The following is a 288,358-nucleotide window of genomic DNA, read 5'->3' as shown; positions in this document are numbered from 1 at the left end:
ACAAAAATGGACTAATTAGGTGATTCTATGAACACCTAAACCAAAATTTTTTTCGTAGCATCAATATTTTTAATCCTTACAAACTTGGGACTAAACTTAATATACTATGTATATTTCATATACATGGTATAAAAATATCATATTATTCAAATACGAATTACTGAAATCTTACAAATGATTATTGACATTCATGGATATAAAAAATACACAGAGTATTTGTGAAGAATTAAGATTATATAATCAGTTGTCTTATATATTGATAGTTTGATAAACGATACTTTTGAATGCAGCAACACAAAAACCCGCGCCAACAAGGAATATGTACTTAATTTTTAAATATACTCGGTTAAGAATGTCGCTCGTAAATAAATGGCTTTGGATCAAAGTTTTCAAACTTTGGATTTTGATTTTAGTGAGTTGCCCAAATGCTTACGCAGGGTCGAACTTCTAACATTTTGAGATATATATATATATATATATATATATATATATATATATATATATATATATATATATATATATATATATATATATATATATATAAGTTTTATATTTAGAGGTCTGAGATACAAGAAAACAATATCTGTCGTTGTAGGGGAAGTAACTTAAAATGACACCCTAAGAAAAATGTAATTTATAGCCAAACTCTTCAAGATATATATAACGTCGAAATATTTTTGATTTCTTTATTCAAGTGTTGCAATGTTGGTCAATATCTTTTAAAGATCTTGTAAGAATAGGTTAGTAAAATGATCCAATTGCATTTTTTACTAAGAAGTTCTCATAAAATATTAATTGTTCTTTTACATTGCAGTAATGATTAGTATGAAAACAAAAACCACTAGTAAGATAATCTTAATCAACACATTGAAGACCCGTACCATGATATGGGGTCATTTTACTTAATTTTATACACAAAATAGGGATCATTGTATATGAAGGGGATCATATTACCCGCCACGACATATTTAATTATCATCATAAAAACTGACCTAAAAATTTATTATAAGCTTACCAAAATGTATACAATATTATTATTAGTCAACAGAAGTCAAGAGTTAAACAACCAGCCGGCGAAAACTAACACAAAAAAAGAAATTTTTCGTTGAAATTTGTCTTGCTATAGATCATAAGCAGTAAAATTAATATTTTTGCTACGAAACACAAAATAGCTTATACATCGCCATAAGTCTTTGTTGAACGATGAATTTGATCACGTAGATGCTGTCTATCGATAAATTTCCTAGATGGTTTTAGTGGTTTACTTAAAACAACGAGGGGTCATTTTACCCTGAGGGATCATTATCCTATACACACAAGTGAGCTCACACCCACCGAAGCATCGTAGATCATAATTAAATGCTGTAGAAATTAACAAATTTTTTTTACTCAGCTCAAGAAAAGTGTATTTAAAAATTCTAATTTTGAAGTCATATCGGGATATCTTTTATGTCTGGAAAAATTTACTACAAGTAATATAACTTTTTGCATTGCATGCTTCAATCCAAAAATAGTGTTGCCTTTTATTGATAGATAACGCTTATCAATTACGAACACATTGTATAATAATATTACAGACGTATATTGACGTCACTTGGTAATGTGTAGAGCATATACATGTAATGTGTGAATGCGTGACTAAAGGAACCAGTGAAACATAAACTGGCGAATCATGAACCGCAATCAAATATTGACACGTGAAAATCCGTAATATTAATGATACATTTTTTTTTTCATTCGTATTTCTTTCTTCTCGATTTTTATATGGTTGAATACTTTTTACAGAGATAGATGAAAATGAAAATCGTTATATTATTACAATACATCATGAAACTTCCATGATTCTGTGTGTGTATCTGTAATGATATTGATCAATGGACATATCCATCTTTCACGATCACTTTCATTTCTGATTCTGTAAATAAAATTAATCCTTTTGTTGTCTTACTTAATTAAAATATCCTTTTCTTTTCAATTAATAAACTAACGGAACTATACAACGGGATATAGCATGCTAGATGGCGTAGATAGCAGCTGCAAGACACAGTAATTATGAATACGGCAAACTACAAACAATCCCCCCTTCACACTATTACAGTAGCTGTCATTCAAGTAGCCTCTTCATAAAGAGATTTCTCGCAAAGAAAGCTGCTAACGCACACTTCATATGAAGTAATACTTGTAATAATTTTGAGTGTAGACTAAAATAATAGAAAAATTAAAAATGTGAATTTAGTCATGAAATTAGGTATATATGTGTATAAAAAATTATTCTACGCCACTTTTTCTAATAATTTTTTTCAATATCTCTGACCATCTCTGACGCTAGGCAAAATATTAAGAATCAGCCCTATTTATCAATTTGTAACAGGCTGAGTTTAAGCATCTTAAAAATGGGACCCATTACTCTGTTTGACTGTGCAACATTTCTAAAATGTGACACTTTGAATATACAATACGTAAATGAATTATTTAACTTTGAATCACTTAAACAGGGAGAGGGTTTTAATTTTTTTTTTTGTTATAATTATCAAATTTATCTAAAAAATTACTACGCCTTATTTTGTGCAAAATTTAACACCCATGAGTAGTTTGTAATATTTCTCATTAAAATAAATATCTGGATGACCTATTTTTTGAGTTAAAAAGACACAACTTTTTTCACTAATGTACGACCGTTTAAAATATCTACACACGAATATCAATTTGAATGTCTCGGTAATTAATTTTATTTCGTCAACTACGATATACACCAAGAGATGTCAGGAAGAGTCATATTTTGCAGTGTATGTTTCAGTTTTTCATGAAAGGGCGGATAAAACGACGTTTTTTTTAAAATGAAACCTAGCTAGATCGACTTTTCGCCCCAAAAAACCGCTGCATACTCATTTGAATGAAAATCGTTGGAGCCATTTCCGAGATCGTTGATATATATATTTATATATATATATCAACGATATATATATATATATATATATATATATATATATTTATATATATATATATATATATATATTTATATATATATATATATATATATATATATATATATATATATATATATATATAAATATATCTAAATATTCTTAAAAAAATATTTCTGCTACAAAGTAATAATTATTGCTCGATTCAAGGTTCTTTTTAAGCGCTGGCTTAGTTTAACTACAATGGAAGTAAAAGTTACGTATTTTGTTATTGATTAAGCAAGTTAAAAATGAGTTTACTGACAGGGGTGAAAGTAATTAATTTACTAAAGAAAGAAATTACTAATATATTTTGATAGATTTATCGAGCCTATGAGCCTATTAGTGATGATTAGTGTTGTATTACATGAAGTTATTATTTTGTTTTTATATCTTGTTTTATAGAAAATTGTATTATATTTAATTGTGAGGCGTTGATATTCTTAATCATTATTGAACTTTTTTTCCAAAAATATCAAATAATATTTGTTGTTTTATTGAACTAGAATTATAACTGAATAGATATTTCTTGATATTATCACAATAATAAATTTTTTTAAATTTAAACCAAAAACATTTACTTTTTCTTGACCTCGTTGGTCTATAGTTTTCAAAACCTAGTAATTTTGATAAATAACAAATAATACAAACACACGATGATACGAAAATTGAAATTCTCTTTTTTTAAATCAGCCTTTGATTAAGTATGTTTAATGGTTTTAGATTTCAGACAATCCAAAAAAAAAAAGATGTTTTTATTTCACAAAAGACTTGAATTGAAAAAAATTGTGTATTTATGAATTTAGAAGGCCAATATATAGTATTAAATTTTTTTCTATTTATATAAATCCATAATAAATATATATAGCTATAAAATAAAATAAAAAATATAACGCGAAAATAAATCTTTGGAATTGATTCATATGTATACTGTGTGGCCCCCCTGAAAATGTATTACCATTTTAACATTGTAATTCTTACTGTGATTGATTATTCCACTTTGTAATTTGTTAAAATTATTTTCGTTCTAAAACTAATTTTGCCCTGAAAGTAAATAGAGTCGAAAATGTATTTTAAATATTGAAGGATTCAAATTTGATTATCTCAGCTACTATAAATAAGTTTTTGTTGAGACTACGGTAAGTAAGTGTCAACCCTATTAGCTCTGTTAGTTAAGGCGTAACTAATTCCGTCCGCGGTATGCTTAGGGTCGAGGATTTGATTAACGCCCTCGCAACAAAATTAATTTAATTAATACTTGCCATGGACTGGTGTAGTGCATGGTATATGCATGAAGCAAGTGCCCTCAGCCTCTGAAATTGAGGATAGCCTGAGTGTAACCTTCGTGGGCAGCCAATATAACCTAACCTAACCTGACCTATGGTAAGTAAGAGGAGAAGCAATTGATGAGAACTAATGTTAAACTTTAGTAATATTTAGAACTAATGATAGTATTGTTTCCAACACAATTTACAGAAATATTAAATTCTAGTGTAAGCATACGAACCTCGGCTTATCTAACAAATTTTCACGTAATAATACTGAACCATATTTTAAACTTTATTCAATGATTATTCGAATGTTATTTCTTAATTTTACTAAAATAAAAAAAATAAAAAACTTTATCATGCGAGAAATAAATTAAATATTTTAAACTACAATCACTTGATATTTTCCGTGGTTGTCTTGCTTTATTATTGTTCACAATTCAGCCTAATTATCTTTGATTCAGAACCACAAACACCAGAGAACACTTAATTAATGCTGTAATTCATATGCTTCAGGAAATTCTCGCGTCAAAAATTAAGACAAATATTATATTGTAATTGATGGGATGGGACATCCTCTTTATGTTGTATATGTGTGTATAAATATATTACATTGAAAGCAATTCAAAGTATCATTTCACTTGTTTTTTTTTACAAAAAACAAAACTAGAGAAGACTTAAACGAAGACATCGTCGCACTGTACTGACTCTATAACTGATATGAAAATCTTCATATATATTTAGTAAAAATGGCTTCAATATGAACGGAATATAGTTATAAACTGTGTTTTCTAAATTTTTGTATACTGAATGAAGTTTTATACAAACAGGAAGACTAAAAAGTCTAGCAATTAACTATAAAGCAAGGGTAGTTGTCATATGGCTCTAGATCCTGTCCCAGATTTAGAACGATAACCTACCCCACGGCTTTCTTAAATCAGCCTCGTTCTCGCGCAAAGGGCAATATTTTAGATTTTTTCAAAATATAATATTTTTTGTATTTTTTTATCTGTTTTAAGTAAAACAGTACTCTTCTGATTTTTTCTCTAGACGCTTAGTTTTCGAAATAAAAATTTTGATTTAAGAAAAAAGTGTTATTATTTTCTATCTCTGACAGAATTCACTTTGCTAAGGCAGCTCTAGCGCTACAAATCATATTTTTTCATCATAAAAAGATATCTGCCTAGTAAACCTTTATGTATACCAAAAATTTAAACTCATTTATCGAGTCTCCAAAGTAATGGTAAAAAATATATTTATGAGACACCTGAATCTTCAATATCCTATAAATTATGTTAAATAATCATTAAAAATCAAAATTATAACACATATATATTCTAGGTGTATATTTTCGATAAAAATATGATCAAAAGTAAACGAAATTTCCATTAAACACATTGTATATTACTAAAACAAAATACTTCACAATGATTTTCTTTTAATGTTTCTTCTCAACTTCTCAACTTCTCATTCTTTTTTATTTTATTTTATTTTTTGTTTTTGTTTTTTACAAAGATATTTTGTGTTCATCGAATATATGGCGGTGTATTGCTATACACTACACTTGTGAGCTGCTTTGTGTTCTAGTTTCCTTGTTAGTGTTTATATCTTTAGAACATTTCATATATATAATACAATGTACAAAATGATGCAAAAATATTGTACACATTTGTTATGTATCCACATGCAGTATTTGATAGTGATAGTGGAATCTTTTCAGAAGGTGAAATTAATATTATTTAAACAATATTTATGAAATAATCAGTTTTGCGTGATTTTTTTTCCACATTATTTTACCTTCGTTGCGCATCTACCTGGAGTGCTTGCAGTGGAAGCGACTGCGATAATCAACCACCATTTGAAGAAGACCAAATCTTAAAATCTCAAAATAATGATTAAAAATAAATTTTTTTGTCATTTTCTGTATATGCCAATAGTTTATAATTTAAGCATACTAGTTTCAATTTTCGTTATGAAGTAAAAAATATTAATTAATATTAATGATGATGCAATACTAAAATATTTTTATTATATTATCGTGATAATTATTATACATATAATTAATATTTTATATAATTAATATAATTTTAATACAAATTATAGTTTTAATATTTCGTTATGTAACAAAAAAAAAGTTAATTAGCTAAAATAGATATTCTGTTTTAACAATATCAATAATTATTTCCCCATTTGAACGGTTTCAGTTTTAAAATTATATAAAAAAGAGGATTTCCGAAGATGCCTCTTTTATTCTTTTGTGTATTCATTGACACGACTAAAAAGCTATCAAAGATTTGTTTGTTTTCATGGCAAACGTAGTATATAACGTCCAATACTACGTCTTTGATCGCTTGTCATCTCTTTTACGATATTAACATATTTTATTTAGAAACTTCTCCCGATTTATTTCTCTGGTTTTGGACCTGTGTACAATTTTTTTTTGGCATATTCGCTCAAATATACTTTAGTACACCCTATAAATACATCCATTCAATATATGTATGCTTAATATAATACGGAATCGTTTGTCTATTACAAGTATCTATTCAAACGTGAAATAAACTTCACTATTGGATAAATATGTATATAAAAGTATGTGTTTCAAATATTCTTCTGCTATTTACGAAAGGACATTTCAGAAAGATTCGAAATACTTTTGTATGAATGAATTGTTTCAATGTTTCAAATCAACCACATTTGAGAAGTTTACTTTTTGTTTATGATCATCATGGCAGAATATTTTTGAAATTTTCGATTTTTTCGACATTATTTACAAAAAAAAGTTTCGTAAAAACTACTGTTTGAATTATCAAATAATTTTAACAAAAGAATGCTTTCTTAAAGTAGGGTATTTTTCCTTCCAGTTAAAGGAAGGATATTTGTATTTATGAAATGATAACTGCTTACTCGAAAGAGAAGTCTGAAAACAAAAAAGAAAGCAATCGGGAGAATGATTGTGCATGTGAGTGTTTTTAAGTAAAATATAATTCTTTTTAGTGACAAAAATAAAAGTATTTAGCGATTTAACTGTTAATTTTTGTAGTATTCAAACACATTGTACCTAAAGCAATTTATTGGGTATTTTGTTTTTTATTCCAGTTGTAAACGTGGCGAAAAATGTTGAGGAGGTAAAGTTTAATAATAAACAACATAATCATTGATGATTTTTGTTAAATTCAATAATATTTTTATTATTATTTTGCTGAAACGATCTCGGATCTGCGTCTAATAAAGAATGTAAAACCTACGAGATATATATTATATAACAAATAAAAAAATAAAATTAGCTAGAAATATATTTGTTTATTTATAAAGATTACACCAAAATAGACAATACTACCCGGGTAAAAAAAATTATATATAATTAGATATAATTATATATAATATCATATATAATTATATATAGAAAATGGCCCTATATAATTATATATAACTATATATAATTATATATAACTATATTTAATTATATATAGTTATATACAACTATATATAATTATATATAGTTATATACAACTATATATAATTATATATAGTTATATACAACTATATATAATTATATATAGTTATATACAACTATATATAATTATATATGATTCATATATAATTATATAGGGCCATTTTCTATATATAATTATATATGATATTATATATAATTATATCTAATTATATAAAACTTAGTTATATATAACTATATATAGTTGTATATAACTATATATAATTACATATAAAAATATAATTGCGATATTAATTTTAGTGGGTATTCCTGTATTAATACAGGAATTTAACAAAATTAATTAAACAAAAATAAATTCGAAAGCCTTTTTTATTCAGTAGAGGAGACATGTCTCCTCATGGCAATCATATATCACAATTATAACAATTAAAAATATTACATCACATACTTTAATCAACTTATTTAATATATAATTATACATATATATATATATTTATTGATTAAAAAATTCTTAATTCTTAAAAAATATATAAAATATAAATTTGTCAATTCTTAAATAAATAAATTTGTCAATTCTTAAATAAATAAATTTGAAAATTCTTAAAATAATAAAAATTATATGTATCATAAAAAGAAAAATAATTGTGGTTCGTTACAAAAAAAAAAAAAAAAATATATGCTATTTTGACCCTGCACTTGGAAAAAACAATTAACAGTTTAATTTAAGTTTGTCGATCAAGATTTTTCCTTACAGCTCTTTTGTATTCCCCAATCCATTGGGACATCGCCGTCTTCAGTTGTCCTTTGGTGGGCACCGCCCATCCTTGGCTGGTTGCATAATCTATAGAAAAGTCTGTAATACAAAGTTGTCAACGAGTTATAAATTATAAAAAATAGAATTGACTCTAAAGTAATAAAGTATTAATATAAATATTTACCTATAACTGCGTTTCTAGCAACTCGGTCCAGCGGTTCAACTTTCTCAGACTGTCTTAGTCTACCTTGAGCAGAAGGAGGTCGCCCAGTGCGAGTACATTTCAAAAGTTCATTTCGCTTAAATACACCATCCATCAACCTCCGCAGAAATGAAGTTCCAGATTTCCGACTTAGATCTACCGCATCATCATAAGCACTTTGTTTGCAGTAAATACCGTCCTTTAACATTATGGTCTAAGTGTATAGAAACAAAAGAGAACGTTAAAATTTATTTAATTATTTATTTAATTTATTAATTATTGTTATTAAACTCTCTAAATTTACTGAGTTGAGCATAATTTTTTTTAAATTTTTAACCGAAAAACTAAGAAGTTTGCTTCACTTCAATAATAAATATTTTTCTAATTAATATATTTTAAGTATATTTTAGCTGTATAAGCTTTTCATCTTCAACTATTAGTTACCTTTTCCCCACAGTCTTTTCCATGCAATTGAGAATTCGAACTGCCACTCTCTTGCGTATCAACTTTCTCAACTTCGGTTAGCGGTAAATTAATTTTCACACCATCCTTATTTTCAATCGCTTCGTTGGATCCATCATCAACGACTATGCTATCATCATCATCATCATCAGAGCTTAATATATTGGTCTTCAAGCTTACCACAGAAGATTGTTCTTTATTTGTAGATGCTTGGACTATAAATAAATTAGAATGAATTAGTATTGCAATATTATATACATGCCAGTTACAAAATTGAAATATTAAATAATTGATTAGTTATATTTACATGATGCTAGTAAATTTTGTTGTTGCTCAACCATTATTTTGAGCTCTTCTTTGGTAGGACTTTCGATAGTCGAGTTATCAGTGGCTGACACGTCATCATTATTTTCCTTTCCATCGCTGCAGTTTCGCAGGATCGCCGTTTTTACTTGATCTTGAAGACCTTTGTATTTATCATCTGCAGGTTTTTTTGAATGAGAATTAACCTAATTAACAAAAAAAAAAAAAAAAACCGATAAATATTTTTATGTCATTAGTATTTTTAATATTTCATTTATTTATTTTTGATATTGGTGCGGTTATACCTTTTTGGGCTTTTCCACTTCAGAATCTAGATTTTGACTGAAGGACCAATTTTTTTTGGGTTTCCGGGGTCGTTTTTCTGGAAGTGGTGATTGACTTAATGAAGTTGAAAGTTTTCGCTTAATGGGTTTTAATTTTTTTGCCTTTTCTTTCAATGTTTCATCATTTTCTGAAATATTACAATCGATTAAGTCGATATATTCTTATAAATATATTTATAAAGTTTTGATAAATTTTCTTTTCTCGTAAATAAATTATAAATATATTTATCATTTCTATAATTATAATTAGAAAGTGTTATAAAACTGTTCATATATATATATTATAGATTCTTGAATTTTAGTTTATAATATATTTAGATGACAAAAAATAAGATTTTACCTGATGAATCAACTATTATTCCCGAATATTTTTCTTTTCCCCAAAAAAATTGCACGTGCTCATCTATTTCTGGCGGTTGATCGATATCATGTATAACCTCGTAATCTTCCACTGTGCAATATGATTTGTCAGCATCACAAATAATTAAATAAAACATCACGACACAGCTATAAATTCTTATTGTCAGATACACAATTAAAAAATTCACACCCAGGTTTAAATTAAGTTTCATTAAAATTTTATGAATTCACACGTGATGACACAACACGAAAAAGATATTACACCTTGATCTTCATGTATTATTCACTATGACCCAATTTGTAAAAATTTACTCATGGTTACTATAGAGGCGCTAGTATCGTTTCGCGGTATAATCAAAATATTAATATAAACAAACTATACATAACCCTACTTTAAGTGTATGTATAGTTAATGCGTATATATAAATGTATTTGGTTTAAAAAGTTATTATGTTGTAAATTCAATTGAAATTTATATCATTTTATGTCATTTAATATATAAAGTTATAAATAATATGTCATTTAAGAATTCAGAAGATGGATCTCCGTTAGTCAAAAGGAGAAAATACAAAATTTACAAAACTAATCCCAATGCATCAGTAAGTATGAAATATATGATTATTGCGTTCACATTAAAATTATTGCAAAATACATTTCGTAGGTATGCGTATCGAAATTTTATTTTAAAACGTATGCTCGCTATTTTACAATATTAAAAAAAAGGTTATACTTAATTAAATGCGTGAATATAATTTATAAAAATATTGTTAAAAATGTTTAGTAATATTTTTTTACTGTATATATATAGGTTCCACTGAGAACATTGGATAGATGGAAAGCTAAAAAACTTTTTGCCGCTGGTGAAGAACCCATCACATCTATTCTTCAAGAATTCGATGATGATGAATCCAGAAATAGTAAAGTCGAGAGAGATATATGTGATAATAGTTGTGATACACTAAGCAGTGACAGCATTTATAATGAACAAAGCAGTGATGATAGTTCTGATAACGAAATAAATAATGATAATGAGACTGATAGTATTATTAGTGATCACGAAATAAATAATATTGAAGACTGTGGAATTTATGATGAGAATAACGACGTAATTCGTGATGTAGATAATAACGATAAAAGTAATGACAATTATATATTACTATATGAAAATAGCAATATCACTGTAGATGAAAGCGTTTTTAATTTATTGGATTTTTATATTCAGCATCATCTTTCTAAGTCTGCTTTAAAGGATGCATTAAGAATTCAACTGGTAGGTTTTCCGGATGATAATAGAATGCCTAAAACAGTATTTAAGTTGCTGCAGTATATTGATAATATATGTAAGTTATTAATTTATTGAATAAATAACGAGATTGTATTTAATCCTGAAAGGAATAAATTAAATTACAACGTTATTTAATAGAATGTCCACTAATAAACGTTTATGATTCTAACACAATATAAATTATAAAAATCTTTAGTTCAGGTATGTCAATTGAAACAAAAGTAAACAATTATATCACTATGGAAGTGATAATAATTTACACCTTCCCCCCCGAAGTCATTTTTTGCGAAGTAAAAGGTGACAGCTTACTGCTATGAAAATAATTTGATTCACTTCTTTTCTTGCCACAATCAACTTCATAAAACGAAGATGAAATCCGGCTTAATATTTTAAAAGGCCCAAGGCGAACTTTGTCCATTTTATTGCGATTTAATTTGTTCCCATTCTCTACGTACACAAGATCTCCAATTTCAAATTGAAAAGTTGTTCGATTTTTGTCAACTCTTTTTTTATTTTCCATAAAACTTCTGGATGAATTAATGAAAGCTTGCTGGCGGTCTTCAGCTAAATCACTAGGTGGTTCATATATTGGCGAAATGTCTGATTTCTTGCCTAGGAGCAGATATTGTGGCTCATAGTTAGTAGAGCTATGAATCGTTGAGTTATAATTTTCAACACATTCAGCAGCAATCGTAGGCCATGCTCGTTTATCTCCATCAATAATTTTACACCTAATTCTATTAACTAGAGTTTGATTTAAACGTTCGTTGAGACCATTTGAACTTGCACAATCTATGCTTGTAAAAACAAGTTGGATACCTCTTCTATTTAGGTAATTTTTGAGTTCTACGGAATTTAGTCCAGTATATTGATCGGCAAGAATTAACTTTATTTTATTATTTTTAGCGATCGGATGTATAAGATTTATAAAATCTTTTGCGCATTGGCTTTTTGTAGTAGAAATCCAAGCATACCTGCTAAAATGATCCACTAGTATGTGCATAAATTTCTTTATAGACTTATTTCCGGCAAAACCACCCACTGTATCTATGGACAATATTTCATAGGGTTCTGTTGCAGGTCCAATTCTTGACAATTTTCCAATCAATCTTCCTCGGCGAGTTTTACTTTGCCTACATGTCACACAGCCTTTACAAAAGTCAATGATAAGTTTATCTAAATTTTTGAAATAGTAGTGTTGTCGTATTTTGTTTCTCATTTGTGCAACACCAATGTGACCATAGTGATTGTGCAACTTGTTAATTATTTCAAGGCCTAACTTTTCCGATACAAAAATCCGCTTTCTTCCTTTTAACATCTTAAATATAATATCGTGTCTACGCTCAGTTCCCTTTGCAGTTGTAAGTTCTCTTTGATTTTCATATTGATCCCTCTTTATTTCAGACAATTCTATTAAATTGACCACTTGAATGACATCTTCATTTTCGAAATATTCTAAAACTGGTTGCCGTGATAGTAAATCAGCGATAATATTTTCTTTTCCTTTTTTATATATTATCTGGAAATTAAATTGTGACAAGTAGTGGACCAGATCGCCAAGAATCTCATCAGTTCGTGACTTTGTTCTTAAATTTTCCAATGGTTTATGGTCACTACAAACGAAAAACTTTCGTCCAATAAGATAGTATTTCCAGTATTTAATGGCTTCTTTTATCGCCTTGCATTCTAAATGAATCGTTTCCATTTTCTTTTCTCTTTCTGACAGTTTTCTAGAAAAATAAGCTACAGGGTGTAATAGACCATCTGACTGTGGTTGCCTCAAAGTCGCTCCAAGTCCTTTTTGACTAGCGTCTGTGTCAATGTAAACATCTTTTTCGACATCATAAATTGATAAAATTGGACGGGAACACAGATATTCTTTGATCATGGAGAAGCTGCGTTCACATTCTTCCGTCCAAATAAATTCAGTATTTTTTTTCAGCAATCTGTGAAGGGGCTCAAATTTTTGAGCACTATGATCGATATATTTTATAAAGTAATTTATTGTTCCTAGAACACTTCGAACCCCAGATTTATCTGTAGGTCTTTTCAAATTTTTTATTGCCTTTAAATTTTCTTGTGCTGGTGATATTTTATTTTCTTCAATGTAATGGCCAAGATACTTAACCGATTGGGCTGCAAATTTACACTTTTCGAGCTTTAATTTAAATCCTTCTTCTCCTATTACTTCAAGAAATCTTGAGATATGTTGCATGTGATCTTTCCAATTGCGTGAGAAAATAAGACAGTCATCCATGTAGTTGACGCAAAACTCATCTAGGTTATTTCGTCTTATAATATTTGAAAGTATGCGTTGAAAGATTGCAGGAGCATTTTTCAATCCAAAAGGTAATACTTTGAACATAAATTTCCCGTACTTTGTAACGAAAGAAGTTTTCTCACGGTCCTTTTCTTTTAACCTAATACACCAAAAAGCGGAGTTTATATCAACAACAGTAAAGTATTTACATTTCGAAACTTTTTCCGTTATATCATTTATTGTTGGAAATGGGTAGCACTCTGGGATAGTTATTTTATTTAAGTTTCTAAAATCGATGCAAAGCCTTGATTTTCTTCCATCTTCTTTTTTATATGCGAGTGTTACCGGTGATGCGAACGGTGAATCAGATTCCTCTATTAGATCGGATGCTAGTAACTTCTGTACTTGATCTTTGATTTCACGTTCATCTGGTATAGAACATTTATAAGGGCGGGCCGTAACATATTCATCTCTCATTAACTTTATTTCGGCCTCTCTAGACTTTACTTTACCGACATCAAATTTATTTTTGGCAAAAATTTTCTTGTGATTTTCAATAATATTTAAAAGTTCTACTTTTTTTTCATATCCATCTATGTGATCTAATTTAGGTTTGAACTGATTTTCATTAGTTTCTTCTTGATGGTAAATTCTAATATTTTCAGTGTTTTTCTCTTCTTTTTCATTTTCATTGATTTTACCTTCTTTATTAAAATTTTTAACATCTTTATTATCTTCTTTCTTTACATCTATATTATCTTCTTTCTTTACATTTTCTTTATCTTCTTTATTTTCATTTGTAATTATTTTGTTAGAAATTTCACAAGATTTCTTCTGATTTTGATTACTTCTTATTTGGAGCATCTCATCATTTTTAGGTTTTTGGTATATGTTTAAATTCTCGTCTTGAATTAGTTTAAATTTTTTAATAGCATCTAAACCTAGTAACAGGTCATAAGAAAATTCTGAATTTTTAACTACAAAAGTATTCAAATTGTTTGTAATATTTCCAATTTTAAGCTTTATGTTTGCCCGGGCCGAACTAAAATTGAAACCATTAATTGTCTTGAATGCAGTGTTATGCTTTAACAAACTTGTTTTTAATACATCTACAACTCTTTGATTAATTAGACTCACGTTAGATCCTGAGTCATACACTGCTTTTATTTTCATTTTATCATCAATAATTACGTTTACATGAATTAATGGAATCAAATTATCCGGGCTCTCTAGTTTAAAGAATTTCGGTCAATTTCCATTTTCATCATTTCAGCCTCATTTTCTGAATCAGATTTCGTTTCAATTAAATTAGATTCTTTTTTCTGAGCGTACAGTATTTTATTTCGGCATTCGTTAGAGGGATGAAATCGATTTTTCCAACCAAGAGCTTCACACATGTAGCATGGTTTTTTCAAGGGTATATCAATTTGTTTCTTTTTAGTCGATTCTCCTAATTTTGTTTTTTCATGCCGATTATCATATGGTTTATTTTCTTTCGAACGTTTATTATATTGACCATCTAGCTTTCGGAGTTCATTGTATAATTTTTTTATAGTGTTAATGTCTTCGCGATCTAGCTCATCTTGAACTTGAGATGGTAAACCCATTACAATCAAGTTTATTCTGGAACTCATAGTACTATCACTTTCTACTTCTAAACATAAATTTTCTTTTGTTAAAGCGTAATCGATCAATGAGCCGCCTAAGTATTTATAGGTATATGCTTTTCTGACAGCTGTCCAACCTTTGTCAATAAAAATGGAAAAAAATGAATTTCGCCATTCAGACCAATTAGTTAGACCAAATTTTTTCAAATTTCCTTCATACCAGTGTTTGGCCGATCCAGCGACAAAAAATCGTAAAGCTTCAATCATCTGGGTACCACTTTTTATTTTATTTCGGTCACATTCACTTTCAAATTTAGAAAACCACTCAGAAGGGTTTTGTGTTTTGTCATATTTATCAAGAACAAACTTCTTTTCTATATTTTGCAATTTTATCTCATCTTTGTCATTTAATTTTAATTCTAATTCCTTGATTCTTTTAATTAAAAAATTTTCTTCTTGGAGTTTTTCACTCACATCAAAAAAAACTACAGATTCCTGTAACGGATAGTTTTTGTAGCTAAGGTTTCCATCTTCATCAAAATATTCTTTTTTCAAATCCTCATCTAATTTAATGCCAATTTTTCGGAAACCATTAATCGGTTTAATAGCAGCAATTGCACTTTTAATGGTGGTTTTTGACGATAATACCTTATGTTCATATAAATTTTTATGTTCATCTGGTAAGCTAAACCATAACCGCTTATCTTCGGATAGTCCAGCTAATTCAAAATATTCATCGCTTCTTCTTATTAAGTGGACAAACAATTTTTCCATCTTAAATGATTGTAATTTAATTTGTAAGTTATTAATTTATTGAATAAATAACGAGATTGTATTTAATCCTGAAAGGAATAAATTAAATTACAACGTTATTTAATAGAATGTCCACTAATAAACGTTTATGATTCTAACACAATATAAATTATAAAAATCTTTAGTTCAGGTATGTCAATTGAAACAAAAGTAAACAATTATATCACTATGGAAGTGATAATAATTTACATATATCACCTTCGTATGAAGTTACGAAGCACTATTACTGCAAAAATTGTTTGTTCTACATTAAAATTAAAATTGAAGTTATTCTGAAGTGTCCTTCTTGTAATACTAAAAATAATTTTAATTTTTTCTTTGAATTTAACCTCGAAGACCAACTAAAATATCTTTTTGAAAAGAATAACCTCGCAACAAAACTAACATTATCACCGATATCACATAATACGGGTATAATAAGTAATATAACTGATGGCACTGAATATAAAAGAGTTAATTCTGGTGAGAACCGTGGGAAATATGACTTAACTTTAATTTTAAATACTGACGGATTGTCTTTGGTCAAGAGTGCAAGTAGTCATTGCTGGCCTCTAATGTATACGATCGCCGAACTACCTGAGAATATACGAGAATCATTTATTATAATTTTAGGATTGTGGTATGATCCAGATTGCAAGCCAAACATGAATACATTCCTTCAACCATTTTGCACTAAATTGCAAGAAATGTACAATAAAGGTTTTAAGTGGGTACATCCGCAAACCAAAGAAGAATTTTCTTCAAAGGTTGTAGCTCCATTATTCATTGCAGATGCACCAGCAAGAGCTAATTTGCAAAATATTCTACAGTATAATGGTAGCTATGGTTGTAATATCTGTGAAATAATGACTAAAAAGTGCAAAAAAATTAAAGGAAAGAAAACTACACGTATGTATCCATTTGAGGTAAATTCATCAATGCTACGGACTGGTGACAGAATGAAGAGGCAAGCAGAAATTTGCGAGGGTATTGAAAAACCTCATTGTAGAGGAGTTAAAGGTTTTTCAATATTATCATCTTTACCATTACTTGATCTTGGATCGTGTGTTATACCTGAATATATGCATTCAGTACTTCTTGGAGTTGTTAAGCAATATACCAATTTATTATTGAATAAGCCAGGTGCTTGGAATATAAAAAAAAATATTAAAGAAATTAATAGTTTATTAAATAGTACCAAGCCTCCTCAATCATTTAACCGATTACCAAGAGCAATAACTGATTTTAAATTTTATAAAGCTTCGGAGTTCTATAACTGGATACTATTTTATTGCTTACCAACTTTAATTGAATATTTACCGGAAAAATACTTTCAACATTTAATGCTGTTAGTTATGGCATTATACGATTTACTTCAAGATAAAATTGTTGATTCGGATCTTTTACGTGCTCAGAATTGGCTTGATACATTTGTAGAACAAACTCCGAAGCTATACAGCGATAGAGAAATGACTTACAATCTACACCAGTTAAGACACCTTGAGCTTTGTGTTAGACGATGGGGTCCACTTCGGTCGACATCGGCTTTCCCATGGGAAAATGAAAATGGATATATCGCTCATTGCGTCCATGGGACAAAAAATATGGGTCAAGAAATCATTAACAACCTGAAAATTGTTCAAGGAGTCCAAATGCTTAAAAATAGAATAGCAGAAACAAATTCTGCTAAAGAAAGTCGAGAATTAAAAAATTATATGTTGTTAGGCAGCGCAGTGAATAATGGACTTTCTGAGAATGATCGTTTACTGCTTATATCTGAGGGATTTAATGATGAAAATTTGAATGTTCGTTCTAGAACAAAAATTTTTCATGAAATTTACACGTCACTATTATACAAATCTATTAAAACCAATAGTTATACAGTGGAGATACAAAAAATTGATACATCCTGTGTTTATGGAATGATAAAGTTTTTTTTTGATAGAGAAAATGAATTATATTTTGTAATTGAAAAATTAAAAGTAGATCATCAAAGAATGATGATTCATTCAAAAATGCAAGTAGCAATAAAACATATTTTACCTGTTGTAGAATCTGGAGTATGCTCGTTAATTAAGCTAAAAGACGTGAAGAGTATTGTTCAACTTGTACGAATAAAAGACTATATATGTAAAAGACCTGATAATTCAAAAAGAGTCTGGTAATTTTATCATGGAACTTAATTTTAAAATTAAAAAATTATATAGTGATCATAATTATGTGATGTTTTATTGTACAATATAATCTATGTGCGTATAATATAATTAAATGATCATTATATCAAAAAAAATAAAATAAAATAATAAAATTATCTATAATAATCTTTAGAACTATATAATTTATTTTTACCCTATAAATTGTACGCATTTCAGATTTAAGAAAATAATATAAACAATTATTGTGATTATATATATATATATAATCACATGTGATATAAAGATAAGTATATACAACTATATATAATTATATATAACAATATGTAGTTATATATAATTAGATATAACGATACATAAATTTCTCGAGCGTCTATATATAATTATATATAGTTATATATAACAATATGTAGTTATATATAATTATATATAACGATACATAAATTTCTCGAGCGTCTATATGTAATTATATATGAGTATATATAACTATATATAGTTATATATAATAATATGTAGTTATATATAATTATATATAACGATACATAAATTTCTCGAGCGTCTATATATAATTATATCTAATTATATATAACTATATATAGTTGTATATAACTATATATAGTTATATATAATTAGATATAACGATACATAAATTTCTCGAGCGTCTATATATAATTATATATGAGTATATATAAATATATATAGTTATATATAATTAGATATAATTATATATAGACGCTCGAGAAATTTATGTATCGTTATATATAATTATATATAACTATATATAGTTATATACAACTATATATAGTTATATATAATTAGATATAATTATATATAGACGCTCGAGAAATTTATGTATCGTTATATCTAATTATATATAACTATATATAGTTATATATAACTATATATAGTTATATATAATTATATATAACGTCTATATATAATTATATATGAGTATATCTAATTATATATAATTTATATATAATTATATGTAAACTATATATAATTTTATATAATTATATATGATTATATATTATTATATATAATTTTTTTTACCCGGGTACTGACTGAAATATATCCATTAAACCTTCATTGTATAAAACCCCTATTCTACACACTTCCTAAAGCTTCGTTTGTTGTAACAGATTTACTAATGTAATTACATGTACTTATTTTGACAACATCATGTAAGATACCTAAAAATCCGTTTGTGTCCACTACATTACCTCCGTATAAAGTTAGATTGTGACAAATTCCAGAGGTTCTTTTGTGTCAAAAATAAAAAAATTCAAATGAGCATAAAATAAAGCATGATTGGGAGTTATAAATTTTTATAAAAGTGAAAAATACTGTAAAAAATTTCTTCAAACAAAAAATATTTTCAATAAAAAAATAAAAATAAATAAAACGTTGTTCTATATGAAAATATTGACTTTTTTTTAAATATGAGGCTAGACTTTGTCTAAATCAATTCTGAAAATAAAAGGGGGAGGGGCTCGATTATTTATTATAACTTTGAAAATGAAATTTGTAATAACTTAATGAATGTAGACGACAAATAAATAAATAAATGTCTTCAAAAGTATGCATATTTAACATTGGTTTTATGGGAAAAAGGTAGATGGATGCTATGTTTTCATAGATTTCTTAAAAACTAGATATTGGATATTAAAACAAAAATATTTAAATTAAATTTAAAGCCTTTGTAAACGATTGAAAATAAAATAAACCCGTTGTGACCGACTAATTAGGACGCATGAGCACGGTAGTGGGGACACAAATTTAAAAAATAAATATTTTCAATTTTGTTGGTGAATTATGTTATAATGTGACAATATAACATAATTCACCTAAGAGGAAAAGTAAGAATAAAAATTTTCGATATCTGCAGTTATATTCAAAATAACAATTCTTCTATAATTAAACTTTCCATATTTCGAAAACCAAGGCAGATATCGAAAAATTGTATTCCTTTTGTCGCCTACATTCATGAAGTTATAACAAAATTCATCATCAAAGTTGAAAATAAGGTACAAATAATTTCAACCACAAGTCTAAACTTGCCTTTCGCTCGCATTACCTTAATCAAAAAATAGACAAGGAGCTATTTTGTAGCGGATATTGTTGTCAAAAGTAGTGCTATGTCTAAAAAACATCTTTATTCCAAAACTACTAAATATTTTTCAGTAGGTAATTTGTGGATTACATGCTGCATTGTATTCAATATCTGGAGGTACAAAATTGCAATGAAAATCAAGTTTTATTTGTTCATTTTATTAAGTCCATCTCATTCGAACTGTTTGTCTGTCTGTCACTGGGAAAACAATATATTAAATAAAATTGTTACATGTTTGTATATGGTCAATACCATTTTATAGGATTGGGTATATTTTTATCCTTTATACGTATGTAGTTTAATATAATATGGGTGGAGTTACTCTAATGAAACGACTTTAATTGATATGTGCGTGGCCTTATATAGTTCAATTTCGTTTGCCAATTCTATTTATAAAAGAGTTTGTAATATATAATAGGAAAAAAGTGGTACGAACTATGTGTCCCTTTGTCCATTGAGACTTCTTGTTGCTATTTAAAGACTTGAAATTATGTTGAGTCTAAGCTGTAATTCGATGAATTGCAAACTTTTAGAGCTAATTAATTTATTTGCACTGAATTATTTAGCCTTTTAAGGTGGTTTATTAAGACTTACGAAGTATTTTCAAAATTAACACTTGCTTATTACCGATAAGAGATGAGCCATGCATTATAATTGATCGTTGTTATTCGTAACAGTTAATTCAAATATCCGAAAAACGAAAAGGTACATTAAGCAGAAGTCATTAACTAAATTTTACTTTGTTATATGTTTTGGCGTATATTGGAATACATTAATTAATAAAATTACTCAAAGATTTTATTTATGAAACTATTCATCTGAACCAAAAAAATGCAAAACTTCAGTTTTATAATATAATCTCATTGTGATAATAAAATAACCAAAAAGATAGCGAGAGGTGTCGAGGGACCCCCAGTGGGAATGTTAATTTATAATTTCTGACGGTAGGAACTATGTTAATCTCTATAATTGATGTATTTTTATTATAAATTTAATTCACTTGAATGTCGAACTGACGACCTTCCATGTAAGGAGCTGGCACCGTAACCACAAGCTCATAGCATCATTGAAAATACTATTAATGTTTCTGGACAATAAACTATAAAAGTATAGATCGGTGTCCGATACGATTTTTTTTTTTTTTTTTTTGGTGTTCATTTTCTAACATTAAGCAGCTTAGTCCTCTCCTTGGAGATTCTTCCGAATATAAAAAGTGCCATTTTAAAACAAAAGTAAATTCATGATTTGCAAGGCTAAATCACCTTTCGATTATATTCATATGTCTCATATTATACCATACTCATAGCTATGACTGTCTATGGAAAAAAATACAATCAAAGCCCAAAATAAACGATGCTATTTATGAATGTGAAGTACATGAAACCAACGAATGCACACCGAATATTTTTTTTTTTTACAAAAACCGAATAAATTATAATAAACGAAAAATTTAACGATATACATACTTGATTTCATATAAAATTTTTTTAATAATATCTAATCTTATATGAAAAATTGGAATCAATTTTCATATCATCTCATCTCATGTTACTAATATTTTCATTCTATTCACAACAACATTGAACGAAAATTATTGTACACAACACACAGGCATAGTATAGAAGAAAATATTTGGGAAACGCCACACAACTTCTATATAGAGTAAACTCTGTAAAAAAGGATTGTTTGTTCCACACAATCTTCCAATTTCCAGTCATCATATGATTATATAATTAATAACTAGCGACCTTGGTTTTGCACGCGTGCAATGCTGATACTATATATACTACAGAATTTTTTTATACACCAAAATGTGTTTATTTATGACATCATATTATAAACGTCTAAAATTATCAGTATTTCTCCACTATATTATGCATGTTTTATACATAAAACCCTTCCTCTTGAATCATTCTATCTTTAAAATAAATTGCATCAAAATCCGTTGTCTAGTTTTGAAAATTTAAGCATACATAGGGACAAGACAGTGGGAAGCGATCTTGTTTTATACTATATGTAGTGAATTATAGTAATAGAATAAAAAAAATCATATAAGAAACAACGGTGGTGAAATTAAAATTACTATATAGTCTTAATTATTATAATTTTTCAGATAAAAAAATGGTACCATACTGGATCTACTTTTACATCTCCCAAAAATAAACTTCAATTTTTGTCTTTGTTGTTATTTAAAAAATTTTTTTACCTCTACTATAAAAAACGCCTGTCTAACGGTTGGCATGCCACGACTATGAACACACGGATAATTTCGTACAGGCCTTCGATAGTTAATAGAAGCTTTTAGATATCCTAGATGGAGTTAATAATTGTCAAATCTTGCTCGCAGCGCCAAGTGAACGATAAATGACAGCACAGTGGTTGATACAGAATAAAAAAACATTTTATTTTATTTATTTATTTTATTTTGTGCTCATATTATTAAAACGTGCCCACAAATACCAAATTTCTTTCTAAAGCAAATTTAAAATCCCTACTTGAAATTATTCTTCGTTTTCCTTTCAATTATGATATCCAATCGACTTTGTAAAGAGCCTGAAGCTAAGGTAAAGTTTATATATCGAATTCGGAAAGTCTAGGCGATACAAGTGTTTGATACTAAATTTGATACCATGACAAAATTTGAAAGTTAAATAAAAATTAATCAAAAAACAAAGAAGTAAAAAGCATTCAAAGATTGTTGTACACCTCCTCTTAGCAAAACTAACTTTAACATGTATCTCTATGGTGATATCTGACATGACTTCACTAACTTATATCTTCTTCTATGTTTAATTACCAATTTTAAACGTTCATATTTTGTGTTCTTCTAATGATTTTCGAAAAACAACTCCACTTTTCTGTCCGTGTAGTGAGAAATCTTCACTTGAAGAGATAAAAAAAAATTTAGTCAATAAGCCTTTTATTTCAAACATAGCTCGTATAATAGTTTTTTACTAGATGGATGTAAGAAAAACTAATAACAAATGTGTTTACATAAGCGATGTGTCATTATCGTATATACAACGTATTATGTATATAAGGAAAAGTAAATGATGTATTACTGATTGGATGGGTATCGTATGCGTGCGTGTGAATGTGTATATATACATACCATACTCACGTATAAAGGGCATTAAGTTATAATGATTTTTTTAACGTTATTTTTCAAAACAAATTTGAATTTTTCACAACATTAGGCAATAATACATTTGACTAACATTGGTTTTCGTACTTTACTCTCTAAAAGGAGTTTCGTAACAATAATGTTGTTTATCGGAAAATTAAAAAAAATGCAAAATGACAGTCTACTATTATGAATATGTGTTTTTAGTTTAAATCTGCAATCTATGTCAAATCGTTTCTTTTTTATAAAAATTCCTGCTTTTTAGATAATTGCAATGCATGCCGACGCATAGTTTCAACTTTTTGGCAATTCCTGTTTGACAATAAAGAAAAATTTCTGCATATTATTTTCGGGAAAAATTAAAATTTTATCGGAAAATTAAAAAAAAAGCAATATTATCACAATCTACTATTATGATAATGACAGTGTTTTTAGTTTAAATCGTAGTTTTTTTTGAATCATTATAGTTTACAAGTAAGAAGGAGCCTCGATGAAAAATTATACTATGAAAAGTTTTAAGTAAAATTTCTGCATATTATTTTCCAAAAATGAAATTTCTTTGGAAAAATTATATAGTTATTTCAAAATGACAAAAATTTAATAAGTGAACGAGACTTTTCAAATCACTTTGCACTTTTAGTAATAATAAAAATGGAGCTTAGCCTCCGTTTTTCAGACATTCATCTATAATAGAAGCCACCCACATCATTATTTTTAATCTTTGTTTATTTCCATCCGAATATACAATTAATTTTATGATGTGAGTGGAGTCGGATACTGCGTTCTTATCCAAGCGACGAGAGTGAAATCACTTTGTCGCCCCATAATTTAATTATAACTGAACAGGCTGCCGCTGTCTGAATTCGAACCCGCAACCTCCCAGTCAGTAGTTAAACGTTTAAAGGCGATTGCACCTTCACTCTTTCGGCCACTGCGCCGGTACCTATATTCTACTCCAAAAACTTCTCTGAATTTCATTATCTTGTTGATACTACCTAACTGTCTGCACACTGTTAGTTTGAGACTGAAAAATCTGTATTTAACATTTTTTGTGGGTATAATACAGAAATCGTTGGTTTTGTCAATTGCAAATTTGAAAGCAGCCATATTTTTTGTGGTACCTATCAACTTTAGTAAAGTTAACAGTGTAATGACCAAAACTCGAAATAAAATTTCTTGTACTAAAGGTCGTTAATGTTGAATTTGAAAATACGAGTTTATTTAATCCGGTGTTTTGAGAAGTGTTTTAGATTATCTTATTTTACGATTTAATACTATACATGTCTGTGGTTATTTTTTCTTACAACAAATTCATTATGCTCTTCTATTATTCATACTCAGATAACGAAAAATAAAATGTTTAGGTTTAACAAAGTTTTGAAGGTTCTAAGAGTGATTTGCTTACGTATTTTCGTTGTCAAATTTTTTACTTAATTCCAATCACTTCCATATGTTAAAAATATGAGTGCCTAAATTTAAATCCATTTTTGTTAGCTTACAAAATATTTTGTGCTGAGAATGATCTTGCGAATTTTGTAGCTGCGTAACCGCGAATACAAAGTAGACTTAATTCATTAAAAGATGCAGAAATGAGACGTTAACCGATTAATTAATTATAAAAATAACAAACTTCAATTCCAGTAAAAGTGGAAGTTATATTTTTAAAGGAGGAACTTGTGCTAGCTTTCTTTTAGTTGCTTTTTTTGACAGAACGTATTTTCATACTTTTATAAAATAATTTTTTCAAGTAGATATTTCCTGTTAAATTGAGTACTATACATTTTTTTACATTCATTGAATTTCAACAGAAGGTAAAACTTACTTCCTCTTTAAAATAAATTGAAAATAACAATTTCAATGAAAAATACATTTTTAGGGACAAGCTATTTTTATACTAAAAAGTAGAAAGTAATTTTTCTCATATACCTACTATTGAAAATATCGAGGATGACATTTGTATAACGGCTGCAAAATTACAGCACAATCAAAAATTGGGTAGAGGGCAAATTGAACTGGCAAGATTTAATTACAAACAAAGGACAAGTGAAACTAAAATAAAAGCCTGTAATAATTAAACTTGAGTAATAATCAACCTTACAAGCTCTGATCTACAACCTGAATTCCCGTTTGAGTGGCTGATCTAAGATTGATGTCAAATAATAAAAATATGTCCCGACAGAGTAATAATTACAAGACATAAAAATTGTAGAGATCACTGGATAGAGGATTGGAAGATTACAAGTTCTCTACCGGCACGAGTGAAATTTTCATCAAATTGAACATTGATTTCGAAAAATATTAATAAATAATTGATTATTTATGATTAAGATAATAATTGATTATTTATGATTATATTTTTCTTTACTTTCAAGACGTACAATTCAAAAAACCGTCGTTTAAATTGATTATGGAATATAATAGATGTACCGTGATGTAATACATGATATCTATTCGTTTTTGAATTGTACTAAAAATAGAGAGAAAGAAAAATGGAACGTGAATTTTTTATATAAATAGGCATCCTACTCTGTAATCTGCCTACTTGACTTTATAAGGAAACTGATCGACTCGTGTTTTTTTTTTCTTCAAATAAAGACCGTTTTTCTGAACCTGAATAGGAGATATATATATTTTCCAGTTCACTGCCACTGTATTGAAAAGAGTGTATGATTATGAAGATGATGATGAAATAGAGAAAAGGCCTTCTAGCTCTCTTCTCTGTTGATTTTGACCGACCGGTAACGAACCAAATAAAAAAAAAAGCTGAATGAACTACTATCAAGGATACATATATAGGTGATTGATCAAATATATATTATTTGATACCTTCAATGTTTTCGATGATTTAAACCTCTATATATGAAGTCATGTAGAGGAGATGTTGGCACTTTTGATTTTTTGCGGATACAGAAGATTTTAGTTTAAAGTATTGTATTAAAATGCTTTAATCAATCAGATCAAGGGAAGGTGTAGTATTTTCTTGACTATTCATTTTTGATGTATTGGTAAGTTATAATATTTATCCTTAAATACTTTTTAAAGGGTAAGTATTCCTAAAGCCGAGCCGGTGAATCCTTAAATCGTATTGACACACAAAAAAATATCTGCAACAACATAACAAGTGTAATTGAAATGGTATTTAAAATAGGAGATAATTTTTAAAGACTGTGGAAAAAAAAATTAGAACAAATAATATTAGTGTAGGCATAAAATAGATATGCTAAAATATGCATATGAGGCTATTGGCAAGAGTTCAACGAAATTTTTCGTAAACGGTAGCTTTTTTAATGAAACTACGAAAAATGACCATAAACAAATTTTAAGGTGTTAGAAATACGCCAAGTCTATAGGCTATAAAACAGGTGTTTTAGACCAAATATTTTGATAGAAACATTTGTAATAGAAAGGCCTTAACTTTAGATTTATGGCTTAAAGAGACGGAAAAAGCCAAAAACATTACATGGAGGGGTATGTGGCGTATTTGTCCCAGTTGTGTATGCTATCTCTTCAAAAGCGTTTCTAGTAAGTAAAAGCCGTTCTTCTGTTTTAAATGTGTTTGTGAAAGCAAAATTATAATAAAAATCCTTTTCACACTTAAATTATTGGAGACATTTACAATATGAAACCAAATTAGTAAGTTCCGATAGATTAAGAGAAAAATGCATTTTGTTTACTATGCATGTGCTTTAAACAAAAAACAATTTTAGTCTAAAGAATCAAAAAGTTATTTAACAGATTAAAAACTATAATTAAGTGTTACGGGTTTAAGCCTCTGATAAATTAGATCATAATCTTTTAATTTTTTAATGCTAATTTACTTGCTTTTTTTCAATGCCTATTATTATACCATGCATATATGAAATATACATAGTATATTAAGTTTAGTCCCAAGTTTGTAACGCTTAAAAATAATGATGCTAGGAAAAAAATTTTGTCATAGCTGTTCATAAAATCACCTAATTAGTCCATTTCCGGTTGTCCGCCCGCCCGTCCGTCCGTCTGTGGACACGATAACTCAAAAACGAAAAAAGATATCGAGCTGAAATTTTTACAGCGTACTCAGGACGTAAAAAGTGAGGTCAAGTTCGTAAATGAGCATCATAGGTCAATTGGGTCTTGGGTCCGTAGGACTCATCTTGTAAACTGTTAGAGATAGAACAAAAGTTTAAATGTAAAAAATGTTCCTTATAAAAAAATAAAAAACTTTTGTTTGAAACATTTTTTTGTAAACATCACTGTTTACCCACGAGGGCGTTAATTAGGTGCAAATTTTATAGTATGTATTAATATAGGAATATCAATTGTGTGTGTGTTGTGTATTTAAAAGTGAATATCTTTTGTTATTTACGTGACGTCAAAAAAACAAACGATTGCGCATCAACACTGTCTATACATTTTTGTATGCGTTATGTGATAAAGAAATCAACACTGACTATGCATGGTATTTCAACAATTAACTCAGTCAATTGTTTCTTTTCACTTGTCTTTTATAATTTTGCTTAAAATATTAGGTATAGGAAGCTAGTGGTACTCTTGTGAAAATAATAGTATGTATAAACCTGTAAAATATAATTTGATAGGATTAATCCAATTCAGATAAACCAAATTTCTGTTTCTATTGTTTCGAAGAATAAATCAGATTAGCTAACTGAAGAAAATTTGTTCATATATATGTGAAGCTGTATATTCAGTTTTGATAGAAAATGTTTTAGTTTGGATTACCGCTTAAGGGGATTGCAAACCTACATTATTGTAAAAAAGTTTTGGTTTATTGCAAGTACCTAATGGGTTATTTTTGGATTTACAATACCACGCAACTACAAAAATATATATTGTATTGTGTGCAAGTGAGGCATATAAATTTGATAATATAGATATCTCTCTTCAATAATCAATACTCTAACTATAGTCGTCTCTAATCTGAACTCATAATTAAATTAAAATTTTGTTGTTATATCATCGGCAAACTTATATTTTTATAGTATTATTATAAGCTTCAAGATTACCTAAATATTTTAGATATTTTTTTTATCACACTCTCTAGATTTTTTGATATAGAAATATCCAATTGAAAAGGATAACCTATATGATTCATCATTTTTTCAGCCAGCTTTGAACGATAAAATAATAATAAAAAGTCCGGTGGCCGAGAAATATTTTCTGACTTTTGAAAACTTTTTTAATACAAAAATGTTTTTATAAAGTCCCATGGATTGAATAATACTAGGGATTTGTATTATTCAATCCTTGCACATCCCCTTAAACAGTTTTAAATTAAATAACAAAGCTTTATAAAGAAATTAATTATCATATTATTATTGTAATTATAGTATTGATTAAAATGAATATTCTCTATAATTCTAAATAATTTTAGATTCGCAACTCATCTAAATTAGATTATAATTACATTTGTTAAATTTATGATAATAATATAATATAAATAACGAAACAGTTTCAAAGCAATAATGATATTGTTTATAATTTGATACGAAACTGTTGTCAATTGACAAAAGAGTCATTCACGATATCGTTTCCAATATAATTTAAATTTAACTGAAATATTAAATGAAAGATACTCAAATTGATTTGCAATCCTAGCTATACAGGGTGGACTATTTTAATCTATTATACCTAGTAGATCGTTTTGTAGTTAGCCTTTACAAAATAACTTGAACAAAAGTTGTAAAGTAAGAGGAGGACCAGAAAGCCCTAACTTTCAAAAAATCTGAGACCAACACAGAAAAATAACAATGTAAAAATAATGTATAAAATATTTAGAACCATCTAATATGGTATTATTTATCACACTTGACTATTATTCATAATAATCAAAATGATCCACCATGTATTTCTCTTGTTCCTTTCCAACGATAGTGATTTAAAAGAAAAATTGGTTTCTTTTCTTAGCTTTGAATATATGCTCGTTAGAATATATTATTCTCTGTTTTTAGCAGTTTTTAATTCCTGATTTTCTTGTGCCAAATTCCAAAAAGTTCAGATAATAATACATAATATTTGAAGCATACAATACTTTACTATTATATTGACAAGAGTGTCTTTTTACCTTTTTTTAACTTATATCGAAATGAAAAAAATTTGCAAGAAGGGACCTACGTTTATATCTTTTTTTTCGCAATGTAAATTTTGTTCTGTATAATTGTTGGTTGGGCTAGGTTGAAGGACTGGTTGGGCAGTTCCGATAATCACTAGCAGGTCGGCAGCCAACTATGTTTCTCTATGAATGTATCCATATTTTTTACTGATTATTTCAGTTATTCAGGTGTTTTTAGAGGCTCTCCTTCTTGCGCCATAAAAATTACGATACGGTGGTTGGAACGCTTTAATGAACTTTGGCTCTGCACCCATATAATGTACAAAATTTTAGTATCCTCTAAATAAATTACGAATAGATATATTTCGTTTCTTTTTCAGTTTTTGTGCCTGGGCTAATAATATATATCACATTTACATATTAAATATCATATACACACATGATGCACATTTGAATAACATCATATAAAAGCCAACAGGCTTAATTAAACATTGCATAGGTTATTAAAATACTAACAACAATAGAAATACGTATATAACAAATATCTAATATCACATATCATAATTTTATGGAAATAATTTTGTGTAGTTTCCTCAAACACATTTTCAAAATTAAAAAAAAAAAATATCATTATATTTTGTATGGAAATTATTTGTTTTTTCAAAAAGGGAAACAAAAAAATTTATAGAAATTTCGACTTTGTGATAGCGGTCTATGTGAGGAAAAGATTGAACAAGAGCGAAGAGAAAGTATGAATTTCTGACAATTACAAATATATTTATCAGTGCTGGTTTCATAACGGGATAGCAAATGTATATTGCACCAATGATTTTATCAATAGGTTTCAATAACAATAGTAATATTATATTCGTTGAAAATTAATAAATTTGTGCATTTTCGTTTGATGTATTTTATTATGAAAACATAGAAATACAATGCACAGCTGTAATTATATACTACATGCCCAAACTTATTAATTTTCATATAAATATACAAGGTAGATAGATATTAATTTTCAAAATTAAACTTAATCAAATTCAACCAGATAATAATGTTTGGGAAATGCACTTTGAACACAAACGAAAAAATATTCAACGGACATTTATATATAATCTACTTTTGCACAAAATTTTCAACATCTGTATTTTGCAGATGATGAAACCCTTATTAAATAGATTCAGGTTCCGTTTTCCCAGATAAAAAAAATTTTATAACTTGTACGAAAAAATATTTCCTTGCTCCACACTTTTCCATTGCATATTTGGTTATCGAACTACTACTTTATCGAAATTTGGTGAATTCATTAACCAATTAATCATTTGTTCTGTAAATATTAGATTTACAGAGATAAAAAGATAAAAAGATAAAAAGAACGAGAGGTGTCGTAGGACACCACGTAGGAACTACATTCCTTTTGTATTTTGGTACGTGAAAAATGTAGAGCTTTCTTTTTTCATTTACAAGATATTTTTCTGTAAATTTAATATATTTAATATAGAAGTCAAATACTTTTTAATATAATTGTATAGCTACTTTTAGTTTTTACTGTATGAATTAATTATAGTATTAGTTTAAAAAAGGAATACTTCCGATTTAGTAGTCAACCCATTATGTGCCTATATTACGTTTGATTTGACCACATAAAAAGTTCATTGTATTTACTTAAAATTATCTCTGCTATCTTTAACTTCTGATAACTTTAGCAACTCAATTTTTTTAAATGACAAAACATAAAATTTTGACAAAAAATACAAACTGACAGATAAAAATATTTTTTCATTTTCTCAAAATTCATGGCAAGCTGAATCGATTGAAAAAGTTTTAGTTTCCTATCGTTTTAGTTTTTTGAAGTATCGTGTGACATATTACGTCCGGAACACGAACACGTTCCTGACAAAATTTTTAGACCTATGAATCAGTTTTGGAATTTTTGCATTTTATTTAAATCACATGCCATTGTAGGTTCCTTGATAAAAAAGAAAGTTATCTATTTGATTACTCGAAACTTATTTATTTGATTACTCAATTGCATCCATTCTGAACCATAACTCATAGATAAACTCATAGAAAAATAACTCATAGATGCATGCAATGAACATATTCTACAATCATATTGTGTATATATGATAATTAGTAGAACAGATATAGCGAGCGCTAGATAGAGTTCAGTGTGCACAAATCGAAGATCGCATTTAGTCAAGAAAAGTTTTGTTCAAAAAAGCTTAAAGATTAAGATTATTCTGGATGTTTTTGGACAATTTTACAAGATAATACTTAGAAATATGCTTTAAAACTGTCTTGAGTTTAAATTTCTACAACCAGATTGCCTACTGACGATCCAACATTTTTATATAACATAAATATAGATTACAAGCCCATACTTAAATTTTTGGGATGAAATGATCCTCCAGGAATCATATGGAAAAATATACTCCAATATGTAAAAGTAAGTTTAAGCACCATGGAGTCAGTTTTGTGAGCCGAGAATTCATAGGTACAAATGGAAAGCTACGGTATAAAAAATGACGGAAAATGTATTGCCATACAAAAGCAGCGGTACCGGAAGTTAAAAAAAACTTTTGATCCCCCGTCAATTTCCAACACGCTACGTGCTTCAAATACTTATGCTGAATAGTGCCCAGCGATAAAGTACATACTTGTTGATGCAGGGATGAGATTCCAAAAGGTGTTTCATTTTATTCTCACCTGTACACACCTGTACCGCGCAAAACTGGCACCATAGTGCTTAAGCTTACTTTTACATATAGGAACATCTTTTTCAACATGATTCCTAGTAAATCATTTCACCCGAAAATTTTAGCAAGAAGCAAAATTTTAGAAGAGCACTACTTTAGTATTGAGCATAAATATTGAAACATTTATACTTACATTCAAAGCTTGGCCAATTTTCATTTCCCAAGCTTTTTATTGAGCGTATAAGAGATATTTTTGCTGACAAAAAATTGCTTACTCTTAAATTAGGAGAAAACCCATTTATGTCATCATGCTATGAAAATCCAGTGTGAAAATTTACATATGTGTATTATGTATGTGTCAAAAAGTCGTCGTTTCTTGGTTTTGTTTTCGCAGATATATAAAATACAATTTTCACCCATCAATCGTTAATCCTGATCAGTGCTTCGTATTCTTATAAAAGTATAATGTACCTTCTGCCTATTTTTATGAAGTTTTTACAATTTTTACTCTTTTTCTTGTGTTATGTTTGTCAACATCTTACTTCAAACAATTATATATTATATAGATATTTTTCTCAATTATTTAAAAGTTTTTAAAGTGGAAAGTTATGTAAAAAATGTTTTAAAAATTTTTCATGTTTTTTTTATGCGTTTTATGTTTCGAGAATATCATAAAAATAATGAATAAAACCTCCTGCTTTGCTATTGTTTTAATGGTAATTAAATTTGGTGAGCAGTTATCATTGCCCGAAATAACAATTTTTTAAGTAGTCTATTTTGAAAATAAGACACACACCATGTACTGCCCCGATTACTTTTTGTTGTGAAGGTTAGTTATAAAGTGTTACCATGCGTTCTGCGCTTAAGTGCACATTTTGATAACCGATAGCTCCTTTTTTCAGTTATTGTACACCTCCTAATTAATAAATACAGTGGTGGTTCAGGTATAACAAAGATTCAGTGGTTCTGTTTCTTAGGGCGCAATTCCACTGGGGCAACATGTAGCATGCGGCATTGATGTATGCTACACACAAAGCGACAAAAATAGGTCTGTTTGTCGCATGCTACAAGTTGAACAGTGTCGTCGTCTATCCATCAGTGAACGGATCGTTGCGGCTTGTAGCATGCAAAATGGAATCTGGACAAATTTAATTGAAGTTTGTGCTACGTTGGCAACACTTGACAACAAATATCGAGCCACATGTCGCCCAGTATTGCTTCAGTGAAATTGCGCCTTTACTAGCAAAATTTCACATAGAAACGAAAAAAAAAAGAAAGTCACTTTTTCATTTATTTATAAATCATCCATCTAATGCTTAAAATGAGCACGTACTTTACGAAAAAAGACAAGTATATGATTTATATTCATACCAAGTTTCAGGTAAGCTCTTTTTTCTCATAATGAAACAAGGTTGACAATGAAATTTCCTTGAGGTCCGTCCGTCTATCTTTCGGAGGTCGAGTATACGTATATGGCATATAAAATGTTTGTACGTGCGTCAACTTACACTACAATTGCATCTGTAATTCTTATCACATGAAAAATCTAAATCTGAATAATTTTAGCGTTTTTATATTTAATTCAAGCACAACGAATAAAGTTTAGTATTATATAATTTTACAGAAAAATTATTTTCTGGATTGTTAAATACTCATATATTTGATAATGAGCAACTAAAATAAATGTTTAGGGTAAAAAAGATTTTTTACAACCATTAAGGTTGTTGTCGCGATATTTGAGTAGCGTCAGAAAATTCTAAATTTTTGTGTACTTACTAAAGACATAATTATACAATTACCCTTAAAATTTCTGATTGGCCATCTAGAATCCGAGATAAATTTAATTAAAAGTTCGATATTTAACATGTATGGTATACACACTTTTGCATCAGCTATTAATTCATAAAAAACAATCAATATTCATTGATTTGTTTCGATTTAAAAAAAATATAAAAAAAAAAAAATTTTTTTGACCGTCCAGTTATTTTAAAAAAAATGGTTTAAAATTCAACAATTTATAAGCAAGTATACATAGTAGCGAGTCAGACAGAAAGAAGTAGAAGCGAGTATACATATTAGCGAGTCAGATAGAAGAGTGTTAGGATTGGTGTTGTATACGTGCACATGAATATTGCATGTGTAACGTCTCCACGAGTACAGGCTTGCTTAAATATTATGGATCACTTAGCTACAAGCTCGTATACTTTTACAGGGCGCATATTCCATAATATTTATAATTATATTGTACCACGACAAAAACTATAATTCTTCTTTGAAAATTGTTAAACTCAAATTTCCTGTTAAAAAAGTTTTAATTTTAATAACATTTATCGAGACTTTTCTTGCTTAGGGTACAGCTCATTCGAAATTCATTCTTTCCACAAGTAATTTATTCTTTTCACCAATATTATTCTTATTCTTTACACCAGTACTGTAGTGAAATATTTTTGTGACAGCACATATACTATTAATACAATACGAATCCACACTGGCTTTGATGCAGCAACATAGAGACTTGTAAATGAAATCACGATCATTGCCACTAAAAATGATCCGCTATATTGTGATTGCATTTCTACAGAAAAGTGTATTATGGTTTGTTTCTGAAGTGGTAGTTCTAAAATCAAAAATCCAACTAGCATATCGTCTTCCACTGATTTATTCACCTCTCGTTTCGTATATTTCGTCTCTCGGTGGGGTTCATTATATTAATGTGTTCGTAAATTTTTGACTCCTTAACCGGCATTATGGATGCATTTATGGTTAAGCAATGTTTCGCTAAATATAATTAAGCTTACTGAAAACTATTAGCAACAAGAAACAATGTTCTTAGTATGTCAGCAAGGTAACATATTCTTGAATCAACTAAATATTTACATGTCATGAGTTGACTTACGAAATATTTACATGTCATAAGAACATCATAAGCCAATTGGGAATGTTCATGAAATTTAAATTTGGTTCATATATTTTTCTTCCGTAACTTTAATGACTGGACATTTAAACTAAACCATTATTTTAGTAATTAATATATTTTTAATTACTTAAAATTAATTAATAAAAGCACAAATTCAGTGAAGGCATTGAAAAATTTTCTAAAACGGAAATTCAAATTTTTGTACGGACGTGACATCATAGTACGTGCTTGTCAAAGTTGTTGACATACTGTATGATATTTATTACTTACATTTTATATATATATTTCATTAAATTATACTATTCTTCGGCTTTTTATTAGGAAACTTAATAATAACGAGTGTAAATTCTGTGTTGTAAATTCATTTTTTTAAAGTGTAAATTATACATTGAATTGTCACCAATTGACAGATCACGTACTTATACGTCATCAACAGAGAGCACCAAAAAACTGCGTTTAAATATCTCAAAATTATAATGTTTTTTAAATATTTTTTAACACTTAAATATTTTGTTATAACGGTGTAAACAATGAATTAAAAATATAAAAAATACATGAATATTCCCTATTAAACGTACTTACTTCAGTCCCACTGATACTGTTTTTACTGAACAAATAACGGATAGTAAATTTAACTCAATCCAGCGAGAATTAAATGAAATTATGTTCAATCAAAGAGTCATTAAACAATGTTATGATGATGTTCAAATATTGAATGGAATTTAATTCGTGAAACTAAACACACATCAGGAAAGGAATTATTTAAAAAATGTTATTAATAAAATGGTACACATCATACTTAAATGTATATGTATAAAACAATTGTTGAGTACCTGTAATCAACTTTTATTATAGTATTTTATTTATATATGCATACCGACTTCTGTACAGCAAAAAACAGTCATATTGGATGTTCCAAAACTACCTTATTAAAGGAGCAGAGCGAAGTAGAGGATAAAATTTCAAGGATGAGCTCCTTTGCAATTTTTGTACCTGAGATACCATTAAAGAGCTTTAGTTTCGTAAATTTGATTATATTGTATTTCGTTTTAGCCCCCGAATTAAAAAAAAATGTGGCATCGTAACACCCAAGCGGATGAACCGATTTTAATGTATTTGGTTTCATTTGAAAGGTAGCTTAACGAAGAGTGTGCTTAAGTGCGAGCTTAGAGTTCCGTTCTCGAAAAAACTAAAATATTGGCGATCTTTAAAATCGATTCAGTTTTCAAAAGGCATGACGTATAATTTTAACATATAAATATTTACTATGGAAATGAATGGTCAAATAAGCCTGGCTCAATTCATTTTGAAAAGTGAAACGGTAAAATAATTAGATAATTCAAAAGGACAAAGTTAACTCAAATATTTCAATTTCATTTAAAATATTTAGAAAAATTTGTTCCAAAACGCTCTCCTCGTTTCCTTTTCCTCTCATCTGATGTCCTTGACCATCACTTTGATAATGGTTTAAAAAAGAGTGTTATAAGTTTTAAGTATTTATCTGTGCGTCTGTGTGTTTCTCAGTGGCATCGTAGCCCCTAAACGGTCGACCCGTCTTGACTGAGAATATATAATATTATATATATTATAGCTAAGTTTCCAAAAATCGGTTTACAAGGAATTAATTGCATTTGTTGGGGGTTTTTTAAATTTTGTAAATTTCACTTGTTATTCTCGAATAATATTAACCAAATTTTTATAAAACGCACAATGAGCAAAAGATTTGTCAATTTTTTTTTCTCTACTTGCCAGTTTTAAAATTTACAGATATATTTCAGTTCTAAAACGTAATTTAATGAAAATTTTTAAATTTGAAGAGCAGTGGCGTTATTTATCGTATCGACAGTAACATGAGAATCGCTTATTGAATATAGAAGTAATAACAACATGATATTTTTTTTTGTTATGGTTTTAATTGACAACAAAATTATTTTGCCGGTATAATACTTCTGTTTACTTCAATATTGAATGAATTACTGTTAGATTACGACCTCTAAATAACTCCATGGTTCTCTAAAAAAATGCAAAGCTTGTTCAGATAATGTATGGTACTAAGTTTTATTTTGTCTCAAACTTTTCAGAATAAATTTTTCAATTTAACTATTATTAATCGATACATCCTAAAAATTAAAATAATAACTAACGAAGCCCAAATGTCGTTAATGATGCATCAGATTCAAAAACTACAATGGAACTTATAATTATAATTTTATCTTCCACATCGCTCTGCTTGTCTAATGCGATTGTTTTGGAATACCCTGTTTAGTAAATAATATGACTGGCAATAATCAAATGTGAAAATTCAAAACATCATTTTTAGAAGAGTATGTTGTATATGGAGAAGTGCAGAGATATGTATTATCTCAATGTATAGTATACATTACGAATGTATACATTACGAATTTACATGGTGTATAAAAATAAATGAGAACACTTTTGTGGCTTAGCGGAACTGCAAAACAGTTTTATTAAATTATTATGTTTTTGTAATGAAAACAACGGGAAATACATTTTAAAACAATACGTGGATTGGTTATTTTGCTAAATATCATATTCGAAACTCTTTTCCCATAATATAATATCTCAGTTCTTAAAAATCATCTTTCATTAAAAATACGGGTTGAAATTCAACATTCATCAAATATTTAATACAGAAAGCAAATATTATAATGCAAATACATCACGATTGGTACACAGCTAACACATATCCCAGTTGGCGAGAGTACTAATTTATAATTCTAGAAGTCAAAAGTCTATCCACGCACAGTTATATTTGTCTTCATGAGTTATATAGTTTTGATTATACCGTGTTTATATAAAATAAATCAAGTTTGGTCCCAAGTTTATAACGCTTAAAAATATTGATGGTACGAACACTTTTTTGATATAGGTGTTTATAAAATTAGTCCATTTCCGGTTGTCCGTTGGAATGCTTATCTTTCCGCCCAACCGTCTATCATCAAGATAATTCAAAAACGAAAAGAAATATCAAGATGAAATTTTTATAGCGGATTGAGGACGTAAAAGGTGAGGTTGAGTTTGTAAATGAGCAATTTAGGTCAAGGTCTTGGATCCCTCAGCCCCATCATGTAAATCATTAGAAATAGAACAAAAATTTAAATGTAAAGAATGTCCTAATAAAAAATAAACAAATTTTGTTTGCAACATTATTTCGTAAATATCACTGTACACCTGTGAGGGAACAAATTAAGTAAGAACATTATATATCGTTTTATATATACACGACTGTAGCTATCTAAGAGTGGCTATCTTTTTTTACTTACATGACGTAAAAAAACAAACGATTGCGTAATCAACACTGTCAATAAAAGGTTTTTCAACAATTAACTAAGTCAATTGTTTGTTTTCATATTGATATTACTTAAGTAAGTTTTATTTGAAAGAATGTGCATATATGGCCGATACTTGAATGTTTCAGAATATTCTACAATACTCAATAATGATCTTAAATATTATAAAATATTATCGAATATTCTGGATAGCATGCGGTATGGCAATTGTTTTAGACAGTTTGCAAAAGTTGCAATTGTCGCTAGTTGAACTCAACTGTAAAAAATAATTCTTACTATAATAGGAAAGCCACGTATTATTTTGGTGTGAACTCAAAAATGGAAAGCCTCAGACTTATTTTACCTATTTTATATCAAAATTTTTTGTAGTAATTCTTTACAAAAGAATACGCCGTATGTATTATATTAAAGGCGTCAATTATAATCGAGAGACTTTGATGTAAATAAATATCGTATACATGATTAAAAGTAAACAAAACAAAAAATAGTAATAATGAATAAGTAAGTAGAAAGTAAAAATAAAAATTCGATGCGTTGAAAAAATTGCATTCTGTGTCTAGAGCTCGAATGGCCAAATTGAAAGGGCGCTTGGCATGAATCCAAGAAGTTCGGGTTCGAGTCCTGGTTCGAGTGTATTTTTTTCAATTCTCTTTAATTAATATAACTAGACCAGATATTTGTCAATATTGAGTTTACACTGTATGTATCATATTAAAATCGTCAATTATAATCGAGAGATTTTGATGTAAATAAATATCGTATACATGATTAAAAGTAAGCAAAATAAATAATAAGAATAAAAAATTTTCTGAAGTTAAAACTTTTTTATTCATCTCAATTACGGCTCAATTCAATATTAATTTGATTTAAATTGAATTATAAGTCACATTTCTATGTTTTTATCCCACTCAGTACAATTTATTATAAATACACCATACGGTTTCGATATATACAAGGTAGATACATATACCATTGTGAATTACATACATATCCATAGATACTCTCATTTCCATGGATACCTATTACAGTAGGAAGTATACAGTACAGTGTACATTGTATGAAGAACTAAAAGCAATAAAATTCTAAAATAACCGCTGTATAGAAGTTCATAACATGAAATCATCATACTTGCTAATTTTATTATCAGATTTCCATATCGCTTTATTTTGCTAGTTTCTGCCACATAAAATAAAGTATATAATATTCTATAGGGTGATCCAAATTGAATTGTTATCCTAACTGTAATTAAAAAGAAAAAAAATCTATCTGTCATATTATCTTAGTTATATTTTATTAATCGAATATTAAATATACTCCATTTATTTTGGACCTTCTGCAGAAGTTTACTCGTTTGAGGTGATTTTCGATGACTTTTCGCAAGTTTCTAGGGTTTGATTAAGTAACGGGGTATGTTTGTTTATTTCGGCTAAGCTTTTTGGTTCTTCAACGTTTCAGATTTGTTGATAACGACGACCAAAACCCACAAAAAGAAATCCAATTGCGTATTTTTGGATGAACATTTCCTCGTGCTTTTGTACAATGTTGCAAATTTTTATTTTAATAGAATAATTTAATTGGCCATAGCCTTCCCGTAAAATTCTATACAAGTTCTTACAGACTTGTTATTTCTATAGAAAAATTTGAGTGTTGTTGAGAGGTATAGTTAAACGATTGATATCGTAAATGGAATGTTTCAAACTTACATTTGACGTTTGAAACAAACGAAAGTATTTACATCATTCTAATTTACATAGTTTCAAACATAGGAAACTGAAATTGGATCACCCTTAACATGCAAGATATAGCTTAACATATATGGTAGATAAACAGTGCTATTAAAAAGTCTGGAAACAATCAAAAATATGAGAATTGTATTCATCAATAAAATTCTAATTTTTATCGTTCAATTGATAATTATTTCAATTTGCTTAACTGTTTCAAAACGGACGAAAGAGTTCAAAACAATTTTATTAACCTATTTGACAGTATGAGAAATATTGTCATTATTAGTGATATCTGCATAGATTATGGATTTTTAAATCTATTTGCCATGATATGATAAAAAAATAATGGATTTCTTTTTCAAAGATCATTGAAAAAAATTTGAATTATTTTAGTTGCGTGATTGAATTGCCTGTCATTTTGGCGAAATAATTAGTTAGTAATTATCAGTGTGAGAGCTAATCAATACAATTTAATTTTTGATATAGTCATATACGGCCTGATCATAAGTCTAACTATATTAGCTACAGCTATTACCAATTTATTAATGTCTGTTGTAAACCCTGCTGAATACTTGTTTATATATTAAACAATATTTTGAATTATTTTATTTTAATTTTAGACATGGTTTGGCTTTTTCGGAAAGCGGTGAAGTTATTTAGCGGCTGCAATATAACGATGATTCATTGTATACAGATAATAACAGATACGCAGCTGGCAAATATCGCGCTAACAATATATCATTATTTCATCTGACAGACAGAAAATAAAATTGAATTTTATCATTTATAAACTGATTTTCCCAGTATTGAATTAGTTGATATTCCATGGATAAAATTAAAAACATTAAAGATGAAGAAATTTTGAATGTAATTTGAAAAAATCGAGGCTTGGGAAAAAATGCTTTTCTGCAAAGGATTTTTGAGAGAATTAGAATCTACAAGAATTATATTGTATTTAATAAAGTCATTGAGTGCTTTTAAAAACTCAGCAGAAAAAATTCAATTTACATACCCGAAAATCGTGGATGGATCTATACTTTTTGATTAATCTGTACGTAATGTGTACATTATATACGTCTACTTCAAAATACATGATATGATGTCTACTTTTGTGTCTATATATACATAACTTGGGTAATACCGCGTTCATTATACCAAACGTTATTTGAACATACTCGGGCAATTCAATTATATTGAGTGCCAGTGAAAAATAGATATGGACACTGTAAAAATACTGTCATTGTTGTGAAAAGAACGATTTTGCTTAATAGAATTGAACTCTCTTTTTAAAATTTATTATCAACTAGTTTATGCACTGCAAAAAAATTGATAATATCAACCGATATGAGGCTGTTTCAACCTCGCCGCGAAGGGGTAAGAAGTTGCGAGGTGAAGTTGACACAAGCACATGACTTGTTTGTATGAAAGTAATATACTGTCTAACAAATTTCAAATATTGTTGCTTTGATATGCAACATAGTTTTAAGCAATCTTTTTTAAATTGGTTGTACCGCTTATAAATATTATAACAAAATAGTGATTGGTACAACCGCATGGGCAGAACGGAAAAACTTAAGTCATATTTGTATTCTTGGCATAGAAATAAGGTTTATTTAAAAATCATAGATTTGTTCGAGTCGTGATCCAGCAACCTATGGTACAGTACCAACTGAGCTACCGATGGTTGTTGTATATTTATAAAAGTATGTTATATAATATAAAAATGATCAACAAGTTTATTCCAAACTCTCTGTAATTTAGTAATAACAATCTTCATGAAGTTAAGACAACCTCATATTGGCTAGACAAGACAGATATGTGTTCGTAGTGAGCAAATCCTATATTTAAAGCAACCGCAATGAAATCTTCTTTTAATTCGTCGATTCGCTTTATTTACACGATTATATATTCCAACTTAATACAATTTTATTTTCCATCAATGACTTTAAACTAAAATCAATTCCTTTCATAGAAGTAATGATTTTGTTTATTTAACTTCTGTGATTTTGTATCAATGAATTCATATTCAAATATTTAGCTGTACTTATTCCAATCATAAGGAAATTGTTTGGAAATATATTCACTTTATTTCAAGATGAAACGGCCAACTTCGGGATGAGGTTGTCATTATTTTAATTTTTTTCAGTGTGAAACCAAAGAAGTTCATCATTACGAAGCTAGTATCTTAACCAAAAGAAACAATAAATGATCCAGTATCGAGCCTTGAGGTACCCCGAATTTGATTTCTATCCATTATGCATTGAACCATTAAGCAACCATCTAACTTAAAATGGACAAATGGTTGCATAATTTTTACTTAAACGTTAAATAGTTACATTCCTTCTTTCTCTTTTTAAACACTTTGCATAATATGATGTACATACATGAAATACTTAAGTTACACCCCAGTATTACAGCTGTCGCTTGATTTCCACCATACAAAAACCGTTATATAATATGGTGGTACTAAAGTACTTGTTTTTCGTTTATTGTTTAACTGATGTGACATCAGATTTTCGTTAGTTGTAGGTACTTCTCTCGTAACTATCACAAACTCATACTTATACCTAAATAGAATAAAATGGATAGGGTGATTGACGATAGAAAAATACATGTACAAGCATTTCACTTGTAACATTGCTATAATTTACGTGAAAAATATAACTTGAATACATTATTTAATGGTAACTTTTAATTATAAAGTCCTTTAGTAAAATGTTAACATCGAGAAGAAATAAAAGTCTTTTAATGACAATCATTAATTATTTTAATTTGAAAGTTTTCTATAATGCTTTATATATATGTATTAAAATTATTTAAAAATGAATGGTGTTTTGAATGGCGACACGTACGGGTAAAAATAATTCGAATTAAAATTTTATTTTCAATGAAAGTATGTATCTACGTAAAGTGTTTTAGAGTTTCGCCGAACTTATTATTTGATATTTTAAACATTAATTTTATTCTACAAACAATTAATTCTTTTTAACCGACTTCAAACAAAAAGGAGGAGGTTACCAATTCGACTGTATTTTTTTATTTTTTTTTTAATGTTTGTAACCTCAGAACTATCGACTTGATGAACCGATTTTGATGATTCTTTATCTATTTGAAAGCTGGTACTTCCCGTGTAGTCCTTTTTCATTTTGGTTCAGGTCTGACAACGACATGCATCAGATAACCATAAAAGTCTTTAATTTGCATTAAGTATGTACGACAAGAGGACGAATAACGCAATATCACGCCAACCGATTTCGATTAATCTTTTTTTAGTGACTAATTAGTGAGTGAACTTGACTAAATGACTAAAAATCACAAGATAAAAAAAAAAAAAAAAACGTAAATTTTTAATAAAAGTGAAACCGACTTCAAAAGGAAAAATTTTTCAAAACAAATTCATATTCACTTAAAGGTAAGAAAATAACGATAATATAATGTAGTAAAAAATATTGCTATTTTTGGAATCGGCGCGGTGTCAGATAAGCTGAATGTAGCAAACTGTTCAGTCAGAGTTGTTTCCTTGGCTGATACCGACTCCAAAAATAACAATAATTTTAATAACATTTTATTATCGTTATTTTTTTTTACTATTTAGTGCATATTAATTTGTTTTGAAAAAGTTTTCTTTTGAAGTCGGTTTTCTTTTTGTTAAAAGTTTTTTTTTATGAAGAACAAGAATAAAAATTTTGTCGTTACAGTTAACCAAAATTTAGGGAAGAATTTTTATTAATATAACGTTTATTTGTTCATAAAAGTTAAAAAATGGCCACAAAAATCAATAAAATTCAATAAAACTCAAAAATAATTTTATTTAGTCAGTAAATAAATAAATTCTATCAGTAATTAGAGGAAAATTTATGCTGTCATTGACTTCAAAACGTAAGTTCTTACAAGGAAATTATGAGCAGGTACTCTAACTTTACAATATTTAGTTTTTTTATATAGTTTCTCTATATTCAATTGTAAATTATTTTTCATCCTGAATAGGATTTCTAATTTTTAATTTTTCAAATGTAAAGCTTAAAGGTAATTTCTGCAACAAATTCATTGTAAATTTTTTTTTTCGCACAAATTGAAACGGTTTAAAAAATTTACAATGAATTTGTTGCAGAAATTACCTTTAAGCTTTACATTTGAAAAATTAAAAATTAGAAATCCTATTCAGGAAGAAAAATAATTTACAATTGAATATAGAGCGTAAATTTTAGACGACTGGGAACCCAGACTGAAAATTTTAAGGAATGTAGGTGGTTTAAGTAGCTCACTTTTTTGGCCTTGTTGTGTTGGCATTGATAGTATATGAACATGAATGTGCTGGTGTGAATGTATTACGTAATATAAAACTGAAACCCAAAATATTTGCAGCGAGCTAAATTTTCTGAAAATTCCGATGTTTTCAAAACAGAAAAACTAAATCATTCAATAGAATCACTGTCACATGGATACATAAAAAAAATCTCACAATGGTGATTATAATGTAACAATGCTTGAGTGTCTGAACTGCATAAAATCGCACACGTACATATATCGATGTAATGGCAACCAATTTCAATGCTGTTTCATTTATTTATAACGCTTATAGTATAGAAGTACTGCCAGGATGGCTATTGAAAATAATCATAGAATTTATTGTTGTTGGACATGCAGCTATTTTCTCTGGGTACTACTTTCGAGGTAAAATCCATATCTATGTATGTATATATTACTGAAAGTACCTTCTATTTTCAATAATAATTTGAAATGGTAAATATATTCAATACATAACAAAATGTAATCATTGTCAAAGATCTACAGTTTCATACACGGATGACTATTGAAATTTTAGAATGCTAACATTCTAAGTAATAAGGAATATCGACGATATTTTTTCGCATTTATTAGCAAAATATTCAAGTACCGTAAAAGAGAAATTAAAATTAAAATCGGCCAGAAATATGAATGATATAGGCATTTGAGTTGCCAACTAAACAGGTATTAGACTTAGAGATCTAACATAGTATTTGTCCTAAAATACTATGATTGTTATAAGAACTTCATGCTTAATTCTGTTTGAATGGAAAGAGGCACAAACAAATCGTAAATAATTTTTCTCTGCTACTTGTACCATTAATTATTTTTTTTTTATAAGTCACTCATACATGACTATTCGTAAAAGCTTGAGGCGATCAATATAAAATATCAACAATGATTCGGAACCCATCAATGTATGTATGTTAGTATGTTTGTACGGATGGAATCTTGCTACTTAGATTTATATTGCGTGCCTGAAGCTTTTACGAATAGTTATGTATAAGTGACTTATCGAAAAAATTACTTTCTATTTTTTAGTATAATAACAACTTGTCCTCTAAAAAGTATTTTTTATTTAAGAAAAACCACATTTATTATAACACTCCTTTTTTCTAAATAGTTCGGTGGTTCAAAACGACAGGTAACAAACATTTACGATCACTGTATGCCATCTAGATCGAGTGTACATTTCTGTGTTTTAATCTTTCAGATCAAAACAAGAATACTTGTTCAATTATTGTTTTAATATTACTTTTTGAATAATACATATGATATTGCAAATAAAATTAAAGTGTTGTAATTTTGTCTAAACTACACGTTTAATTGGTTCATTTAAAATAATATTTATGTAGTATTTAAATTGATCAAATTTTCTAACTTCTTTTTACCCGACTGTCAAGAAGTGGTTATATTTGTGTATTTGTGCTGCATGATTTTGAATTCGTTATTTTGTACGAATAACGTAGAAACAGTAGAGCTAGTTTTCTTATTTCTTACCTGATGCAATAGGGAATATTCATGAAATTTAAATTTGGTTCAAATATTTTTCTTCCGTAACTTTAATGACCGGACACTTCAACTAAACCATTATTTTAGTAATTAATATCTTTTTAATTACTAAAAACTAATTAATAAAAGTACAAATTCAGTGAGGGCATGGAAAAAATTCTAAAACGGAAATTCAAATTTTTGTACGGACGTGACATCATAGTACGGGCTTGTCAAAGTTGTTGACATACTGTATGATATTAATTACTTACATTTTATATGGCATTTCATTAAATTATACTATTCTACGTCTTTTTATTAGAAAACTTAATAATAACGAGTGTAAATTCTGTGTTGTAAATTCATTTTTTTAAAGTGTAAATTATGCATTGAACTGCCATAAATTGACAGATAACGTACTTATACGTCATCAATAGAGAGCGCCAAAAACTGCGTTTAAATATCTCAAAATTATAATTTATTTTAAATATTTTTTTACACTTAAATACAGCATTATTAAGCAGCATTTATATTTTTACTTTGTTATAACGGTGTAAACAATGAATTATAAATATTAAAAAAATACATGAATATTCCCTATTTGAAAAAATAATTTGAACACTTTAAATTTTTAAAAGTAATCGAAAAAACTCCCGTTAATTTAAAAAAAAAAAAAAATGTATCCTATTAATTAATCCAAGATTAAACAGTAAAAAACAATAGCGTTATACTCTTTGTACATATAAATAGAAAACCAACAAGAGTTATTAAACCTACAAGAGCGAATGTAATATGTGTTTTATATAAAATGTCTATATGTACATAATAATCTTGAATATCTTCTATGAAATTGTAAAGATCTTCTGTTCTCATATTTCGAAAAGTAAAATAGACAATTTAAATTTTGCAGATCAATTCTAACCAAAGTGAAATATTAGAAAAGGTAGAAACATGATTTAAACCTTTTGAAGCGAATTTTTTACATTTTTAAAATATACGTAACTTCAAAGTACTGAAATTGAAATTCCAAAATTGAGTTAAAAGATGTATAATGTTATTTGTGCTGTAAAATGCAAAAGTTATCATAAAAAAGAGATTTTAATAAAATTAACCTTGATGCAGGGTTTTTTTTTTATAGTAAAAAGTTTACTTGAGACATGAATCATTTCCTATGTTTTTGAAGCGTAGAATCGATGTTGGATTCTTTTGGAGTTGTCCGCTCGGTAAAAAGGTATAGGGATTTCAAAGTATCTTTCGATCGATTAATCTATAAATTTGTTTCTGCATGTTTTCTCTGTTAGTAAATTGAAGTGACTTTTTTGAGGTATCGAACTATAATCATAAAAGTATTTTCTCGGTTTTTAGTTCTAAGCGTGCAAACTATGTTTAGGTGTGCATCCACTTGACAACAAATTTATTATACAAATTCTAGAAGATGGCTATACTTTTTGATTTTAACAGTATGTAGAATATAAGATACATACATAAAATAAGTTCAAAATACGATAGTACGAAAAAAATTATCTGGGGAAATAGCTTGTGATTTTTCCACCCTGTATGATAGATGCTAGCTGAGATGTTACATACACCTTAAATGATTTGCTGCTTAGAATAAGCAAACAGTTTAATTAAGGAAAAAAGTTTCCTTGGAACTTTTCAGATTGCTAACAGGAATTATGTAAAAAATTGTGCGTTTATATAATGAAGAGACGAATCTAAAACTATCAAAAATTGATTATTAGGGTCAGAAACCAAGGAAATGATATTATATATCGGGTTAACTTTTCAATGTCCACAAAACCTCTGCTATTGCCTGATCTAGGAATATTGAATATAAGATAAGATGCTAGTAATTTTTCAACCAGTTCCATCTTGTTTATATAAATTTACAAATGTATAACATGCATATATGTTTACGAGAGTAAGTAGAGCTTAAGTTAAAGTTGTTTGCTTAAGTTTAGCTTTATTCTATAGTATTATTTTGTTTGTTATATGGATATTATATTTAAAGTCCTTTTCTTTCACAAATGAACATATACGGCTACGAGCAGTATAGATAGATGTATGTGCTATATTATATAAAATAGTCTGCTTTAATGTCCTTTGTATAATGTGGTTTTGTCACATCTGTTGCCCATTAAAGGACATTACACGCCATTTTATCTTATACACAGATGAGCGAATGTTACTGTATGTATAGTATTCGCGTGTGTTTTCTCTTTTCTTCTACAAACTCTCCTACGGATGGATGCACAAAACATATGGGAATATTATTATTTACCTACCTCAATAGGTACAGTATGATTTCTTTCTTGTTTATTCTTGAAATAATAAATACAAAAGCTGAAACAACTAAGATAATTAATTAAAAAATTTATAGAAACCTCTGACATAAAATTAGCTGTGATCGAATCATTTGTCTCATCGTAGCTTCTAAAAGAATGAACCGAGTTTGATTTTTTTTTATTTGTTTGAAAGGAAAATTTTTCGGGAGATTTTTTGGGTATATTTCAAGGAGATCTTCTCAGTTGTTTGAAGCCAAAACTCGTACTTGAAACATATCTAAGAACACAATCAAATTGTTTGTTTGTTTCAAAGTAATTTGATCGAAAGTGTTCTTAGCTAGCGTTTGTCTTTCAAAAAACTTCCAAACCAGAAAATCACAGAACAGAAAATCATAATCACAGATACAGAGACACACTGACTTATAAGAAAAAACATCTCTTATTAGTCGGGGGGTTAGTACAGTATTGAGAACGTACTATTTATATCGTTTCGAATTAAAGTTCGTTATCATCTGTTCACGCACAAACGAACACACATGGATACACATGGAAAAAATCTAAAATTGATGTGAATGCATAATTTTAGCTATGAACCTTAATTAGATGATTAGATGATTTTGTAACTTTTTTCTTTTCATTATAATTTCTCCAATATATTTCAAACAAGAAGGAAAGCGTTGATATGGCTTTTTAAAATGAATCAAATGAAATAAATCACGTTATAGGTACATCAACCATTTATACTTTGAATAATACGGCATTCTAGAAATCTGTTTGGAAAATGTACAAAGTCGCAATAAATATGTATGGAAAAAATTAAATATTTCATTCAAATATAATGGGTCATAGAGTGGTCCGTCAGAAATCAAGAAATTAAACTTTTGTTTGCCTTTGCTTAACTTTGATAGGCATAATCAAAATAATAAATAAAAAAACACTTTTTTTTTAAATTAACAGATGTCCAAATCGATTTTTAGCATTATAAAATTACTTTTCTAATCTCTTATTCGACTGAGTTTATTATGAAACTTACATAAAAGTCAATAATGATTAAAAAATATCTAACTACATATAATCAATACTTTTTAAGATGTTAAGAGGAGGTTAATAAATTATTAAAAGGATTGTTAAAAGAGGAAACATTTGTTTTAAAATGGCCATTTAGAAAAGTTTTAAAATACACATTTAGACAAATTTTCCAACTCTAAATATTTAAATAAAGTAAGTTCAATTTATTTGAAGTATATAAATTTCAATTGACTTTAAAAACAGTTAAGTACGTTTAAAAATTTTCCATCGCTCCTCGTATTCCGGACATTAGATTAATTATCTTAAAACATTAATTTACCCTGACAATCTTAAATAACTATTGTAACACACTAATAATAAAGGTTTTTCCGAACGTTTTGTTTTTCTTAATTTCATGCAAGACACCCTGTAAACAGGATGCTGTTCATCCCCGCCCTTGCGTATATGATAACAAAGTCGTATTAAAAAACAATACACACATTTTTTAATAGCTTTATATATTTTTCGCAGGAATATAAATTTTTATTTTTTATACATTTTTATTATATTAAAAATAAAATAAGCGAGATATCTGCGCCCTCACCCGCTAGACATGAAGGGTTCTCGGTGATTAGTTAACGCGAGCATTGATTTCAAGGGTGTGGAGCTGAGATTTTTCTCCAAGATTTGGGGCTAGCCTTTTTCAATGAAACTAAAATGGCTTTTAAAATAAATTTATTTAATACGATGTTAAGAATTCACTCAAAGGCAAATAAAACCAAAACCTTTAATTTTCAATAAGGGAAAAATTTTAATCAAATAAAACAAAGTATGTTGTTTCTACAGTATTTGTGTGCAAACACAGTTCTATATGATAAAAAAGACAAAAGTGGCTTCGCAACAAATGTCTTCGGATGTTTTTATTATTCTATGGCAACGCGTGTGTATAGCCTTTAATTTTCACATCCCTATGTATTGTAAATGTCCAAGTGAATTTGTTTGTTGTTTGTTACGCTTTCGGAAAAAAAAAACTCAATGGATTTCAATGAAACTTTATATATAATATAGCACATACATCAGAATAACACATGAACTATTATTAAGATAGATAAAATACAATAAAATGATTTAATTTATTTTTCTCATTTCACTGCGCCCTTTATGAGCCTCTTGAAAAAATAAATTAAAGATTTCTGGGAAAAGGGTAAACAGGATTAAAATTATGGCCATCTATACAACCAGAGTTTTCTGATATAGTCAATGCATTATGACCATTTTACATTAAAAAAAAAATCGAAAACTTTACATATACCTGTACTGTATTTTTACCTGTATAAAACTATCCGCATCGCTATTGCGAGTGCTGTGGAAGGAAGATAAGTGAAATCAAGGAATGCGAAGGCTATAACGCGATGATCTATACTTTTAAACCCAGCGAATCGAGCGAGTAGTATGCTTGTAATTGTTATAAAAAATAAAAATGTTTATTTTTCTTTTCTCTGGGAAGTTGAAAATGTGGACCATAAGGGTCGCATTCACAAGAATAACTTTTTTTTTTTTTTAAGAAACAAGAAGCATCATTATACAATAATAATATACACTTGGCACAGTAAATTTTCTCATAATAACAACACAAAAAAAAAAAAATTAAATTTCTTTATAAATACACAACCTTATAAATTCTTTACATGTTTACAAGGAACATAGAGAAAAATATATAAGAAAGAAAGCAGCAGTTAATAAATTACAATATAATGTACATAAAGGAAAAACTACTGTTTTTCTGTTCATTTTTTTTCTATGAAGTACATTTCATGATGATGAAAGATGTTTGCTGTACTCCTTCACAGTTTTCTCTTACCATAGCATCAAAAAACTTGATTACAGACAGTAACGAAAAATGAAGCAAGAACGGGAGGCGAAAAATATTACTTATAGTACCTATGGTCATTGCTGTAGTGTTTTCTCGGAAATAAAGTTCTTGCAACTTGAGAAAAAAATAATTCAATATTATCGGAGTGATTATTGCCAGAAAGTTCCAAAATATCATATCTCAAATCTAAAATTGAAAAAGAATTGAAAGAATTTTGCTGATACCATGTCAGAAAAGTCCAGTTAGAAGCGTTAATTTTTTCGGTCTTTACCAAAAATTCGGGAAAAAAATTACCAATTTACTCTCAAAAGGTGTCAATACTTTAACGTATCTTACATAAACATGAAATTATTAGCTAATAAAGCAAAAATACGTTAATCAATCGATTTAGATTTAGAGGATTGTCAACCTAAAATGTCACAAAAAAAAAACTTTCTTTAAGTATTGCGTAAAACCTTAAAAGTCTAATGGGTAAAGATAAAGTTTTTAAAATAAAAACAAGTGAAAACAAACAATTGACTGAGTTAATTGTTGAAATACCATGCATAGACAGTGTTGATTACTCAATCACATTATACATACATACATGTCCCACATACATAACTGATATTCCCATATAATACATACTATAAAATTTACGACTAATTTGCAGTAAAATAATCACAAGTAAACAGTGATGTTTCCAAAAAAATTTTCAAACAAAAGTTAGTTATTTTCTTATGTTGCTTATTTACGAACTCGACCTCACTTTTTCCGTCCTGAGTACGCTGTAAAAATTTCAGCTTGATATCTTTTTTCGTTTTTGAGTTATCGAGTTGACAGACGGATGGACGGACGGTCGAACAGCTGGAAATGGACCAGCACCATGGATTTTATGAACACATATACCAAAATTTTGTGCGTAGCATCAATATTTTTAAGCGTTACAAATTTGGGACTAAACTTAGTATACCTTGCATATTACATATATGCATGGTATAAAAAGCAATATATTTTGGAAACAACTTTAGAAACACTGTGGCCATCAAAAAAACGGCTGTCTAAATATTAACAAAAATTTCGGATTTATGGAGAATGTCACTTTGATTTGTGAATAATACAATATGATAAAAATAAATATCCTTGGACATATCCCCTCAATTTACAGTAGCTCGACTTTTTGGAAGTCGCTGCAACCACATCAACGTACGTTCAAAAAAAATATTGTTAATGTGACAATACTGCTGTCACAAAAATCCAGTTTCTATATTTTTCGATATCTTGGTAAGGACAAAGAGAGTAGGAAATGAAATGAAAAAACAAAAATAAACATTGAAGAAATAGTGTGTTTGTATAGGGTTCGTTGTTTGCCTAGTTATTTTCTCTAGTAGTTTGTTTTAGTAATAATTGATTTCATTAGAATATTAGCAAATACTTATTCATGATCTTTGTATAAAAGCAGATCCAGTGTAGAAATTAAAGTTATGTAGTTACTAGTTAAGATAAGGAAAATCGATTACATTACATGTGTGATTTTACTTATAATAGTAATAATATAATCTGAATTTTTGAAACCCTTAGGTCATATATGTAAGCTTTTTATTTACTCATCATTATTTGAATATAGTTTTCCCTGAATATTTTGTAAAATTTGTTAACTATTATTTATTTAATATTTTAGAGGATGGATGAATACTTTCAAATCATGACAAAAGTATAGAGATTATTTTCTCTTATTGGGAGAATCATTTTGCCAAGCGACCACCGGCATCTCTAAATAATACTACGAAAAGGCTTTAACTCTGTTTCATCAGGCGTTAAACTTATTGATAATAAGAAACCATAGTAACTTACAACAATACTGTTCAAATGGATGAACTGTCTAATTCCACGGCTGCTGTTTTAATAGCCTGTATATATATCAAAGTATACTAATGTTAGACCCAAGTTTGTACCGCTTAGAAATATTGATGATTCGAATTAAAATTTGGTATGGGTGTTCATAAAATCACTAATCCCACCATCCGTATGTCCGCCCGTTCATCCACCTTTCAGCACGATAAAACAAAAATGCAAAGAGATATTGAGCTGACATTTTTAAAGTGTGCTCAGGACGTAAGTAGGTTTAAGTTCGTAAATGAGTCCGTACCCATGGGAACGAAGCTTACCCATTTCGTAAACCCTAAGAGATAGAAAAAAGTATCAAAATAAAAATGTTTTGTATAAAAAGAATCAAATCTTAAACGCGCACATTAGACTAAAAAATAACTTTCCATTTTCTCCAAAACTATAAAAGATAGATAGTTGATAGAAAATTTTCGAAATTTTGAAAGGGCGGTAAGAAGGTCACCATTTTATTTGACAGAAATATCATTGTTTTTTAAACTTATCTTATTTATAAAACAATACAAATTCTGGCTTTCGACACTGTCTGAGCAGAGTATTTCAACAATTAAACAATTGTTTGTCTTCACTCGTTTTTAAAAATATTTTATTTGCTTGTGACTGGAATATTGAGTGTTTGACGTCATTAGTGATTTTCTCAAGATACCTGGTGACTGGAATATTGACTGTTTGACGTCATTAGAGATTTTCTCAAGATACCTACTTAAAATTCAAATTTGTATACAAGCGAAATTAACAAAATTTAAAAAACCCCCAACAAATTCGGTTTTTTTCCTTGCAGTTTTTTTGAATCTAAACCAATTTTCATGAAGCTGAGATCCCTCTCCATTAAAATCCTTTACGATATCACACAAACACTAAATACGGTCAAACCTGCAACAATCCTCTTTTTGCGTCGAAGGAAAAAAAAAAATATGTATTTTGTTATTGCACTTTCATAATGATAATTACATAAAATTTTGTGAAATCGTTAAACAAATTGAGTAATATTTATGTATTTTTTAATCTAAAACAATTTTCAATGATAAGTGGTAAACTGTTAAACATAAATAAAGTTGCATTTTACAATATATTTGTAAAATAACTACACGGAGATTTTTTCTCGTAATTCATTGGTATAATTATTTGTAATAATTAATTTAAATAGTTTTTAGTTTAGTTTTTGGATCAATAGATAAAAATAACATTATGCCGAAAAAATTGACCCTCTTGCATCTATTAAGATTAAACATTTTTGGTGTTTTTGAAATTTCTACGTTCAACAACTCGATGATGTAAAAGTATGATTCTGAAAATTGGTTGGTACGCTGATGTGATTGTTACTCATATCAATGATGGGGATTCCTTCGAACTACTACTTTAGCTCACTTTAAATAATTATAAATTTAAATTCTAAATTTCATTTTTTATCATTTCCACTTAATACATTTTACGCCTTTCTATCATTTCCACAAACATTTACAATTTTATTTAGATTACCGCTACGATTTTCTGCAAATCTTACTAGTGATTTGTAACTATTTAAATGTTAATTATACGCCTAACTATGATGGCAATAGAATATAATGTATAACAATATTACAAATAAAATTGTAAATATTTCTGAAAAGAATACAATATTCGCACTGTGTGTGAGTTTTATTGGAGGCGTTTCCATGGTAACGGTACACTACTTTAATTATAGAATAATTGTATGGATGCATATATAATGGTATGGATTGTATTTATGACTTACATTGAAAATTTAATATTATTGTCTCACAAATTTAAAAAATTATTTAAATTATGATAATTTACATTTAAAAATAATATTTATGCAATTTGATTTCTTGAAATTTGTATTATAACTTTGTAATCATTCCAAGTTGGCTAAGGAAGTTGTTCGAACGAATTTTAACCACTGATATGCGTGACGATAATATCAGTATCAACCTAGTTTTAACAGCCGAATTAAAAATGGGGTGTTATAAGTTTGACCGCTATCTGTGTGTGTCTGTGTTAGTGTGTGCCTGTCTGTCTGCGGCTTCGTAGAGCCTAAACGGATGAACCGATTTTGATTTTTTTTTTGGTTTTGTTTGAAAGGTAATTTTATGGAGGGTGTTCTTAGCCATGTTTCAAGTGCGCGCTTGGGGTTCCGTTCCAAAAATAAAAAAATAAAAGTTGGCGATGATCTTCCAAATCGGATCTTGGAAAAGGTTTTAAGGAAAAAGGCAATTTATCGGAGAGTGTTCATAGATAAGTTTCAAATGCGAGTTTAGGGTTCCGTAGCTAAAAAAATTGTCGGGTTTTTTTTAAATTTTGTAAAATTTCACTTGCCAGGATAAACACTGGTTGATTTTTGACGCCATATCAGGCCGTCGCGTCAGGGCAAAAGAGGCCTATACATATATGTGAAAAAATGTGGGTTGGGCCGCTTTTGCGCTGAGAGCCTCAATATTCTCTTGATATTGCTACCTTGAGCTTAGGTGCTGTATGTCATAGTAAATGTTAATTGTTTAAATTTAAATATACGCTTTAAAAATGTTTTATAATATTCGAAAAATTGCGTCTTGTATATAGCTTTTACCTTCGCTATTTTCCTTATACTTACCTCTATAATGGAAAACGAACGAACAATAGTAGAAACATTTAATATAATGAGTTAGTGGTAGTTATATTATAACTAATTATTATTATACAGTAAGTTTAACAACAAACTTTAAGCGGTTTAACTAACATGTAGTATTCACTGTTGCAATTCTACCTTTATAGTTAGTGAAGGAGTTGCCATGCATTTCAAATAAAATCTCTTTTAAATAAAAGCCTTCTGATGGTTGATGATCAGACAAGACTTTGGTTTCCCCTCCACAGCAGGAAAATTCCACAATGTCGAAGTATAGGACCTTGGGCTACTGGATAGGTTTAAATTCAAATTTTATAACTGACCTCTTTTCTGGTCGTTATTGAGTACCAAGCGAACCCATAATTTTATTAATTATTATAAAAGTTTCGTCCGGTGGCGTGTTTTTATTTGAACTTGATAGCACACAGTTAGGAAATAAGAAAGAAAGTTTTAATTTAAGTCCTTTCAGCAGCCCATGGATCAATATCTAAAGTATGTCGGCTTTCCTGTCCAAAATATTATCTTATCACCAATTTACAAATTATTAGTATAAAAAGGAATAAGATTTTTGCATAAAAATGCATGTCAACTCCTTAACTACGTCGATATGTTGCTACTTTCTATAGATGTAGATTTGTAGAGTTTGTTCTCTATTGAGATTATTTATTATTATTGTTTAGTAGTTTATATATGTTTTAAATAACAAAATGAATAACTTTAATTTATTAGTTTCAACCTACAACATATAAATTCCGAAAAATATTTTGTATAATAAATTCATCTAAACATAGTGTTTTTTTATGATCATTTGATTTCAAGTTTCCCAAATTTGTTTTTATTTCTGCTGAATCCATAAAGCAGAAATTTATTCTGCCTTAAGCGCTAATTATTGGTTAGAAAGATTTTCTTATTAGTTACTGAATAATATCTTATTTTAATTATACAATGCTAACTTTTGTTTAAACTAATATTGTTCTAATTTTGTTATTAGTGTAAATACCATCAAATTGGCGAATTCAGGACTATATTTGTCTTACATAAGTACTAAAATTATAACCCAAAACTGTCCGATACCGCCCTTTTGACACTGTCAACTATTTAGACTTGTTTAATTAGACTTTTTTAAGCAAAATTTTTCAATAAAATTTCCTCAAATATTTACTAATTGCTGACAGTCAAATATATGTATTTATTCAAACCAAAAGAATGTCATGTGTCAAAATATATATTGAATTTATCCCTTAAATAGGGGCAATATTATGTTTAAGAATGATACATTTAAATATTTGATTGACGTATAAATAAAAGGTTAAATTTGAATTGAATTCTGTAAAATTGTAAGTTTTGTACTATTTGTTAATTTATAATTATATAAAATATGTTTAAAAGTATAAAACACTCATTATCCTAATACACCTGTTAGCATCGAAAGAGCTAAATTAATATGTACGTGTCTCTCTAAATCAAGGGATACCAAATGGCATATAATTTGAAAATATAAATAGTTTTCAAACGTGTAAATCGTAATAATAATAACAATTTGCTGGAATTTGCAACAATATTACTTCATAAAAATTGTTATAAATATCAATCAACAATATATGAATAAAAGGTACAAAAAACCAAATAATTGATCGTTTTCATAAAAATGATAGACACTTAAGATAAAAACGAATACTTTAAAAGTTTTCAAGCCCATTCCAAGAAAGTGCATTTTCTGGAAACTTCTGAAAGAGCACTTGTACTTTTAAATAAAACAAGTTCTGTGTGAGGTTTACAAATTTGCTTTAGACGCGTTGTTACTTTCAACAGAGATTGTTTTTTTATAAGATGCAACTTTCTAATTTTATGTGTTCTTATGTATTTTTAACGAATTCAAGTATTAAATTGTCTTTTAAATTATCTAAATCAACCAGAAGATCCCTCTATTAACCAAACAATATTTGCTTAAAATATTGTTTGAATAATAACCTCCTATACAATGATAGATATATGTCAATGTAGATTGTATTTTACTCTGTATAGAAACATTGACAAACAATCAAATGTTTACATCTTAACAATTCAATAGGACAATCTCAACAATTTGGTTGCGAAATATAATTTTTATTAGCCTTAAATAAACAGGCTATGGAGTGGGTCTGGAGACTCTTGAGATCCACACGAATAACTTCCCAGTATAATAAAGAGGTAAATAAAAAAACACGACTGGAAACGACTCAACTGAATGATAATTCTTTTCGGATCATATTGCTGTTAATACGCTTCGATCGACACCCCAACAAAGTCGATATCATTTTTTGTTCGCGCGATATCAATCAAGAACAAAATGACCACGAACGTACATATGTACATCCACACACATACTTATTCTCCAAATTGGTGTTAATGCCTTGTCCTTACCATAAAACGTAAAGACATATGAAAAATATTTATTTCGCAAATTGGCCCCATTACAAGTTAGTTTCCTTTACTGGGAAGTTATAAATAGAAATTGACTCATTTGAACATAAAAATTAGCTAAGTGCAGATAGTTCTCAACAGAGAACTTGTATGTTTTTTATTTTTATTTTTTCAAAACCTTTTTATTTGTTTTTTCATGTAAATTTTATAATTAAAAATGGTTTTTCTAAACTAAAAACTCAATCGCCAGTGACGTCAACACGTCGTTTTTAGCGACACTATAGAATAAAGAAATGATAAAATAGCATGCAGAATGATAAATGGTTTGTTTCTAAACTTGCTTTCAATACATTATAACGTAATTTTCCTTAGAAACAAGTTGAAAAATGTGAATTTAGCGTAATTACGATTGGCTCACTGCCTCAACGGGTGTAAATACATCAATGCTGTTTTTTTTTTTATTCAAAATATAACTATTTTTCATTAATAATTAATAAACAAATGAAATTACAAATTTAAAAAAAAAAAGTTCGTAAATATACTTTAGCTGAATTATTCTTTCATTTATATATGCATTTGTGACAGAAAAAAAGAAACTAATGCAATTTCTCAAATTGAAGCTTTGTAAGCAAAAAATTTTTTCATTTCTCAGTTACGGTGAAATAAATTTTGGTCAATCAAGTAGGTAGTAAAATATTTCCATGCCTAACAAAGGACGATTGTATTACATTTTGTTTGTTTTTTGGCTTAATTTTCATGAATAGTTTTTAATAAATTTTTTTTCTATTATGTAAAACTATTTTCTGTATATTTTTCTCTTAGTAATTAGATACTAATATACAGGTAGGGCTGTAGTGAATGATATAGGTAGATACCAAAATCGATCATCATTACTAAAAATAAATTTAATTTTAAAAATTCCCAATGGGCATTCATTCAGTTCCATGTATATGTTAGTTACGGGTATAAGATAAATAAATACTCGTTTTAAATTCTATTTGTTACCTGAAAACATTTGATACCTATATTATATAATGCAAAATTTATTTATATATAATAATCGATATTGGTGACGTCACTATCATTATTAACAACAATAACATCAACAATAGCACGCTATTAATCATGAAAGGGTAACAAACACAATTATATGATATATGTTTAATAGGAAAATGCGTAAGATAAAAATAAATGAATCTAACTACTTCAAAAGAGGTCCTTTCTCCGCCAATGTAAAATAAAAATTTTAGATTACAAGGAAAAATAATTTACATACTATATTAAGTTTAGTCCCAAATTTGTAACGCTTAAAAATATAGATGCAACGAAAAAAAATTTGGATAGGTGTTTATAAAATCACCTAATAAGTCCATTTACGGTTGTTTGTCCGTCTGTCTGTCTGTCAACACGATAACTCAAAAACGAAAAATGATATTAAGCTGAAATTTACAGCGTGCTCAGGACTTAAAAAGTGACGTCGAGTTCGTAAATGGGCAATTTGTGGGCAAATGGGCATTTTGTAAACTGTTAGAGATAGACCAAATGCTTGGATGTGAAAAATGTTTTTTAAACAACTTTTGTTGAAACATTTTTTCGTAAACATCAGTGTTTACCCGTGAGAGCGCAAATTAGGCGCAACTTATATAGTATGTGTTATTTGGTAATATTAGTTATGTATGTGTGACATGTATGCATGTGTAATGTGACAGTTTAATCAACACAGTCTATACTTGGTATTTTAACAATTACATCAGTCAACGGTTTCTTTGCACTTGTTTCATAATAGTAAATGTATTTTATCTATCGTATAGTGAAGTTTCGATCACACATTACCGTGTAAATTTTTATGAAAAATTTTTTCAAAAATGTTAACATTTGTTGACAGTGTTGCGAGAAAATAAGACCATAAAAACTTTTCTTGAATTATTATACTAGTTATCGATTAGATTTAGTGAAAAAAAACAACTGAAAACTAGTTTTTCGAAATATTCAGGTTTCTGTTTATCCACGAAAATATATAAGTACCGTGAAATAAGGCAGCAAGTAAATACTTTGATTTAAAACAATATTTTCTTGCTATATTTCAATTTGTAAGAAGTCGAATACTTATTTTATTGAATTAGGAAAGTTCTTTCGCCGCCAAGGTTAATTTAAAAAAATTCCAATTTACTTCCAGCCAGCGAAAAGACTACCTTAATTAATTTGGCCGTGTTTATTTGTGGAATTCCACTATAAATAAAAGAAACAAAACCATTGCTCAAGGTCAAATGCAATTATTAACAATTACAGATTTATTCATTGCTTAACCTCTTCAGTACTTAATTAATTTGAAATTTGACACTTATTGATGCATTTTGTACAATATATTGTACATATGCTCTATGAGGAAAAATAACTAATTTCATTTGAAAACTTTTGTGAAATATATTTTCCAGTTAATATAATTATTTTTGAATATTAATAAACCATATTCTATGATATTTGTATTCATAAAGGCGTTTATTATTGAAATATTTCAAAAAATGTATTATAAAAATTATTACAAATTTTTGTTTTATTTTAATAAGGATGATGCCAGATGACCAAATTTGAGCCCTCCACAAAAAAAAGTTTTTTCCTCCACTAGATTAAAATTGATACTATACGTATGCTAAAATTTTATGTACAATATATTGTACACCAGTAGTGAAGAGGTTAAGAAGTATGCAACTCTTTATATTATAAAATATTTCAAAAGTGTTCAAATTTTATTTAGTTAGAGTGTACGCCATATAGTGAGAGTAATACATAAAAGGTTGTTAGCTGAAAATTGAAATGTCAAATACAGAGAAATATTCCCCCTATGAGTGTATGTGTAGTTTGGAAATGGTGTTACTAATAAAACCACAAATTAGAAATTCCAATACATTTGTAATGTATATTTGTGAAATTGTGTACTATACAGGATGGTTAGCAGAATTATTGATATGAAGTGTAGGTACATAAGTGTCATTTTTAAGGACACTTTTCTGAAGCGATAATGGCTTCTTTGGCGGTGTCTATTCTTGGAAATATCAATGAAACAAGCTTGGCTGTATTATAATAATCCCAAAAAAATCATTATCAGATTCCTTCACAAAAATATTATACTAAAAGTTTGTTCTTCATCGAGATATTCGAAAGTTTCAGTTCTTCTCACAAGAAAAAAACCTTTTATTATATAAATCTTCAACCGTCTGACATGATCATGTTTTTCATATTTCTGTGTAAGGAATCTCACATTAAATTATTTTACTATATTGATAGCAACAAGCCATAGATATGATTCTTTTCTCTTCCTTACTTTACTCCCCTTCTCTTTCCCTTTACTCTTCCTTTATTAACCCGAGGTCGGGTAATAACCTTTATCTTGTGTTTTGAAGATATTTATTTTTCGAAATTATATTCGCACACAGGATATCAAATTAAATTCAATTATCTACCTACATTAAATACATCCACAACCTTGACTTCGTATAGGTTTGCAAATATTCGGTACAACAAGCTGCCTGACCCAATCGCGCTCACTAACTTAACTTATGCACTCTTTTTTTTCTGTCATATATTGCGATTAAACCCCCAGCTTGGTTAAAATATTTTAAGAAAGAGGAAAATAATTTCAAATTTAAAAAAAGAGAAAGTATATTACAGTGGATCTCCGATAATCCGGCCCCTGGCTAATCCGACGTACCGTGTAATCAAACTATTGTTTTTTATTTTTTTTAACTATAGGGGGTCTTATGCAGTACTCTATAATCCGACAAATTCGATGGTCTGACACTCCCTGCAAAACGTTTGCCAGATTACCGGTGGTCCACCATATTGTTATTATTTATAATATCATTGTATTGCCCAAAGTCAAAGTCAATAATTGACTCGACTATAATTTAAATGTTTAACATGATATGACCCAATTCTCTTTGCATCACAGTAATAAAATATTCAAAGATCAAATTACATCCACTAGTTGTCAATTATCAACCTATAAATGAACTATTTTACAAAAAAAAAAAATTTTAACAATGAAAATTCAGCTCTTTGTGGTTGTCGATATGTCATCCCCTGTAAAATGTATAAATAAATGCACAAAATGTGTCCCCTATTTATACAATCAATAGATAGATATAAAAAAAAGTATTTTACACAATGGAGGGTTTTATCACAAAGGATTTAAAAAATATAAATAGCTTAACAAAATAGCAGATTAGGGCATATGGGCGCGTTTGTTGGAAAAATTTACTAACTAAATTTTTCTTTTTGATATTTAATCATTTAAGTGTTCGACCAACATTCACAGTAGTCAACCCACTCCTTTTATCGGAGTAATATTGTCCCTAAAAATAGTTTGTTATCCAGTATAGTTCTCTTTCAATGTTTTGGATCGACAAACTTGACTAAAGAAATATTTGTGTGATTTTTCTAAGCAGTGCAAATGGAATTTCATATAGTACGAAATATTAATTCGGATCATAATATGCGTAAGTTATTGTTCGTGCATATTATATTTAACTAATAGCGAAAATATACGTCCAAAATTCATGTTGAAAAGCTATACAAATCTTCAATAGTCTTAAAATTAAATACTGAATTTCAGTGTTGAACTGAAAATATTAAACGCAAATTATAGTATTCCGTTCTATTTCAGAAATAATAGTTTTTTTGATTACCGTCAGTTGAAAATTTTTGCAATATAAAGTAATGCAAAACCATTGAATCACGCTTTGTCCCTTAAATTTATCCATTTTTAATTAGTTCTTCAACTTTAAAAATTGATTTAAGACGCAATGATCCATCCTGTACGTATGGCAAGAATTTAAAACATTGGACGTACATGGTACTCCTGGTTTTATTCGTATGTGGAAAAATTTATTTCTATTGTAATAAAATTAATTATTAATTATATTTTTTAAAACATGCAGATTTAACCTTGTTCTTGTTTGTATTGTGTGCCAACACAAAATTTCTGGCAATAGCTTCTTGTTTTATTGATGTGCTTTGGTGACCTGGCTTACAGATCAAAAACAATAGTCTTGTGCAGCAAATATTCATACAAAATGTACCACCATAACCTAATCTATATTTTCAATACATTCATTTTATGTATGTACCTACCTACTAATCAATTGAAAAATTATTATTAATATTGACTGTAACAAAAAATGGAAATCATTAACAATGAATTTTTTTTTTTTAAATTACAGGGTGTCCATGATCTTGTGGCTGCAGTAGGTGGTGGAAACAGTACGGCGAACAACACTGCCAATTCATCAACAACAAATTCTACAAGTAGCTCTGGAGCGTTACGATTACCATTAATGCAACCGACACAAATGTCAAATGGTACAAATAATACAAGTGGACATCATCATACGCATGCTCATGCTGTTTTTATGTATAGCACGGCTGCAGATGGTAAGGTTACAATTTTTACTTGGTTTTGTAAAACTTAAGTATAATTACACACGCCTTCAATTAAAAATCAAAGGATTTTTTAACAGTTAACAGCTCATGGATTTTTTCGCACTGAAACTTGGTTACATAAATTCATAAACTTCTATCACGTTAGAATTTCTTGCATTTTAAAAATCAAACTTTTGAACAAAACATAATGAAGGATAAACGTTCTTCAATTTTAGAACATTGATTGAACATTGAATTAGCTATCTCACAAAACATTTAATTTTGAATAAAAATGACCCTTCGGATAGTTTTGCTCGTGCAAAAGAAACTAAAAACTTTTTGTTCATTGTTAGGCATAAATAACAAAATCAATATGAATTCGAATAGCTCAAAAGCCATGAATCGCTAATCCATTCAGTTTTCACGAATCAAATGACTGCCGTTTTCATAAGAAAATTTTCATTTGTCAATTTGCCTCAAAAATCGTATAAATTATTTCTCTTGCCTGCTTTTCTGTGACTCCAAAGGTCTTCCTTATTCCTTTGTCAAGTGCCATCATTTACTCCTCATTTTAAAGCTAATCGGCTGGCCAATGACGAAAACTAGACCTACGATCTGAAAATGTACCGTTTAGAAAAGTGGAGAAATAATATTAAAGTTAATTTTGTTTATTATGTAATTTGTATATCATATCTGTAATAAAATTGCATTTAAATAACAAGAAAGTAAATTTCTGACTTTATATTATTTCTATAGCCTGTTTTTAGCCACAGGTAGCGCACAGCAGAATACAGCATAGGTCGAGCTAGTTCAATAATAAAACATAATTGTCGATTATTGGTTTGGAAAATATCACATAGGCAAATCAAAATTTACGAAAGCGGCACAAGAAAATAGTAAAATTATATCAGATAAGTGTAATAAAAAGTGTCAGATTAGTGTAATAAAAACAACGAGAAAAACAAGGCGACAATATTACTCTATAATACCACTAGTATAAGATCAGGACATTTAATGAAGAAAAAGTATGTTTTAAGTATTTTGTATAATTCTTATTGAAATTAGAGAGGGATAAAATACATCCTAAACCTGAGAGTCTTTGTGCTAACTGCATTTATAAAGACACATTCCGACAAAAATCTGCCTAAAATTTTTATTTGCAATTATTATTTAGACAACTCGTTTCATTTTCTTTTAGCAATGCAAATTATAGTTATTATAAAGTTTTCCCGTCAACACCACCCCAGATAATTAAAAAATAATCCAATAATTAAAAAAAAAGAATTAAAATAATTTAGTCAAATTTTAATATGATTTATTTTTACAATTTAATAATAGACCGTGGGACAGAAATTGTGCTATGTAAAATGATTAATAAATACTTCAAACTTCGTGAGTTTCTTCCTTTTGGCGAGCGTTCAGCTACCGGTCTAGAAAAGCGAAGCAGGGAACTTTGTTTGACACTATGTTCACTTGAAAACAACAATTCAGCAAAAATGAACTATGTATGCATTGAAAGGCAAAAATACTTAAGTACGGCGTGTTCGAGGTCATAGACAGGTTCATCGGTGCAGTAATTTTGTCGGACAAAACTGCCCTCAGATGCATAGTACTTCCTTCTTATCTAATTTAAATAAGAAAATAAATATTTATAAATCAGCTGACTTAAGATAAACTCAAACATTAACCGCTGACAAACGTTACCAGCTCTCAGAAATACGAAAAAAAAACTTAGGTACTAGCAAATTTTTTTTATTGATAAATCATGAGAAATATTGCGAAAACAACATTCAACGCCATATAGTTTGATCACCAAATTATTATTCTTTTACAGAAAAATGTTAAATATTTAAAATAGACGCATGGTACATACATACTTTTGAAAGTACCTACTTTAAAAAATGAGTAGAGTAAAACAGACCCATATTATTATATGAATACTATGCGTTTTATAAAAATTACCTTCATTTAGCATTTATAGTACGTGAAAATACAATTTTTTTTTCAACAAATTTGTCACAATTTTGTTTGTGTTCATTTATGAGGATTTACATATGTAAATTTTTCATGAAAAACTAGGAGAAAAAAAATTTATTGGATTTAGGCACGGGTATTATTTTATATGGTGAAAATGTAATCTATGTACACAGCTTAATAAATTCTGTATACCGTATGTATCAAAAGCTTATAGAAGCCAATGTGTATTTTCGTAACTATTTTGATGTAATGTAAATTTGAAACACAATTCGTACGAGAGTGTTCAATCGTTTTGGAAGATTTACTTTAGATCTAAGGTAATGATGAAGTTACTCGTGCATTTGAGCAATGATGAAAGTAATGATGAAGTGACTCATGCATAATTGTTCTGGCGCTCGTACATCCTTAAAATAAACGCTGTAAATAGAACCGTCTAAGATACCAAGACTATTTTATCAGTAATCGATTCAGAAAATCTTTTCATATTTCTATGAAAACAAATAACAATTTACAGAGATATTAATTAAACTATGTCTATTATTCTAACTGTCTTATAACATTTTAGACTGAATGTATTAATCAAAATTTTCATAGCTTCATTCGCAATACCAAAATTGTAAGTTTTGTAAAAGCGCTATCATAACGGGGTTTTATACAAACCTAAAAGCGTTAAGTAAAAATTAATTTTTTTCATTTTTATGCTTGAGTACGGACTATGGCAATACATGACGTATCAGCGGAGTACATTAAACTGAATGGAGCAATTTCGTCCCTAAGAATTTTACATTTTTTCATGCACAGCACTGTCCTTGCTGATATTCTGACAGATAGCAGAAAAAAGTTACAGCTGCACTCGGACAATATTCAGCGTTTCACTGATTTGATGTTGTATTTGAACATTGAAAAAATAAATACAATTTAGCCAAAAATAGTAGGCTATTCTATAGTTTTTAAATTTTGCTAAAAGCCCCCAGTCTAGTAAATTTTATTTTATTTATTTTGCAGGTAACGTAACACTTCAATTACGCGATACATGTAGTGGTGATGATTGTACGGATATTGTTGCGCGTGGTGAACGTTGCAATGGTGATACTGGGGAATTAACAAATAGTGGTGTTACAACATTATCAATCAGTTATCAGGATATTGCAACTGATTTGTTAGGTGATGCAAATAGTATTGATGTGTTATTAGGTACAGCACCGTGTGGTGTAAATGGTGTTTCTAGTACAGTGTGTACGGCAACATTACACGCAGCCAGTGGTAAGTTATTTTAACCACTTTTTATTAATATTTAAAAAACTAACTTCTCACGTCTCTCATCTCTCTTGATATCGCTTATTCCCTTTCCATAGAACTCGGAGGGATTGTTTTACACAGCTAAAATAAATGCACAGTTTTCAATTTTTTCAAGTGTAAAATAGTCATAATTGATTGAGTATTATTTTAGAAAAGATGGCCATGAAAAGATAGTTTCATATTTATTATTTTAAATTTTTACAGAAATCTTTAATTTATGGTTCAATAACCAGAGATGGAGCAGTGAAATGTCAGATAAAATTTAATTAAAAATTTTTTGTTAAATATATCTTTATAATATAGCTCAAGTGTTATTCTGATATATGAGCTACATTATTGTTAAGTTTCTTTCAAATCCATTCACTAGTTTTTGCTTTCAAGCGTAACAAACAAACATCCTTACTTTCACATTTATAATATATTGGGATTGTTTTATCAGGGATTAGCAAGAAAAATAACAAGCTTCGTTAAAAAGATTTAAAAATATTCTTGTTCCCATGAAAATATTAGTGTATAATACCACTTCTTCTATTTAGGGAGACTATTGCGACCACATGTCACAAATATGACAAACGCAAGATGTGATTTATGAATATAATGGCATAATAAAATCAATATAATGTATTTTAGGATGACGATACACAACAAAAACGAATTCAAAGTCAGCAATTCGATTTTTTTCTTGCTTTGCTTCATAAAATATGGCTTTTAAGCTTTATAAATTTTATGTGCACCATATTTGGCGCAATCCTCTACAGTTATTTGTGGTAAAAATACGAAAAAGTGTAAAAAAACATAGTAATAATTGGTTTAAAAAACCAAAGCTTGCTTTTAGAGCTCTCCCTACTTATTATTTTTGATAATTTTAATATGAAATTGGTTCCATCAATATCTATGAAGGGTAGTTAAAGTAGATTAAACTATTTCTATGGATATTTTTCGTGATTCAAGTAGCTACCTATTTTACAATGACAGTAAATCTTCTTTGAAAGGATTATCTATCAAGTGTTTTATAAGTTACATTACGTGTGTTTGTAAACCTATTTCCTCTTTACTTAAATCAGCCACATGTCAGTTTTTTACAAACAAGGCTATTGATATGTAAGATTAAAAATTGATCGCATAACATTCAACAGCTACCTACGTATTTGGCCACATTCACACTTGCATCACTTATTGTTATACTGTTTATACGTCCATACAAAATTACTAAATACTAGCCCGTGAAACAACCGCGACCAAAATCACAACAACAAAAGAAAAACTGAAAAAAAAGATTTTTCTTGAAAAGTAGAGAAATAATCGTACAAAATTTTCTTTCTACCTATCATTTTGAAAGTTTGTTCATATTTATTTGATTTTGCTAAATCCTTTAAAACGCGGCCTTACATTTACTACGAGCTAGACGATAAGTAATAAATGTATAATAATTAATATTTGGTACGGTAAAGTTTTATGGTTTCATTTCATCAACATGCTAATACCTACAGATATAATAATAATAATTAAAGCTGTACACTTAACTATTTACTAAGTGATTATGGTCTTTGATAACTTCAGATTACTGTTGATAGATGGCATTTTTTTTTGTATTACTTATAATAGTTATTATACACACGTTAATAATTTTGATTTACAAATTATGAAATTTTAAATTTATTTGTGCTGTAAAATAAAAAATCAATCTTTTTTTTTATTTTCATTCTTAATTTTCTTAACAATAAGATTAGATTAATTTGACCAATGTTTGTTTTATGAATGTACATGGGTTCTTGTTAAATGCATGTTTAAGTGAAGAAAAACCTTTTTGCTGTATCAATGAATCATCCATGCATACTATGTTAGACGATTGAGCTTGGGGAATTCTATAATATGAAATATTGCTCTCATTTCAATCTTAGTGTGGGCATAAGCCTTAGATGTATATACTACACTATTTTAATGCATTAAAAAGCAAAGTGTTTTTTGATTAGATTATTTTATATATTCTTGGTTATATGTATATTGACATCCATTGGATGAGAAGGGGATGTCTAATAATACCTACTTTTTATATCCCTGTATCAAAGTTTAATAATAAAAAAAAAATTTTTTTGTATAAACAAAGTGATTCATCAAAATTGATACGCGTTTATAGATAGCATAAGAATACGTTGTTGAATGTTTGTTTGCACACTACCAAAAGATTGGATGGTTGTGACTGAATCAGGTGAATGAAAAAAACGTTACTCAACCTGAATGAGTAGATATTTAAGGATTTTTCGTATTTAAAAAGGGCTATATTTTTTAATTTGATACCTAAATTTATAAAATATTTAAAAAATTATAGGCAGGCATGCGGGCAGCCATCAAAGTGGGAACTTAAAAATTTTGAATAAGTATCTTTTTTTTAAATTTTGGTATGAATATATATACTTTTTTTATAATTTATGGAATGAATAATTAAAGTTTATTAATTTGAAAATAATAATAATAATAATGGGGTTTTAACCTCCGTTTCTCTGACATATACGCCTATAACAGAGGCCGCCACCCACATCATTATTTGTTAATCTTTATTTATTTAATTACAAACATATTTACAATTACATTTTGATGTGGGTGGAGTTGGTTACTTCGTTCTTATCCAAGCGACGACAATGTGTTGTTGTTTACACTGTCGCTGCCTGGATTCGAACCCGCAACCTAAGTCTAAATGGACAAACAGTCGGAGACAAACGCCTTAGACCGCTCGGACATTTAGGCTCTATTAATTTGAAAATTAAAACTATTAACATACTATAAGCAAAACGCGGCTGCATTTTTGTCTGATTTTGGTTATTAGGGGAGTAAATAAAAATAGTTTTGAAACTCATTTGATATTAAAATTTTCCTTATATAAAAATAAAAAACTTTTGTTTTAAACATATTTTCGTAAACATCACTTTTTTCCCGTGAGGACTACAATTAAGACAACAATATTTTGATGTCCATTTTCTCCAAAAATTTAAAATATAGGGAGTGGAAAATTTGCTGTTAGGTTCATCTAGTAATCAATTTAATGAAATTTTCGATAACCAAAACGAATAGCGGCCTTTCTGCAAGATTGTATTGTCAAAATTTCGCCATGTTAGTTTTAAAATTCTTCTGATGTATAAAAAATTAATGCAAGCGCTGACATTCAATACATTCTATATAGGGTATTTCAACAATTAATTCAGGCAATAAAAAAACAACACAATATTCGCAAGCGATCTCCCATCAAAATACTAACTTTTTCTAATGTTGATTATCTTCCGTAAACGGGTGTAAACCTTTGTATTCGACCTGGTATGTATGTCGCTTCTGAGACAACGATTCAAACCATGGTGAACACAAAACGTGAATTTTTGCCTCCTACCAAAAAACTATTTTAAAAAAATCTCTCAACGCGGCAAAAAAAGTTTCCACTTATAATTAATGAGATGTCGTAAGACGCCCGTTACGAACGAAATATGTTCGATGCATATTATGTATTAAATTACAGGCACAATGAAAAAAATTTACACCGGTTGAAAACAATTAAATGAAAAAAATCATTTCAAAATGAATGGAGGAATGGTGATAAAAGAATAAGAGTTTGAAAACCAATTTTTTTCGTCTAGGCTTGAAAAGTTAGGTGTAATATTATGATATTATTGTGGATTTTGCAAAGTTTTATATCTGTAACGACTGATTATTCACGTAGCTATTTAAAATTTATGTACACGAGATCAAAACATTATATGGCATGTAGCACCAACCTTCTTTTCTGTGTTTGTATATTACGAAGGTATAATAAAGTAGGTATATGTAAGATATATTACGTTTTGATGTACAATATCTAATGTCTCAGTACAAATTGATAGCAAACAAACCATCGATGTTAATCATAAAATATAACAACATACCTATCCATCTATCTATCTATCTATAAACATATCTGTACATATCTGATAGGAAAACTACCTGATTTTGATGTAACAAGGGTGTATGTTGATGTGTATTTTGATATGAGCTATATTTCTCCATATTCATGAGTATTATTACGTTAAAGACTTAGAGTTTATGACACATTGAAGAAATATATAATGCTGTAAAAATTGACAACGTGACAAAAAAGTTGATTTCAGAATGATTGAATTTTGGCTGTTTTTTTTCGTGAAATAAGGAAGGAATGAAGTACAACTGGAAATTCATCTCCTGAGTTTTGTCTCCCGTATTTACCAGATGAGCACATCCCCTACTTGTGGATTATGATTGTCGTTTAAAATTATTTTAAGTTAACTAATTTTTCATGCCTTTTTAGAAATGATAATTTTTAGACATTTTTGCTGTTTTCAACGCCACGCCAGATATTATTCTATAATAATTAAAAAAATGTTTTCCAAAATAGGGTGTAATTTTAATAAGATTTACTGTTATAATCAAAGAATGTAGTTTTATTTGCCAGGCAGAAATTCTGATACTTTATTAACGCGTATCCCGTAACTACTCTACGGTTCAAGACGTACATCATCCCAACCTCAATATGGAAAGAAATATAGAAAATTCAGATGCCTCAAAATAAAATTGGAAAATGTTGGCTGGTCTCGTACCATAATGTAAAAACAAACAAGCAAATCTGGTACAAATGTTTGCCTGTTTAACGTATATACATTAAACCTTTGAAAATTAAAGCTGTCCTACGGATATCATCGTAACATCTTGAAATAATGATGCAAAGACTGATATTCAACACTTTCTATACAGGGTATACCAACAATTGACTCTAAGGCTTGTTTAAACTTGTCTGAACTAAAACCAATATATAAAACATGATTTTTATTTCAACATTCAAATATTGCTTAAGCACAACTTTAATATTAACCAAACACTATGTACTTTGTAGCATAAAGTAATATATTGTCTATGTATTTGAAACACATACCAAATTATGTTTATTTTGATGAAAACTTCATACTCGCATATCATAAAATTGTGCGTGTTTACAGGTTATTTCATATTATTTCAAAAAGGAGTTCCGTTTGAAAGATATAATACTGATCTAACACGCAAAATTATATAAGTTTACAGGTAATCAGTTTTTATGTACATTTTTTTTGCAGCGCTATAAGTTCCGAATTAGATTTACAAAAATTTTTTTATATATCATTGATATAAATTTCATTAATTAATGGATCCGGTGTTCATTACCTTTTAGTAATAATTTGTGCATGCTCCCATTTAGATTAATACATTTTGATGAGTTTATAATTTAGAAATTAATATCAAAAACAGCGGCATTTTGCAGCACATACACAAATAAATAAATACCCAAAGATCCAGCCCGTAAAATCGTTGTGCGTAACTTCCTGCATGCAAACACAAGTCATAGAAAGATGGCTATCCGATTTTTGTTTTCGTTTTCGTTTTAAGTATATTACTTCAAGATTATTTGAAATAATTTCAATTATACTAATTGTAAAATTATATACATGTATTACACTCCACGTTTTGAAGTTTACATTACAATAAAAATTATTTTCTACGATTAAAAGCAATAAAACTATAAATTATTTTATTATTTTTAAGTATTACTCAGCTAAAGATTCACTCTTTGGGTAAATAAGTAGAATTTGAAAATCTATTAACCTGGATGGATTTCGATTTAATGACGTTCTGGACGAAGGGCAGACACCACCTCCACTACAAAATTTGTCTAAAATGTTGGAAAAAGTGTGTTGAAAGATTCCGTTACATTCATTCATACATGCATGCATACTGGCCCAACTAACAAAAAGATTCAAAAGATAACGCTTTAAGGGTATTAAGTTACAAAAACGCCCATCTAACCTGAATCTTAACGTAACTCGACATATTACACCGATAACCGAAGTTTTTGGTTTTTTTATACATTTTGTTAATTTTTCACATGTTACAGATAATAAAAATGAACAGGCGACTTACAATACAATTTTATAAAATAATCCTTGTGTAGGCTTACAGCATGTTTCGTAAGTCTTTAGCCACCTTTTAATGGGAAATATGTATGGGTATATAAGTTATATAAAATGCGTAGTATAAGCATAGACAAAAAAAAATTGTTTAAAGAAAAACTTCTGGGATCGATTGGAGGAATTTTCATACCCTGTATATATGAAATATACCCTGAAATATAATTGAGAACTTGTGAACTTTTTTTGAAATGCAAACAAGAAATTCTGGGACATACTCGAAAACCAAAACAAATTGCGGCCGGAAGGTAGTCATAATTGTGTTGGTTTTTTTAACTTTTATAATTGAGGAAAAACAATGCAAGCACTAACTTCAAATGGCGTTTAAACGACATTTTCGGCTCAAACTGGATCATACATAAAAGCCGACCTTGAATAAAAAAGTTGTTCGTAGGACAAAACTTATCTGTTTTCTTTAAAACATTTATTTTAAAGTAAATTGATTCGGAAAAAAATCTGATATTTTTTTAACAAAATTTTCTTGGAAAAGAAACAACGTGTAAGAATCCTCTTTGTAACCCATTTACTTAAACTTAAGACTTATTTTGATTCTAATTTACTCTTATATCTCATTCAATGGTGACCAAGAACTTTTGGGACATACGGTACATAGGGATACCACTATTGATACCCACCTATTGTTCAGAATATAATTCCATGATAGAGAGTATATATTTATAGATAATATCGATGGTGTATCTGATACACACATAATTGAAATTTAAGCTCAAACAAATTTCAATATATTTACAAGCATTACCTGGATATAATACTTTGGGTTCTTCATTTACCGTTCTTTGTGTAAAAGTAGTTTTATAATTATTCTAGGCTTTGAAAATTCAAAGAAAACAAACAGCAGAGAGTGGCTAGTAAAATATATTGATGCTATAAAATGAATGGTAGATGTTGGTTGCTATGTCGTAAATTGAATTCATTTATATACTTTTCATATATCAGATTTTCTAAGAAAAACTTTCTCATTGAATTCTTTGCAGGATATAATTTTGGTTTCCTTTTTCTAATTATCAATTAATCCTCGAACCAAAAAACGGAGTGTTATAAGTTTGACCGCTATCTGCGTGTCTGTGTGTTTGTGTGGCTGTCTGTCAGTCTGCCTGTCTATCTGTTGCATCGTAGCGCCTAAATGAATGAACCGATTTTGATTTTTTTCACGTTTGAATAGTAATTTAATTAAACGTGTTCATAGCTACGTTTTTAGTGCGAGTTTAGGGTTCCGTACCTGGAACAACTAAAAAATAGGCGATGATCTTCAAAATCGCTTCAGTTTGGAGAAGGCTCTAAAGAAAACGGTAATTTAAGGGAAAGTGTTCTAAGATATGTTTCAAATGCGACTTTAGGGTTCCACACCCAAAAAATTTTCGGGGAAGTTTTTTTATTTTGTAAATCTCACTTTTAAAACAAATACATAGTTGAAGAAATCCAACTCAAATGCATGATTACAATATCGGTGTTCTCAACAAACTCAAAACAAAGATTAAACGAGACAACAATAAGTCGGTAAAAGATTATTTTTTGCCAATTTAAATATTGATGTATGTTAGGCCATCCAACGTTGAACCGATGTTATCATTCGGTGCCAACGTGCAATTGTGCCTGTCTTGATTTTCTAAATTGATTCGAGGTTCAGCAATCTTCAGCCTGGTTTGGAACAATATTGGGTCGCGTGTCATTTCCTATATAGAAATTCAATCAAATAAAGTTACAGATTCCGAAAACGGATATTTTTGTTGGAAACTAAACATTGAATAGCATTATTTTGTATTAAATAAACATGGCCTCGTTGGTTTTCTTAATGCCTTCCTAACTTTTTATGTATTCGTTATCACAGATCATTTGAAATTTGTAGTAACATTCCGCTTTTTAAGAGTAAAACAAATATCATAATTATTAATGAATGTTCTTGAAAATTATTTGATTACTTAATTTTTATAGTATTTTTAAGCTCTGAAGGAGTCGTTTATACAAGAGAACATCTTCTAATATTTTATAAGAAATGAAATTTTTAAAGTTATTATCAACTAAAAAAAACAATATTTCATGAGCTTCTCAAAGAAGATATAACCTCATTATGAATTTAATTAAAAAAAAAAAAACTAAGTAATTAAAAAATAAAATTTCTTTTTGAATAAATTAATGTATATTTATGAATTGAATTAAAATATAGATCAGCGTAAAGTTTTTGCAATCTTTTTTAAATTATTGAGACTAGATTTGCATCTTGTAATTAAAATAATTGCAGATTAATATTATTGTCTTTGTTTGTATTCAAGAAGATAATGAAATAATATGCGAAATTTTGTTTCGGATGTCTAACAACCCAAATTATATATTTCCCCTGCGAAGCGAGAGATATTGGCTATTGTCGTTCCTGGTTAAACAATTATAATAAAAATTTATTTATTTTTTTATTAAAAAATGAATTCTGGTCAATTTTCAATTTATGCCTCAACAAATAATTTACCGGCGTTCATATTTAAAAAGCGCGACTTCCTCAATGGCGCATATATTCAGTAGAAGAATAGAAGATTTCTGATTGCTTTCATTGTGAAAAAAACTGTAAGTATACACGATGTCACAAAAATAACTGGAGGGTCCAAGAACTGTTCCGAAAAGCTTAATTGTTTAAAGGGTCACAGTTTCAAACAACAATTTTGTGACAAATAAAATATATGAGCCTGATGAAGGGTCAACTTCAAAATAACAAATGGAAACGTTCATTTTATGTGATTGATTCGTGACAAAAAATATTTTTTTCGTAAGCCGAATATTGACTGTAGAAATCAATAGCAAGATTCTATCTGTAAAGTAACAGACAACTGAATATTTATAGGACTCCATTACGAAACCATTTTTTCTCATGATCATTTTTAAGTAATTTTCAGTTAGAAATTACTGGTGAGCCATTTTGTTCGATCAAACTTGACGATGACCTCATAGTATGAAAGATCTCTTTTCTATTTTGAAGATAAACTTAAAAAAAAACTTTCTTACCTTGGGAGTGATAACAGTTTTATTTTTACGTTAAAAATATGCACTTACATTATAAATAACAAAGGGCTTTCATTTAAAATAACTTTTAATGTTAACGTAAAGATCAAAATGAACTCACTTACCTTATTGCTTTTTTACCCTGAAACTTTTGTAATCATTACTTTTGTGACACTCTATATATATCTCATTATTTCAAAAATTTTCAAGCATTATTATAAAAACACCCCTGAGCAACAAAGCTCCATCAATAAAGTCATATTTTCACCTCAGTATATTCTTCTTATGAAAAAATTCTTTTTATTGAAATAATATTTCCCAATTTTTCCCAGTTTTTGAGAACAACCAATATTAACATAAAATAGCGGTAAGGGATGTGAAAAGTTGACACATCCAAAGGCACTCAACTTCCATACCGGTATTCTTTCTAGCGAAATTTAAAGGGACTCTGCAGGTTTTCAAAACCTTAAAAATCGCAAAAAAGGAATATTTTTGACAATTCATCGACCCACATACCGATCTTAGCCTTCTATATCAATTTGGATAACATATAAATATATCATTAGCCTCTAAATTTCTTAAATCAGCCCACTCTTTTTAACATCGATCTGCCTAGTAAATAATCCTACATAACAAATTTCAAATTTAAATAAAAGAAAGCAGCTAGGAGCGCTGAAAATTAGCGGAAAAACAAATAGATATATCACAGATTGACCACACACTCACTCCTCTCAGTTGATCTTCGTTACAGTGCATTAGTTTATATTTTCGGAGAATGTGATTAAAAATAAAACGCTTATGTATGATAAAATAAAATTCCAAACAATAAATTTATAATAATGTTGAAAATTATTTTCAACATAAAATGTAAATAAACAATAACTAGAATTTTCAATACATCATAACATTCAGTAGTAATAATCCTTTCGTTAAAATTTATTAATAAAACAAATATAAATTTTGTATAGAAATGTAAAAAATCAATATTGAAATATATTTATTGAGGTAGAATAAAACCATCTTCCTATATTCATCATCCCATCAAAAAAATATTTGGATGTTGTAGACAATCGACTATGCCTCGCCATCAGATAAAAGATCCACGCAGGAGCTGCGTAGTCTTAACGCATAAACTTACTCAAACAAACCAAAATGCACTTACATATAAACATTAAGGTATTTGAAATAAATACAAAAAATCTAAAATTTTATTATCAAGTACTTCTTATAAAAAGGTTTTATCAATTCATTTTGTAGTCTAATAAGATTTTTTATATGCTATGGTTTTTACAATCCTAATATTAAAAACACTGAAAACAATAAAATCGTCAATATTTAGATGAACACTAAAAATATCGAAATTCTTATTCGTGGAAAAATTTAATCAAAACTTTCTAGAATTATGCTTAAAATAAATATTAAACATTCCTTCAAACAAAAGCTACTACCCCGGAGCTGGATGGTCTAATTGACTTTTTATACCAAATACCCCTACAGGAACATAATTTTCTTGTATTTCATTTCCATTACGCGTTATAGATAGTTTTTTTTTTTATGTAATCAGGTCAGAAAGTACTAAAATTGTAAACTCTTTTTTTGTGAACTATTACTTTTTGTTTTTGCTAGTTTTAATCATGTATATGATATTTATTTAAATCATCGTCTCTCGATTATAATTGAAGATTTTTAATATGATACATACAGCGTAAACTAAATATTGACAAATATCTTGTCTAGTAATCTTAATTAAAGAGAATTGAAAAAATTCACTCGAACCCAGACTTCTTGGATTCATGTCAAGATAAGAAATATTTAAAAGTATATAAACAGTGGATAAATTGAATTAAGATAATTCTTTTCCAACACCGCAGTAAAAAATTATTGGCTTATTACCCATGCTTAACATATATACATAGCTAAGCAATTACACTGCAAACAACCAAGTTTTCTTTCTGCTTACTGTAGTCAAATACAACACAATTAATACACACATACACCCCCAACCCCCTATTAAAAATAATACTCTAAAAGTAATTACCCCCCTATTACAAATAATTATAAGCTTGTGACTTAAGTACAAAATATCCAGAAAAATTTGTTGGACACAATATTGACAGTCACTCAAATTTCTGTGATTTTCTGTTCAAATATTTGAACTGCAAAACATTTGGAAACCTGAAAACTTTCAAAATTTTTACTACCTTCAAAATCCAAAATTTTGATATTCAGCCACTCATTTTTGAACTATGCGAGGTACCTAAGTACGTATAGACGTTACGCCGCAACTAGTCAAAGCGGAACATGAAATTTATTCGCTATTTAAATTTTTCATTTACTTTATCTCAGAACAGCAAACACTGGCCTCGTATCTATTATAAAAATTTCAATTTTTTTAGCCCATTTCATATACGTGCACTACAACTACAATAGCTGCATTTCCACCTAGACAAAAATTCTCACTAATATAGCTTATATACCATAATTCATATCTATACCTATCCACTGCTGTAACACAGAGTCCCTAATGATATAATTGTGATAAAATTTTGTTTCGTAATTAATATTTAACTAACCCTTTACAATATAAAATATAACATTGGTTATTAAATTATTAATTCGTTTGTAATAACTTGTTTAAATAAATAATAAATATGTGTACATATAAAATAAAAAAATTATTCGGGTTTTAATAATACATATTCATTCATCTCACTAATAACTTCTGCATCATTTCGTTTTAATTTATCTAAAGTCTGTTTTGATACCATTTTAAACATCAATTTTTTTCGAGCTAGTCTCTGGTTGCCAATCCTTTTTGTTTTGTTTTTACCTCTACGAAACCTGGGGTGTTTAATTAAATAGTGGAAATCGTATTAATTAATTTTGTGAATTATGTTATGTTTCTACGATTTTTCTTACCTCTCCTTCAGGTTAAAATACGTTGGGTAGGCATGTATAAAATTTATAAATTTGCCTTTTAATAAAAATTTTTATCAGTTCTCCAAAAGGCATCGAATTTTGACTTCATTTAAGATTAAAGATTTTTAAATATCAATATCAGATTTTTATAGTAGATAATACATCTTAAAAGAAAATTTTGTGACAGCGGTTAAACCGTTAGAAAATATACCAAAAAAGTATTTACCGAAGAAAAAAATAAGTAGTAATTTTGTGATTTTCTAAAATTTTTTGTTTTTTTACCAAATATATATATATATATATATATATATATTTTTTTAAGGAGAAAGCTTTTATTAAACTAATTTATTGCGCTTTTATAGAATAAGCTTTTATTTAGCGCAATATTGTACATAAAAATATATTGTACATAAAAATAATTTTTCTTATTAGTAGCTCATACAAGACTATTTGCAAAAGCATGAGGTACTCTGAATCAATATCCTTGGTATTTCAAATTCAGTTTGTCCGGCTTTTAAAAATAGTGAAAATATGTTTTATTTAAATTTTTGTTTAATAAAACTAAAAACGTATAATTAAATAGGGTAATCAAACTAATATTGTTGAAGCAGTGGAAAATCAGATCATACCGTAAAAAGTCATTGCCATCCGATTTATATATACAAGCAAACAACAAAACAAAGCCTTACTAATATTTTAAATTGGAAATTAAGAAAATAGTATGGGAATACCTGGACTCGTTGAGTTAAATATTGAGTAAAAATATCTATCGGCTTGACTTCCGCTGATCAAGCGATTTTGAGTAAATTTAGTACGGGTGTACTTTGAGGATGAACATAGGTTTTCTTTTCTGAAAATCAACCGACAGTGTTTGAAAATCAACCCCTTACAGAGTGAATTTTGTGAAAAAGGTTTGCATTACATATACTAACAAGTCTCTAAGAATAAAGAGTTACTAGAGTTAATTGAGGCTGTGAGGAGATAATTATAAAAGAAAACGGATAGGTACTAAGTGCCTTCAAGGGTAGAAGAAAATTGTTTATTATATAGCTTAGTATTATCAGTCTTTATCAATTTCCGTGAATTATCTTTAAAGTAAGTTGGAAGCGTCCACCGAAGTAGGCACGCAGGAGCTAGTAAATAATATAAGTCTTATTATGAAATTGATAGTTTGTTTCTCAAACAAACAAAAGATATAATATCATATGAACAACACAAAGTAAAACATGGTGTTTCAAAAATAAACATAAGTGTGGGTGGAGATACTACGAAAAACACTCACTCACACAATGTGTAACATCTGTATGAAATAGGTGTAATAAACTATAAACTGAATAGTCTAGATGGAATAAATATATACTTGACTGTAGTTGGCTACTACTATACAAAGTATTTATTATACTGTACTACTGGTGTATAGTACAAGCACACTTGTCTTAAACAGTGTATCAAGTTACAAATATGTGATATGTTTTTATACTTACTTACTATACTACTAGTAGACAGACTATAGTGTTTATTTGAATGGAATGATTTCTTAGACCCAATACATACCGATGAGGCGCGATAGCCACTGAAATATAAGGACACTAGACGCTCTTTAGCCTGCTGGCAGCGGGGAGACAGGTTAAGAAACTGACGGGTATAAATGTCTTTCTCGTACAACAGCCTGGTTTGAAAGTGAGTGGCTATTAAGTTGTATGATTTTACAGATATGTGACAATGATGATCATGAGCAGAAGAGTTGCAGAAAAGATTGAAACACGTGAACAGAAGAGATAGAAATATGTGTACCCGCCCAAATCATGTTGTACCGTTTTCGCTTACCGCTCGTTGGGCGCTATAGGCAGTGATCGTTCCAGTTTCTGTTTATTTCAGTGGCAATAGCATTGTAAAGGCTCAATTCCACTCTAGCAACATTGAACGACATTTGTTGCTAAGTGTTGTCTATTGAAGGCGTGTAACAATGTGGCACAAAATTCAATTAACTGTCGCATGCGGGATTGTTGCCCCATGTTGCATGCACTTTGGCGTACATGAATGTGGAATGCGATTCCATTCAGGCAACTTCAGTTTGGTACATCATATTTTCTTTACAAAAAAATCGCTGCAGTTGTTGATTAGGTAATCGCTTTGAATCGTAAAAGGAAAACGCTACGATATTGAAGAAGAAGGCCATGTGTCGATCATCAAGAAATTCATTATAATTTGTACAGCAAGTTCGGTGCTACTGATGATGATTTATTTCGAAATTCTACACGGATGAGGAAACAGATTTTCAGTACTTATTACTTGAAAAAACTGAAACTATAACTCGGGAGAGCTATGGCAATCTTCTTAAAAAAACGTAATTTTATCGATTGTCCATACCATGTTGCTTGCTACAAGCCCCACCGTCCCGTTCACTGTTTTATAGACGACGACACTGTTCGACTCGTGGGTTCACCAAAGTCAACTTTTAGCACGCGACAAGGAAACATATTTTTTGTCACTTTGTGTTTCTTTTATTGAAAGACTGTGTGCAACATGGTAATCCAGACACACAGAAATCATAATAAACTGGGTTGCTTTAAAGTAATGATTAGGTTAGGTTCCGTTCAAGAGCTCAGGCAGAAGGGCTGATATTCTCCTTCATTTTGGAGCATTTCTAGATTTTAGCAAAGTCTACTGTTTCCTTTACGATCAAAGCCAACATCTCTTCCCGACCCGTGAGAAAACTCCGTTTCAAAGTCTGCAAACACCGGTTTTGTAGAGCTAGAAGTTTTTATCTCAAAAATAAAGCCATATACCGTTAACGTGCATCTTTAACTGAGGGTGTGTTCGGGTATTTGGCGAGGCAGCTAATTCAAATTACCAACACTTGCTCTAAGAAAATGCCAAACTATTAGCATTGTTAAAATAAATTCTGCTTTTTTCATGCAGATATATTAGTTATCAATTTGTTTTGTATATACCCAGATTAGAAATTTAACATATTCAATCAAGACAACCATAATAAATCATTCTGTACGTGATATTTTTTGCCATTAAACTTGATCCTATTCACCAGTCTTGTGAAATTCAAAGATTTAAGTAGAAAAACAAAAAAATACGGAGGGTGATACATTAAAAAGCCAATTAGAAAGTTTATAAAAACTGTTTAAAATTATTTTATTAAATAGAGTAAATAAAGACCAGTATTTATATTTTAATACATGTAATGAATATAGCTTTATTTTTTTTGAAAAGTGGATATTACTACACTGATGTTGTAATATGAAGAAAGTTGTTTTCATTTTAAAGTAAATTTAAAGTGATACATCTTCTTTTATAACCTTATCCATAAAAATAAAAAAACTTGTGAAATAAATGTTCGCTCCATTTCGAAGAGATAGATCTATTACTAAATATAATAAATTGGATAGGAAAGATTTTGAAATTGTAAATATTTTATGGTTGAATTTAATAAAAAGATTTATATTTACTTAATCAGAAAACAGGGCTTGAAATTGATTGATTAAGGTATACTAACAATTGGGACCAATGAGCAATATTATTTAATTCTGAGGAATATTCTCAAGAAACTGAGAATACCTTCATTTAATATAACAAATGGGTTAGTTTGAGATGTCTTCTAAAAACTTCAACAAAATATGGTCCTTCTTCTACGGTTTTGGACTACGTCTCATAAATTGTACGTCCAATCGTAATGTGAGTCGGTTTTTTTTATTTTCTGGAAAATTTCCTAAAAGAATGTTTATTCAAATTGGAGACAACAATATTTTTCTTAATGAGCATCCTTTAAAACATCGGGAAAACGACAAAAAAACTTTGTTTCTGAATTTGATGAAAAATAATACACAGGTGGGCCATTTTAATCTATACATATTTATCTCGTTTTGTAGTTAACCACCCTAAACAAACTTAAACAAAAGTTGTCGAGTTTGATGGGGGACATCATGTTCCCACATCAGATTCCCAAGACCTAATTCTTGGGGTTACTTGAATTGCCAATTAAAATCTTAAACGGTAAGAGATAGAATAACACATTAAATTAGAAACTTGTTACTCATAAAAAAAACTCACAGTTTTGTAAAAACATTAGCTTTTGGAGGAAAAGCATCTTAAAAATATGTCATTGTTGCATTAAATCGAGAGCATTTTTAGCCTACGTCGATAATCCCAAGGACGTCTACTTTGAAAAACAATGATTTAATGATTGATTTTATGTCACTGTTTATACTAGCAATAAAAATCGACGCCAGGATATTGGGATATGCAGGAGTGAAATAAAATAATAACCATAAATCTGGTTATATGAAATTTTCGGACCATTATCGAATCGGTTTGTAAATCAAAATAACTAGCACATTTGTGATTTACCAAGTACCAAGTTTTGTATTACTGAAAATTAACGCAGAAAGGTATCATAATTTTTTGAATATAGCTAATAAAAATTCATGCAAGTGCCGCGCAAACCATGGTCTCGACGTTTTTCGCGCTAGGAATTTGTCTCAAAGCTTTTAATAAAAGTGACTGATGACACTATGTACTCTTAGTTCTTTAAAACTACGAAACGGATGTTGATCGGGTTATCTTTAATAGATAGAGTGATTCAAGAAGAAAGATTTTATGTATAATACATACATAATATAGTAGAGTAAGGGGTTGAAATAGGGATTGAAACGTATATGCTTCAATAACTTAAAAATTTGTGCATCGATTAAGCTAAAACGCAAGATATACAAACTGCTTCAAGAATTGTTTACCTGTATCTATTTTTAACCTTTGGGGAGGGGGGAGTTGGAAAGGTGGAGCGTGTACATTACAAAACTGTAACCTCTTTCGCAAGGGATAAGGGGAGAGGGGCTCAAAGTTAACTATATGAAGTGGCTTAGCTGTATTATTAATACTCTATGGACAATATTCAATGTTATATATATTCTTTCGTTTTAAAATCACAGTTACGTAATAGAAAAAATGCATTTTTTCTATTTCGTAAAAACAAAGTTAAAGCCCTAATTTAGTACACATACTATGAATTTATTCAGTAAATCTAAAAATGTGTAAAATATAAATTTATCTTGTAAAACTAAATTTAATAATCCACCTAATTCATTTTATATGATTAGTGCCAAACAACAACAGACTCGTTATACATTTGGTACACAAACACACACACGAGAAAAAAATTATGTTTTATCCCGAAAAAATCTAGATTTCATGCACGAATTTTTATATATAAAGAACTAAAACTATATATGTTACATTAAAAGTAACAGGGAGAATAAGGATAAAAAACTATGCAACAGAAAAAATTAGCTTAGCATAAGAGAAGAAAAATATTATGATACAACACAATAGCCGAGCCACGTATTACAGCTTTATAAAAACTTTTATCTCCATAAAGTAAGTGTGTTAGAATAGACAAAAGAAAGTAAAAAAAAAAACTAGAAGTGATAGGTCTGCTTCTTAGAATTCAGCTCATTAAATTTATTTATTAAGATTATTTCTAAGAAAGCAATGGTATACGAATATTTTGAACTTGTCCGTTTGAGCTATAAATTAAACTTGTTTATTTTAGCGATGCATGAAAATTCCAAAAAAATTTTGAATAATAAGGAAAGTTTATATTGAGAAGTATATAAATTGGATGTTTCAAATTCATTTCGTCAAAAAATTCCATTCGAATTTAGATTGAAGTATTGCATCTCGTCTAATCCACCCTTAAAAGCGTTCTCAGAAGTAAAGATATGATATTTAATGATATTTAATTTGAATGGTATTCTTGAAATAATACAAAATGTCTAAATGTAGTAGGGCCCCGCATAAAGATACCGCATTTTCCTATCTGCTGGACATGTATCCTGTCAACTGAGGGTTTCAGACTCACCTCTAAGGTGTAGGAAAATTTGCATAACCAAAACGGTTCTAATCTACTGTATTTTAGTAGATTAGAACCACCACAAGAACAGTCCTGTCCAAAGAATTTCTAATCCCCGAAGTAGTAATGACGGTTGATCCTCCCCCCCTCTCGCTTAGATAAACACGGGCTTGAGGCATATATCAATATCCATTACCCCTGGAGTTGGAAATTGTGTGATTGTGGGATAATATACAACGCCACAGAAGTCATTATATAGAGTCCTCCAATACCACTCGGGAAAATAAATTAGAAATAAGTGGCTTTGATTTGATCTACGACATATCAATGCCAGTTTTTTGGCGGCAGACATACATATATTCACACACTGTACAAAGAATTTTGGTAGTTAAACTTTGTCAGCTTTTCCTGGTGGTTTCATTTGTCGTCCACCACATGTATTGGTGGGTACAAAAAACACGTGAACCTTGCCCATATTCTCATTCATTACCATCCTAAGTTAATCAGAAAAAATCATTTATTATTCCCATGGTTTTACGAGCAAGAAAAGTTCTGTTTACAAAAAATTAATTGTTGGTAAAGATTAACAGAAGTTAAAACATTTTTTTGTTCTCCTAAGTCGCCGTTTTCTTCAAAATAGTAGATTTTCAGACGAATTACGAACAAACTTTTTTCTACGACTTTGAACTATATTGTTTTAACTCATATACAGGATGGACCACTTTAAGCGATTAGGGCAATTAATTCGTTTTATAGTTGACCAATCAAGAATGACTGACATCAGATTGGGTCTAGTTCTCCGGTTTTGTTTAATAGCAATTTAGTACCTAAAAGGTAGAGGACCGAATATCACTTAACATTAGAAATTATAATCATAAGATGTTTATTTCGACTTTTGAGATTAAAACAATAACATCCTATCAAAAAATATCAAAAAATAGAAAGTATTCAGTTATAACAATGGTCGACGCACCGCCCATAACAACGCCTACATAATAATATTTACAATAAAAAAAATTGAAAAAAGTAGTTGAACAAGCTCTAAGTAAAGTTGCACATTTCATAAACATTTTTATATGAAGTGACTAGAAAGAAAAAAAAAGTTTTCGGTATATTATATTTTTTTTCGATCCTTATCAGTATAAAAGTTTTGAAACAAAACAACCATCAAGCGATGTCGACAATATGGTGCCGAACTAATGATGTTTCCTGATGCATAAGTTACTAAACAATATATGCCGATAATATAATAAAAATTATTTCGAAAATTCTCCAAAAACCCTAATTTGTGTTTTTCAGAACCATGAATGGATAAAATGGTAATAAATATTAAAATTCGTTTTCAGAAAACAATTTGTCTGGATTGATTCAATGACAATTAAGAAAAATAATTCTGACCGAATTCAATGTACCGACACAAATCCAAAATTCATTGAAATCAAAAATAATTAAGACATCCAATTTTTTAATTTTTTTATTTATTTGTTCGGATCCTAAATAAATTATTGATAATTACTGGTAAACCAAAGAAAAAAAGGAACAAAAAATATTTTCTTTAATAGATAAGTAAACGAAATGAACATTTAAAAAAATCATGAGAAAATGCATTTAGTTAGTTGTGTTTAGAAATAAGCGTTTTATTTGGTTCGATGATAATAAAAAACATTCATAAAATACTTATATTACAAAGTGTATTGGAAGCCACATCAAAATCTCGAAGGCGGTTTTTAATAGCATACAAATGGAAGCATTATAAAGATGGATAATTTTTTTCCAAAGCAATTAAAAAATAAAAATAAAATGCATATCTCGATGTTAAATTAAAAAAGTGAAAACAAATAATCGACTGAGTAGATTGTTGAAATACCATATATAGACAGTGTTGATTACGCAATCGTTTTAAACATCCAATCTTAGATAGACACATACATACATTTTAAACACATATAATTGATATATCCGTATAATACATACTATAAAATTTGCATCACGGGTAAACAGTGATGTTGACGAAAAAATGTTTCAAACAAAAGTTGTTTATTCTTGAAATATGTTTTATATTTCAACTTTTGTTCGTCTCTGATGGTTTACAAGATGGGTTCTACGAACCCAAGACCCAATTGACCTGAATGTTGCTCATTTACGAACTCAATCTCACTTTTAACGTCCTGAATACGCTATAAAAATTTCAGCTTGATATCTTTTAGCTTAGCCAACGTAGCTCCTGCGCTACGAATTTTTTTAAGTAGGTAAATTTTTCATGAAAATATAGACTTATGCGTTGTGTTGAAGATCGACAGAGAGGAGTAAGGGGGTTATTTTAAATTTGGTTTATAGTCCCTAGAACAGAAGCATTTAATGAGTGGATAAAATAAGCTAAGCCATGTAGCTCTGCTACTTACAAATTTTATTTATAGTATCCTTATTTTTGCACTATTTTTCCGAACACGATGTACGATACTGTTAAAAAAAGAATGAAGTATTATAGTTGTGTAACACGTTCCATACTCTGAATTCACCGCCAATTAATGAAAATAGCTCGTTAACTATCACGAACTTACTATGAACATACATAATAAGTAAACCAACTAGCACATCCAGAATCCCTATGTATATATATGCAGGTAGGTAGCGGAATAACTATATAACTACATTCGCATTGAACGAGTTTAGTTGAAATTATTCGACGTAGGTATGGAATATAGTTTCTATAGTTAGGTACATATATCTAGGTACATTCAGCACACTAAAAACATTTCAAACAATTGGCTTTAAAATGCAAAATCTCTGGAGGAATGTAAAACACTGACACAAAATTTAAAACCAGTGTGGCCCAAAGGCAGCCTTATATGTGGCGGAAAAATATTTCAGTAAGTTTAAACTAGTGAAAACAAACAATTGAATGAGTAAATTGTTGAAATACCATGTAAAGTAGACAGTTTTAATTATGGAACCGTTTCTTTAGCCACACGTATATACATGTCACACACATATATGACTGATATTCGAATATAGTACATACTATATAATTTGCTCCCTCACGGGTCAATAGTCATGTTTACGAAAAGATGTTTCAAATAAAAGTAGTTTTTTTAGAAGGAAAATTTTTTTACATTTAAACTTTTGCTCATTTACAAACCCAACCTCACTTTTCACGTCCTGAGCACGCTTTAAAAATTTCAACTTGATACCTTTTTTCGTTTTTGAGTTATCCTGTTGTCGGGTGGACAGACGGACGGATAGACTAATAGACTAATTGGATGGTTTTATGAACACCTATACCAAAATTTTGTTCGTAGCATCAATATTTCTAAGCGTTACAAACTAAACTTAGCATACTTTAATATATTTCATATATTCATGGTATACAAAGATTAGCATATAGAAAATAAAATATTGTCTGTTAAAAAATACTTGTAATCATCGTTCGACTACACCTCATCGATATTGTGACTAGATTTTTCCTTTCAATGGTTACGTAACAAATGCGGTTTGAAATTTTGTAACTATCCGAATCTTAAAGGAAACTATCCTTGGTATTATTAATATTTCTAGGATGCATGAAATTTCAAAAAGAGTTACTATGCGATTACGCTTTTTCATGGTATTGGATTTTCAGAAACTCAATAGTTTCAAGAAAACTTTAATTAGCTATTTTATTTATGTCTTTTAATGAAATTTTGAACTTCTTCAATACAAATTTCTGAACATTAATGAAACTGATACATTAAAAATAAAAGTATAATTTAACAAGAAATATAAAGACGCGATATTTTAGATTTCCCGTTTATAAACGTAGGTACAAATAGATTTTTTTTTCGACAATATCATTGGCACGACTTTTCTAAGACAATGTACAAATCTCTATTTTTTTTGTGAAGATCTTAAGATTAATTAATCTAAAATCGTGTCACCTATTTGATCCACCATCTGATGGCTGATTTATTTTCTTTTCGAACCAATACAGTATAAATATTTTTCGTCAGAAAATTACTTGAAGATATTTGTTTATAATCACATGAAATAATGAAGGTACAAATGTTTGTTTTCGTGGCAATTATGTAGAGAAATTGTATTCCAAAATATTAATAATACCTAGTTTTAAATAAAAAATAAAATTGTTCAAGTTATCTGGGTTAAATTAATTTCATATGCTAATGTATTAGGATGGCATTTAATTTGCGTCACAATAATGTCAAGATAACAAATAATTATTCTAATTGTATGAATAATTACCATACATTTATCTTCAACAAAAATATCAAAACTTTATTCTTGAGTTTCAATTTATTTTCTCCATATATTGACTATGTTTCTTGTATGAAATGATGACATGTCTAATGAATTGTCATGAAAATTCATTTCCAACTTTAAATGTTGGAATGTTTCTTACATGCTGGCTTGAAAGTGAAATAAATAGGCAATAAACATGAACGGTGTTCACTAAATTGTAATTCAGAATAAGGGAATATGAAGATCAAAGTACGTTACATTCCTAAAACATAAAAATTTATACTAATTTTAAAAGTTTGAAAGCTTATAACATTCCTGTCTGTTCAATATAAAGCAACCCATCGAACTAGTTCATTAGGCGAGAGATTTCCAAAACTCTATCTCTAATAAAAATTTAGAATTAACAAACAAAATACAAATTTCTTCCTCAGTATGAAATTTTCGATATTTGAAGTCATTTTGATGTACAAAAATTGATATAATCTGTGTGAGTATATCCTCAAATCAGAGATGGGCAAAATTTACTCGAATGACAAATAACGAATAAAACTAACCAAATTAGTATGAATGAATAATTTATTCGCGAATGATATTATTCGTTGAATAATATGCTACGAATAATTATTTATTACCTTATTAACGTTCCTTGAAAAAAAAAAGAAAAGATTGATGTCTGTACCAAAACAACAACAAATCAATGAAACAACAATGGAATTTTCAAAACACTCTCCATAATATTTTACGTCGATTAATCCGAATAAAAAACGAATAAAATCAATCGTTATTTGAAAAGTGAATTTATGTTTATTTGAATCATTATTTGGATAAAAAACTAATCGAATAATGTCCATATCTGGTCAAAATATATCCCAAATGCTCTGGCATTCTCAGATTTACATTTTTGGTGAAAAGATTCGCTGTGATATGGTTTCCAGCTCCTAGTGACAGTGAGCCATTTAAGTACAAGAAACAGTATTGGATCGATCTTCAACCCATCGAATTGGGTATCTGAAGAAAGATAATTTAATTACGAAAATAATTACATAGGCGTGCCTGAAAAAAACTGTTCATGGAAAACAATGATTAAAATTAACTGAATTAAAAATGAACACTTTTCGGTAGAAAAATTATGATAGGAGTGTTTAAAAATCATAAAAATTTCATTAAAAAAATGTATCGTCTCGTTATCAGATAGGTGAAGATCGACCTTAAACCACCTCTTGGACATTTGTCAGAACTAAATTGTCTAAAAAGATTATAATTTTAAACGAAAGTAAACTTGAAATGAATACAACACATAAATTAGCTTAAACATAGACAAAAGAATTACACAGATTGAAAATTATTGTATTTAATGTGACTTTACATACAAATGTTTTATACATAATATAGGGTAGACTATGGCATCACCCTTCAATTTCTTGATAACTATTACGAGACAACAAATATATGGCCAAAATTTGAAGGCAATCAACCAATTGTTAATCTACTTCAATTTTCAAGTAAAAAAGACTAGAATTTTTCAGTGTTGTTTAGAATTCGGTAATTATTTTTATCTTGAAATCTTCACTTACCTTATAACAGCTTACTTAATTTTGGTTATTTCAACTTTAAACATGCGCATTTAAATAAGCTTTGAGAATAAACGAAACGTATGTACTTATTATTGATTGAAGCAATGTAGTAATCAAAGATTATAAGAAGGTACTGGTACAAGTATTTTGTCCGTATAAGAAAAACTTCCTATAGGTCCTATGAATATATTCGTTTTAATAAAAAGTGATTTTAAAATATATATAAATTTATATTGTGATTCAAGATCCAACACTTTCCCCTATATATACATTTATAGCTTGTTACATTATGTTGGTGTAAGGGGTATTAAGGCAAAAATAGCATGCATTTTGTTGAGTTTAACGCACGTTTCAACTCAACTCGACGCAAATAAAATCAATATTTAAACAATTTTATTTTCTGATGTAATTTGTTCATTAATACATTACATTTATGTATGTACATTTTGTTTTTTATTCCCATTCTGGAATACTTCTAGAGAATATAATATTCTATTGCGTTACATGAAATTTTTATTGTAGCGACTGTATCTGAAACAGAACAGAGAAAATAAAGTTATTATATCATTTTATTGAATTAGGTTATTAAAGCTTCAACATTTTCTTAAGGATTATTAAACTCATAAATATCAACACTTTTTGAAAATTATTTTGTTTGGCAAAAACCCAATTGCAATTATTCTTAAAATCTTTAAAAAAACCATAGACGTAAAGTCTCTAAATAGATAAAATATTATCCTATCTAGAAAATTATTTACCTTAGAAATTCTTTCTAACAGTTTCAGGGTTCTTTCTGAATAAAACTACTTACTAGATTGACTTACTACGTTTGCGTGGCTGTTGACGTTCTTAAAAGAAGTAAATAATTTCTTGTCCCTTAAGAAGTATTTTTATACCGTGTATATGAAATATATCAAGGTGTATTAAGTTTAGTTCCAAGTTTATAAAGCTTGAAAATATTGATATTTCCAACAAAATTTTGATACAGGTGTTCATTAAATCCCGAATTAGTCCATTTTCGGTTATCTGACCGTCTGTATGTCCGTCAATCTGTCAACAGGATAACTCAAAACGGGAAAGAGATATAAAGTTGAAATTTTTATAGCGGGCCCAGGACGTAAAAAGTATTTTCGAAACTGAGCAATATAGGGTAATTGGGTCTTGGGTCCGTAGGACCCACCTTGTAAACCATTAGAGATAGAACAAAAAATTAAATGTAAAAAATGTTCCTAATAAAAAAATAAACAACTTTTGTTTGCAACATTTATTCGGTAACATCATTGTCTACCCGCGAGGTCGTAAATTTGGTATTATATGGGAATATCAGTTACATGTGTGTGGCTATCTAAAAGTGAATATCTTTCTTTATTTATCTCGTCTTTACATGGTATTTCAACAATTAACTCAGTTAGTTGTTGTTTTCACTTGTTTAATATATTTTAAATTAAAAAAAAAGTATATCAAATATTGTGGAAGCGATGAAAAAATCAGGCCATACTTATGATCATAAAAATGTATTGTCACTCAATTTACATAGGCATGCAAAATTTCATCTCAATCGGAAATCGTGATGGAAGATAATTTTGCAAATATTAATTGCAAAATTCGAGGACATATACTTACTTTCAATACAAATGAAGTTAAATAAAAGCTTTAAGAAAATTATTCAAGCTTATTGTGGTTTCGTAATTGAGTTTTTTTTTAATTTTATCTATGAAAATTTTCACAATAATTGGTTTAAGAATGCAAAAATTGCTAGCAAACTTTTTAATACAGTGGTTACGGGAAACCCTGTATAAAAACCGGTCCTTATTAATCAATATAAATTGAATCAATTTATTAATTAAATATTATTTAATAAGTAAATAATTTGCTATAAACGTAGTTTAGGACCAGGCATAGGATTTGACTGTCGTTCCAATATGGCCATTCAGATAAAAAGTTTCTATAATAATCATGTTTTAGATAAAAATCTCGTCAACAGGATAAAAAAATTTAAAGAATTCCAAGATCATTATTTATCTATAGGGCAGGGATGGCATACCTTTATGTGTCATTTATCTAAAGAAATGCTTAATTAATATGAGGTTATATAAGGCGGTATATACTAGATTATTGGAAAAATAATAAAACTAACTATACTATCAACTCAAAACTTTGTATTCACTATAAAAAAAATTTGATAATTCCTTCATTTTTCCATGAAACTCTTTGATCCATTCTTAAACGATTGTCAAGTATTATGCCCGGCCGTAAACCTACCAAAGGTTATTACCAATTTTATATTAATATTTAATCAGAGTACCTAATTTATAAATTAAATATAAACAAATAATTGTAAATTTATCAATGAATTTTAATAAATATTTTCGTAGATTTAATGCATATAAACATATATGAAAATAAATATTGGCAAAAATAAATTTATATGTAGGGCAATCTGTAGTACCGTGGGAATATTTTATCTGGAATATTCTATCCATGAGACAACTGTGTGAAAGAAGGTAATTAATATTTATTTCTGACCATTTTTTTATTGAAGATGATTATTGTGTTTTGGGTTTTAGGAGGAGGAAAAGTTTGAAATATCGTAAAGTCATAGAGCTAAATTTAATTAAATAATGTACTGTATCACGTAAACATGAATTTGCAACATAATTGTCTCCTTTTTTATGAGCTGGAAAAAATAAAGTCTCATTTATTCCGAATCAAAAAACTACCAGCTCGAAATTTTAGACTTTTTCATGTTTTAATCATATTATATATATAATGCTCCATGTCAAAAAAAAAACTGTTAATATTACACATTAGAGACACAGTATTTTGATACATTTTGATGTACCTGGTACTGAAATATCTTGTACCATAAATCATAAGTTTTCTCGATATTACTTTAATGTTTATATTCTAAATAGGAAGGTTGAATATTATTTTTATTTATTCTTTAGCCAAAAGCACGGTTTAATAATGGTTTAAATAACAATTACATACAAATTATTTTAAGCTCCTTACAAATTATCTTTTGTAAATATCACGTTCGCTGTAATAACTACTACTGTGGATTGTGAAAGATTGATTTTTTTTCTAAATTCCCAAGTTCTCTCTTGCGGTATGTTGTGACTACTTCATTTAAATGGAAGTTAGTATGTGTTCAAATAATGAAATCTGTTCACGGTTCTATTTTTAAGTTTTCTTCACAGTAATAAAATAAGACTTGGTAATCCTCAAGATATAAAGATTAGAAAATTTCCTGTTAATTTAGAGATACATTTATATTTTACTAGCTTTTGCCCACGGCTTCGCTCGTGATAATGGTTCATTTCAATATATATTTCTTAAGTGATTCATTTAATGAATCGCTGATTCATTTAGAGAACCAATTTTAAAGACTTAGAGAACCAACTGTATTTACATCGCCTTGAAAAATAACCCGACATTCCTTCATGGAGTTCGCTGTGCTCCTTTAAAGAATGACATAAAAAAACTTATACCCTTTACTTTTCTCTCATTCGTTTGTGATAATGATTAATTTAGTGAATCATTAGTTAATTAAGAGATAAAACCTATACCTCACTTATCCCTCTGTATACTGCAAGATCTTCGTTTAGTCCGCCCCCTAAAGATCAACTACACTCCCATCCCGTTAATATATGATATTTAATTAATTTAAGGAAAAACAAAAAAAAATTTTAAAGGTTCTTGAGCCAGACTTGAACGCTGACCTCCGATGATGAAATTCACTGCTCTACCACTACGCCATTCTACCTTCGTAGAAATATTATGAGTATAGCTATAGATATAACTTGCAAAAATATGTTGATGATGCATTGCAGGCGCGAATCCATAAGATTTTACCCTCCACAAAACCGCATAACACGCGAATAAAATTTTTCACTTCAATAAAAATAAATTTAAATTCCTGGTGCTACACTCTTCCCAATATGTATATATGTTATTTCAATGTCTGTTTGAATGATAAAAATAAAAATAAAAATTCAGCTTTAAAAACCTCTCTATAAACGACATAGAATATAGTAAGTATTATTGTCGTAGTGGTTGTGAGTTATCATCATCTATGAATTGAATATAAATAAGATATTTATATACAAACATACAAAAATATTCTCTGTTAGTGACAGTTGTGAAACCATTTCCTATGTTAAACAGTTTCAATGATCCTGCACCTATATATTCAAATATGTACAGTGTCTTTCAAAACAAAGGAAAACTCAAAGATAAACATAGCTTTGGTTTTTAACATATGTACTAAATATGCCTTCCATTTCATGGGCATTAAAATCCACAAGCTTGCCGATCCCAGGTCTCGAAAACAACAAACCATGCATGTATATTTTAACTGAATTTTTGTCCTTTAGACCTCGGACAAATTAAATGTAATCTGCATTTCGGTCAAATTGTCAAAAATAATGTACGTATATATGTAGATGAAAATATTGATCTTAACACTTCATCTTATTGATCCACTGAACATTTAACACTGCTTCTTCTTTGAATTTCGTAACATAGTCTTCAAAAAAAACAAGAATTAAAAAAACAACACCCTTATATTAAAAAAAATACAAATGCATGTAGTTATACATATCTGTAAATGTACTTGCCTATACATACATAGCCATAATTATATAAATGAGTACATTTTCAACTTTAATTTAGCTATAACATTAAATCTTGCCATTTTCATGACTTATGACCATGGAAACTTTTCTTAAAAGTGGCTTAAACTATCATTTGCCAAAACTTGAAAAAGTTTGACCGAAATGCAGATTACATCTAATTAGTGCGAGGTCTTTGATCAAAATTACTTTGAAAAAAGATTTCACTATAAACTATGACAAAAAAATTATCACAATTTTTTCGATTTTTTCTCTTAAACAGACACCTCTCAACAAATACCAAAAAATCACTAAATTATTTTATCTAATTCTAATTTGGAAGCATATCTAATTATAACCTAAACATAAGGAAAATCCAGTCGAAAATTTATGAGAGCTAAGGTTTTCAAAATATTTCTTACATATATCAATTTCATGCGTTTGGAAATCTGGAGACTTGCAAAGTCGGCAACTCATAAGCAACTACTGGCATGGTTGGAGCAACTACTGATGACCTGATGAGTTTTGACCTGACGACCTTTGGCATGCGAAATGGACACTATAATAACAAACACTATAAGACCAGCAACACCATGTAGTTCTTGAAAGATTGACCTTCGAACAGTTAACATGTTATTTTTTCAAACTTTAAAATATTTTACTAAACGTGAAAGAACCACTCAACGGATGTCAAACAATTTTTTTTGCTTTGGTTAGATAAATAAATTATTTATAGCACACTTCTTTTGGATAACATTGTATACGCATGCAAAGACTACAGAAAACTTATTTGAGAGTAAGAAAGTATGGATATGACGACAAAGTAAAAGTCGAATACATCATTCTGGTATGAATGTTTGGCATTGATTCTGTATATTGTTGTCCCTGACTCAGGTTGTGAACTAAAAATAAATGTACAAAATTTAAGCAAAAATAGGATCAAATTCAAACACCAAAATTTAGAATTCTTGGAGCTACTTCTATCGTAAACGCTTTGAGTGCATTCTGTTTTTTTTTTATATGGATACTGAGTAACCACCTAAGATTGACCTTCGAACAGTTAACATGTTATTTTTTCAAACTTTAAAATATTTTACTAAACGTGAAAGAACCACTCAACGGATGTCAAACAATTTTTTTTGCTTTGGTTAGATAAATAAATTATTTATAGTACACTTCTTTTGGATAACATTGTATACGCATGCAAAGACTACAGAAAACTTATTTGAGAGTAAGAAAGTATGGATATGACGACAAAGTAAAAGTCGAATACATCATTCTGGTATGAATGTTTGGCATTGATTCTGTATATTGTTGTCCCTGACTCAGGTTGTGAACTAAAAATAAATGTACAAAATTTAAGCAAAAATAGGATCAAATTCAAACACCAAAATTTAGAATTCTTGGAGCTACTTCTATCGTAAACGCTTTGAGTGCATTCTGTTTTTTTTTTTATATGGATACTGAGTAACCACCTCATAAACATAAAAAGTATCTTTGAAAAGTTAAAGTAAAGAAAAGTAAAAAATGTAGATCAAGATCGAGTACTTCGACCGGGCAAACTTTAAACATCCTTTTCGTTTGGAGGCTTAAATTAATAAAAGAAGTGATATTTTTTGAACGATATACGACTTCTTACTGTATCATACTCTAATTTGCTAAAGACCTGTTGTTAAAATCCCGATAGTATACAGAATGTTCGATTTACATCTAGGCATATAAATATCACGAGTATGACAGAGTACATGTGTTAAGCAATACATCTTAAGTAAGAGGTATTATAGGTGTTATATGAAATTGCAAGTTACTTGTATCGTGGCTTATCTGTTGTAGTAACTAACAAGCTCCCAGTCTCCAAGCGTCTTAAACTATCTCAAGGCATATCGAAGCTTCAACACATGTATATAACACCTCTCACTTAGATACATCTTAACGTATGTATTCTGTCATACTCGTGATATTTATATGCCTAGATGTAAATCGAGCATTCTGTATATTCTTCATGAAATATCAATCTAAATTTGAAATGAACTAATAAGAATTCAATATTAAGCAAGGAAATTTTTACATCCGTAAATTTTATTTTAAATTGCGGAATATTATAAACAAACATATAAACTGAAAATTTTTCTTTAGTTTGTCGGATATTTGGAATTGCAGGAATACGAATGTGGAAGTACTGTAAAAAGTAACGGAATGCGATAAGAAATATTTCTTACCATCCGATGCAGATAGGTTTTACTACGGTTGACACAGGAGAGGTTTTTAAATTTTGATTATATAAATATATTTCTTATTAAATCTGTCAAAATACACAACAGTTTATGTATACAAAAGTTAATATTACATAAACTCATGTGTATGAGTTGCAAGCGATACATAACAAATAAGCGATTTACAAGGAATTTTACATCTGCAATTGTTAAATGCAGTATATGGTAATGTACAATACGTTTAGAAGCGAATTTAGCACAATAGCAATTTCTCAATACACTTGTAACCAAAAAAACGTCCTTTTTTATAAGGATAGTGTAGAAATTTTTGAAAACAAAAAAACATTATTGTGAATTTAACGAAACACCTGCTTAGAAAAACTGGAAATGTGACAGAATAAGCTAGGGATCATTCGAGATTAAATTATGGAGATAAAATGGACGAAAAACAGCAGTAGAGACACGGGTTTGCCATAGCCACCATTTGGAGAAAAAATCTCTGAGATTTTATTACAAATACAATCACTTACAATACAAGGTCCCATGCTTGGAGCATTGTGCACCTAATTAAATTTTAGTTTTTCAAAGCAACCAGTTGAGCAATATCAAAACAATATCCTTTTTCCAAAATCTCAACGCCCTGTATCAAGAAAATCACTTTTTCCCGACTATAAGTATATTGAGAAAAAATCGTTATATTCGTCTTTGAATCAATGTTAATTTTAATACATGTTCCATTGATGTAATATTCGTATAAATGAACAATAATTGATATTGTAAATACAGTTAATACAATAATTTATACTGTGAAAATAATCAACGAATTACTAAAACAGGCGATAGGTACGGGGATACTCCAGGTGGTCATCAACGTAAGAGATCCGCGTAGGTTGGATCCGCGCAAAGTGGTTGAAAACGTTTTGTTAAAATTTTTTTCAATATTAGCATATTTTATTTTATTTAAATACCACGCGTGAAAACATTTAATAAAGTATGATCAAAAATTATAATATTATCAAGTTCAAATATCATAATATTATTAATCTTTATATAATTATTTTATCATTTCTGTAATAACATTGCCCATATATTTTTAATAAAAAGGAATTATTCTTTTAGTGTTAAATTAATAAGATTGTTACCTTTCTCGCTAGCTCTGATTTATAAGCAATGATTTAACATCAAATGATTTAGAATTCAATCGGTATATGCTATGAATTTATAAATTTTCCTTTCTTACGAATATACTACAAACATGTATAGATATAGTACCGTTATACAAATGACAGACGACAGGGTCGTTATTGGGGGAGATATGTGGTTTTAGGTGTATTTTATACATACTAGTAAAGGTAATTTGGTTCCAAATATATATATATATATATATATATATATATATATATATATATATATATATATATATATATATATATATATGTCTGTGTGTGTTAAATCAACACACAAATACCATTGGTGGTGTTTATAAATGATATGGGATTGCGGTATTTTTTATTTGTTATAACGAACACAATTTCTGTGATCATCACAAAATCATTTTTATTTTATTGTTAAATAAAATCACAATTTCGAATAATTTTGACGCTGTTTTATATGAAATTTAGTTAATAAATTTTAATAATTATGATCATAAAAAATTACGATAGCTTGACAATAAAATGATAGAAAAACTAAATACTTTCTATAAAACCCAGCCAGTTACTTGCACTATTACATATCAACATCGTTGCATCTTAAGGCAAATGTATCTGTCAAATGGCGTGGTTAGGAAGGTGCTATTCTATATGAGAATTTTTTTCATAGACATTGTTATTTATGTGAAAGGAATCACAAATTAAATCAAAAACAGGTTTATATTAGAAATGTACCGACTTCTAATATAAACCCGTTTAAATCCACTCAGTATTCGGCCAAACCTACCACTCAGTATTCGGTAATCTACGTGGTGCTACATTTACAGCTTATCGCTAGAAAGTCGCAATTGTGTTTTGTTTACTTCGTTGGCATTGTCCCTTACGCAGTTTGCGTGGGTCAGAGTAGTGTTTGGTTTAAAAAAATTAAGACAATAGTACAATACTTTTATTGTTGATTAAGGTCGTTAAGGCGCTACAGAAAAAAAATCAACATTAAAAACTAAAAATTTAATAAAAAACTTAAAATTTTGAGAAATTGTTCTTAATAATGTTAAGAATACACAATTAAATTTTTAAAAAGATTATCTGAAAATAATACAAGTTTTTCAGAAAATGAGTTACCATAAATTGACATTAGGGCTTATAGGAATTAATAAAAATGATTTTTTCTTGCAGTTTTTCCTAAATAATAATTGAAACACGGAAATACAGCCAATACTACGAGTATGAACAACCATTTTAAATACTAAGGCTCAACCCAATGCATAAGATTGTTCTACAATAAACATAATCTAGGTTTTTTTAATGTAATTCCTGCTATATCTATTTTATTGAGAAATACATGCAAAGTTAGAAGCCAGATAGTCGACGTTACTTGCTGAATAGTCACCGACTAAGAATATGGCTGGATAGTCAGATCTTCACCGACTAGTTAAAATCTCTATCTAGTAATAGGTGCATGTAATGGTATGGAGTTAATTCGAAATCAAGAATATAAATAATATTATATGTATTTCATTTCCAAAAAAGATTTTATATTTATATTTATACAGGCTGTTTCAGAAGTTTACGGCACTATTGAAGGTATGTTGTGTGTTGTGGCCTTTATGTAAGAAGCATTGGTACATTAATTGAAAATTGTTATTAGTTGGGCACTCTCAATATTTTATAATGATGCTAGACACCTCTAATATGTTCACCTTTACAGAAAAAATAGTCAAACTTTTGAACATATTGCATAAAAATATTGCTGCTTCTGTGCAAAGAAGATACTGTGAAAAATCACCGAGTAGAAAAATACCGAATCATTAATCGTTCGTCAAACTTCAACCACTTTGTTACAATTCTCGTGAATGATACATTCTTAAGGTGAATGTAAACCTGCAATATTATAAAAAGTTTTGGTTTTCGGCTTTACAATACCACGCAACTACAAAAATATATAATATACTATGTGCAAGTGATGCTTATAAATTTGATAATATAGATATCGCTCTTCATTCATCAATACTCCACCTAAAGTCGTCTCTGTTCATCAAATGATTGATCTTCATGAACTCGTAGTTAAATTAAAATTTTGTTGTTATGTCATAGGCAACCTTATATTTTTATGGAATTATTATAAAATACAAGATTGTCTAAACATTTTAGATAGTTTTTATCAATCTCTCTATATTTTTTGATATAGAAATATTCAATTGAAAAGGATAACAAATATGATTCATCATTTTTTCAGCCAACTTTGAACGATAAAATAATAATAAAGATCCCTTTGACCTAGGAATTTTTTGTGATTCTTGAAAACTTTGTTAATCAAAAAATTTATTTATAAAGTTTTATTGAAATCCCTTTTATTATTCAATCCTTGCATATCTCCTTAAAAGAATATATTTTGTGTAAAAAAAAAACATGCAACTGACATAGTACCACGTAATTCTATTACACCCTGTATAATAATAATAACAATTTATATCCAATTTCAAATATAATTTTATTATTTAATTACATTGTTAATTAGAATATAATATAACATTTGCATTCTATACGCTTTTATTTTATGAATATAATACTGTTTTATAAAAGTACGTAGGTATTATATATACAGTTGAAATCAAATAAATTGTAACTATATGAGCATAAAACTGTATGGCATTCAGCCTGACAATCACTATACTGTTTGTTATGCCATTCATTATGCTATTTGTTATACGAAATTATTAAATATAATTTTTTTAATTATTCGTGCCACAATGTATATCTGGCCGCTTTGATGAGTGTGAGGTTTATATAGGCAAACGCAAATTTATTTCTCAAAATTTTTATGAAAAAAATCAGATTTTTAATTTGTATTTTTATTTGTAGCGTAAAGCTTACTCAACAACATGCTGAAATTTTTGCCCAATTTCATTTTAAGTCGACTCAAAATATAGTTTAATTAACAAAAAAATTTCATATCCCACAATGCAACCCCCTAGAAAATCAGTAAAACGGTTTTACCGGATGCTTTGATGATTGTGAAGTTTATATATGCAAACACAAATATCAGTAACATATTCCTATTATCAGTAACCTGTCTGGTCATGGTACACGTGATTACAGTACTTTCAAAGACCTCGTGAGACCATACTCATTCTCTCCTTCCATATCTAATAGCAAAAAACACGAATGTGAACTAACAACAAATTTGGTTCATGGACCATAGAGCTAGGCTTGGGCAAGGGTTGGACAGACAATAATTTATTTTTAATACTTGACAAGGATTGAAAAAACGAGAAATGATTTATTAGCTTTGACCACTACTCTTGCACTAGTGGAAAATGAAGTATTGAGAAAGAAATAGCAAACTAAGACTTGAAATACAAATTCTGATCCAACACCGATTTTCGACGGTTTAAAATTCTTTATCCTGGCCCCCAAACTATTCACGTTTCTTTTTAAGATATTTTACAAAAGGTATAGCATTTTCATGGAACCAAAAAAAGCATTCAAATTTGTTAAAGTTTTTGCAATTATAGTGTACCTTGTATAGGTGGGTGTATTATAATGATTACGTGAGGTCGGTCCATTTTATGGTATGAGAGAGAATTTTGAATTACAATGTATATTATATATTTGGTAATTTATTGTTATAACAATATATACATAGGTATACAGACTAATTTTCAATGTTGCCATACATTTTCTGAGTGGTAGTTTTATGTTTCAATAGCCCTTGAATTTTCATCAACAATAATTAAATATTTTTTATTTATTTTCAAAATTAATTCAGTCGTTTTAATATAAAACTAGCTCGGTCCGTTCGGAATACCGATCGCGTAGTTTCGGTAACCCGTGGTTACTCTGTAGCCGTGGCTAAAAACAACAAAAAACAAATTTTGTAGATAAGTTGTGAAAAAAGTCAAAAGTCTTTAAATTAATATTAAGAGCAGAACATGTATTAAAAATACTAATAATATGTCTTGAGTATTAGGAGAACATCTGTAAAAACTAACATGTTTGTCTAATAAACTTATTATTAAATTTATGATGATACTTTTTCCGTTCAACTATGATTGGTTTTTTCCTAAGCGGTACATTTTTAGACTTTGAGCACACAACGTTGCCAGTATATTTTTCAAAGCTTTTGTTTTGTTATATTCATTCATTTTGCCCACTCCCTTGTACGATTCGCTTCTCAGTTAGCGAGTCTATTCTTCTCAAATATCCAGAAACAATTCTGAATTGGTTATAAACAACCAATGTTCTTTATATTTAATTACAAAGTCGAGAAAAATATTCGCTATGCTATTGGGTTTATTGAAAACTAACTTTATACCATTTTCGTTTAATTTTTGACCTAAGGGCTCTGTAAACCTTCTAAAATCTGTATATTTGCACAATCTGTAGAACCTCACACACAAAAATTATTTTTCTCTGGGGAAATACAAAAATATCCCGATTGGATGATATTGTAATATATTGCCATAGATACCTACCTACAACTGTTTTAAATTGATATAAGAAACAAGTGAAAACAAACAATTGACTGAATTATTTGTTGAAATACCATGCATAGTCAGTGTTGATTTCTTGCATCACATTACACATACAAACATGTGACACATACATAACTGATAATCAAGTATAGTACATATTATAAAATTTCCGCCTAATTGGCGCCCTCACAGCTAAACAGTGATGTGTACGAAAAAATGTTTCAAACAAAAGTTGTTTAAGTTTTGATAAGGAACATTTTTTACATTTAAACTTTTGTTCTATCTCTAACGGTTTACAAAATGGGTCCTACGAGAGAGACCCAATTGACCTATGATGCTCATTTACGAACTTGACCTCACTTTTTACGTCCTGAGTACGCTGTAAAGCTCGGTATCTTTTTTCGTTTTTGAATTATCGTGTCCACAGACGGACGGACGGACAACCGGAAATGGACTAATTAGGTGATTTAGTGAACACCTATGACAAAATTTTTAATCATTATTTTTAAGCGTTACAAACTTGGGACTAAACTTAATATACTATGTATATTTCATATATGCATGGTATAATAAAACAATCTATTCGTTTTTATAACAAAAATTTAGGATCAATTTCTATAAAAATACTTGCGTAACTGGTATTTGCTATTTATTGCTGTTGCTGTTCGTTTTCGTGAATCATACGTTACCTATTAGCTGTTACAAAATAAAATTTGATTATGATAGTATTATCTAAAATTACAAACCAACAAGCGGGCCTGTTTAAAACATAGTACATACTATGTAATAGATATTTTTTTTTTGTAAATATAATTGTAACAGACATTGTACATATTTATTTAAATATTATAGATATTTTTTTTAAAAAACTAGTTGGTATGGCTGGTGAAATTAATTATTTACCTCCATTTTTGAGACATATCGATTTTAGCTGGGACTTCGGTGTCTATTCACGGAGATTTTATCAATATCAATAAATTAACTTAGCCTATATCTTGTCCCAACATAATAATAATAATGGGGTTTAACCTCCGTTTCTCTGACATATGCGCCTATAACAGAGGCCACCCACATCATTATTTGTTAATCTTTATTTATTTAACCTCATACATGTTTACAATTACAATTTGATGTGGATGCATTCGGTTGCTTCGTTCTTATCCAAGCGACGACAATGTGATCAATTCTACCGCCCTCATTATTATTATTTATTAAATTGATCACACTGCCGCTGTCTGGATTCGAACCCGCAACCTAAGTCTAAATACACGACTGGTCAGAGTCTAATTCCTTAGACCGCTCGGCCATTTAGGCTCTCAAAGAGTCCCAACATACTGTCTTTCTTAATAGGGTTTGGTAGGAATCGATATATCGTTTTCTTTAAAATACTCGAAAAAGTTTTTGATCGTTTGATATTTGCAAAAAATTCCGCCAAACAAGAATTTATATCATTTTCCAATGTTTTCATTGTTTTCATTATAAAACTTTTCCGACCAACATTTTATGAATATTTCGTTTAAAACAATTTTTAATAATACTATTGAAAAAATATTTCTTATATGTATGTACACTCACTGTCAGAAAAAGTGCCACAGTTAAAACCATTCTAAGCGTACGCATCGTATGTTATGTTATAATAGTAACACTTAGAATGTTTTAAAACGAGCATTTTTTGTGACATTGAGTATACATGAATATCAGTACATTTATACGTATTTTAAAGCAATAGAAACATTTTTTATAAAACAAATAAATATACTAAACTCAAATTACTGGAAAGCATTTTGAATACAATAGACGAACCACTTTTAATAAAGTAATAAATATGACTTTGACAAGGTTCAAAATTTATAATTTTTGCGAATCTTAATTAAACAGTAATTTAGTAAGAACTTTTTTTTAAAATCTTTTTATTTAAAGCAAATTAATCTTACTGTACGTACAATCGAAAGAACTTGCAATCTATACAATATACACGGCCAAGATTTACAAACGTGAACATTGGTTACGATTTAACATTGAAATTGCGGCCTTAATCAAGTTCCACGGATAATTGGGCGGTTACAACTTCAATTACTTTGTTATTTCTTTCCATCGTATGGATGGATGGCTTTAAATATTTTGCCATAGGACTGTTAAATTTTATATATAGATATTTAGTTCCCGTATTCTTAGGTATTTAAAAGAAATTAATATTATGAGACTTGTACACGAACTTAATTAGAAATACTTCTTTCTATATAGCAGACATAATTAATAAAGTAAATATGTATTCGTGCATAGTTGTGGTTTCCTTTGGTAAAATTCGAATTGAATTGTTTAAGCACAGTTACTGAAAACATAGTATGTTATACAAGATAATTTAAAGGTAGTACGATTTCTAGGCAAGTTTAGACTAGTGATTGAAATTATTTGTACCTTAATTTCAACTTTGGTGATGAATTATATTATAACTTCATGAATGTATACGATAAATAAGAATAAAATATTTCGATATCAGCCTTGGTTCAAAATTAGCAATTTTCGATATTTTGAAAATTATTCCAGATATTCAAAAACTTATTTCAACCTTTCGACTTATATTGACAAGCTATAATATACTTAACCATCAGAATTGAAAAAAATTATATTTTTTAATTTGTGACCCACTACTGAGATCGAATATTCTTAATTAGTCGGGCAACGGGTTTTTTTTTGTTTTCAATATTTTATAAAGGTTTTTTACTTTAATCTACATAGTTTTTTATTTTATTTTATTTTATTTTATTTAATTTTTTTTTTTATAGATTCACCGACTGGTTTGGAGAAATATTTGAAAACATATCATCCATCTACTTGTTTCCCATAAGACAATGTTAAATATGCCTCCTTTTGAAGTAATTTATTATTTGTTTAAATAATTGGGTAACCTCTCCTCAAATTTTCAGAAATGATTTCATATAAAAAACAACTTCATATAAAAAAAAACAAGACTTTAATCCAAAACTACCCTGTCGTTCGTACATCCTTAAATTGCTTCTATAATTTAATTTTTTCCTATGATCAGGTTGATATATCAGACCTTGAGAATGTAGTTATATCAAAATTCTGTGATGATTTTTCCTGCCTTTTGTAGAGTTAATAAATATAAGTTGGATACAAAAAAATTAAGTTTTAACCTTCAGGCAAGTGTCGCATCAAAAACTTAATTTTTTTCCTTCTTTTATAAAAGTTTCAATAACTTATTCTTGAAAACTGCTTTTTTCTTTTTGTCTAGTTTGATAAAGACAAGCACTATTTTATACTGACGTAAAATGTTATGAAGTTTAGAATGGACTTAATTTAAAACTTTGGACTCAATTTAGTCTCCTACGCTATGTGCAGAGTAAAACAATATTATAACAAAGTCTTTTAAGAATTTAATACATCGATAAATACCAGCTTAGTTCATAATAAACCTTGAGTCCATAATGAAGTGAATTCCTTAATTACTAGTAAGAAAGTATTAAAAGAAAGAAAATCTGATTTTATTCCTAGTTCCAGTGTAAAATTTAATGAAACCAAATTTTTCGATGTTAGTTTTTCGCAAATTTTTTTTTTATTTTATGTTAAAAGATTTTCATAACAATTTTCAAAAACAAGTGCAGGAAGTTTGCAGCTGTTTAAACGATTGTTTTGAAAAATCCAAGGATTGCACTTTATTTTTAAACCATTTTGACAGTTATAAACTTTTTCCACTTAATTTTTTGTATTTTGTTTTCAGTTAACTTTGTTTTTAAATGTATGTCAGACAAAAAAAAGATAGTCAGTCATGGGGACTGTCGACGAAAATGAAAACTTTAAAATTTGAAATAACCGACCTTTATAGCTCTAATAAAATTCATTCACAATACTTGAATAAAATTAAATTTGCTGTTGACAATTCTTGATAAATGTAGTGGAGCGCAAATCAATACATTTTTATCGTAAGATGTAATGTAATGTATTATTTATATGCGTTTCCACCATTTATTTCATGGGTTTCAATTTTTTTGTTCGGAACCCTCAAAAACAATTTGTAGTGGACCGAATTATAAATATAAACCATTCTCGCATTCACTTGAACGCACACAAAAAATCATCAAAATCGGTTCAGCCGTTTAGGAGGAGTTCAATTACAAGCACACGCGATGACGGTAACGGTGACGATGACGCGATCTCCATCGTTTTTGTTGACTCAAAAAGTGTTCAACAATACACGAAAAAAAGTGTTGAACAATACAAATTCCTCAATACACAAAAAACATCAAAATTTATTTCTTATTTTTCTTGAATAAACAAATCCCCCTTTTATTATCCAACGGCAGCAAAAATTCAAAGCTGAATGTCCCTTTGTTGTGGGCTCACGGTATTTTTATCACAGTACTATTTATAAGTATGCAGTGAATATTTCTTCAACTTGTAAAGTCTGTTAGATGATTGTTTTTGAAATATGTAAGTGAATTATAACAACAGGCATTATATACATAGAATATTATATGCATTATATAAAAGCGTTTTGATAATCTTATGCAACATATTCAATTACACTTAAAATATAATTTTAGGAGACAGTTTATATAGATTTTGATACAACTCTTCTTTATTGTTTATATAAATGTTGTGTTTGTTTGTACGTACTAACTATAACTAATAGTAATTATATTTATGTACGAACTATATAACAATTATAGGTACTGAACCAGAGTATGGGTGAATTATAATATTGTTGTATGTTATTATTCTACAAGACTTAATAATGTTAACTTTGTTAAAATGTCAGTTAAGTAACAATAACAACCATTATACAAGACAACAATAATAAACACAATGGCCAAGAACAATAACATGACTTTAATACATACACATTATAGTACATTAAACGATAACATGTATGTGTCGCAGATGGATTGCAGAATCAGTTCTTTCGTAAAACGGTTACTTGTTTTCCAAGACAGTTGCATTACCGCTGAACGACGATAATTCGATCGCCATTTCGCTACGCAAAATTACTAGCCAAGTTTAAACGTAATGTACAATGGTTTATCTGCTGTTAGAATAAGCGTTTGGAGCAGGCCAACCTTGATGAAAAAAAAAAAAGAGTAAATAATTATTATTATAAACAGATATATTGAACTAAAAAAGAAACAAATATATTAAAGACAGCACTCTAAGTTTCAGCACTGACTTTCCAAAAATCTTAAAATAACTTTTTTAATAAAAGCAATGTTTTCATTTTCACTCATAGACGAGGAAATTTAGCATCTTACCTCTAAAATTTCCCAAGTAAGACAGATCGAGATGCGGTATTTTGCATTAGGTTCTAGAAGGTATTTTTATAATTTGTGAAAATTGCAGATTGTTGGTAAATAATTTCCCTCGTTTATTATCCCGTCAATATTGTATCAAGTGGACTGAAAATGGTTCCTCAGAGGATTTAATGAATAAACAGAGGGGTTACTGAACACGAATCAGATTTCAAAATAAATTCTTCGAAGTACCAGAGGGCATCCGCATCCTGATTTCATAAAAAGCTTGTTCCAGTTTTAAAACCTAAGCATATTAAAAAAAATTAAAAAAAATTAATTCTCTATCATGATTTACTAATGTATATGCATATTCTAATAAAAATGGGACCTATACTTATGCATAAACGACGAAAATTATCTCCCAATAATTTGTAATGTTCACAAAGTTTAAAATAACCTTATAGAACCTAATGCAAAAAACCGCTTCTCGATCTATCTTACTTCGGAAATTTTCGCGGTTTTGAAGTTTTTTGTGTTAAATTTACTCGTCTATGATATTACTAGCTTTATTCATTAATTTTTACAGCCTTTTATCTGATATTTCATTTCATGTTATTATTCATAACCTTTACCATAACCTCATATAACTTTGATTGTTTTAAATAATCTCTAATCGTTTATGAAATTTTGCGAATTAAAGTTCAGTAATTATGAAAAATCGCTAAAGACCTTTCACCCCTTGGGCAATCCATCTGAAACATAGAAATAGTATTTTTATTGTTACACGGAAAAAAATAATGATTGATGATTCTCAATTTTACATGAGACTTTTCCCATTTTTACACATTTTTATTAGCTTGGTATGTATCTATATAATGGAATATTTGAACGTGATTTTCACCCACTTCAAAACATACGATTAAATTGAGATTTCGGTCACTTATCAAGAGCCGATTCAATACAAGAATTATTTTAGTTTGTTCAATAAGCTTGATCAGGATCTTCAAGATTAATGCTACCTTAAAAATCGTTGATAGTTGAAGCGCAGATAACATCCAATATTATAAATATATAATAATTTCAAAAATTAAAAATCACACTTTTGTAGCTAGGTGAACTAAAAGGTAGATAATAAATTACAGTTTAAAAAAAAAAGAAAACAAGCCTCTCTAACTAACTGAATTAAAAAATTGGAAAATAATTTCTATAAGTTAAAAAAAAAGTGTGATTAAGAAAAAAAATCATGTTTTTCTTAAACTTTTAAAACTTTTTCTCATAATAATCTCCATAAAGTTACCTACTAGTGATACTACCAAATTAGGACAGATAAAGTAACATTTCTATCTCTGTCTTGGTAAACTCCAGTCTTTTAAAGATCGAAAATATTGTTAAACTTCATTTTTCAAGTTAAGTTTCAACAAAAGACAAATTAAATAGTTTTATTTCATGTGACACATGTGACTAATGTATTTAACGAAACACATAAATTCAGTCAAAAGGATATAAACATGCATGAATATAGAATTTCTATGTTATAAAATAAACATAAAACCCCTTCACTTTCTTCCTAAACTTGGTTAAAAATGTCCGCCCTAATGTTTGTATGACTAATATTGTTTTATTCCATTTTGTTATATTATTTAAGGACTTGTCATTTATTTAATGTAAAAATCGTAACCATCTGATTTGTGTAAATTTGGCAGGTGTTGATAATAAGAAAGTTTAAATTTTTCTTCTGTGATCTTTGGTAATCGATACAATTTATTGCGGAGACCAGGCGAAAAATTTTAGTTCAACCGTTTCTGGCAGCCAAAAAACTATTTTCTTGAAAACACCGGATCTCCCAGCCAAGTGTATAGGAAACAAAAGCCTTGTTTATCACCAACCATTAGATTTTTATACGAATGATGCATGTCAGCTCCTTAACTATGTGTATTTTTAGTATAGAATCTCTATATAAATGTTTCTAATTAATTGTGTTGTTCCTAGTGGAATTAGTTTTTAGTATCATAATTAATTTCATTGTGAATAAAATCAATGAGAAATGCTACACATATTACATTTTACTTTCGTGTTTCTATTCAATTGTGGTATTGAATTCATTACTTTTTTCCTTTTCTTTTAATTTTATGATGTCCTTCTGTTGGCTTTGTCTGATGGAGTTCAAATAATTCGACACAGATTTTTAAAAAAATCCAGCAGAGATCTTTCATTAACGACATAACTCTTCCCCTCTCCATTAAATGCTTCTCACTATCAAATGCTTTTTATTAAAATAGATTTTTATCTGTTCATATTTTTGAAATACCAGAAAGAACTACCTTAGCATTGCCTCAATACAAATTTTTAACCAACTAATTCATCTTAAATTAAATAAAACTTCGAAAAACTCAATGATCTATTCTTCTTAGTCAAAAAAATGGCCGTGTTAGAACATTAATTATTGAACATTTAACATAAAAGTTGCAGAAGATAAAATATGAATTTATTGCTGCTGAGGCAAAATACCATACCGTTTGTTACAGCATTTTTTTAAAGCTAAAACCTTCTCTAATAAAACAGGTTCACCAAGCCGAAAATATCACCTAATATACAACTCATATACCCAATTTCAGCTCATTTTAACAAAAGGGGTTCGCTGAAAATGACCAAAACTCGCAGGATCCAATATATACGAAGATAGAATATCCTCAAAGCTCCATTGTTCGTGTGCTGGTGGTTATGAAATGAATTTAATACACACTTCTACCCCTTGCCTCTGACCTTCGTTGCAAAGTCTTTATTATCGGGGGAAAATAGTTTTTGTAAAGGAGACATGGATATTTGAAACATGTTGTATAAACAATAGACTGTACAAATAACCCAATTTGTACATTCTGTCTTGTTTTCCTATAACACAATAGATTTTATAACTATCCAAAGTAACATCCATTACTTTATCTTAATGTTATATTTAATATGATAATATTTTGAATGAATTATACTAAAAAGATCTATGTATTTCTTGAACTTATGCAATATATTTTATATAGTTTAAGAGTTTCTATTAAATTATTTAATATCTAATATCTATACTCTTGAAGCAATAGTTTTAAATTTTCGAGATTTATTGTATTAAAGTTAGAATCAGTCACAAATTAAGCTATAAAACTCATTTTATTCATTTTTTTTTAAGAGATTTATTTTTTCTTCATGAAAGTTCTCAAATATTTTAAGGACTTTTTTAATATATTTTTAGATTTTAAATACGAACTCATTTGAGTTATTAAATAAAATTTTTTTTCAAAACAAAAAGATGACAATAAGTTAAAAGATATCTTTCTTGAAAAATTTTACTATAATTATGTAGAATTTTTTCGATATTTTACATGTGATACTTTAGAGATTCTATACTCCGTATCATGCTTCCCCAGACACATGTACGCAAGGAATTTCATTAAACGTACACTTTCTGAAATTTGATCTCTGTGAAGGTTTATTTGAAAATTTTTCCAATTATAACCATTAGCAGCAATCAGCAAAAGTTTCCAAAGACTGCAGTGTTAAAGATACAGTGTCCTTGTTTGTGACAAAAAGGTTATAATAACCCATACTTACCTATTTTGAAAATATTATTAATTACAGTAATTGGGATGAATGTTACTTTTAAATATTGGTAAAAACATAAAAAAACATCATTTTGTTTTTTTATGTTTCAAGAAAGATATTTGTATAATTTTCTATCAATAAAATTATTGAGTATAGTCACGCACAAAATCAATGAAATTGATATAAGTTTCTACTATATATGCAAATTTATGATTTTGAAAAATTAAATTATGCTATAATATAATCACGTCATAAATAAAATAAGATAAAAGACACCCGTTGAAAAATCACCGGTATATATTTGACCTAAATATGTAAAACACAAACTTTTGTATGCATAAATGTATATGCAATGCATATTCAGTAATATTTTACAAAAAAAAAAGATTTGTGTACAATAACGAAGGCAATTGAGAAAGGGTTCTACATCCTTGTACCCACTAAATCACTATTTAAAGAATTTTGGAAATCTATCTATCTATCAAATGAGCTGAAACTCGTGAAGTACAGGGTAAAATTTTTACTACAATACATATAGACAGATGCATATACACTATAGTAATATTATTATATACTAAACAGATGCATATACACAAGATAAAAACCCATTACAATAAAAAGATTCTTATAATTAAAAGCATCTAAATAAGCTCTAAAATCTCACTACAATCAATCATCTAAATAAGGATAAACAAGACCTTGGTGATGGAACTTTGTAGCTTATGAGCTTTTTATTATATATCCATTTTAACGGAGAATATTTTAATTTTTTGTAAGATTTAGGTTTCGCATTGAACATAATTTATAATGCATTTTTTTTATGAACAGAGGATACTCATTAAAGTATAAATTATGGTATAAGTATTTGATAAATTTATGTATTAAAGGTGTCTGTTATACATTTATTATAAAATATAAAATGTATAGACACGTCTAAATTTATGCAGGTTAGAAAATTTATTTTTCTTGTCGGATACTGAAAATAAACCTGCCAAGATTCAAGCATGGAATCTTCCTATTTAGTTTTTCTTTTTAAAAATAGTTGAAAGTAAATTCGTAAGTGAGATGGCAAACAATTTTCACATAAAAACTTCATAGACTTGAAGACTCTAAAACAAAATTTCAAACCGCTTTTAACATTGTATATAAATAGCATCAAAGTTATTAAATATTCTAGAGATTATTTCGAAATAAATTTCGATTTTTGTCAAAATAAAGTTCGAAAATTGAAACTCCAACAGTAACCGAATCGCGCTCTTAAAAGTATGAAAACAAGAAAATATTTTCATTTGAAACTGTTATGATAAGTAAAATCGTCATTACAGTCGGGGGACCTCTACGATTAAACAGTTTTCCACAGGACATAAAGAAGGTCCCCCAACTGTAATCACGATTTTACTTATCATAACAATTTCGTATGAAAATATTTTCTTGTTTTCATAATTTTAAGAGCGCAATTCTGTAATTGTCATGGTTTTAGTTTTCGAACTTTATTTTATTAAATTTATCTACAGTATGCTTAAATCATCGAAACGGGAATATGAACCTAAAAAATAAATACGGAAAACGGATTGGCTGACACGAAAGAAGCCTTATGTGGTTTCCTATTTTCATCTGAAGACTAAAATTAGTATGTTACAAATAATAACACTCAGCTTCAACAACGGTTAGTCATTAAATAAATTCGAAATGTCACGTATTATTATTTGTTTATTTCTATTTTTTTGAATCGTTCGTTCCCTTTATTCTATATGTTATATGTTCTACAACAAATGATATTGATTTAAAAAATATAACTAACTTCAAGTGATGAATAATAATGACTGTCACGTTTAAACATTTACATACCGAATACAATAGAAAAGGTACGATATACTACTATAACATTTGTGTGATTATAGAAGTTGAATAATACTTTTGTTTAAATGAATATATTCGGTATATATCTCTACAATTGAATCAAAGATTTTTGGAGAGTATTGAAATCAACTCATATTATATGAATTGGTATTTTGTTCACAAAAATAAAAGGTCTGTGTCACATGCGTTTACAAATAAATAGGGTTCCATTATATACAAGGTTATCCATCAGAAATATTGAGACATCAGATATATAGAAACATAGAATATATAGAGACGAAGCTTTTAATCGGTTTATGAATTTTTTAATATACAGTGTGGCGCATTTAAGATAACCCTCATATTTTCGTTATATATAGGCATATAGTTTTGAAATTTTACACAGTGATACACGGTGATGGGTCATATTTTTGAAATTTGAACTTTTAACTTAGCCTACTACACATAAGATATATCTACTATAGTAAGAATAGCTACTATAGTAGCTATTCTTAATATTGTGCCTAGCGTCAGAGATGGTTAGAGATATCGAAAAAACTTATGAAAAAATTTTTTTTAGCCATATACTGATTTTTATTATAAAATTAGTCTTTTCAATTTCTGCATTATTTTGGTTGTCACTCATAATTATTACAAGTTTATTGAAATATTTGGATACATAACACTACATATATAGATACATTCTTTAACTAGTTTGCTATGGAATGTATTAACTGGAAAAATTGATAATTTAATAGCATTATGTATTCAAATATTTCAATAAACTTAATAATACGTAATTACTTTGACTAAAGATCTAAATAATCAAATAATTAAAAATGCGAATTTTTTCATGAAAATCAGTATATGGGTATAAAAAAAATATTCTGTGGAAATTCTTCTAATAGTTTTTTTCGATATCTCTAACCGCTCTCCGACGCTAAACAAAATATTAAGAATCAGCCCTATTTGTCAATTTATAGTAGGCTGAGTTTAAAGTTCTGTTTCGGATTAGAATCTTAAAAATGTGACCCATGGCTCTGTATGACTGCGCACAAAATTCAAATCGATATTCATATAAATAACAAAAATATGAGGGTGTCTTCATCTTAAATGCGACACACTATAGATCAAGAGGTTGCATAAAAAAGGTATTATCAGGTCTCAAAGTCACGACTATTTAATATTTTAAATTTGATATTTTTTTCAAAAGCATGCCCTAGGAAAGTCCTAAAACTAATAGTTTTCATTCCTTCGAAGAGGATTGAGATATGTCGATAAACAAAATAAATAAATCTGGAGAAGAATTGTAGGCTAGTAGGTAAGTAAGTATAAATTAACCCTTTCTGGTGAACTATATAAGAAAAGGAAAGCAAGAAAATCATTTCAATCCCTAATCCCGGAGTTTTTAACCTTTGCTTAGTAGATATCACAGAGGTAAGTTAGAGTTATGAATTTGCAACGGATCTCTACATTTTAAGGTAACCTGATTCTTAAGGTATAGTGCCAGTTAAATTACCTATTGCTTTTTATTGATTAAAATTGTCAATTTAACCCCGATAAGAGGTAGAGCTTTCAATATTACACAAAAATTCAGAAATTATAGGAGCATAAAAATAGGAAGGAGCGTAATTGAGCGATTCCAGTACCTATATCAATTTTCTACACATTTAATGAAGCATATTTTCTAAATAATAAACAATTTAGAAATAGAATTATTGCTTTTTATTTTTGTCTACGATAATATAAAAATTAAATAGGTATATAATTACACTCAACAGAAAAGTTGGAGCACTATCGTGAACGCAACTCGTCTTAGATGTACCCACGACAGTATTTAAGCTTTATCATGGCTTTAATTATGAACGTATCGTTTTTTTTCTTCTATTATTCCTCAAATTTTTTATTTTAATTAAGAGAAGCTCTTATGGAATTGTCCCATCGTTAATATAGTCATAAGAGTTTTTTGATCCTATCAAATTTTTCGGATTTTTCGAAATTTCTCGAAACAACACGTACTTTATTTAATTTTTAATTAAATGTTTAATCTTTTTTGTGCTCATTTTATTTGTCCTTTCATTTTTTATATTATACCATGTCTCAACCAAATAGCTCTTATAGTTAAAGGCAATGAAAACAGATAAAAAATTATTTTTCTCTAACAGCAAGAGTTTAAGATAAGTATTAAGAAGGGTAAGAAAAGGTGGCTGTGCCCTCTGTGTTGAATGAGTACACAAACACTTTTATTTCAAAGACGTATCACCTGCGTTTATATTTATAGATATACTATTTAATAAATTCTTTCAATTTTCTATTAAAATATAAAGACACATAATATCTTTTTTGTAATAAATTTAAAAGAATAGTGTATATATAATCCGTTCATCCTCATAATGTCTAAAAAATACATATTTTGAATCTGCGTACTTTTGGCAAAGAGAGAGCCAACAGAGGATTATTGTTTTTGGAAAATGATCGAGCAAATTGGTACTGTCAGAATTTTTTTAACTCGTTGGAGTTATTTGGTAATAGCTTCTTTTAAAATTACTTGTTGGCGGTCCCAATAGTCCTAATACACCAATTAACTAACAATTGTATACTTGACAGCAGCTGAGGTATGAATACTCTTTAGAAACTTTTTTGTAGTTTCACTACACGAATTTTGTACGAATTTTATAAACAAGTTGACTGTAGGAATGAATAATCTTCCAGTTTTCGCTCTTTCCTCATTTCAACTAAATATTGTAATAATTAAACAAGGTAGAATACCCACGACTATCACCAGTTGTCTCCATAGTTGTTGTTTCGGTTCTTAACTACTATCCAGCTTCTCTACATACTTTTGAAAGTGAAATTCACTTTGACTTAAGTTAAAAAACCGACTAGACTATACAACGAATTTCGAATTCATTTTAATCATCTTCATAAATATACGCATACTAAAAAAAAATGAAATTCTAAGTGTTCACTTGAGATAATTAAAATCAGTCTGTTGTTAAATTTTCCCTTCTACTTACTGACTCGACTCACTGTATGAATGAGTGACTGACTAGTCGTCGTTCCCATTTTCATGGATACATCGTTATGGAAGAGAGAAAGTGATGATGGTTCGTTGAACACACCGTCGAATGTTAACGTTGTTAGTCAAGTACCTTTGCGTTCTTGTTATTATTATTGTTATATTACCTAGTTAGTTCTATGGTCATGCTGCCTGCCTGCCACGCGTAGTCGTTTTATTTTCAAATACAGAGTGTGTCAAAGAAGTGTTTGATCTTAAAAGGGTTGTAGAAAGAAATCCATTTTTTTAGTAACAGTAGATTCAAGACAATTAAGTAGGTACTAAAGAAATTGTACTTTAAAGTTAATATTATTGGTTCAGTAAATTTTATAGAGGAGCAAAATTAAAAGACAATTAATTTTGTTCAATACTTAAATGGTTTTCTTAAATAGTTTCTTATGTAACTTAAGGTGATAAAGACACAATCTGAAAAGATTGATGGAATTTCTTTTTCCAGTGCTTTCAAAGGCACACACTTCTCTGCCCACCCAGTGTAAATAAATGGATGACAATTCTTCATGAATGTTCTACGCCATAATACTGTATATTTTGTGTCTTACAAAATAATATGAATTGTTTATTTTATTATATTATAATCCTTTTTTTATACCCATTTGTTTATTTATTTATTTACGTTTTTTTGCATTTCTGAAGTATTCCTGATCCCATGCATGACAATGCACTGAAATAAAAAAAAAATATTTACTTCATCATCAAAAATAGTCCAGAAAAGAATGGTAAAAAATATATTGACATAAAAGGTCTCACAATGATTAAATGATTAGAAATTTTGTTTTTGGAAAATTTTGGTTTTTAATAAAGCTGTTATGTGAACTATCCTAGTTCTATTTGAAAGCCATCGATTGTCTCATACCAAATAACGAGGACATTTTAACAAAAGTCGCTTACTGATAAGATAAAAGTCAATTTTTTTTTGTTTAAAGACAATAAATATAAATAGTTTTTCAATGGCAAGCTGTCTTTAGTAAAAATATGGAAAATAAGATAAAAACCTAATTATATACAATATATAGAGAACCGTTTTTTTCTTCTTCGGGTCTAAGTTGTTGAAGATTACCCTAGCTTTGAAGTAAGCTATTGATTCATCAAACACTGCACCCTGCGCACGAAAACAAATTCGATTTCATCAACTAGTAATAATCAGAATTCATTAAAAACACCTACCTTCTAGTTGAATTGATTCGATTTGAAAAACTTTGTTATAACTCCAAAGATAATTTAGGCAAATATTAAATGTCAGTATATTCTGTTGACTTTAAAACCTACCCATAAATATAATTTAAGAGAAAAGCTGCTTTGTAAAACATTTCTTAATTTTGTTAAAAATAATATTAATGACATTATAAGCTTATTATTATTATTTATTCTTATTTTGTCTTTTAAATTAATTGTTCTTCCTCCCTGTATATTTAACTTTCTTAATTTTGTAATTAATTCCTTTAAAAGTAGTAATTATTTTTTCCTTCATGCGTTTCTTATTATTTATCAGAAAAAATAAAGCAAAAAAAGAACTGAATAAAATTTTTAAACTTTTTTACTTAAATTGCTAAAATGATTTGTTGCATTTACAAATAGATATATATTGATTTCTCCAATTTTATTTTTGGAAACTTTTTGAAATGATATTTAAAATCTAACAAAATGGTTAAAAATGTATTCATGCATTATTTCATAGTACTAATTTAGTCTATTTTGGTACAATTTTAACAAGTCATGGGCTGGGTAAGCAGAGCTATTATATGTATGATACTTCGCTAAAATACAAGACAAGGGATGCAAACTTACTTAAATGGAAGTTACAAATAAACTATAAAAAAGTTCACATACTTGGAAAAGCATACTCATTCAGACCGTTATTTAAAAAAATAAAGCATAGATAGGATCTTAAAAATCATGAAACTCATAAACTTCGTACACATCCATTATCTAATTGATTACAACAACTCATCCTCTTCAATAAAAACTTTAGTTGAAAAATACAAAGAATTATTATTAGTATGACAAAAGAAACAAGAAAACAGAAAAATGTTAACTTTAAATAAAAAAAATAAAGCGTACGAACACATATAATTTTCTTTGAACAATGACGACTGAATGAGAACTTGAGCAAATCCAATACAAAATCAATATCTTCTACATTTGTTCGAATGAAGTTTTAAAAATTCTACTTACTTGTTCTAACAACATCAAAGAAATATATCAGTAATGTTGCCGACTGGTTCTTTGGTCTTACATCGGTACACATTTGATAAGAAAATATACATTTATAAGATTCAAACCAGTCTTAAATATGAAAACCACTGAACTTTCGGTTTTCTGCAACCAGACGGCGCATAAATAATATATAGAAGCAAAGACATTCACGCATTATTTTGATAGTTAAATTGTCATACATGCAAGTAGAAGAGACCAACAACAAAGAAGCTCAAGCTATACTATCGCATATCAAAGTGTAGAGTATATATCTCGTATACATCTTGTAGACGTTTTGATATGGTAACTGATTATGCTTACCATACGATGGTACGTCAAACTATCACTCACAGAGCGATCCGCTTCCGCTAGATCCGCTCCTGGTAAAATTAATTAGGCCTTTGAAACAAAAATCAGCTATTTAAGGCAACGAAACGAAGGTCTGCATGTTAAGAGGAATACATGATTGTAAAGAAATTTTTTATTTCATCTTTCTAATGAAAAAATTTGTCATAAAATTACTCCCACAAGGAAATGGCACAGCATACAGATAAGGTCATACAGGCGTGAATGTTTGAGCCAAAGGTAAAATAGTCCAAGCTCTTGGACTCTCACAAGTTTCTTTTAAACGCAAGTAAAGGAATTATATGTATAGATAATAATGTCCAGGAAACATTAAAAAAGTGACATGAATTGACCAGTACGACAGTTTCGTCTAGAAATAAAGTACTCATGAAAGAAAAGTTAAGGCCAGTTCTATTTTTATTGAATTTGAATGTACATGATATATTTTAAAAGGTACAATATATACTGTGTCACTCAAACTTCTCGTAAGGTTGTATTATATGTTCGGAGAATTGACACAATTCTATATATTTTACACAATTCTACATTCAACATTGATGTTGTAATGTCGATAAAAATGTTTTCTCTTTAAAACATTTCAAGCTGTCGTATTACTTTTATGACTTTTAACTTATCAACCATTCATCATAATTCAATTTTTTGAAATGAAATTTATATCATTTTTAAACATATGTTTTCATACCAATAAAATCAATTTTAGCATGATATATTACAAAAATTTACATTCGGAAAAAGAATAATCTCGTTTTTCGAGCGTAGTCAAATTATTAGCAAAAAATAATACGTATTTTATCCATTATATATTATCCATATAATGCTTAATGGCTAAAAATAATAAAAAAATAATACATAATAATTAATAATAAATAATAAACAAAGTAAATAAAATAAATAATTTAAATAATTAAAAAAATAAAAAACCCAACTGCGTTAAATAAAATCTGAAAAAAATAAAACAAGCCCAGTAGATTACATAGCGACTTTAACAGGCCGGACCTCTAATTATGAAGATTTTAATGCGGCCAAACTGTTCGCTATGTAAACTACTAGACTTGTTTCTACAGATTTTAACACAGTTGGATTTTTTATTGTTTTATTATTTATTTTATTTACTTTTTTTTATTATTTTTAACCATTTTTTATTATTTTGAATCATTAACCACTGAAGATACATAATGGATAAAATACGTTATAATTCCTGCTAATAATTTGACTACGCGCGAAAAATGCAAATATTCATTTTCCGAATGTAAATTTTTGTAATATATCATGCTCAAATTAATTTTGTTGGTATGAAGCCAGTTTTACCCAAAAAGATATATTTTTTTTTACCCAATTGATTAAGATTTCTTAGGCTATTTTACACAAACAATGATTCTTGTTTGACGAATTTTTTGAATTTTTTGAAAATTTATCCTTTTTTCATTAGGCAGAAAACTAGCGTTTTAAAACCTGAAAGCTACACACCTAAGAAATTTAAGAGTTTGTCTGAATTTAAAAATAATCTTTGAACATAAACTATCAATTAATTTGATTTTTTTTTGTTACAGGTGAGTACCAAAAAAAAAAGAAATAAATAAATAAATAAACAAGAAAAGTGTAATTCGGTAAGTTTTTTCAAATAATAATTTCTTGAAGTAATTAACAGTGGCGGCAGAATTGTACCGCCTAAGATCGTTTTCCAAGAATAATGATAGTAACATAGGTAATAAAAAGCATGGAAAAAGATTCTCCATATATGATATTAAATTTCTCATGTTTGATCTTATCCATAACATACATCAACACAATATCGAATGGGAGAAAGAATTTATTGAAAATTCAGTTCACAGGTACTATTTTATTGTATTCTATTTATAGTCGGAAGGTACCAAAATGCAAAATGTATACATACACAGCGGTTTGCATGTATGCTTTTTCTATCCAAAAAAAAGTCTATCAGAAATACTCTATGTACAAATTTTGCTGAGAACCATCGTGCACAACAAAAACTTTCAATTGTATATAAAATGTTCACATATATTTATTTTATAAAATAGCTTTTGAGTAGATTTTTATGTTATTTTCCATATACAAATAAATGTCAAATATTTCTAAAAAAAAAAGGAATTTTTTAACAATACAACATGCCACACAATACATAAAAAAAATGAACCTAGCGCGTATCGTGCACGCACAAAAGGGTTCCGCGTCAAGAGTTGCTATAAAATCATCTTTATCGTATTTTTTAGAAAGAGTTTCAGACGTTTATGAAATTACAGTTATCTTTTTTAAATAGAAAAACTACACTTAGAAATCGAGAAAACCTTTCATTCATTAAATTAAGAACAAACTTCCGTTAAATATGGGCCGTTCTCGGTTCTCAATGATCAGCTGAATTTCATCGTAAGTATTATTTACGGCTTCTTAAGTGACCCATAATTCTTATTTGCAAATATTTGTAATAATTTAAATTTATTACTGTGAGAATAAATCTTTATTTTTTAATTAGAATTATATATACATATTATGTTTGTCCTTTACAAATCAGTCGCTTCCGTCTGTCTGTCCCTAATCTCTATGTATGCTTATATCTCCAAAACTACGCAAGGGATTTTGATGCGTTTTTTTCTAAAAGATAGAGTGGTTTAAGAGGAGATTTTTATGTATAATACATCATATACTATAGTAAAGTGTTAAAATAGGGGTTGAATAGGATGTGCTTCAAAAGCTTAAAAAGTTGTGTATTGCAACATCGTGTATTTATCGTTTAATGGATCTATAATAATCAAAAGTTTCAAATTAGATTTTGCTTGAGGTGAAAAGTTGTAAATGTCGCTCCGCGTCCAATTAACGTACCAGGAAATTATTTCCGTAGAAATTGTTTCAATTGTGTCAAGTAGGTAGTACTACTACCGAAACATTATTCACATTTCTAAATCACATGGCTCTAGAGGGCCATATTTCGCACAATATTAAAGTGAAGTAAACATATTACTTATTGAACATTTATAATTTATTTCTCAAAAACCTATTCAAAGATATGTATCACTTCTTTAATTGGTTTGTGTTCAGCACGAATATTGTAATGCGTCATTTCTTGATGCAATTTAAAGCGCTTAAGTTTAAAATTGTTGAAGAAATTATTATGCTTTAGTGATCGACTTAAATCGCATTCACCCATACCTATTTAAAATTTGTTATTCGCTCGGTGCATGATTTTTACTATAATAAAAAAGATTTGGGAGTTACTATAGTAAAGACACACTACTTAAGTATGATTGCATGGATGAAAATATAAGTCTATGGATTGTTCGTTCTCACAAATTTAAATAAGTTATTATTTTAATTTAATCATATTTTCACAAATTCTAATGCAACAAGTTAGATTAAATGTTACTTTTCAAAAATTTTAATTTGTTATTTACTATAGCATTTACATGTAAACAATTGAAAATTAGTCATATTTTAAATAAAACGCATGTTTAATTGCAAATTTAAAAAAAAAATATCGCTGCGTTCGATTTAGCTGTCCCCTACACCTAATATGCTCCGTGCAAATGAACAATACTTAGAATTAAATATACTAGCATTTTATTATGAACTAATAGTTTAAATTTTCTTTTTGAACCAGAATAAAACGTAATTTTTGTTGAACTTATTCAACTGTGAACAAATTGGATAGGTTTTCTGAATGTTAATTTTTCTTTAATTATGGATTAATGAGCTGTTTGCATAGGATAGAGCAAAGAGTTTCAAGCCTTAAGTAACTATCTACAATTCTACTCGATTGTCATATATAAATCTAATCTAATCGTTTCGTAACCATTCATGTGCGTCAAAGTGCCGTAATGCAATGTAGTTCAGTCACTGAATCCTTAAAACAGTATCTGTGCAAAATTTCCATCCTATTGTTAGTTTATGCGTTTGTATGTATGAATGAATATATGCGTATAATATTTATTATGTGAGCAAGGATAGTTTTTTATTCTTTTATTATTATTATTTTTATCCTTGCGCGCCTATATAATTTTGTTTGAAACGGATGTGCTAAATTGATTGTATGTGACTGTGTGTGACCAACCATTGACTAGCAAACATAATAAATACTGATACATAATAAAAAAAATTTAATAATGTGAATAAAAAAATATGAATAAATATAGAAAAGAAAATGAAATAATATTCTTAATTTTTTAGCATGAAAATACTATAAGCATACAGGATTATTATGAAAGATAAATAAATAATAACTGATGCATAAATTATTTAAAATTAATTTTTTTTTTCTTGTTGTCTTGAAAGTTTCCTGATATTTGTCTATATCAAAAGCTGATATTTTAATTTTGTTCTACCCCTCAACTCTGCCAAACCATTTGTCCCATCATGGGATATTTGCTGACGCATTCCGCGTATGGGTCAAATTTTTATCCCGTTAAATGTTCTTTCAATTTGTAAATTACAACCTCTTTATAATTTAATATTAATTTTATTTTTAATGCACTATTAAAAATAGTTTGATGTGATAAATAATATTAATCAATAATTCACCCGAAAACTTATGGGTTTCTAAGATTATTCATATCACAATTTCTTTATATTTACAATCATATTCATTAATTCTGTTGTAAATATTTATTGACAAATTAAAAATGCCTTAAAAAATAGCTTTAAGGTTACATTAAGAAAATAACATTAGGTTATGTACCAGTAAGAATGCTTTCAATAAAAATTATTATATAAATCACTCATAAAAGAAAGTTACTATCACGTAACCTGCATTAACTGAGCTTATTATCAGGATTTATAAATAATTATTAATTATTATCACTTTAAAATTATTATCACCAAAATTATTACACAAATATAAATTACAACTTGACAAAAGAATTGACGAAAGTAATTTGTTTTAAATTGACGACTTGACGAAATATTGTTTTTTTACTTACACCTAACCTACCCTATAACCTAACCTAACCTAGGTTGAAATATTTATAATTTGAAAATTGATATAATTATATGAAGATAAGGAAAGTATAGAGCATGCAATTTCTGTTCATGAAAATAAATATTGCACTAATCAATCACTCCAGTTCTATAAATACATATCTCTACACGTCCAGTGTCGTTGTGTGAAAATGATATTAAAATTAATAAAAGAATGACTAACTTACTGACATATCAACGCACAGGCAAATTTCCCGTTGCTAGGACTAGGTAAATTTGCATGTGGGTTTTTTTGCCACTATAAATGAACAGTAAGGATGGATTCTTGAAAATTTAGTTCTTATAGTGGTGAAAAAGCGGATGCAAATTGTTGAATACATTAAAATAGTAAAATTAACTGAAAAACTACCTAACCGATTTCAAAAAATATATCACCGATAGAAACCTTCATTATCAGCGATTAACAAAAACGTTAGTATTTTGTTTTCAAAAAAACTTCCGCGCCAAAAATTAAAATTGTGAACGAAAGCGGGCATTACTGATGGTAAATAACGCAAGAGTCTTTGTATACAAAATTTGAGTTGCCCAGTGAAGCAGGTGGGTTAACTGTTGGTATTATTAAAAAAAAATAAAATCAGTTTTGTTATAAAATTTGCATATGATATTTCTAAAATAAACATGGTTCAAATTTTACTTGGCTATAAATGCATAATCAATACCTAAACTAAATACTAATTTTAATATTGTATAATTATAAACAATACTTTATTGGAATAATTTTGTTAGTTTATAATTATGTTCAATTGTTTACTATTATAAATTCATTACCTAAAATACAAAGTACAATTTTCTGCAATTGTGTTTTCATTGATTATGCATTCGGTTCGGGACATGCGGGGAGAGAAGCGAAGGACGAACGAATGGGCAATACAATGGGGAAAATGTTTGTTTAATGAAAATAATCTCGTGAGATATGTGTATAGTGTTAAATTAAAACTATGATTGTAGTACATACGAAACTAAAATAATATTATATAATATATTTTCAAGTGACTTTCATATGCTTTCAAATAGTACACATTGATTTTAAAATAAAGAGTGTTCCAATAACAAGAAAAAGGAGACAGGATACAAAAATGAGTCGAAAAAATTTCATTATCATTTACATCAACTTTGACACAGGGCACCACGGTTCTAGCTGGGTTAGCTATGATTTTCTTTTTAAAAAAAGTTTTGTGATTGTATATCGTGCGATAGGGAACTTCCATAACGAAGCTATTATACCACAACTGTAGTGTCTGCCTGTTCTTACCGTTTACTTTGAAATCTACTGCAGAAAAAAAGTTTTAATTAAGCTTGCACATTCTGATTCTAATTATACAATCAAAGTGTAAATAAGAGAATTTTAATTTTAGGGATAAATTAAAACCCACGAAAATCAATCCCTACGTCGATTGTCAAATCAATATTTTAGAATAATATAGAAATTAGAATTTCATAATTTACAGGAAAATTTAAACGCAAATCCTGAGCTTTAAAATCCTCGCTTAAGAAAAAATTACTCCTGAAAATATTTTTGTTTACAAATATCAACAATAAAAAAAAATTTATATCAATATTTATATCATACGTTTGTCCATGCAAAGACCCTAATCAATCAGCTTCAGATCTTACAGAATAGTACGAATCTTCTTCTGGATACTTATCCTAGAAGTTGAGGAATATGTGGATTGTTTGCATATAGCTAAGTTGAAGTAAGCTATGAGGAATATATGTATACAAAAAGCTATCCTGCATCAATACTATACCCAAACATCGTCAGTTTTTCCCCCTATGCAAGCATTTCTCAAATTTTCTTCTTAAAATTTCGTTTCATTTCTCAAATGAAACCTTTTACAAGTAAGTTCCACACTTGCACTTGACAAGTTTGTTCCTTGTTTGTTCCTGAGTTTTTACAGCATATTTGAGATATTCTTTTGCTTATGATATTGCATTCATTACATGAAAGTAAAAATTAGCTGCTCAACTAGAATTTTCAAATAAGCTTTGGTTATCCATAATACTATTATGGCTTCAAACATATATGGGTTATATATATATATATATGAATACTTTGAAACCTAATATTTTTATACCTAATTTCTGACCATATAACCAAACATATAGCCAGCTAAACTATTGTGGTTAAGAATAAAATATTTATATTATTTTACAAGAATAAAATATAATACCCACCATACATGTATAATAAATATGAATTAAATTAGGGGCTTAAGTTATTTATGTGCATCAATCTTGAAATTGATTTAGAAAATATATTATACAAAATAAAATTTCACAAAAATTTTACTAATTGAAATAAATAAACTGTTCCGGTATAATAAAATCAAAAGTGCATCATATATTTGAACATTGAAACGAGTAATTGGGTCAGATACAGTGATTAAAGAGGAAATAAAAATTGAAAGCGTTTGATTTTCTATGGTGTCGTAGCTAATTTACTGGTGCTCCTCTTAGCTTCTTATGTTGAAAATGTAATTTGAAGATGATATTGATTCATTTTCCTACAGGGGAACGTAGTGAATACGAATGTACACGGCAAAGAAAGTAGTAATATCGTATAAGATAATAACTGAATTTACACTACTTTACAATATGAATTGATTTGTTTATTTTCCCTGTCCATCTAATCAATTTTATCCATACAAATTGAGTATCGTTATATGGTAATTGAAATTTAAATAATTTTTATTTTTACTAAAAATAGTCAATACAAAAATTTCATGGCCATCTTTTCTGATTTACATTTACATTTTAAATAACAGAAAACCGTACATATATTTTACCTATGTAAAACAATCCTTTTCATAATTTTGAGTGTTATAAAAAGAGGATAAGTGAACGCAAGCGAGGTGGAGGCTAAAACAGGGTGGTCTTTATCAATATTTACATTTATACCCAGCGAAGCGGGTAGGTATCACGCTAGTTTCTTTTATAAGGGAATAAATAAAGTTTGAATTTGATTCATTAACGAATTGTATTTGATAAGTTTAACAAATTTGCAAAAAAAAGTTTTAATCTGTTTTCAGGAAACAAACAGACAATTAATCCATATGAATTTGATTATACCAAGAGAATTACCGTGAGGCTTATAATGGTCAATTTTGTAAAGGTTAGCTAGTTCTTACTTAAGGCACAAAGGCGCAAGGTATTTGTAATCTGAACAAGAACTACATATTTAATTTATGTCGAAGTGGTTTCTAACATTGAAAACAATCTTTGTCGGTTTTTTAAGAAAAAATTTTCAACATTTGATGAAATTAAACAATGTTATATTTTTAATGAATAATGGGCTTATATAGGAACAATCACAATAAAATAAATCTGGATTTATACAAACACGCACAAAACATGGACCACAAAAATTGATTAATTTTCTCTTCACAAAAATAAAGATATTTGTGTAAAAACCTTTTTTTTTTGTTGTTGTGTAAGATAAGGAAAAACATAATAATATTTTATGTGCTTACCACAATACATCACTTTGTGGTTTGATCAATAACAATTAGGATATACTACACACAAAATGAAACAACACACAAAGAACCGACATGAATATATTTGCAATGTACGAACTTGTTAGTGGAGAAACACAGAGTGTGTTGTAAATAGAAGGTTGAAATTCTGGTGTGTTTTCAATGGGAAGAGTATTTCATCCTTTTCACAGAGAACAAGGGTCATTATAATACATTGTTTTCGGAAAGTGCACACACACACATACATACACATATACAGGAATAAATACTACATATACCATTTTATGTGTTACAATAACAAATCAATAACCATTTAGTCACATATTCATTTATCATCATATTAAGTATATAATGATTTAACTTAATTCATAATTTTCACTTTAACAAGTGAAAACAAACAATCGGCTGAGTTAATTGTTGAAATACCATGTATAGACAGTGTTGATTACTTTGTCACATTACACATACATACATTTCACACATATATAACTTATATTCCCGCATAATACATACTAAACAATTTTCGCATAATTTGCGCTCTCACGGGTAAACACTGATGTTTACGAACAAATGTTTCAAACAAAAGTTGTTTATTTTTTTATAAGAAACATTTTTTACTCTTAAACTTTTGTTCTATAACGGTTAACAAAATGTGTTCTACGAATCTAAGACCCCATTGACCTATGCTGCTCATTTACGAACTCGACATCACTTTTTACGTCCTAAGCATGCTATAAAGTTTAGCTTGATATCTCTTTTCGTTTTTAAGTTATCGTGATGACAGACAGACGACAGACAGACAGACGATCGAGAATGGACTAATTAGGTGATTTTATGAATACCTATACCAAAATGTTTTATAGTATCGATATTTTTAAGCGTTACAAACTTGTTATTAAATTTAGTATACCTTAGTATATTTTCCCTGATTAACCAGGAATAAGGTACCATAAGGCACCTCTTTACCAAAGTTCAAGTGGATACGCTCGGTAGTTTTAAGCTTTTCGGAATAAAAACATAAAATTCGTATCAACATTACGATAAGTATGAACCCTTATTGGTAAAGACCGTCAAGTTTCTTTAGTTTCAATCATCCAATACTAATGCCAATGAAATTTAGTACGATTTCGACGATGAAATTTAGTTTATGTAAATTATTTACTACGATTATAACCGTCTAGTAGCCGAGCTTGTTAAGGCGTCTTTACTTGTTTTGACTACTGACTATGATGTTGCGGGTTTGAATCCAATCAGCGGGTGTATGAAAGGAAGGAAGTAACCGATTCCATCCACATCATAAAATTAATTGTATATTCGGATATAGTTTAAGAAATAATTAAAGATTAAAAATAATGATGTGGGTGGCCTCTGGCCTATATGTGGCCTGAAAAACGGAGGTTAAACCTTATTATTATTATATTACTATGATTATGATACTGGTTATGAAAATCAGATACACATATAGGAAGCAGTTTCAAAACAAAAATTGAATCATGAAAAATCATATTTAATTGTTCCAGATATTCTTTAAAAATCCAATCCAACCGTTGAAATCCAATTCTCTTGACAAATCCACAGATGCTCAATCAAATTTTAGAATCATTAATAAACTAACGACCCTTTTAACGATAATTTTAGACTTAAATAATCTTTAAACAATGAAATTTTATTTGCCGTAATCCAATTTTTGTGTTGAAACTGATTCCAATGTTTCCCAACGTTTTGCGTCAGATAATTTCAACTGAAAAGCCCAAACGGACTAAATTTTTAATTAATTATGTTATTAACTCAATAAGCTAATTTTCAGCTGAACTAAACTGGATAATGCGTTGTGTAGAGTTTTAGGAACGCAATGTATTTAAAGAGTAATAAATCACTCTGTGAAAAATGAATATGCATATTCCAAAACTTACAGTTTCTGTTATTTCAGATATAAACTATTTAAGTTTGTTCAGAAAACAGAAACATACATCTCTCATAATAAACTATATGTGTTGATGTTACATATTAGACCGGAGACCTTTTTCTATTATAAGATGAACCGGAACTAGTTCATTTGCATATATGGAAAATTTATATATAACTTCCTTAGAATGTACTATACAAAGAAAAATTCATAAACCAAATTGAATTATTAAATACCTTTATTTAAAAAAGGAAATCAACCAAAAAACTATTAAAATATTAAGTAAGTGTCTTTTAATCAGTGGTTAAAATGATTTGATTCGTTGTAATAATTTCCATTATTTAAAATGCGGATATGTTTATTTTTATACCATGCATATATGTAATATGCAAGGTATACTAAGTTTAGTCCCAAATTTGTAACCTAATTAGTCCATTTTCGGTTCCCCGTCCGTCCGCCCGTCTATGAACACGATAATCCAAAAACGAAAAAAAATATCAAGCTGAAATTTTTCCAGCGTACTTAGGACGTAAAAAAATGAGGTCGAGTTCGTTAATGAGCAACATAGGTCAATTGGGTCTTGGGTCTATAGGACCCATCTTGTAAACCATTAGAGATAGAACAAAAGCTTTTAAATGTAAAATAATTTCTTATAAAAAAATAACCAACTTTTGTTTGAAACAGTTTTTCGCAAACATCACTGTTTACGAGTGAGCCCGTTAATTAGACGCAAATTTTATAGTATGTATTATATGGGTATATCGGCTATGTATGTGTGACATGTATGTATGTATAATATGATAGAGTAATCAACACTGTATATGCATGGTATTTTAACAGTTAACTCAGCCAATTGATTGTTTTCACTTGTTTTATCTTATTAGTGATATATAATTATCTTTCCGAGCAAAACAGTTAGAATGTCAGCAATATATTTCTTCCTTCAAATGGTGTCAATTTTTGATTTTTTTTCCGAAAATGTATTTAAGCAATTTACTTAGTCTCATTATAATGGATGACTTAAGAGATATACAGATAAATGGTGGAAACGCAGTTAAATTATGGAATATTAACATTCTTGGTATGTGATCTCTATTTATTTGCGCTCCCACCATCATTATTTAACTCAATTTGTTTGCTCCATAACTTTTAAGTTACACATATTCAGAATAAATGGTGTAAACACAGATAGATTATAGAATTAACACATTCTCGTTACGTGTTTTGTATTTATTTACGCTCTCACCATCATTATATAGATCGATTTGTTTGATAAATAACTTTTAAAAATCGCATGGAGATTTATTTCTGTGCTTTGTATTTATTTTTCCTCCCGCTATAATCATTTAACACGAATTGTTTGATGAGAAAACGTTCTCTTCTATATTGATTCATAAACATTGCAATGTGGTCGACTTATTTTAAAGAATTTAGATCACTTTTAAAATTAATAAAACTTTGTGCCTCGTGACAGGCGATAAAACTAGTAGTGCAAAAAATCTAGCGTTGTAAAAGGTATACCTAGCTACGGCTAACTGTTGTGGTAAGATCATATATGTTCAATATCAATATATTAAGCTAAATAAACACAGACATTTAGGAATAAAGCTAGCGTACATTTTTTGCATTTATTTGTCAATTTTTTTTTATTTAAATCAACTCTTTGTGTTGAAGTAGTCCTTAGGTTTATTAAGACAACAATTGAGTTTCCAACATTGCCGACATTGATCCGAAACCGAACAAAGTGGAATGTCTATAATCGGAAACTTTGTATATTTTAATTTTTTAAATCTCAGACTACAGTCGGTTATCTTCTCATTAAAATAAGAACAAACAGATACTCACCAGTTTTATGTTGGCTGATTTTTCAGGTGCATAACTTATAGCCCAGTACGAACCGAGGCACGAATACAAACAACTATTACGTCTGCATTTTTTTTACGATTATCTTCAAATTGTCCTATTGGTGATATAAATTCATGTAGCCAGGTCGGAAAAGTGGTCGAAAGATTTTAAAACAATTTTTTTTTTTTTTTGAATAATATGGCAAAAATAGTTTATTATACCCTAAGAAAAAGTTGTTAAGATTATATTCAATTAATCAAAAATTTTAATAGTACGACTGTCGTCCCTTAAAGCTAGTTTTCTCAAAAACTATAAGAGAAATCGATAATTTTCTAAAAGAAATTTTTAAAGGAAAGATTGGGTTATCTATTGATACATCAATCAAATAAATATGATTACTCGTTTAGAAGCTATAACCACGAAAGCCAAAACCTGCTCAACTAGCCTTAGTCTACCCTACTACGTTAGATTACCAAAGTATTACGACCACATAAATTAACTTTTTAACATGTTGCAAATAAATTCAAAAAAATTTACGCTACCTTTATTCCTAATATAAGTATGTATAGTTAAAACTATTAAAACTCTATTCCACTAGAGTCATAAATTTTAAAATAATAGATTTATGTTATTTATATAATATATTTTAAAAATAATGTTCTATTTTTAACACAGTAAGAGATATTAAATGATATATAGATAGTGATTATTATTATTATTATTATAATAAAGAAAATTTCTATATTTTGTACATCAGAACGCTTGCCTCTGCTTGATACTTTGCTACATGTTTGATGGTACTTGCTTACTTTATGATTGCTCATAAAATGTAAACAGAAGTGCTTCTGAAACTGTCTATGATGCAAACAAAATAATATAACATTAAGAGGTGTTACATTTACAGAATGTTTCATAAAGGCAGGTATTTTTCTTCGAAATTTATGAAATTATGGTTGTTGCTTCGCTATGAGCATATCGACAGATAATTTTAATAGGGTGTATAACTCGAGATAAATTCAGTTTAGGTTCGGATAATAAACATGGGGAGCGTAGGAAAGTTTGTGTTGTGTTTTTAACAACTTAATTCTAGAAAAAAACTAGATTTAAGATATTTTCAAAACATTCAAATATTTGTTCTGAGTTTAAAAAAAAAATATTGACTACTTCATTCTTGAGATATAATTACTCCAAATTATTTAAATTTTATTTAGACGCCTATTATTATTTATCATACAGAATACGTGGTGTAGAAAGAGTAGAGTTAAAATCATGTTAAAATTGATATTATATTTGAATATTTATGTGTGCTAAGGATGTGTATACATATTATTGCTGTTGAAGTAGTATACAACATTTTTTCAATATTGTACGACAACATCCTTAAAGCGTTTTTTTGTATCACTTATTAAAAATTCTTAAATTTAAATAATGGCAATTGGAAGGATCGCTGGCAAGGTCATGTCGTGCAAAACTTGCATAGCCCAACATAACATCTCTGCCTGGAGACCTAAAATTTATGAATGTTCACTTGATGATAATATTCCAATAAGAACATGATTAAATAAAAGATGCAAAATCATTTTGTCTAAAATAACGAGATTACTATTGCCTACCTTTTGATGCGTGTCGTTTTTTGCTTTTTTTGTTGCATTTTGTGTTCAATTTTATTCATATTTGAAAATCATCAATGAATATTTGAAATTTCCAAAAAGGAATAGCTTCAAAAGGCCCCTGGTTATGAAAACTTTCATAGGGAAAAATACAAACAGGCTTGACAACAAACTCTCAAATTTTCAGCCATTCCAAAGTGACAATCAAAACCTACGCGCCACCCTATACTTACAAGGAATGACAAAGATTGCATTATGGGAAAATAATTAAGATTTTACGAGCAAAGGCATTGAAAGTTTAATTTCGTATATTGACCCGCGCTCATGTGCGTTTTTCTTAACGGCAGAAACAAACTTATCACAAATTGATTGCGTATATTAATCAAATCCTGTTTTTCTTAGTTAATTGAAATAATAATTTCGAAGAAACAACTTTGAATATAATCTTTTTCATATAAATGTCATTTTTGTCCAGGAAATGTTCTTTTTTATTCGCCTTGCAATTCTTCCAGGCTCCCGCAGATAACCAAAACTTGCAGTCTGTATGTACGCACAAATCAATATCAAATAAGATTATCAATAATCTTCCTTTGTTACATTTGCAATATGAATTTCATTTCATCTTTAACAAAATAAGAATATTCTGAACATATATTATATTTAGATACCTCCCACGTCTAATTCTTCTTCCAAACGAACAATCATAAGCCAAGTATTTGTAACAAATCAACCGAAGGATTCACTGTTTTTAATTTTCCCTACGACGCTACGAAATACTTTGTATGTTATGCATAATATAAACCTCCTTCTTCCCATCTACAACCATTCGTTAACCCTCATAACTCACATCTCACCTTTTTGGAATATTTCAACCTAAAAACCCCTACCAACACCATTTTAAATATAATAATAACGAGTTTTCAATGTAATATACATCAAATGTGACTTCCATGGTACCTAATCCATAATTTCAAATGGAAAACCGCTGACTGAAAGTTGGTTAGTTAGACCTTTTGTAAATCTAAAAATAAGAAATATCACGTTCAAATCGACCTGTGATTTACAACTTGCAAAATAGAAGTTTTTCAGATCTGCTAATTCTCCATTCGAGTTCAACGGAGTCTACTATATCGCATTTTTATCAGAAGCATCGTTTTTGGAAGGTCAAAATTATTAGAAAACAATATTTTGGTCTAAATTTGTTTCAAAATTATTTTGTTCTATTTTAACTATTTTCTTAAAGAAGTACCCGTTAGAAAAATGGGAAAAAAGTAGATAAACTCAAGATACAAGCAAATTTGGAATTTCAGTTCAATGGGATGAGACTGAGAAAAAGAGAAAAAAAATTTGCTTCTGATTTTAAATAAAAAAGAGGTATTATAAGTTTGACCGCTATGTGTGTCTGTCTGTCTGTGTGTCTCTCTTTGGCATCGTAGCGACTAACAGATGAACCGATTTAGATTTTTGTGTTTCTTTAGAAAGGTAATTTAATGGGAAGTGTTCTTAGCTATGTTTCAAGTGCGAGTTTAGGGTTACGTACTCAGAACAACTAAAAAATAAGCGTTGATCTTATAAATCGATTCAGTTTGGAGGAGGCTCCAAGGAAAAAGGTATTGGAAAGTGTTTTTTGATGCGTTTCAAGTGTGAGTTTAATGTTCCGTACCCAAAAAACTTCTCTTCTTTTAAAATTTTGTATATTTCACTTAAGTGTGGCATAATTTTGATATTAACACTATATTCAAATCAATGTAAACTTTCGGCTTCCGTTATGTAAGATAAGCAAAAATCTACAAATTGAATTGGATTTCTCTCGCATATTAATCAACTTCATTATAATTCTTTCATCAAAGTGAGTGTATTCTAGTCTTTCTTGAACCATTTTCCCTGTGTAAATTTAGCTTTAGGCAAATAAAATAATAATTCGAAAATTTAAAAATCAAAGAATACTAAGCGCGGTACTTACAAAGCTTTTGGGTTAGTAATTAATCTTTATACAAACATGAACTAACAAACTTATTTATCCATGAGCTTATTTAGGATATTTTCCCCATTTTTGTGTGTATATCAACACCAAATGGAAGTTATATTAAAACAGCAACAGTGTAATACAAGTATCTTGTTCATCTCTTTGAAGATAATATTAGTAGCAAACATCTATGCTCTTGTTGTTGTTGTTGTTGTTGTTGTTGCTGTTTTGTTTTTGTTTATCAACCCTACTCTGCCACGTCTTGCCCTCTATATACACTGTATGTGTACAACATCTATAATTCAACGAAGAAAGAAGAATTCTATAGAAAACACTTAACCACTGTTTTTGTTACTTCGTAACATGTAGCACATACAAATGTTGTGTGTGTTATTAAATTAAATTTATATTTTGATGAATAACAACATTATAAACCTTCAATTTTAATTCCAACGATACTCACATAAATATTAATGCATCTCATTGTTTATTCAAAAAATTCTAAGAATTCAAAAAATTCCTATCAGTTCTTTGAAACTAATATAGTTTGCCAAAGTTCCTAATATAGTGAGAGAATTGAATATAATTTGAGTTGTTTGTCTATACATACTGTTACTTCAGACTACAGAGACTTTTGTATGCATTAAATTACAGGAGTTATTTTTTTAATTAAATATATTTAGTTTCACGTACTGAATGTAATTGCACAAAATACTTAGGCGGGGGAAGTGCCTCCATTTTAAGGAAAACCGTTTTTTGCTGTATCTCCATAACCGTGCACTTTGTACCAAAAATGGTGATACAGAATCTATTTAAATAAAATAATAACTTCTGTAATTTAGTACATAATGGACAAGAGTAACTAGCTTCTCTAATATAATCTATTTTATATATAAAATGAAGCATTTGACTAAGGAATCGACTCCTTGTCAGTCGATTTTTATGGGAGCCGGTGGAAAATATTTGCCCGAGTGTACACAACAAAGTCATAAACATGCTTTTTCGATTTACAGCCATTCGCTGGGGAAATAGTACCCTACTTCCGGACAACACATTATCGTTATTTACCATTTTATTGATTATTGGATTTCATAACGTTTTATAGATATAAGCATTTGAAAAACACAAATACAAATTATCGCTGACAACTCGTTTTTGATGAAAATAGGATTAGTTTATGGCTTTAGTCAAAAAAATTATTTGAAGTCCAAATAATAGTATAATTTGAGCTATTTTAAACACTTTTTAGCACTTGGCATTTTTTATATTACCTAACCGTTTTGATGCTACGAGCAAAATTTTGATAAAGATGTTCATAAAATCACCTATTCCGGTTGTCCGTCTGTCTGTCCGTCTATCTGTCCATCTATCCGGCCATGGACACGATAATGTTTCTTATAAAAAAAAAAAATTTTGCTTGAAACATTTTTTTGAAAAATGTTTCGCTGTTTATCCACGAGGGTGCAAATTAGAACAAAACTTTGATGTCCATTTTCTCAAAAAATATAAAAGATAAAGAGTTGGGAATTTGTAGTTAGGTTGAAATAGTGGTATTGTGAAACATTCTCGGAAAAAATTATTGAAAATACTTTCAAAAATCTTCGAAATTTTCGAAAAACAAATCAATTCTGTTAGTTTTTTTAACTTTTCTAATTAAAAAAAAAAAAAAAATGATGCAAGAACTGATATTCAACACTTTCAATACAAGATATTTGAACAATTAACTCTAAATTGTTTGTTTTCACATGTTTTAATTTGAATTATTAAAACAATAATTTAAATTAAACTCTTATTGAAAAATCTGTTTTTTTTTTACTCCTAATCATAATTTTCATCACAAATAGAATAAAAATTGGAACAATTATCTAAAAACTATTGTTATAAATAAAAAATAAAATAATATTTTTTTTTAATGAAAACAAAAAATTAAATTAAATTATAATTAAACGAAGTTTTCATTTTAAACATTTTATATTAATCGTAACTATATTTTTAATCCTCTCTATAAATGCATACATGATAGTAGCCTTAATAAAACATAAAACAATAGGCTCACTAGTCTACAATTATTAATAAAAACTGATAGAGTGATTATTATTATTATTATTAATAATGTAGATTATTATTACATATATGAACATATATGAAATTTAATTAAAAAATATACAAATGAAATTTTATTTTTTGTATTGGTATGAATTTTATTTTGTCGGCGGGTATAAAATGTTGCCTGTATTAATTTTTCATAAACAAGATGTACAGAATGTTTTATTAAAAAAATTTTTACTGCTGGTAGTTGGTACATTTTTGAAGAAAAAAAATGTTTCGTATCAAAGTTTATTCATTTAAATAGGAAAGTATATTACGCGTACCAGTATTTCGTTGGGACGGGGGTTAAAGATTATCTTCCTTTTTTAAATATATACCTGTATTTTTCATATCAGAATGTTTTTCATAAGCAAAAAATATCATCTTGAAACATTTTTATCCTAGAATCTTTTCAAAGTTTTTGAACCCTGCATACGAAGTATATATATATCAATGTATACTAGTTTAGTCCCAAGTTAGTAACGCTTTGAGATATTGATGATACGATAACAAAATTTGGTATAAGTGTTCATAAAATCACCTAATTAGTCACCTTCCGGATGTATATCCGTCGGTCCGATAATTCAAAAAGGAATATCAAGGTTAATTTTTTATAGTGTGTATGGTTTGAGATCGTAAATGAGCAGCATATGTCAATTACCTAAGTCTTGGGTTCGTAGGATCCATCTTGTAAACCGTAAGAGATTGAACAAAAGAATGTTTCTTATAGTAAATGTTCCTAATAAATAAAAAAACAACTTTTGTTTGAAATATTTTTTTGTAAATATCACTTTTTTTGTTTACCCATGCAAATTAGGACTAAAATTTGGTGTCCATTTTCTCCAAAACTTAAAAGATACGGACTTGAAAATTCGGAGGTAGCTTCAACTTGTTAAGGACAGATCGTAAAAGTCAGACATTATGCGTCTCAATGATAACTTTTTCTTAAATGATTAATAATATATTTTTTATTATCAAATCGTAATTATTAAATATAGAATCTAATAATTAAAAATAGGCAATCATATATAATTTCACCAATTAAAAATAAATACAAAAATTGTTTGTTTAAAGTTGGCAGTAGATACTTTCTTCTATGTTTTTTGCATAGGACAATGTGAAAGGATCAATGATACCCTTTCCACTTTCATAGTAACCTTAATATGATTAAAATTTAAAACTATAACGAGATTAGACACTTTAAAATGTAACGTCAAGTTGAGTGCTTATGTTGTTTATCCGTTTTTGTTTTGTTGCTTATCCGTTTTTGTTTTGTTGTTTTTTTTTTTTTTTTTTTTTTTTTTTGTAATAAAAAATTAGTAAAATGTAATTGAAGCCTTTTTACATGTAATAGTATTATTATATTAGGTATACAAACGTGCGCAGCCGGCATAACACACAATCCTACAATATTATTAAAAACAAAAATATAACACAATTTACGAGGCTAGGTTAATATGTTAATATCTTTCCATGAAAATTATATAGTTCGGCGAATTTAATTTTATTATGTAGGTAAAACAAGCTATTATATGCACATGAGTTTTAAATATCACTATTCGAATGTTTATAACTAAAAATTTTTGTGATTTTTTTTCCAAATAAATAATGGAAATTCTTCATTTACGTCATTGTAATTAAAGCTTTTTGATATCGAAAAATTGAGGCATCATTGTAAGTATTGTGAGTATACCTACCTGTAAGTATAAATTGTAAGTATTGTGAATATACTAACTTCTTGTCTTATAATATAATAAAGTGGTGTTTTAATTCCATAACGTGTTTGATTATTATGTAATGAAACAACGACAATTTTTGAGAAGGTCAGGCCATTTTTTATTTTCAAAGTCGATCCATCAATTTTCGATGCTTTAAAATGAAAAGGCCATACAATTTAAATTAAAAACAAATTGGAAATGAAGATTTACGCTCAAGAAATTTCATGGATATCATTTTGTAAATTAATAACGTGAATGCAACCTTTTCAACCTTGCAAGATTGAAAACCTTACCATGAACAAATCAGTGTGATTTGTATAGAAAATATCGCTGGCAAAGTCATTTTGAAATGAAATCAATTAGGAAAATTCAAAAGCATGGCTAATCATGACCACACTTTCATGTAGATGCGGAGGCATCGATACATTTTTTCCTTAATTTTTTAGAACATAATCCTAAAAACTCTGGTTTAAACAACCTCTGGTTTGCAGAGTTTTTCATAAGTTACTTAAATTTCTCAGTAATTCAGTGTGTATAGTTATAATGTAATCATTTATCAGGAACTTTATTATAATCGGCACACATTCCTCATTTTAATTCCTAGAAATTATTAAAAATAGAAAAATTGTAAAAAAATAAAAATAACTGGGTTAATTATAATAATTCTACCTATTTCGTTTCCACGAAAAGTTTCAAAATGTGAAATATATTAGTTTTTCTATTATCATTGTACGGAACTTCCCGAATGATCATGAATTATCATCCACAGAGCGTACCAAAATTTTGAAAAGTAATACTAAACGAAATATTAACCGTTAATTTACTATACTATGCCCCATGAACCCTTAAGTAGTCGCGTATGGTTATAATCGATAACGTGCCTTTGTTTGAAAAAAACAGAAACAAAACACCACAAATCACTCTTTTTTTAAGATTATGTTCTTTTTTGCTTAAGTTTCCTTGAGTGTATTACCTGTGTTTGATCTTTTTCGTTCACTTTTCATAATAATAGGTATATTTTTCACTTTTGGAAATGATCATCTATGATAATTTTAGCATATCTCAGATATGTAAAATTACTCTTAAAAATAATTTTAATTCTTAACTTGCGGATAATCAGTACCCGTTTAAAACTGTTCATCTGAAATGTTAATAGTTTATGAATACTTTTACGAAATTAACATTTTTCTCAAAAAGTTTGTATAAAGTTTCTAAAATAAATAAAAGTAGATGTATACATTCAAGTAATTCAAAATTATAGTTTAGTAAATAATTTATATTGAAAGTAAGTTTCCAATAACACCAAACTTAGATATATACATTATATACATATACACGCATACATATGGATATTTATAGGGTGAACCACTAAAAATGATATGCCAAAATTTATGGTAAAGTTATATAATTATATATCGAATGACAAATTTTCTTTGTTTATATTTTCTATGGAAAAACACCACCTTTTGCTTAATAAAATAAGCTCGATAATTAATAATAGAGGAGAACGTAGCAATAATTATCTCGTGTTTTAAACTTTCAAAGTTTCTGAAACTAGTTAGTTCTTAAATTTTATTTCTCGTTAAATTCTATCAAAAAAGAGAAAAAAACCTTGCTGGAAATAATTTAACTCGGCAAGAACCATTTTAATAGCTTATAAGCTAAAATAAAACTAAAATTTACTCAAAAGTATTGTCCGACTACGAGTTTTAAAATAAATCTTGTATTCTCGCAGGTAAATACGAATGCTGCTACGTATGAATTCAATTATTTTGAAAACAATAATTAAAAACTTGTGAAGTAGATTTTCTCGTAAATTTTAAAAGAGTACCCCCGTAATAAATCTTATTAAATATCTAAATACGTATTTAGGTAAATATTCCTTTAATAAATAATTCTTTTCGATTTTGTGAAATACGAAAAACTTATTTTTGGGCTTTTTAGGGGTTACTCTTAAATAAACGGTTTGCGAAAGTTTTTACTCACATATGCAATAATATAGAACGTTACTACCTGAGGTTGCAGTAGTAGTAGCTAGTCCGTTTGTATGGAAATATGAAAGTTTGGTTTTGGTTATGTTAAAGGTTGTAGTTGCGCAACGAAGAGTATCTAAAGTTTCAAGAAATTTTAAACCAAATCTAGATCCAATGTTAAATGTGTGGGGTCCATTTACACAAAATATCTTTAACTTTTATCAAAACAACAAAACTTGACCACCCAGTGTGCTGTATTATATGTAAGTAAATGTGTGAATATCTGAAACAAACATTCGAAGAAGAACCTAGAACTTATTTCTTGATACTATAACGCTTACTAATAACTTTTAGAAAATGATATGTTCGTTGTATGTTTTCATAAAACTTGTATTTATGTGCACCAAAGCACTCAAGACATCATATATCTATATCCACCATATTTGTCTTTATCAAATAGTAATAAATTGGATATTGATTTACCAATATGTTATAAATAAATATTTATAGTTTAAACTTAAATATTTCTTTCATATTATATTTACTTTTATAATATCGATCTTGTCCAAGATAATCTCTGGAACGGATTGTATTGATAAATTTTTAGACTAGAATTCATAGTCTCTCATCTCAATAAAGACCTGTATTTAAAACAAACGAATTCTTAACAAACAGCGTAAAGATAAAAGTCTATCCAGTAAAATGTAGTACCTCTTTCTGAGATTGCAGCTCTAATCCGTTTTTCTCAGCTAAGTAATTTAATTTACCCTCGAAATGAAAAATAGCTAGTTTTTTTAAATCAGTTGAAATTTAGTTAAAAACCAAGTTAACACAAACATTTCCTGAAAATATTTATAGTAAACAAGTGAAAACAAACAATTGACTGAGTTAATTGTTGAAATACCATGTATAGACAGTGTTGATAACTCTGTCACATTTCACATACATACATATCTGACATATTTAACTGATATTCTCATATAATGCGCAAGTGTTGATGCGCACTCGTTTGTTTTTTTGACGTCACGTAAATAACAAAAGATACTCACTTTGATATTAATACATACTATAAAATTTGTACCTAATTAACGCCCTCGTGGGTAAACAGTGATGTTTACAAAAAAATGTTTCAAACAAAAGTTGTTTATTTTTTTGTAAGGAACATTTTTTACATTTAAACTTTTATTCTATCTCTAACGGTTTACAAGATGGGTACTACGGACCCATGACCCAATTGACCCATGTTGCTCATTTACGAACTTGACCTCACTTTTTACGTCCTAAACACGCTGTAAAAATTTCAGCTTGATATCTCTTTTCGTTTTTGAGTAATCGTGACCACAGACGGACGGACGGCCGGACGGCCGGACAGCCGGACGGACGGACAACCGGAAATGGATTAATTAGGTGATTTTATGAACACCTATACCAATTTTTTTTTGGTAGCATCAATATTTTTAGGCGTTACAAACTTGGGACTAAACTTATAATACTATGTATATTTCATATATACATGGTATAAAAACTTGGGACTAAACTTATAATACTATGTATATTTCATATATACATGGTATAAAAATACTTTTTAGAGAATATATTAAAAAATAATTTTTTCTATGAGTCACTCATACACGACTAAAAGCATGAAGCTCTCAATTTAAAATATCAAAAATAAGTCAAAGCGCCTCATTAACTCCACATACCTACTTATTTTCGATTCATTCTTGATATTGGGCGCCTCAAGCTTTTACAAATAGTCATGCATGAGCCACTCATACAAAAAATTATTTTCTACTTTTTAGTATAAACGCTTGTCCCTTAAAACATTTATATATTCAAATATGATGGAAGCGATAGGAAAATCAGGACGCCATTTACCCTACCATGCAATCCCATCCAAACTGTCAAGCGTGCATCCAAAATTTCAGCTGAATCGGTTGACGATAACATACCGGTTGACGGTTGAGTTACAAGATTCCACCCGGACTAACATACATACATTTATTGCAAGTTAAATAAAAGCTTATAATAATAATAAAAACAAGGATCATTTTTTATTTTTTCTCTGCCATTAAAAAATAAAAGAGATATTGATTAATAACCCGCTCTTAGCATATAAAATTTTTAATTCGTCAAAACAATCTCATGGTTCTAAGGCATTATCTCTTACACTTTTAGATGGAATGAAAAGTGTTCTGTGGATCCCATAATAGGTTTTTAATATAGATTAGCCCATCAATTAATAGGCCTACAACTAGATGCAAGAAGTTTAGAATCATCCAACTTCAAAATTTTAGTACAATTATAATTATGTATTCATTTTACAGATTATAGTAAGTAATAACCATTAGTTCGATTTAAATCTACGCATATAAATATCACGAGTAGGACAGAATACATGCGTTAAGCAATGCATATTAATGAGAGATATTATATACATGTGTGGACCTCCACTCTATGCAGGCACACAACAGAAGAACTGTTGTATAGCTTAAAAGACATCGAAGCCGCGATACAAGACACTTGCAATTTCATATAACATCTATAATACCTCTTACATAATTGCATTGTTTAACGCATGTACTCTGTCATACTCGTGATAGTTATATGCCTATATGTAAATTGAACTAGTGGTATATTCTGCCTTTTAAAAACTAAATCAATTAAAGCAGTAGATCGTACGAAGAGAGTTTAAAATTATTTCACAAAAGCTAAAATTTTTTAGAAAGTAAATACATCCATGTCGATAAAAAATTTACATTTATTAAATTCCAAACGTAAAGCAAATATTTTTGGAATTTTTTGAAAAATATTATTTTTGAAAAAATTTTCAAATGGGAATCAATGAATTCTGACGTTAAATATATATTTTTAAATTTAGTCTTTTGACATTCCGTTGATTTACGACACAAAATCAATATAAAAAGCAGAAAGAGAAAACAAAAATATGCAAACACCACATGGGAAAGATTACCGATGTGAACAAAAACAAATGAAAAATATTTACTTTGAAAATGAAAAATAAAGAAATTAATTTTAAAATTTCTTTTTTCTGTATTGTAGTTTCTATCACAATACCAATCATCACCATAACTAATCCAATCATGCCTTTTTGGATTGTCTTGTCTGCTTGTCCAAAAGCACACAATTGAATTTTCTAAATATTTTATATTTTGAAATATGTTTATAATTGTTTTGTGAATTGTGAATATCCAAAGGGTAAATTTTTATTCCTATTGTGACTGTATATGTATGTATGTATGTATGTATATATTTATGTATGTATGTATTAATGTTTGCTTACATGTAAGTATTAGGTAGATGTCATCTCCTTTTCACTTATTCTCCGTCGTAGGTGAAACAAAGATGAGTGGAAAAGTGGTGTGTGCGGATAGATAGTGTTGTGTTTTTTAAGCTATATAAATTTCCCAAAAGAATTTGTTCAACGCTTTAACATAAATCGAGAAACGTGTTACTCATTGTAATTTGTTGTTTATGCGTTCAGCTAGGTATATGTGTATATGATTACGACGTCGTATCACTTATTACAGTGTGATTCAGAGTTTTTGAATGTTATTTGAACTTTGATATTTGTGCCCAAAAGCTTGGGTTTCTCTTTTTGCTTTACTCGGTATTTTTTGAGTTAAAAAGGCACAAATTTTTTCCTAATATACTAATTTAACACTAAGAATCATTAGATTAAGAATCATTAATTATAAGAATCATTTAAAATGTCTCCACTTAATATTTTCCGAAAAAACATGGATAAAACGACGTTTTCTAAAAATAAAACCTAGCTAAATCGATTTTTCCCCTAAAAAACCCCTTCTCCCTAATCTCAGAAACGGTTAATCTACTTTTACCAGAACTTACAAAGACTCAAATTTTTGCGATCATTGTATTATCTTAATTACTTTAAAATCTCACATTGGAATGTTTTAAACAGAAATGTAGATTTTTTCATTCGTAATTACGATTTTGTCACTAAGGATTCCAATGGGACTATCATGGCAGAGTTTGGTATTTAGCTTAAGTCAGGCTCTTTTTTGGCAAATAATATTCTTTCATCTAACAATTTTGAAAAATCAAAAGTGTTAATAAAAACTGAAATTATGTGTATTAATTAACGAGTATATAATACAACTTTTGTATAAATTTGAAGTCGATTATGTATACGGCTTACGATAAATTAATTATTAAAAACAGCCCTTTTTACTTGGAAGTATATCAAGAAGTCGTAATAAATGTTGCGTTCTGAAACGAGATATCAAGCTGAGGATGTAAAAAGTGAGGTCGAGTTCGTAAATGAGCAATATAGGTAAATTTGGTCTTGGGTCCGTAGGACCCATCTTGTAAACCGTTAGAGATAGAACAAAAGTTTAAATGTAAAAAATGTTTCTCATAAAAAACTAAACAACTTTTGATTGAAACATTTTTTCGTAAACATCACTGTTTACCCGTGAGAGCGCATATAATACGCAAATTGTAGTATTTCATGGATATATCAGTTATGTGTGACATGACATGTATGTATGCGTAATGTGACAGAGTTATCAACACTGTCTATGCATGGTATTTCGTTAATTAACAGTCAATTGTTTGTTTTCACTTGTTTATTTATATAATATAAAGTTTTAAAAACTTTTTGCAAAACGAGCGGTCACGATATTGATAATTACCATACGTGTTAACCCTGAAGCACATGATTAAAAGTGTAGATGCAGGGAAATAAAATTGTATATAGCGATGGTGGAATTTATTATTTTGTGTGTTTTTCACACCAACATTTTTCGTGAGTACGTGTGTGTGCATGTAGAAAACGCGAAATGAAGCTTTTTTTTTATGTGTATTTCCTTTTACATGGATATATATGAATTGGCTGTGTATATGTATACTGTAGAGTATAGAGTACGGTTGGTCTCTGGTGATGAGTCAGGTCATAAACTAAACTGTCTCAAGAGCAATACCTGTAACACAAAAAATAAGTATAGTAGCATACTACTTACAATAGGTTATCACACGCAAACAAAAATTATATTGTGTGAGGATTTTTACTTTTTTTATTATTATTATTATTTTCTAAAGCTATTAATTTTTACATTAAGATACTTGTGCTTACAGTTTATATTACATAAAATTATAATCTGTACAATGGTTGGTTTATTTAGTAGTGTTTGGTATTCCAACTCTGAAACTACTACTTTGCTTGCTGTAAATTAAAGTTCTAATGTAATATTGAATATAATATTTTTTGGTTATTTCTCTAACAATAGATAACGAGGCGTTCAGAAGTATGACATTCACCAACTGAATACTAAAATTCAGTCAGTCATGGAGTGTGATCAATGTAGCTAAACTTCAGCGATTCGGCGAGAACCGTTGTTTTCAATGTAGTATGTATGGAGCATTAGGTCACGATGACACGAGTTTTATGATTTTTGTTCACACAAAAAGTGCTCAACGTGCCAAAAGAAGTTTTCACTTCAAAAACAAGCTGATCATGTGATTGCGATTCTTATGGTCTACAACATATTCAACTTCTTACATGATGAAAATTACTTTTCTTAACACTTCAATGTTATTAATATATTAAAACAGAAATGTGAGAGATAAAATGAGCGCTTTCTATGTTAGAGGTACCGAGATCAACACACTTAAAAAAATTTTTTTCTTCACATTTATGAAAATTCATAAAGTCAGTTAGTGTAGACAAAAAACGCTTCTTTAATCCATTCATAATGTCTAACCAATACACTGATAGAACGTTTTGACGCTTAACTTCAGAACTTTTGAAGTACTTGTGCTTTTAAAATTGCATTTTTAAATTTAAAAATAATACTTTAAATTTAAATTTCTCCTGTAAACTTCTCCTGTTTACAAGTAAACTATCCTTCAAGTTCTCAATCTTATTTTGTTGCATCCTATACGTTCACATGGATACCTATATACATTTAAACCATTATATAATCTGATGAAAATTTTTTTTTTGGGGCATTATATAAAATGTTGAAAATGATACATGAAGAGAAAAAACAACAAAAATAAATTAAAGAAAGACTAAAGTCATTATAAAATTTTCAAAACGAGAAAATTTATAATAATAATTTTGTTAAAGAAAATTTAAAATGGTTTTTCAATTGTAAAAATATAGAAACATACATTTCATACAGACATACGTACGTACTACGTACATACGAATATAGAATATAATTCGTAAGTATTTTATGAGAAAAATAATTGCCCCAATTAAGGAGTTGATGAGAGAGTTATATAATACAATTAAACAAATGAATTGAAATGAATATAAAATAGATAATATAATGTAATAAACAAAGATAGATATATAAATAAAATAAATTTTATTTAATATATAAATTTCCAATTCGACTAATTTAACACGCCCGATCTCTCCCGCCCATATAATATAATAATAAGTATGTACAGAGCGATTATACAAAAATTATTCCTTATCAGATTAATATTTCGGTAATTTTTGAATGGATGGAAACTGTTTTGATGTCAATGTAAAAAAAAATTAAAAAAAAAAAATATTAACATGCGGATTAAAAGGTACAAAACAATTTCCATTTTATAGTAAAATTCAAGGTTACAAGTTGCTTTTATATACAAGGCGGACAATTTTTATCTACGCATCTGTAGTGTTGCTTTAAAAGCCAAGTAAGATTCTAAACGGCAGGAAATAGAACACTTTAATCTTCATATTCTATAACAGTTCTTTTTTAAAACATTTTTTTCGAAAAATATTGGCTTTCGGAGGTAATGCGACTTAAAAATATTTCATGATTGCATTTAATCGATAGAAAATATGCTTAAAGTTTATCGATAATTGTAGTTCAAAGTCATGGACATAGGAGAATATCCTCTATTGCACTTGACAACTTTTGGCTCAAACATTTCTCCGTAGTAAGCGTATTTTCTTTCGATTAAATGTAATCAATAATGATGAGGCTGACGATTTTCGAAAAAATGGTTTAGTTGAAAAATGTTAGTTTTTTTTATAAGGGTCAACTTTCTAATTTAAAGTGTCATTCCATCTCTTACCATTTAGGATCTAAAGTGGCTACTAAAAACCCGAAGAACTAGGTCAAAAATGATGAGAACAGGATGCCCCCCATCAAACTCTACTTTTTTTGTAGAGGTAATTTTTAATGGGTGACGCCACCGGTGAGATATGCAGATGTATGAATAAAAATGGCCAACACTGTATATAGTAATATCAGAGTACTTTATGTATCAATTAAATTTTCAGAACGATTACTTTACGTTGAAATTGTTATTATTATTTTCTAGCGCGTACGTCAATGAATGTTTTTTACAGCTTTGCATCCTAATACTACTTTAGTTTAGGAAGAAAAGCGCCGTATTTTCTGATGTACAGATTATTTTAAATAAATATCCACAAATCACTATAAATTCATGTTCCAATTAACTATGGCAAAATAGATATTTTTGGAGAGGACTCCTATTAAATTAGACTACATGCTCTGATCAAATTTTTTCACCCAAAGTAGTCAACACCAAACATACCCTTTGTTTATCATGAAGTAAGCACACGGTCAAACACATCCAAAATAATAAACAGTGTTCCTTATTACTCTTGAATAAAATCCATTTTACTCTGGAGTAAAATGAACATTCTTCTACAAACCTCGCATGAGAATGCAAGATATGCATATATAATTATTTAACTTTGCGTTTTAGACCATGCAGAACTTTTTTCACGAATGACTTTTTTTCATAAATTTCGGGACACTGTGTATATAAATACATCAAGAAAAATTTGTAATTGAATCATTGGTTTACATATTTTGTACCCAACACAATAATTTTCGACTTTTATATTATGCTTGAATCCTGATGAAAATTATATTCAAAATAGCACAGCATTTATTAAAATTATCAAAGTATTAAGGCAGATATAGAATACTGACAACAAACGTCTTTTAGAAATAACGTATAGAGACAGTTTAGTTGCACAATTTCGTATCAAAACTTATAGAGTTATTCAGAAGAGTTTCGAAATGATCACACTGTATTTGCGTTTATATATGTATGTCTATGGACAAAGTTTCTCATATTTTAGAAATTGTTCAAATTCAGCAATTGCACACAGAATAAAAACTTATTATTATAGTAAGTTATAATGAATTCAAGAGTAATTAACAAAACTGGAAAAACTTTGTTATTAGAGAAAAAAATTTATATGTTTAAATGGTGAAAATTTATTCTTACGATAAGTTTTATTTTTGGTAGCATAATAATGTTTGCGTTTATAAAATATATTAACAGCAATTAGTTGCAAAAAATAAATTAATTAATAATTTTATTATTCGTAAATAAGTCATAAAAATTATGATAATTGACACCGTTAAATAAATATTCCTTTTAGATTCGGGTATGTCATTTATCAAATGTAATAAATAAGCAATTGAATAAATAAATAGGGTGTTAGAATAACGAAACACTTAATCCAGAGGCGCAGAGCTATGATATTACTAAGCCAAGTATTTTATACCTTTTTTTCAACAAATTACTAATGAATTATATCTAAAAATATAGTACTTGTGGCATCAATATAAAAAACTCATTCATCAATATCCGATTTAATTAATCCAATGTAATTTTCTTCATTTTGTATAACGTTATTAGTACAATCTATAATTTTGAACGCGTAGAAATAATGATAAAAACTTTGGGTAAGCAAAGGTATTGTGATTCTCAAATAGATTGATTAATTATTGGAACTATGTTACTTATATTTCTTTGCTTGTTGAGAGTTAAAACCAAAAAAACCGCAATATACACCAAACACCGACATCTTGGTAACCTAGGAAACTAAAACTTTTTCAATCGATTCAGGTTGAAGAATTTTGAGATGTTGCAAAAATCTTTTTACAACTGTCAATCTGTATTTTTTGTCAAACTTTTATGTTTTATCATTTAAAAAAACTGAGTAGTAAAAGTTATCAGAAGTTAAAGAAAACGTACATAATTTGAAGTTTAGTACAATGCAATTTTTATGTTATGCCAATAAATATCCCAATCAAACCAAACGAAATGTACCTACTCACATATTGGGTTGACTACTAAATCATCGTATGTCTTTTTTAAATAATATTACAATTATTTCATAAAGTAAAAACATAAAGTAGCTAAAAATTAAATTCTTTAAAGAATCAAACAAGTATTTCACTTCTAAAATTAATACCTTAAATCAGAAAAAAAAAAGTTGTGATAAAGAAGATAAGTACAAAATTTATAATATACTAAGGTACGAAAGGAATATATTTCCTACCGGTTGCCCCACGATACCATTCGATCTTTTTATATTTCAAGAAAGTTACCTGTCAAGGTGTCCCAATAACGAGAGAAATCAAAAACCAAAATGCATGCATGCTACCAGTTCAATAATTTCTGCAAAACCGAGAAGTAGGAATAAAGTGAGCCCCGTATAATTTTGTAAACCAAAAATTGGTTTATGTTTTTCTGTATCCTGAGTGCGAAGATTTCACATCCAGAAGATAAAAGATGTGCTGTTTTCAAATATGTTTGCTAGTTACAGAATAGTCTAAATTTACACTTTTTTACAAGCTTTTATTTAACTTGCAATTTATGTATGAGTGGATGTACGTATGTATATATCTATGTATGTATATTATATATATATATATGTATATATATACTGGGTGTTCCAAACCACCCGTCCAGGCTGATTATTCTGAATAGTTTAAAAAAAAAATTGAAACGAAAAAACACGTATCAAATATTTTTTGAAACTCTATCTAACCATACCAAAAACACCCTCCACCCTCAACCCCTGTTAGGGGTAGGGGGTGTAACTTGAAAAAATCAAATGGTAACCCCTATTTTTTTCTGCAGATTTGAATTCTTCAGAAGAAAAGACAAACATTTTGTTTAAGAAATTTTTCCCGATTTTCGGTAGATCGCGCTACAATCGACAAAAATCGATCTTTTAGATTTGGCATAAGAATTGCGCCGTTCAATGACAAAAATCAAAACGAAAAAGTAAAAAAAATAAAAACACAAACACACAGAACCAAAACAAAAACAAAACAAAAGCAAAAAAAAACGAAAATAAAAGAGAAGCGAAAATGTCGAATTGCGGTAATTGAGGTAAACCACTAGACAATTGGGAGAATACTAAATAAAGCTCTTAGAAAGAATTAGATATGAATCATTTTAGATTTAATTTTTTTTCAGACTTTCCAAAATAAAAAAAAAACATTTTTACAAAAATAATTTTTCTAAATCATAATAAAATATGAAAAACAAAACAGAATAGTCTTTTCTTCAAAAAAACAAAAACAAAATTGAAAATAACTATTCTCGACTCAAAAAACTTTTCTCGCCTTCACTTGAACTGCAATTCTAATGCTAAATCTAAAAGAACGATTTTTGTCGATTGTAGCGTGATCTACCGAAAATCGGGAAAAATTTCTTAGACAAAATGTTTGTCTTTTCTTCTGAAGAATTCAAATCTGCAGAAAAAAATAGGGGTTACCATTTGATTTTTTCAAGTTACACCCCCTACCCCTAACAGGGGTTGAGGGTGTTTTTGGTATGGTTAGATAGAGTTTCAAAAAATATTTGATACGTGTTTTTTCGTTTCAATTTTTTTTTTAAACTATTCAGAATAATCAGCCTGGACGGGTGGTTTGGAACACCCAGTATTATGTATATGTATATGTATGTATATATGTATGCTGATTGAAACCTTGCAACGAAATTTTGAAGCATTTATCGTCAACCGATTGAGCTGAAATTTTGCATACATGACAATGCATGTTAAGATTAGTGGCGTCTTGATTTTCCAATCATTTTTTAAATTTTTAATAAAAAATACTTTTTAAAGAACAAGTTTTTATTGTACTAACAAGTCGAAAATAATTTTTTCCTATGGGTCACTGATACCGGAGTATCCTAAAAGCTTGAGGAGCTCAATATAAAGAATGAATCGAAAATAAGTAGGTATGTGGAAGGAGGAGGCGCGCCAATTCATTTTTGATATTTTAAAATGAGCGCTTCTTTTTTTCTACTTTTTAGTACAGCAAAAGCTTGTCCCTTTAAAAAGTTTTATTTATTATATTTGTATATTCTTCAAAATATTTTTCCTTAGTTTTTATTACATTTCAAAGTGACACACTATAAAATTATATTATATTTTACAAGTTAGAAAAAGGTACAAGAGTAACGCCCCATCTACTTCAATTTATACGTTGTACAACATATACATACTTCTTCAGAAACTCTAAAGTCGAGTTTATTTTCTGTATAAACGAGTTATATAGAAGAATATTTCACTCTCAGCAAAATTCAAGCATAAAATACGAGAAAAGTATAGAGAAGTGAGAGGGTGCAAAAATTATAGTGAAGATAGATTTTACTATTTAGATAACAAACAAGTTGTTGTAAACACGTTGAACATTTTACTGCTGAACTGTTCTTCTATACACTTACTTATTTTACTTACTTCAACAATATAAATCTTATAAACAAAACATTCTTATATTATTTATTATGTCTATAATAAAATATGTATTTTCATTATACAGGACGTTTTATAATTAATTAGTTTCCATTGCGGTTTAATTGGTTCTGGAAACCATCTTAGCCCATTAGATGGTATTTATTGAATCCATTAATAGTGTTTACTTTTATTTATTTTATGTATTTAAAAAAATAAATAATTAAAAAATAAATAACCAGAATGCGTTGAATAAAATCTGAAAAGAAAGAATCGGGATCCACTATAATCTACTCCGGCTCAAATCTTCCCAATAATGAGCCCCGATTGCGTAAGCCGCTATGTGAACTACTGGGCTTGTTTCTTTTTTTTCAGATCTTATTTAACACAGTCAGTCAACTTTTAAACCAATTTATTATTCCTTATTAAATTAATAGGTACATATAACTCTAATTGCCTTTTAATTTCCTTTATTATGATTCCCTACTCGATAGGATTTGTTAATTAATTTATATTAACGTATTTCTATTTCGCTCCAAAAATCTACTATTTTCTTATGTTTTTTCAAACACATATCCAAGAACACCTGGATTTTTGAGACAAATATAATGAATAATGTTGAAATTCATTGAGACATTTGGAAGATACGAGGTAGTAAAGAAATTTACAAACAAATATACATACATGTGTTTACATACATATATACAAGATACGCGCGAAAATCATAACCACTCCTTGACAGTTAGGTAAAAATGTAACAATTATAAATACCTACTCACCTTAGGGCACTAATTTGGTATGTAAAATTTAAACTATATTCTTTTTACATCTTTTCTTCTTGCTTGCTGTAAAGAATCTTATAGAGTGCAGTCATTGGCGTAGCACACCTAGGAGGGGCTCTGTATCAAAATTAGTTGGGGGCCCCCTTCGAATTTAAAAAAAAATCTTTCGAAATAGGATAGTACCATAATTAGATAGTAAAAATCATGGCCTCTTAAACTGTAATCTACATGATGCTCAAGTAATTATTACAATAATTATACGATGCAATACATCTCTCCAGAATGTAATTTTACTATTGATTTCACATTGCAATAAAATATCGTTGGTATTTCCTTGTAACCAATTATTATAAGATAGTGATGGATTAATACGCTACTTTGAGTTTTTATGGTCAAATATGCATTGCGTAAAATTTGCCCGGGGGGCTCTGTAGTCCGGGGTACCCGTCTCATTGATACGGCTGAAACGGTGGTAGCAAAGTCCTTGAGCGTGCTCTAAACGAACTTTTTGCGTGGTTTATTATTCATTCACTCCATAAGGTCAGCTATCCTTACTCTTACTGTTTTTTATCTTCACTAATGAACTCATGACTAAACACATCAACAAAAGTTTCATGAAAATTTTAAATAAAACACTGTATATCATAAAATATACACATAAAATAATAGCATTAAAAAACTGTTAATGTATAAATTATTATGTGTATGGTATATGGATGTATATGTTTATTTAAATGAGGCAGTGTAATAATATAAAGCATTAATGTTTGATCAAGATTAGTTTTCGCAATGCGTAAAATTTCTTAACCCATAATAAATGAAAAAAACCGCACATCATTTTGTTAGATCGCTCGTAAAATGTACCATTCTTTGAAAAATTTTTAGGGTAAAAAAACACATTAATATATACACATATATATATACCAAGCACAGCTGCATTAAATTATTTTTTAACCTTCCTGTGCTATAGTCAATTTTTTCTAGTTTTGTCATTTTAAGTTTTATTTTAGGAGATTCATGCACCACCTTAATCAAATAATGCCAATAAAAAATAACACTTTCGAATCCTTTTCAATAAATCTATATAATTATTTTTTAATTTATTAATTATATTTCACGCGAAACTTTATAAAAAATTAATTATTAATAAATTATGAACACTTAATTAATTGATTAATAACAAAATACAATGGTGTTTGGCAACAATGCTTACTGCTAGAGCATATTTTGCTTTGTTCATATCCTCCAAATTTTATTTGTTTGTAAACAAATTATGGTAAATATTCAACATAATTTATAAGTTTAAAAAAAAGATTCAACGTATCATATTAAAAAATATTAAATGTCTCCGTAATTCGTTGGGAAACCCACTATTTTTTATTGTTTTAATAGAATTGTTTTATTCATATAAAATTCTAAACCAAAGATACAACTGAATTGATTTCCATTTACATACATATTAAAATTACTATTTTCAAATGTTATTATTTCGTTAAAAGTCCGGGGCCTACTGTTTTTTTTTCCTTTTTTCATTAATCATTAACTGGAATTCATGTACACATTTTTACACTGCACACCTGTGGATACACATTATCTATTGTACCTCCTAAACAGCGTTTGCGAAAATTTGAGCTTTGGTGAAATATAGTTTCAAGTGAAATAAGAACAAATCTTCAAGAAACAAATATCCATCATGAACTGAAACCGAATGGCAAGTTTTTCAAGAGTAAAAACCAGCTTATATCACTGTTCTGACTACGACTACGTTTTGCTGTGAAAAAGGACAGAAAAAAACAAATTAATATTGAGAAAAATTAATATAGGTTTTAAACTATACATTTTTCGCCTATTTGATTTCTTATGCGAATTAAAAATTAATATATAAAAAATATTATAAAGCTTGCACTAATCTATGCTGTAAGAGGTTCAAATCAATATTCATAAAACAAATCATAAAATTTTAAACAGTATGGAATCACGAAGTTTTGTTGAATGAGCTTAAAAATCGCCACCGGTTACGGCTACTACGGGTGGACTTTTAGGGATAGATGAGTATTTCCTAATCAGAAAATAAAAATGATTAAAAATTGTTTTAGTAATTTTGCCAGCAGCCCAGAAAAAGGTGAGCAAAAATCATTGATGTCGTAAATTGAGTTTACATAGATTTTCCATTTAAGGGACCTAATTTTTTATCTTCAGAGAATACTTGAAGATACTTTTTTGTAACAAGAGAAATTTTAATGTCGTTTTTAATCAACACACATGACTGAGTAATAACCTTATCATGCAGAATACTACACGCCTTGAAAATTATACAAAAACCGTTATTGAAAGAAAAGAAACAGATAATGAACGTGAATGATGTGTGTACAATTTTAAATTATACAGGATGTAAAATAAGAAACGGGTCACTCTAAGATTTCATCTAAAGAAAATGAAAAGAAACATATTTTACTGGAAACATTTTTTTGTAAGCTGAATAGTTATAGTAGAAATCGCATCAAAATTCTACTAATAAAGTTACGGAACAGCTGAATATTCTGTAAGTTGAGATATTTTTTAAAGCTAAGGTTTGAATTTTTGTCATCAAGTTTTTATTAATCTTCCAGATAAAGAAAGAGGTTCCAGGATGAAAATAACCCAAGATCTTGACTTTTACCACAAATCGTCACTCATTACTTATGTGACACCGTGTATAAACAAAAAACTGAATGATAATGAAAAATCTGAATATTATCATTATGATTATTGTTATTGTTATAGATTTGGAATGAGCAATATTTGAGGAGAGAATAAAATATAGACGAATTTCAGATAATTTTGATTGAGTTTAATAGATTTTTATATTTATTTTGCTGAATGTACAAATTAATTATTTATTTAATTAAAACATTTTTCAATAGAAGTTTAATGATTGAGCTGCCCCCATATTTTAATTTTTTATGATTGGAGAAAAAAATATGAAGGAGATAATTTTTTATTCCCCAAAGTATACGGGGAATCAAAAACCATTGTTTGATAAAAAGTATCTTATATTTCAAAAGAATATCACAGATTTAAAAGCTTATCATAAGTACATTTAAGATGTTTTTCCTGATAAGTCAGATTTTTTAGACCGAAAATTCGTTTAAATGAGTATATTTTCACGAAACTACCTTTGGGGGAACGGAATTGATAAGGAGACAAACAAATAAAACATATTATCGTAAGAACCATATATCACACCCTATATTACCACTTTCATTGAAAATATACAGGCTGGTTTTTCTAGTGCTTCCACACTAGTATTTTTGATAATCAAATGGAAAATCAAAAATCACTTTAACATGTATCAGATCATTTTTATAGGAAAGACAATATTTAGTTTCTTATGCCTGGATAATTCTGTTTTTTTGCTGCCAAAATGCCTTTGATCGAAAGATTTTTTCCTAGAATTCAATTTTTGATACCTGTTTTCAAGTATTTTCAGTTCTAAAAGTTTTCCTTAGAAAATTTTTAACCTGCAAATTCTCAAAATGATAAATTGTTTTATAGATCATTATTTCTTAAAGAAAAACAAATAGCTATTGTCCGAATAATTCTTACAATTTAAACTTTAGGCGGAAAGCAATTTCAAAGAGAGGTTGCTTCTGTTACGGCAAATACAAAAAAAAAGAAGCTTCTTTTTAAAAAAAAGTTGTCACCTGCTTGACCATTGAGCATGTCTGTATAAAAAAAATTAATATTTTTCACACCTCCAAAATTTAGCTTAGACGTGCTTCCGTTTTACCCGACTGCCAAAGAGTGGTAATGTTTTTCGCAGGTATCTTGTATATTTGTTTGTTAATTTCTTTGTTTTCTCTTCAAAACGGCTCGATGGATTTCGTCAGCCGTTTCATTATTTCAGGAGTTTCCTCAATTGATACGAATCTTGATCATTTGATGAGATAACTGATTTTGATCTGATACGAGTAATATGTTAATTTAAAAAAATAAATTAAACGTACCGAGTAGGATATCAAAATAAAGGAAATTACAAAAACATATATTTAAAAAATTTTTAGATAGTATAATAAGAGGGTTGCAATAGTCCCAGTACACTAAAAAGTCTAAAATAAAATAAATAAATATAAAAATAAAAAACCCGACTGCGTTAAGTTGCTTACACAGCTACTTTAACGGTCGGGGCCCATTAAAACCTTCATCAGCTCAAATCTTCTCAATAACTAAAGTCCCAAGTGTGGAAGTTTCTGTGTAAACTACTTTTCTTTCTTTCCAGATTTGATTTAACGTAATCGGGTTTTGATTTTTATTAATATTTATTTTTTTGATTTGCTATTTCATTTTCGTAATATAAAGGTAACCTGCTGCCTCCTGCTTACAAGGAAGTTATACAAATTTCATATTTAGTTGTTTTATAACATGTTTAATTATATCATTGTCAATTTTGAAGGATGTGCAAATATTATTAGTTATATTTTTCGACTTTTAATATAAAGATTTTTCATTTTGAAATGAAAAAATATGTTGTATAAAAATTTTCTCTTATTATCATCTGCTCTTTTCTGACATCTTCTATATCCTAATAACAAAGAGTGATGGTTTGTGGGTTTGATATAGCCGACAATGGTCTGTCTGTACCACGCATCATATTTTTTAATAAAAATTCTATTAAACATGAAAATGAAGTTAAATTTCATTTTTAAATGAAATAGACGATACACAGAGCACATGGAGTGTGCTCATTATTTATTCTTGCACATATATTTTATAATGTAAAAAGAAATTGTGAGATATTCACATCGCTTTGGTGATGTTATTTGTTTTCCAGGCAGGACAGCACGCCTTTCAAGCAAGTGCTAAGACTTGTACTTTAGTGACCAAACACGAGATTTCTAGGAAAGTACTGCTATCAATATCCAAGCAAAAGTATGCTTTTAAAGTATGTACTGTTATCAATATCCAAGCAAAAGTATGTATGTATTTAATACAAATTAATAAAGTCGATTATCGTAAATATTTCCGTAAATATTAGTTTTACTGAAAAAAAAAACAGTGCATTAATTACTGTTTTAGTTTTCTTCACAAAATAAGATGAGGTTCGCTCAATTTGCGGAAATACAAAAAATAGATGCTTGGAAAAGCCATGTCTGGTCAGTAACGAAGCATCCAAGGAAACTTTAAAAGTTGCCCTAAGACCTGTGAATAATTATTTATCTCATTAATGCATGATGAAACCGTGAACACGCTAAGAAAAACTGGAATCTAAAAAACTAACAGTCCATCGACACAATTCGATTTCATCATGTATCTATAAGATTAATTACTATTCAGAGATATTCGGAGAACTTTTAACGAAGAAAATGTTTTTTTTTAACTGTCGTATTATGTATCGTTACCGATCGCGCACGACTTTTCCGTAGCACCTATTTTTCCATTTTCGCAAATTATGCGGAAACCTTCTTTGTTTTGTGACGAAAATTTTCTTTAAAAAAATTACCATTTAAACTATAATTTGGGCACATTTACTGAGTCATACAAGCCGCAAAATAAACGGCGAATAACGTGATTTGTTTGCGATAAAATCGTCTTTCCTGGTAAAATTTCGAACGGATTAGATTTTAGCCAGTATTATTTTATTTGTTTTATAGATCTTTGATTGTTTTTTTTTTATAAAACTTGAATTTTTATACTTACAATTTTTTAAGCAACTTCTTACACAGAGATTTTTCTCAATTAAAAACCATTATTTTTTTTTAATTTTAAAGTATTTTGTTTGTCGTATAATTCGATATTTAACAAAAATGAATCAGTTTAGTAAAATTTAAAATAATCTTATTCTCCATTCTCGTTTAGAATTGAAACTTTTAAAGTAATACTTATATTACAATTAAAAACAAAACATCTATAAAAAAATCGACATAAACAAATGTTACAGCATTACTCATCTACGCAAAAAAAGAACAATCAAAACTGATTAAACTTATTAGTATTCAACAAAACGACACATGAAAGCTTTACAACGAAAGGTATGTGAATTCAACTTTTAAAAACAAATCTTTAAGTCTATTATTACATCAGCTTATATTCAACTTGAGTTATGTTCTAGAATATTCATTACGAACAACAAAGAAATCGAAAAAAGATGAGAAAACATCTATACCTCTATATACAGGATCACAGTTAGTACATCAAACATGTTCAATCAATTTTCATCCTGCTAAAACATGTCGTAGCCATGAAAAACTTTGGTAAAAATTTGGCAAAAATTTGAATATAAAAGTATAATATTGTGGTGGTTGGTTTGTAAAAGCAACAGTATTAGTTAGGTCAGATTATTCAAAACCTGTTAAAATAAAATGATTTACTCGAACAACGAAAGTTTTATTTGTACAAACTGTTTATGTAGCGGTCGCAATTTAAGTCCGATTTTAATAAAATTTGGTATCAAGAAGGGTTTTGGTATTTGAAAGGTCAAGTTTGTTAATAAGAACAATCGACCGATAAACAAGGGTTGGAGGGTGAGCAGAGCACAAAATTTTTTCAAAATATTCTTTTATCAGTTTTAAGCAAAAAAAACTCTTGTGATTTTTTCCCTAAATAATTTTTGAAATAAAAATTCCTGGAAAATAAAAATGTAATATTCAATTTTTAGAAAAATGTATTGTATATTTTCAATCTCTGAGGGAATTCGCTTAACTAACACAGCTCCTGCGCTACGAATTTTTATTATTTTTACACAGAACAATTAAGTTTACAACTGCTTTAAACAAAAAAGATTGTATAACGACTATTAAATGCAAGTATGAATAAAACAAATTGATGCAAATTTCAACGGAAATGATTTTTCTAACAAAGCTTTTTCTTCATCTGTGTGTTTAAATATAGTGTGCATTTAGTTGCGCTCTCACCATATTATTAAACTGATTTGTCAAAAAAATACCAAATTTTTTCTGAATATTTATCCAATTTTCAAAACAAAGACGTTGTAAATCGTTAAAATTCATATACTAAGTGAAATATCATATTATTTTTAAATATATACAGCCCATTTTCATTCAACCCTAGTATAGCGTGTACTCTAGACTTCCGGTTGTGATGGGTTGGTTTAGTGCATGATATATGCATGAAGGTGGTGTAATCACCATCTTGAAATAATTGAGGAGCTTATAAATCAAATTATCAACGGAAAAGGTGATAAAAGGGATATGCTATCAAAATGGGCCTTGTGGCCTAAGTGTGTCGCTCGTGGACGACCAATATAATCTAAACTAACCTAACCTAACCTAACTTAACCCAACAATATTTTCAAACATGTTATCCTAGATCGGTTTGGTATCATGGTTCATTCTAATGATAAAGAAACGATTTTGAAGATGCACTATGCACTCGAATTTAAGACTCTACGGTAAATATGTGACTGGAAGAGACCTTTTATGTGCCCTTTTATGAAAAATGATATACTGACAACACATTTCACAGCCGTATGTCATATCAAGAGAGTTTTTTATTAAGTATGCCTTAAAAGGTGATTAAATATGCTCTTAAATTCAAATATATCGTCTTAAAGTGTATATTGGAGTCCATCTTCAAGTTTATTTCTTTATCCTCGGAATGATCCGTAAAAAGACTAAGGATAGCAAAGTTACATGTCTCCAAATATTTTGTATTTTTAACGAAATAAATTTTATTCATTTACCTCCCACAACTTCGCCAAATGGATTAAAACTGCAATTAAAGAATTGTAAGTACTGTTTTAGAATGTCAGTTTTTTCTATTCTTAAGATTTTACACATATACATACGTACGCTCACTTAGAGATTTATGATTAAAAATGAAATTAAAAAAACAATGTTAGAAAATTCTGTAAAAACTCATCATTCATTTTTGACCACGGATAATCTAGTTTAACCTACTGTGTTAATAAATATAATCAATCCTCTATGTGAGGACAGGCGAAAAACAAAGGAATAAAATAAAATGAAAAATATTTTTTTTTATGTTTTCTATTTATTTAATTTTTTTTTTCGTAAATATATAAATTAAAATGAATGATTTATTTTCGGATATTCTAATTTATAAACAAAATTTATACGTAAGCATATAAAGGAGGAGTTTAGTACCAAGGATCAAAATTTACATTTATGCATAATGTAATTTTTTTCAATTTCCTTCGTTCAACTATGTGAATCCATGGTACAAAATCGTAGATCATGCATTTGAATAGGAAAGGGAATCGTATAATGTATTTAATTAAAGCACTGAAAACCCTTATAGATTCTCTTATAGGTATCTATAACCATAGGTACCATAAGTCGGGGGCGACTGAAAGTTGTTTTTTCCACTTATATAAAAAAACAAAATATATGGTAACCCACAGTAAAGAAGAAATCATTGTGAGATTTATTGCCGTTTATGAAGTACAGTAGAGTCTCGATATTTGAGATTCCATAAAAACCAGGGATGTTTCGATTACTGGAATGGTATGGAAAAATTGGTTGTAAAACAAGTGAAAACAAACAATTGTCTGAGTACATTGATGAAAAACCATGTATAGACAGTGTTACATTACGCAATCGTTCGTTTTTTTACATTAGGTAATTAAAGAAAGACAGTCATTCTTGGATAGCCATACCGTATATATAACACGACTGTGGTGTCACACACATAACTGATATTCCCCTATAACACATGCTGTATAATGTTCGAACCTAATTTGCGTCCTCACGGGTATACAGTGATATTTACCAAAAGGATCATTTTTATCTTTTAAAAATTTTTTCTATCTCTGACGGTTTACAATACGAATCATACGAACAATACAATAAACTTTATGATGTGAGTGAAGTCGGCTACTTCTTCTAGTCCAACAGGTGATAGTGTGATCAATTTACCGCCCATTAATTATAATTATAATTGATCAAACTGCCTGAATTCGAACCTGCATCCTCCCCTTGTCAGTGGCAAACGAGCAAAGCCAATTTAACTCGCACGGCCACTGAGCCAGTTTGGATCTAAAATGTATGACGTAACAAATTATTCATAATATATCCCTAGAGAAATATTATCGTGGGTGGATAGGATATTCAATGTACATTGTTTCGTAGGTACTACACATTACCTTAAGTATATTAATTAATTAAATGTGACATGTCAATGAATTTTATATAAAATTTATTTAATTATCTCTCAACGCATAATAATTGATAATAACAAGAAAGTTTTATTAAGTCCCTTAACGACATAGGTACAAACTTAATAAGAAACTTCATTATTTTAAGATAGAAATGAAATAGATCCATAACATTCTAATTAAAATAAAATACGTGTATAATATAATAACTTTAATATAGGGATAATATCTTTGGTTACACGACTAACGCAGCAGACAGTTCAAACTATTCGGAAACTCGAGTGGACGTTGTCAAAATCGTTTCTCAAAATCCTTCGGGAAAAAGTCGGGAATTTCTCTTTTAGGGCGCTAGGAAAAGAAAAAGGGCAATATTCAATTAACGAAATAACTGAATAAAAAAATGCACGAAACATTTTGTCCGATACTCAAAGTAGGGAGTCAGTTTTCCGGAGTCAGAAAATTGACTCCCTTAATTTTTTTTAATACAATTCTCTTCAAATTGTCCTGATGATGATATAAATGCATGTAGCCAGGTCGCAAAATTTTTTAACAATATTCGTTAGTTAAATATCGAAAATTAATTATTATGCATCGAGAATTAATTATTTTCTCTAAAAGTTATAGTTTCAGAGATATGAGTTATTGAAAGGGCGAAAAAATACGAAAATAGACACTTTCCATTCTGAAAAACAATATGAATAATCAAAAATTTTAATGTTACTAAAGTTATTGAATATTTTTCAAACATCCCTTAAAAAAGTTCCATAGCGTCATTTAGCAAGCCTCTCTTCCACTCACACAGAGTATATATGTGCAAGCACTTAATTATTTCGTAAAAAAAAAGGACTTACGATAAACTAATGGGCTAAAACGCAATGAAACGTTTTTAAGGGATGTTGAAAGAATATTTTAGAACTTTGGCAACTTTAAAATTTTTTGTTTTTCAAGTTGTTTTTCAGCATTGACCTTTTTTGTTATAAATTGTATAGAGTCTAAATATTTATTTCAAATACAGTCATATTTCTATATTTAAGAACCAAATACTATTTATGTCCAGGAACAGTTTTACATCGTCCTTATTAATTAAGGAGAAAAAATTGCTGTCGATGTGACCAGTGAATGTTTTTATCCCCGACATAGATAAAGTTAGCGTAAATGTAAATGAAAGGATATCACTGATCAAGTATTGGAATTAATCGTCCATTATTTTACATCCCTAAACCTAGTTTTTTTTCACACATTCCATAACTTTTAAGAATTGGTACTATTAAGTATTTATCAAAAATGGAAACTTTCTAATCGATTTTCTATGCTAAAATAAACATTCAATTTATGCTTTCTCAGTTATTGAAACTTTTATCATCCAACTTCATTGTTACGATTAACTTTCTGTTGTTGAGATATACGAATTTATGATCTTCAAGTTTTCACCAAATAAGCATCCGGACTTAATCGCGCTCGTACACATTCATAATAAAAATACCTATAGACACACGGTATTAATTAAAATATTTATGTTTTGATAAAGAAATATTTCAAAATTTTTCTTTATACATCTTTAAAGCAACAACAACACAACCACCGTCGCCTAATAGCATTATGACATAATATAATATTTTGAAAGGTATATAATTAACCTTTAGCTTCACAACATAAAGAAAGCACTGAGTGACTGGCAACGCGAAGCACCAAAGCGGAATAAGGAAGGTAGCGAACAACATATCTTTTTGTATGCGTATAAGAAGAAGATATTATTGTGATTCGATTTACTGTGTAGAGAACAAGATTACTTTAAATAAAGAACATTAGGAAAAGAAAAGATAAGAGATACGAGATTTCATTTGGATGATACGGTTTGGGTATCAAAGCATAATGCAATACTACAAATACAGCATGAGGCAGGAGAAGTGTACGATACTGAAAACTATATAAATCAAATATTAAACAATTTTTATAAGTTATAGTTTTAAAAATTTTTTAAAAATAAAACTATTTTACTTATAGGTAAAACTTTAATAAGTTATTTAAAAAAAAAAAAACGTTGGACCCGACTAATTAAAAACGTTAGTGTGGATACAAATTAAAAAAATATATTTTTTTAAATTTTTGTGGGGAATTAACTTGACAATATAAGACGAAAAGTAAGAATAAAATTTTTCGATATTAGGAATTATTTTTAAATATAGAAAATTGATCATTTTATTTATTATTTAGCTTTCGATATTTCGAAAACCAAGGCAGATATCAAAAATTGTGTTCTTATTTTTCGTCTATATTCATGAACAAAATTTATCATCAAAGTTGAAAATGAGGAACAAATAATTTCAACCCTAAATCTAAAATTGCTTTGGTGCCTGTACTACCTAAAAGTGGATAATAATTTGTTTTATAAAATTCAAAATGTGAGGTAGTCGATATCTGTCAAATCAGTTAATATAAAGAATGCATGAAGAGACCACCCCACGCTTTGAATTTTACATTACAGTTGAAATTGTTATTTACTTTTAAGTACTTAAAAATGCGTAATATTAGTTTTTTAAACTTTTTTTTATTTTTTTAGTTTTAAATCTCCCCAAATTAAAAATTGTTTACTCTTTGGATAAAAATAGAAATTAAAAAAAAATCTATTAACCTGACTGGGTTTCAACCTGATATAGAGCAGATACTATATACAGTATACCATCCGTTATATTTACTACCAATATTTCAAGATAGTAGTAGAATAGTATTAGAAAAATAAAAATAATATTGTCGATCCTGATGACCCTAGTCAGGATACTAGAAAAAAATTATTCAATTATTAGATTTTCATTGGACCTTGATATGTGAGCAAATTTTCAAGTTTACCGGACAATTAGAAGCAGGTTCCATTTAACTTCTAAAATATGCTTGAATTTGTTTGTTAGTTACAAGTGAAGTTAATATAATCGTGTTAAAATTGAGCATTAAAGAAAATAAGATAAATTGAATTTTAAGTAAATTGTAAATTTTATTTTTAACAAGATACAATTAACTTAGTAAGTCACAAAATAGTCGGATCTAACCATTCACAACTTTGAGCTGACACACGAAGAATAGTTTCCGAAAAAGTGTACCTCGATAACCGACCACCATCGTCACAATGAATGATTCAATTCGGAAATGTGATTAATAACTTGGTCACTTGGAATAGTGTATTCTCCTGAATAGGCATCGTCTTAGAAGTATTTTCTTTTAAGCCAGTAAAAAAAATGATTTTAAATGATTTTTATTTATTTTTAAATGCTAAAAATACATATGGATTTTTATTTTTTTCAAAATCGCACACTTATCTGGTTCACCGTGTCTACACATACACACAAATGCACTTTCATTATACACATGTATGCTAATATACCACTTGTTTCATAAGTACTGCGTACTTCCAACTTTTCTAATCAAAAATCTTGCTACAACGGCTACAATCTTTTTTCGATCAAATGGAATATACAGATGGGGAAAACACAAGATGTTAAATGTCCCTATTACTGATTTATAAAGTAGTAATACTGCACCAGTAAACAATTTTACTTTAGTATAAAACTTAGTCGTTTTTTATTCAAATCAAGAAATTTTATTGTATCACTTCAATTAAGATACTAAATCGCTTTATCAGAAAAATTTTTACTCGTTTCGCTTCTACGCGGTACTTCTTTGTAAAGGCCTATTTAAAAAACTTTTTACATATTTAGCATTGAAATCTTTATGTAAGCTTTAAGTAAAGCTTTAAAATGTTTTTTTGTAAAATCAAATAAAAAAATTTTGAATTTTTCAAACAAATTTTTTTATTAACTAAAAAGTACTCTTGTGATTTTTTTCTAGGCGCTTAATTTTCGAAATAAAAATCCTTGAAAAATTAAAAAAGCAATAATTGATTTAAAGAAAAATTTGTAATTTTTTCAACCTCTGTGGGACTAGTTTTTTCAACCTCTGTGGGAATAGTGTACTAAAAGGGTAATTTGCTATTTGAGTCAACTGAAATTTCTAGATTGCTTTAAAATCAATTGTTTCATTACCAAAATTGCGATTACGAGAAAAAGTCCTAACTTGAAGTATGCAAGAAATCCTAACAGCATTATTTCAAAACATTCATCTTTGGTTTATTATTTTATTTAAACTGGATTTAAACTGCATTATTTTACCGAATCACCATGTATATATAGAGTATACATTCTTTAACAGAATAAAATGTACCAAAGCGAGAATACGTGCAGACTTGCCCTCATTAGGCATTCCCTAAGGCAATATCCTGGCTTTCTCTTCTTCTTATATTATATAAAACATTCGCACAACTAAACACAGTAGAGAGTCAGTATTACAAGGAGGAACCATCATCATGACTACACTACTTCATTCCATCATTCCACCATTTGGTAGAACACATCGTTACTTAAATACCTACATGTTTATACGACCATCTACAGCTATTGTTGAGGACAATGAAGTGTCTGTTAGTTTAATTTACTTACGTCAGTTTATTAATGAAGGATTTCATTTTAATTTCATTTATATTATAACACAGTGGGAATCAGTTTTCACTGAATACATCTAAGGATGTATATTTATTTATTATATGTTTTATGTACGTATATAAAGATGATTCAATATAGGCTTTTATAAAACTTTATACACAAGTGAAATTTACATAATTTAAAAAAAAAAAACCGACAAATTTTTTGGGTATGGAACCCTAAACTCGTACTTGAAACATATCTAAGAACACTTTCCATTACATTACCTTTTCAAACGAAACCAAAAAATCAAAATCAGTTCATGCGTTTTGGCGCAACGATGCCTCAGACAGACACACGCACACATAGCGGTCAAACTTTTAACACCTCTTTTTCTTTGGTTCGGAGGTTAATAAAACAAAAGTACTTTAACAGTCAAGTTTGTCGCAGAATCTTTTTCATAAGTTATTACTTACAGTGGACCATTTCGTATACAGCTTTGTTGTGGTGACCTACAGATTTTGGCCAGAAAAATGGATGGTGGTCCCCAAGAAATATTTTGTTACGACGCTATCTAGAAATTGATTAAATGGATTCTATTAAGAAAGTAATTAAATACCAAAAAGAAATATAAATAACTTAGATATTTAACAAAAGCAGGTTGCCCACGTACAACAAACTGAAAATATAGTTATCCGTAAATCGAACAAGAGGCAATATTCGAATTTATAAAATATCTAACCACTTCATTTTTGTATTTGTTATTGGATTATCTTCTTATTGTGCTTAAGAGCTTTATTGGTCTCTGGTTGATTAACATAATATCTGTCCTCCACGGCTATTAGCCCTACCCAAAAAATAGCCCAACGAATATTGAATTGTTATTAATATTTTCATAAATGACGTTTTGAATGTGTAATTATCGAACATTTACATACTATCTATAACAACTTCAATTAGAATTACTTTCTAAAATTGATTGAAATTACATGGTCTCCGAGTTCGGGAAGAAAACCTTAGAGTTCTGGATGGTTACGACTTACCGACCAGCCTTTACATTTACAAAATAGACATGTACAAAAATAAACCTTTATATTTTCTTTACATATACGCTTGCTTCTGTAATTATTTCTTGAAAAATATATCTTTAGAAGTTTGTATATTTTATGCTCGTAATTTACGCTGTGTTACGTTTAAATCAATACATGTACATATCAATAACAATGTGAAAAGATTTAGAACATTTAGTTTAAAAAAAGTATCCCATTAGGGAACGAACAATCGCGAGTGAGCTAAATAACATTTGAAATGTACTAAAATAAATAATTCCGATTGGAATAGAAAATCAACGTTCTGATGGACTGAAAATTAAATTAAATAGTATTTACTTTAAGTATTACAAAAATGTGTAAAAAACAGTCGGGAAAAAAGAATTATTGTCAACAAACCAAATCAAGCTTTTTATACTTTTTAGGATATAAGTATTTTGAATTTTTGTATTATTTCATCCGCGGATGTATTGTATTATACGCGGCTACTTCATTTCAGTATTTACATATTATCGTTTTCTCTTGCTGAGACTGCTATTATAATATAATGTATCAAACTTTAAAGAAGAATTAGAACGCTATAATAACTTCAATTATTATTTGGAGAACATCTATCCCAATTGCATATTAAGTATGAGTAATTTTTTATTGCAATGACTTTATTTACTCTTTTTTTAGTTTAACCATAAGCAGGTTTATTACAAAGTTTTGTTTAAAAACTCGATACATAATTTTTTTTAGAAATGTATAGTTTCATGTTCAAAGCATGGTATTTTCAAATGTATTTTCCATTTTAGTTCAGTTTACCCGCAAGTATTCCCAGGATTAAGTCAATTCTGGGAATCTTTTCACACTCTTCTAGGACAGAATATCGGTATGTCTAACAACACATCCCAAAGTACTTGAGGTTATTCTGTACGTCCTGCCTACTGACCTTTTGCAAATCAATGTGCAGCTGGTGTAGATCTCAGGATAAATCAGGTCACACTCTAGGCTGAGTAGCATTACGGTCAGGTACGGATCTTACGAAGGTCCTCAAGTCCAAGATATCTACATTCTACCCTCTCCCAACTTCGGAAACAAGTTCTTAGTAAAGATAAACTCCAGACAGGATTTGAGTGATAACTTGGTTAACCCAAAGGCCGTGGTTTTTTTTATAACAATGATCTTGACTCAGAAAGTCAAGATTGCCGACTATCAATCCGGCTGCCGGATCATTGTGTCGTGTACCAAGCCGAAAGTGATGCCAATTTACAAGTAATGTGAATTTTTAAAACTGAACTGCATGTGCAGTGACATGACTATTTTTGCCGGCAGCCAAGCAACGCAAATTTCTGCTGGGTTTACCTCAATGGTAGAACAAGACCTTCAAATGTTCTTAAATGAGCTGGTGGAACTAACTTTCTAGAAATGGCCCAAAGCTGTCAGATACAAACATCAATAGGCGTTCAGGGGTTCCGTTTGCAAGCTACAAGCTTCTCTTTAAAGAGAGTACATTAAAAATCTTAGTTGAAGGACGTAACATTATTGTGGTACTACAAGACAGGTATTGGCTGAGTATAATCGTAGGAATTCCGAAGTCTAATATTCCTTCAGAGGATCTCTATTAGCAAAATTGTTGCGGCTACTACAGTATACTGGCTAAGTATACTGCTGAAAGTCTGGTCCTAACAGTGTAGTACGCAAGATTTGTCGCAATTGGGAGGGGGAAGAAACGATGCCTCACCTTCTCTGCCACTTTGCAGACCTTGCCATTAGGTATTTGATTCAGTTGAACCAGTTTGACAACCTCTCTTTAAGTCCGTTGACGTCGAAGCACTCCTAATGTTCTTAAAAACTCAAAATGATTAATTGATTAATGACTGGGCCAACCCTTTTTCGATAACACAACGGACCCTGGAAAATGGAAAAAAATGTGTCTCCATCATACGGTCTATAAAACATTATTGACCTAATTTAACAAATTAGTTGAAAAAACTTCCTAAGTTATAAAAACAAAGTTTTTAGGTTAACTATAAATACTAATTTCTGTAAATACATAAGCCTATATAATCAATTTATATCAAATTTAATTAATTATGTATATACTGCCTGCTTCTGGGTAAGTGAGAGTCGTTAGAAAAGGAATCATCTGGCTAGGCATAATAAAATAACACTTAGGTGTTGTATTAAATTTTCCATAATATCGTATATTGCAGATAAACTCCTCAAAACGCCCTGGGCGTCATTTCCCTTTATTCTGATTTTTTATTCAGTTGTCAAAAATTGTTTTTCTAAAGCAGAAATATTTTTCTGAAAGCATTTGTCGATAATGGTAATAATAATTTCAGTTTTCAAAAACTTTTTATTTTCTATGATAATTTTATTTGTGACCTTAAGAATTGGATGCGACAATATATTGAAAAAAGAACTATATATAGAAAGACACATTATTTTTTATACGGGCGTAAGTTTCGAGGCCATATCATTATCTCTTCTAAAGGCATTTATAATGATTCTAATCGATTTAACAAAAAATGTGTGCCAAAGGGCCTTCCAGCAAAAATTGCTCTTGTTTTTATTAACAGTATCTTTAAAAATAATTAGTCCTATGATTGTTAATCAAAATTTTTTTATTCTTACATTTTTTTATTCTTACATCAAGTTTTTGCTTAGATAGGTATATAAATAAATAAAAATAAAGTATTGTTTATGTTTATTTTCCAGCTGTAAATGATGACAGCGGTGGTACAGCCACTGTACTAGACCTATTCGATTCATCAAATGGAGGCCAAGACTTGACATTATCACCACAAACGTTCACCTCCACTACAGAGGCCTTCATCAGTGACAACAGTGACAGTCTTGGAGTACCTCCTGAAACAGATACAGGTTAGTATATATATAGTAACTAATGTTGTTTATTAAACTAGGGTAGTTTCTATCTATTCGTCACTTAGAAATAAATATTGATTTTTTTTTTTTTTGATCTCTCTAGGGGTTATAACACTTTATAAAAACACTAACATTTTTATATTGCAATTGAAATATGTAGAATGATTAACTATTTTTCATTTATTTATATTTTTAAAATTATTATCATTTATTTTCGAAAATTATAATGAACATAAAAATTAACATTTTTTTTATACTTGATGGAGCAGTAGTTCAGCCCCCTTTTAGGAAAAAACTTTTTGAGGTACTAACTTGGTTGGGTTCGAAATTTTATCAAAAACAAAAATCCAAAAAAGTTGCTAAAAATTTTGCCCCGAAACGTTATGACCGAAAATAAAATAAGTTATCTTGCAATGATATTGTTTTAATTTTTTTCTAACTCCCTTCATTTCTTCCATCATTTGGTCAAATAAAAATCTGGAAGTCGATAGTAAAAATTCGATCTCTCGTTCAAGTCAAAAATGGGTCTTTCATTTCCTAAAAGAATATAGGAATTGAATATCGAATTTTTTAACTTTAATTTTTTACCAATTTCTTACCCTAGTTTTACCTTTAATGACAACATAAACAATTTGTTGTTTTGGAAATTCACCCAAAAACTATATTTTTAACCGACTTCAAATTCAAAAAAGGAGGAGGTTCTCAATTTGACTGTAATTTTTTTTTATATTTGTTACCTCAGAACTTTCTACTAGGAGAACCGATATTGATGAATCTTTTTATATTAGAAAGCTGGTGTTTTCCGTGTGGTCTTATTTCAGTTTGGTCCAGTTCTCACAATGGCATCCATGAGAAAACCATAAAAGTCTTAAATTTGCAATATCACGCCAACCGATTACGATTATTCATTTTTACTGGCAAATTAGTTAATGTACTTCAGATTCACTAAAAATCACAAAATTAAAAAAAAATTTTAACAAAAAGAAAACCAACTTCAAAAAGTAAAAACGCACTAAAAAGTAAAAAAATTACGACAATATAATGTAGTTATAATTATTGTTATTTTTGGAGTCGTTGTGTCAGCCAAGTTAATGTAATAAACTGTTCTGTCACAGTTGTTTCCTTGGCTGACACGGACTCCAAAAACAACATTAATACTACATTATATTGTCGTTATTTTTTTTACTTTTCAGTGCATTTTTACTTTTTGAAGTCGAAAAAAATTATTTATCTTTTCTAAAAAGATTTTTGGCAAATACAAATTCATACAAAATAAAAATATTCATCATATAAAATGATATATCCACTTCATTCGACGTTTGAATTTCTCAAATTTTTTTGATGTTTTAATGTCTGATTTGTACAAATAGCTTTCATTGAGATGATAAAACCTTTTTTAATTAAATTTCAAAGTAAAATAGAAATGTAAGATAGTCTAAATAATAATGTAATAAGTATATAGTTAAGGTATTTATATTTTATTCATAATATTATTTATTATTGTTTTATAAAATATCATATAACATAACATACCATATTTATCATTTTATTGTTATATAAATTCGTTTTATGTGTCTTCTTTCTATTCTGCCTATAATGTTTATACCGTAGAAATGCTGCATTCAAACAGTTGTAGTTAAAATTTTCCATCTTGTTTGTATATAATTTTGGTATTTATCTATTTTATCTATTTAATGTACCTACAGTTTTTCAAAAAAGAGTTAAAAAACACAAAAATATCTATCCAATTTTATTTTTAAATCTACCTGCTGAAATGAAATTTGAACCTTCACGCTAACCACCGGGGCTGGAGTAGTAGTCAACTTTAAAATTTTAAATGGAACTATTTTATTTGTAAAGTTTTCTGATTCGCCACGTTAAAAAAATTTATATTTATTAGAAAAAGTTTTTTTTGTTCATATTTGTTAACGCTAAAAAATTATTTTTTTTTTTTTAAATTTTTGTCTCTACAATTTTTTGAATAATCATGAATAGTCATGAAAAGTCTTTGTTTATTTACTTGAAATTATTATGTAGATAATTTAATTTTAAGAAAACCTCGTTTCTGAAAGAGAAGTGGCGAAAAAAGGGGTGTTATAAGTTTGACCGCTATGTGTGTGTGTTTGTTTTTCGGGTTTGTACCCGAAAAACTATAAAAAATTGTCGATGATCTACAAAATCGATTCTGTTTGGGAATGGCTTTATGCAAAGAGGTAATTTAATGGAGAGTGTTCTTAAATATGTTTCAAGCACGAGTTTAGGGTAAGCCGTACACGAAAAATTAGACGGGGTTTTTTTAAATTTTGTAAATTTCACTTGTATTTGCTTTATTCGAATCATGATCTTCCCACACGCTCTTTGACGCTCTAATCGAAATAAATTTTTTGCCTTAATTTTGGAAAAATTCATTTGTAATTATATTTGTTGGAATTCCTATTTAAGATATCAAAATCGACATCCTCATCTTCTTTAGAAAGACAAAAATGTCTTTTAATTAACGCTTGTATCATAATTTCAAGTAAATGAACTACTATTTTATTATTTTGCATTACTTTGTAAGAGTTCTTCAAAAATTATAAACAAAATTTTCTTACGACTAAACCGTTTACTAAAGTAATTCAAAAATTTATTTACGCTTCGATTATAACCATATAAATTTCCTTTAAACAAAAAACACAATATGGCATTACATGTCATATATTCGTTTGACATTTATCAACATACACTTAGACCACAACGAATCTTGTCATTTCTGGTAAACAATTTTTGAATTCCTTGTACATATACTGGATACCTACATATAACAACTACATATTCATTATTATTACTAGAAGACAGAAAAGTCGTTGAAAAATCAACGACATTCTCATTGATGTCAACATGTTTTTCTTTCGTTTATGACGACCGTACATTTCAAAATTATACAAAATGAAACTGAGAACGAAGAAAAAATATTATAGTACAAACGCTGTTACATTATAAGGTTATACTTCTTTTTCAAAAGCTTTTTTTCTTTTCTTAAAAAGCAAAATTTGTTTTCGTCCTTCCAACTCAAAAAGTTGCTAAAAACTTTTTCCTGTTTTGTGTATCTATAAATTTTTAACGATTGCAATAAAAAATTTAGTTGTTTTTCCTGGTGTACAAAAAATGTGTACAAATTTTCAAATTTTTTGATCATAAAGGATTTTTTTATCCTGAGGACATTGGATATCGGATTTTTATCAAAATTATATATATATGATACTTTAGGAGGTAGAGAATTTCAGCAATTTGTTCATCTGTATGACTGTTAGTAGGTAGTTCTTAATATTACAACGACTTGCTGTAGTACTGCTTACAATACTATTAGTAACTCACAATTCAACTCCTTTTCCTTGCTAACAAATAAACATAAAATACTGCAATTTTGTGTATAACAAATTGTACCGGAATGTGTAATGTCAAAATGAATGTTTTGTGGAATTGTCTCTAACGTGTATTCTGCTTTTGTTATTTGCTATCTACCTCTGACAAATAATGATAAACAATAGGTATAGGTGATATGTACAATATAAGAAAATCAAAGATATCCAATCAAATCCTGTTTGTGTTGGCAACGTTTTGGTTGAAACAAATAGACAAAAATAAATTAAAGAATACGTATTGGTAAAGAAAATTAAGGGGTTATATTCAGTTGCAATCGCCAGAAAAACACTTTTCTATATGAACTTTTTGTGGAAAGACCATTCATTTATTTTACAAAAATATTAAAAAGTATAACATTTCTTCTATTTTAAGATCCATATTTTAAGTAGTTGTCCAATTTTAAAAATTTGAAATGGTAGGTACTGCTCGTGTTATCGATCTCTTAAAGGTCCTTCAAAAAGGTGTCCGGCGGTGAGCGCCATATTTCTGGTTTTCATTATTTACAATGACAAAATTCAGAACATTTCTTTAGTCGATGAATAAATACAGATATTAGTCGAAGTAATCGCCAAAATTTCAAATAAAAATTTTTCAAAAAATTTCCAACTTTAAGTGGTCTAAAATATTGAAATAATTTACAGAAAATTTATTCCTTTGATTAATACTCGAGAACAATATCTAAAATTTGAAACCGATCAGAAAGACGTTTAGTTTGCAAGCTCCCTACATTGTAAACATATAGATAGTTTAAAACATATAAACCTTAAAATCTGTTAATTTTATCCTTTACTATGATGGATTGGAAACATTTAGACTCTCAACGTTTTTAGCCATATTTATATCAAATATACTTTTATTTATTTATATTTCTAGAAAAATACTCGAAACTTCTTCAAGAGTATTTTCGTTTGTTGAAATATTTTAGTAAATATTTGTAGTAATTTAATATTGTAAATTAATTTGACTTATGACGATATTTTTAACGCATGCTTAAAATGAACATCATCATTATAAAATCGCATAAAAAATTTAACAATATCTATGAAATAATAAGAATTTTATAGAAAATAAATTCTATAAATATCTATATTTATAAAAAAAGTTTCTTAGAAATTTAATTTCTATATTTTTGTCAATTATATTTTTTTTCATCTCCTTAAAGATACCCTTATTTTACGGAAAAAAAATTACAGAATAGTGTCAAGTGTGAAATTTTCGTTTTCCAATGAGATTCGAAGTGAACAAGTTTTAATATACATTTATGAGAAGAAGTCTTATACAAGTTTTTCAAAATAAGATTTTGTTTTTTCTTGAATTATTTACACAATGTGATCTGAACAATAGTTGATCTTGTTCAAGCGGTGGGTGGTAGGACGGAAATCAATATACATAATCGTAATATTTTTATTGTTTCGAAAGGGAATTGTATTTTCACTACACACCATAATAAATAAAACTTCCAATTGATAAAAAGCACTATTATTTATTATTTCATATTATCCAAGACATCAAATCCATTCTTTCATTGATCACGGTTCATATTCCATCTCTACATATACACACACAAAAACAGGATGCTCATAAATTCAGTTTAAGTAAAGCTATATGCTAGTCATCTATTTCGTTCATTATCAGTAGCTATTTTTATGATCTAAGAGACGGTTTAAGGTCGATCTTCACCCATCTGAAAACCAGGTGAGACATATTTTTTATAGAATTTTTTTGATTTTTAAACACTTTTATCTAGTTTTTCTATCGAAAAGTGTTCATGACTAGTTTTTACTGAATTAATCAATTTTTTCCGACGGTTTCTTTCGGTTGGTTAAAAAATCGGTGCAGTTACTTATATTCGCTTACCTGTTAAAATGGTATGAACAAATCTACACCGATCTGTTAACCAATCGAAATTATTATTAGGTGAAAGATAATTTATTTACAAAAATAATGGTATAGGCTTGCCTGAAAACGAACTGTTCATGGAAAAATTCGATTAAAATTAGTTTAATTTCCAATAGCCATGAACACTTTTCGATAGAAAAGCTATGATAGGAATGTTTAAAAATCAATAAAATTTCAGAAAATTTATATCACATCTGGCTATCAGATGAGTAAAGATCGACCTTATCTGTTTCTGGTACTATTAGGAATTGATTTTTAGCAACTTAATATGAAAAGTTAATTCAGCGATTTTCTCATTAATGAGAGAAATTCAAAGTTTCCTTCAGTCATTGCTTGTTAGAACATCAAAAATCTGGCTGATCCATGATTGTCTATCGTCTACGGGCTTGGATAATGCATATATACAAGTAATGAATATATTTAACGGACTTAATCCCATCCGAAATTCATTCAAACTGGAATCTGTTTCATTTAATTTCGATAGCAAATCTTCAATTATTTGAAAACTAACAGCCTTATTTATGTCTTTATGAAAGACTTTTTCCCAAAACGGACTTTTTTCGGTTCATAAATATATTTTCGTATTATTAATATTTTATTCAAATGGAATTCGGTGAATAAAGCTAAAACTTCTTCATTATTATTAAAATTATCCTATAACTTCAGTTCACCTTTATCAACCGCAATTTTCTTTCAATAAATGAAATACATATTGAATTCTTTTTAGTTGGACCACTCTTTATAATATATGTATAATGTATATTATATCACTTGTTTTGATTCGCTCTTGTTTTGTAGTAGTTGCTGTTGTTGTTCAATGGTCAAAAGTTTTTCTATATTTTCTATATAATATATAATGTATTGTCAACAATTTTCTAATGCTTTTCGAGTTTTGTTGAAATGTTTTGAAAAACAAATCAATAAATAACATACAGTGTGTTCATTTCTAAATTATTCACCCTTAATAAGTTTTAACCTGATGTGATTATTGTTTTGAGTGAAAACGCGTCGATTAAGATATGGAAGGGGAAGCTCAAAAATGGTACGTTCACACCAAGCCAGTGTGAATGTGAAATTTCATATAGCACCCCTACCTTGTGTTAACTCATTTGAAAGGGCTTATAACTCTCTCTTTCCCAACATCTCCTTTCTCCTTTCTATCTTAAGAACCATCTTGTTCTTTCTATCTAAAGAACCAATCGATCGATTTTATTTTTTTTATCATGATTGAATAAAGAATTTTATGTCCTTTCAAATTAAATGTATAACAAGGTTTATGGTGACTAGGGATCAAGGGGTGAACCCTAAAATTCTCCACGTACTGTTTTTGTACTTATATTTTGACATGTAAATTGATGTGTTTTCACTCAAAACAATAAACATATCAGGTTAAGAGTTATTCAGGGTGGATACTTATGAAATGAACACACTGTATATATAACATACGTATATTATAAATAATATGTCGATACCAACCCACATTCAATGAAAATGTTTTTCAATAAGTATATATATGTAATTCTATGGATGCCCCTGTGTTGTTGTCATTATATTTTTAAAATGGGTATTTGTCTTAATCTTTATACCCTACAGACTGATGTTGTCACGGAAGAAAAAGATACACATTTTATGCCATTATGTTTTTCTACATATTCAAGTACTTGATTATTATTTCGTAAATTTTACTTTAAGATATCGATTTATTTTGTCAGTAAGGGTGCTGATTTTAAGATTACATTAAATAATACTTCATTCGGATTTTCGAGAATTTCTGTACGATAATTATTATATCAATCTCAAAAAAAAAAAAAAAAAACTTAAAATACTGGTAAGTGGTAGTTTTTGAGTTAATGTCTATATATTTTTGAAAATAGTTATTAAAATTTTATATATCGCTCCCACAGGTTTACCGAATTAATTATACATTATTCGTGGAGATTATATTGTATTCTTTTTTTTTAATCCTAAGTCTTTTTGAGCCCCCGAACCAAAAAAGGGGTGTTAAAAGTTTGACCTTTATGTGTGTGTGTGTATGTGTGTGTGTATGTGTGTGTGTATGTGTGAGTTTAGGGTTTTGTACCCGGAGCAACTAAAAAATAGGCCATGATTCTCAAGATCGGTACATTTTGGAGAACGCTCTCAGAAAAAAGGTAATTTAATGGTGACTGTTCAATGTTTCAAGTTTGAATTTAAGGTTCCGTATCCAAAAATTTAGTCGGGGGTTTTTTAATTTTTTTAATTTCACTTGTTACAATTATTCAAAATTTCTCGAAATTTGCCCACGTTATATTTTTACACCAAATAGTTACGCAAAATATTAATTATATGACACCAAAGAACTATCAACACATGAATTACTGGTAAAATAATATGAATCGTCCCTTACCCATTATTATTTTAATAAATACGAAAAAGATAATTACTAAATCACCGCGAACCGGAATTGGTTACGTCTTAATCAACTGAGCTACTAGGTTTGACAATCACATTCTTATTCAGCTTAAAAATTAATCTTGAAATGTCATGCTTATAGAGCCGCAGATAAAGACCTGAGTTTAATATTTAACGCTACGAAACACCGCCAAATTTTAACATTGAGCTTTCAAAAAATTTGAACACCTTTTTCTGTTAAAAATGGCTAGCCTAGATTGCATTTCTCTTGAAAAAAGCTGCAGCACTTTTTGACTGGAAAATTGGAATAGATCCTCTTACAGCTATTTGATTTTATTTGAAAACTATTATCTCGTCAGACATTGAAAACCATTGCATTAAGATTATATACAAAAAAAATTAAAAAATAATATTATTTATTTATGTTATTAGTTTTATGAATAAAATGAAGTAAATAGAATGATTTTGCTTCTTTTTTTTTTTGAATTCATGAAAAATTATTTTCTTCTATAATAAATAATAAATATCATAAATAAATAAGTATACAAAACTCGAATAGAATCAAAATTCATTAAAAATGTAATAACAAAGAAAAAAATGTGTTGATGGATATTAAAATCATCACATTTAACTTCCATGAAAAAAATTATTTGATAATCATTGTAATAACTTGCAATTTTTAACTGTGATTCCTTTTGATTCAAATTTTGTAAATATTACCTAAAAAAATGGCAAAAATTTGCGGTTAATTCGAAATTTAAGATAAACTGTTTGAAAGAAGATAAGTCATATTCAATCATTTGTAATTGTATGCATTCTTAAAAAAATTAAAATAAGTTTCTAAGAATTGAATAAAAATGCTAGTTGTCTCTAAGAAAATTTAAGGTTCTTAAGCGAACATGCGCAATTTTTCTTTAATTTTAGATGTAAAAAATTATTAATAAATATATTGAAGAAAATAAAGAAAACATATTTTTGGATTATTTTTGGACAGTAAAATTTTTAATTTTTCCTTTAAAACAAATTCATCTTGATTTACACTCATCTAGCTTTTATAGAATTGAGGATTAAGCTCTTAGCTCTTAGAAATTCCTCTTAAATTTCTGTCCTTGATAAAATGAGTTTTGAAAATGTACACTGGCCATTGGTCTATTATTACCCATGATTAAGTTTTACATTGTACAGGATGATTTAATATATATTACAGTCGGAAAACCGTCATTTTTCAAATTCAAGGATTGAAATTTTTGTGAATATTATAAAACACAAGCTTAGAAAAATTGGAAGGTTGACAGTATGAGCTACAGATACTTGATCACTTACGTCATATGTTGATAAAATAAGTGTGCCATCACCTCGTTCCGGGAAAAAAATGTAGTGCCATGCAGTGTTAACTTAATTGCAAATACAATAACGTTATGAAATGCCCCATGGTTTGGACATCGTGTATCCAATAATTTTTCTAGGAAATCGTTTTGATAATATTCATTCCTACCCCTAAATATTATAAAATTGAAAGTAAAGTTGTTTGTTAGTTTGTTTGTTTGTGACGCTTTAACGCAAAAACTATGGAATGGATTTGACTGAAACTATATATAATTTATATTAAAAATCAAACTAAAAATAATTTAAAAAAATTCAAATTGTCTTTGTCGTTTCACTGAGCCATCTATGAACATAATTTTAAAGGTAAATTAAAGATTCCTGTAAAAACGATGAGCGAGATACAATTTATGGCTCTCTGTTCTGATATACTTAATGAATTATGACTATTTTAAATTTAAAAAAATTGAAAACTGTCTATATATTTTATCTGTCTAAAACGAAAGCAAGAAAAGTTAAGAATATAACACGGTGGTCTTTACTTTTTAGCCCAGCAAAGCGGGTGGGTATAAAGCTAGTAATATTTTTTTCTTCTAAAATTACATCTCTTTGTATCTAGAAATGGTTAGTATCCCGTCTATAAGTGTATTGAGAAATTGTCATTATATTTACTTTCTGAATGAAGCCCTACTGCTATAACTTATAAATATCTACCCCTCTAGCACCCTGTATAAACATCTACCTATAAATACTTGATTAAAATCAATTAGTATATCCAATCGATTTAATCTTCAACAAAAGTTTCGTACATTTAATAATATCCAAGACTTTATAGAAAATATTCAAAGACGAAGAATAAATAATAAAAACTTTACTTCTCATTCAGATTACGTGAATAAATATTTAAGAAAAAAAAAACGTGAATACAAAAATACACATGGAAGTGAAAGATAAAGAAAAATATTAAAACACTAGCAAGCAAGGCGAACAACGAGCGTCAAGAAGAAAACTTCTGTTGCAAAGTGTATATAAAAAAAATATTTTACATTTTATTTAATTTCTTAACACATTTATTTTCCTCATTCAAATCGATTCTGTAAATACAAGACGAATGAATTTACATTATTTTGAATAGAAAACACGAACAACGTTTTTACATAAATACACTTCTGTTAAAAAGTTTTATTTAGTATACGTTCACTTTCTTCAAAAATTAATTCGATAATAATATTAGCGATATCATAGAGACTGTCTTTTACAGGTGGCTGCTATTCATATACCCAGACGAAAGACAGTCTTGGGTGTCATGTATTTTGAATTTTCAGACGACAATACTGTATTTCCAGCCAATACATAGAATAACCTAGGCTGAGATCTGTAAATTAGAAAAACACTTTCTAATTCACAGAAGGCACTATCGGTAATTCGATCATGTTGCTTATATATTTCACCGTAATACTTTAATTTCCGTCGGATTGTAAACTGGCCAATAATTTTCGGTAGAGGGTGTTGAGTAAGTGCTAGTTGGAGAGGTTTGTACAAGCTTTTATTTCACTAGCAATGTATGTCACTATGTTTGTTCGGAGAATCTTGCATCTCAATTTCGAAGACGATATCTTCAACCGATTGAGCTGAAATGTTGCATGCATATGTCAATAGAATGACGATACATTTTTATGATAGACATAAAAAGAGAAAAGATAAAAATTTCATTAAATAGTGCTTTTTAAAGGACAAGCTTTTATTGTACTAAAAAGTAAAAACTGATTTTTCCTAAGAATCACTTATACACGACTATTCGTAAAAGCTTAAGACACTTCGATTTATTTTTGATATTTTTAATTCATCGCCTCAAGCTTTTACAAATAGTCGTGTATTAATGACTCATAAAAAAAATTATTTTCTAATTTTTAGTAGAATAAAGCTTGTCCTTTTGTAGTCACGTTTACAACGTTTAAAAGTGAGCTCAAATAAAAAAATGATTTTAATGAGTCGAGTAGATAATGGGCGAAAGTTATCGAACTATGTAGAATAGAAAATTAATTAGAAAAAAAATTTCAAAAAGCTTCGAAAGTATGAAATAAAATAAATTATTAACAAATCAAAAACCCGACTTCGTTAAATAAAATCTGAAAAGATACAAACAAGTCCAGTAGTTTACGTAGCGATTTTAACATTAGGGGCCCATTAAAATCTATACCGACTCATAACTTCGAAAATATTGTTTATTTTATTTAATACCATCGAAGATATCTACAAGTTTCTTGAAATATTTTTCTGCTTATTTTTATGTCGACAACATTCGCCCATTAAACAGCGGGGCAACCATCTCGTTAGGGATTTATAATATATGATTTAAGAAGACTTCTTATAACCGTTCTTATCTATAAAACAAAAATAGAAAGTACTGTGTGTGATGCACGCGTAATCATCATTTGATCTGTAGTTGTATATGTATGCATGGATTCAGCCGGTCAGTCTCATCACTTATACATCACTTATACATACGATACAGCGCGCATCTCACACAGTATATTCCCTCTTTGTTTCATACATAAGAACGTCCATAAGAACTCTTCTTACGATATATATTATAAATGCCCAACGAGATGGTTTCCAAACGGTGTATCTTCTCGACTCGTTTATTGCGGAAAATAAATTACGTTTTGAAATACATAAATTGTAGGTATTTTTATTGCCGCTATAATAAATCTTAAACCGGCTAGCAATATCATATTTAAGATTAAAAACATTTTTAATTTCGTCGTTTGTAGACTAATATTTTTGTAAATAAGTGTACTTACACATTTTACTATAGTACCTATTTCTATAACAAATACATATGTCTATTACTAACTTCATCATATTCATTGTTCACACAACTCTGAATATAGTAATACATAGTACCTATGTATATACAAAGTATATACTTATATAGCATATAGTATATTTGAATAGTTAGAACTTTCTGAAAAGCTTTTATCATAATTGTTCGATCAATAGTAATAATAATGTATTGCTTGAAATAAATTTATTACTTTATTGATTATTCATGTTCCAAACCATAGATATATAGAACATACCACCCGCTACTTCATTAATACAGATTATTAAAGGATGTCTCAAAAAAACTTGTGAATCATACCGAAATTTCAAATATTTGAATGGCCAGGATAAGGAGTGCTTTTTAAAAAACAAACCCTCCATTTCTAAATTTAAAAAAATGTGAGAAAAGAAGTACTTTTCTCACTCACTCCCGCTCTAGGGCGATAATGAAATCAGTTACTACAATAACTTTTTTAATTTTCTATTTTTGTCAATAAGCCATGACTTTTAAATAATTAATAAAATACTTTTAAATAATGATTTTTAAATAATTAATTATAATTATCGTTTATTTTTGTATTTTAAATGCGTAGATAAAGTTTTGTACGATATACATGTGAAAACGCATTATTATCGTACTTCTGCGATTCTCAATCTCGTGCGACGCACTCGATGTCACGATTTGCAGGCAAATAATGCTGCCAGCATAGTAGTATGGTACATGATTATTTTACAACTTGCAGGTGGGGTTGAAAATGGGTTAAGTTCGATCTCAAATTTAATTTATTCCACTGTTTAATCTTACAATAAACAGTAGAAAATAACTGTGAAATTGTCCCATTTTACCCCCCCCCCCTCAGTGTATTTAGCCTGCTACAATTATTTCACTTTATTATGAAGCATGCGTCTAAATTTTGGAAATATTTGCAATAAATTTTTTAAATTGTGAAGACATATCTTTCGCAGTCCACTAAAATATGATTTTTCAGTACAAGACCAGAAATTTTTTTAGCAGTATCAAGAGCTACAAATTGATGAATATACATTTTAAAAAACATATAGAGTATCAAAATGAATCTCTGGTCTACGAGGGAATGTCATTCAACCTATCTAATTTGTTATCGCAAAAATATGGTTAAAAGCAAAACCAGAAGATTTTTTCTTAGGAATACTCTCATCCAGAAAAAACAAAAAAATGAAAAACATAGATAGCACCCTGTGTTATAAATATTATCGTTTTTAACACTAATAACGTAAAATAATGATCATTTTCAAAACCTCAAATTCTACTGGTTTTAAATTATTATCAGAGATAGTGGTTTTAGTTATATATTGTTTTAAAATATTATGTATCTTTCTAATTATTTATTTATGAAAATAGTTTTCGCAGTCGGAGTATTTATCGAATTACATACCGAGCATAATGAATTCTAGGTATAAGCTGAATGGTTTTAACTATTTACGTTAATACAAGAACAAATACTAATTTAGGAGCATTTATTAAATCGTTTTACTAGCTCATTATTTTTACTCAAATTTACTTAAAGATTATTCTTTAATCGTTAGTAAAACTATACATTCACAAGAATTTAAAACAGTTTATTACTTATTTGCAACTAGTTGGGCGCCTTTACTCTCTATTAATTCTTCTACCATAGCAATAAAAACATAAACATTAATTAACAAGAAACTTGCAGGTTCATAAGTCTTTTATTCAACAAATGTGCAGGTTCGTAGTCTTCTATAAATTTAATTTATTAATCTTAGGCAAGACCATGACAAACTTAAGATTAGTTTGGGCTATGCCAAACCAACCCTGTCCCAAACAAGTCACCTTGCCCGGCAACCAATTTCGATCATCGTCAAGCTTGTCGTTTTATCCTTGGTTACCTGTTCATAGCCTTTTAAAATGTTTTTCTATATCATATGAAGCTTTACAAACGTCATCTATAACCGATACCTAATGCCAATTTTGAGTATAGACCGTGGGACAGAAAAGGTGCTACGTTAAATGATTAATACAGGCTTGAAACTTCGTGAGTGGCTTCTTTTTGGCGAGTCTATCATACTTCTCTTTACGACTTTTCCCGAAAGTGCTGCATTTTCAAATCAGCATTATAACGGCATATTTTAGCTATCAGTCTGAAAAAAACCCGAAAAAAAATGTGTTTTCGTTTGATATGTTCAAATAATAAAACTAACTTAAAATAATAGTAAAAATAAACCTATTCGATTTCAATAATAAAAATAAAACTATTTATCACCGCCATAATAATAACTATTCGAATATAGACAAAATCTTAAAATTAAATGTCTTCCAAATACATTAAAATGCCGCGTCGTTATCTTTATAATACAGGCAGTCCAAGAATAATCCTAAATCAGGAAAAGAGCTTATTGTTATTTTCTGTAGCCGAATTAGTTGTGGAAACTTTTAAGAAGTGTAAATTGATTAAATTTTCAAACATTTCTGTAGTTTATTCAAAATATTTTCTATCCATTTGTATCATATACTTTTTTTATTCAATGAAAATTACACTTCGAATGATATTTTAAGCTTAATGTAATGCAATATGAAAATAATTATAGGAATAGGAAAAATCAAAATGTAACCATCAAAAACTTCCACTGATTTTTTACATTATTTCAAAATAGTTTCTATAGCTTTAGATTGACTATTAAGAAACAACATGTTAATCTCAAATATCTATAAATTGTAAGCTTACAAAAAAAATTGTATTAAAATTGATTTTTAAACCTGGATTATGACAAATATGTATTTCAATTTTAAACTTATATAACAGGGAAACTTCAAATTTAGTATTTCTTTTCTTAACTTCTCTTTCTCATTAACAAGATTTAATTTGGTTTGATACGATAAACTCTCATAACCTTTGTGCTAATCCGTTGGTTGAGCATTCCCAGTTTCGTTTAAGTATCATAGAAAACTATGCTCCTTTATTATGGAACGTTTATGTTCCAACGTTGGATAATGACAAAAGAAGTGTTTTCTTAAGCCCCTTCCCCTCCCTTTTTCTAGTCACTCCCTGCATACCACACCTTACTTGCGTTTCTGTACCGCAATGTTCGAAGGAAGAAGTGACCTTGTAACCTCCCCGTTGAATCGTCTACAATTTTTTCAACTCATCTTCGTTTATTTCCAACCTATTACTGGAGTTTTTTCCGAGATTGATTTCGTCCGTTTTGGCTCATGAGAAGTACTCTCTCTCCCTGAGTCGGCTAGCTACTGCTAATCACTATCTTTGGTGTGGTATGATCTATGGTCGTGTAAACTGGGACGTTTCTATTCACAATTTAATTTATTAATTTAACTTTTAAATTGCCAAGAAATACATTTTTAAATAACTGTACGGAATGTGTGTTCTGATGCTTCTTGTATGAAATACATCCGCACATTTATCGATGTAAAAACTACTGAACTAGTGACTACAAGGATACCCGATATACTATCAAACCAATAAATATTATGAAATTATTTGTTACAAACATTAACTATAATAATAAAAATCACAAAAAACAACGACAAGGAAAGAACAAACTAGAACACTGAAATATAAAAGTTGGGCAAATTTCCAAAATAACAATCGAACTTTTTAGTAGATATTATATTCATAGTGTCTAGTGTTCACACAACAATAACAATAACAACAACAGCCAATAATCAATACTACAAAATATATTTGACACATTTTTATACCTTTTATTTTTTTTATTCATAACTTGAAATACATATAAAAATTTTTTAGAAATCACGCAGCTTTCACAAGCACAATTAGTCGGAACCCTAAATTCGCACTTTAAATATATCTTAAAACACTCACCACTTTTTGTTTTTCCGGATACGGAATCCAAAACTTGTCCTTGAAACATAGTGAAGAACACTTTCCACTAAATTACCTTTCAAATTAAACAAAAAAGATCAAAATCGGTTTGTCCGTTTAGGCGCTATTCTACCACAGACAGACACACACGCATAGCGGTCAAACTTATGCCATACTTTTTTTGGTTCGGAGGTGAAAAATCAGTATTGTTCTAAGGAAAAATAGAACATCAATAGAATTGGAGATTTTTTTTATGTAGTTTATTCATACATTTGTACAGTATTGTTGTGAATTACCTTGGTTTCTTAACACAAATCTATTTGTTCAACACCCACTGAAAGCCATTTAAGGACCCTGCTATCGTAGCTCTATTTTGAACCACCGTTTCTCGCATGGAAAAAATTATTTCCCCAATATAGATATTTTTTGAAAGATGTTTCATTAAAATTTCTTAAAAATTACAATAAATAAAACTGTCTCGACCGGTAGGGAATTCCGATTGGAGTACCCGTCGATACAGGTGATATTTTACTTTTTATTTACAGGTAATTTTAAGCGGTACTTTTTTAGACCATTATTCTATTTTTCGTCATTAGGTGAAACGATAAGCAAAGAATTTGATAAAGGAATAAGGAATATCTCGCATGTCCAAGAAAAAACAGAATAGAGAATTATTACAGAAGGTTGTTGTTCGAAGGCTTTTCAAAAGGTCACGAAAATGACAGTAAGATTCATTATTTTCATCTTTGCTATTTTTAAAGTGATGTCGCCTGCCAACCTGTGTATGTTTTCGAACATAACACACAAACTACTGGACCGATTAGTAAGAAATTAATAAATTAAAAACTTCGATATCTTAAAGATATGTTCATATAATAATGCATTTACAATGGTAAAAATTGAATCACAAAGCGCACAATTATTGTGGAATGAAGTTTGGAATTTATGCATTCGATATCAAACAATTTATTGTTTATCGAATATCGAAAATTCGTTTGACGGTCCAGTATGCATTTGATATTTAACACATGTAGTGTAAAGGACACATTTAGTAAATATATAAAAACTAGTTTGATACTCGCCCGCTTCACTGGTCTTAAAAGTAAAAACCTCCACTTTTTAGCCTCCACCATTCTTGATCTTACTTATCCCCCTTCCATGATACTTGAAGGGATTGTTTTACGCAGCTAAAAGATATGCACAGTTTTCAATTTTTTAAATTGTAAAATAGTCATAATTGATTGAGTATATCAGTAAAGGTGGCCATCATTTGTTTGATATTTACTATTTTAAATTTTTACAGAAATCTTTAATTTATGGTTCAAAATAATGATCATTCTGCTCCATCTGTGATCATTATTAATATCTATATCTTTATAATTTATAGCTCATGTGTTATTCTAATGTATGAGCTATATTGCTATACAGTTTCATTAAAAACCATTCGCTAGTTTTGGCGTGTAAGCGTAACAAACAAACAAACAAACATTCTTACTTTCACATTTATAATATATATATAGGGATATAGAAATAGTGCCATGACCACTATTATAAGTAAAAAATTGGGTAATAAATTATTGTTAAATTGTATTTATATAAAAATAAAATAAAAAATAAAAAGCGTTAAATTGATATAGACTGTTTGGACATGTTTATAATGTCCGTGCCCATTGTAGCCAAAGCATTAAACATAATAGATTTTTTTTCAAGTTGTATATATATAATAAATTTTAATATGTTAATAAAAACAATGTTACCTTTATAGGGTAATAATAATGAAATATCTATAACGGGGACTGATCACCATTAAATATAAAAATGTACCCATTTACAACAAACATGGATTTATATAAATTTAGAAAGTAATATATACGTTTTAAGACTTGCATGTACAACAAGTATGGTTGTATGAGTATCTAGTCTGGATATAATAATAGACGATGAGACTTGGACCTGATCTATCTATTAAGCCGCTCCGGGCAAAAATAATACTAACCGCCTTTTTCATTCATATTGTATACAAAATATCTTTTTTAAGTTGACATATGTTTGAAACTCAATTAATAAATTTAATCGAAGAAAATTTTTCAAACGAAAAATACTAGTTTCAAAGGGACACATCTTATTCCGCCATCGAATTCGATATAAGTTTTCAGGTTCAATTTAAACATGAATTGATAGCAAAAATCTAGCTTTTTGTGCGTTTGTTCATTCAATTTGAATTAAAATGGCCTTTATAGAAAAACAAACCATTTTGATTGAATTTATTGGAAAATTATTTACGAAGAGTCCCTAGATTTTTCACAAACAATTATACAATTATCTAAACTGTACGGTTTACGAAAAAATGTTTCGAACAAAAAATGTTACTTTTTTAATTAATGCCAACTTTCTAATTTAAAGTGTTAATCTATCGATAACCAGTTATGGAGTAGAGTGAGATTGATAAACCAGGTCACGTTTAATGTCTACAATCTCTTTTTCCATACAATCCCAGTTTTCGGAATAGCCTTGGTTTTGTTGAGTCGCGATTTTGTCCCACATTTTTGCCAGTCCGGGTTGTAGCCAGGCTCACATTCCCTTGGATTAGACCTGGGATGGAGCATTCCTAAGACTCCAAGGTAGAGCAAAGGGAATCAGTGAACATCACAAAAAAAAATTTCTTAGCATCACAATCTTTATCCATGTTTTCCTTGGTTTGGATGTTTTCCATGATTCCAACGGGTGGCCGGAAATATTCTGTCAACGGGTGTTTCACCTGATCTCATGCACAACACTTCATGTGTAACAGCATGTCTCCGACTTCTACTGATAAACGTCTAAATTTCGCTTATGTTTGGTTGCTTTCCACGTCTCATATCCATAGAGTAACAATTTTGACGTAGGTACGTAAAATTCGCAGTTTTGTAGTTGTGCTAATTTTATTGAATCTTCAAGTCAATTGTGGTACCGTGTTATTCGGCGTAGTAATAAATACGCTAGCTAGTCCACATGTTCTATTTCTTCTTCTAAGGCAAACATATTATCATTCTTGTTGTGAAAAAAACATCGACGTAACTTATTAAATAAAGAAAGTTTAAAAGCTAAGACTTGATTCTCGAGTCATGGAAAGGTGTACTTAAAAAGCCTTGATACAAATAGAAAATTTTAATCCCCCTCTTAATCAATGGCCATTCAATTTTACAAATTTTATCCAATATAATATAGTATCGCCAGTTGTCGACCATTAAATTTTATGAAATTTTATTCGGCTCTGTTCACATTTAAATTTATTGATTAAAATCGAAAACATTTAATTTGCACTTTAAAAGGAAACAGCATTGGTGTTTTATACTAATTTCATTAAATAATTTATATTTGTGTCTACAATATGAAAGTCACATGAAAATTTGTCTGAATTTTTTTCCTACAATTTTATATTCTGTTGTACAACATAGTTTAACAATTTTATGGTTTTTAATGTTTATTATTTTTTACATTTTTATATATAGTTGTAATTTTTTGAAATAAAAACTTCTATGCAATACCTAATAATTTAAGTGGATCTGTTTCAATCAATTTAAAGAGCAATTATTATTATTACTTTTGAACCGTATTAATTTTTTTATTTTAACAATTTAAATCTCATTTTACAAATTTATATGGTCATTAACATTTATTTTTGTTAATTATTTTGAAATTTTTCAGCCAATTCATAAAATTTTTAGTTTGTAACTAATTTACAAGTTTATCGCACACTCACATAACACTTAACTCACATCTTTACGAATTTTGTTTGAAACTTGTTAATAAATGTGGATTAACTTACATGTCATATAATTTGCAAGGGCACACTCATAAATTTTCTCTCTCATTTCCACAAAACCTTCGTTTTTGGCTAACTGTAACCAGACGAATACGTTTCATCCAGCTTCGCTGTGACTTTATGTTTTTTTGTTAATTCTTTGAAAATACAAATTATGTAATTCTTTGAAGAAATTTTGGAAACAAAGAAGTTAGGTTATATTGACGAGTTTTAAGAAATAATATTAGGTAAAATACTTTTAATTTTTACCAGGAATCATTTTCATTGTCATTAAAATTAAAAAATATACATCCCTCGTGCGTATAATGTCAAGATTTATGATGTGAATATTAATGATTTTACATATTTTTAATTAAAACTAAATTATTATTACGAATGCTAATATTTACTGAATATCATGAAAAAAAATTAATTAATCAAAAAATATACATATACAGACACAAAACAAAATAAAAACATTTTTTCATTTGTGTATTAAAATATTTGTTATTATAGGTTACAGCAAAACATATTATTTGCCAGTCAATTCAACAAGTTAACTATTTTCAGCATTAACTTACAACATCTAGTCCCTGGTTTGAAACAAAATCATTTTCAAAACAAAAACCCTGTCTATTTCACGTTTAGACGAGTATTTTAGGTATCTGAAGAATCATTCCGAAAGAAAAGAAATTTTATAAGATATCTCAAATACTACTCGCCAAATCGTTAAATGAACCCGACTTTTTGGGTCAAAGTTGTTTCCAAGCATACAAAGTTGCATGAAATTTTAAAACAAAATATTTTTGGTAATTTTCTCGATTTTTCAAAGTAGTACGTACCATTTTTTATCCATACAATAGAAATATTTAGTTTCTGAGATGTTAGCTGAAATCGATTTAAAAGGGCAAAATCACGGAGCAATTTTAGCCGATCTATCAGTCACAAAGTCGTTCAATCACAAATGTAAAATTTTTCAAGAAGGTAAGTTAATATTGCTCCCTCCAAAAAAATTATCTGAATACGCGTTTCGATTAAAACTGTTGTTAGTACTAAACTGAACCGTACATTTCGAAGTTACTTAAATTACGGTTTTCTCACTTGTATTGACACATTAAGGTATTTTGCAGTTTTTTAAAACATTAAAACTAACAATCCTTATCTAGTGTCAACAATAATGCCTAAATATTTGTTTAGTTACAAACATACAAAATTTTAACTCATGCTATAAATATTCGCTCCATAAATTTTATTTCAAAAGTTAAGTTACTAAACACTTTTGAGTATAAACAAAACATCACACCACAAAACTGGACATAAAACCAAACGAAACAAAAACAATATAAACAAACAAATAAACAAATAAAATCAATTTTATTCATCGTTAACTATACAACAATGCCTATCTATAAATGTGTCATGACATTTGGGGGCGGTAGAACCATAGTGATCCAAGTAAAGCTCTGTCACACTGGAACTGGAATGAGATTTTTTTAAATCATATTAAACTACAAACGTAGCAATGGATTATAGTGAGAGTTATTCACTTGTAGTAACGAATTTACCACTGAAAATCAATAATTTAGAACCAGGATGATTAATAATTATGAAATGCGTGTTTTGTTGTAAAGAAAATATTATTTATATACATTTTCAAAAAGAATGGCAGTTAAATAAGTGTACTATGAAATAATTATGAAGATATTCGTTGTGTGCGTAGTCATGGTAGAGACAATAAAGGAGGCTGTTATGACTAATTTGCAATTCTTTAAATGTTAATGTTATACAAAATGTCAAATTAAAATTATTGAAAAATACTAATTAATTAAACTTAATGCATTACAAATTGTGAAAATAAGGATTCAAATCGGACAAATATTATTTTTCAACTGTAAATTATCATAATTATTTATTTACTATGGAAACGCCTCCAATAAAACTCACACACGGTGCGAATACGTATTTTTACACTTTTTACATCTACATAACAAAATCTTTATTTTTAGAAAATTGGTACTTGGTTTCATATGTTTCTATGACCGTCATTTATATGGCGTATTTGAATACGCAACCTAATATCAACGTAACAATAATTATAATAACTCTAGTCAAAAATAAAAAAATTTCAATTATCACTTCAGAAAAGATTACCTACTTAAATTACAAGCTTTTTAAGTAAGTATTAATTGATTTGAAAAATATTTGAATATAAGCGCATGACGGAGTATACAGAATCATAATCTCGCTCAAACTATAAATAATACGGAAAAAAGTTTGGAATAAAATTTATATGATATTCAACGTTCTAAAATTTTATTTATGACCCTTGTATGTATCATCAACCGTTAACTATATATTAAACAATACTAAACCATTTTGAAAAAAGTTTGGAGCGTTATAAATAAGAGCCTATGCATTATATAGCAAAAAGTTTTAACTAAAAATTATAGAAAATAGTTATTGTCTACGTAAATGATTGATCTCTTTTATTTTTGTCTTAGGATGTTCACGAGATAATTGATAAAACATGTTTTCCAATACGGCATCTGAAGCTTACAACCCCCTCCCCGTCAAGTTAACTTGGGTTTAAATTCGGACAAACACCCTAAATATATTCCAACTAGAAAATCCGCTCAATAATTTTCAGAGTAAAGTACTCGGCTATTGGCCTCTTGGTTCTCAGAATTTTCTCTTACATTGATATCAATTTTTTTCGAGCCCGAAAGCGAGGATAAACATTTGTTAGTTTTATAAACCATTGTAAAACGTTGGCTTTGGATATAGTCGTGACATATATAATACATGTACAAATAATAAATACACAGGATGACCTTAAACTAGTAAAATAAATCAAAAAGATATAAATTTTTCAATTTTGTATACATAATTTGTAATTTATTGGTTGACTTTTTTCTGTAAATGATATATTGTCTACTGTTTTTTAAATTGAAAAACGAATTTTGTTAATTTAATACATGAGAGTTAAAATAATACATGGGAATAGTTCCAATTCAAATCGTAAATTAAAAATTGAATATTTGAAAACTTTTAAATCCACACAGCTAGTAGCAACGAGAACATCTGTATTTTGTATTTTTATTTTAGTTCAAATTTGTTTAAACTGTTAATATTCAATTCTAAAATTTCAAATAATTGTTTGAAGTTTACCACTGTCATTATAGGGGTATTTAAAATTTCAAGTTTGTTGGCAGTTCTTACCCTACGCTGGTATTTCGAGGAGATGTAGTTCATTCAAATTCAATCAAATTAAACATAAAAAGGGGGTGAACCTTGCATCAAATCAGGTATATGTTTGTTTCTTTTATACGTTGTTTGCAATGTACAGGCAATGTTTAATTCAAGTTTTCGACCTCGGCAAACGACCGGATCATGCCGTAAAATAAGAAAAACCCCGAAAATGTTGACCTTATTTCAGTGGTTTATTTTTTTATGTGAAACACTTTTTACATTTTAACTTTTTCTCTATCTCTAACGGTTTACAATATGGAATTTTGCGTAAAATCGTGTTACTTGAAAAAATAAACAAACTTTGAAAAGCTGTATCTTCGAAACTGTTGGTCTTATAAAAACCAAATTTATCTCAAATTGTTGAAAACTTGAATTTAACATTGCCTATACAAAATAACATATCAAGAAAACAAAAATACCTGATTTGATGCCATTCCAATGTTTAATTTGATCATAGTAGTAGATTTAAAAATTATTTTGTGTGGAAAAACGACCTCTGTTCCTATAAGTTATGGAATAGGTATGAAGAATTTGTTAGTTTTTGTTTCATTCCATTTTGTTAGTAATACATTCCAAATTTTTGTCAATTATGTTAAATTCTATCAAGAATTTAAGGGATAATTATTAAATTATCTTGTATGTATAGATGCAGATAGTTTCTGAAATAGATAACAACTATTTTAAATTTAATTAAAACTTCCACAATTTTGCATTGAGAAAATATTTATATATATTTTATAATAATATTAGTTATATATATATTTTTTTTTTGAAAAAAGAATCAATCTATATCATGTTCGTTGGGTAAATATTTCTCTATCTGATTCATTCAATTCAATTTATTTCACTAATATTATTGCACGCAAAAAATTGTATTTGTTATTACAAGTGATTTATTGTTTCCCTGAACAAAAATTCATCTCCATTTATACAAGCTATGAAACACAGAAAAATAAATTTAACTTTTTGATAGAAAGTTTACATTTCATCCTAAAAATCGAATTAAAAAATTTTCTAATGCTTTTATATACTTTGAAGTTCATATGGATTATCATCCATGGACAAATTTTTGTAATATCAAATAAACAAAGACATTAAATTTCTAAAACGTCTAACTGTAGGTAACACTTGTAATAAGCCACCAAAAAGCATTCCCAATTATTTCTTCCTCCAGTTTTTGTGCTTTTTCAACTCCTATCCAACACGTAACAGTTTCCTTTGCAGGTAATTTATGATGAAATTTTATTTGAAAGTACTAATCTTTCTATCAGTGATTACTTTTTCCATCGGTGACTTTTAAGAATAAATTTAACAACTTGTGTATGAGCTATTATAATAATTTGTTTTATTTTAAAAAGTTTTTTTTTTTTTTGGAAATTTATTAAATACGTATTACCAGCAAAATGTAGCCCGTAAATTAAGTGAGAGGCGTGTATTTAAAAATACAATCTGACGGCATTGTTTTGCTTACTTTTACAGACACTCAAACCGCTCGACCTTCATGAATTGTCGGCTTTGTCGGAATGTTCCATTGGGAAAGGTTTGAATATGATGCTAGTAATGAAATATTAATAATAAACCCGGACCTTAAAAGCTGTATATCCTTAATGAGATGCTTCAGCTCCATCTGGGATAGGATGCATACTCGATAATTCATTACGTTTCGACAACGTTCGCGTATTGTCTGATTATTTATTGAATTAGTTGATTTAAAATTTCTTACTTAAGGATCCAAAATCGATATGGAGGATACGATCAAGTGAAAATCATGTAGTGCACGGTAACTAGCTCGAACTGAACAATCATTTAAGAAAAAAAAAGTTCAAAAATTAACTTCCGTTGTTCCGATGATTTATCCAATATTAACTACGTCGTTCTGCCCAGACCTCAAACCCATTATAATAATTAACAACACCATACTTTAGATAAAGGTGTAGAAAGAGAGCAAAATATACTCTTGTAAAGCATTTAAATATCTCTCACAAGATAGTGAACTATGAATTTACACAGTAAGAAATGCATGGCGTTAACTACAATGCTGGTATGGTATAGAGATAGATACAAATAGTAACTATGTTAACATAAGTAATATTACAGTATTGAATAGGGCTATCTATCAGAAGAATTGTGGGTAGTATGTGACTGGCGCGTATGCTACATTGAATCATCTGCCACAACTATTGCTAATGTTGCTATTCCCTCAATACAGTATACAGTATGGCATTCACACTGTTACTGACATTGTAATATCAACAAAATATTTCTTATCGTGTACTTAATCAGAAGATTGTCGGGTGCTGTTTCTAAAGGTAATATCCAATATGGCTATTTTTATATATGTTCAAATGTACTATTTATATATGCAAAAAAAAAAGATGTGGGTGAACACCAATACACTCATTTCACTTCAAACCCATTCCCAATTCGTAGAAATATGGCTGTGTATTGTATATTGACATCCAACTTTTTATATGCTTAATGGCAGGGAAATTATATTGGTTTTACACAATAAATGGCTAAAAAAGCAATAAAAAATATGATAAATTAATATACACTTTGTTTTCAAACATAAAAAAAGACAATTTCTGTTGTTCGTAGAATGTTTGGGGATTATTGCTTATTGTTGTTTTTAAAAAACGTGAAATTTTTCAAATTTTTTACTAGTGTTTCCCCATTTGTTTATGATTTGTAAAAATTTAATTGATTATCGTTAGATAATCTGCCCTCTTCCAAAGCTTATACGACTCCTGTATATGGCGTTTAGTACTGGAAATTTTCCAAAACTTTTTTTTTTTTGGTAGTTCCAAAGAAAATGCCAATATTAACCGATAGATACGTGAGTAATCATATAAGCATGCTCAAAACGGTCTTTTTAAACGATAGTTTCTAAAAAAATATTGGTAAAACGATTTCGAAAAATATACCATTAAAACAACTTCAAACCACGGACATTTATCATAAATAAAATATTTACGGGTTCAATTTTTGAGGCGATGAAATAATATTGCTTGTTTCTTATAAAAATACAATTTTTTTAAGTCATATTAAAAATATAACGAAAATGTAAGATAATTGACTATCATCTCCCGCTTAGCTGGAATCAAGTTCGTTATTTTTGGGGAAACATGGGGTATAGTATGCTTCACGGATGGCTTGCAAGAAAACTTAAACGAAAGCCTTTAAATGATCGTAAACTGAACAGCATTTAAAGAAAATTTAAAATATTTTATGTGAATATATGTAGAAATAGTTGACTGACTAATATATCAACATACAGCCCAAACTTCTGGTAGCTCATAAGGTAGTTAAAAGGGAAAAGAAAGTTTGTATTAAAATCCGACATTTTTGGAGCAGTTTAAAAATTTTTTCATTTAAAGAAAGCTACATTATCAGCGCAACATTAGGCTAGCGCACCAAAAAATTAAAATACATAGATTTGGGAACAAAAAAGAGGAATAAAGGTAAAGAAAAGTGAAGGTTTTAAAAAAAATCAAAATCGGTTCATCGGATTTTATGTCGGGAATTTCTTTTAATTCTACTTTAATATGATTAAAGTAAACCTTGAAAAGGGACTGTCTTCCCTCTTTGTCTCGCAGCCTATCAAAGCGCTATATAAATATTTTGAATTATCCCTATATATTATAAATGTGAAAGTAAGCATGTTTGTTTGTTTGTTTGTTTGTTACGCTTTCACGCTAAATCTAGCGAATGGTTTTTAATGAAACTCTACAGTAATATAGCTGATAAATCATAATAACACATGAACTAAAATTTATAAAAATATATTTTTTGTTTTTAAATTAAAAAATTAAATTTAATTTGACATTTTCCATTTTTAAATTTTTACAGCAATTTTTAATTTATGGTTCAAAATGATGATAAGGTATAGATGGAGAAAATGTATGATCATCATTTTGAACCATAAATTAAAGAATTCTGAAAAAATTTAAAATATTAAATGTCAAACAAATCATGGCCAATTATTTTCATATACTCACTGAATTATGACTATTTTTAATTTAACAAAATTGAAAACTGTGTATATCAAGAGAGGGTGTAGGCTATAAAGCGGTGGTTTTTACTTTTAAGCCCAGTAAAGCGGGCGGGTTTCAATCTAGTTGCAAATACACGTGCATGTGTGTATTTCATATAGGTAATATAAGACAAACGAAGACAGCTATTCGCGTACTTTTTTTAGGTGTCTCCTCTATAACGATCAACCGTTTGGAGGCCACATTACGGTTCTAAGTTATTAATTCATGTTTAAATCATACCCAAGTGATCATGAAATCTCAGTTCATCGGTATATTTTCATAGTTTAGAAGCATGTGAACAAAGTATTTTACCTCAATGAAAAAACTTTATTCAAAACAAAAATACAGAAACTCAAAAAATTAAATTCCAACAAATTCAAAACGTGAATTAAGTATGCATCAATAAGATTATTATTTACTTCAAAAAAGGCTTGTTTTAAAAGTATTTTATTTTGATTACCTAGATACAATTAAATACAAATTTACTTACCTACATATGAAACATTTATTTATACACATTGATATTGTAAGGACCATGGTGGTTTAACAACATTAATAATGTATGGAATACTCCTTGACCAAAATAATGAAGACTTTGTTAGTTAAAATCTATAACATTTAAGATAAACCTTAACCATTCTGATTATGTGGTTTGCGTAGTAGACTTTTGTTTTCATAAATGTGTAGGTATTTCATACCATATGTCAATTAAAATTTGGAGATCATTGAATTTTGAAATGTGACAGGAAAATTTAACGGAACGAGACAATATTGATTGCTAGGAACCAAATTATAGCAATCATCAAAATGTTTTTTTTAATGAGTCATAAAATAGTGTTAGTACAAGCTAAGGAGATAAAGTTTACAAAACTCTCGCATCCATGTTTTTCAACGGGACCGTTAGGAGAAAAATGTTTTAAAAAAAATAGAGGATTGTAGAGTTAAAAAAAGGAAAAAAAGAGACTAGCGAAAGTCAAATTCGCTCGAAACTTTACGAGAAAACACGGTTTTATCGCGTTTTTCGTCATTTATTTTCTCGGTTTAATGACTCGTAGGAAATCTGTTATTTACTGAAATTGTAACTTTTAGTGTTGTTTCGATCAACTGCTACAGTTGATACAAAATTAACAACCTGTATATTTATTATTAACATATTAGATACACCTACATGTATCAACAAAATGGTTACACAATGGTAGGTATAAAATAATAATTTACTCACAAGGTTACAGAGAGTACGAAAACTTATCAATATCAAAATAACTCTAAGTATGAAAAATTATACATTGCATAAGCCAAGTGATATCAGACAAGTTGTGAAGTTGGCGAGCTTGCTAGAAACGAAAGTTTCGTTTCGATAATTTACTTGATATTACAAGAAAGATATAGTCTGAGTACGGTCTGAGGTCTGAGGACTGCGGCTATAAAAGGATACCGGCTAGATGACAGGCACGCTGTATACCTGGACCTTACAGTGTACCACCAACATTGCAGGAGGTGCCACGGTGGGGAGATAGAAGAAACGATGTTTCATTTTCTTTATCACTGTTTCTTTAACTCTTCCTATGAAAGATGGACTCACTTAACCCAGCCGTTCTTTGACGACCTCTCCAACCTGTATGTCAAAGCCCTTCTACTATTCCTAAACTGCTCCTAATGTTTCATGGAGTGATGGCCGGGGGTGCGCCAACCCCTTTTTGGTATCACAACCGAACTCTATGGACTAAATGTGTTAATAACAAAATCCCATTAGTTTTGGACCAACCGTTAGATATATTCATTTAGATACAGTTAACAACATAAATGTCAACAAATTCTAAGTGAGTAGCATTTAACAGTCCACCAAAATTAAATAGTTTGATATTAATTAACATTTTGTGTACATAATAATACTACAAAACTTACTACTTACATTTCAATGATTTCATTGTTTAGGACTCGTATTTGTATATAGGTAACTCGACGAACATGTGTTGTTTCATACATACATCTTTAATGAATAAATTGTATAGTAACCAAACAGTTGAATATTATACATGGGATTGGAGCTAAACAACTTTTGAAAATCCGATTGAAATGTCTTAAATTTTGCTAGTAAAAAATTTGTATAACTAAATGTAAACAAATTTTTGTTTATCCCTTTGCCGGAAGATGATCGTACTGACCGGCTGCATTTAACTGAAGGAAGATAAAGTTTTTGGTAAGCTTTTTTGCTCGGTAGAACAACAATTGTTTGTAAAATTATAGGATCGATGTTTTTTTTTTTTTTTTTTTTTTAATTTCCAAATTAATATCTTACTTTCGAAATGCTGGGACTAATTTTTACCGCGCCTCCTTCTTGACATGATCAGAGGCCAATCTCACGTGTTTTTCACAATTTTTCAGTTCTTATTTTCCGATGTAACTTAAGATAGTAATTTCGAAGTGTTGGCAGGAGATTTTCGAATTCTAATTGATGTTTTCTTTCCACTCATAATCCAAAACTTACCCTCTTAGACATTAAAAAAGCGCCTTGTCAATAGACCTTTTTCACATTTTTTTTTCTTTTTTTTAAATGAAAGTAAATGTCTTGATCAATGGGCTAATTTTTTTCCCCGATTTTTTTAAGCCATATGACCGAGAAAACAGACAATGAAAATCATTAAAATTCAAATTGTCGAAAACGATCCGGAAACACACGATGTTACACGAAGGGGCTTAATGGTTTGTTTGACTTCATTTAAAGTTGATAATAGTGATATATTAATACAACTGTTGACACTGTCTTATTGTCATTGCTTGTCAGATTGACATCACAGATCACGTGTGCGGTGGAGCCAAAAAAAATTGTTTTTAAATATTTCAAATATTATGTGACTTTTTAACAATTTTTTTCATTGTGTTTTTACAGGCTCTACTCGACCTATATTTTCATAAAAAATTATCAAAACGCATTTCATGAAGTTTTTCATGAAAAAGGTCTATTGCGGTTACAATCTCAGTATGCGAATAATATAATAGATTGTTTATTTGACCCTTTTAAAAAAATGATCTTTGTCAATTTTTTATTAATTACGCCTGTGTGCGGGAGAGCATCGGAAGTTAAATTATATTTTAATAAAACTAAAAAAATTCACACTTTTTTGGACTACGAAGAGGATGTAAATTTTAATTGTAATGTAAAATTCAAAACGTGGAGTGCTCGATATCTATTAAATCAGCTTATTTAAAGAGTAAATGTAGAGAGCACCTCATGCTTTGAATTTTATACAACAATTAAAATCATTATCCACTTTTAAGTGCAATAATGCGTATTTTGTTGAACTATTATTGAATTTCTTTTCTTGGTCTCTTTAAGTTACTGATTGTGTACTTTTTGGGTAAAAAATAAAATAAAAGAAATTTCTTCTTCATGACGAGCCATTATTCCATCCCCATTGATATTGCCATTAACATTTTAAGATATTATTAAAGTTGATTATCGATTGCTGATGATCTTCAGAATAAAGTTATTAAATTATTGTATTATCATTGGACCTTGACACAATTTGAAGAACGTTAAAATTGACTTCTAACTGTTTATTACATTTTTAATTAGCTTGTAAGTTTGTAGCAAACAAGTGAAGTTAATAAAACCGAGTTAATAAAAATGTCATAAAATTTCCATTAAATATTGTAAAGACCATTACTACTTTACTTGCATCACGTCGTTTCTATGAGATAATACACCTCAAAATTTCAATATTAGATACATTTTTTCACAATTTTAAATTGTGAAAAACTGTAACCTAACTACAGATATGGTCTGAGCACAATCGTAGACATTCCAAAGCTCTTATATCGTATCCAAGAGCCCCCCTTTAGCAAAGTTGTTGTGAATATTACAGGACATTGGCTGGGCGGGAAACAGACTGAACCCAAGCGTTCCTGGTCAGACCTCTCGAACCAAAAGTCCTTGGATGTCAAAGCACTCCTGCTGTTCTTAAACAGCTCAAAGTGGTTCATGGAGTAGTGTCCGGGGATTGGCCAATCCTTTTTCGGTATCACTACGTGTCCCACCCCAGGACAGCGACTCTAACCTAACCTAACCTAACTATAGAAACACTGAAACAGAAATCGGATATGCCAGAAAATATTGACATATAAATGTATATCAACGTATGATCTGTATGTATGTGTACGTAACCCACAATTACTGGTTATCAGTCATTATTCCAGTCAGGACATACATACATGATGATAATGATTATTATGATGATGATGACACATCAACCAATGAAATGACCAGGATACTATATGAATAGATATGGGTTGATAATATACATATAGATACATTTAAATGCTGTATACAGTATGTTTAATATAAAAATTAATATACAGTTTTTACCAAGAAATACTTTTCTAAACCCTGGTCCAGTCTAACAAACCGAGAATTGGTTTACCAACCCTCCTAAAAATTTGTTGTTTATAATTATTTCGAGGATCTTTTATTCTCATCGCAAGATATTTGCTGGTTGCGATATAAAACCAAAAAAACTTCAACAGAGACCAATAACCGACATCTAAGTAACCTAAGAAACTAAAACTTTTTCAATCGATTCAGGTTGCCATGAATTTTGAGAAGATGCAAAAATCTTTTTAAAACTTTTGTATTTTTTGTCAAAATTTTAAAATGTTTTATCATTAAAACATTTTGAGTTGTGAAAGTTACCAGAAGTTATAGAAAACAGAGATAATTTAAAGGAAATGCAATGCAATTTTTATATTATGTTTAAAGAATCAAACAAGTATCTACCTATTTGACTTCTTGTAAAAAAAAAAACGTAAGCGCCCTTTTGGTACCAAGATCCGAAACGAAGCTTGGACCAATATCTGCTATACTATGAGCTTGACTACTAATATCATAAGTCGATAATAAATGACTGTGCTTGTCTTTGTTGTCAAGTTCTGTGCCCAACGCCTTAAAATATAAATCCTCTACCCAAACTTAAAGAAATATCATGTTGTTATTTCTTCTTTGGGGTTAACCAAAACGAGATGCTTGCCTTTTCATTATTGTAAAGTATATAGAAATAGGCTACTAAAATCTTAAAATTTTGTAATTATAATATAAATTTTCAAAAAAAAAAACTGCGTTTTTGAAATACTGATCAGATCAGAATTCTGATTAGTAAAATCTCAATTTACTAATATTTACCAAGAAATTTCAAAATATTATCGCTCCTGTAAACGACTATTAAAATACCAAAAGATTATCACAGGTTAATCCGCTCTGACGGAACTTGCTTATAAAATTTGGATTGAGATTTTTACGAGGATGGAAAATTATTTCTCTAAAAATTTTATATCTCAAAAATCTGACATGCAGAAATACATATTTTCCGATCATGAATATCGACAATTGTATGACATGAATGTTGACTTTATAATCTGCACTCAACCCTTATAAATTGCAATTCATGATAGTCATTGTAACACATTTCTATTATTGAAATTATTGTCCTTTGTGTACAAAATCCACATATCTATATCTACGTCTACATTTAGATTTGAAACCAGTTTCTGAAATATTGAAAGTACAATGATCAATTATTTATTGAATATCCAATGCTTATTTTCTTCTCTTTTGCTAATTGAAAACTGAATCGATCTTAGAAACTGATTCATATAAAAAAAATACTCATGAACTACAGAGCTCCATGACTGACGTTATATTTTCCTTTCATTCGATGCTTCTTATTATAACATTCATTTATTGACATGGGATTTTAATTTTTTTTTCTAAATATTAAATATTTCCTTGAAGGGGGCAAAAAACAGAGGGAGAGAATTTCCATCAGCTGAGAGACGCCATCAACAACACTTCTTTATCTTATTTATATTTATTTCAACCAGTCAGCTCATATCGTGCGGCTGTAGATGTACTCCAATCCGTATACTAATAATAAACTCGTTAACATCCCAAATTCTGGGCAAAGGCCTCTCCCATTGACTTCCATTACACTCGTTCTCTGGCCATCCGCATCCATTGATTTCTCCAAAAGTTTTTAAATTGAGCTCTCCATCTCTTTATTTGGCGACCCCTTATGCTCTTAAATATGGTATTCCTATGCTGCACCTCTGCGCCCAACGCATTTGACTCATCCTCGGCACAAGACCAACCCATTTCCATTTTAATTTTTTTACCATGACTGTGATATCTTTGATGTTAGTTTTATTTCGAATTATTTTTGAACTTATTCTATTGGACCTTTTAATATTAAATATATTACGTTCCATACCTCGCTGGCATGAACGAATTCTTTTGCTTCAAATTTTTTCTCCTTAGTGTCGAAGTCTGAGTACCATACGTGAGAACCGGCAAACCATAGGAATCCATCACTCTTCACTTCAAAGTTAACGATATATCGCCTTTGAGAATGTATACCAATGACCAGTATTTTTTCCAACCATTTGCTATTCTGGGTTCTATTTCGATCATTCTATCATTAAAAGCTATAATTTTTGCCAAGTATTTGTACTTGGACACCGTTCAATAATAAATTAATATTTCCTGCGCTTGTCATTACTTTAGTTTTAGAAATATTCATCTTCAAACCGACCAAGATACTTTATTCATTTAACTGGTTTAACATCGTTTGTAAGTCGGCGGAATTTTCTGCCACCAAGGCAAAATCTCATCTGCAAAGCGAAAGTTAGTGAGCCTGACCAGTTTAGAGAAAGTATATTCTTATAATATGTTTAAAAGTTTAAGTAAGGTTCTCAAATCCATTAAAACCGCAAAAATCCTTAAAAATATGAGCACGGTGAGAGAGGTTGGGAAATGGTACTCTGGATGTACGCAAAGATTTAAAAACGTCGAAGATATTTTTTTCTGCAGGGAAACTCCTTCAAATTTCTGAAATCATCTGCCAATTTTATCATTTTGTTTTGCCTAGTAAACAACTCTTTATAAAAAAGAACAATCATTAAGTATAATAAAATTTTGTACAAAAATATGTTTGATAAAAGCATACACTTTTACACAGTGTTTATTGGCATTCCAACGCCCATAACTCAGAAATGTCTGCATTTTGGATCGTCGTATCCATTGAGACATTCGACAAGGGTCTACAAACTTTCGCCGTTGTGGCCAAATTTAGCCGAGATCTAATTCGCCGAGATCTCATCCAATATTTTCTAAATTCGCTATATAATAAAACACTTGTTTTAATTAATACATGTATGGTACTATATATACTACTACCATTGTCCATTTAATACATATCGTTACAATAATTTATTTAAATTACATGTCAATCAACGCACCCAACAACATCATAAATTATTGCGTTTGTATTGTACATATATACAGTTGTTATTGCAATACATCTCCATTTAAAATACATTATATTAAACAGAGACTAATTATTTAGTAACGAAGAAATTATAATTAAAAATCATAATTTTATGTGCTATCCAATATTGAGAAAATCACTAGTGATGTCAAAACAGTCAATATGGAAGTCATAAACAGGCTTAAATCTTTTAAAAACAGTCTAGGGCTATGAAAGTAATAGGTCATTATACTCGTAGAGAGGATTATTTCATTTATAAATTTGAACAGTAATTATACGGTCAATTTAAACATCCGAAGGTACGAAAATTCTCACCCGGCTGAAATTAAGTAGGATTGATAAAAAAATCATCATAAATGAAACTTAAAATTCTCATTGATCCGAGATGACTAAAAAACATTTATGTGGGGTCAAAGGTCACAAAGACGGGCCACAAAGGCGCAATTTTCAGCGAAACGGTAAGTTTGATCATAAAATTAGTTCAGACGAAAACTGTAGGTCAGATAATTAAATATAAAAAATGAGTAAATACTTTTTTTTCCTAGCCACCGTTTCTGAGATATAACGATTCAAAGAGTTGGAAGAGTTGTAATCTTCATATGATTTTATGGATGGACATATAATTCTGAGACATTGAAAATTTAGTAATATTTTCTAATTTAACTCAGTAATAATTCGAATTTGTATATAGAATTTATTTTCATAGTATTTATACAATTTCGTTTCTTATTTTTACTATTTCTAATATAAAAAGTTTAATTAATTGCTATATTTCAATTATTTTAAATGGAAATTTACAGGCATGTAAAAAATTGGAATATTGGTCATAGCAGTGCCCTTTACGCCAAAATTATCCACTGCAAGCGCTGGCATCGATTTGCTTTTCCATACCATGACTTCGCACCCAACGGATGTATTTAAGCAAAAGTTGTATATATGTGGGGGTTACACTGATCGATAGAAAAATATTTTACTCGTTGGTATTACAGCTTTAGTGATGTACGTGGCTTACTTATACATATTATAACGATTACACTTTTTTGAATCGTTATATCTCAGAAACGGTCGCTCTTAGGAAAACAAGTATTGAGACATTTTTATATTTAATAATCACATCTACAATTTTAATTATTATGGGCAATTTTAATACTTCTTGTAGAAAATAATTAACCCACTTTAATATTTTCTAATATCGGAAATATCGCTTCTTACTGTCTCGGAATAAATATAACATATTTTTAATATTATCATATTTTCCTCAACCCATTTTCTTTGATTATTATTTAAAGAAAAATTGAAAGACATCTGATATAAAAGACGAAGAAAAAAAAACAATTCCCTTAATTCATTCAACAATAACACCATCGCGTCTCGCTTATATACAAGAATTGTATACAGCAAACATAAGAATGAAAAAAAAGAAAATTACTTTTGTAAAAATAGCAAAAGAAAAATAGCATCAGCTGGAAATTTCGTTATTTTTCTAGATTTGTATTTGTGTATATATGAATATGATGAAATAAAAACACTATTTTCAATAATATAAAGTTCTGCATTAAATTAAAAAGTTTCTGTTTAATATAAAAGTCACTATGTTGTCATCATTTCTTCTGTTCCCTTCTTGTGTGTTTCTCTGGCTGACGGTATTATGATTGTAAAAGACATTTAAGTTTCATACTGCTGAACAAAAAATTTTTCTTTTGAAAAATGTAAATACAACTAGCTAACGCATTTGTTGTTATATACGGATTTAAAAAAATTCTTATAGACCAGTGGCGATCCTTTGTATTGTGTCCAAGATTTCATTAAAATTTATAGAAAATTTTCGATAAGAAAAAAACTCATAGATTTTCGTCAAAACTAAATATCATAGCAACTTAGGTATAAAAGATTTAATTTTCAGGATAAAATTAATATAATTTTGTCTTACCATAGTAGGTTAGGTTACAGTGACAGTCTTAGGATGGGACACACTTAGACCATAGGGTCCGTTGTGATAGGTCAGAGAGGTTGTCAAAGAGAGGCTGGACAGTGACAAAGAAGACGAGACATCGTCTGCTCCTCCTCCTCCACACTATGGCAGCTCCTGCAATAGTCGTAGCAACTTTGCGAATAGAGATCCTTGGAACGATATAAGTCTTCGGAACGCCTACGATTGTACTCAGGCCATATATCTTGTAGTACCACAATAACATTCCTATCTAAGATTGGCCCTTTTTAAGATATCCTCTTTAACGAGTAGCTTGCAGTTCGAAAACGGAACTCTCGGATGCCTATTGATGCTTGTGTCCGTTAGCATTTTGCCATTTCTAGCATGCTCGTAGGTTTCACACTTTCCTGAATTGTCTCTGAGTCTCTGGTTCTTCAATAGAAAATTCACACTAGTAACATACAAAACAATTTTATCTACGCCCGTGAGATAAGAAGTATTTTTCTCAGTAGGCGTTGGAAAAAAAGTTCATTGCCGCACTTGTATCGTAATGAATTCATGAACACACTCCAAAGTACAATAAAATGTAAACTAAACCTATAGTAACTTTTTTAATTTTCTATTTTATTTCTTTCTATTTTCTACCTTATTATATTATAAATATAATATTATTAAATAATAAATATAATAAATATTGTGATGCGAAAAAAAAATCGATGTCGGGGTTTCAACGGAAATACACATTGTGAGGGTCCCTGATTCCAAAAAAGTAGTTTTTATAAAATGTTGCGTCCGTCGGTATGTCGGTATATCAGTATGTCTGTTACCAAGCTGGAGCCTTCAATTTTCAACCGATTTTTCTCAAACTCGGTACATAGGTTCAGGTTGGTCATAATTCCAGACGATTTTTTCCCTAGGCCTTCTTTTAAGGGTACTTCCCTCTTAGCCAAAACAGGATTTTTGGGGTTTTCTCAAAAACGGCTCTAACGATTTCCATCAAACTGGACACACGGCTAGACCTTAGGGTGTTCCTAGGAATGGTATAAGCCACATATCCGGGAAACTTCGAAAAGGCCCACAGCCTTGGGAAAACCTTTTTTTGGGCTTTTCTCAAAAATGGCTCCAACGATTTCAATTAAACATGGCACAAGGCTAAACCATAAGGATTGGTATAAGCCACATATCCGGAAAAATTCGAGAAGGCCACACTCTAGGAAAAACATTTCAAAATACAGGAAAATGGGATTTTCTAAAATATCAATTTTATAATATAATAAAGTCTTGTCCGATGTTTCGGACCGTCGCGTTTATTAATAACTAATTTTAAATAATAATTGTCGTTTATTTTAACATTTAAGAGGCGTAGATAAAGTTTTGTACGATACACGTGTGATAAAATATTATTAACGTATTCTGGGATTGTACAACTCATCAAATTTTAGGCATTCGTTAATCATACTGTTAACCTACTAGTATCGTAAATAACTATTAAATATTCTTTAAGAGCCATACATACATACAAAGACTGACAAACACACTACCAATGCTTTGCGTCACGCGGTCGGGTAAAATGATTGATATTCGATACTTTTAAACAGTAGTGTATAAATATTGAATTGAAAATTTTTAATATTTGCAACAGGGAATATGTATACCACATTTTTTCTATGACAAGTAAGTTAGAATATATAATCATTTTTCATTGAAATGCAATAAAAAGGAAAGGAAACACAAACTTTTATAAAATTTAATAAAAATGTACCTGGTTAATAATATATGTATATAGTATAAAAAAAGCACACAAATTTACAAAATGGAGTACTACCTAAAAACCAATATAGAAATAGTAAATCAAATATCGAGCGACATATATAAATGACAATATACTTAATAAATCTCACCAAAGGAGTTCGTTTTATGGATTCGATATAAATATTTCTGTATACAGAATGTCACTCAGATCAATTTTATAGTTTAAACTTGTTAAGAAGACGTTTTTTCTTAATAAAGATTTAAAATCTGAATACAAATACACAGCTCGCCCAAATTCTGGCAAACTATTTAACATTCCATAAAAACTACTAACTCCTACAGACCTGGCACTTTTTCACTAGTGACAATAAGTCGAAGCCTCAGATAGAATGATTGACTTAAAGCGATTGAATCGGGGTAAGTAGGAGTAGTTACGTTGAAAATATTGTTTGCATTTTCAACAGGCTAGGTAAAAACTTACATTTTTATTGGTTCCAAATCCTAATAATTATATCTATTCTAAAAACTATTATGCGATGTGTTATTTGAAGCTGCTTACTATAAAAGTATAAACCTGCGATGCAAAATATCCATGAAATGAATAATCACTTAATAAAAAGACTGTTAAAAAGATACAACAATTCTTCATGAATTCTCATTATAAATCTCTATAATCGATACCGAGCAATCATTTTTTAAAACTTTAATAATTATTATATTTCTTTCATGTCTTTTTACTTAAATTTTTCTTGATAAAATTTTACCGTTCAGCAAATTGGAGGCCTAGATTTGGGTCACCCATGTAGAGTCTAGTTAGGGTAACTACAAATGAACTAGGTACTCTGTTGATAAAAGGCTTTCCAGTAAGGGAATGTGACCTTAAAAATTGGTTAAAATAATTGTGTAAGTTTAAGGCAACTCGTTAACTCTAGTTTCTCAGTTGGTTAAGGCGTAACCAATTCCGTTCGCGATATGCATAGGGTAGCGGGTTCGATTCCCACCGTCACATCAAAAATTTATTTAATTAATACTTGTGATGGGCCGATGTAGTGCATGGTATATGCATGAAGAATGAGCACTCAGCGTCTGAAAATAATTGAAGAGCTGATAAATGAAATTATCAGCGGAAAAGGTGGTAAAACACATATATGGTATCACAATGGACTCTATAGCCTAAATGTGTCCTTCGTGAACAGCCAATATAACCTAACCTAACCTTAAGACACGTCATTCTTTGTTGGTCTCTTAGAGTTGCTTTTAGTTAACGTAGTAAAGAAGAATTGTTGAATCAATATTTAACCAGAAAGGAAAAACAATGGCGAGAGCCATGAATCACGCTCTGTATTTGGTTTAAAATTTATATGATTGTAGGTAGCTTTTATGGATGTTTGGTTTACGAATCACATATTCTTTCCAAATAGTGTACTCTGATACGTGGAAGTAAAGTAAGTAAGTAGTATACACTCACTAATAATATAATGTCATTTGCTACTACCATTGATGTGGCAAATTTTTTTTATATGTAGCTAAGCATAGATATATACACATACTAGTCGTGTGAAGAATAACAGATTTTTCAATTTTATTCTTCCCCTTTTACCGATTCAAATGATTGTTTTTATATAGAAACAACCTCGTAAATTTACGAACAACTCTAAAATTCATGGAAGAAAAAATAAAATTATTAGAAAACAATAATAAATATTGGCAGAGTAATCTAGCTTTACAACTTTTCCGACTAGTCAAACAAAACTTTGACTGTACTCGCCATGTAAATATGACTTGCCTCAAAAAAAAAAAAATGATTAAGTAGCTGAGGAAAGTTATTTATTGCTCTGTTAAGTTAAACCAACTTGAACTGCAAATTTTGTGAAAAAATATTGCCGTCGTAAAACAGTAATCATTTTTATGCTACCGCAATTCACGTTTATTGTGAAAAGTACTTATATTTCATGACATAATGGCGTTACATTTAAGCTTTTCTTCCACTGGCAAAATGCGACTGCAATTTGACTTAAGATAGTTTATTCGTGAAATGGCTTTACTTAGGAGTTCACTCTGATTGACATTTACGATTAATGAAAGTATACTGTATTTAATGTGAAAAAGTAAGAAATTTTTTCTCCGTCCGTGGAATGAGATATATTAACAATCAAAATTTGCCTAATTAACATGCTGGAGAAATAGCGGGAGAATAAGGCCACCATCCCAATGGAAAATTTGGAATGGTGGCCTTAGCAATGGCGCAATAGGGATCGCTGCGCTCCCTTAAAGAATAAAATAAAAAAGTTGTACAGTAAACTTTTAACAAGTTTCAAAGAAACTTTCAACCCTCATTTTAATTAAGGAACGTCTGTACAAAATTTAATGCTTCTAGACACAGCTTTTTTAGCTGTGCGTTGATCAGGCAGTCAATCAATTTTTTCTTTTATATATATATATATATATATATATATATATATATATATATATATATATATATATATTTGCTTTTAAAAAAATCATTTTAAAGTAAATATTTATTGGGTAAATATTTTGAACATTATTTTCTCCATATATACACATATTAAATAAATTGATGTTTACCTCATTGCATTACATTTCTAAACATTACAAACATGACTACACTAATATGTTGAATATTACATGGTCACATAAATATGCTCTTATGAGCATATAATAAATAGTCCTAGAGATGGGCGTAAAAAATGCACCTTATTTATTTAAGAATGTAATATACCGCATTTAACAAAGAAAGTGCGTTAGGACTCGAATCCTAACGAAACGCACGTCAAATTTTAGGCGTCTGTTTAAGCAAAATTTCTGAATATTGCTGATAATTTTAATTTGGTTTTATATGAAAAAAAAAACCCAGCTCAACCCTAAACTCACACTTGAAACTCACTTAAGAACACTCTCGATGAAATTACCTTTCAAACAAGCAAACGAAAATCAAAATCGGTTCACACATTTTTGTGCACTTTTCCGCAAAATGTAGCTTAGGACTTTTGAAGCATGCTGTATAACTACCATATTTTTCAAATACTTCACTGTATTTAAGACTTATATTTATGTTATAGTTATAAGGGAAAACATGTCATGAAGGAAAATGTATCAACTGACTTCTTCTATACTTTAATACTTAACTTGTGATCCAATAAATATTTAATTAAACTAATATTTGTATTTCCCAACAATTTTATTTATGAAATAGACGAGTAATTTATACAGGGTAAGCCATTTTATTTAATAGAAACTTATGACTCATAAGATATATCATATTTACAATCTGGAGCAGAGAATTGTTCAATTTAGAAAACGCTAGAAAAAGAAATTTCAATAATTGTTCGTTTTACTTCGTTAAACTACATAAAAAAGTATTCTACGCCGAGACGAAAGTTATCTTATTGGAGTTAAAACTCGTTTCCTAAATCAACTGAATTTACTACTACTCAAAACAATTTGCTAAAATGTAATTTCTTCAGCACCTACTCAGTTTTCAAAAAAGTTTTTTTATGTAGTTGAAAGTGATAAACAGGTAAGGTGAAAGAAAATAAGGGTATTTCTTTTTACAGCATTTTCAAAAAACACAAATTTCTATATATTTAATCAGAAGATCTAATTAAGATAAAATCATTAGTTTTTTCTAAGAGTTTAAACGACACATCTTTTTCAATTGAAAAACAGTTTTTATATTGTATGCGAAATTATAAATGAAAAACCTTTTTTTACTGTGAATTTTTTTACTGTTGAATTCAATTTGGATATAAAAACATTTTCTAAGTAACTTTTTCTAATAATTTTTTTCGATAGCTCTAACCATCTCTGACAATAGGCCAAATATTAATAATCGGCCCTATTTATCAATTTGTAGTAAGCTGAGTTTTAAGTTCAGATTACGGTTAAGTATCTGAAAAATGTAACCAATCACCTTGTACCACTATGCAAAACTTTTAATCGATAGAGAACGAAAATATGAAAGTGTCTTCATCTTAAATGCGATATACTGTATAATTGCTTCCCTCTCAGTTGTGCGAAGAAACTTAAAGCATCGTTTCATCGTCCGACGTTCTTTAACCCTCAATGTAAAGAAAGTTGTTGCACTTGAAAAATTATTATGGAATAATCAAAAACTTCGAATAATTAAGACTTGAAGTTAAAACAGAAAATAATTAATAATTACTTAAATGTTTCTTACATGATTTAATTAGTACTATCAGAATTCGAATACAGATACCAACAATACAATAGCATATTGTGGGTAATCGAATATCTGACAAAGAATTAACTATTATTCTACATTCAGTTTTAAATTGTCGACAATAGTAAGTAATACAAACTCAACTTTTACAAACCATTTTTAGATTCTTTCTAAATTGCAGTATGTCTCTTTCTATTCTATCCGTTTATATATATAATAACAATCAGACGTGAGAAAAAATAATATGAACGTGTTGTCGCTAAGCCACAAATAATTTATCTGCAATACGTGCCAAATATTTTTGATAGACCTCAACAGAGACTCAATGTCGTGTTTACCTCATACCAAGAATACTATAGAATAGTCGTAGAATAGTAAATTGTATACTACGACACAAAATTACATGCCAGCCAACCTGAAGAAATCGATGATACAACGTTGAAAATTATACACTCCCGTTTAGTGAATATCGAATAAGCATTTCAAACTAATTGTTGAAAGTAATTCTTGGACACCAAAATTTTGGTCATAATTTGCCCTCATGGGTAAATAGTGATGTTTGTCAAAAAGTTATTTATTAAAATTTTTTATATTTAGTCATTTGGATTAATAAGGTGATTTTATGAACATATATTCCATAATTTTGTTTGTAATATCAATATTACTAAGCGTTTTAAACTTGGGGCAAAGCTTAGCATATATATTTCATAAATATACAGGGTTTAAAAACTGTTTTATTGTAGCTATAATCTTAATATGATTGATTATTTTAAAATTTATTAGCGCCTCCAGCATTATGTAACGCATACGCTAGCTAGTGAAAGACGTACTTCGCCGCTACCTATAATATAATTAGGTTAGTACGAGCGTCAAGGAATGTTAAGACTTGTGATTGAAATAATTTGTGCCTTATTTTCAACTATAATGACGAATTTTATTATAACTTCATGAATGCATCGAAAGCTAAATAATTAAACAAAATTTTCAATTTTCGATATTTTTGAAAATCTTACTTTTCGTCTCATATTGTCAAGTTGTCACATAATTCACCATAAAAATTGACAATATATATTTTTTAATTTGTGTCCCCACCACTGTGCCCATACATCCTTAGTTAGTCGGACACAACTAAGTCGGGTATTTTTTTGTTTTTAAGGTTTTACCTTTAATTTAAATAGTTATTTTTAATTTCCACCGCCTAGTTTTTGAGAAATTTATGAAAATATATCATCCATCAACCGTTTTCACATAAAACCAACATTAAATATTCCTACTTTTAAAGTCATTTATTTATTTAAATCGGGCAACCCCCTTAATTTTTCACAATAGATTTATGCAACTTTATATTTAATAAAAATCAAGCCTTTTATCCAAAATTACCCTGGCGCTCGTACATCCTTAAGGAAAAAATATTCGAAATTCAATGTTTCTTAAAATAAAAACCATAGAAATCGTTGACAACTTTCGAAGCTATTCGCACCGTGCGTGTGTTTTATTGGAGGCGTTTCCATGGTAACGATATAGAATTGTATGGATTACATTCATGACTTACATTAAAAATTTAATATTATTGTCTCACAAATTTAAATAAATAATTATGATAACTTACATTTGAAATATAATATTTATGCAATTTGATTTCTTATTTTCACAATTTTTATTGCATTAAGTTCAATTAATTAGTGTTTTTCAATAATTTTAATTTGACATTTTCTATAACATTAACATGTAGAGAATTAAATTAGTCATAACAGCCTCCTTTATCGCCAAAAATAAATTTTTCACTGGAAGCGCTGGCATCGATTTTATTGTCCCTACCATGATTACGCACACAACGAATATAATAATCTGTGATTCTCATAAGATCATAATAATGACTATAGAAGTTATAGTGATGTTTTCTAATAGAATCACATTGAATTCTCTTATATAGGAACCATTATTATAACTATTTGTTCCGTATAATATTCTATCAGAAAAATATCGTTCGATTTCATTCAATACATTATGGGTGCCTATATATTGTAGTTTATACTGGATACAAACCTACTATTGGTACTATTGTATGGAAGATCTGTCTCTCTACATGAACCGTGTACTAACCAACCAATCTGTATTAGTTTTCATTTTACAAAATATTGTTTTCTATTATTATATTATCTTCAATTGAGTTCATTATCAGTTTTTATATATTTTTTTTTATTTATATATATTTATTTATCTTTTACAAATGAAAAAAAAGTATGCCAATTAAATATAAAAGAATATTATTTTGGTATATTTGGTATTGATTTCACCATAGATAGCAGTTTTTTTGTTTTGAAAGAATAATCCGTAGTTGTAAATAATTTTTTTATACACACGGGTTTCAGATTTAGCAAACGATATTATAAATAAAAAACTTTTAACAAAAAGAAAACCGACTTCAAAAGAAAAACTTTTTTTTTATGCACTAAAAAGTAGATAAATAACGATAATATAATGTAGTTAAAATAATTGTTATTTTTGGAGACAGTAAAGTAACAGCCAAGGAAACAACCCTGACAGAACAGTTTGCTACATTAGCTTGGCTGACTGCAAAAATAACAATAATTTTAACTAAATTATATGCTCGTTATTTTTTTACTTTTTAGTGCATATTAATTTGTTTTGGAAAAGTTCTTCTTTTGAAGGCGGTGTCCTTTTTGTTAAAAGTTTTTTTTATTTTGTGATTTTTAGTGAATATGAAGTACACTAACTAATTTGTCACTAAAAAAGAATCATCGAAATCGGTTGGCGTGAAATTGAGTTATCCGTCCTCTGGTCGTGCATACTTAATGCAAATTTAAGACTTTTGTGATTTTCTCATGAATGCTGTTGTCAGAACTGGACCAAAATGAAATGGAACCACACGGGAAGGATTTCTATTTGCGGCTTTCAAGTATATAAAGAATCAATAAAATCGGTTCACCCAGTCGAAAGTTCTAAGGTCACACACATTAAAAAAAATACAGTCGAATAACGTCCTCCTTTTTTGTTTGAAGTCGGTTAAAAATAAGTTGCATGTTTCATTTATTAGTCTGAAAAATATAATTATTTTTTCATACTTGAAAAAAACGCTTTTAGAAAATATGAAAAAATATGTAGTAATTACGATCATTTTAAAAAACCCCGAAAAAACTTTTGAAGTTTTTTTGCTCTCGTCACTTGCTTGAAAACAATTTGGCTATATGAATTAGCTTTTAAGTACTATAGATACCATACCTACATGGCTGAAATAGTCAGCATTGCCTTATCTCTCCCTCGAACGACTCTGGTATTACAAATACCGGCTATAGTATTTTTATACCATGCATATATGTAATATGCAAGGTATACTAAGTTTAGTCCCAAGTTTGTAACGCTTAAAAATATTGATTCTACGAACAAAATTTTGGTAAAGGTATTCATAAAATCACCTAATTAATCCATTTCAGATTCAGATTTCCAGAATTGGATGAACCTATATTTCTGTGTGCGAATAAGCACCTATTCATCTTTTTTTAAACTAAAACCTTATAATATTCTACTACTGATCGTTCGGCTAGGTTCGGCATAATTTTTGTAAATTTTCATTGTTTCTATACAAATATCCAGCGATAATTTTATTATTTTTAGAATAATGTTAGAAAATACTTTTTATAAACTGTATCTTTCCAGCAAAATTTTCCACTGCGGACGGACCAGCCGATAAACAGTAGACTAAGTAGACTTTTTTTTTTGAACCATTACCTCTAAAATACAAAATTTATATTTGACAAATATTTAAGATAAATTTAAATTTCCGTCGTAACTTTTAAACCATTAAAATCCGGATTTTACACTTTTTACGGAAAAAAAATATAGAACCGCGTCTTCAATAATTTAATACCGTAATTCATGTCCATAGGACGAGTATAATTATTTCAATAGTAATATACAAGAATGAAAAACTTATTTACAGCTTTTTTTTGACATAAATTACTTTTATGTCAATTTTTATCTCCATATATTATTTATATGAAAAGCATCGAATATATAAAGGGTTATATGTGGTACCCCATATACAAAGTTCCAAAAATAGATATAAACAAGTGAAAGCAATGAAAAAATGTTTCAAACAAAAGTTGTTTATTTTTTATAACGAACAGTGTTAATATTTAAACATTTGTTGTATCTCTAACGGTTTACAAGATGGGCCCTACAGACCCAAGACGAAATTGACCTAATTAGCTCATTTACGAACTCGACCTCACTTTTTATGTTCTGAACACGCTATAAAAATATGTTTTTTTCGTTTTTGAGTTATCGTGTTCACATACGGACAGACAGACAACCGAAAATGGACTAATTAGATGATTTAATGAACACCTATACCAAAATTTTGTTGGTAGCATCAATATTTTTAAGCGTTACAAACTTGGGACTAAACATAGCATACCTTGATATTTATTATATGCATGGTATAAAAAGTAACTATGACGACAAAAAATTAACAATTAGAAGGCAAGGATCGTAAGGAATGGTTACTCATGTCCATTTGTTTCCAAGTTGGCTAGCAATTACTTTCTTCTTTTTTTTTTAAATAAAAAACACGTTTATAATTGTGAATAAATTATATAAAAGTTATGCCCAAGTTATATGTTGTATTTTGTATTTTAAGTAACATTCTATCAAATTCACTGCTTATTGGTGAGTTGAGTGCTTATTTCTTGTTTGTAAATGGCTACCATGAACCGCTTAGCGTAGTACAAATGAAAATATAGATACCTGTAGCAGAAACGTCTTGACTTTTGAATCTATGTTATAACTGTTTCATGTTTTAGCCAAAAGTTGTCAAGGACAGTTAACCTGTATCTATGACTTTGATCTACAATTATCTACTATATATTTTAAGCGTATATTTCGATTAAATGCAATAATGACATAGTTTTAAGTCAAATTTTCTCCGAAAGCTAACGTTTTTTGAAAAAATACTTTCAACAAAAGTTGTTAATTTTTTTATGAGAATCAACTTTCAAATTCAAAAATTCGTTTAGAATCTCAATTGGCTATTAAAGAGTTCCGAAGAACTAGGTCCAATCTGATGTCAGAACATTATGTCCCCCATCATACGCTGCAACTTTTGTTTAAGTTATTTTGGATTGATTAAAATGGTCCATCCTGTATATATATGTTTTTATTATTTTGAATTCCATCCAATTTTAGTTACACCCTATATGTAAAATTGGATCAATGGCACTACACTCTCCGCCGCTATCTATATTTAGTATATATAGAGAAAAAAGTACATAAAAAGATTAAAATCAACGGTAACAAGATTATGCTCCTAGTATTATACACTGAAAGGAAAATGTTACGATATTCCATATCAAAGGATAACTAGATTTGTAATGATGGTAGGAATTGTCGGATTTTATATATTTCGTTTTGGTTTAAAAAATTCTTTTTTTTTGTGACATTCGTCATAATAAAATATTATCTGTAGAGATATGGATGGATTATAAATGTATATGAAGACATTTATGGTTTTTTCTTATTTTAAATATATTATTAAAAGTTATGGACATTAAATATACGGGAACTTTATTTAAGTACTATTTAATCAATCGCTTTACTGTTTTTAATTACATAATTGATAATTTTCTGTCACAATGTGTTTCAATCACGTCAGTTTTTAGTTTGTTATGATGAAGAGACAGTCAAGTACCTAGCCAAGAATTCTAGCTGGAACTTCTTGAGCTTGGCCCAAGCTTGATTGAAACATTCTTCGTCCAAACCTGCATGCCAGTAAAAATTTCAATTCGTGTTTGCCATGCTATCTTGATTGCTTTTTACTTGAGTTTTATGTGTGTATCTTGTGTGTACTGGCAGACGTGATTAAAACATAAATATAAACTAACGACAATCTTGACTCACTAACGTTAGTCATAACTGGACCTAGGGCTGCTGTACCTTCGCTATGAAAATTCATGCGAGCCCAACCTTGGTTAAGGGCTGGCAAATAAAGGTTCTATTCATAAGCCTTGGCCAAGGCTGTTATAGCAAGCCTTCGTTTACCACTTCTAGCTCACCTTCGATTCAGCATTGGCAGATCCTATATGAGTACTTGCCACCACTTTATTTTATTTGTAAACACTTCAGCTGTATATCGATTCCGTCGTATGAAAGTCGATTGAGTATTTGACACCAAAAAAAAAAAAAAAAATATCATCAGTTTGTTTGCTTATATAGATGTTGTTTATATATGTACACACATAATATAAGATCTGGAATTGGTATGGAGGCACCAGACACTCCCAAGAAGTTATATCAACATACAGGATATTCCACCAATAATGCATTAAACTTTTCCTAGAAAAAAGGATACATAGACAAAAATGTTTTTTTGCAAGTAATTGCGTGATTATATCTCGTTGTTTCTCTTCGGAGCAACGAAATATTTCGAAAGGGAATAAACTTCTTACTGTATTTTGGGTTTTTTTAGTAAAAAACAGGAAGTTCTTGCTGATTTTAAGCCTAAATAGCCAATTTACGCTCATAACTACAGTAGTGCGTTAGATTTGTTACAATTTTGAGAAGTTTTATAGAAGTTTTTTTGTTAGAAGTTTTGAGAAGATAATGGTGGATATGTATACATCCTTTGCCCGACAACTAGTTTCGTCGTTATACGCCAATTTTAAACTAGACGATAAATCAAAAATTTCTAGAGGTGATTTTTTCGTATAATGACATCACATATGGATGATTATTTAGTTACAAGAAGTAAAATGAAAATATATATGGTATGCAAAACTAAAGCAAATATACTTGTCTAGCCAACTTATGATATTTTTACAAGTAAAACTTTGTTAGACCACCCTGTACGTAGTTCTTAGTAATATTTTTATTTGGTCGACTGAATCAAATGACAACGGTGAACAGTTCAAGTCAGTCTTTCACACAGATTGACGTAAAAGAGACGTTATCTGAATTTGTATTTTTTTATACCTACTAAAATGAAACTAAACTTTTATATATTTTTATTTGTTTGACTTCGTTTAGTTTTTCATGTTTTATTTTCTTTTTTTTTTTTTTTTTTGTACATTGCAAAGAAAAATAAAATTTTTCATAATATTAAGAATAGAAGAAAATAAGTTCTTTTTTTGTGTTGCTACTACTTAATATAATGAATAAAAAATACTTTGCACACATCTAACGAATTAATATGTGTAATATGATTTCGTGATAATTTTTCCAACAGAATAATTTGAAGTAGTCGTTTTATTTAATCTAATAAATTCTTTTGATATTGTAGACATGAATACTTGTTTTATTCTTTTCATTAATGTATAAGATGAAAATCAATAATTTGTATAATATTGTAAAGAGTGATTCAAACTGAGTTTCCTAACTTTAATTTAAAAAAAAAAAAAAAAAAAAACATAATGTAATATATACTCCATATTATATTAGTATACTCCACTTATTCGTTCAAGGTTCAAGGTACGTTCTTTCTATGACGTTTAGCATGTTTCGGGGGTAGTTGCTGGTGTAATTTGGCAAAAGAACTCTACTTTCCATGCAATTTCCTTGAAATTTTGTACAATCATGCAAATTTTCCATACAAATTACATTATCAAATAATCATACTACCATGGTTAAATTAGAGTTGCAAACATAGGAAACTGAAATTGGATGACTCTTTAATTTGTAATCTGTGCCATAGTGTAGACGATTTTTTTTCCTGAAATTATATTAAATTTTTTCTTTAACAGTTTTACTTTGTAAAAAAAAAAGTAAAGAAATAAAAATAATTTAAATACATAAAAAATTAAAATATATTTTCCCCAACATGAATTACAAATGGCTCGATGCCTCTGTCAATGGAATAAAATCTGGCATTTAAAATAATTTTAGCTACAGTTAAAACCTTTGACATCAACTCATTGATGCGAAAAACACACGTTGTGAAAAGAAATCAGAAGTCATACATTGTCCCATCATGATAGTAGGCAAATAAACCATTTACCTGATTTGCTGTGACTGAAAGACGGTGACTTCAATCACCTGTCACTGCAATCACGCATCAATAGACCTGAGTCAAAACAACTTAGGGAGCCAAGTGTCCAGGGCTTTGAAATTATAAAAATGTTTAGTACAGCTAGGTAAGTGTAATTATCTTTTGAAGAAAGTAATTAAAAATATTTTTTAAGGAAGCAAAGTGTCGGTTTTTGAAAAAATACTTAGTTTTCGCGAAATATTCCCCATAAAATTGATTATACCAAAAGGAATTGTTATTTAAAAAAACGACTTAAAACGAAAATGTCATAATTTATCGAAATTGTTTTACTGAAGCTTTAGACAATTAATGGCATATAAAAATACTGCATCATTACAAATAGTGGTGTTATTTGATTCCTCAAAGTTTTAGCTTTTTTCCTAAATATTTTTGCGTCCGATAATAACTGCAAAACCTTGAAGATTTTAAGTTTGTTAGCAATTTAATAAATAAAATAAATAATATACTATAAGCAATTTAATAAATAAAATAAATAATAAATAAAAAGTTTTCGGAATTTATGAAAAATTATTTAAAAAAGCTTTCCTTTTTTATCAAATTTTTAAGAATTTTCTATGAGGATTAGAATTAGTTCTCCTTATAAATCATTCCGAACAAACACTATCCACTATATTTAAAACACATAGCCGTTAATTTTCTGAGCATATGTTTATCTCACAAAAAGTATAATCCTCATAAGTTTTTTTTAACAAGACACCACCCAAAAAAAGCAACAGCAAAAGACAAAACCCTCTTAATAAATTAATTATTTTCATCATGTTGTGTTTCTTTCAAGGTATTTAGGGTACAATAGCTCGTCGTGTATAAATATTCTGTTAAAGTAACAACTAATTTATGTCTAGTAGTATCAATACAGGATGATTTTTTTAAAATCTTTCCACCCATATATTTCGAAAACTAATGGGTAAATCAATAAACGCTAAAACATATAAGAGCACATTTTTTAGGTGGAATGAAGAATACACCTATACAGTATTAATTCTTTTAGAAGGAAATATTTCTGATCAAATAGTCTTGTACGCTTTTCTCCCAAAGTTTATTTTGATTGAATACTAAGACACCCTTTATAAGGTTAAACCTTACTATTTTAGGTTTATACTTATTTTATTTACGGCAAAGTACAAGGGTTATGTTTGTTTTGTGTTTATATATTAATGGGATAACAACATTAAGTAAATAAATTTGATATGTTTAGTCTTGTGTGTTGTTGTAGAATGCTGTAACCTTACCTACATGGGTACATTCATTATACATTATCATATTATATCAATCAATGTATTATACACTTACCTACATAGGTACTTTTATGCTTATTTACTACCCTATCATTATAAAATAAGATAAAATTTAAATAATTATTGATTTTCTTTTCAATAAATTATATTTTAATTCAATATATTTTCGAGATTTTATTCATTATTTATTGATTCAATCACGATGATAAATACTCTAAGAAGGGCCAATCTTAGATGGAGGGAGGAACGTACTTGTAGTACTACAAGACAGATATGGTATGAGTAAAATCGCAGGTGTTCCGAAAATCTTATTTCATTTCCAAGAGCCTCTGTTCGCAAAGTTGTTGCGGCTATTACAGGGCACTGGTTGGGCGGCAGGCATGCTGAACGCCTGGGCCTAACAGTGTATAACGACTACTGCAAGAGCTGTCACAGTGGTGAGGATGAGGAGACAATGTCTCATCTTCTCTGTCACTGCCCAGCTCTTGTCATGAGGAGATGGACTTACTTGGGCCAGCCTCTCTTACCTACATAGAAGGAGAGGTCGAGAGGTCGTCACCTCTCCGACTTAAAGTCCGTCGACGTCAAAGCTCTCCTGCTGTTCTTTAATAGTTCCAAATGGTTCATGGAGTAGTGCCGGGGATGGGCCGACCCTATTTCGGCATCACAACGGACCCTATGGTCTAAGTGTGTCCCACACCAGGACAGCCACTCAAACCTAACCTAGCCAAGTGGCCTGCGCGCACCGGGCTGTCCACACAGCATCTTACTGTGTGGCTTCTGGTGATTGAAGGGTATTAGCGAAATGGTTTCCTTTTTTTGAAATTTTTATGGATCTGGGCTTCAAACTGTTTAGTTTTTTGGTTATTGTAATATCGTCTATTGTATATTAAGTACCTACTTTAGTCAGACAAATCTTACGAACTGGGTGAAACTGTTTATTTAAAGGCTTTTTAAAATTATCATGCCACGAATTGGTTTTTATTTTTTCCGTAGTGTCTCCAAAGTAATGCAATACGTACGGCATTCGTGTTCCATATGAATTATAAACCTGCACATTGATTGTTTAGCCTCTTAAACATAAAATTTTGACAAAAAATATACATTGACAATTGTAATTTTTGCATTTTCTCAAAATTCATGGCAAGCTGAAACGATTGAAAAAGTTTGAGCTTCGTAGATAACCTAAATGAAAATAGACGGTTTTAGGTGTTGTTTTGTTTTTTGCACTTTTTCGGTTTTACCATCCAATTACCAAACAAATCAGAACAATGACGTGCGAAAAAGAACATAGTTCCAAAAAAAATTTCAGGAATATTTTTTTATAAACATTTTCAACAAATGAATACGATTAATTTGGTCTCTATAAATCAACTTGATCAACTTGATTGTATACATATACTCAATTAATTTCCAAAGTAAAAAAATAAACTTTACACCATGTAAAGTATCATACATATAAAACCTTCATGTAATTACAAACTCATAATGTTTAATGGCATGTATATAAAATTGATTTGAACCAAACATATAATAATAAATTAAAATACAATTTAATGGAAATATTAATGATATATAATTATTATGTTAATATTTCTGTACATATTAACAAGAATACAACACGATGAAAATATTATCGAATCATTTCAAAGTAATAAAATAAATAAGTTGGAAGCCATAGTTTTTACCCGAATGTCAAGGAGTGGTTATGTTTTTCGAGTGTATCTTGTATGTATGTATGAATATATATTTGTTTATAAATTTCTTTATTACGTCGTATCTTCTAAACGGCTCGATGAATTTTGACAGTTAAGGTATCGTTATATTCGTGTTAAAAACCCAAGTGGTCTAAGGTAGGTGTTTGGCAAAAATCCAAATGGCGGTTTTTTGGTGCGAAATGGTAATACGTCAATTAAGAAAATTTTACCAAATCGATTGCGTATGATATCAAAATAAAGGAAATTAAAAGAGGATTACAAAAACATGTTGAACATTATATGTTTCTAATTTAATTAGAAATACGAATTTAATTTTAAAAGTTTTAATGCAGTATAATAAGAGGGTATTTTTTTAGTGCCGTATCTCAAAAAAGTCTTAAATTAAATAAATCATCTTTTCAGATTTTATTTAACGTAGTCGGTTTTTATTCTTTAAATTATTTATTTTATTACAACGATAGTCTAAAATCTGACAAGACAAAAAAGTCCCTAGATTGTTTAGAATAGATTAATTACAATATGAACAATTTTTGAAATGTTTCTCTGCCAGGATATTCCTGCTGTTAATAATCAATTATATAATAATTTTTTCATTTGAATGTTAATAAAAATTTTAAAAGGGCCATATCTTCGAATATTACGTTTTAAACTTTGTTATACAGGCAGCGCCGTTCATTCCTGAGGCTACGGTTACTTGCAGCTAGGTGTAAGTATGTAAGTAATACTACGGACACGCGTCGCAGTAATAAACAGCGCTACCAGTTATAAAACGGTTTATACTGTAATATTCTATGATATGGTACTTGCGAAATTCTACACGCTAAGAAATTGTATGGCGTTTACTAAAACGCTGATTATGGTATAGAGACAGATGTTGCCCCACAAACATAACTTCTATACTTGAAAATTATTACAATTTACTCCGAATCCCTTTTTCTGTATCATGATTTTATGCTCAACAGGATACATTATAATACATGTAGTGTTGTATGTATGTTTATATATTATAATAATTACTTAAAAAACATTAATAATCGATTTTAATCACTATTCAATTTACTGAACTCAATTATTAACATACATTAAACTTATTAAAATGTATTTGTTATTGGCTTGTTTTATACCCTCCACAGTTATGACGTCAATCTATATAGAATTTGACTTAAAAGGGTAAAAAATTCATAAATCATAAAATTGATGTATATAATTACTTGGAAATATTTTCGCTTTCATTCATAACATTTTAAGCAATTTTTTAACTATTTTATTTTTTGTTACAGGTACGTTAAACTTCACGAGTTTTAGAAAAATCTCCCTCGTTTGGTAAGATTTGTATAAAAAGTAATTTGGTTATAACAAATAATTTTGATACTTTATAACTGATTAACTTCCTAGTATAAGAAGTTATTGTAATGGATGCAATTTTCTAAATCAAAATTTTCAACATATCTTTACGATTGATTGAATCGCGGGAACAAAAAATGTTAATCAACTTCATTGAGGTGTCGATCGAAGATTATTAACGCTTGATGATCCGAAAAGAATATTATAACATTCAGCCGAGTCGTTTCCAATTGGTTGAGTTTTTTTTTTTTTTTCCTGATCAATAATCGCGCGAACAAAAAATGATATCTACTTCGTTGAGGTGTCGATTGAAGCATATTAACGGCAATCCGCATAGAATTTTATAACATTATTTCCATTTTGGCCAGAGCTTCCATCCTCTCTTTTTGTAAGAATTTTGTGCAGTCAGTATTGAACCTATTTCAATAAAAAATAACTCATGTAATTCAATGCATTATGGGCAAGAGCAAGCATCTAATAACCTGTATTAAATATTAGAGAATAAAAAATATTTTCAATTTGTTTCATGTTTTTAAATTGGATATATTAAATCATGAAATTAATGGTAAATTTAATTCAAACCCACCTTTTTCGTTTTATAACAGTCCAAATAACAGAAAATTTAGCCTAAAACTTGACAAACTTTAAGCTTTGAATTGGTCGATAGGTCATAAGTTTCTCAGTATCTGACGAATAAACTATTAAAGGGTAAATTGGTCTTTAGAATTCCGTTGTGATTGTATTTAGAAAATTCTGGATAAAATATTGATAGAGTAATCAACACTATTTATGCATGGCATTTCAATAATTAACTCAATCAATAGTTTGTTTCACTGGTTTTTTTTATATTTTTAATTCATTGTTTACACCGTTATAACAAAGTAAAAAATATAAATACTGTTGAAAAATACTGTAATTAAGTGTAAAAAAATATTAAAAAATATAATATAATTTTGAGATGTTTAAACGCAGTCTTTTGGCGGTCTCTGTTGATGAAGCATAAGTATGTGATCTGTCAATTGGTGACAGTTCAATGTATAATTTACACTTTAAAAAGCCGTAGAATAATATAACTCAATGAAATACCATATAAAATGTAAGTAATTTATACCATACAGTATGTCAACAAATTTGACAAGCCCGTACTATGATGTCACGTCCTTATTAAAATTTAAGTTTCTGTTTTAGAAATTTTTAAATGCCCTCACTGAATTTGTACTTTTATTAATTAATTTTAAGTAATTAAAAAGATATTAATTACTAAAATAATGGTTTAGTTTAAATGTCCAGTCAAGTTACGGAAGAAAAATATTTGAACCAAATTTAAATTTCATGAATATTCCCTATTCATGCAATTACTGAAAATCAATACTATATAAATTCTAGTTTAAAAAAATCATAATATATATTAGAATGAATACATTGAAACATTTATGTAACACTATTTTGCCTAAAGAGCTCTTTACATACGCAAAATATACATATTCTAAACTATATAATAATGTTTAAATTGTAGGAAATAAATTCATTCATATTCCTTAATTGGTGTACGAATAAGTGTGAAATATGAAGTAATATTATACAAATTTGAAAGCTACAACTATATTCAATGTGTATACAACGAGTTTCTAAACATTTTATCAAGAATTTATCTATTTCGAATTATACCATGTATATGAAATATACTACGGTATACTAAGTTTAGTCCCAAGTTTGTAACGCTTAAAAATATTGATACTATGAACAAAATTTTGGTATAGGTGTTCATAAAATCACCTAATTGGTCCATTTCCGGTTGTCTGTCTATCTGTCTGTCTATCTGTCCGTCTGTCTCTCGGTCTGTCATTACGATTACTCAAAAACGAAAAGAGATATCAATATCAAATTTTTACAACGTAATCAGGACGGAAAAAATGAGATCGAGTTCGTTAATGAGCAACATAGATCAATTGGGTCTTGGGTCCGTAGGACCCATCTTGTAAACCGTTAGTTTAATTAAAGAGATAGAACAATAGTTTAATTTAAAAAATGTTCCTCATAAAAAATTAAACAACTTTTGTTTTAAATATTTTTGCGTAAACACCACTGTTTACCCGTGAGAGCGCAAAATATGCGCATATTGTATAGTATGTATTATATGGGACAGTTATATATGTGTGACATGTATGTTTGTGTAATGTCACAGAGTAATCAACACTGTCTAACTGGTATTTGAACAATTAACTCAGTCAATTGTTTGTTTGTTTGTTTTCACTTGTTTATAGAATTGAGTTCCATTCAATTTAATTAGCAACGAACTATCATTTATATAGTGATAATTTAATGGAGAAAAACTGTAAACAAACACAATATTACGTATTAAAATGTTTGTTGTGGATCTTATCAAGGGCAAGGATAATTATAAACATATGGACAATTATAAAAAAATTTGGTATTCCTTAAACCTTTATAAAAATTTCAAAATATTATAGCATACATTATCTGATTTTTTGAATCCTTAACTTCTTACATTAACCCTCCAAATAAAGTTGCAATTTATTAAAAACTATCAATTATATTAAAATCGCTCGATACCATTTAAGCGCAGGTACACAAAAGGTAACTCTCCCTTTCTTTATACATACTAGCTGGCAGACAACTAACAGCCAAGAATCTTGAAGTTTTGTGGTCCTTATCAAGTATAAATATGATTATAAAAATATGGAAAAATTATAAAAAAAAATTTGGTATCTCTTAAACCTTAATCAAAATTTCAAAATATTATAACATACTTATCTGACTATTTGAGCCCTTTATTTTTTACATTAAACCGTCATACAAACTAAAATTTTTTGTCCAGATTATCGATTAATCAGTAATTCTATAAAAAGATCGTTAAGTTTGGCACAAAAACTATCAATTATATCAAAATCACTCCAAACCATTTAACCGGTACACTAAGGGAAAATCTGTCTTTCTTAATGCATACTAGCCGACAAACAAATCACAGCCAAAAATCATGCAGTTTTGAGCTCCTTATAAAGGGTTATACAAATTATTTACCTTTTTATCAACATGAATGCTCAATTCGAAATACCTAGTTACGTGTACCAAGTAATTTTTTTTGTTTTAAAATATTTAAAACCAACTGCGTCAGTAAATAATTACGGTCGTTATGAACGTATTTGCCGTTTTGTAATGCTTTATCCTTTCTTTTTTTAAATAGGATTTTAAACGTAAATAATTATTGATTGCGATCGAAGTGAGCTTATCACTACCTCGAATACTTTCTAAGCACTCTGTACATTATATAAATACATACTATATACACATATTAACTAACTAAGCAGACTTTAACACGAGTTGGTAATTGTTCTTCGTTCGTTCTTTGGAAAACTTTACTAATTATGCTATAGCAGTTCTTACACTTTTGTTATGATTGTTCGAAATTGTTCAGGAATAATAATGAGTTTCTTTTATCATACAGACATGCTGCATAGATAACAGATATAGATAATATAAAAGATATTTTCAAACAACACATGGTAATAAAACGAAAGTCCATCTATCTAACCCCTTCGAATAACCCCTACTAACTCTCTCGACTATGAAACCAACTACTTCGACTACATAGACACAAAGCTTATCTTTTACATATCTTACTCAAACCAAAAGAAGTTATTTTTGTTTAGTAACAAGAAAATTATGTAATATTAAATTGATTAAAAATATAAAAGTCTAATCTTAATATATAAAGGTTGTGTACCCTTGTCCAGGAATTTTTTAACAAGCTTAAAAGCAAAACAATTAGTTAAAGTCTCAAATTTCAAATGTTGCTTACAAGTTATTTCAAAGTTATGTCTCAAAAAGTCAGAAAATGATAGAATTCTTTCAAAAAAAATAAATTTGAAAAAAAAGTCTCGATAAAACACCCAAATTTTATTTTTTTGGCGTTAAAATTAATATATATATGTTAGGAAAATAATAAAATTTTAAACTAAACCGTAGTGCTTTTCAAACTTCAATAACATCCTATTATTTTTCTCAAACTTCAATAACATCCTACTATGTATTAATGTTTACATCCATGATTGATTATTAATATTTTTTGGTAACAGGAATGTGGACGAAAAAAAAAACATAAAACAGAAAAACATTATGATGAAGATCAAATATTGATCGAAACGTTGCTAAAATAATTAATATACTGAAAAATATCTATTTAAACTTTTGCTCTATCTCTAATGGTTTACAAGATGGGTCCTACGGACCCAAGACCCAATTGATCTATACTGCTCATTTACGAACTCGACTTCACTTTTTACGTCCTGAGCACGCTATAAAAATTTCATATTGATCTCTTTTCGTTTTTGAGTTATCGTGTTGACGGGTAGACAACGGAAATGGACTAATTAGGTGATTCTATGAACAGCGATACCAAAATTTTTTTTGTAGCATCAATATTTTTAAGCATTACAAACTTGGGCCTAAACTTAATATACTATGTATATTTCATATATACATGGTATAAAAATACATACAAAAGGCCATTACAATACATTTCTCATTCTTGGATTTTTTTCTAATATCAAGGCGGTATTTGTGTTTTGTAAATTGGCGCTGTTTCGAGGCAACAGTGGAAGACATTTTTCTTCAAAAAGAAGCTAATTGAATTTTTTTTTTAAATGTTGACTTTTATCTTAAAATGAAATTAGTTAAAAATGAAACTGTATAATATTTCATTTGAACTTTCATAAGTATATCTTTTAAATTATTTAAAACCTATTACGAAATATTTGCTAAATTTAAGAGTAATTTGATTTTATTCTCTTTTGTACAAACAAATAAGATAATTTCCTTTACGTAATGTTTATTGAAGTCATTGAAAACATTATTTTTATTACTTTTAAAAATACTTTATTCATCTTTATTACCTTGTTTGCTTTTTGAATGATATTGCAAAAGGTAATATATATATATATATATATATATATATATATATATATATATATATATATATATATATATATATATATATATATATATATATGTTTACTTACTTTCATACACCTCTTCAAGATACAGGATTGGTAAAGCAAACATATCGAATAAAAATTCCGCGAAAAAATATAAAAGTATTCGTGAACCCCAATATTTTTCAAATACAGTTGAGCGTCGATTACCCATACTATTTAGTCTGGATACGTTAAAAACAGTGAGATACACCTAAAATATAATGAAATTAGACTACTACATTGTTCTTAATAATGATTTTTTTACTAATAAACAATTAAAATTAGCAATCGAATTCAATTTCCGGCAGAATGATTAGTTTTTTTTTTTAATGCAGAGTACTAGTTATACATGTTACAGTCAAAATTCTAAACTGCTCAAAACTACTATAAAATTAGATAAAAGTATATTTGACCACAGGCTTTCGACAATAGTACTTTATTTCAATTAAAAATACTTTTGACCAATGAAGCAGGTCAAAAGTGATTTTGACTAACTGAGTTTTGCTTACTTTTACTTCAATTATTTTAACTTCAACAAAAGTTAAAAATCATTAAAATAATATAACTTATTTGTCGTTTTTCTTTCGTTTTTTTTTTTTTTTTGTCTATTTTTACGTACTTGCGACTTTTTCTATCAGTCATAATACCAAACCTTTGTAGCAAGCCATTTCGCAATATTTAATAAATAAATTCTAAACAATTAAAAGTAAATTTGACTTACTCTATAGCAAGGTTACATAGCAAAACAACTCGGCCATTACAACTCCGGTAAAAAAAAACTGTGAGCAAATCTCGTTACAAAAAAAAAACTCATTACTGGACTAGTTTTTAAAAGCCATCACAGGGTTAACTCAAAAACGCAATCGCAAGATAAACCAAAAAACGCGATCACAAGGTTAGTTAAAAGTTAAAAAAAATGCATACGCATGTTAACTCACAACATTAAAGGCATTGCAAACGAGTGGATCAGTGAGTGAACGCTGTCAAAGAGTTAATGCAAGAGACAAACAACCCAGACGCCTGAGCAAATTTGACCTCATTAATGGCCTGGCCAACCCGTAGATCAGTGAGTGATTGCAGTCGCAGAGTTAACGCGAGTTGTTTTTGTGCAGAGTTGTTTTGACCGGTGTTGTTTTGCCAACGGGTTGTTTTGGTGTCGAGTTGTTTTCACCAGAGTTTTAATGACCTAATTTTTTTGATCAGAGTAATTAATGACGGTTCACCTATAGTAATTAAATCTAGTTTTGACCAGATGCGTCAGTCAAAATCACTTTTGACCGAAAATTTACAGTCTCGAGTACTATTAAACCAATGATATCCAAGACAAATTACTATTGACCAGCCTGTGCAGTCAAAAGTACTTTTGCTGTTTTTTCAGGTAAAAGTACTTTTGACTGGCTTAGAGTCTTGACTGTCACATTTATACATCATACAATCATTTTCCAAACTCAATAACACTAACAATCCTAATTTAAGAGGTACACTTTTCTTGGCGAAAACACTGATATTACCTACGAGATGCGGGTAAAATTTTTAAGCAGAATTCTAAATAAAAGGTTTACCACCCGAGTGCCTCGATTTATTATTGCTAGAGTCTGGGTCGGTACCTGAACCTTGCATTCAAGTCGCTAATAAAGCCTGAATCATGAAGTGATATTCTGTATACAAATTCGGAGTAGCTTCCTTCGAAGACTCTTTGTACTTGTCCGGATATTTAAACAAAGTGTATGTTGTATTCTATCTAAGTTTTCGTTTTTATTATAGTATTGTTATAAAAATAAACATTATCTTAAAAGTTGATTCGTCGTTGAAGGAAATCATTGTTTTTAATTTTATTAGATTTGTTTTCGTTTGTTATAAATATAAAAAAAAAATATAGAAACTTTCAAATAATATTATTTATATCAAATAAACAGTGGAAAAAGGTCGTGAGATTATTTTTGAGATTATTATAAAATATTTTTTCTCTAAAAACAATGGCTCATCAACAATTATATATACAAGAACTTACTACCTAGTTTAAATCTCCAACTCCAGATCTTATTCATCTTGCTAGTATGCTTTTTTAAATTATTGCTCACCATGGGAAGTAGCTGTTATTCTCTGCGGTCCATGACAGAAAAGTAATTCAGTAACCTTGTCGCCTGAAAGTACCGGGTAGTTTGTATCAAATCCGGTAATTCTGATTAACAGATCGCTTAAAGAAACCAGTCAGAGGGCTAAATAAACTTTATTTATTGATTTTGAATAACTCAATTTACTAACTAATTTAATTATTGGGCCAACATCATAAACAAGTTTGCAAAACTACTGAACTACCGGATTTGACGCAAGTTCTGATGTATTATGTTACTGGACTACAGTCCATTTATAAAATTTAAAATATTTGTTTAGCAGGTCGTGAGTAAAATTTTGTGCATTGGATGTCAAAAACAAATTTTAATTATTTTAATGAGTAAAATTCTATTACCTGAGTTGCCATAAACGGCTTTCTCATTCACTTATTAATTTCTAATTCTCATGATTGAAAGATCGCTATTCACCAAAAACTAAAGGTGGTACTGCAAGTTCAGCGATGTTAGAGCACTCAATGAATTAAGACATATTCCGAATCTTGCTCAATCGAAGCAAAAAAGGTTAAGAAAAATCAAGTTAAAAATGTTTTCTTATGTAAGTAAATATGCTTGGCAGAAAATTTAAAGCCACACTTACATTAACATAATATTTCGCTGAATACTATTTGAATTTTTGGAACCGATGCTACCTTTTATCGTTGTTTTAAAACAATATAGGCCTAGATTGTTTTTTATTTGTAGTATTTCGGAAGTTAAAGTATGTTCTAATTTTTTCTTATAACTGAGTTTATAGAAATAAAATACTATAGGCTGGAATTCAAAATATATTTGCAGCATACATTCGTGTAAAAATTTTCTCCGGATGTTCTAGTTTGTATTTCAAATTCCTGATACCCTAATATAGAAAAAAAAAATTTCGAAAAGCCATAAATGAACAAAATATGTCTATTATATTTGGTAAATTTATTACAGCATAAACGTCTATCAAAGAGATCATGACAAAAAGACAGACCTAGAGAACATATTTAATGTAACAGAAAAGTAGGAACGTTTTTCATTTATTATTCTGTTTGTAATAAAGTTTGTTCTCGTATTCCTATTAAGATACAAAATAAATAAAAAATACAGGAAAAAAATTTGTTTGGTCGCCATATGCTTTTATACACAGAACTGCCCTGATTACTCCAATTCAATAGTTCATCGAATTTCCTACTCAAAATTTCTTATAAAGATATAGTCTCTATCTTCCGCAAGTCTATGTAGAAACTTTCGAATGGCAAAATATAAATTTTTTATGTCTAAATTACGTAAATTTTAAAGTAAGAGAGAAAAAATGTCCGGCGGATAAACAGCAAATTTTATTTTTACAACTTCGATTGTTATAAAAAATAGACTAATATTTATCAAGAAATAAAATTATAAACGATAATTTACATAACCATATCTCGTTAATAGTACATCAAATTCAAAAACTCCACAGAATCTATTGAAGAGAAATTTTATGTAGAATTACAATTGGAAAAACAATTGTTAAGGTAATAGATAGCTCCACCTTCCGTATGTGACGTATATTTGCATTTTTCTTTCAAAATTATTACTAATAATAATCATGGTTATATATAATGTATAAGTAATAATAATATGCGAAAAAACAGCAGACCAAGTACATCATGTTTTTCGTAACGTGATTTTTATATCATATTGGTTCACTTTTATGTATTTATGTATTTATTTATTTAAAAATCATGTGGAAAATCATTTTCATAAAAATATCCAATTCTCTGTTCAATTTATCAAGTCAAAACGATAGTAATACCGCGGTTCGTTTTTGAAATTTTAAATATATATAGGAGACTTTCTATAGATATAGATAGTCACTCATCACGATATCTCAGGAACTATAAGACCTAGAGACTTGAAATTTGGCAGGAATATTCCTTTTGCCAAGTAGAGGTCAGCTAAGAACGGATTTTACGAAATTCCACCCACAAGGGGGGTTGCGGGGGTGTTCATGAATAAAAAATTCATATTTTTCAATTATGGCTTTTAATAGTTCAAAACTTGGTCAGAATGTTTTAAATTACATTTAGAAATTTTTTTAACCTTCGGAGGGTAGAAAGGTGTAGCGAGAAAGTGGGAAGGAAATATGGAATATTTACAAATATACCTAAGTGGGGTATCAAATAAAAGAGCATGACGTGTACATTATAAAACTGTTATCCAACGCAAGGAAATGTGGAGGGAGGGGTGCAAGTGGGGATGTTGCCCAGCAAAGCGGGTAGTTCCCAGCTAGTTTTAAATACACGGATAGATAGGAACGACTAATTAGGAGATTTTATGAAGTGTATTTTTTAGTATTTCGAGAGTGATAATTTTAATAAACGCTTCATGTAAATTTTATATACTTTGTGATTTTAAACTTTCCTTGTCGAATGAATTGCTATTTTGCTACACTAACTTCTATCGTCTAGAATCCTAAAATAATCTTTTGTTTGTTTGTTTTTTTTTTTTTAATTTTAAATATTACATTTAGTAATTGGTAACGGGAGTTTTTTAATGAGGTACTCACGAAAAGCTTACAAATACATGGAAACCGTGAACATTCGGTGTATACAGGGTCTAAAATGTAGTGGACCATTCAGTATTTATTTGATAAAAAATTGTTAAAATGGTAAATGCCATTAGAAAATGTTGTATGTAGGATACCCCTGAGTGTAAAACAACATGCAGTTTGATTTATTGCTCAGCACAAATTTGAATAAAATTGATTTTGTATTTTTGTAAATGGTTTTAACTGTAATAAATTTAAATTAGATGAATTATCATGCTGGTTTTGTCTAAATATTTATAAGTAACCGATTTAATTTGGGATGCTGCTTATTTAGTACTACCATCATAATTTAAAAAGTTCGTCAACCATTTTCCAAACGATTTTTTCAGCGTTTTCAAATTTGTCTAAAAAAATTCACCTATTTATAATATACAAAAACTCAAAGCCCGATACCTAATGAGTTTGTTGAAATTTATGTTGCGCCCCCACGTCCAAAAAATAAATATGTTTTTGTTCATCAAAACCGCTTTTTCTCATCAGAGAATTTGAAAAAATCGAAACTATATGCAGATGACGAAATTTGTCTTTCCCAGTTCCTGCAAAATGAGTTTATGATGGACGACAAGTCTATTAGACATTTTTGTAATATTAATGAACTTCTTTTTGAGAAAATTATGGCAAAGCAATAACGTAGACAGCATTTTCGCAAGCTACAAATGTTATTTATACTTTACGAATAAGTATGAGCTACGAATTCCGACTGAAATACTTGGGAATTATAGTCATAAAATTTTTGTGTGCTAATTGTACCAGAACGCCTACCTTTTTCCAACTGGTAATGAACATTTATTATTAATATGATACCGTAGTCAAAATTTACCCAGAGGGAAAATTAGGTATTTTTGTCAGCACTCCCTCATTATCAAGGAACTATCATAAGAGTATTGTCATATGTTAGAATATTGTGTTTATCGTGATTGTTCCTATTGGCCCGAAAATGTAAACCTGAGGTCTCATCCTTGTTCAACTCAATAGTAGAGATACTCCGATAATTTGCGTCCATGCTTTTAGAGCAAGACCAACAGTTTAAAATTCATTTAAGAGAGAACGTTAAGTAATGAACATTTCGGAGAAGGTTAGAAATGCTCGTTAATCCAAACATGTAAGTGGTGCCAAGGTCAATGAAACATTTTTAAGAAGGTAAATAAGGTTTTTCATTATTTAGCCTGTTTTATACGTTTCTCTGCACCAAGGTATGATTCTCAAATATACGTGTTGTATTTAAGTAGATATTGTATTTTAATGCGATTTAGTATTTACTAAAATCGGTTTCATATAACGAAAAACCGCATTAGTTGTATTATAAGTAACTATACCAATCTATCTAAAAACAAATGGATAACAAAAGAAAACACACCACAGAGTAGATAAAATGAATAAAGCGCGCGCAAACATACACATAAACGCACACACACATGCAGACATCACCACCAAACAATACAAGTTTGTTATTTCCATTGGGAATTGTCAACAACAGCAGGAATCTTTCAGTTCAACGCCGCCATCATCTCTTATAACTCAATTTACTAATATCAAACAAATATCAAACATATTATTTTGCTGAGCGTCCGATGATCTTTATAATTTGTTTGACGGTTCGACCGAAATATCTCAAAAACTGAATGAAGCATTTAGTTTCCTTTGCTCGCTAAGAATTCTGTTGCTGAGACCGGGTCCTTTCTAGCTACTGCTCTATGAATACCTCCCCTGAAGCTTTTTAATAACAACAACAGTGGGTGGACGTCATATAACCTCAAGCCGGTAGGTTTGCCAAAGAATGGCATGCCCAAGCGAGGAAATCTCTAAAGACAAGAGCTGGGAAGTAACAGAGTAGGTGCTTTCTCTTTTTTTCGTCCCAAAAGTTGCAACATTTGTAAAACACTGGATTTCCCAGAAGCTCAGTGTATTTGTCCCCTGGCCAGACCTGTAACGAAACTGCTTATCGCGACTCCTGGAATTTAGGCAATTCTTTTAACGCCTCCGACTGTACACCATTTCTATTTTGTTCTACAAGTCTATTCCTCTTTTAATTTAATCTTAACCTTATAATGAGGAGTAGCTTACAGCTCGCAGAAGGTATTCCTCAATACTTGATGATATTTTTATCCACCAACTTTGTGCATTGCCTTACAAGCTCCTCGGCTGTGCCATTCTCTGAGATGTCCGTATGTCCGGGTAAATAGACATAATTGACATTTGCCAAGTCATTTTACAAAATCGATAGTCTCTATCCAATGTGATTTATCTCTCTATGAAAAGTGATATTGTCTGTATACTTTTCATATGATTGAGGCCTAATATTCTCCCATTGAATTTTCAACGTGTTTAACCCAGAGTGTTAGGTAGCAAGTTATCGTCAGCATCCTCATCCTGTAAAAGTAGTAGTTAGGTAGATACAATAGGTACAACAAACAACATTATAATAAAACCACACCAAACAAATAATCCTATAAAGTTTGTCACTCTGCTGTAGGTTCATTTAATAAAGTTCTTTATGACACATAGTTATTATAACCATGATTATAATATAAGTTATTATTATTGTTAGGTTTTGGTTTTATCAACCTACAACTACTGAACACTGTTTTTGGTCAATATACCAACTAGAATCCGTTCAACCTGAAATCAGACACTATAAGAGAGACCATAGATATTAAAGGTAATATATATGAATACGTCCTCAAATCTACACTCTCTCTTACGTAGTCTCTTTTCAGTACGAACGTAAGATCTTTAACCGAAGTAGTTGTAAATGTACTATATTACGGGATGTTTAGGCATAACTCACTTGAAAACTGAATTCCGGGAATGGAAGTACATAACTCCAGGATGCACACTTAACACAGGTAAATTAAAAAATTGTTTTGTTCAATGAAATTAAGTTAATTGAGTATTTTCATTTAAAATTTGATTGAAAAACTAAATTATTAAATTTTTTTATAAATATTATGTTAGAAACTGTTATTTTCTAATTCTTTTAATAATAGGAAAAGTTATTTTAACGTAAATAATCATCAAAAACTAATTCAAATTACAAAATATAAGTCAAGTTTCAACTTTCTCCTTTACAATGCGATACTCCCGGAATTACATACATGAGATAAAACCGCATTCATTGCGCATTATTCCAGGAGTTAAAAACACATTAGCTACTTATCATAAAAAGCAAGTATTTTAGAATTAATTAGACAAATTAAAAAGAAAACATATCCCGCAATTACTTCACAAAATCTACGGTATCCACTGCTTCTATTGGTATAAAATATTTTAATAATTATAACACCAATTTTTAATGAGAGTTAAAAATAATTACTTGTTATTTTCCCTAATTACGGTAGACTCCCGTAATATGGTTCACTGTCAATGATTTAAGAACATAACTACGGGAATCATAATTTAAAGAAAATAATTAATTAAAATAGTTTGAAAAAGCTTTAAAACGATTTATTTATTCAATCAATATTTTTACATAATTAAATATGATAAACTTACCAGTACTACTACTAAAAAGTTGTAATAAATCCAGATGTTAACTGATCGATCATTTTTTCGATCGATATGAGTATTTAATTGTGATTAGGTTTGTTCAAATATCGATTTTGTTTGTTCATATTTTAGTTCTAGAGGCTCTGTTACTTTTTAAAATTAATGATTTATTTAGTGTTTCTTATTTTTTGTATGTACGCACTATCCCGTAATAATGTACATTTATCTTAATCAATAAATTTTATTACATTGTGTTTGATTCCATTAGCCGTTTTTTAGAATCTTCCTTATCTATTGAAACAGTTGAAATTTAACGAATTGTTTGTATCAAAAAAGTAATGGAGTACATGTAAAATGGATAAATCCTAGAAAAATTAATTTAAGGGAAGATTTTAATTTTAAATATAAGTACAATATCTAATATTTCCTAACTATAATCAAATTTAATAATCCTGTTATACTCACCATTCTAACAAAAAATCACATTCTTTTAATATTATTAAGACAATAAATAATCCTGTAATTTTGTAATATATTTTGTCGATAGTTCACTTCAAGTTCAAATTTTATACAATTTTATATTGTATATACATTGGTAGAAGTATTTAATTTAGATCTCTTATATTATATTCAGAGTTCAAGTAAGTCAGCAGAAAAATAGTTAAGGTATCTCTTAAATTATTTTGTAGATATTAACCAATTAAATTTTGTATTTGAATATTGGCTATATTCAAAGTGAATTCCCTCAGAGATTGAAAAAATAACACAATTTTCTTAAAATCAAATATTGTATTTTTAATTTTCCAAGAATTTTTATTTCGAAAGCTAAGCGCCTAGAGAAACAAATCACAAAAGTACTTTTTTGCTGTAAACTGATCATAAAATACAAAAATAATTTTTTATTTTGAACAATTTCAAAATTTTGTGCGTTTATAATATATTTTACAAAAAGTTATGCTGTAAAGTAAAAATTCTTGGTAAAATCATAAAATTCTATCTAGAAATCTAGACTAATACGAAACGATGAAAACATCCACTGTGGCTCATCGTAGCAATTCTTAACAGGTGTTCTTAACAAGATTGTATTCCTCAAAAATCGAACGTTCCCAGCTCAAATCTATTGTAACAATTATTTTTTGTAAACGTTGTACAAAACAAAATTTCTAGTGAAATCATTAATTTAATCTAGTGTGGTTTTTCATCTGAATAAAATGTTTCTACAGTTGATTGAAACGATTCATCCATAGTTTTAAAAAACTTTTTATACCTATTCATTAATTCAATGTATTTTTTTATTTATTGGTTATAATATTAAACTAAATTAATCAGTTTTACAATAATTATTTTATAAAATAATTCTATATAAATAGGGTTTAAAAATTATTATTTTGTAAAAATACATATACTATTGTTGTAAATATATTTGACTAGCAGTTAACTCATCTGCTTCGCTGAGCAATAACAATTTAAAAAAAGCGACCTAGGTGCGACCCGAAAGGTCCACACGACTAACTTCCCAGTGGAAAAGATAAAAAATATCATATGTTTTAATATTTATAATTTTTTTGTAAAATTTTTTTTTCGCCCCCTGTACCCCCTATGACGTTAAAACTATATAAATGATAAGTGATAATAGTGACAATTATACAATTTTTCATTCGGTACAAAAAACGGCTTGACCGAGTTTGCTCAAAACCAGGTCTAAGTTACATAATTATGCGTTAAATGAAACTGGTCCCATGTCAATATCATCATTTGTGCTCGAGATATGCGAGCAGAAAATTGAATCCGAACATACATACATACATACATACATGTGCACACACGGACATTCTTTTAAAAACCATACTATTCGACTCTAAAGGCCTTGAAACGTGGAGATATGTCTAAATTTTCAATGTGCAAAATCGGACTCATTACAATAACTATCCCACTGGGAAGTTAATACAAAGACTATGCGTTATAAAATTTCACTTTATTTGCCATTACTCATCCCCGCTTATTCGTTGACTTTAATTTTTTGATGTGGAGTCATAATATTTTATAAAATAACATACAGCCCATGTTATTCGCTGATAATGTTACTTTCTATAGGTGTATCCTCATGTATACTCATATTAATGTATCAAAAATCTGTCATCTGCTTTTTCAACAAATTCACATGGTCCTAGTTGATATGTCGGTCAGTTATTCTTTTATCTGATACTATATTATATAATAACATTTTTCACACCCGCTAGACTGGACGTGCAGATATTGCATATCAACAACTGGAGTGATTGATTTTCGTCTTTTGGTTAGTAATTTTTTTTTTTTATTTAATTGAATACCAATTTTGATACTTTTTTGAAAAAATTTATAGAACGAACAAAGTGTACATGAGAGGAATGCAAAAATTAAGTAGACATTTTATTGAACCGTAACTTTTAGTTATTTTCGCGAAGATCATATCAAACCTACTTTAACCTGTAACTATAGAGGACTGTACTATATTTTACAGAGGTTTTCAAAATTTTTTGTTGATCAACATGCATGTCAATACGTCCGTCTCGCGGTAGGAACATTGTTGGCTTTAGGCTAATGGCTTTCGATATCGACTGTGGCATAAACAAATGTTACAAGATTTAAATTTAATATTACACATTACTCAATTGACTATTTTTTTATAATATCTTAGCACAAAGAAAATGCCCGGTGAATATCGTTTACAATTAGATCTCCATTTTCTGTAATATGTCCCATTTTTGATCTAAAAACTTCAGAATCAAACTCTACAGTCAACAAACTCAATCTAAACTACTCGTAATCCAAACAAGAGTAACTCTCGATAGTAAAATTAAAATTATAAATGATTAAAAAAATCATAATAATCACTAAAATTTATATAGCCTCGATTCTACTAACTAAACTAACTATCCGGCCTTCATGGTAATGACTATAATATAACATACATAGTATAGTATGTGTCATAATCGGCAGTCTAAAGAAAAATTGTTTCTGGCGTGATCCGCTGTAGTATGTCAACTGCCCAACCGAAGCTTTAAAACACACCATAATTATTTAAAATATTAAATAACATATTAAAATTTAAAAAAAATAAAAACAATTATTAACATGAAATAAATGTCATTGTTTCAATTTTCATATTTATCATTTTAATAATTTTTCCTATTGTTTCAAAATAACTTTTATAATATAATTGTATAAAAAGTAAAATAAAACATTTAAAATTTTTTTCCTATTTATAAAAAAATAAATAAATAAATAAAACATTTTATTACTTTAAATTTATTAATAACTGTGAACATGAATAAAAATAAAATAATTTTTTATGAATAACTTGTTTTTCAATTTTCATTTTTTTAATTTTACTAAATACAAATAGTGATAATTTCCGTGAACACTCTAGCAAAAGATATTTTGAGCTAAAAAATTTTTAGATACTCTTTGAAAATTTGGATATTGATAGTCGAAAGCAACATATTTTGGAAAATTAGAAAATAAAAAATGAAAATTTAAAAAACCACTTTTCCATCAACATCTTGAAAATTATAAGAAAACGATTATTGTTGTAGCTGAAATTATCTACACATTTTTATTTTTTATTCGACTTTGTTGTATTAAAATTGGCTGAGATGTGCTACTTTTTACGATAAGTACTTTTTTCATGCTATTATTTAGTTCAGTTTTCCGCATTTAACTCAAAAACCACACATTTAGTCAAAATAGACTGCATAAAGTTAAACAAATAGAATTTCAATTCGGTCCAGTTCTGGTAATGGTATCCATGAGAAAACCATATATGTCTTAAATTTGCATTAAGTATGTGCGCGACAAATGGCCGAATAAGTCAATACCACGCCAACCAATTTCGATAAGTCTATTTTTAAGTGACAAATTAGTAAGTGTACCTCAGAGTCACTAAAAACCACAAAATAAAAAACTTTCAACAAAAAAGATAACCAACTTCAAAAACAAAACTATTCAAAAACAAATTAATATGCACTAAAAAGTAAAAAATAACTGTAATATATTGTAGTTACAATTATTGTTCTTTCTGGAGTCGTTGTCAGCCAAGTTAATGTAGCAAACTGTTCTGTCACAGTTGTTTCCTTGGCTGACACCGACTCCAAAAATAACAATAATTGTAACTTCATTATATTATCGTTATTTCTTACTTTTTAATGCATTTAAATTTGGTTGGGAATAGTTTTTTTTTTTTGAAGTCGGTTATCTTTTTTGTTGAAAGTTTTTATTGTTCGACAAAATAAGTTAAATAAAAACTTATTCAAAAATTCTAAATGGTCATAACTTTTTAAATACCTTCTCATGCTTGATTCATATCTACTACACACTAAAGCTGACATTCTCTGTTTACTAAAAATAATGGAAAACTGTATACAAAACACGGAAAGTGAGAATGTTTCAAACTAAATTTGTATTCTGATGGGAATGTTTTTTTTACCTACTAGATGTTACAAATCCATTTCAAATCCTCTTTAATATAATAATTCTTAAGTTCCAACCATTGAGAAATTGTCGCAAATCTAAAGAGTTTATGAAAAAGTATTTCAACAAAATTTTAAACAAAAAAATTTTTTTGGATTTCCCCTCTATCTCTCAGACTAGGGTTTAGAAGATAGATTTTTGCGAATCCCATAGAACTTTCACATACTTACTGATTCTCCTGGTTCAACTGGTTTTGGATTAACATCATAACGGTATGAAAGACGAAAATACATAAATAACAATTATTTTCATGAAAATTTTACCAAAATGTTTATACCATGTATATATGAAATATACATAGTATGTCAAGTTTAGTTCGAAGTTAAGTTTAGTCTGTCCGTCTGTCTGTTTGTCCGTATGTCTGTCAACACGATAACTCAAAAACGAAAAATGATATTAAGCTGAAATTTTTACAGCGCGCTCAGGACATATAAAATGAGGTCAAGTTTGAAAATGAGCAACATAGGTCAATTGGGTCTTGGGTCCGGAAGACACATCTTGTTAACCGCTTGGGATAGAACAAAAGTTAAAATGTAAAAAATATTCGTTATAAAAAAATTATAAACTTTTTTTTAAACATTTTTTCGTAAACATCACTGTTTACCCGTGAGGGCGCAATTAAGCGTAAATTGTATCGTATGTATTATATGGGAATATCAGTTATGTATGTGTGACATGTATGTATGTGTTATTTGATAAAGTAATCAACACTGTCTATGCATGGTATGTCAACAATTAACTCAGTCAATTGTTTGTTTTCACTTGTTTTATACTATTTTTGGAATAGTGATTAAAATTGACCATATTTAAAAAAAAATTATTTTTCTATGTACGGGCTTAAGATTTATTATTTATACTGTAAAGCGATTACGAGTTAATTGATTAACCATGAATTTTATTAAACAAATTTTGATTGGCTTTTATGACTAGAGCAAATATAATAAAATGACTTTTACAACTAGTTATCTTATGTGGTATGTACATTATAGTGGACAACATACAGTTGAACGTGTTCGCTCGGTTCACATATTTATGGCCCGAGGACACTGTTGAATAATGGATGAATTTGAACTCATCCTTGTGGATACATTATTTATAGCTTATAAAAAATTTCAAACCTAGTGTTGTCAAATATATTTGAATTTATCATTGAATGAAATACGACAGTAAAATCTTACAAAAAAAAAAAACACTAAAATCACAAAACGCGATGTAAAGCTATTTTTTTGGTATGTTAATTGGACCTCTTACTAAAAATATTTCCACGTATAACGCATATAGCACAACATTTCTTTGTTTGTAAAACGTAGTTTCACACTCCCCTGAGGGGATCCAAAAAACAAAGCAAAAAGCAGCTTTACATGCTCTTGGTACTAGTTTTAGAAAATTTGGAAAATTATTCGAAGTATTTAAAAAAAAAATTGTTCTTTTTTTGTTTTTTTTTTTTAATTTTTATACAAGGCTCTCTAGTTGCAGCTACCCACAAATTTCCATCACCCTATCTTTTATATTTTTGAAGAACATGGACACCAAACTTTGCCCTAATTTGCCCCCTCACGAGAAAACAATAATGTTTACGAAAAATTTTTAAAAAAAAATTGTTTATTTTTTTTTATAAGGAACATTTTTTACACATAAAGCTATGTTTTATCTCGAACGGTTCAACATAAGCTAAACTCAAAATTTTAACATTACTTAAAACCATGTAAATTTTTCAAGCATATTATATCTCAAAAACAATTAGACATACGGAGCTGTGGGTTGGCTTGAATTGTTTCAAATTTAATATACTTTCAAAATGTCAAAAGCGCATTGTTTTTAATAAAATCAGATTGTAATGAAAAAAAAAAAAAAAAATTAAAAACAACAACAACTTTTCAGAATATATTTTAATCGAAATTGAAAACTCAAATAGTTTTCAAAAAATTTTTCGCATTTTTGGTACTTGCGTAGTAAATATTTTCATTTAAATTATTTTAAACTTATTGAGACGTGAGATTAAAATTTAAAAAAATATATATAGTTACTCTATTAATAAAATTATATTTATTTCTAAAGGATTGTTGAAACGTTGGTACTAAATTTATCGATCGACGAATTTTATTCATTTAGACAAAATCTAAATAAAATTTCATCAAAAAAGTTTTTCAATTTGCTTTTTTTTAAATCGATGTATCTCAATGTTGAAGCTTTGATGAATATAAATAGCTTTAGGTAAAAAATACTGTTAATTTTCAATATTTTATCATTATTTTTTTTCCAAAAGGAACTTGGATTTCAATAAAACATTATTATTTTAATGATAAATTTTATATGAATGAACCGTGGAATTATATATCAATTTTGATCAGTATAAAATAATTAATACTTCCCCCAAAAAACTGAAAGAATTCTTTGTGAATCTGGAAACAGAAAACTATTGACAAAAGGATTGCAAGTGGCTTAATGATTATAGCCCTGGATCTACGTTTTTTTCAAACTGTGAAAGAACTTTATAAAGGCACCCCCTATCTCCGTTTGGGATAAATTGTTAAAAAAAAAACCTTAAGTGGTAAAAATAAATAAAAACTTTTTGAAAAATAAAAATAAATTAATCTTTAATAAATTAAGAGTCTTTAATATCTATTTGCCAATAATTTTAATTATGTGATATATATAATTATGAAACATATACAAGCACGAACGACTACTGATAATAAAAACATTTCTTTAATCTTAAGGACACGGAACTTTTCTTCTTTAATCTTACTTAAGTTTCACTCGGCGTGTCTCAAAAACCCGCCCGTTTTGCAGGGAAATTTCAACTCTAAAAACAAAGAATACCGTGTTATAATCCTCACTTTCCTTGACCTCACATATCCTAGCTTTTGTTTAATATTTTATGGATTTTAATTTTTTGGTGCGGAACCTTCATGCTTTTGAAAATACAATTTTGCCCATGATACTCGCTGATAACGTAATTCCATAGGTGAAATAATTTGAAGCTTTCGTGGAATAATTGTTGTAGCTGTTAAGGATTATAAAGTATCAAAAAAGGTCAGCAACAAAGGTCCCACGGTATACTTTTGCGATAAAAAGTTAACTCTATGTGTTAATTCAGGCTATGAACTATCTGTATGCCAAATTTCATTCAAATCTATTTCGTAGTTTTTATGTGACAGAGTAACAAACATCCATACATTCTTACAAACCTTCACGATTATAATAAATATCAGATTGCCAGGATCGCCAGGTAATAATATGATTATTGATACGAAATGATACGTTTAGTTTCTGAATTTATGGTCAGATTTCGCATAAAAATAATCAGTTATGAAAAAATCACAAGGTATGCATTCAGCACGAACAATAACTGTATCATTTACTATAATATTATAGACAGAGCTTTAATGAGATTTTTTTTAAATATTTTTCATTTATTTATCAAGCTGTATTAGCTACGGAGTAGCAAAGTAAAATAATAAAACATATTATTAAAACTACATAGTAATTTTCACTATAAAATATTGAAAATATATATCTTTCTAAAATAAATGTATAATTAATAACCATTTTATCTATAAACCAACTATAGCTCAGCTCTACTATATAATCAACACAAATATAAAGGTATATATATAAACGGTATTCCATTAGTAGTATCCGAAATTTAAACGAATGGAATACGAGATAATAATAATAATATTTATTTGTTCCATAAAGCATGCAAAGTGCTATAAAACATGTCATTAAAATTGCCAAATTAATAAAATAATAGAAATAAAAATATATATAATTAATAATTTTAACTTATTAAAAAATCCTCAGTGGAATAAACTATTTTCTCCATAGAAAGTCTTTTAAATTCTCTCTGAAAACTATCTAAGTGTCGCATTCTTATGTCACTCTGGATTTTATTATTAATTTTTAGACACATATGCGTCATACTGTTTGATATCAAGGCCAAACGTGTCTCGGGCATTATCAGGTTGGATTTGAAGCGTGTGTCATGGTCATGCTTTCTCTCTTGTTGGGAAAATAGGTGATAATGTGTAGTTCACTATAATGTTCTCTGCAGAGTTTTTGTATTTCAAACTCAGTATGTTTCGAATGAATCGTTTTTGTTTGTAAATGCTTTTTAGCTTTAAGTGGAATTTTCCCAAAATATAATTCCGTACCTTAAATGGGATTGAAAAATAAATGTAAGCATGATATGCCACAAGTTAAACTTTTAATAGCACGTTTTCTCGTAATTAGCGTAAAAGAAAGCCTGAGGAGCTGCGCTTGTTGCAGGTTGACTCCACATGATGCTTCCAATTCAGCTTAGAATCAAGATAGATTCTTAAAAATTGAACTGGATTATCTAGGGTAGTTAAATGGAATTCTTTACTACCAATGTAGATGTTATTTAATGTGTCAAATTTAAAGGGCATTGCCTTGGTTTTAGCTAAGTGTTATTTTAAACCATTATCATGAAACCATTGGAATAAAGATTTCAAGACATGTGTGATTTCCATCTTGATATTCGTCGAATCGGATGGTCTCATCATGATAGACGTGTCGTCCGCAAAAAGCACAGCCTTCTAAAATAATCGAACGTTACATGATGTCTTAACAAGCAAACGTCACATGTCTTTATCGTTAACAAGCAAACGTTACAGCTCTTATCACATGTCCTTAAAAGTAAATACAAACATTGCTACCCATGATATCAAACCCCCTTCTATTTTACTTTTGCCTTTTGGATTATTTTGTATGTGCAATAAAATAGCATTGAATACTATTTCAAACATAACAAAATGGTTTTCTTTCAGGAAGAAATGTTCTTGAATCAAAATTAATTTCCTGCCTCCAGAAATATTTTTGTATCTTTAATTAAAAAAAATTTTCGAAGAAATCTCATAATATAACCAATTTAATTTAGACTTGGGACACTCTTAATATAACACCCTTTAGTGAGCTCTCAAACTGTTCTATTATCCTATAAACTGTTAACCGGTATGTGTTTGATAATTTAATTATAAAGCTGTGGTGTATAATATTTAAATTTTGGCTTTTCAACGTTATTTAATTCATTCAACCATTTTGTGAATTTGTTAAAAGTAATTTTAAGTTTGTTGAATAATATATTAGGTGTACCTATTTAGTGTAGAAAAGTGATACATTGGCTCATTTATTGATATTTATTCCCTATCTGATTTCATATAATGGAACTGACGATGTCGCACTAAAGCTCAATGTCAGTGCTTTCATTTCTTATTGATTGTCCATGCTTGCACCCAATTTGTTTTGATTTCTGGAATTTCGAAAATTTTCACAACACCACTATTTAAAACTACCTGCAAATTTCTAACTACCTATCTTTTATAGTGGAGAAAAAACAACTGTGTTTTAAGATTATAAAATTCAATATTGCTCTTATATTCCTTTTTGTAGGGCTATATTGTTAGATAAAACAGCTTCAATTGGCCAATCAATTAGTATAAAGAAATTTAAAAAAGCTGTATAACGATTTTCATGAAAGGAGTTAATATACAGGATAATGGATATTTGATATTATATGGAACTAGACGGGACTCGAATATCTAGAGTTGGAAATATCTATAATCGGAATTGTCTTCGAAAATACATAACCTTCTGCCATATTCTAGCTCATTTTTATGAGATAGACCAATCTAGAACCTTCTCAAGCTTTCTAATAAAAATTAATCCAATAAATAGTTAAGGTTCTTGCAAGCATTTTCCAAGGTATTTGATTAAGTATGTAAATTGTTTCGCGAAATTTTTTTACTCAAATATTTTCTACTGTAATATTCTGAACAAAGATATATTGTAAATATATTTCTTGAGGTTCTAACGTAGTCATGTAAACCTGTGAACATTTTCGGAACATTAAATAATTAAATAAGTTTCATTTCAAACTTAAAACGAATGCATTATAGACGCTGTAAGCAATAAATTTAAACCTTGCAATTAATTTATTTAATCTTACGATGATGCATTTAGGATATTCAGCATGCGAGAGACAAATTATTACTGTCTATGGTACTTAAACAAAAACGACCACTGTATACAGGTACACTTAAATTCAAAAAATTGATGCAGATATATTAAAGTATCTATTAGGCCGCGATAGCTGCAGTCTTATATATAATAGACACATATTGGCTTTCTAGTACATAGATCTCCCATAAGCTCTCTAGTTCTCCCATAAGCCCAGTAAAATATTTGGAGCAAAAAAAAATTAGCTAGGTCAAATACGAGGATATGTGATTGTACCCAAGCGCACATGACTGAGTCCAGGTTGTTTTGTCGTTTCGTGAGCAGTGTGGAAATATCAGGTGTAGACGATTTACAATTGTTGTTCGTTGTACAATAGTTTTGACACGAAATTTAGTCATCTAGCCTATGTAGTAACCCTATTCTATTAATAAGGGACCATTGTGTATCATGATATTATCGCCTGAATTTCAGTTTAAAACTGAGAGTAGAAAGTTTTCTGGAATTTTGGTGTTGACACAATTTTAAGGGCAAATGTTTCTAAAAATTTATATCAAAAGTCCTTACAAAGAGTGGCACTCCACAATTCGGAATGCAAATCGTGGGTATTTAAGCAGTATAAAAATGGAAATGTTCTGATCACGGTTAACAGGAATCAAGTTTAAACCTATAAAACTTCTAATTCGAAAATCATTTCGTCATACAACAATCGGCGGCATTCAACTTAACTGCGATACCCGGCTTAAACTGGGTTTCGGCCGACAATAAACTAGCAATTTGCAACTTAAAAAACTAAAAAAAAATTATTTTGTGACTATCGGCACGAAAAGGAAAAAAAAATTTTTTTTTAATTCAAAAAAATCATTTTATCGTTAAAAAAAGCGCGGGATGCTAAATTTCAATTATTGTAACTATTTTATTGGCAGATTTTGGTAAAAAGTAAAATCACTATAAAATATCTTAAAAAGCATTCCACGCTTTTTTACAATAAAATGATTTTTTTGAATTTAACAAAATTACTTTTTACCTTTTAGTTAAGTTAGTTACAAAATCGTGCTTTTTTGTTTTTTTAACTATTTATTTTGTTTTTTTTAGTGTTTTAGACTATTATTTATTTATCAAAAATTCAGTAAAATGTGGTGGGAGCGCAAATAAATGTGTTTATTTTCAGATATGGAAATTGTTAATCCTGAAAATCCTGATCAGGATATTCCAATAAACTTATAAAATTATTTTATTTTCATCGGTAATGTCAAGTATGGTAAATTTCGAGTTAATCCGACGTTTTGAAACGTGTCAAAATAATGTTCAAAGTTTCCGTTACATACTGACAAAATAACATACTATCAAACGTATGAAGCTAGTAAAAGTCCAGTCATGTCATAAACTGAATATTGCCATATTGACTAATTGATGTCATTAGTGATTTTCCCAATAAGACGTAACTATAAGTACTAAGTCTCTCGGCTTCCCTAATTTCTTATATTTTTCTGGGTCAATTTCTTTAAACAGTATAGAAAGAAATTTTATTGTTATGTTAAAGTAGAATATAAATATTTCTGTAGAAATGAATCCATCATCAGTCTGTATCCCTCCCTGCACGCTTACGTACTCCTATTTAGTATTATGTGTTAGTTGGTTATAACAAAAGCCTAGCTCAACATTTGCAAAAGCTTTTCCTCACAGATACATGATAAATAGATATATTCACACATATAACACTCTGGGTGTATACATATGAATAGAAATGCATCTCATAATATATGTACATTTGTCGTATTTCAACTCAACATTATATAATACAAACGAACAGAAACTAAAGTAACCACTCAAGTTATAATGGCACATAAGTAAACACTTAAGTGCATTAACAGATATATATGTGTGTGGTAAATCAATGTTACTTATAATGTGAATAAAAGGAATACTTATTATGTAAATTTTAAACTATCATCTATAGATAGAAGGAATATATCTACAGGGTGTGCTTGCAATCGAGGTACCCCGTCAAAAAAGAAGTGCCGTACGCATACACCTTTATTTACACATACAGTGTGTCGCATTTAAAATGAAGACACCTCCATATTTTCGTTAGTTAGTGGAATACCGGTTTGAATGTTTGCACAGTCACACAGGGTAGGGTGATGGCGTAGGTACTAAGAAAAGTTGCTAACAACATTTGTGTATACCTATTTACCGATTTTCATGGCAAAACCGTATTTTTAATTTTTTCAATATTTTACTCAAAAATATTACAAGTTTATTTATTAATTTAATAACTAGTGTGAAAAAAACTTGACAAATTGACAATTTAATGGTGTCATGTGATCCAAATAACACACTAGTTATAAAATCGATATCATTTTTTGTTAGCACATTTTTGACACACATACACACACATAAACTTCATCTCCCAATTGGTGTTAATACCTTGTCCTGACCATGAAAGGTACAGATATGATGAAAATCAAACCCATTACAATTCATTTCTTATACTGAGGAATTAAAAAATAAACTTACCTAAAATAATTTATATAAAATAATTTGGAAGATTAAAATAATTAAAAATATAAGTTTTGTCATAAAAATGTGTCTATGAGTATAAAAAATATTCTTATCAATTTTTTTGTTTACAATTTTTTCTTAAGGCCCTATTTGTCAATTTTTAGTAGGCTGAGTTAAGGTATCTTCAAAAATGTGACCCATCATCCTGTGTGACTGGCCAAACATTCAAATCGATATTCCTATAAATACCGAAAATATGGAGGTGTCTTCATCTTAAATGCGACTCACTGTATATTTTGAAGCCTCTTTAATTCGATTAGTCTATAATTTTATAGTTTTTTAATAAAAATCATAATACATTTTCCTTATGTGACTTCTAAAACTCCTACCGCAAACTGCGTCAAAAAACTTATATACAAACAAAAAGTTATGAAGTATCTGAATATCAAAATTACTCATTTTCGAGGTAAGGTTAAAATGAAAGCTCCTGTGCAGAATGTAATAAAGAACGATTCTGGAAGTGTACAATTATTTGATGGGCCAAACATACCATAAACATAGATATCTACGTTCGTTCAAATTCAATTTAAAAATTACACCATGTGATTTAAATCGAATTGCTAATCGGCAGTTTTGCATAAATTCAGCGAAACATACATCTAATCAAAATCTTTGAAATTTAATGAATATTAAATATTTTACTCTTATTTTTCTTGAATCTTCTTAACCTTCCGTTATCGTCCATGTGTTCTAATCGTAAGTGACCTTAAACTTAATTATAATTTTCTGGAATATTTTTTTTATTTCTTATTCAGCTGGTTTAAAATTGCACAAAAATATTGTATATAGTTGGTTTATTTTATGTTGGACCGTACAACTTTAATTCTTTAGCTATGAATTTTTTGGATTAAACAAACTTGAAACATCTTCTTACATTAACTCAGTTTTTCCGAAGCTTTGTTTTATCCTCCTTTTGAATCTAAACATCAGTTTCTAATCGAGTTTTTCCTTATAACCACCAATAAGCGTTCTTGTTTTGTAAGCTCATAGTTTTTCAATCTTGAGTCATTTAAAAATAGGTGACAGGTTTTAAGCATAAATTTAAAAATCACAAATTACATAATTAAATAAAATATTGAATAGTATTCGTACTTTGTCACCCTGTAAATTGTAAGAACAGAGTTATTATTTTTGGTGACACAATACTCTATGGTCCATAAAACCATTTACATATTTAAAGATTATAATTTTATTTGTCTATAGAATTTGTGATGGAATCATATGTACCATAACAAAAACGATTCACGTTTATTATTTTAATAAAGTGGAAATTTATAATTAGTTTTAAAATTATGTTCACAAACTTTTAAAGAGTTGAGTAATGAAAGATTTGGTGTTCTCATCTTCCGGAAAATATAATTTATTATCTTAAAACTTATCACTCAAGATAGTTTTAATGATGATTAATTGAATTGTTATTACACTTTCAATCAAGTTTATAACAAAAAGCGAAAATTATCTCAATCTTGGGAATCGATCCAAACATCCTTGTAAGTCCTGTTATACCAGATAAGGAATATTTAATATACACATTTTTAACCCTCGAACCAAAAGAAGGTGATTATGAGTTTGACCGCTATGTGTGTATCTGCCTGTGGCATCGTAGCATCTAAATGGATGGTCTGATTTTAATTTTTTAGTTTTGTTTCACAGTGAATTAAAGGGAGAATGTTCTTAGCCATCAGTTCAGTTCAGAGAGCTACAAGGAAAAATTCGCTTTTGTAAGAGGTTTTTTTAGATTTTGTAAATGTCAATTATTTTCTTAAAATCATAACGGATGCAAAGTTATATGGCACATATTTTTTGATAACGTAATCGCTCCTAACTAATCGGAAATTTTGTTTACCACAAATTTTGCTCCCCCAATTTTGAAGAAAACCAAGATATGCATGTCTATAACATGGATGGGTAAAAAAAACTTTCGAGACTCTTGTAAGTGTCGAAATAGTTGAAAATGGACCGCAAAAACACAAAGGCAAAAACAAATTTACAAAAAAATGATACTCGAAAATAACAGAGAGAAAAAAATTTGACTGTAGCAAAAAACAAAAAATAACGCCAGATAATAATTCTTTAATCTCGTAATTTTTTGTTAGTTTTTCGGTATAAGTTACCTACGAGTACTTTGAAATTTTGTGTCACTGTCTACAAATTTAAAATGTTAAAGGTTTAAAATTTCTAAGTATGCTTAATAGATTTGAACAATACCTTTAATATGTTGACTGCTTGTTAGAAAACCTATATTTAATTTTTTTTATATGTTTATGATTTTTTTTTTTTTTTTTTGTTAACTAATTAAAAACACTGCAGCATATACTACATTAAGTACAAAGACACGCGTTTTGTACATTAAAATTGAAAAATCATTGAAACGTTGTTAATTTCCGTTTTAGAATGGGGAAATGTTGTTGCTACCATTATTAAAAACTTTGTGCTTTTTTTATACGTTTTACTTTTTAGGCAGAAGTAGATGAAATTTATGAAAAAAATAACATTTTTTTTAAACACTATTAGATTGTGAAATTTAACTCATGTGACCTATTTATGTTTTCTACAATGTGATTTTTAACGAATTAACAGTTATATTTCAAAAAAAATTTTGAATTACAATGACCGTCAAACGAAAAAATTTTCTATACTTGCTTTAAAATCCTGTGAATATTTAATAAAGTTTGCCCCTAGTTAGACTTTCACAAGGATAGGCTTTGGCATAATTATTGTGATAATTAAAAAAATTTGCTGGTTTTCCTATGTAAGTTCAACATTATAAACCAACTCAATCAAACAAGATGAATTCACTTTTTAACTGACTTCAAACAAAGAAGGAGGATGTTATCAATTTGCCTGTATTTATATTTTTAAATTAAGTGTGTTACCTCAGAACTTTTGACTGGGAGAACCGATTTTGATGATTCTTTATCTATTTGAAAACTGGTGCTTCTCGTGTGGTCCCATTTCATTATGATCCAGTTCTGAAAACGGCATCCATGAGAAAATCATAAAAGCTTAAATTTGCACGGCAAGAGTATGCACGGCAAGAGTACGAATAACTCAATATCACGCCAATCGATTTCGATGATTCTTTTTTTAGTGACAAATTATTTAGTGTACTTCAGATTCACTAAAAATCACAACAACAAAAAAACTTTGACAACAAAACGAAAATAATATGCACTAAAAAGTAAAAAAATAACGATAATATATCGTAGTTTAAATTATTGTTATTTTTGGAGACGGTGTCAGCCAATCTAATGTAGCAAACTGTTCTGTCAGAGTTGTTTCCTTGGCTGACATCGACCCCAAAAATAACAATAATTTTAACTACATTATATTATCATTGCTTTACTTTTTAGTGTATATAAATTTGTTTTGGAAAAGTTTTTATTTGGAAGTCGGTTTTTCTTTGTCGGTTTAGAATCCATAATTTTATTTATATGATAACTCATTTAACTCATTTAACAAAGCCAGAATATATTGTTTGTTTTGTCACTTTATGCGGGATGGACAAACGAATTCATCAATCAATCTATTTATAAGACAGTTGTTTGATGCGACTTTATTTATTGTGAGTATTCTTATACATTTTGAGACTTGTTGATTACGTATTCACATAGTGGATTTGAATGTATTTGCTTTGTATGTATTTGATTTGTTTGTAATTTTTATATGTTTTTCGTATGAACGTTCATCTTTAATTTTATTAAAATGGAGTCTCGAGTTGTCTGTGAAATTTATATTTAACATCATTAATTCTAAAATATATGCTCAGATTTAGCTTTCTATTCGACTAGAAGTTGTAACTTTTTATGGATTAGAGTTTGTTCTCAATTTAAAAATTTGTCGCAACAAATAGATTATTGAGAAAATAAAACATACAATGAACAGATTGTTTTAATTTTAGTTTCTCGTACACAATAATATAGTCATCGTATCGAATGAAAAATAACTAGATATAGTCAAACTAGGTATTATCTTTGAACAATGTAAATCATAAACAAAATACCCATTTTCTAACAAAATAACAATAATGGCGTCAATGGTATTATTATTTGTACTAAAGAAACTTTCATTCGAATTTTGATAACAGCCTCTTAGGGGATATTTATTTGGAATAATGCCAAACAATGATGGCATATACCAATATATAGTGTAGTATAGTACTAGTGTTTTCCACTAAACTGACTCACATATAACGACTTGCTTATATCGTTATTGGATAGTATAGTACCTATGACTACTATGGATAGTAAGTAAGTACTATACTGTTATAGTACTGTTGACTCTAACTGCAAATGACGGAAACTCTTATGTTTGAATAAATATCTTCTATGGCAAATATTGTCTTTATTGATATTTTAATATATTCTTTTATATCATACAGTGGCTTCAATTTGTATATTCTAGAAGAAATGCCAAAACAATACAATATCAGATAATAAATATATGTTGCCGCTTTTTAGTACCTTGAACGAAGTTATTATTGCAAAATCAATCAATGATGACATTTTAACCAAAATATCATTGAACTTCTCTGAATCAGTTTTGACCACATTTTAACCCCCGAACCAAATAAAGGGGAGCTATAAGTGTGACCGCTATGTGTGTGTGTCTGTCTGGGACATCGAAGTGTCTAAACGGATGAACCTATTTGGATTTTATTCAGTTTCGTTTGAAAAGTAATTTATTGGGAAGTGTTCTTAGCGATGTTTTAAGTATGAGTTTAATCTTCAAAATTGGTTCAGTTGGAGAATGCTCTTAGGAAAAACGTAATTTAACCGAGAGTGTTCTTAGATACGTCTCAAGTGCGGGTTTAAAGTTTCCTACCCGAAAAATTACTCGGGATTTTTTGTAAATTTTGTAAATTTTACTTATATTGAAATTTCATGTTCTTCCATGCTTTTGCAGATACTTACATTAATTTTAAACTAAGATTTAAAAAAAAGTTCCTGTGGCTACAGCAAGCCCTGTTGCCCGTAAAAGAAATTGTTTAAAAAATATGCAAATGTGTCAAACAAGATCTCCAATAAATTTTTTATCAGGGAGAAGTACTGCGCCTATTAATAACTAGATACCAGTATTGTCAGGGCTACGTAAGGTTTCTGCCTGTGGGTAGTAAAAGAGAAATTAATATACATTCATCAATTAATTTCAAGGAATGCTTATTGAGCTTTGACTAAATATTTTTACATTGAATGATAAATACATATAATCGAAAAATTAGTTAAAACTAAAAGATAAATTATCAATTTGTCTAAATAATTAATTGTTATGGAATTTAAAAATCGTTTGAACACACATTTACCACAAATACTTACTTAATAGATAATTGTTGAAATGGCCCATTAGCTAGGGTTTCAGAAATAAACTACTCCTTGGACCTACTAAAGACAGTCGAATGTCCAACGAATCTCAAATATCTTCCGAGTATCTTCCGTGGTAATGTTGCTCGAGGCACTTTATTTGTATAGTATACGTACATTTTTCTTAGTTTTATGCTTAGAATTCATGTAGAATTTAAATTCTCGAATCTTTTAGTGCGTTACTACCATTTCTATGTACAAACTACCTGTAACAAGAGATTAAAAAGTCAGCACTATGTTTATGTAGCCTCGGATGTTCTAATTGTATTGATTTACGGAAACCGTTTCAAGTAGCATTCATAGTGAATTTTTTGAGTAATTTAATGAAATCAGCTGTAAATTTCCTATATTTTCCACCACTACAATGTTTTGACAATTAATTATCAATTCTTTCATGTCTATTTAAATATTTTGGAGCCACAATAATTTAATGCTAATAATAATTTTAGCCACTGTACAATATTATAAATATATAAGGAAAATTATCAAATTTTATTGCACATATTTAAGACAATGCCTATATTATTCTTATATACAGTTTACTAACTTTTCCTAATATATTTAGGTCTATTATTTTTTGGCTTTCAACTTAAATATCGAATAAACTGCACCAATAATATGAAAATGATGATAATAAAAGCTTAAAAAAAAGATCAAATTTATCACATTTAAATGAATATTACCTATAATATGTACAATCTTGGGCGTACTATTTTTATTGTTACAAATACAAGTTCGCTTAGTTATATTGAAAAAAATTAGCTATATTAACTCTTTCTTTCTTGTTTCAGCTTGTGCAACTGAGGAAGCCAGGAAAACTGTTAACATCACAACGAATGAGGTAACAAAATTAACAGTGAAGCGTGCTCGTCCAAAAGCTGCATCACCAAATCGACAAGGACCACAACAGTGTCAAGTAGGTCACAGAATAATTATTTTAATTGTTTTTACTTATAAAATTACGTTTTGGTAGAAGACCTCTTAAACTATTTTTGATTCGATTCTTTTGTAATATCTGAATATAAAATCTGAATGAAGTTCTGAGACAGAAGAGTCAGGAAGGGGCTAAATAGCAAGTTTAAAATTTTTCCATGTAATTTCAAATTGTATTTCATAAATATCGGTCTAAAAATTATTTGAGATACCCTTTATTTGGAGAAAATAATGGCTCGTGAAGAATTATGGCCTTCCAAATATTCTTCTTTTACTCGATGCGGCTCTGAGCCTTCCTCCTCCAGTTGCTGAATCCTATCTTCTTAAAGTCCCTTACAGGTTATCCTTTCATCTATTCTTTCTTATAATATAAACAGCTCTTATATAAAAAAATTTTTATGTATAGGTCTGCTCGAAAGTATTTGGCAATGCATCAGCATTAGCAAAACATAAATTAACGCATAGTGATGAACGAAAATATGTGTGCTCAATGTGCGGCAAAGCATTCAAAAGACAAGATCATTTAAATGGTCATATGCTAACACATCGAAATAAAAAACCCTACGAATGTAAGGCAGAAGGTTGTGGAAAATCATACTGTGACGCTCGATCCTTGCGTAGACACACAGAAAACCATCATAGTTCATTGTCTTCAGCGCCGACGGGAGCAGCTGCACTTATTAGCGGCAATGCTTCTGTCAGTACATCAACATTATCACCAGCTCAAGGTAAAATACATTTTGCTTTATCTCAGTATGCTAAGAAACCTCAAATTTTAATGTAATATGAGTTCTAAATTAAAATATGAATTTTCGTAAATAAAATTTCAAATTTGTATTCGAGGAGTGTCGGCGTTTTCTTTTCAATGTTAAATTAAGCGCTTGCATAAAGTATCTCGCAATAATTTCGATTTGCCTATGATAATTTATTGTTTATGCTTATCATTAAAATTATCTAGGGCCAGATTGCGCAATCAATTTTAAGGCTATTTTCAAATTTCAAAGCAGGGAGATAAGTTAAAAAAAACTGATCTAATTTCACCCTTAGGCGTACTTCCTATAGTACTAAACTACTACTAGGACGTTAATAGATATTCATATTACATTGAGTAGTACTTGTAGTTATTTTTAGGCATAAACTTTTTTGCTATTTTACCCGAAAAACTTACGTGTATCGACGACTCGCAAACACTTCTAGCAGGATAGTCTACCGCTTTCAATTTTAAAAATAGTCTCATGTTTGAGAGTACTCTTTGACAGCAACCTTTAATAAGTTACTGAAATATACTCTAACCCCAGATCTATAAACTTATTTTGTAATTTTATAGGAGCTGCATCAGGAGATGCAGCTTCGCCGCATGGTGCAGCTTCATCTACTTGTATACAATATGCGCCACCACCAAATGGTAATGGTGCAAATAATGGAGGCGGTGATGCAAAAAATACCGATGGAAAGGGAAATAAAAATAATTCTGCTGGAAACCATCATACTGCTGGCGGTAATGGTGCTTCCACCACGACCAGTATGAAATCTGGAAAAAGTCAACTACAACAATTATTAGCTAGTGAACCTACTAACAAGGTATGATTTTCCAAAATAGTACTGTTTGTTAACTTTCGACATAAAACATGCTTTCATGTGAAATTTTCTGCGAATAAGTGTAAAAAATTGTCTGTGGCGTCGCAGCTACCAAAGTAATGATAATAATTCACATTTGAAGATCATCAGCTCTTTTCCTAGCTGTGTAGAGGTTTCAGGTTTAAAATCTCTATATAATGTTTAAAAGTTTTATTTTTAAGCACTTCCACAATTTAAAAATAATTTACTAATAATGATTAAATTATATACAATGCAAAAATAGTTTACTATTTTGCGATTTTTTTTTACACTTTCCAAATTTCTCGTGTTAGCAAAATGATCTAATAGAAATTATTTTCGCAGAATGGAAGTAATACACCCAATAATGACGGCTTAACAAAACAACAATTGGATTTAATACATCAAATAATGGAACAAACACAAAGACAATCTCAACAAATCACAGCGGCAGCGAATGCAAAATCAACGAATGCAAAAAGTTCGAATCATTCAAAGCAAAAAGTATCCAGAACATGGAGTTCACCGGTAAGTTCCGCTAAAAAAGTTCCCAGTAATTTAAAATAACTTTTTATAAAACTACCTTATTATTAAAAGCTTATTCTTATTTTTTAATTTCTTGATGTATTATGACTGAAAAATGGTATTTATTTAAATTCCTGAAGATAGAAGATATTCGTGAGTTTTTTAGGTTTCGCACATTCTTGCTATTTCTAGAATATTTTCTTGACCCTTTCGCAGAATGTCTTTTGATGTCTTAAAGTATTAAAGGTTAGTTTATCTTCCAAAGGGTCGGTTTGGTCTAAAAATTCACGCAAATTGAGAGTTAGAGCAATTGGAAGAAGAAGAGGTTCAAAATTGGTATTATAATCGGAAAACGTACCTGGATCTAGCTTTCTTGAAAATGTTGAAAATGAAATAATTACAGCTAAAACTCGCCACATTCTCGTGAAATTTAAGACACATTAGGTCAAAAATTCTAATTGAATTAATTGAAAAAACAAAATGAATCCGTAATTCGAGTAATTTATTTTCAAAATAAGTTTGGAAGCTGGTGTTACTCACCCAAAAATTGAACAAATAGAATATAAACCACGCGTGTACCTAAATTCAAATTTACAACAGAAAACTCGAATTGAATCACTCAATATATCACTACAGCTTATAAAACTAAATACAAATTTTATTTTAAATCTTTATAAATCAAATAACCTTCATACAGAATTTTCAATTTAACTACATAATCTTTGATAGAAAAATAAAAGCTGGTAAACACAAAATCATCATTTCAAAGCAATTTTATTTTAAAATATATTCTATAAATAGAACAGAGGTACAAACAACGTTATCAAAAACATATAAATGATTAAAATGGCAATTAGCAGTTGAAATATATTTATTTAATCGCCTTAATATTATTGATTTCAGACTTTACTTATTATATCTCTCTATTATGATATCTACGTTACCTACTCGTCTGTAGACTAATAATATCTCTATATTATTATTACAAGATATAGGTATATCATTTTATAATTATTTCTTTAAATAAGAAAATTTTATCATTAAAATACATAATTTCTACTCCTAATTACAGATTAAAAGTATAGCTATAATCCCTCCACAAATACTGGCATGTTTCAATTGGAAAACACTGCCCACCTTTGGCGAATTCAGTCCAACATACCCTGATTTATCTATCCCATTATTAGCTATCAGCCGTTGAGATATTTGGATACGTATAAATCTAGAGTAAATTTTTTGGGACACTTTAGAGCAAATTAAATATTTATTAAAGATATTTTAACAACACTAAACAAGTTCGCTTCTGAGAAAGCTTAAAATTAGTGAATATCAAAATCATTTTTATTATTTTTAAAGAAGTTTGGTTACAACAAAGGGAAAAACTTTCTGTCCTTCAATCGAGAAAATAAAGTGTCCCAAAACTCTGAAAACTACAATTTTGAGTTGTCCACTATGAACAGTTTTTGTTGAGTTTCTAAGGTTGCCAAAATTAACTTATTATAATTTTAACTTAAAATATTTCGCAACCAGCAAAAATACGCTAAAAATTTTTTCTTAGGGAAAGATGGTCAAATTTTTCTCCAAATTGCAACTAAAACACTTACCACTTATTATTGAAAATCCAGATACGCTGCCAATAAAATTATACAATACTACACCTATCTACCTTTCACTTGGGCAAGAAAAATTTAAAAAAAAAACTGAAAATACAAAGGGAAAGTTTTGTCTGCAAGAACGTCTACACCCAGACAAAAGTCTTCTTAGTAAAGTTCAAAATTATTACTTTTACTAAATTTACGTTAATTTTTTTAATACTTTTTTAAATAGTTTAAAATGAGGAAAAGTTATTTTGGAAAAATTGATAAATTTATTTATACAGCTTTATCAAAATCGCACAATTCTCTGTTCCAGTCTGTAAGTGATATATGACAAACAATTACATTTATCTCCAAAGAAATTTTTTGGCGCTACATTGAGTCACCATCTTATACAATAAAAAAGAAAACCAATTATTATTTTCCATCTACCTTTTCCGATATAGAAATCTGTTTTTCAGCAAAAAATTTTTCATTAACAAATATCAACTTTCTATAGGTACACATATATTTTTTGTTACAATTTTTATATCCCATAATGGCTAAATATTTTTCTATTTGTTGAAAATCTCGTACATACAATTATATGTATGTATATATTGTAAAAGCTTAGGTAAAATAAAGTTTCTCTCAATTCCTCTTTATCGAAAAGTTTTCTGTTAGTTTTAGTAACACGTACACACATAACAGTTTCAACACTTAAATATTCTTCCATATTACTCGTTTCTAAATGTGTTTGTCCGTGTGGGTGTACGTCTAAAGGTGAAGACACATTTATTTGCAACATAAAATAGAACAATAAGATCCGAATCGACCTTAATTTCTACGAAGAAATTTAGAGATGCCGGTAAAGGATCATGGACACGGAAAACGACATTCATAGCCGGTGATTTTGAATTAATTTAATTGTAGTTTTTGACTTACTGAAACTCTTGCCGGTCTAAAATCCGAAAATGGCCCATTATTCAGAAATTATTCATAAGTATGACTTTTTAATTGTTCGGATATGATGGTTACAATACCGTTGTGTTCAAGACTCGACTGGCCAAACCTGACCATAGCGTTATCTATTCCCTAAGTGAAATACGTATACGAAAAGTATAATAAATATGAAAAGTATAAAATTATGAGCTTAATACCTAACTGTGGCGAAGCCAAATTTTCGCTAACTTTTGATTTTTTAAGAAATAGCTGGTGATCTTTGAACAGCTGACTTATTTCTTTAAATATATATACTAAATATTAGCCTTCAAATTAAACAAATTACCGAGATCATATTCAAAAGCACTGCCATAAATTCGAAGCTTCTGAGATTGCAAGACTTTTGCAAGAGTCTTTCACTAAGATAAACATTAGTGTTGCAATTTTTAAGTATCGTATAAACCAAGACCAAAACTTCTAAAATACTAGTGTGTCTCCAACCTTACACATACATCAATACATAGGTAGTAATGGTACAAGCCTAGCATACTTACTAGAGTATTTAATATACGACGTTTTAGATAATCGTTCACAAAACCTAAAATAGTCCCCTCATTCTGAAACTCTAAAACTCTGTACCCTATATATGTATATGTGTATGTGTGCAAGTATATAGGTAGGAAGGTACTCTAAAAGTTTAACTAACATGTCAGCCTTTGATCCTAACTAAATTCAATTAAATATGCAAATCTCGCACATACAAATATCTATCTGTATATACTATATTATATTACAGGATGAGTAGAAGTAGGTTTCATCGTTCTAGCTTGGACATTACTTGACACTAAGTAACACAGTGAGCTTAAAGTCTGGAAGTCACTGAGGCTTAAAGTCTGGAAGTTACTAAACTATGACGATAATAATAAAACATGTGACTTACTTCTAGTCATGGCAAAATCAACTGACGGCGGATGATACGGGCCGCATCACACATCTTTTATATATAAATATATGCATCTAAAATTCTAACTTGAACTTTTACATACATAGTATACGATAATATGTCCGTTTTCTGTAACAGTGTCCCATTTTTCAACGCAAGGGCTAAAATATTCAGAACCCAACCAACTCTAAAGTACAACTTTGTAAAGTACATAGACTTTACAAAGTTTGTAAAGTCTACAAACTCAACCTAACCAATTCATAATTAAAGCAAAACAAAATTATCAAGAAATAAAATAAGAAACGTTCAGAAAACAAAAATGAAATAAATAAAAATATATATATGATTATTAAGTTACATATTGTTATAAATTTAAAAAATAAATTTGTGACTACTACAGGATTCGAACTAAAATAACAGATTAAATACCCATGCTTTAACTCGCTCAGCTACATGATGTTCTAAGAAATGACCATAATATAACATATAAATGCAAATGTAAAATATTGTGTGCGATGCAAGTTAAGTAATTTTGCTACGACTAGAAGTAAGCAACATGCGACTCCCGTATCTAAATGCTCTGTGTACAACATAGCTGGAAAAGTCAATTGTGTTAAAATTTACTTGAGTGCAATTAAGAAGGAGAGAGAGTTCATTTTCGAAACTGGTAGATGTCTAAGGCTACTACATGCAAGGTATCTATAGAAGACGTCGATGCGTCCGATAATTTTTATTTTATTTAACTGCAAGAAACTAGATATAATATTAGGGATCGATAGGTACTTTAAATTTACCTCTGTATCCAGATATTACATTTGAACAACGCACAGTTTCCATGAAAGAAATTTTCGATATTATATTATTTATAATAATTATTAGAAATTTTATTGCCTCGTAATTTATGATACACAAAAGTATCTTAACATTTCATGTGGAAATTTCGATCTGAGTACCTTATTTCGAAATATATTACAGTACTTAACCAAACCCCACAAGCCGTCTTTTGTAGATTATCCTGCATTTAAGTTCAGTGGCTCTAAAAGTTTAGGTACATTTTTGTGGCTACCCTTTCATGGAACACACTCAGACCAATAATTATAAATAATCGCCTTAAAATTACGAATGCCTGGACAGTTCAACAACAGTTAAAGGAATTTGACGTCTATAAATTTCAATTCAGAGGGATTTTTAAAGAATAGCTGTCCAAATTGGGTCAATTTTCTCATTACAACAGTTAAGAAGTGGCAGAAATCACGAGTTAGTTCTTCTTCCGATTTTGGCTGCCTCTACGATATTTTCGATGTACCTGCAAGCTCAATTGTTTGGTGAATGTTAATCGTATCTGCCTAACCAAGTATAACCAAGATTGGATTTGTACTATCGGATAAAAGCTTTTATAAAAGAAGTTAAAACTCTCTTTTTTTTTAATTTTTTAGTATTTAATACATCTTGTACAATAATAGTTTTGGTCAAAACTTACAACCATTTATTTAATACTTTATATAGTTCACATGATGTTAAATTATACATATTTAGTCAGAAAGGAGGTAGTTATTACCTTACCCATCTTCCAGTACCTCCTAGTACCGCTATAGAACGTATATTTTATAAAACTAGTTACTTAATACTAAACACTATTTAGTACGCCACACATTACCGGTTCCATCTACTTCATTTAATTGATAATAATTACTTTGATTCAATTCTGAATATATATTTATTTATAATTATCTCTATAATTAGAACATATTAGCTAATATTATTATGATGTCGATGATTATATTATACTTATTGTTGTTTGACTGTACAAAGATAATACCTATAATTAAAGTATGGTATGACTATGGTGGGGATTAATAACTTTATTTATTAACTAGCTAGATACCCACCTGCTTCGCTAGGCTTAATAGTAAAGGCCGCCGCGTTATAGCCTTCACCTCCCTTGCTCTAGATAATACTGGAAGTAGGGATAGGGATTGTCAAATCACCATAGAATTTTTACTCCAATATGAGCTCCCTATCTTCCACACAGTCCTGGAATAAATACCTATGTTATAAATATAAACATAGCTTGCAGTTAAGAATGCGATGTAAACGAAAATCCTAAATGTTTCCCTTTTAAGTCCCTTTCTAAGTTTTTTCCTTTTCCCGAATGAAAAAAGATATTAGAATATAACGAAGTTGGCTAGATCTGTTATTAGAAGGAACTTTAACTACCGATTTAAAATGGTTTGAATTTTTTAAAGTTTAAAGTACCACAGGTACTTGAATTGATTTTACAAAATAAACCAATGAAAGAACCTATGTTAATGGTGTAGATTCATAGTATATTTTTTCTTATATTTTTGTCATGAGATGCATACGCTCTATGTTATGTGAGATAAATGCACAAACAAACTTTAAATACATTTATCCATGTCTGGCGATACGCCAGGATTAGTTTCTCCGTATCTCAGGGATGATTTTTATGTCAAACACATATGTGTTCCGACACACAAATAAAAAATAAAATTAAAAAATACGTGATAGTTTCTTATAAAAATTATTATATTTATTTTTTATTTCTTTCTTAAATTCATTCAAAATATAATGTTTTGTTGCACCAAATATGTCAGTATACTTTGCTTGTTTCAGAAATCTAGGCCATATGGTTTCCTTGTTTGATACAGATACAATTGAATCATATTTCCTTTTTTTCCAAGAATGCATGAAAAATTCTAGTTTGTTTGAATTTTTCTCCGAGTTGAATTATTTTTAAATATTCAGTTTTTAATAAAAACTACGCTAATTCTAAAATAAGCACTTCAACCTATTAAAGAATACATTTGGACAACTGATTTTATGAAGGGCAAAAATTTGATAGACTGTTGTCGAAATTACGTCTTCAATCGTAAGGCTACTTTAACTTTAAGTCGCATTTGGTTAGACCTCCTATGCTACTACTCATTTGGAAAAAATTGAAACTTCTAACTTGCCCCGTCAAATAGAAGATAGAAGATTGCTTCATCAAACAATACTATAAACTTCTAGCATGTACAAAACCCAAAAGTAGCCTTACGCTCGATGATAGACACTACCTTGATAGCTAGAGCTGTTTTCTAATTTTTAATCTATTGAAATATAGACTTCTAAAAACTGTTTTCATCTCTCAATGTATAAATCTTTAAAAATATTTACATATAGTTTACACGAATCCATCTGCACCCATAAAGTATCATAATAAAATATAAATTAAAAACACTAAATGAGAAGCAGGTTTGACCGTCTGGTAAATCGCAAAAACAGTTTCTGTCTGGTCCTTTTTAACACGCTTTCATTAGCTTCATACCTATGTTAGTAAGTTAATGTATGTAACGGAAAATTTGAACATGATTTTGACCCCCTTCAAAACGTCGGATTAACTTGAAATTTGGAATACTTATGAAGGACCGATGGCAATGCGCTTTCTTGATTATCAGGACTTTCTGGATTAACGATTTACTTTATTTATACTGAAGTTTTGGTAAATAAATAATAGTCTAAAAACAAACAAAAAAATACAAAATAAATATATGAAACTAAAAACACGCTTTTGTAACTAACTGAACTAAAAGGCAGAAAATAATTTCTTTCAATTGAAAAAAATCATTTTATCGTAAAAAAGTGTGGGGTGCTTTTTAAGATATTTTATAATGACTTTTCTTTTACTAGTATCTGTCTATAAAATATTTACAATAATTGAAAATTTAGCACCCCACGCCTTATTACGATAAAATGGTTTTTTTGAATTCAAAGAAATTATTTTCTACCGTTTAGTTCAGCTAGTTACACAAGCGTGTTTTTTAGTTTTTTTAAACAATTATTATTATTTAAACTCGCCAATGCATCTGATTGCTTATTAAATTAATTATTACATAAATAAATAAACTTAAACAAGAACGCTACTTATGATCATCGCATCAATTACCGTAATGATAACCTTACTCTCTTAGTAAAGTAATAAAATAAAACCCCCTCAACCATTACATCCATTCTTTAAAGTGTAAACATTGACCACCATATTTTAACACCCCTTTTTAATAAGTATATACATACATATTATTTTGTAGTCTTTATATCAACCCTTTTATTTCTTATCTATTTTTGACATAGTGTATTAAATTAATTCAAAATATAATTGAAATATGCAAAGTATATCAAATTGTAGGTACAGTGCAATACTGTTTATTCTCTGGGTGTTTAGTAAAAAACGTTTACATTCTCTTGAATCAGTTCTGAAATTTTTTTTTTCAATTAGTATGATTTTCAAGGAAAACATTTTTAACACCCGAATCAAAAAAGGGGTGTTATAAGCTTGACTGCTATATGTGTGATTCTGTCTGTCTGTGGGATCCTATTGCCTAAATGGATGAAGCGATTTTAATTTTTTCGCTTGAAAAAAAAGGCCATTTTATGGAGAGAGTTCTAAGCTATGTTCAAGTGCGAGTTTAGGGTTGTGTACCCGAAACAACTAAAAAATGGGCGATGATCTTCAAAATTGGTTCAGCATGGATAAGCCTTTATGGAAAAAGGTAATTTAATGTTCTTAGATATGTTTCAAGTGCGAGCTCAGGGTTCCGTACCGGAAAAATTTGTATTGGGTTTTTAATTTTTGTATTCACTTGTTGTTTAATAACATAGTTGTAATTATAGCAACTGCTTGCATAATTTTGAGGAAGGAAACGCCGAAATAGTAATTAAATGGTCTTCAAAGGTCAACTAAATGTTTTCCTGATCATAAAAATTGATTTATATAAATGTTAACGCTAATGTGGGAGCGCTGAAAACAATAAAAATTATGTTATTTAACATATTAGTTAGAATGTTCGATAGACGGTTATTACTGATTCACATTTTTTTCTTTTGATTTGTCAATTTCCTTTAAATGTAAAAAAAACAATTTTTTCAAAAACAAATTGTTGCTTTGTAAAAACAATTTGAAACGGTTTTATATACAACATGTAATGGATTTAATACCGAGTGTGCCATTTTTTCATGGAGCCATAAAAATGTTGTGTTCGAAGTTAATATCATTTTCTTGAGAAAAGTTCTTCAGTTTATAACGCTTTATGTGAATCACTTTATAAATATGTTTGGTTGATTGTGAGTTGTTAGTCGGAGAATAGATGACCATTAATAGTTATATAGTTTGTATAACTATAGGTACATATACATATACAGAAAGGGTATTTTACATTGGTTGATGCCTGGGAACCACACGACCTGTGACCTCACTTCTTTCTGAAGGGTTGTTTTAAGTTCGCTATTACAATCATCTATCTAAATAAGACACTATAAATCAGCATTCGTTTTATTTACGTAATACAAAACATTTTTCATTGTATCTATTCAAATAAATATTTTATTTGTTATACCATGCATATATGTAATATGCAAGGTATACTAAGTTTAGTCCCAAGTTTGTAACGCTTAAAAATATTGATGCTACGAACAAAATTTTGGTATAGGTGTTTATAAAATCACACCTAATTAGTCCATTTCCGGTTGCCCGTCCGTCCGTCTGTGGACACGATAACTCAAAAACGAAAAAAGCGAAATTTTTACAGCGTACTCAGGACGTAAATGAGCAACATAAGTCAATTGGGTCTTGATCTATGTCCAATATTACATACTATTTTTGATAGACATATTTTGTAAAGGATTGCATTAAAATATGGTATATATATACATATAAATGTTATGTTGGTTTGTGTCAAAAAAATCAAAGTTCTGGATCGATTCAGCTCAAATTTTTACACGATATACAACCCGCTTAGAGGATGGTTTTATCTATATTTATTTTATTTTATATTATTTTCAAATATACCCAAGTAAGGTATCTAATAAAAGAGCATGACGTGTACATTACCTACATAACTATAACCCCCGACGCAAGGGAGTTATAGTTATATATATATATATATATATATATATATATATATTGACGATTATTGACGATTTTTAGATCTACACGGGTGAAGCCTGAAATTGGATTTATTCTCCAACTCAATATTCCACCGCAATACCAATTTTGTCTCTGGACTCATCGCCAGGGTTGTGAGCTCGTGAAGTGTAGTATTCATCATATTTACAAATTTTAAAGGCCGAATGGTATCGATGACTTTCCCTCTCCCCGCTGGATCATCTTTTAGTGGTGTAAAGTTATGTCTTTATATCATAGTTTGAGAGTAAATAATTCCAATGCAGAAAATTGAAGTCCAATGCAGAGAATATAAAGTAGCTTAATGGTATTCAAAAAGGGAGAGAAAAATTTTTTGTAGTGATTTATAAACATGCATTTATTCTACAAATCGAGGGGTGGGGGTTGTGGCTAGTTTATGTATTCTAGATTTTTGTGATGTTATGTAAGTTTTTCTTGTTCTGAACTATATTATTGAACCATTGCCGAGTTATACTATTACATACAATATATACCCAAGTTTAACTTGTTATACAGAGAAACTGATGTACATTCATCTTTCCTCGGGTTATAATCACAGTACTAAACTAATGTGCCTATCATTAATCAGCCTTAGTTTCAAAGTAAATGTGCTCATTGCTGGCTGGTCCTTTTAAATGAGCCAACATCATCTCTATACCCATCACAATATATAAACACCACCACCATCACCCACGCCACAAAGGCGGACTGACATCGTTTCTCCTATAGTAGAGTACCGTTCGTTTTCTGTTGATGGTGATCATTATAATTATTACGTTATGGCCATTATACAAATTATTTCTTACTTTTTTCTGTTTAATTGTTAGATTAATTTCATTAATTAAACCATTCTGTAAAGTTTATACCTTTTAATTAAAGTTTTCTTCGAAATTGAAAATGTAGAGATAGGGAGAAAATTTATGAAACAGTATAGTGGATAACGTTGTAATTTGATAATATCTCGAAAAAACTTGCTTTTCTAAATATTCTATAGGCTGGCCATCCAATTTGATTAGAAATTTCGGAAAATGATAACTGATGCAATAGCTATAAACTATAAAGGATGAAGATAGAAAAAACATTTCTATGAAAAAATGCCTTATTTGGTCAACTGATAAGACACTTAACTATAAGAGATGTTTACAATTGAAAACGTACCTTTGCCAACCTGTTTTTGCTATGTGCGTTCATAGGAAAACAGTATGTAAATTTTAAATGATCATAAATGAACTGGTAAAAGTTTCAAGTATAGTTATCGATTTATATTTTCCTTTTATTTAGTTCCATGTATAAACTTACTTTTTGTCACTTTTAAACTTGAAATTCAACGAAGTTAATTCGTCAACAGAATATTTTTTCTTTCTTAAAGTATTCCAAATCATTTAAACTTTTATTTTTATTTTATCAAAAAACTAATTTATTTTTATATTATCAGAAAATTTCTCTATTAACAAGTCTCATGAACGTACGTCCTTAAGATAAAAATTATTGAATTAAAACTAATGATTTGCTTATTACCTTTACAAATCATAGATCTATAATATTTTATATTTATTTCCGAAAACTGAAAATTTGAGACTCTATTATCAATATCGTGTCTATCAACTTTTTAAACTACGAAAATTTTATAGCTGGGAACTTCGCATTCAGAATACCCAGTTTTTTGCATTTTTAACACATTTATCTTCTTATCTGAATATCCTCCTCCATTCACAGTCTTACGCTTCCCACGCAATTAAAAATTTTCCAGAATTCTTCAAAGAGAAGCCTCCATCAACTATGAAAATTTTCGTAAAAGTAATAGTTATTAAGACAAGCTTTCAAATTTCTAGCTCTACTAAAGTAACTGCTCTGCTACGCTTGGTCAAAGGTTATCCGTGTTCATATAATCTCAAAAACGAAACAATTCAATCCAAACACTAATTTCGATTTTGTGAACTACCTAATCTGAACTACCTAATCTTAACTGTTTTAGCTGGTATTTTCACTCTAAATAAAGGGTACAATTGAAATTTTGCAACAAATGACATTTTTAGGAGTATTTCCATATGGAGTTCTTGGAAATTTCGGCATACAATCCTTCTGTTTTAAACACAAAAATAAAAAGGTTCCGTGCAACTTCCCAAAAAACTTTTGAAAGTGAATATATCTCACATATTTTAAATTTTTAAACTTTTAAATACTGTTTACCAAACATTTCAAATATATTAGATATTTATACATATAATTACTTAAAACTTAAAACTATAATATATGATGAATATATAAATATTAAAATAATTTCATCCCTTAAAATAATTTAGGGGTACAACACACACATGTAGTAAAATATTTTATATGTAAATGGACCAATTCATAACTGACTACTGACTGGACTTTAATTCCAGTTTCACAAGTTGATTCCCTCACCCTCATTTTTATAAATATGATCACCATCCAAATGATATCAAAATCTTCATCTTAAAATCACCATAATCACACACACACATTTATTTATAAATTAAAACGTTATAGTTTAAAAACACTTTTTTTCTTAAACCGTTATAAACAATTACACACATATATTAAAATATAAGTTAAATTAGTTTAATTCTGAATAAAAATAATATAATTAATTGATTTTTAATTACGATACAGTGAAAAACTAATTTGAGTTTTTTAACACATGAAATAAATAAAAATTTAGAGTGTAATAAAAATGGATTTGTTGTATATTGAATTAATAAGGTTTTATTTCTGTTTGTTATGTTTTATTTGAAGATAAATAGAAAGATAGATTGATTACGTAAATTAATTAAAGTGTATCGTAGAAATACATTAATTAAAGGATATTGCACACTAAACATGGATAATTGGATACCACAGCATCATTATTACTATTATACGGTATGAACTAATGAACCAATCCATTATTAAGATTTTTTTTTTTTTAAATAAAAATATATATATATTTTTTTTTGTTGAGCTTTCAAAATATTTACGTTTATATGATAATACAGGTTATATAGAATCTAGTTACTCTTGTCCATAATACACTAAATTACAAGAGTTATTTTTTTATTTAAATAGGTTCAGTATCACGTACCAAAAGTAAATGCACAAGATCCTTACAAAAATAGGCCGGAGAAGTGCCTCCATTTTAAGGAAGGCTATTTCTCCATAACTTTAGACCAAAAAGGGTAATAACCTTTATTGTAGAAAATTAAACTACCTACCTTTTTTTATCACTAACCGTTTATTACCTCTTCTAATGTTTGTTTAAACAAGAAAATGATAATAACATCTACTTTTAAATCTACAAACCTAAAACTTTTACTTAAAACTTTTTTTTTTTTCTAAAATTAATATGTATAAAGTTATAGCGCGTTTAATGTTGCAAACACCGGGTGCAAGATTATTAAAAAAGAAGTATACACAGTGTAATGATAAAAATTCAATATGAATAATATTAAAGATAATGACATAATTAGCAATAAATAATTTGCCTTCTTACCTGCAAAAACAACGACCACTCCTTGAAATATTTTTTAAGATTAACAAAAATTGACTGAAAAGATAGGAAATTTTATTATTTATAAAAAAGGTTGCTATCATTTTTGGTTTGAAGTGCACCGTTACGAGGCTATAATACGTAACAATTTCTCTCAAAATGGCGGCACTTCGTCCCTCCAAATTTGTAAGAATTTTGTGTATTTACATTCAATACGTGATAATAAACCTATTTTTAGAAAAAAATAACTCCTGTAAATTAGTGCAAGAATTCTCAATTCCGTAGCTGTAGTGCGACATTGAGCGCGTAATATCTTCAACAATATCGATTTTAGAAAGAAAACTTTAAAGTCAAAGTTTTAGAAAATTTATAGATTTAAAAGTTATTAGCATTTTATTGTTTTAACAAATATTAGAAGAGATATCGGTCAAAAAGTCAATAAGTAAATCATAGTCGTATGTCATAAACGGTTACTGATACAAAACAAATTATGTACAAAAAAGACAGGAAATTTAATTACCTACAATAAAGATTATTTCCATTTTTGGTCTAAAGTGCACGGTTATTCAAATATAACCCAAAACGGTTTTCCTTAGAATGGAGGCACTCTCGCCTATTTTTGTAAGGATTTTGTGCATAGTCAGTACGTGATACTGAACCAATTTAAATGAAAAATAACTCCTTTAATTTATTGCAGAAAAAAATTCTCCGTAGTCTGAAATGTATATGTAAGTTTCAATAAAGTAGGATTTGTAATTTTTGATTCAGTATATCAGACGAATTTTCTACCGCATCGACTCGTTTTCAATGCGATACAATTTTCTTGGAAAATACAATATAAAAAAAAATAATTTTTTTGTATTCAAATAAAAACAATTGTTATTACTATACTAGTAGACTGATATTTATTTAAGCAAACAAGAGACTATTCAGAAAATAAATTACAATTCGAAATGAATTGGTGTTTTTTGGTACATTTTTACTTATTGGGAACTATAGAGATTGAAAAAGAATACTCTCGTCACTCTCTCGAAAATTTTCGTCAAGATTTTAATTTCCAAATTGTTTCTCTCATCTCTCGCAGCATCGCTAGTTTTTTATCGGCCTGGTACACAGGTACTTACCTTTTATCACCTAGTACAGGTGATTTTTCGTGTTTTTGGACATTCCTACATCTATAATTAAATAATTTAGCTCAAAAAATATAAAAATTTAGTTCGTTTGACGGTTAAATAACTGCATTTATTCGATATATTCCAAATTTGATCAAATTTTAAAACAAAAAAATTTTTTTTTCTCCATTTTTCTCACTTAAAATACCACTATAAAAAATTTGGTAAATTGCAGAGCTGAATAAATAAGGATAAAAAAATTTTTTTAGGCTAATTTTAACCCAGAAAATACACGGTAAGAAATGCATGTCGTTTACTACAATGCTGATATGGTATGGACGCAGATACTAAAGTATCTATGATAGTATAAGTAATAATCTCATAGTATTGAATAGAGCTATCCACCAGAAGTATTGTGTGTATCGCCAAACAGTATGGACCTGACGCCCATACTTCATGGCTTCGCCCGCCGTAACTATTGCTGATATTAATTTTTCCTCAATGCAGTACAAAGTATGGTGCCGAGACTGACAAAGCGATAATCACCACAAAAAATTTCTTACCGTGTACAACTCGACACCATTGATTGGACAAGTAGTTTAAACTTAAATCGTATACAAAGGATGATATCTCGGAGCAACTTCGTTAGTCGCTATTTCAGCAACATGTCGTTCAATTGCAAAATCAATCAGATTAAAAATTACGATTAAAGGATTGAAAAAGACTAAAATTCAGCGTATTTTTCAATTAGATAAATATTTTTCGAGATATCTCAAAATACCTCATATAGAAATATTAGGCAAGGTGTCCAAAAATACTCACTCATCGAAAATAGACACGATTTTTACATTTTTTGATTCAAAGTTGCCTTAAAATCGTTGAAAGGAACTGATGTTTTTGCAAATAGTTCTGAGACATCGATTGAAATCGTATACAATACGACTGATATCCTTGAGCAATTTCTTCAGTCGGTACCTCAGAAACCTGACGTTCAATTGCAAAATCAATCTGATTTTCGTGTTTAAATTATTTAGGGTTGTAATAATTTGCTAATGTCTCAATCATTAAACCAACCAAATTTTTGTATCTTTTGAGTCAAAGTTACCCTATATAGCAAGTATAATGAACTTCCGAAACAAAAATTATTTTTGTGTGAAAATTTTTTGTCTTTGATTTGTATATAAATCATGTTCTAGAGTAATTTCAGAAAACGAACCAGATTTTCGTGTGTTTTTTTTTTTTTGAATAAACCCAAAATCCAGTGTTAACAAACGAAATGTACTAAAAATTACGAGCATAAGTGTGTCAAATTATTAATTAGGTACCTACTCCAAAATTGAATTTTGATATCTTACTTCGTATTTTGAATCATAAAATAAAATTTTTTGAAATTTTACACTGTAAGCGATCTCTCATGAAAGTTATTTCTTTTTTTTTCAGGCACAAAGCAATGTATTTAAATCCAATGCGTCAAATTCAACAACTACAACGACTGGTGGCAATCAAGTGATTACAACAAGTAATGGAACAGGAGGAACAAATAATACGACAGGCAATCATGTTAACAATAATAATAATTTGAACACAAGTAATAATTCAACACAACCTATGCAAATTATACCAAAACCAGTGGAGTGTAATTTATGTCATCGAAAGTTTAAAAATATTCCGGCTTTAAATGGTCACATGAGATTACATGGTGGTTACTTTAAAAAGGTATGTATGTATGTACCCTATAACATTATAAGGACCAAAAACTTATCATTTACATATTTTTATGGTAAAATTATTTATAACAAATGGATAAATTTTATTACTTTAGTTTCGAAAAGTTAACTAACATTTTTAACCTTCAACTGTACTTATCAAATATATGCGTGGGTATATTGTATTAAAAAAGAAAAGCTGTATCATAGACTAGGAGCACTGGAACAGGACAAAGTCGGGTGGGGAATTTCTCAAGCACAACCTAAGAAATAAGGTTTAACAACTAGCAAATAACTTAATAACATTCATTTCGAAAATTATAAGTAATATCAGCCCAATAAAACTGATAGACAGATTGTTATTCAAAACTCAGATGGTTAAATGCCTAATTCCACGACCAATGTAATTATTTTATTCTAGAAATCTGAATAATAATTGTTTCCCATTTTGAGGATTTCTCATTTCAATGGTTGTCTAAATAACTCCGTTACTTCTTGTGTGAAGTCACGGAGTTGAGTCAAACATTTGAAATCAAACATTTAAGTCACTCGTAAATCTTTTTGTTGTTGTTCAATATACAATAATTTTCAATTACAGTATACGTAGCTAATATTTGTGGCGCAACTAATAATTTTTTTTAATTATAGGACGCAGAAAATAAAAAATGTGAAAAGAAAGAATCAGTAGGCCCACCATTACAAACAGCTAGTGTAAGCGTTCGGGCATTAATTGAAGAGAAAATCATTAACAAGCGTAGCATAAATCCTCAAAATGTAATTTCAAACAATACATCAACAGTTGCAACTTGTAATGCCTCCACTACTACGACAAACAGTTCGGCAGCAGATTCAATAATTCGTACATCAACCACTACAGCAAGAGCTGCAGTAACAAGTACAAATGCACCGCCATTATTCCCACTCACTAATAATACGAATTCGAATGAACTAAAAGTAACATCATTTGTTATACCAGCACCTCCACAAAATACTTCATCAACGCTGCCAATTGATAAGAATCGGCGGCATAGTGATACAGAAAAATTCACGGTACCACGTGCCCCGTCTGTAAACAATACAGCGCAACATGAAGCCGAGGCGTTAGCGGATCTAATACTGAAACGTAGTGCGAAAGTTGTAAAGCGTACTGTCTCTGATCCAGGACAGCTACCACAATCCACAACTCAACAACAACAATTGCAATTGCAATTTGAGCAGGCAAATGAAGCATTCTCACTAGCGGGAGTAACATTTCAGCATGATGAGTCAACAAGTGAATATTTTTCGTCGTCGCTGCAAGAAGATGTGTTCCACCAAGTGCAAGAAACTATGTTATTGCAAGGTGTAGATGCAGCTCAATTAGCTGAAAGTATTCAGTTACAAGCCTCATCATTACTACAAGGACAATCAACAGAAGAACATTTACAAGACATTGCCTCGTTAGAGGAATATGCAAATGTTACGGCAAGCTTACAGCGAGACACATCAAGTACACCAAATCATACGGTAGTAAATCAAGAATTGCAAGCTGTATTAGATTCACCATTACCTGAAAGTTTAGCTGAATTTAGTACGTATCATTCCACTGGAATTAACTCACCAAAAGATGTTCTCTCAAATTATACATCAACGCCATCACCAATGCCCTCATATTCAACGTCACCTCACTTGTCATTGGCTACTCAAAGTCCTCTACAATCACCATTAATACGTCATCAAGATTCCCCTGGTTTTGCATATCCTACACCACCAGCAAGCCATGAAGGACAATCTCCAGGATTCTCCAATACACATTTATTACCGTTATTATCTCCACAAACAAATGAAAGCTTTTCTACTCAGCAGCATCGTGAATTAGATGAACCTCCACAAGCCTCGAGTCCATTATCTGCCGCGTTTTATACTTCAACCATGTCAAGCGCCGCAGCAGTAGAAGAAGCATTGGAAGAAGTTTTACCTGGAGAAAACATTGTACCCGATGATGTATATACAACGTTAACAAACTCACCGCCTCCCACGCAAGATGATTCACCAAGTGAACCGTCTCAAAATTTAACAGGAAATCATCGAAATACGATACAAACTTCAAGTGTACCAGTGGTTTCTTCGCCACAAATTATTTATCCAATGTCACCACATTATACTTTACAATCACAAATGATGCCAAATTCTGATGATCCGTTATTGTCAAGTAGTCCAAAAGATTTTTCATCGAGGAAAAAATTTGAATTTGGTAGTTTTCAATCATTTAAAATTGTTTCTGGTAATAGTATTGTGGATTTAACTAATCCAGCACTAACGGGTATCTTAGTTGATAGTAACGGTGAATTGAAATTCATACAAACTTCAAGTCCATTTACAACCAAAAATATTGTGGTCACATCAACGGGAAATTTAAATGCAGTGACATCTCAAGCCCAAGGGCCAACAACAGTACAAATAATTCAGCAACCAAGCAGTACAACACAGCCGGCACAAATTATTGCTACAACGAATCGAAAAATTGAAGATAATAAAATTGTAATTGGACAACAAAGTAGTTTTATACAACAACAGCAACAATTGCAACAACAGCAGCAACAATTACAACAACAGCAACAACAATTACAACAGCAACAATTGCAGCAGCAGCAACAAAATATACAAACTAAATTGGCTAAACTCTGTAAAACAGCCCAATATATAACACCCAGTAAAATAAATATAGCATCCAGGCCAAAATTACATATTGCGGTAGATAATTTAAAACAAGAAGAGCCCGATGATGTGTTTTTGAGTCCTACTACGTAAGTATTTTAGAAAGAATTTATTTTTAATAATTGAGAAGCGTTCATTTGATTTAAATCGTTGCTTTCATCTTATTTAAACTCTTTAATTTCTCCAAGCACAAAAACTGCTCAAAATCTATAGTATAAGATCGAAGATCTAAAATATAAACTAAGAATTTAATGAAAATGAATTCAATTAAAAATTAAAGCTCGACGACATAAAAATGGCTGAGAACAATGTTAAAATAGAGTTAAATAATAATCTTGATTTCATTTGAAAAGGTCTTGGATAAAAACTAATTGCAGATCCAGACCTCCTTTATAGAGGTGAGTTTATATGACTCGTAGGCACAATCACCTTTAATAATCGAAAACTTCTAATGAAATGCAGATTTTGACCTTCGGTTTTTTTTATACTTGTTTTAAGTGTTCTAAAATGTATGTATTTGGAACGTTCTAATCAAGAGCTTCCATTGAAAACCAAACACGACAAATTTATCGGGGTAGTTTTTAATCTAGATTTTTATGACATATTATGGACGCCATTTTAATTTTAATTTTTATGATATCACCCGATCCTTGCCTCACCGACTGTTAATTCAAATCCAATAATACCTTTTTTAAACGAGTGAAGAATTAAGGCAGTACTGGAGAATAGAAAATACATAGAACCGAAGCGAGTACGTGCTAAAATCATAACTTTCCTCTTTGCTGATTATATGTTTTTTTTATAAGTAAAAGTAGCTGTTACTTAATTATTGCATTGCTTTCAGGATACCTGCAAGTCCAATTCGTGCGTCAAGAAAACGACCACGTTCAGAACCGCCCTTAGTAGTACCCATAGTTCATCAATCACGTTTGCGAGCATCGCGAGGTCGACCTCCAGGTGCAGCCCCATACACACCTGCACCAATGTTAAATCCATCACGCGTGGGACCTGGTTTATATGCTCATGCCAAATTAAAAGCAAATCTTAATCAATCTAATAATCGACTTAATATAAGCTTAAATCATATATTAAATCGGAACAATTCAAAGTCAAATAGTATCGCTTGCGATAAATTGTTATCGAGCCAGTTATTTAGTGATACAATACCAGAGAGTGATTCAACGCCGCACATAAACGTAGGCCCACAATATCAATGTACAATTCCCCCACAAATCAAAATGACTGGGAAAGACAATCGTGAACCCAATTATGAGCATTTGCTATGGGATCCTGGTATTAATTCTATATGCACTGAGACTGAGCGTAAGTATTTAACAAAAATTTCTGCCCCAATGAGCATTTTCAAACTATTTTCTTTTCTTTTTTAGTAAATATGTACCTTGAATTAGCTTGCTGTGCTGCTGTTCCTGGCGGTGGTCGGAATAAGGAATATGCTTTACATTTGTTGTATTTATGTGGAGGAAACATACAAGTAAGCAAAATTTTCTACGCTAAGCGTAGTATTCAGTTATTGGGTAAATGGAGGTTTGCGGTAAATCGAAATCTGGGGAATAGTTGATATTAACTATCGACATATTTCATTAATATAATAGAAATTAATTGTGTCAAAGTGAAAGTTTACATTCTTTAAATCATTAAGAAAGAGAAAATTCTTAAATTTGCTTTTAAATATCTCGGCATCTAAATGGTCAAGCATTTTCAGGCTCCGAAATTAATAGTAAACGTAATTCTTTGTTTACAAAAAAACTGTTTTCACCCTTAAACAGTTTTTTTGGAAACTCCATTACTTTTAAACATTCAAGAATTTTTTTAAATACTTGACAATAATATTGTTTTGAGCAATTCTTGTTGCAATCATTTTTCACGTACAACATAAACAACTACAGAGATAAAATTATGTTATCTTTTCAATGCTGATTTTACCGAAGTAAGCTTGAGCCTAAAAAGAGAAGTCTCACTGGCAATACATTTAGGGCAAATGTTTGGTAATTGTATTTTTAACAACGCAGAAAAAGCAAATATCGGAGAGATATTTATTGCCCATAATTGATTGCTTCCTGATGTTTTATTTTAAAGATACTTTTCTGGTGACCATTCATTATTTTGTGAAATTATATTTAAAAAGATAATTTTAGTCACAAAAATATCTCGGATTTAATTATAGTATAATCCCTGGTTTTTGAAAACTTGAGATTATATTAGATTTTCAAAACCTGAGATTAGACTGAGTTCTAAAATCTAAATCTGACACCAATTTCACTGCAGCAATTCAAGTTACCACTTTTCAGAAATTCAAGCTTTGTATGCAATCCGATACGAGATATTAACTGTGCTCAGAGATAGTAGTAACCGTCAAAATTTCTCCTAAGTTCGATCTATTACAAGCTTGTCCTCTTTTTTCGACAATACATAAAGTTTTTGGTTGAAAATGTTATAATTTTTGTAACAGGAAGCGATGTTACGGCTAATGCATCCATCCCCAGCTCTACCTAAAGACCATAGTTTATTGTCGTATCAATATTGTGAAGGAGATTGTTGGAGCCAAACAGAAACCGAGGCATTCCATAGAGCACTATTAAAGCATAACAAAGATTTTTACCAAGTGGCTAAAGAGGTATACAGTATTTCATATGCCATACTTAACAGGCTAATTTTTAACCGATTTTTTTACCTTGTTTTTCTAACATTTAGGTCCAAACGAAAACCACAAAACAATGTGTACAGTTCTATTACCTTTGGAAAAAAATATGTTCTGATGAATATAAACGAATACGCTTGAATAATGGTCGGAGTCATCGTGATACACCGCCCATAAATAGTAATGATAGTAGTAATGGATTGATGGATTGTGATACTTCACCGAGTCAAACGCAACCTGAGCTACATAGAACTTTTACTTGTGAATATGCTGATTGTACTGCTGTAAGTATTTAAAATTTAAACAAAATTATTTAGGAAAATTTAATAAAAGTTTTTCTAACTTCGCGTAACAGAACGAACACAAAAGTAATTATGCTAGTTGTTTTAAAATGATAAGCCAAAATTTATCAGGATCCCCTGACATTAAAATACATACGGAAATATTTAATGAATGTTTCAATTTAATATGAAGAATGCTTTTGATTGCACACTGGATAATTTTAAAAACCTACCTTGTCAAAAATAAAATACAACAAAAATCATTTCTTGGGCCAAGCAATGTATTTGACAGTCATTTCAAAATGACTGACAATTTGAGAGAACGTTGTCGAAGTCCTGCTTAATAGCTTTTCATAGCCGGGGGAAATTTTCCTTTTCGGGAGCTTCTCTTTCACTGGGTCTGGGAAATTTTTATTTGCACGGCAAACTTAAATATTCATTGAAGACGTTATTCAAAAAGAAGATAATGAAATAGAAAATGCAAAAATTATTTCATCCCTCACTCAAACGAACGAAACTATACCTTCGAAATTGACACTTCTGACACTCACATTGATACAAGCAAGAACAATGGCGAGCAAGTCAATGCAGTATGAGCGTCGGTCCAAGCATTTCTTACTGTTTAAATTAAACGGCCCGTTTTAAATATACTTCTATTTTTCCATTATAAATTCTTTATTTTGTCAATTTCAGAGTTTTAATTCAAGAGCAGCATTAAATGGTCATATTCGTATACATGGAGGCACAGTACGTAGATCGCCAACTCCAAACCCCAATAACTACAATCAATCGTCACTACTCTTACAACAGCAACACCAGCAATTAAATTCCCTAACATCGAATTTATTAATCGATAAACGGACTCAATTACAAATCTCATCATCACAAGCTGCAGTTACGTCATCTACATCAAATTGTTTAGTAAATTCAAATGATGTCACCACATCACGTATGTTACAACAACAACAGCAACACGATCATCATCAACACTCTGAGGAATTTCCTTGTAAAGTGTGTGGGAAGTAAGTTCACTCTGTACCTCCTCTACCAACGTTCGTTACCAACGACCACTACTACTGCGAGCGTGTGTTATCACGCAGCAGGTAAATTTACTGTGCTGCCAATCTATAGTCTGTCTAGAAACTTGTGTTTTTTTATAAATCTGTTTCTACTTACTAACTACCTACTACTTTTTTTACAAAATATACTCGTGACCTATTTTGACTAATTTGTTCCCTCCCCACTTGTTCTAAAATATGTAATTAAAATTTTACAGGCTTCAAAACTACACAAGCAAAAACACCGAATACATTCGACTATAATTCATTTCTAAGAAGCATTTTTTTCATTCACTAGAGATTTTTCTAAGTTAAGCTTTCATAAACAGGTTAAAATAAATTGCTGAGGATCTTAGAGTCTATTACTTCCGGTAGGTTAGGTTTAAGGACTCGATCACCTATTCAGAAATCCTCGTTTAAATATTTCAGTTCTCTGTTTCTTACATAGGGTGGTAATTGTAATCTATACACCCAAATATTTCGTTTTGTAGCTAACCAATCAAAAAAAATTGTAGAGATTGATGGGATGTTTTGACATCAGATTGGACCTAGGTTATTTAATAGCAAATTATGATCGGAAACGGTAGGAGATAGAATAACATTTTTAATTAAAAAGTTGATACTCATAACAAAACAATTTTTGTTTAAAATATTTTTTTGAAAAACGTTAGCTTTCGGAGGAAATACGACTTAAAAATATGTCATTTTATTCCAAATAAAATACGCTTAAAGTTTAGCGATAATTGTAGGTCAAAGTCACGGACTCTATTGTAAAACTGTAGACCGGACTTTATTGTAAAACTGTAGGTAATCGTCCTCCTATGTCCGACACCCCTTAAAATCCAACATAACTATAACGGTAATTACAATGCAGATTTATTATAAATACATGAATTTGTTGTGATTGAAATTAGAAAATGATCACTTTGATGTTAAATTTATCGGATAACAAGGTAATGTTTTTCAACAAGTTCCGAACTACAGGGGGTTTGTAGCAGTACTCTATAGTCCGACAAATTCGATAATTCTAAATTACCTTGCAAAACGATCTCTTACCGTTTAGAATATATATAAGTTATTAAAGAAAATAGAAGAACTAGGTCCAATCTGATGTCAGAACATGTTGTCCCCCATCAAACCATGCCACTTTTGTTCAAGTTACTTTTTAATTGGTATACTAGAAAACTTGATAGATATTTAGGTGTATACATAAAATTGACCCAGCCTGTATATCTTTCTCATTGCATTCTCTACGATGTCGTTTGTGATTCTCTCATTGTTTGTAGGTTCCCCGAACAATCGCATCTTATCCCTAGTTCTATTAATCGTGGGTCCCAAGGACCCGCCTTGGGAACTTTCTTCAAAAGCTCGCCATTCTAAAACTTTTAAACAATTTTATTAAAGCAAGCTCTCATAAATTCGTAATTTTTCTTTGTACAAAAATAAACCTAAAACCACTATACACAAAAAGGCGTGAACCACTTTTAAGTGCCCAATCGGCAAGTGACAGAAACAAAACCCTTAAATTTTCACAATTTAAAAGCATACTTTTAAAATTAAAGTCTAAACTAGGCACTGTGTCGCTTAAAACTCTGATAGGTATACTATTATTATAATTATGAGCTTAAGAAAACACCAAAAATGCTTCCACGAACAAGTTGAAATTTAATATCCCCTCATCTACAAAGTTACTCAAAATTAGTCTCGCTTAAGCTTAATACTTTCTTTTCAAACTTTGATATTGTTTGCACACTTCAAATTATAACAACGTTGATAAAAAGCAAAATAAAAACGCTCGAGTATCAGCGTAAATTTGTTTTCAATATGCAAATTTCGCACTAAAAAAACACACGAATAATATTTTTAATACAATCAAATAAACTGTTTTAATTCAAAAATATGTTTATGCATGAGACTTACTGTTTTAGTCCCCGAAATCGAAAACAAAAAAATTTTTTAAATAAATTAAAACCGAACACAAAAACGCAGCACAATTAATACAAAGTTTTTTTTTATTAAAAATTTTTGAAAAAATACGAAATAACTGCATGTGAAACCAACTAGAAATTTATTTTTGTGATTAACGAAATTTCGTATTTTATTCTCTATTTTTTCTTAGAGACACATCTAAAAACATTGTTTTTTGAGTGAAACATTTTTTATTCACTCACTTTTTGAATATTTTGTACTAGCTTACAATTTAATTATTTTTCAAATATATGTAGAAATAAGTGTTTGCAAAGCTAATTTGTTAAAAATTGGAGTCAATTCTCCGTTAATTGCATAAAAGCTATTCATGAAATTGTTTCCGTATCTGAAAAGTGAGACACTAAAAAACTACAATATCTTGATAACTAGTATCATTTGAAGGCTCGTAAAAACTACAATTCACAAGGACGTAATTTTAGAGTAACCATTTATGTGCCATTCTCGAAATTTTTCAACCCACTTATCATTTAGATTGTTCTATATCGAATGCTTTTGTCAAAATTTTGATAGTCTCCTATAACTCGAAAAATAATTGTCCAATTATATTTCAAAAGTTTTTATACTATGAAAAATAATTAAATTAAATTTTTTGTTACTTTCATATTTTTACTATCAAATTTATTAAATAAAATAACTTATATTTTTTAGAGTATTTTCAAAAATAAAAAGTCGAAGTGCTCATATGAAATCACATCGACCACCAGATGCTGAACCACGCCGCCAATCAAAAAATCAACAATCATCATCGTCCACAAATAACAATAATAATCATACAGAAATTATTTCATCGTCATCCTCGTCATGTTCCTCATCTTCGTCAAATATGTCCACGACATCTACAATATCATCAGCATACGACGCTTTTTCACCAATGACGCCTACCAATGTGACCGTTAATTCACCTCTTGTTACCTCATCGCAATAGAAACCAAAATAAAACAAAAAATCATAATGAATTTTACATTTTAAAAATAAAATGTCGATAAGTTCATAAAAATTATTGCTTTCATTAATTAAATTTAAATATTTTAAATTAATTTAGATATTAATTTTCAATCGTTTTTCGTAAGCGCCTATCTTTGATTTTTTCATACTTATTAACAACCTTGACTAGTATTTATAAACTTTTGAAAAAAAAGATACTAAAAATCGAGGTACAAAGGATATTGAAGCTATGTAAGTCTATGACACTTTACTGTTTCTATCTTTCTCCATCGTAATATGGAAATTTAACGTCGTGTTTATTCATAGTCTTAGTACTTTTCGAAATATTTGTATTTTAACAATGTTTCTAGATTTTCCTTAAGTTGACGTTATTTTTATAATAAAAATAAAATTCTATAAATATAGGTCAAAATTATAAAAAGAAAATGAACTCAATATTTTACTCTCCCAAAAGTTAAACAAGCTAAACAAATAAATTGGAAAATTTCTGTGCTGTGATTTTTCTTCATCTTTCATTTGACCATTATATTTATATATCGGCAAATCAGAGATGTAGAAAGAACACAGATGGGATTTCCAGAAAAGTCAAATGTCAATGCATACGTAATTGAAATCGACTCTTATATCGACACTTTTTCTATAAGATATAAGATATAAGATGTAATATACTAATATTATTGACATTATTTTCACTTAGTATAATTAACATTCTTTACACTTATATTTGATACTAAATTGAATTGACTTGTATTTAGATTCTTTGTTTCAAATGGCAATTAACTAGTTTTAATCCATTTCAATCTAAATTATGCCCTTGATTTTTTAAATAAATCAGTAAAGATCGCTAATCAGAAACGAAAATGAAACTTTTGTATATATTTTTTAAGAAACCATTTTTGTAACCTCATTTTTAACTAATATTTAGTGTATTAATAATAAAATATGATAAATTAAAATAATTAAATAAAAAAAAACTAAATGTGATATTAAAAAAAAAAAAGAAAGAAAGAAATATTGCAATATTTTATGAACAATATCGACCTCTTTATTCTATTAATTTGTTTTAATTATAATTAGCTGTTATATTAAGTAATTAATTAATATTTAAATGTATAAAGTATTTATATGTAATTATATTTAATAAAAAAAATTACTTGACTTCCAAAAAAAAAAAACAAAAACAAAAAACTTATTTAATACAATTGTGTGTTGTTGTTAAGCTTTTTTTAAAAAGATGTTCTTGAAAATGACTCAAAATAAATAAATGTTTCTCTCTCCTTAATGCTCAATTTTTGAAACAATAAAGGCATTTTTTTGTAATGTTGATTTTTGATTATTAAAAAAGATTTTTTTCGTTTTTATTTTTCTTATTGAGAATAAAAAAGACTACTTCGAGCTCAATATATACCCAGTAGGTGTTTACATTTTACATATCTCGACATGGCAATAACATTAAAAAAAAAAACATTATTTATATTCAAAAAAATTGAATTAAAAAATATATAATATTTTTTATTTGTTTTTTAAGTATTAAAAAACGTAAATAATTAATTTAATATATATTTATAGATTATATGAGTTAATTGTTTTTGGTTATACATGAAACGGGAAAATACTCAAAGTTATGCATCAATACGTAAGAAAATGCTGCCATCTGTATGCCATTAGTTAGATGTCACTGTGTGGACGTTTCAAAATACAAAAATTTGTTATCATCCTTATTAAACAGTTATTTACTTGGTCAAAAGTCAATATCGATACTCATTACAGACTGTGACTAACCAATGAAAATCTAACATTTTCATTCAAAATACGGTATAATATGGTACGCAATAAATTCGATTTTGTTTCTTTACTTTTTGAAGTGTTCTAAATGGTATAGTACAGGAGACAGTATAAGATCGACGATACCAACTTCGATTGGTTAACAGATCGGTGTAGATTTGTTCATAATGTATGAATAGGCAAGACAATATAGATGACTACACCAGTCTGTTATCCAATCGAAATTGGTATCAGAAGAAATATAATTTAATATCGAAAATAATGGCATAAGCTTGCTTACAAAATACCGTTATGGAAAAAAATTTGATTAAAATTACTTTTATTAAAAATAGCCATGAAAACTTTTCGATAAGCAAGCTTCTAGCTACCAAAAGCGTGTTTATCAATCAATAAAATTTTATTAAAAGAATGGGTCATCTGGTTATAAGATGGGTGAAGGTCGATCTTATACTGTCCCTTAGCCTAGCCATATTAAATATCTTTTGAGCACGCGTGGTCGATACAGTTTAACATTGTTTTGATCAATGTAATTCGTATATTCCATGCATATCTGTTTTTCTAATCGTAGTAGAACTTGTCGTAAGACCTAAATTCCTAATTAATTTCAGTTTTCGTAAAAGATTTTCTGTGGATACTTTCATCAAAGTTTACAAATTACATAAATTATAATTTAATTTAATTTAACGTCTCTTACTACATATTCTTTGCCATTTTCTTAGTTTATAAAAAAAATTCCCAAAATAGTTCAAAAACTTGTTTTACTTCAAAAATTTGTGCCACTAAATTGACCGATTGTGGCCTTTATGGGACTTTCTATACGTTAAATATTAATTTATATGAAATTAAGGACTTAAATTCTGATTGAAAAACAGTTTTATATCTAAAATTTCTGGCTCAAATTTCATTAGTTAGAATGGGAATCAATTTCTATAACTCAATATTCTGCTTCTTTTCCATTGGTAATGCTAATGATTTTGATTTCTAGTGAAGAAAAATTGGTGGAATTTATGTGTTATGAAAAACACTTTGTTTTAGGTATTCAAAGTACAGAAATACCATGAAAATTATAATTTATGAATTGTGTAAAAAATTATTTAAAAAAATTATACATCGGCAAGTTCTACATCCTAATTTAACAAAAAATACTCCCGTTTTTCATAATTATTGTTACATTCAAGATTGTCGTTGAAAATATATGTTTTTATGTTGCAATGAAAAATGACAATCCTTTTCTACAGGAGATGATTTGGAAATTAGAAATCTATTTGGAAAAATAAATAATTTCCAATACAATAGAAGTTTTTATTGAAATATGTATTTAGATTCCAACAACATCCAAATTAAGTTAAGGTTCTTTGTCCGAAAATTCTAAATTTTTTCTTCTAAAGTTATAAAGAAATTAGGGAAAAAAAATTTCTAACCGTTTCTTTGTTGAGGTATAGCAAAGCAAAGTTAATCAATTTTATTGTTGAACAGGAACAACTATAGTTAGAGTATTGGTGGGTGAAGAAGATATCTATATTAGAGGCTTGTAGACTACATTTAGTACTTACACTAAATTTTGCATGATAAATATTTGCGTGTTACCGTATAATTAAAAATTACACATTATTTGATGCCGTGCATATAAACCAAAATATTTTTACAATATTGTACGGAGACAAACACCTTAATGTATACGTCATGTTTAAAATATTTTTCAAAGCATTCAGCGCACAATCAAATTTATCTTTTCATACCTGAATAAATCACAATTTCGTTGATGAATCGTTAATCGAACATAAAATTTGTTATTTATTTGTGCATATTAGTAGATTAAATGTTGGAACCTGGATACTTATATTAATAAAAACGAATCCATGATAAATTTGAAACTCATCCTGTAATTATTT

The 288,358-nt window shown here is 28.8% G+C and overlaps 1 protein-coding gene and 1 long non-coding RNA gene across 2 annotated transcripts; both read left to right on the top strand.

Moving 5' to 3' along the window:
- The first annotated feature begins 66,539 nt into the window (after positions 1 to 66,539).
- Positions 66,540 to 284,661, top strand: LOC123292830. Its single transcript, XM_044873544.1, has 15 exons — positions 66,540 to 66,556; positions 66,601 to 66,635; positions 170,218 to 170,382; positions 257,082 to 257,188; positions 257,612 to 257,933; positions 258,533 to 258,786; positions 259,147 to 259,329; positions 274,787 to 275,062; positions 275,701 to 277,838; positions 278,594 to 279,072; positions 279,138 to 279,241; positions 280,220 to 280,384; positions 280,462 to 280,692; positions 281,383 to 281,711; positions 284,385 to 284,661. The coding sequence occupies exons 1-15, from the start codon at positions 66,540 to 66,542 to the stop codon at positions 284,659 to 284,661; spliced, it is 5,082 nt and encodes a 1,693-aa protein (XP_044729479.1).
- On the top strand, positions 211,764 to 222,125 carry LOC123291742. The gene is made up of 3 exons (XR_006534972.1): positions 211,764 to 211,775; positions 213,808 to 213,818; positions 222,010 to 222,125. It is a non-coding gene; the product is annotated as an uncharacterized LOC123291742 (long non-coding RNA).
- Positions 284,662 to 288,358: the final 3,697 nt, after the last annotated feature.

This window comes from Chrysoperla carnea, chromosome 2, assembly GCF_905475395.1.
Source record: "Chrysoperla carnea chromosome 2, inChrCarn1.1, whole genome shotgun sequence".
In the NCBI taxonomy this organism is placed as follows: domain Eukaryota; kingdom Metazoa; phylum Arthropoda; class Insecta; order Neuroptera; family Chrysopidae; genus Chrysoperla; species Chrysoperla carnea.
This window is presented reverse-complemented; position numbering and strand designations above follow the sequence as displayed.

What these genes read in the sequence shown, in the direction of transcription:
- LOC123292830 (XM_044873544.1), top strand. An exon ending in TATATGCACTGAGACTGAGC is followed by an intron (nt 279,073 to 279,137) that starts GTAAGTATTTAA and finishes TTTCTTTTTTAG; the next exon opens with TAAATATGTACCTTGAATTA. An exon ending in AATATGCTGATTGTACTGCT is followed by an intron (nt 280,693 to 281,382) that starts GTAAGTATTTAA and finishes TGTCAATTTCAG; the next exon opens with AGTTTTAATTCAAGAGCAGC.